The sequence below is a fragment of the Hippoglossus stenolepis genome, chromosome 10 (assembly GCF_022539355.2).
Source record: "Hippoglossus stenolepis isolate QCI-W04-F060 chromosome 10, HSTE1.2, whole genome shotgun sequence".
Classification (NCBI taxonomy): Eukaryota; Metazoa; Chordata; class Actinopteri; order Pleuronectiformes; family Pleuronectidae; genus Hippoglossus; species Hippoglossus stenolepis.
In genome coordinates, this window is record NC_061492.1 from 8,870,579 (window position 1) to 9,114,371 (window position 243,793).

General features: G+C 41.9%; 15 protein-coding genes and 2 non-coding genes across 32 annotated transcripts; 12 read left to right on the forward strand and 5 right to left on the reverse strand.

Annotated features, from left to right (window-relative positions):
* Nucleotides 1-11,515: 11,515 nt before the first annotated feature.
* LOC118116546 (beta-1,4-galactosyltransferase galt-1) lies at nt 11,516-24,734 on the forward strand. Of its 3 annotated transcripts, XM_035168301.2 has the most exons (7): nt 11,555-11,589; nt 12,058-12,123; nt 13,386-17,271; nt 20,988-21,615; nt 21,699-22,029; nt 22,139-22,314; nt 22,857-24,734. In XM_035168301.2, exons 4-7 carry the CDS (start codon nt 21,014-21,016, stop codon nt 23,086-23,088), a joined length of 1,341 nt encoding a protein of 446 aa, XP_035024192.2. In that variant the 5' UTR covers nt 11,555-11,589; nt 12,058-12,123; nt 13,386-17,271; nt 20,988-21,013; the 3' UTR covers nt 23,089-24,734. The 3 variants fall into 3 exon arrangements, with proteins under 3 accessions (XP_035024193.2, XP_035024191.2, XP_035024192.2); XM_035168300.2 differs by lacking the exon at nt 12,058-12,123 and having other exon boundaries at nt 11,520-11,589; XM_035168302.2 differs by lacking the exons at nt 12,058-12,123; nt 13,386-17,271 and having other exon boundaries at nt 11,516-11,589.
* Nucleotides 24,509-33,255, reverse strand: LOC118116547 (programmed cell death protein 10). Its single transcript, XM_035168303.2, has 8 exons — nt 33,098-33,255; nt 31,113-31,345; nt 29,662-29,715; nt 27,716-27,833; nt 27,379-27,505; nt 26,065-26,143; nt 25,879-25,961; nt 24,509-25,387 (listed from the first exon to the last, which is right to left on the reverse strand). Exons 2-8 carry the CDS (start codon nt 31,200-31,202, stop codon nt 25,306-25,308), a joined length of 633 nt encoding a protein of 210 aa, XP_035024194.1. The 5' UTR covers nt 31,203-31,345; nt 33,098-33,255; the 3' UTR covers nt 24,509-25,305.
* A 6,780-nt stretch (nt 33,256-40,035) lies between these two features.
* Nucleotides 40,036-47,171, forward strand: LOC118116931 (inositol-3-phosphate synthase 1-A). Its single transcript, XM_035168917.2, has 11 exons — nt 40,036-40,246; nt 40,548-40,672; nt 41,323-41,484; nt 42,510-42,639; nt 42,815-43,008; nt 43,294-43,443; nt 44,053-44,268; nt 44,822-44,986; nt 45,078-45,191; nt 46,028-46,245; nt 46,436-47,171. Exons 2-11 carry the CDS (start codon nt 40,559-40,561, stop codon nt 46,623-46,625), a joined length of 1,653 nt encoding a protein of 550 aa, XP_035024808.1. The 5' UTR covers nt 40,036-40,246; nt 40,548-40,558; the 3' UTR covers nt 46,626-47,171.
* Nucleotides 47,172-47,890: 719 nt separating this feature from the next.
* On the forward strand, nt 47,891-51,353 carry tpgs1 (tubulin polyglutamylase complex subunit 1). The gene is made up of 2 exons (XM_035169121.1): nt 47,891-48,261; nt 49,164-51,353. Exons 1-2 carry the CDS (start codon nt 47,924-47,926, stop codon nt 49,822-49,824), a joined length of 999 nt encoding a protein of 332 aa, XP_035025012.1. The 5' UTR covers nt 47,891-47,923; the 3' UTR covers nt 49,825-51,353.
* Nucleotides 51,354-51,399: 46 nt separating this feature from the next.
* Nucleotides 51,400-55,172, forward strand: LOC118115899 (protein ANTAGONIST OF LIKE HETEROCHROMATIN PROTEIN 1). Its single transcript, XM_035167108.2, has 4 exons — nt 51,400-51,703; nt 52,796-53,344; nt 53,434-53,594; nt 54,302-55,172. The coding sequence occupies exons 1-4, from the start codon at nt 51,539-51,541 to the stop codon at nt 54,732-54,734; spliced, it is 1,308 nt and encodes a 435-aa protein (XP_035022999.1). The 5' UTR covers nt 51,400-51,538; the 3' UTR covers nt 54,735-55,172.
* A 1,151-nt stretch (nt 55,173-56,323) lies between these two features.
* gna11b (guanine nucleotide binding protein (G protein), alpha 11b (Gq class)) lies at nt 56,324-82,321 on the forward strand. Of its 2 annotated transcripts, XM_035168198.2 has the most exons (8): nt 56,324-57,750; nt 69,074-69,258; nt 70,481-70,635; nt 72,542-72,670; nt 73,546-73,674; nt 75,786-75,915; nt 76,126-76,279; nt 76,905-82,321. In XM_035168198.2, exons 1-8 carry the CDS (start codon nt 57,615-57,617, stop codon nt 77,093-77,095), a joined length of 1,209 nt encoding a protein of 402 aa, XP_035024089.1. In that variant the 5' UTR covers nt 56,324-57,614; the 3' UTR covers nt 77,096-82,321. The 2 variants fall into 2 exon arrangements, with proteins under 2 accessions (XP_035024089.1, XP_035024088.1); XM_035168197.2 differs by lacking the exon at nt 72,542-72,670 and having other exon boundaries at nt 56,343-57,750.
* Nucleotides 82,322-83,703: 1,382 nt separating this feature from the next.
* On the forward strand, nt 83,704-92,981 carry LOC118116485 (TLE family member 5). The gene is made up of 7 exons (XM_035168200.2): nt 83,704-84,120; nt 87,174-87,271; nt 87,810-87,873; nt 88,230-88,274; nt 88,373-88,435; nt 88,549-88,623; nt 88,745-92,981. The coding sequence occupies exons 1-7, from the start codon at nt 84,094-84,096 to the stop codon at nt 88,982-88,984; spliced, it is 612 nt and encodes a 203-aa protein (XP_035024091.1). The 5' UTR covers nt 83,704-84,093; the 3' UTR covers nt 88,985-92,981.
* Nucleotides 92,982-94,745: 1,764 nt separating this feature from the next.
* LOC118116484 (phospholipid phosphatase 2) lies at nt 94,746-110,423 on the reverse strand. Its single transcript, XM_035168199.2, has 6 exons — nt 110,105-110,423; nt 98,536-98,687; nt 98,183-98,445; nt 97,386-97,443; nt 96,412-96,588; nt 94,746-95,903 (listed from the first exon to the last, which is right to left on the reverse strand). The coding sequence occupies exons 1-6, from the start codon at nt 110,187-110,189 to the stop codon at nt 95,760-95,762; spliced, it is 879 nt and encodes a 292-aa protein (XP_035024090.2). The 5' UTR covers nt 110,190-110,423; the 3' UTR covers nt 94,746-95,759.
* Nucleotides 110,424-111,957: 1,534 nt separating this feature from the next.
* On the reverse strand, nt 111,958-125,307 carry LOC118116784 (interleukin-6 receptor subunit beta). The gene is made up of 15 exons (XM_035168644.2): nt 124,978-125,307; nt 123,241-123,369; nt 122,048-122,195; nt 120,508-120,689; nt 120,263-120,426; nt 119,785-119,950; nt 118,895-118,977; nt 118,372-118,603; nt 117,725-117,913; nt 117,491-117,595; nt 115,516-115,662; nt 115,131-115,262; nt 114,648-114,744; nt 114,482-114,563; nt 111,958-113,739 (listed from the first exon to the last, which is right to left on the reverse strand). The coding sequence occupies exons 2-15, from the start codon at nt 123,296-123,298 to the stop codon at nt 113,092-113,094; spliced, it is 2,433 nt and encodes an 810-aa protein (XP_035024535.1). The 5' UTR covers nt 123,299-123,369; nt 124,978-125,307; the 3' UTR covers nt 111,958-113,091.
* A 116-nt stretch (nt 125,308-125,423) lies between these two features.
* On the reverse strand, nt 125,424-129,287 carry theg (theg spermatid protein). Of its 2 annotated transcripts, none has more exons than XM_035168651.2 (7): nt 129,011-129,287; nt 128,438-128,523; nt 128,286-128,347; nt 128,131-128,188; nt 127,274-127,400; nt 126,642-126,801; nt 125,424-126,174 (listed from the first exon to the last, which is right to left on the reverse strand). In XM_035168651.2, the coding sequence occupies exons 2-7, from the start codon at nt 128,509-128,511 to the stop codon at nt 125,933-125,935; spliced, it is 723 nt and encodes a 240-aa protein (XP_035024542.2). In that variant the 5' UTR covers nt 128,512-128,523; nt 129,011-129,287; the 3' UTR covers nt 125,424-125,932. The 2 variants fall into 2 exon arrangements, with proteins under 2 accessions (XP_035024542.2, XP_035024543.2); XM_035168652.2 differs by having other exon boundaries at nt 129,005-129,024.
* A 1,886-nt stretch (nt 129,288-131,173) lies between these two features.
* dtnbb (dystrobrevin, beta b) lies at nt 131,174-162,390 on the forward strand. Of its 5 annotated transcripts, none has more exons than XM_035168645.2 (20): nt 131,174-131,438; nt 133,580-133,626; nt 135,611-135,678; nt 135,972-136,052; nt 136,163-136,376; nt 138,672-138,757; nt 139,060-139,214; nt 139,338-139,443; nt 139,867-140,033; nt 141,260-141,384; nt 147,758-147,832; nt 151,798-151,888; nt 153,046-153,134; nt 154,282-154,395; nt 155,925-156,021; nt 156,367-156,387; nt 157,923-158,082; nt 158,339-158,428; nt 158,651-158,704; nt 159,412-162,390. In XM_035168645.2, exons 3-20 carry the CDS (start codon nt 135,612-135,614, stop codon nt 159,435-159,437), a joined length of 1,818 nt encoding a protein of 605 aa, XP_035024536.1. In that variant the 5' UTR covers nt 131,174-131,438; nt 133,580-133,626; nt 135,611; the 3' UTR covers nt 159,438-162,390. The 5 variants fall into 5 exon arrangements, with proteins under 5 accessions (XP_035024536.1, XP_035024537.1, XP_035024538.1 ...); XM_035168646.2 differs by having other exon boundaries at nt 139,341-139,443; XM_035168647.2 differs by lacking the exon at nt 156,367-156,387 and having other exon boundaries at nt 131,177-131,438.
* A 3,818-nt stretch (nt 162,391-166,208) lies between these two features.
* dnmt3ab (DNA (cytosine-5-)-methyltransferase 3 alpha b) lies at nt 166,209-204,149 on the forward strand. Of its 4 annotated transcripts, none has more exons than XM_035167713.2 (23): nt 166,209-166,402; nt 167,526-167,770; nt 171,731-171,838; nt 175,913-176,252; nt 181,348-181,394; nt 183,254-183,400; nt 190,360-190,767; nt 192,140-192,298; nt 192,488-192,595; nt 193,341-193,497; nt 193,616-193,762; nt 194,706-194,750; nt 195,117-195,196; nt 195,407-195,519; nt 196,879-197,062; nt 197,164-197,248; nt 197,841-197,986; nt 198,479-198,569; nt 198,700-198,848; nt 199,171-199,271; nt 200,099-200,168; nt 200,640-200,758; nt 200,908-204,149. In XM_035167713.2, the coding sequence occupies exons 2-23, from the start codon at nt 167,690-167,692 to the stop codon at nt 201,047-201,049; spliced, it is 3,027 nt and encodes a 1,008-aa protein (XP_035023604.2). In that variant the 5' UTR covers nt 166,209-166,402; nt 167,526-167,689; the 3' UTR covers nt 201,050-204,149. The 4 variants fall into 4 exon arrangements, with proteins under 4 accessions (XP_035023604.2, XP_035023605.2, XP_035023607.2 ...); XM_035167714.2 differs by having other exon boundaries at nt 166,210-166,402; nt 199,171-199,256; XM_035167716.2 differs by lacking the exon at nt 183,254-183,400 and having other exon boundaries at nt 166,210-166,402.
* Nucleotides 204,150-205,730: 1,581 nt separating this feature from the next.
* On the forward strand, nt 205,731-216,570 carry dpysl5a (dihydropyrimidinase like 5a). 4 transcript variants are annotated; one of them, XM_035167107.2, is made up of 13 exons: nt 205,731-205,930; nt 208,365-208,656; nt 210,517-210,675; nt 211,299-211,478; nt 211,605-211,673; nt 211,787-211,831; nt 212,321-212,396; nt 212,679-212,835; nt 212,908-213,049; nt 213,252-213,394; nt 213,526-213,733; nt 213,968-214,136; nt 215,004-216,570. In XM_035167107.2, exons 2-13 carry the CDS (start codon nt 208,396-208,398, stop codon nt 215,087-215,089), a joined length of 1,695 nt encoding a protein of 564 aa, XP_035022998.1. In that variant the 5' UTR covers nt 205,731-205,930; nt 208,365-208,395; the 3' UTR covers nt 215,090-216,570. The 4 variants fall into 4 exon arrangements, with proteins under 4 accessions (XP_035022998.1, XP_035022996.1, XP_035022994.1 ...); XM_035167105.2 differs by having other exon boundaries at nt 208,386-208,656; XM_035167103.2 differs by lacking the exon at nt 205,731-205,930 and adding an exon at nt 207,854-208,142.
* Nucleotides 216,571-217,815: 1,245 nt separating this feature from the next.
* Nucleotides 217,816-224,612, forward strand: mapre3a (microtubule-associated protein, RP/EB family, member 3a). 2 transcript variants are annotated; one of them, XM_047341762.1, is made up of 7 exons: nt 217,816-217,969; nt 219,720-219,847; nt 219,929-220,074; nt 220,211-220,403; nt 221,324-221,466; nt 222,160-222,312; nt 223,266-224,612. In XM_047341762.1, the coding sequence occupies exons 2-7, from the start codon at nt 219,727-219,729 to the stop codon at nt 223,332-223,334; spliced, it is 825 nt and encodes a 274-aa protein (XP_047197718.1). In that variant the 5' UTR covers nt 217,816-217,969; nt 219,720-219,726; the 3' UTR covers nt 223,335-224,612. The 2 variants fall into 2 exon arrangements, with proteins under 2 accessions (XP_047197718.1, XP_047197719.1); XM_047341763.1 differs by having other exon boundaries at nt 220,211-220,367.
* A 226-nt stretch (nt 224,613-224,838) lies between these two features.
* On the forward strand, nt 224,839-224,911 carry trnaa-agc. The gene has a single exon. It is a non-coding gene; the product is annotated as a tRNA-Ala (tRNA).
* Nucleotides 224,912-225,426: 515 nt separating this feature from the next.
* trnaa-agc lies at nt 225,427-225,499 on the forward strand. Its single transcript has one exon. It is a non-coding gene; the product is annotated as a tRNA-Ala (tRNA).
* A 288-nt stretch (nt 225,500-225,787) lies between these two features.
* Nucleotides 225,788-242,940, reverse strand: LOC118115885 (otoferlin). The gene is given in 40 exon segments (XM_047341698.1): nt 225,788-226,328; nt 229,561-229,661; nt 230,012-230,190; nt 230,418-230,659; nt 230,790-230,888; nt 231,075-231,163; nt 231,281-231,423; nt 231,520-231,680; nt 231,825-231,995; nt 232,127-232,254; nt 232,372-232,503; nt 232,599-232,736; nt 232,997-233,109; nt 233,652-233,724; nt 233,966-234,097; nt 234,197-234,223; nt 234,404-234,477; nt 234,572-234,740; nt 234,900-235,061; nt 235,149-235,517; nt 236,749-236,883; nt 236,971-237,095; nt 237,252-237,441; nt 237,539-237,691; nt 237,805-237,921; nt 238,022-238,112; nt 238,222-238,322; nt 238,402-238,522; nt 238,803-238,986; nt 239,198-239,306; nt 239,693-239,916; nt 240,081-240,267; nt 240,337-240,523; nt 241,035-241,194; nt 241,295-241,379; nt 241,475-241,537; nt 241,639-241,770; nt 241,942-241,996; nt 242,097-242,223; nt 242,895-242,940. Coding segments are annotated over 40 exon segments (5,475 nt in total). The 3' UTR covers nt 225,788-226,147.
* Nucleotides 242,941-243,793: the final 853 nt, after the last annotated feature.

Sequence of the window (243,793 nt, forward strand, 5' to 3'; positions counted from 1 at the left end):
CTTTATTTCAGGAATGGATGTTTTTAAGTACCATCGGCCATGAGGGAAACAAAACACATACACCTCAGACAGAACCCGGCTGACGCAACAGCAGGGACCCCTGGTTAATGTTTGCTCTCTGGTGACATCTGCTGGGGAACAACAATACCTGCTCTCTAAAAGTTTGACTTGATTTAACTGAGCCTCTTTTCTGTCTGTGCAAATCCAATATCTGTTGTACAATTACATATTTTCTGTTCACACCGTATATATTCCGTGGAAATTGTACGTATTATTAAAATTTTGTATGTGTTTATTGATTATATTATTTTATTGTTTACTTACACGCAGCCTGTAAACTGCTCATGCACTGAAATATTTAAGAAATACATGATTGATAAGTAACATTAACTAACTAACTAACTAACTTTCACTTTTTCCCTCCCTTGCGATCCACATCTGGCAAGAATCAACAACAACTATTATTATTATTATTATTATTCCGGCCTGAGCACCAGCAGTCGCAACAATCTAATTTTTGAGGGCCTGATTATGCTCGAAAACTCATGAAACTTCCTGTAAGATTCAAAAGTGGTGAAAGATTTGGAATTTGAAATTGACATGGCAAAAATGGTTCCATAGCGCCCCCTGAAACGTAGCCCCTCTGCCTCGTATCACTGATCGTTATGAAATTACATTCACACATGTATCATGGCCAGACGAACAGAAACGTCTCAAAAAGCAATACACTAAACCCAACAGGAAGTCAGCCATTTTGAATTAAGTAGCCATTTTGGCCGATTTACGCACTAGTGCTTTCATAACATCAACTTCATAATTTGCTGTCATCTTAACCCTTTGGGGATTAACAGTTATTAAAAGTTTTATTTGAAATTTCTCAAGAATACATACATTTTCACAACTTTTGAAATTTCCATTAAGTTGGTCATGAGTTAGTCATAAGTTTTCGAGCAACCCTGCCCTCAAAAATGTGATTGTTGCGACCGAATGATAATAATAATCGAAGCAAATCCGATAGTGTCCTCACACTGTCAGTGCTCGGGCCCTGATAACTTGTGCTGCTCTCATTAATAACATCACTACATCTATGAGTTTCCCTCCTATTACTGACATTGTTATAACCAGTATGACTGAGGTTAAATATGACACTTACACAACTGCTCCTGTTCTCACTTCTCTCTCTCCCCCATCCTTTCTCTTCTCTCCCCTCTTTTCCACCCACTTCTCCTGTCTTCCCCATTGTTCTCCGCTCACCCCAGCTGGTCGAGGCAGATGTCCGCCCACATTGAGTCTGGTTCTGCTCGAGGTTTCATCCAGTTAATGAGAGAGTTTTTTTTTTCTCTTGCCAAAGTGTTTGCTCGTTGTGGGAACAGCATGGATTCTCTATCATTTTGAAGGCCTTGACCTCACTATGCAAAGTGCCTTCAGGTAACGTTTGCTTTGATTTGGTGCTATACAAATAAAACTGAATGAAAGTGAATTGAATTACACGGTTGTAGTGCAGTAAAAGTTATGACAATAGGTGTATTTGTGTCCACCATTGTCTCGTTTCAAAGGTCAGCGGCAAATTGAGAAATAAACCGAAATTAAATATCTGCTTTACAACCAATTGCCACTTGACTTGTTTATGAGCCGTCTCTAAACAGCATATAACCTTTGATGCGTTGCCAACATTTACATTTCTATACTCAACAACTTGTGCTGGAAAGTAACTGGAAATCCCAGAGTTAGCCCATTAGAGAATACGGCAGAGGAATGTCGTGTTGACAACACTCACACTCATGTGGAAGACACCGTCGAAAATGTCAAGAGAGCTTTTGGTGATAAGGACTGATGCCGGTTCCGATGTCCTGTGATCTCTGTGGAATTTATATGCCATGTCATGTCTGACCCGCAGAATCTCCTGCGTTGTTCAAGGATATCCATACCCGATTCTCCTGAGTTTGAGTTTAAAAACGGCTTTAGACCTGAGCCAGGAGAGTGGAGCGCCGGTGATGTTGAGGGAGGATTTAAGGCGGGAGAGATAACTTGTGTGGTTGAAAGTGTCGAAAGCTGCAGGTTGAGGTCGAGGAGGATGAAAACGTGGGAGGTGGAGAGTCTGAGGAGAGGAGGGGGTCGTTTAACGAGGGCAGTTTCTGTGCTGTGCTGTGAATCCGGAAGATGGTGATGATGTCAGGGTTTGGGGCCACTGAACCAGAGCTGAGGTAGTATTTCACGATGCCTGTGGGGATGGCTGGAAGACAGTTAGGACGGAATCCAAGACACATGTGGAGTTTGTCATGCCTGTCGTCAAGGTATGCAGCTTCAATGGGGACACAGGGGAGAATTGAGACTGGTGTCATTGGAGCTGGTTGAAAACATGAATATTAGGTGGACCGGGCTTTGTACTCTAGAGAAAGTAATCTGCTCAGAGATCCACCGTGAGACCTGTTTTCTTGCACCGTCTTTCGTGTTGTCGACTATATGATTGAGCTGAGCGAGTGAACGAGACTGTGTTGGTTTTAATGGGCAGGACACAGGGAGACAGGTCGTTAACATGGTCAGACAGTGGGGTCGACATAAAAACGATGAATCACACACTTCTTCTATTATCCACCTTCACAAAGGCGTGGAAATACCTGAATAAAGAGACATTGGGAAGACATTAAAATGCCACTTGAGAGACAATTAAACAAGGCAGTTCAAAGCGCTTTCACAGAGACACACAACAAAATAGGAAAAACAGCATTGAAGACAAAACAAGGTAATAAATAGTAAAAGATTAATTTGAGCTGCAGAACTGTCAGTTTTAGCAGAACCTCAGGAAGCTTGTTCCTCATTGGATGTGTGGAAACTTGAAGCTGCCTGACCGAATAACCAGATGACCTGAGGGCTGGATATCCTGTAACACACACACAGACATACATGTTGTGGCTTATAATATGTCCCGTCACACTCAGGAAATCAGTGAAGTCTGTTTGACTTTTTTCACTAAAACCTTTAAACGTGCTATTACAATAGTATTACTTGTCAAATAATTAAAATTAATTCAAATCAGACATAACATATGTTATATAAATCCTTTAGTTCTCACTATGTTTTATCAAACATGCTTTCAATGCAAATATGCACCTCTCAGTTTTTGTAGTAATTTCGCCTTTTTTTTTACTGTTAATGCTGCTCATCATACTACAACTACTGTTATATCTTTAACTGCTATTTACTACATTTTGGACTGTAGGTGTGCAGAGACATTAAGCTGATATGGAAAACGTGTTGGGAAACATTTATCACCTTCGCCAAGCAGGTGGAGTTTTTACACCTGTCCGTTTGTTTGTCGATTGGTTTGTTCGGATTCAGAGAATTTAATTAATCCCAAAAGGGAAATTCACTTTACAATCTATCCCATACACGTAAATAGAATAAATAGAATATTTAAAAACATTACTAACAGCAGCAATCAACACATCAACATGTCAGTGACAAGTGCTCAGATCCAGAGGAGCCAGTTGAGAACAACAGTTTCAGGAAGGAGACAATCCACATGGTTATGGGGTGGCTGAGATGCCTGCAGGTTGACTACTATTCTTATTGGACATTTGATTCAATGTTTTTTTCTTTCATTAACTTTTACAGAAACCAATATTGGGTTTATAATTCACACCTCTTCAGGAGAATTCTTTGCAGTTTGGTCAGAGTTAAAGTCTCTAACTGTGGTTTCTAATCCCACCACAGGTTCGAATGGACAAGGTAAAATATTTCAGATGGAAGTTTTTCCTCCTCATCATTTGTACCTTCATCTTCCTCTGCATCATCAGTGTGAAAACGCCTGTGACGTTTAGGTCAAATCCAGGACCCTACAGGCTGAGCAGAACATGTCCCTTTCATGTCTCTGATCAGACCATCACCCCCCTCAAAGACACCAAGCACCTACTGGTGTCGGCCTTCATGGACCAGAGGGTGCAGGGCTTTGATATACGCATCATTGGCCTCTTCAGGATAGACTCCATCCAACCCCTTCACTGTCGCTTCTGCTGTGCAGGTTTCTTGTCGATCACAACTCCAGCAAACATTTTACAACATCCAGAAAAATGTGGATTTCCCTTCGTCACGACAGATGTCATGTGTCCGATTCCTGAAAACTGCAACGCGACACATGTCACTCTTCTGACTCAGCCAGAGAGTGGGATTGCACCTAAACAGATTTGGCTTCCGATAACAAACAGAAAGACCAACATGGACGAGGAGGAAAAGTTGCAGTTTAACTTCACAGTCTGCATCTCCAGCCTGTTTGCAGACTACAACAACGTGCTTCAGTTCGCCCAGACCCTGGAGATGTACAGGTCAGTGCAGCAGCAACGCCACACAAAACTCGGTCAGAAATAAACAACACCTGACACTGTCACAAAAAAATACTGCAGTTTGTTTCAGGGATTTTGGATTTCATCCAGTTATTCTCGTCGAGAGGGAGCGGTAGGTGGTGTCAAATGTCACCGCGGCGTATACAACTCATGCACTCACATTTGGCATCCTGTCAGTATGCTTTAATGTAGCTGCAGGCAGAGATTTCAGATCAAATCCTCCTGGGCTCAACAGAAGGAAGCAACTCAATCAGACAAACATAAAGCTCCAAGCGACACAACATCCATCCAGTATCATTGTTTCCACCATTACTGACTGATTTGTTTCGCTGCAATCGAACATCTTCAAACATTTGAACTTAAGCAAGGCCACAAAGACAAAGACACCCATTTTTAAAAAACAAAACCCAGTTTTAAAATAAAACCAGATACGCTATACTGCAGTTTAAGGCCAGACTTATGAGGCCTCCCCAATTTGAAGGTAACCTTTCAAAACTAACGCTTGTCTGAAATCATTCACTAACTCCTACTTTACTAGGGTCTTCCGGACTAATTAGTGAGCCCATCAGCAAAAGAAAAAAACGATTTCAGACACTACTCAGTGCATTTTACCTGCACCGGTAATGACGTCATTGTCGCAGGATTATGACTCACAACAACAACAGCGTCGGAAAATTTCACTAAACATTTGGACAGCTCTACAAAATGGCGAACACACACTATACAGTGGACTACATAGTAATTAGTGGGTGATTTCTGACACAGCTTTAGTTCAATTCATTCATTTAATTATGGGACAATTTGTACCAGACTCACGAACATATTTGAAACTGGTGGCACCCCCTATTGTGGGATTTCAAATATAATTTTCCACATGTGATTCCAAACTCTTCAACTTCAAAATTTTCTACAGTTTTTACTGTTGTAATATATATATATATATATATATATATATATAAATTACAGGAGAAACGATATTTCCATGTCCTCAAAGCTCATGTATAATAATGTGGATGAATGTGGCACAAAAAGCTACAGATATTTTAAAAGAAACTGTTGTAATGTATTAATGATAACGAGCATAAACACCTTACTGAATGTCTAATTGACTGTGTGTGGATCACAGGGCGGTGGAGCAGACCTCGGTACACGGTGCTCAAGCAATTCAACGAAACGTTCAAGGTTCCGATGGAAGTCTGTCGGATCATCAACTGCCAAATGATATACACAAAATCCCAGCTGGAGCTACTCCATGTAGACACCCGACTGTGGGACTTCTCAGATGATCTATTGACCAGCGTGATGAAGATGCTGAGGAGAGCCGGGCTGCTGAGCTCCGAGGTGGAGGGTCGACAGATTGGATAAACAGGCTGAGTGAATGCACATTCTCACCACCAGGACATATAAAAAACGTTTGAAAAAGGAAGGAACGACACTGAACTTTCACATTTTTAATGGGCTGAGGGCCGATGTCTACTCACTATTGTAGAGAGCAGGTTGGAAACTAAAAGGGGACAAGGGCCCCGAAGCTCTGGAGCGACTTGCTAGAGGAAATTAGGCTGTCAAAGTCAGTAGCTGTGTCTCAATTCAGGCCCGCATCCTTCAGCAGACTTGATTCATGAAGACTTGCCAAATAAGGATACAGAGGATTTCATATCTGCCAGCTGCTTTTCACTGCATTGCATCGGCCCCAGAGAGAATCCACCCGCTTGGATCCTCTGTTGCTTAGAAATGACGCATTTGCCAGCAGCATTTGAAGGAGCATTTGGCGCCATTGGCCTTTAAATGCAGCCTCTGAAGGATGCTGCCCCTGAATTTGGATACAGCCAGTGTCATCTTTTAAGTCCCTTCTTAAAACGTACTTTTACCAGAGAGCCTTGCGTGATTGTGCGTGTTGTGCACCTGCCTCTGTAGGCACATATTACTTTCTTGATATATGTCCCTTTAATATAACACCGACCAGGTTTATTGTTGGTCAAAGGTGCATTAAAAAGCTAAAAACTACTGAAGAAAATCTAATTGGAGCAATACAATTTTTAAATGTTTGTCAACTTAAAAACTTCTGTTCATAATTACTAAAATTAAGAAAAAAAGACTTAAAAAATCCTTTCAATAATGTGGAAAAAGTAGTTGGAACAACTTAATTTGAAGCAGTATTCAACTTAAACATTTGTGTTTTATAACAATTCTTAAGTAAGTAGAAATTAAAAATACCTTTCATTGCAGAGGAAAAGCTAATTGACCTAACTCAATGTTGGTTGTTGTTTGAAGGTAATTTCTTAATAAGTTACAGTGACTCAAAAAAGATCAACGCAAACTGTTGCGTTCATTTTCTTTGTTGAGACAAGGTATTAGGGTTTAAAGTGTACTGTTATTTCTTTAACTGCTATTTACTACATTGTATGATTCTTTTAGGAAGTATTTTTGCACTATTGCGGTTTGCACTACTCTCATCCTATCGTGCATACTATGTTTTACTATGTACTACATTTTGAGTACCTAATATGTAGCATATATTTAGAGACAGCATTTCAATCCCGCCTAAAATCTACATAAAAATGAGGATACATTCACCTCCTGCTGTCTGTTTCATTGTGAGATGTGTGCACTTTGCTCCGCCCTGGAGATAAAACCAGTGATAAAACCCCATACTGAAGAAAAGCACAGGTTTAAAAACATACAGAGGCTGCATTTGACTGTGCATCTCTTTCCACTTCTCTCAGAATCACCTCAGCTTTCGGTAAGTCACATGATTTCTTGAGGATGTATAATATATTCACTGGAGGGAAAAAGGTCTCCGATTTGTTTCTTTTTAAAATGATTATATCGGAAAATCTGCTCCTCTGTATTTACAGGACTTATTCATTAAATTCTTCTCATGGTCTTTCCTTCTTTATGAGATAACATGTGTTATGATTAATCATTTGACAGTATATATCAAATACTTTTGAATTTATTCGACTTTGCTTAAAATAGACGTTTTTAGCGTCTAACTTCACGTCAGCTCTTTATGTTCCACTGGTTTTAATCTACTACATCCTGTTTCAGGTCCATGATTTTAATGCTCTTTTACTTACAACAAGCTAAACATTCTGAAAGTCCTCTTTTACTTTTGTATGACATTTTGGCTGCAGTAACACACAGTAGCACTTGAATGCAGCCAAAACTAACTCGTGATCTTTTAAAGCCTCTATACTCACACAGGCGTTTTATTTTCTCTCAAACATTGTCGTGTTGGAAATGGGTGGAACTACTGTTTGATGGAAATCTATGATTTTACTAAACCAACAAGATACGAATATAAAAGTCAAATGAACGATAGCAGGTCGACTAGTGGACACACCCACATAGTCCTGAGGAGCGGTCTAATCAGAAAGTACTTTTGTGCATGGACTGTAGGTGTGCAGAGACATTAAGCTGATATGGAAAACGTGTTGGGAAACATTTATCATCTTCGCCAAGCAGGTGGAGTTTTTACACCTGTCCGTTTGTTTGTCGATTGGTTTGTTCGGATTCAGAAAACGTAATTAATCCCAAAAGGGAAATTCACTTTACAATCTATCCCATTCATGTAAATAGAATATTTAAAAACATAACTCATAGCAGCAATCAATACATCAACATGTCAGTGACAAGTGCTCAGATCCAGAGGAGCCAGTTGAGAACAACAGTTTCAGGAAGGAGACAATCCACATGGTTATGGGGTGGCTGAGATGCCTGCAGGTTGACTACTATTCTTATTGGACATTTGATTCAATATTTTTTGCCTTTATTCACTTTTACAGAAACCAATATTGGGTTTATAATTCACACCTCTTCAGGAGAATTCTTTGCAGTTTGGTCAGAGTTAAAGTCTCTAACTGTGGTTTCTAATCCCACCACAGGTTCGAATGGACAAGGTAAAATATTTCAGATGGAAGTTTTTCCTCCTCATCATTTGTACCTTCATCTTCCTCTGCATCATCAGTGTGAAAACGCCTGTGACGTTTAGGTCAAATCCAGGACCCTACAGGCTGAGCAGAACATGTCCCTTTCATGTCTCTGATCAGACCATCACCCCCCTCAAAGACACCAAGCACCTACTGGTGTCGGCCTTCATGGACCAGAGGGTGCAGGGCTTTGATATACGCATCATTGGCCTCTTCAGGATAGACTCCATTCAACCCCTTCACTGTCGCTTCTGCTGTGCAGGTTTCTTGTCGATCACAACTCCAGCAAACATTTTACAACATCCAGAAAAATTTGGATTTCCCTTCGTCACGACAGATGTCATGTGTCCGATTCCTGAAAACTGCAACGCGACACATGTCACTCTTCTGACTCAGCCAGAGAGTGGGATTGCACCTAAACAGATTTGGCTTCCGATAACAAACAGAAAGACCAACATGGACGAGGAGGAAAAGTTGCAGTTTAACTTCACAGTCTGCATCTCCAGCCTGTTTGCAGACTACAACAACGTGCTTCAGTTCGCCCAGACCCTGGAGATGTACAGGTCAGTGCAGCAGCAACGCCACAAAACTCGGTCAGAAATAAACAACACCTGACACTGTCACAAAAAAATACTGCAGTTTGTTTCAGGGATTTTGGATTTCATCCAGTTATTCTCGTCGAGAGGGAGCGGTAGGTGGTGTCAAATGTCACCGCGGCGTATACAACTCATGCACTCACATTTGGCATCCTGTCAGTATGCTTTAATGTAGCTGCAGGCAGAGATTTCAGATCAAATCCTCCTGGGCTCAACAGAAGGAAGCAACTCAATCAGACAAACATAAAGCTCCAAGCGACACAACATCCATCCAGTATCATTGTTTCCACCATTACTGACTGATTTGTTTCGCTGCAATCGAACATCTTCAAACATTTGAACTTAAGCAAGGCCACAAAGACAAAGACACCCATTTTTAAAAAACAAAACCCAGTTTTAAAATAAAACCAGATACGCTATACTGCAGTTTAAGGCCAGACTTATGAGGCCTCCCCAATTTGAAGGTAACCTTTCAAAACTAACGCTTGTCTGAAATCATTCACTAACTCCTACTTTACTAGGGTCTTCCGGACTAATTAGTGAGCCCATCAGCAAAAGAAAAAAACGATTTCAGACACTACTCAGTGCATTTTACCTGCACCGGTAATGACGTCATTGTCGCAGGATTATGACTCACAACAACAACAGCGTCGGAAAATTTCACTAAACATTTGGACAGCTCTACAAAATGGCGAACACACACTATACAGTGGACTACATAGTAATTAGTGGGTGATTTCTGACACAGCTTTAGTTCAATTCATTCATTTAATTATGGGACAATTTGTACCAGACTCACGAACATATTTGAAACTGGTGGCACCCCCTATTGTGGGATTTCAAATATAATTTTCCACATGTGATTCCAAACTCTTCAACTTCAAAATTTTCTACAGTTTTTACTGTTGTAATATATATATATATATATATATATATAATTACAGGAGAAACGATATTTCCATGTCCTCAAAGCTCATGTATAATAATGTGGATGAATGTGGCACAAAAAGCTACAGATATTTTAAAAGAAACTGTTGTAATGTATTAATGATAACGAGCATAAACACCTTACTGAATGTCTAATTGACTGTGTGTGGATCACAGGGCGGTGGAGCAGACCTCGGTACACGAAGTGCTCAAGCAATTCAACGAAACGTTCAAGGTTCCGATGGAAGTCTGTCGGATCATCAACTGCCGAATGATATACACAAAATCACGGCTGGAGCTACTCCATGTAGACACCCGACTGTGGGACTTCTCAGATGATCTATTGACCAGCGTGATGAAGATGCTGAGGAGAGCCGGGCTGCTGAGCTCCGAGGTGGAGGGTCGACAGATTGGATAAACAGGCTGAGTGAATGCACATTCTCACCACCAGGACATATAAAAAACGTTTGAAAAAGGAAGGAACGACACTGAACTTTCACATTTTTAATGGGCTGAGGGCCGATGTCTACTCACTATTGTAGAGAGCAGGTTGGAAACTAAAAGGGGACAAGGGCCCCGAAGCTCTGGAGCGACTTGCTAGAGGAAATTAGGCTGTCAAAGTCAGTAGCTGTGTCTCAATTCAGGCCCGCATCCTTCAGCAGACTTGATTCATGAAGACTTGCCGAAATAAGGATACAGAGGATTTCATATCTGCCAGCTGCTTTTCACTGCATTGCATCGGCCCCAGAGAGAATCCACCCGCTTGGATCCTCTGTTGCTTAGAAATGACGCATTTGCCAGCAGCATTTGAAGGAGCATTTGGCGCCATTGGCCTTTAAATGCAGCCTCTGAAGGATGCTGCCCCTGAATTTGGATACAGCCAGTGTCATCTTTTAAGTCCCTTCTTAAAACGTACTTTTACCAGAGAGCCTTGCGTGATTGTGCGTGTTGTGCACCTGCCTCTGTAGGCACATATTACTTTCTTGATATATGTCCCTTTAATATAACACCGACCAGGTTTATTGTTGGTCAAAGGTGCATTAAAAAGCTAAAAACTACTGAAGAAAATCTAATTGGAGCAATACAATTTTTAAATGTTTGTCAACTTAAAAACTTCTGTTCATAATTACTAAAATTAAGAAAAAAAGACTTAAAAAATCCTTTCAATAATGTGGAAAAAGTAGTTGGAACAACTTAATTTGAAGCAGTATTCAACTTAAACATTTGTGTTTTATAACAATTCTTAAGTAAGTAGAAATTAAAAATACCTTTCATTGCAGAGGAAAAGCTAATTGACCTAACTCAATGTTGGTTGTTGTTTGAAGGTAATTTCTTAATAAGTTACAGTGACTCAAAAAAGATCAACGCAAACTGTTGCGTTCATTTTCTTTGTTGAGACAAGGTATTAGGGTTTAAAGTGTACTGTTATTTCTTTAACTGCTATTTACTACATTGTATGATTCTTTTAGGAAGTATTTTTGCACTATTGCGGTTTGCACTACTCTCATCCTATCGTGCATACTATGTTTTACTATGTACTACATTTTGAGTACCTAATATGTAGCATATATTTAGAGACAGCATTTCAATCCCGCCTAAAATCTACATAAAAATGAGGATACATTCACCTCCTGCTGTCTGTTTCATTGTGAGATGTGTGCACTTTGCTCCGCCCTGGAGATAAAACCAGTGACGCCCCCCCCATACTGAAGAAAAGCACAGGTTTAAAAAAACATACAGAGGCTGCATTTGACTGTGCATCTCTTTCCACTTCTCTCAGAATCACCTCAGCTTTCGGTAAGTCACATGATTTCTTGAGGATGTATAATATATTCACTGGAGGGAAAAAGGTCTCCGATTTGTTTCTTTTTAAAATGATTATATGGGATAATCTGCTCCTCTGTATTTACAGGACTTATTCATTAAATTCTTCTCAAGGTCTTTCCTTCTTTATGAGATAACATGTGTTATGATTAATGATTTGACAGTATATATCAAATACTTTTGAATTTATTCGACTTTGCTTAAAATAGACGTTTTTAGCGTCTAACTTCACGTCAGCTCTTTATGTTCCACTGGTTTGAATCTACTACATCCTGTTTCAGGTCCTCTGATTTTAATGCTCTTTTTAAATCTATGATTTTACTAAACCAACAAGATACGAATATAAAAGTCAAATGAACGATAGCAGGTCGACTAGTGGACACACCCACATAGTCCTGAGGAGCGGTCTAATCAGAAAGTACTTTTGTGCATGGACTGTAGGTGTGCAGAGACATTAAGCTGATATGGAAAACGTGTTGGGAAACATTTATCATCTTCGCCAAGCAGGTGGAGTTTTTACACCTGTCCGTTTGTTTGTCGATTGGTTTGTTCGGATTCAGAAAACGTAATTAATCCCAAAAGGGAAATTCACTTTACAATCTATCCCATTCATGTAAATAGAATATTTAAAAACATAACTCATAGCAGCAATCAATACATCAACATGTCAGTGACAAGTGCTCAGATCCAGAGGAGCCAGTTGAGAACAACAGTTTCAGGAAGGAGACAATCCACATGGTTATGGTGGAGGTGGAGGGTCGACAGGTGGAGGGTCGACAGAAATTTCACAAAACCTCTCCCGTGCACGGTTCAATTTGACCAACATCCCATAAGGTTTCAACATGATTTAATGTTGTCTCCCTGTATTTGGCATCCTCCCCTGATGGAGTGACGGTTACGCAGGATTCCTCTTCACCTCCTTTCCTCATGTCACAAACCACACATGAGCAGCTGTTTGTATATCAGTGGCATCTTCCTATTAATACCTCAATTGATCTGCTCTCCATGTCACGCTCTCTTGTCACCCCTTTTTCAGATTTTATGCACACTGATTAATTGCACTGCACCTCACATGTGACAGACACACCAGATCACGTTTATGAATCTCTGTTTTTGCTTTTTCCCGATGATTCTCTGAATGTGTCCAATATTGTTCGGTTGTAGACTTATGCAATGTTTGTTTTTGGACGACGGGGAAGAACACAACTGTGTTGCTGAACTTCAAGTCCAGCGTTCACCACGACCTGACCTTTCTGACGAACCTCTTTCTAACTCTGACTTGACTATGTATGTAGATGGGTCCATCTCACGTGACCCTGTCTCTGGTACTAACTGTGTTGGTTTTTCTGTTTGTTCAGATAACGTTCTCCTCTCGAGTTCTCGGAAGTATGCAAATTGGCTATTGGTAAAACACTCACAGTCTACACTGACTCCAGATATGCATTCAGTGTATCTCATGATTTGGACACCCTTTGGCAAAACAGAAACTTCCTCACCTCTTCTGGTAAATAGATAGCACACCACAATCTCATCACAGATCTTCTGTCTGCCATTTTGCTCCCAAAGACTGTTGTCGATGCTAATGTACTGCACATACACGTACTATGGATGTGGTATCTCGGGTGAATGCTTCTGCTAGAGCTGCGGCTCGGCTACCACTTCCTCTTTGAAACAACAGGCTGTCACACTCACATCTGACATGTCACTTCTTCTTGTTCATACACAGACAGTATGTATCAATTCTGATATGTCCTCCTCTCTCTCTGCAGTACAGTCCACTGTTACTCCTCCTGAGATCTCCCTATGGAAGACTGGTGTGTGGTATGGCCCTGACAACAAACCCTGTTTGCCAAAACATTTCTTTCCTCATTATGCTAAGTTAGCTCATGGTAAAGATCACACATCTAAAATGGGGATGTTATCTATGATCACGGAACATTGGTTTACAAAAGGTTTCTCCACCTTTGCTCAAAAATACTGTCAGGCATGCGTAATCTGCGGCACACACAATGTTGGCAGGCCAGTGGCTGTAACCAGCCAGGCAGCACACCCACCGCCTGTACGACCTTTTGAACATCTGATGATGGACTTCATAGAGCTATCACCATCAGAAGGTAAATCTCACTGCTTAGTGATGGTCGACATGTGGTCAAAATGGGTTGAAGCCTTTCCTGCCTCAAAACAAACTGCAAGTGTGGTCACCAAGCCAGTGGTGGAGCTGTGGAACGAGAGAACGACACACTCAAAACTAAGCTTGCAAAGTGCTGTGAAGACACAGGTCTCACGTGGATAAAGTTACTGCCTCTGGTGCTGAAGGTGTAATCTTTCACCTTATGGGAGACACAGGTCTCACACAGGTCTAACACCGGTTACCTATTGTGTCCTCATCGCCATGCATCGTATGTTCTAGAACCTCTCCATGGTGGATGTTAACTCTCTACGTACGCAAAGTGCATGGGTGGAAGACTCGTTAATATTCTTCTATGATTTGATGTTTGTTATTGATGTTTGTTAAGATGTTTCTTGATTGTTTTTTTTCTTGTGATCATACTGTATGATCAAAAGTGGGGAATGTAATGTAAAATTCCACTGATCATTGTCTTACTACTGTGAAGAATGTCTTACTACTGCTTTGATTGTTTTCTGTGCACTTAGCTGATGCAACCTCAGAGTTCATGCCCCTACTTGGTAATTCTACCTCCTGTTGACCTTTATCTGTGCAACTGTGTGCTCGGTTTGAAATCATCACGTGTAGTTTTTTAATCCTTCATTTTTGTAGTTTTTCTTTAAATGTATACCATGCATACTTTTTCTAAAAATAATTACAGACTAACTGGCTTATTGCCCACTGAGTGTATCCTCTTATTTTCTTCTACTTAATTATTATTATTAATTATGTATTATTATATTACATATATTATAGAATCTTATTTATAAACTGGGAGGTCACTGAGAGCTGGACTTCAGTATTTTTGTGTTTTTTTTCTGAGGTTCATGTAATAAAGGTTGCATTAGAAGTGCCTACAGGTTCCTGTGAGTGTGTGTGCGTGAGTGTAAACGTAGGTGGGTGTCATGTGTCTTTGATTAAATTAACAGACTGCTCAGGCAGCTGAACTCACTGAAATGTGATACACGGGACAAAATCAACAGTCATAATTTAAATCCTCAGATTTGAAGTAAAAAAAGATACATTCTACATCAAATCAAAGATTTTTCTGTGAATATCAAATTATACAGAATTTATTAATTTGTGTGGAATTGTAGCCAATTTCGAAAAGTTTTAGGAAAATGTAATTCGCCCTGTAATGATTGATGGAACCAAACTCAGTGTAAAACCTGCTTTTCATTGAGTCTTTTCACTTTGGTCCAGTTTTGTTGGGATACAGTCACAGACTGATCCTCACTTATACAGATGCTTAGACAGGTTTGAATCATGGAGGTCGGTTTTACTTGAGTGAAGTAACATTAATTCCATCCAGCATATGTCAGAGTAATGCTTTTCTTTCAGTTTGGGTTTAGAGTTGAAATGGATGTTTGAACTGAGCTGCCCTTCCTTATTTTCCTTTTCATTGTGAGCGGTCGTCGATCACAATTGCATATAATTACATCAACTGACCCTTTGTTCTTGAAAGAAAGGGTGATGGAGATGAGAAAGGAAGAGCACATGCTGCCCACTGGGTGAAGGATAGGCACAAACAAAAACAAATGTGTAAGCCTAATCAACACAGACCTACAAAAATCTAGCATGAATATAATGTCATTATATAATATTTAATTAATATATTCTTGTTTAAAATGTATTTGCCTCACATGTATGTACTGCTAGAGGCACTTCAATATCATTATTTAACATTATGCAAACACAAAGATGAAATAAAGAAGGTGTGGCCTGCTACTGTGCACTGACATGGGTGTAAAGCTGTTTGCTATTACGTTTTTGTCCTTCAATTAAAATACACATACGTAGATCAGGGATTCTGGGAATTTAACAGTCGGCCATTCTTTGAGTTCAAGCCATACATAAAGGCAGCTCCCAAAAAAGAAGCCCCTGGTGGCTGGCTGCAGTACAGTTTATCAACCCACCTCCTCCATGTTAGTGGATCAGGCATGGACCAAACTAAAAAGTCAAATGGATTTTTCTCAAAAATGGTTTCTGTCATTTAAGGTAGTTCTTATCACACAGATGTGCATTCGGGTGTTATTTTCCCCCCGATAAGTTTGGTTTTAAATAGTTATGTGAGGATATACATGGGGTGAGACTGATTTAAAGAGCAAGGTGTGAGTCCACCGTCTGAGAACAACATCACTTCGACTTAGATCAAGCAGGAGAACGACGTTTCCACTGGCAACAATTAGCGGCTGTTGGCCTTAATCCATCACTTTCAAAGTTTTGTTTTAATTCACTCACAGAGACTTCTGTCCTGATCACGGTGTTGAAAAGCTCATCACTAATCACTGCATTTCCACAGTATTTAAGATTTGCAAACAGTAGTGAGTGATAAGGACTATTTTTTGTCAGACAACGCGCAAGCCGACCTCCCTTCTTGTTGTTTGGGTTTATGGAGCCGGTGATGAACCCTTCTCACATAACTGAGGCCAAAAAAGAGTTCCAGACTCCTTTGCATTTTCAGGTTATGAAAAAACCTTCAGCTGTTTTTATTTACAGATTTACAGATTTACAGATTTTAAACATTGACATAATCTAACAAAAAAATAACTTTTCTATAGTCGACAAAGAACCTTTAGACTCTAATATTATATTTTCTCCTTCACTGGGATTGGTGATCAGCATCATTTTCAGAAAAATAAACGTAAATAAAAACAACTACAACAATACAAATGGAAATTTATTTATTTTTGTCGACAAACGAAAACATTTTGAATACACTGGGTTCATTTCTGACCTTTCAAACCAAAATTGAAAGTTTAAGCGAGACTGGATGAAGTTTACGTGCGTAATTTTACTCATTGATGCATAAAAAACTGCTAGAAACTTAAGAACTTTTTTAATAGAGTTTTTACATACTTTATTTTCTTGCTATGTTTTAATCTTCTGCTGAACAGTGAGCAGCATTTTATGCTGAGAAAAGTGGAATATAAATTGAAAATTATGATGATGATAATTCTTATTATTATCACAATACTGTAGTGGACACGTGATAAGACAGAATTCACCAAAGACTGTTACATTGGTTTACACTAATTGATTGCACTATGTGGTTTGCACGTTTACACACCCTGTAAGGAGCTGTGGGGTTACAAAGGTAACAAGAGCACTGGGAGTGGTTAAAAGGGATGTTTGGTGACACCCAGAAGAGCTCTGTATTGTTGAAATGTTTGTGAAATAAAACCCACGCCGAGAGGTGCACAAAACGAGAGATCTCCGGACTACTTCATCCCATCGACTCCTACAATACCATTTTTATTATCATTATCACACAGTGACACATAATACAAGGTTTCCCCTGGTGCCTCCCCGCAGAGAGACAGTCACACCCAGGGATGAGCAATTATTTGATGTGAGAGAGGGTTGGACACATGGACTCTTTCACAAACCTGGCAGAAGCAGAAGGAAGTGGATTCGAACATTAACTCACCTGCCCTGAGTGTGTTTTATCACACGCCACTACTGGAGCTCCTGCACTTCAGCTCTGAGTGAGTCTCGTACTGATGAATACATAGTCAGAATTATGTCGTAATAATGTTATCAGTATTTATGATATTTATTTATGCTTGACTAAATTTATAATGTTCTTTTAACATATTCATATGTATAAATATAATAGTAAAAAAAATGTATATCACACTTTTCTTTAAGATATGATAAGATAAGAAGTTCTTTATTAGTCCTGCAATGGGGAAATTTGCAATGTTACAGCAGCAGAAGACAACACATAAGTAGCATGCAGTACTTGGGTGAAGGAATATAAAGAAATAGAAATGTACAACAATATCTAGAAAAAATATATAAATGTGATTAAACCGGTATATACAGTGTAAAGAAATATACAAAGTAATTGTACTGTCTTGATTCTTGTTGTGCTGGGTTTGTACCCTCATGGTTGAATGCACTTAATGTAAGTCGCTTAGGATAAAAACTTCAGCGAAATGAAATATAATGTTAAGTAACATATGCCTCACACAAAGAAAAGTTGACCTCTGAAGAAACAATGTTGTGTAACCTGGGGATAGGAAATATCTTTGAATTTGTTAAACTTGATGATGTTCTGTTAACATGTGAGTGTTGGTCGGGGTCATTATATATGGAGGATATATATATATATATATTCACTACCACTACCCTATTACTATTACATTGTGCTTCACAGAAAGCAAATGGAGATTGAAAGAATAGAAACAATTTAACGGTCATGTGTTTGGTTCTGAATCGATGGTGTCAGATCATGTCTGCGTGTCGCTTCACTCATTTTACGTCTCGTGTTGTACTGTATGCGCTCAGTACACACAACGGTGACGCTCACAGTCAGGACTCAGTTAAAATGAGCGGAGCGACACGCAGACATGATACCGACACCATTATGTGCTCAGTGCAACAAGAGACGTGACGCTCACAGTCATTTGCATGATGTATAAATGCAGCCTCATAAACTCTGGAGCGAATCGAACAAACACTCAGTTACTTGCTGTACTGATCAGGTCCTGATAACTAGTGATGAGTGTGTATTAGTTACAGTGAGAGCAGAGTGGAGGAGGACACAGGAACTCCACCTCGGTACAAACCAACTGCAGCGTCTGCTCTGATCATGACGCAGCTGGTCTCAGTGACCGTAAAAAAAATAATTAACGCTTTAATTCCACAAATTAATCATCCCGCGTTAACGCGTTAATTTTGACAGCCCTTATATATATATAATAACTTTATCAATGTCAAAGTTAGACAGAAGTGAGTTTGATGATTGTAGGAAATAACATCTCTGTTAAAGTATGATGTTCCTATGTTGTGGCCTCCCTGTGACTGTGAGTGTTTGTTTTGGCCAATACGTAATAAACTATATAGCACTTTTATAAACAAAGTCACTATAGTGCTTCACAGAGAGAAGTATAGAATAAAAAAAACAGCAATTAAAGCACGAGATAAGTTATTCTACAGACTTTGACTGAGGATTCTCAGAGTTAAACAGGAAGAGGTATGTGTAATGTGAAGATTTCTCCCTCTCTTTATGTTTGGAGTATTTATTTTTTATTTTTCAGATAGTGTACAAACCACATAAATGGTGAATGGTCTTAATTTATATAGCGCTTGTCTAGTCTTGACTTGTACAGTATAGTTTTTGCCATTCACCCATTCACATCGATGTGCAGCATCTCTGTGCAGGATCTAGGGGCAATTTGGGGTTTATATATGGTATACTGGTTTCTCTCTGTGTGCATGAAAATGGTGGGGGTTACTTGACATTCTTGTGAAGGGTTCTGTGAAAAAGTTCAAAGAATCTACAGTTTGTGAGAAAACAGACAAACACTGAAGTGCTTATTGGTTTAGAGACCAAACAACGTCCATCTGTGGCTGTAGCATTAGTATAAAGTCTATTTTCTCCAAAAGAAACATGTCAAAGCACAGGTAATTGTAAAAAGCTTTAAATGTTGTGTTAACTGCTCTGTTGTTGGACCTGTCGGACATGTACGGGCAGTGAAATAATAAAGGGGTGTCACAAAGAGTGTGACTTGTGTGTGTGGTTGCATAGTTGGGTGAGGTTGGCCAAGTAGGGTATCCCAGATGAATGTAACCAGGGCTAAACACCATCATGGCATCCAGTAAAAGACAACAAAGTCGATAGTCAGCAGTCAGGACAATGGTTGCTGCCTAGCTGAACCATATTACCTCATTGCCTTGGTGAGGGAGCTAAAAAGGGAAGAGGAAAGTGCATGTGGGTGAGGAGACAATGACTAATGCCAGTTAAAACAAGTTTGATTACAAGGAATTTAAATTTGAAAACAATATTTGCTTTCTTCATTCCCTGCACCCACACCTCCAAAGCTCCGGTTGGATTGGCTTTATCTCTCCTGATAAGCTTCTCCTGATGCTGGTTGTGACATTTACCCCAGAACAACTGGACAGCCACTGAATAATGGAGGGTAACAATGGCTTTGCAGCACAAAAAATAAGTTTTACACTGGACTGCAGTATGCAGAGTGTGTATGAGAAAATCTTTTTTATCTCTGAATAAATACACTCAATGCCTCTGCTCACAGTCCTTTCCAATTCCCAGCAAAATTAGCGCATTAACCCGAGTGTCACTTTTCCATCACTGCAGATAGGATTAAATCCTGTGTCGCCTTCAGTCATTTGAATCTTGATTGGATCCATTCCCACTGCAGACACAAGCCAGATGTTAGCAGATGTTAATTTTTTTTAACCAGTGGAAAAGGGTTTTTATAGAATGGCAAGAATTAACTTTTTCTTATCAACAAAAGTGATTCCCACTATCATCAGTTGGCAGCTGCTACATTAGCCTGATTTACATTTGATCGTTGAACACAACGATTCTCCTGATCGTCCTTTAAACGATCAATCGACTTCCTTCATAAACCCATAACAGACCATGAATTAAACCATGGGCCTTTTTGTATAGACACAAGTGTAAATTATCATTTTACCCGTTTAGCTTCGTTCACTCCAATTCATTGCCGAATACCTCATGACTGCCCTCTAGGTGAATTGCAGCCAATTTCGGTGAGACGGTACTAACAGGAATTGGACAAGCTCTCTTGTAGATTGGCTCTGGTGGCGGGATCATGAGCTACATTAGATAGATGGAGCGTGCCACTCTGAGAGGGGTGGGGCGGAATAGTCCAAGTGGTACTAGCCCTTTTAACAGCTAAGATTGAAAGTATTCATTAAACTGCAAACTGATTTTCAAAATTTTCCTAATCCAAGGTGTGATCATCAGGGTTACTTTTTTACGTTAAAATAACCTTTTTGTGTATGTTGTGCTAGCTTGAGCTCCACAAAGTTAACATCTCTATATCACCCAGCTCTTACTGAACAAGTTACAATAATAATATTTAGCACAGATGTGCATGTTAACTGAGAATAGGTGCAACTGCAAGGTTGTATCCTGGGATTTAAAGAATAAATATTGGATCATCCAAACAAAATTCCCCTTTACATTTGGATCTCTCGTTGTGGCTGGTGTCAGGCTCTTGATCAATGATGTTTTGGGGGTGAAGTTAATATTGTAACTAGACACAAAACACTAATGCTACACGTGGGTTGGGTGTCTGATCTCACTGTGTTTGCTTTGTTCCTTATACAGTGCCTTGCATAAGTATTCTGAATAATGGAGGGTAATAATGTTTGCTTTGTTCCTTATATCTAACTTCTCCTGCTGTGGTTCCTTATTCTACCGCAGGTTGGGAATCTCTCTTCTGTGACTAGATGGACAAGATAAAAGACTTAAGATGGAGGCTCTTCCTCCTCTTCAGTATTACCTTCGTCAGCATCTTCATCCTCACTGTGAGCTCACCCAGGAGGAACAGATCTATCCCGAACCCACGCAGGGCTAAGAGCACTTGCCCCTTGCATGTCTCTGATCAGACCATCACCCCCCTCAAAGACACCAAGCACCTACTGGTGTCAGCCTTCATGGACCAGAGGGTGCAGGGCTTTGATATACGCATCATTGGCCTCTTCAGGATAGACTCCATCCAACCCCTTCACTGTTGCTTCTGCTGTGCAGGTTTCTTGTCGATCACAACTCCAGTAAACATTTTACAACATCCAGAAATATTTGGATTTCCCTTCGTCACGACAGATGTCATGTGTCCGATTCCTGAAAACTGCAACACGACACATGTCACTCTTCTGACTCAGCCAGAGAGTGGGATTGCACTTAAACAGATCTGGCTCCCCATAAGAAACAGAAAGAGGAGTGAGAATGAGGAGGAAAAGTTGCAGTTTAACTTCACAGTCTGCATCTCCAGCCTGTTTGGAGACTACAACAACGTGCTTCAGGTCGCCCAGACCCTGGAGATGTACAGGTCAGTGCAGCAGCAACGCCACAAAACTCACCTTCTCTCTGACATAACTAACAATTTAACCTTCGCATCACTTTTGCCCTCAGGTTGCTGGGTGTGGGCAGAGTGGTGATCTATAACACCAGCTGTGGCCCAGAGCTCGAGCGTCTGTTGCAGATCTACAGCCAGGACGGCTTCTTGGAGATAGTTCCTTGGCCCATCCACCAACATCTAAATCCATCTAAAGGCTGGCTCTTCTCAGAGCACAGAGGGGACGTGCACTACTTTGGCCAGTTAGCCACGCTCAATGAGTGCATTTACAGATCCATGGAGCGCTCACGCTACGTCTTGCTGAACGACATCGATGAGATTGCAATGCCTTACCAACACGACAACCTGATGTCTCTGATGAACATGCTCCAAGAGCAGCATCCAAATGTAGGATATTTTTCACTGTGTATTTGAGAATATTATTTATAAGAGCAATTTGTTTTTCTTAATGGTTATATTTGTCTTTCCATCTTCTATGCTGTGCCATATTCTGTAGACAGGGGTATTCCTCATCAAGAACTATATTTTCCCGAAAAAACACTTTGAGCCAAGTGGGAGGTTTCACCTGCCGCAATGGAACGGGCTGCCAGGAATTAATATTATGGAGCACATCTACAGTGAGGACCCCAGAAAAAACGTATACCATCCGCACAAGATGATAGTTCAGCCAAGGTAGGTGGATTTTGCTATGAATTTTAAAGTCTTAAAATTGAATTGAATACCACTTGAATACCTTTTTATATTTATTCATTTGTTTTTTGCCATGAATTTTGTGAAGCACCACTAAAAGGTGTAATGGAAATTTACTTAATAACTTCTTAGCTTATGCTTACAGCAGACCAAGTTGATCCTGATATCACCTTATCAACTATTAACTGTTTGTGCTTTGTTTGAAGAACTCAGCTGACCAACACCCTAATCACACATGATACTATTCCCTCTCAAACACATTTAGAATGCAGCCTATCAGTCACACCTCATCAGACAATAAGTGTTTGTTTTGGGATCAGGAGGTAACCCACACACAGACACTTAAATATGAGCACGAACACATTTCATCTCACTTGCAACCTCCACCTTGCCTGTGCAATCCTTTCTGCAGAAAGCTTTTTACAAATAAATTTACAAACACAACTTGTCTCAGAACCTCGTTTGTTGACCAAATTTCCACCACAACGGAGACCCTAAAAAGAAATGACTCTGTGCAAACCCAGGTTGGTGGAGCAGACTTCAGTGCACGAGGTGATCAAACATATGGGAGAAAGCTTCAAGGTTCCACAAGAGATCTGTCGGCTCATTCACGTCCGCACGGCTCTGCAGGGGGCGCTGACGGTGGAGCAGCTCAATGTGGACAAACGACTGTGGGACTTCCATGAAAAACTGGTTCCCAACGTGGACAAGGCGCTGAAGAGAGCGGGACTGCTGAACTCTGAGGGTCAGGGCTGATGGACGGGACTGCACGGACAGGACAACTCTGAATTGAACGCAGTTCAAGTGTCAAGGATAGTCTGGACTAATTGGTTTATTTTGATTTTATTTAGTTATAGATTGCAGCCAGCTCAGGTCGTTTTCTGCACTGTCCCTCATCACATCGACTATAATTACAGTAAATGATGAGAATCCGTCATTAGATTTCCTTGAGACAGGTGGTAACAGTTACCTTTAACAAGCGAACTGATACAATCCCATACCAGGACAGACGCTTGTTTTTGGACTTGTTGCTGGTAACAGTCTGGATGGTCCTTTGTATCTTTGGTCTGAAGTACACAGCGTCCATTTCTTCCAAAAAATACCTGAAATACTGACTCGTCTGACCAAAATACACGTTTCCACTGTGTAGTGGTCCATCCCAGATGCCTTCGAGCCCAGACAAGTCGACGGCGCTTCTGGACACGGTTAACATAAGGCTGCCTTTTGGCACAGTAAAGTTTTAACGGGCATTTGTGAATGTAACTACTTATTGTAGTGCCTGTCAAAGGTTTGCCAAAGTAATTCTGCGCCCATGTGGTTATATTGCTTATAGATAAATGACGGTTCTGGATGCAGTGTCGTCTGTGGGATCGGAGAGCACGGTTAGTCAGCTTAGTCTTGAGCCCTTGCTCTTTATGCACTGAAATTCCTCCAGATTCCTTGAATCTTAATGTTATGCACCGCAGAGGATGAAATATCCAAATCCCTTCCTATCCTTCTTTGAGGAACACTGTTTTTAAACATTTCAATAATTTTCTCACATTTGTTGGCAAACTGGCGATCCTCTGCCCATCTTTGCTCCTAAAGACCTAGGCCTTTCCTGGATGCTGGTTTTGTACCGAATCATAACAACCTGTTGACATCACCTATTTCAAATCACTTCATTTTTTAATCATTCTAGCTGATTACTAGCCCTAAATTGCAATTTTGCATGTAGGTAAATAGGCACCAGGTTTTTGACAGGGAGAATGCAGTCCAATGTGATTCCAGTGTTCTATCATTGACTGTATATAAAGACTGACGACATAGCTTTTCCCCAAAGGTGAAGCCAAAGTGTCTTGAACACCACCTGGTGGCTGGCTGCAGTATAGGTCTTAAATCCCTCCTCGTTGTTCGTGGATGGGACAGGATTGGACGTGAGCCACATATACGTGTTTATATACAGTGTGTTATACAAGTGCAATGCTGACTCAGTTGCCAGTCTATAGTTACACCTAGCTTACACTAATGCAGTACAATACATTAGCCTAACAGAACCTCCTTCATAATAAAGTTTTCTTTCTACGTTATTTCAGCCAAATAAGAAATAAGACAAAAAAAAACTAACCCTCAAATTAAACTCCTTTTCATCACCATGAACAAAGATGTCACCGCACACATATTGGACTCGGACACATTTAAAAAAGCATCATCATTTGGAAACTATTTATTGAACATTTGCAACCAGATATCAGTTAAATACAGAACTTTCATTTCTCTCTCTACATCCCCCAACAGCAGGGACTGGCTCCACTTCATTACACTCTGAGAGGAGGGAATGTTACAGGACTTGGTAAGGCGCACACTGTGCTGGAAGTCATTTGGCTTTCTGTCTTCTGATAATAAAGAGAAATGAAATCTGAGTCTGCCTCCTAAATGTCCAGCACTGTTTCCTCTCCTCTCCTTGCAGCTTTTTCACCTGCGGTCAGGTGCTTTTGTCAATCCTGCGCGTACAGACCATGGCGAAAAGACACAAATGGGAGGCGAGAAGAGAAAACCAGTGTAGACGGCTGAGACGGGCCCCGTACTGAATGCGGTGTAGCCATGTCTGAAAAGCTATAAGTAAAATGATCAACATGAATATATTAGAAAAATGGCAATTAGTCTTTAATAAACACCTCGCCTCACCTACTCCCAACCAAAGACCAGGGTTATAAATTAAAACTGTCCAAATAAAATCAATCAATCAACCAAGACTTTGGGCCCATTCAGTTCCACTTCAAGACTGGAAAATCCTCATTGAAAAAACAAATGGCACTTTTCAGTCTCTTGAACTGGAATCTAGAATCTCGACTCCAACGGAATCGACCCCCCAACCCTAAAATCAACTCTTTCTAATTTACATATATGGGTCAGGCGCTCTTCAAGCTTCCACCATTCTAGCAGTTGCTCCCCACAGGACACGGGGGGGGGGGACTCGGTGGTCTCCGAGGGCTAGGCAACGGTTTTGAAGGTCTGCAGTATGAGGTTGGTTTGGTGGATGAGCCGGTTTGCACTGATGAAGACATTTATCGCCCTAGGAAACGAGGAAAAACAACAACTTGAGAAAACAGAACAGATAAAGGCCCGCACACTGTCTAAACAACTGGTAAAGTATTGCTGGGGAAACAGCATGAATGGAGCCGTTTCTGCCAAGACATTCAAAGACTAATAAGTGACCAGCGGAGTCACTTCAGGCAAACAGTCCTGCCCTCCAGTGCTTTCTGAAGCCACAGCCGGCAGCAGCTCAGCTTGGCACGAAATTTGGAAACACGAGGAAACAATTACCTCAGTACCTTTTTAAAAGTAACCTATCAAACCTGACAGCACTTCTAAAGCGTCCTTATTAACACATAGTATCTTGTATGTTTAAACAGTTTAAAAAACAAATAGCCTAAGGGAAGGACTATTTTTTGGCACCAGCATCCAAGAATCTTATTGCCATTGTGAAGTTGCCAAGCATATCAAACACAATAATTACAGTGCAAATATAAGTTGAATCACACACAGTCTCCCGGTTACACTTACTTTCCGTCTTTGAAGTATGTTTTGAGGGTGTCACTGAAACTTTTGGAGTATTTCACAAACTCCTTTTTCTGGTGTTCCAGGGCCTTGATAAGCAGAAATAAAAGACACAGAAATGTCATTGTGAAACAAGGAAACGTTTTTAACTGTATACAGGTGTGTATTTGTGTGTCTGCGTGTGTCACTCACTCTGCGATTCTGGTACTGATACTTCTTAATGACATTGTTGACTGTGTCCAGGAGCTCTTTTATGGCGCTGGCTATGTCTCTGTCGGTAACAAAAAGGCAATAACAGTAAGAATAAGGCAAAGTCAACAAGACGTGTAACGGTAAGTGATGTCTGTACAGCAAAAGTTAACCATTGTAATATTTGCACTTCCCTCTTTCTCATGAAAGATTTTCTAAATGTGTATTGACCATCATGTGACCTTTTTTTTGTTTCCTCCACTTCCTGTTTTGTCTTGTAACTGCAGCTCACTGTTGCCAAAAACCTCAAACGTAGCGGTTCTGACGCGTAACCTCCACGTTCTCCACAGATGACGGATCAAAAGAATAATCTTTGGGAGAATGTTACCTCCGGCATTAACACTCTGTAGTAGCGGGGTCTTGACATTTTCATGGTGGAAAAACAAAGAGCAGCAATGCTCGTCAGAAACATGAAGAATGATTCACTACACTAGCTGGTTCTGTATTTGTTGGTCTAGTGGATAATGTGCATTTTTAAAGCTGAAAGTTTCAGGGAAGAAAGGATTTGTGGCTTGTCAGACTTGTCAAAAAAAGAATCAGCCTCTATTTTCATCTTTCATTTATCGTCTTATCTATTTTTGGATGGAGAAAGGGGCTGAAACGAAAGATTAGCTACTTTTCTCAGCTTTATACCATTGTAAACTAAACGCCTTTGGATTTTTCTGATGGAACAAACTGAGACATCTGAAGACATTACATTGCATTCTTGGGAAACGTGTGATGGTCATAATCAGCTTATATGGAATAATGATGGAAAGCTGGACAGACGTTATATGAAATGGTATGAAAATGAAGAGGCTTATGTGTACCATATAAATATATGTACATCTATATGAGATTCATATGCAATTCCTGTGTAGTGTAATATTACACAGTTGGATAACAGTGTTATTGAATCAAAATGAGTCTCCAGTGTGTGTGCCTATGTGTGTGTTTGTAGCTCAGTGCTGACACACATGAAATACAATGCTGGAGAAGTTAAAGATATTTTAAGCAGAGCCTGTGCACTAGACAAAAGATCAGTATTTAAGTTATGTGTACATTACAGATATTTATTGGTGATTAATTGTAGAGCCCGACCATATGGAGTTTTGCACATATTGACAACTATAAAGTACAGATTTGTCTGTGAAAGACTTATAGCGATTTTTGACAATATATTGGTCGGGCTCTAATAGGTTCTCTAATCTCTAACAGTGCACACTTGTGTTTTAAATATGGCATGACATGCTTGCCTGTGTACGTGCTCACACTCACTTGATAGTCTGTAGGAAGCGTACTCTGTCATTGATCTCATCAGGGATTTTGCTGAGGATGTGTTTCAGAGCTCTGGCCTTCTCATTTAGATCCTGGAACTCCTGCTCAGGCCGGTCAATCATGAAATCTGCAGGAAAAAGGGGGTTTGCAGAATATTACCAGGGGACTCGATCATGTAGGTGAGTAAGCAGATGCACAAAAAAACACTTGTGTTTACCAATGAACCGGAGAAAGGATAGGCTCCCCGGCTGCAATACCTACAAACCTGGATCTCAGAGTCACAAAATGTTTCCACCACAGTATCTCAGAACATCTTTCTATCAAACAAGATATTTACCTTCCACATCATCCGCTGCCATGCGCAGTAGCGATTCAGTGAAGTTGATTTGGACATTCTTTTTCTCCAAGATCTTCATTATGATGTCCTGAGTCAAACCAGGGTTCTCCCTCTCCGCCTGACAAAAGACGAGATCACAGGAAGTGAGAGGGAAATCAGGGGCAGCACAAGCAAGAGGAGGCTTGGGGGCTATGAGAGAACGACGTTAGAAGTTCACTGAACATCAGAAGTCCTCTATGGGCGGTTCAGGTGGACGCACAAAAGCTTTCCTCCTGAATAATTGAGACTTGGAGCATCAGGGCCGCAGAGACACCCATCAGTGAGTGAACAAAAGACCCACAAATGCCATTGTAAAACAGTTGATCACATCTCCCACAACGGTAAACACTGCCACTCATCAGCAGCGGTACAGAGGTGATGTGTGTCCACTGTGTGTATATTGTTCCTGTGCATCATGGCAATGCAAGCATATATGTTATATGATGTCAACCGTCAGGCATCACTTGTACAATCACAACTGATAAAGGGTAAGACTTAAATAAACATTTTATGACTTCTCATATTCTTCATTTATGTTATTTCAATGTAAATGAAAATCCACTCAGCTCACAGAACTCACCGTTTTGATCAGATCATTGTTTTTAGTCACGAAACAGGTACATTTTTGAATCAGCAAAAAAATTAAAAAAGGAGATAAATATATTAGCTTTTTATTTTTTAGGAACTTAAAAAAACAATAACATGGAGCAACATTCCATGTGTTCAATGTTTAAATTAAGTTTTAAACTACAGTATTTAATTTTTACCATTTACTATATATCTAAGCAAGAAACAAAAATGTTCCCGTACAGACTTCTACAAGTCTTCTGCTCTTCCAGGATTAAGATTAAGATTCCTTTATTGGTCCCACACACTACATGCAATGGGGGACATTTGTCCTCTGTTTTTGACCCATCCGTGTGAACACAGCGCACAGGACACAACACACACAGTGAACACACATTGCAGTGGGCAGCCATGGACAGCGCCCGGGGAGCAGATGATTAAAGGTGAATCAGAATGTTGGACTGAACCTGTGGTGGAAGGTTTAGAACGAACACTGAGTTGAGATTTCACAGCTCATCTTTGTTTAAAATTTCAAATAATTTAGATTTGTTTCCAATAAGCTCTCTGGTCATCTGACTCTATTAATGAGTAAATAATCTGTTGAGTTCATCCAGCAAACATTAAAAAAATTATCTGGTTCTCGAATGTGTTGTTTTGATTTATGATAGTAAACTTCAGAGACTGAATAACTGATTGGACCATGTCAGACATTTCATGAGTTTACCTGTTGATCTGTGAATATTCATATGAAGATATTTTGTGCCCTTTCAAAAGACCAGACAATTAGAAAAAAAATAAGTACATTGATTCCCAACCCTTTAATCCTGTTTTAGAGAAGTGGCAGTGCCCTGAAATCTCAGCATTTACTTTAATGTGTAAAATGTTACAATGATCAAAATAACTCACGGTCTTATGTATAAGAATAAATCTCAAGTAATAAACAGTAAATTTCCTTAAATGCAGCATTACAGCTTAACTGCTGATGATAACTGTTACACAGGAATACTGCAGCTACGACTAGTGTATTATTCAACAGTGTATCATTCTGTTTCCTTTTTCATTGTCTGAAATTTACAACAGGCAACACCTGGAGTTGTGGTTATGTCACCCTGGAAGTGAAAAGTTACTGGTTTTGACCACAGTTGAAGCTGAAGCGTATAAGTGTTCACAGCTACAGTGGCCTCAAAGAGGGACTTTAACCGCTGGTAGATCATAACTGAAAAAAATATTCAGGGAACTGAAATGCAACCTAAGTATGTTATTATAAGAGGTAATGACAGTCAGGAAGTTGTGATTTTTCCGGTGTTGTTTCGGGTCATCTGATCCATGCATAGTCTTACCTTAATGAAGGCTGCTCTGAGCGTCTGAGCTGCTGATAGGTTGATCCTCTCCAGCTGATGGAGACAAAGGGAAGCACACAGAACTTTACTGAAAAAGTCTGGACCTAACATTTGACCAGAGGTTGCAGGGGTGCAAAGTTACACTTTAATGCTCAGTCAAAAAACAGACACAAACCAGGATTAATGCTGAAGTTTCAAAGTCAACAACACAAAGGCAATTGTAGGAATCGCCACATGACGTTTGTTAGAAATCACTATTGTACTTGAACTTTTGTCTCAAAAAATACATTTGTCAGTATATTACTGTAGCTGCAGAATAATGTGAATCACATTGTATGACATTTTGCTGGAACTATAATAGCTGACAAATACATTTTAACTACAGGTTTTAATGTGTATAAGCGTTCTTCTATATCCGATTAAAATTCCTTGAGTAAATATTTGTTATATTCTATTTATATCCATTCCATACCATTTTTATACTCTCTATATTGTATACCATACCAGCCTATATACTTAGAAAAGTCTATATATGCCGGTATATGTGTACATTTTCAATTTCTCATATATAAAATGCACAAACACAGTATACATGCTTGAGCAATCATCCTCTGTACCACTGCAATTCATTCATGTACATTTCTCTACAAATAATATTTCCGTCTGTAGTGGAAGGTGTATATTGTGTATATTGTGTACATATTGTACATCTTGTCTACCTCAATCTGACCATCTGCTGCTGTTTCAAGTTCATTTCTCAGGCGTGGAACCAATTAAGTTTATCTTATCTCCTCTAACCTTATCTTATTTGAATCTTTTATGAAATCTTTAATACAATTTTGCCTATCATTACTATGTAGCATGTGTACAGGAGCTGTGAGTTAAATGTAGAAAGACAGGGCTGGAAGCAGAAGCGCTGCAGACAACGGAGGTCAAGCCTGAGCTACGGAGGCAACACATTAATAAAATAAATAAAAACACACTTCAATTGTAAAAACAGTAATTAAATAGTATAAACATTTGTAATATTCAAATTATATCCATCTCCCGAAATTTTTTTCCTAAAGCCCTAATGTGTATCTCTGTTAATCTTCCAGTTTATATACGCAAATTTTTGTTTCTCTGTGATTTGAAGCATCTGGTGACTCAACAATGCATAAACGTTACCCGCTTATTCAATGACACACAAACTAACCTCACACCTTCTTTAATGTTGTCTTAATTAATACTTAATTGCTATGGAGTGACCTCAGTTTCCCCCTTTTTTGTCCAAGTAACACAAAAGACTTAGTGATGATGAAAAAACAACAACACTCTTCCACTGGTGATACAAAGGTCAAACTAATCCTCTAAGAATGAATGGTATTTAACACAATACTGACCAAGCAGTCAAGAATGCTTCAGCAAACTATTTGCGAAAGCCAACTTCTGTCAGCACTGGATGTTTTTACCTCGTTGAAAACTGGGTACATCACGGCGTACAGCGTCATGGATACCATGGAGTTTGTCTCCGCTTCATTCTTCATCTCCTCCATTGTCATCCTCCAGGGAGGAGCAGCTCTTGGTCAAACTGTCAGCAGGAAAGTGCAGCTCACACACACTCACACATACACTCACCCACACACACACTCACACACACACACACACACTCTGAAAACCACAAAAGGTCCAGAGCGTCAAGAGCCTGAAAAAAAAAGAAAAAGAGAAAGACTTGATATTTTATTTTTAAAACAGAGTATCTACATACACTATATCGATTTATTGGTGCTTATCCTGACATGATGAAGTCGTTCAAGTGCCGGCTATGATCACACATCCAAATCAAATACCATTTTACTGGTCAGTGTCTATAAATACGTTGTGTGTCAGCTATTTATTGCATTCATTCAGCCACTGTGGCTTATAACTGGTAGTACATCCCTCCATTGGCATTGTTATGTTACCATTACCATACATAAAAATGATTCCACTCAGTTCAGACAGGCAATAAGAGCTTAAATATAGGAGAGCAATTGTATCAGATCAGTACCTGGTATCAGCACATGTATAACATTTTACAGATAAAACACGAACGACTCAACACTCGCTGATGGACAAACTATGATATTGACTGTATCTACATGATCTCCAACATGTGTTTGGAATATCTGTACTGAATTTTCTTATATTGTTGCATGCAAATGGTTTTCGTCACATATTAGTTTGCAGATCCCCCCGGTTTCGTCTAGAAAATTAAGGTAAACAGAGAAAAATGTCTCTTATAATTTCCTGCATTCCAATGTCTTAATTTGTTAGTCCAAAAAAATAAATTGAACAAAGAAAAACATCCAATCCTTATATTCCAGAGGCTAGAAACTAAAGCTGGGAGAAAAATGATATCAAGATAAAAATGTCATATCAGTCGACATTGACAATTATCACAATAAATGTCACATTATTATGTCTTCTGAGTTTGAAGAGTGATTCTATGGGCAGAGTGAAAAACACATGTTTACTGTGCTTGTATAAAACACAAACTTTTTATCTATTGATTTTGAACCTTTATTATATCGCTATTGGTGAAAATAATATTGTGATAATTATAGATATTGTTTTGTTGCCCAGCCTATTAGAAACATATGTTTAAACAGTGCATTATTACAATAGTTGCTGATCAGTTATCTATTGATCAACTTATGGTTCTATCTTTGCAACCAGCAGGAAGAGGGGACATGTTGAGCCTGGAGGAGGGAGCGGCACTTCCACTGTTACAGACAAATCACCCGGCAACTGACAGCAAGACCAAAGAGCAACTTCATAATACATCAAACTGTTTGAGCATCAAGAAAACAAGGAACACAACAACAAACAATGGCTCGATGGCTGTTTCCAAGATGTTACGTTGTACTGACAGAGTCTGGGGCTGGGGGACGTGACTGGGAAAGTAACGTTTAGCACAGTTGCTAGCTCACTTAAAGGTTAGCATTCCGGCTAGCTGTGTACATGTGTCGTTAAGAGTTGAAATAGTGTCAGAGATGAACGATAACATCACAGTCTGTGAGCTACAGTGTCAGACACGACGGCTGCCTGACTGGAAGGCTACACCAGGCAGCTACTCGGCTAACTGGGCATAGCTACCGAGCAGCTCATGTGAGGCTAACTGAAGTCTGCCCTGTTAATCCGGAGTCACAGACTGTTCAAATCCAGCGTGGGGACGACAATCGAGTGTGAACCGTGACAAACGAAGCTCGATCTGACCGTTCAAGATTCACAGCTGAGGCCTGTGGCCGAGCAGGTCGAGGGTAGCGAACTGCTAGCAGTGAACAGCGTAGCCTACGTGCTAGCTACAGCAAATCGTACATTTGCACTTGGATGGTGATCTGCGGCGCGTCAACGAACCGCTTCGGGTCACATGTGCGACTCGGTGCACGCGTGTCAGATGTGGACTCATATCTACCTGTGGCCTGACTTCTTAATCGGGCTGGTTCCGCCGTCGGTCGCCTTTTAGCTGCTGTGTTTTCTTTACAACTTAAGGCGGAAGTTTTTCAGGACTGGCCTCAGCGACATCTTCCGGACCGTTGCTACGTGAACACACGCCCTCCAATCAGAGGGCGGGCGGATGCGTGGAGCGACCGTGACGTCACACGCGCTATCTGCGTGTTTTATCAAAGTTTCTGTTCTCGTCGCGTTTTTAGTGAATTTGAGGACTTTTTTAACACAGATTGTTTCGGGAAGTATAATGTATAACCCTGAAGCTATAGATTTACAGTTTATAATCAGGCACTTCAGAGTAATGAATACTGGGGTATAGAATAGATTGATTTATCTATCACCTGATCGCAGCCCGAATGAAAGATGTCATCAAGTTGCATTGAATTTAAATCAAGATATCTCCGCAACTTCAATGTGACTCTTTCTGTTTTTAAATTGTCGGAGCCAACGCTATTACTTTATTTTTGGTGTTGGGTCAGATGGAGGAAACACCTAAAGTATTATTTCAAACTCAGGAAATTGTAAGGTACAAGAAAGAAAATCGAAATGGATAGTTGAGCCAAAAATGAAAATTCACTCAATATCTACTCACCACTATGCTTATTGAGGTGGTGGGGGAAGTGTTTGAGTCAACAAAACACTTTTGGAGTTTCAGGTGTAAACAGCATTGCAGCCAAATCCAATAGAATTGAAGTCAATGACGACCGCTTCTTCAAACATGTAATAAAAACTAGGGCTACGTTGTAGCACTGAACGGGCCCGAGCACACGCAACTCGGGACCTGTCGTGGTCGGTGGAGAGAGCGATCGGCGAGCGGGCACACGGCTCCACGTTGCATGCGTTTTGCGCACTGCGGCAAGGATAAACGCTTCACTTTCTGCGTCCGTCACGCGACGTCGATCCTTGCCTACTAATTGTGCAATACGGTCCACGCTGTCAATTGCAGATCACACGATGACAATTTTATGTAAATTGAATGATAGTTGTAAAACAAAGCTTACTTCCTGTTGCCAGTAGGTGGTGCCATCACTATTATTACATACAGACTAATAGATCTGTTCAAGTAGGGGCTCTGATGTAGCGTGAGCAATTTTGTGTCAATTGGACAATGTTACAACAACTTAATTTTCACACTGATCAGTAGGTGGCGCTATGACCCTAATTAATATGTGGAGCTCTTCAGGTCAGGATCCTGATCATAGGTAAGAATTTGGGGGCCGGTTGGATAATGCAAAGTGGATTTACAAAGTACTTCCTGTTTCATGGCGAATCAGTAGGTGGCGCTGTGACGTTGAGGCAATATTGACACATAGAGCTGTTCAGGCTTGGATTCTGATCATGTGACAGAATTTTGGTGGTGATAGGACAATGCACAGTGGAGTTTCTCCTTTGGCGAATGATGAACTTTCGCCGCACCTCAATGTTTACACGGTTTGAGGAAATGTCACAATTCTGACCATGGTCCAATGACTTGACTGAGCTCATTTGAGCTGCATATTGTAAAGCAGCCAGGAGCAGTTCATCAAAGTATAAAACATGTCACTTCCTGTCGCCAGCAGGTGGGGCTTTGACGATGAGTCAATATTGACACATGGATCTGATCAGGGCGGGACCTTGAATGTGTGAATGAGGTTTGAGGCTGATAGAACAATGCAAAGAGGAGTTATAATAAATCCCTCTTTTTTGGCGAATCATCAAAATTTCACACCACGCCACGGTCAGACCGTATAACGTACAATTCTCATTTTACTCTTAATCATGAACTAAAGTTATCTCTCAACATTAATTGACACACATCAGTAAGTTAAATATAGTTTCCAACATATTAACAATGTGTGAACGAACTCTTCAGCCCTGGGGAAGAAGATTTGTGCCTTGGGCAAACCATGGTCTTACACCGCCCTCTAGTGACCAATATTGCAGGTGCAGCTCAATCATCTTGATTTGACTCATCAAACTTTAATGCCATGCCACGGTCAGACTGTGTGACAAAATTCGCGGTACTTTATATCTCTATCTTGTTGAGATGACTCTCAATGAATTTGAAGTTGATCTGATGAAAGCCCTACGACAAGTTCGTCAAAGTAAAAATTTCTAAAACGGTCAAAATGGCCACTAAAGCCAAAATAGTGGGCTTCCTGTTTGGTCTAGCATATCTATCCAAGAGACTTTTTTGTTTGTTATGAAAAGACACATGGCCCTAACGATTTTTGTACATGTCGGCCAATCGTGGTGCCGGGGCTGCACTTTAGGGGGCGCTATTCAGTTATTTTGCCACGATGGAGATATAAACTACCTCGAATTTCATGTTTTTGTCACACCGTGTGACCGTGGCGTGGCGTCAAAGTTTGATTACACGCCATCAAAACACAAGGTTGTGTATCTCAGACATACATGGTCCAATCGAGTCCAAACTAGACATGTAAGACAAGAGTCCCGGCCTGATGACATCTACACAGAAATTATGACTTAAGATCACAGCGCCCCCTGGTGGCAACAGGAAATGTCTTGTTTTTTGCATGTCTTACACTTGGATGTATTCCTCCTCATCCACTGACCTCAACCATGTCAAACTGTGTCAAAAGGATCTCAAGACATTGATAATGTAGGCATAAGATTACTGTGACTTTTTGTCAAACGCTATATTATTGGCGTGGCGTTAAAGTTCATCAACTTGCTGTGACACATGAAATTGCTGTAACTTTGGTGTTCAAGGTTCATCCTCTCTCAAACTACATTTGTGTAGCATAAGCCCCCCCTGCAGACATTCATGGTTTTAAGGAATGGGCGTGGCAAAATAACTGACTAGCGCCCCCTAAAGTGCAGCCCCGGCACCACGATTGGCCCACATGTACAAAAATCGGTAGGGCCATGTGTCTTTACATAACAAACAAAAAGTCTCTTGGATAGATATATGCTAGACAAAACAGGAAACCCGCCATTTTGGCTTTAGTGGCCATTTTGGCCATTTTAGACATTTTTACTTTGACTAACTTGTCGTAGGGCTTTCATCAGATCAACTTCATATTGAGATGAGTGTCATCTCAACAAGATGGAGATATAAACTACCTCGGTATATACGATTTCATAACACGGTGTGACTGTGGCGTGGCGTAGAATATTGATGATTCGCCAAGAAAGAGGGATTTATTATAACTCCTCTGTGCATTATTCTATCAGCCTCAAACCTCATTCACAGATTCACTGTCCCGCCCTGATCAGATCCATGTGTCAATATTCACTCATCATTACAGCGCCACCTGCTGGCGACAGGAAGTGACATGTTTTATACTTTGATGCACTGCTCCTGGGTGCTTTACAATATGCAGCTCAAAAGAGCTCAGTCAAGTCATTGGACCATGGTCAGAATTGTGACATTTCCTCAAACCGTGTAAACATTGAGGTGCGGCAAAGGTTCATCCTTCGCCAAAGGAGACAATGTTGTCATAAGTCCAGTGTGCATTGTCCTATCACCACCAAACTGCTGTCTCATGATCAGAGACCAAGCCTGAACAGCTCCATGTGTCAATATTTCGTCAGAGTCATAGCGCCACCTACTGATTCGCCATGAGACAAGTACTTTGTAAATCCACTCTGCATTATCCAACCGGCCCCCAAATTCTGACCTATGTTCACAATCCTGACCTGAACAGCTCCATATATTAATATTAGTGCAGGGTCATAGCGCCACCTACTAATCAGTGTGAAAATTAAGTTGTTGTAACATTGTCCAATCGACTTAAAATTGCTCACGCTACATCAGAGCCCCTACTTGAACAGATCTATTAGTCTGTATGTAATAATAGTGATGGCGCCACCTACTGGCAACGGGAAGTAAGCTTTGTTTTACAACTATTATTCGATTTACATACAATTTTCACCGTGTGATCTGCAATTGATACCGTGGACCGTAATGCGCAAACAGCAGGCAAGGATCGACGTCTCGTGACAGACGCAGGAAGTGAAGCATTTATCCTTCCCGCAGTGCGCAAAACGCATGCAACGCGGAGTCGTGTGCCTGCTCGCCGATCGCTCTCTCCACCAACAGCAACAGGTCCCGAGTTGCGTGTGCTCAGGCCCGTTCAGTGCTACCACGTAGCCCTAGTTTATTTCATGTTTGTGCATGAAAGCACTGTTGAGTCTGTTAAAAAAGGCTGAAGTTACTAAATTGTTATGTATGTTGTATTACCTTGTGTCCTTAAGATGCACTTTTTGATTTTTAAATAAAATGCAGCTAATTGAGTGTAAAAGGGAATATTTCCCTCTCTAGCATCGCCACCTGCTGGTCGTTTTGGTTTATCATTAACTTGTTTTTTTGTGTTGGCATACTGTGATATTCTGTACTATCTCAGGTTCAAACTGCACCATCTTTTCATTAAATAAATTTGAGAAGTTGAAAATTTTCCTCGATTTGGGTCGCGTCTAGTCATTAAGGGGTGATGGTGGGTCCCGAAGCCAGACCAGTTGAGAACCACTGATTTACACCATGTTTTTAGCCTAAATGTCCTCTGATATCCTCCTCCGGAGCCGCGTTCATTTCCTTCAATTGTATTGGATTTGGCTGCAACGCTGTTTAACCCTTGTGATGGAAATACAAGAGGCTGGAAACACCAAAGTTATCCACGTGTATTTTAATAGGGGCTTTCTGCAGAAAGGATCAACACAGAGAGTCACAAGGATCTCAGAGTAAAGATGGAGAACAGCCAAATACAAGGATCTTATATAGGAGAACTGAGGGCTGTCTCTCTGAACCAATCCAGACTGGTTCTGTAGGCGCAGCTAGAGAGAGGAATCTAAACACAAACAACTGATTTACATGTGTTTCCTAAGGAGATAAGCAGACATACATTAACCCCCGACGCCGGAACAGGAGTGGCGTCTGCCGGGACCGTCCGGCGCAGAACAGGAACTGGGACTGGCGTGGTTGCTGCCGGGACCCCCGACGCCGGAACAGGAGTGGCATCTGCCGGGACCGTCCGGCGCAGAACAGGAACTGGAGTAGGCGCAGCGAGGACCCCCGACGCCGGAACTGGAGTGACGTCAGCCGGGACCCTCTGGCGCGGGACAGGAATGGGAGTGATGAGTACCGGGGTTGAAATGATGAATGCCGGGGTTGAAATGATGAATGCCGGGGCCCCCGACGCCCGAACAGGAGTGGCGTTAGCCGGGACCTTCCGGCGCGGCACAGGAATGGGAGTGGTCTGTGTCGGGACCCCCGACGCCGGAACCGGAGTGGCGTCTGCCGGGACCCTCCGGTGCTGGACAGGAGAAGACTGCGACCCAGCCAGGACTGGAGGTGGCTGTGGCCCAGTCAGGACTGGAGGTGGCTGTGGCCCAGTCAGGACTGGAGGTAGCTGGTGCCTGTGAGCAGGCTGCCGAGGTGAGTGGTTTTTGCTCCGACGTCTGCCACCCACAGCGGAAACTTTCTGGAGGCTGCGGGGTCCTCCAAGAGCCAGGCGGCTTCCCGCGTACGGGTTTGAGGATGGGGCTGGAGGGTTGAGGAACTCCCTTAGTCTGTGCCGTATCGCCACAAGCTGTGGGACGAAATGGCTCACCAAAGGTTGGTCCTTCAGCCATGCCTCAAAAACAGAGATCTCTTCCCGAGTCTCTGCTTGGTACCGGATGCCCGCTGAATACAGCTTGTCCACCAAGAAATCATAATACAAAATCTTTTCGTAAAAAAAATCCATCTCTGCTGGGTCCATATCTTTGGTCAGATCGTTCTGTCACGGTGTGTGGGGCAGTTGGACCCAGATGCAGAGTTTAAACTTAGAGAGTAATCCGTTCATCGCACGAAGGGAGCGCATCCCCCGCACGGACGCGTCCGCCGCGGTTGTGAAGGCTGTAAAAGCCGCCGCTGCACAGAGAGCTGTTGACTACGACGCTCGACCCGAGTGTCCGGCCTCCTCCATAGCCCTAGCAGCAGCCCCGCTCGGGGCGAGTAAGAGGAAGAGGTGTCAGATATGCCCCAGGAAAAAGGACTGTAAAACTCACACCATGTGCCGCGGGTGTAACAAATACATCTGCAAGGCTGCTCACGTGTCTATTGCGCTACGTGCGTCCTAATATGGGGTGGACTATGTGAGGGGGCCAACAGCCGGGGGAAGCAGGGACAACAGAGACTGCAAAAATAAAACAGGAAACAGAACACGGAGTGTGAAAACATGATACAGGAGGAGATACTAAATAAACTGAAAACACCTTGGAAACGGTGGAAACTAAGCACTGGAAAATACCAAACCCTGACACAGACTGTCAGTTCAGTTGTCTGATGACCTCCACATTCCTCCAATCAATTCCTCCAATGTGTCAAGAGGTTGATGACTTGTCTGTCTTATTGTGGAGGAATGTGGAGGTCATCTTACAGACTGTCAGTTCAGTTGTCTGGTTAGCGTCACTCTGATGGGTTAGAAGAATGCAGGCTCCATGTGGATTGAAGCCCTCCAGCAGCTGGTCTGTAAATCTTGCATGGGAGATAGAATACTCTGTTTTGAATTTAGTTTAATTGATGGAAAGTGTGGTTTCACCCTGGAAACAGAATTAAGTGACCGATCATGAATGTTGGTGCATATTAGGATCAAGGGATGGATTCAGGAACTTTTCTTTACTTTCATGTGAAATGGGCTTGCTCCCTGCTCTCGGTGCAGTACTTTACATTATACTCATTGATAATGTGGATAACAGCCTGTGTGAACATGTGTGAACATGCATGTGCTGCTCCCTGCTCTCGGTGCAGTACTTTACATTATACTATTTGTTAATGTAGATAAAAGCCTGTGTGAACATGCATGTGCTGCTCCCTGCTCTCGGGGCAGCATGAACCATTAGCTGATCTGCAGCCTGACAACCGGCCCCGACGTGGTTGACATCCACTCGCGTTATGTAAGAGGAACAGAGCGCTGTGATTGGTTGGCGGCGGTGATGTCGTGGAGCAGCCGGAAGATTATCACTTCAGTACGCACGAGCTTTGCAGAGTTAAGTCCACCGGCCGTATTCTGAGCAGGAGAAGACGAACACTGGACATTTCCAGACACAGAAGCGAGAAAAAGTCAGAGAGACTCGGCCGGACTGTTTCCTTATCAACTACGCCACGTGAAGCCATCTCCGGGTGAAGGTGAGCCGGTTTTCGTGATTTTACGTCAGAAGTGCGTATTCAAAAATTACTCACTTGTCTATTTTCATTCTGGTCAATGACGACATAGCAAATACGTTGACCATTTCCTTCCGCTGTAAAAGCGATACGTTCTGTGTGTGTTTCCATCATGTGACGCAGGCAGCGTTGATCCGGGAGGAGGATGTGTTCAGGAAACGCAGCATTAACCGTTTCCGAGAGAGAGAGAGAGAGAGAGAGAGAGAGACAGACGGACAAAGAGAGAGAGTTTTGAATGAAATATGTGTCTCCTGTTTATTTCCAGTTTCTTCAGCCATGTCGGTGAACATTCATGTGAACAGCCCCAATGTGAGCTACACAGATACTCACATAGTGGCTCAGTACCCCTATCACACCACCTCGGTGACCAGGGAGGGGAACAAAATGACGGTGAGTCCGCCTACTCTTCACGTAGTAGCCCATTGTCTCTTAAACACATGATTACACCGTAATCAGTCGTGAACACTGGCTCCTCACACCATAATGAATGAAGCAATACTGACTACTCATCACAACACAATGACTGAAGTGATACTAGCTACTCATCACGTCATAATGAATGAAGCTATACTGAGTACTCATCACAACACAATGACTGAAGTGATACTGACTACTCAAGCAATAATGTAAGAAGTAATACTGAGTACTCGTGTAATAATTACCACACAGTATTCATGCAACTGATTATACTAGTATTATCATAGGAATTACTACACAGTAGTAAGTATTGGGTTTTCGATTTAATATAATTATTACATAATAAAAGTAATTTAATAACATAATAATTATAACAGAGTACTCATATTACAATAAAGTAAATTACTACAGAGTAGTCATGCAGAAATTACTATAGTGTTCATGTAAAAACAAAATATAATGCTGAGTTGTTGTGTGATGACTTAATACTAGTACTCATGTGATACTGTTGTCAAGGTCAGTGTGATCCCATTGTAACATAGTCTCTATTTTTGTGTTCACATGTGCATCTGTACATTCTGTAAGTACAATCTTCCCCTAACTCTGCTCCGTGCGGGAAACAGGTGACCCCCAACACCACTGAGATGACGTTTCGCACTGAGAGGCGTGTGCCCCGGCTTGGTGTGATGCTGGTGGGCTGGGGTGGCAACAACGGCACCACAGTCACAGCAGCTGTACTGGCCAACAAGCTTGGTCTCACCTGGAGGACCAAGACTGGAGTGAAGGTGAGCGGAGCAACACATGTGCCCGTGCAGATACAAACAAGGAATCAGCTGCTGGTTTACATTCATTCAGGTGATCCACAGAACAATGTAACTTAGTATTTGTAATGCCTGGAGTTATAGGTGATATATGAGGCTTTTTCAGCTTTTCTTTCCTCTTGTGTGTCATATACGTTTTTTTGTGTATTTCAAAGTTCTGCAAAGTTAAAAAGCTCAAAGTCTGAGGTATAGGGAGATCCTCTTTCCAACAGAAAACACTGCCCCTGAAGCACACCTCGTCAATAGCCCAGCGGGTACTTAGAAGCATTGTGACGCATTTGACTCCCTTTATGGGGAGGGGGGGGGCCACAGACAGGAGCCAAAACCAAGTGGTACAGACAGACACTGAAAAGAGGAGCTGCATCAATGGACAGTATGAGGACAGTGGATTTTGAACATTAGAGCATGTGAACCTTTTCAAGTAATAAACTGAATAAAAATGATGAACCTGAACATGAGCAGAATATGTCTCTCCGGTAACTTCTGGATCCCAGGTAACTTCAAATACATTCATGTGTTGAAATAGATGCAAACCACTGGAAGAAGAACTAAGCAAAAAGACACGTAAGAGCTAAAATAGAAAAACCACCACAGTTATTGTTTTTGAAAGTGTAATTTTTGAGGGGAAAAGGTTGAATGGTGACTAAAGCCTTTATAACCAGACTAAAACAAGATGTGGAAACCTGAGGCCAACACCAGTGAGTGAAGAGAGAGACTTCCAGTATGTCCCCTGATAGAGTGGTGGAGTCTCCTTAAAAGCAGATTGTTCTGACATGTTCAGTCGAGTGTTAAGAGCTTAACTGATGCTGCTCTCTGAGATTTCCCTTTATATGGACATGTATTGTTACCTCTGTGACCTGGTTCCTGTGATTGCCATTTTTGCCATTTTCATTTGGTTCATTTGTAATAAACCTTAAAACCAGTAAAAATAATCTTAGAATGAATGAACTCACAGTGTTTTTCTCTCCTCTCTCTTCCTCATTCTTTAGAAAGCAAATTACTTCGGCTCCCTCCTGCAGGCTTCTTGTGTTTGTCTGGGGTCAGGGCTTGAGGGCGATGTCAATGTGCCCTTTCGTGACCTCCTACCCATGGTGCACCCTGATGATATCGTCTTTGATGGTAGGGACAATTGTAGATTGAGACAGAAACTGAGAAGTGAATGTGTGTGTATGTGAGAAGGCAAGTGAGAGCTCAGAGCAGCTGTAGAGGCCAGAGCCCAGAGCCGGTCCACCAAGTGAAGATTAAGTTAAGCACTTTTTTTTTTTTGACTTGAAGTATGTTTGTCTTTTTTTAGGCTGGGATGTGTCCTCTATGGATCTGGGTTGTGCGATGGAACGAGCTCAGGTTCTCGAATGGTCCTTACAAGAGCAGCTGCTACCACTCATGAGCCGCATGAAACCCAGACCGTCCATCTATATCCCAGACTTCATTGCTGCAAACCAAGAGAGCAGAGCTGACAATGTCCTCCCTGGGACACTGGCAGAGCAGGTACTAGACTGTTTTCGAAGCAGAAAAAGCACAGGAGTAAATTAATCATAAATAAATAAATAATGATCACTGGTGCACTTAATTATTCTATTAATGAAACATGTCAGTGAGTGAACATGCACACCGACAGAGCCCTGGGTCTGGCTCTCTGGCTCTAAGTGGAATGCAGCCATCATTAATGCTATTAATTACACTTGAGCTTTTCCTGGTCTACAGCCATCTATTCCACTGTAGACTTGTTTTGTTTCATTTTTTATTTGACTGAAAGAATAAACTATCCTCTAGGTGGAGCGGATAAGAGCCGACATAAGGGACTTCCATCTGTCGAGTGGTGTGGACAAAGTAATCGTTCTGTGGACAGCAAACACTGAGCGTTTCTGTGATATCATACCGGGGGTCAATGACACGGCCAAGAATCTGCTAGCTGCAATCCAGGTGAGACCAGGAGCCGCGAAGAGAGTTTGGCTCAGAAACGTCCAGATTCATAAAACATACGTACAAATCGTGAAACTGGATTTACTATGAAAGGCTTTAATTGTCCAGAATTGTGTTGTCCTGTAGACATGAATCATCCATTCAACATTAAATTTCTCCTAATGCCGAGGACCAAACAGTAATCCTCCATCACATTTAGTGATTATGAAATCTTCGAGGATGAAGAGATTAACACTTCCCTGTGTATTTGTGAATGAAATGCCATAATGAGTCTGAAAAAGTCAGCTATTCCTTTTTATATCAGATCAGGGGGAGGCAAATTATGATGTATGCCTCTTGGGGGAGTTTTTATTTAATCTCCAATCTTCAGCAGGCTTGTACTGCTGTCAGCAACGATAATCGTCTATGTCACAGACTTATGATCTTCAGCAAATAGCTAAATGTTTGATAGGCATGAAGTCGACAATAGAGTTGCACTCCGGAGATTAAATGAAGAGATTCTCAGGGGAAATGTAGCCCTGCGAGTCAAGCTTTCCTCTTTTGTGTAATATAATGATACGCTTGGTTATAGCCATTTGTCTGATTTATTTTTCTTTCTATAACCATCAGACTGGAGCTGAGGTTTCTCCCTCCACTCTTTTTGCAGTGGCCAGCATACTGGAGGGATGCGCCTACATCAACGGCTCCCCGCAGAACACTTTCGTCCCGGGGGCCATCGAGCTGGCGATCCAGAAGGGCGTGTTCATTGGAGGGGACGACTTCAAATCCGGTCAGACCAAGATCAAGTCAGTGCTGGTGGACTTCCTGGTCAGCGCAGGGATCAAGGTGACAGAAAGGATGCATGGAGGGAAGGAGGGTGGATTATTGAAGTAATGAATGGATACTAAACAGACTGGGTCACTCCTCTGAAGGATTTGTAAAGTACAGGGGGTAATTGTACCTCAGGGACTACTTCTGCAGTAACAAATAGGATTACTAACTGGTGTCAGGCTGATCTTCAGCGTAGTAATTGTCCTGATAACCACATAATTACCAGCTACTATGAGGGTTTAATGCACAGCACACCCCTCCCACCAACCTGAGTCAGCTGAAATACATTAACGTCACTTGCTGCTGTTGAGGGTGCATGAAAAAAATGTGTTAGTCCATCCAGGCATTATCTATACCACTTATCCTCTAAGGGTGGCGCTGTTTGAAATTATTTAGAAGAACCTACGAGAGGTGGTGTCAGTGAAGGGTACTTGAGTTACTCTGACTGGGCATTAGACAAAAATAATATTTTACATATGAAAACACAGTAACATACAACAGTAACCACTAGTGTCTTTTTTTATTTTTCAAACAAAGACATTTTAACATGTTCCTCTGCCTTTGACAGCCGACCTCTATCGTCAGCTACAACCACCTCGGCAACAACGATGGGAAAAACCTGTCTGCTCCGCAGCAGTTCCGCTCCAAGGAGATCTCCAAGAGCAACGTGGTGGACGACATGGTCCAGTCGAACCCCATCCTGTACAAGCCTGGAGAGAAGCCTGACCACTGTGTGAGTGACACGGACACAGAAAGCGCATGAGCTCCCCGTGGACGAATGACAGAAAACAACTGATCGAACTTATCTCTGTGTGTTGTTTCAGGTGGTGATTAAGTACGTCCCTTATGTGGGGGACAGCAAGCGTGCCATGGACGAGTACACCTCTGAAATCATGATGGGCGGGCACAATACTATTGCTATGCACAACACCTGTGAGGTCGGTGGTCAATACTTTTTGTAATAAATGGCGACAGAAATGAACAAAATCTAAAAATGTCATATTCAAACATTTCTGACATAAGAGTGCAAACTGCTGACGGCCCACTAAACATGCTGAGCTGTTCTCCTTTATCTGACTGTAGTTGAGGAGGAGGAGGCTCAGGAGCCAGAGTTTACTGTTAATCCTTCTTAGCAGGTCTTGGAGCTAAATTAAAGTTACAGTAAATCTGTGGGGCACTGACATAGTTATTTCATGTTTCAGGGGCAAACCTGCTTTGACCGGCTACCATTTATTACATCACAAGATATAAAATCTATTCAGTTTACATGGATTTCAATTGATGTGTACATTTTTTACACTCAGTAGGTTAATCAGTCCCTTTAAGTTCAAACTAAAAAAATATGATTCCCTGTGAAATCAGTAATTTTGAAAAAGGCACTGGGACTTTCCTTATTTTATAGAAACAAAAACATCAAATTAGCTATCAAGAAATGGCTGTAATACCACATACCCCACCCAACCTGAGTCCTTCTGGACCCGGCGGGTCCCGTTGGGACCCCCTGGGTCCTGTTAGCCTGGGCTATCTACTTAGTTTTGTACACTGCATGTGCCTACAATCAGGGGAAAATCGGGTTCAGGTGGGGCTCTAGTGTAAAACTGAAAAAATCTTAAAACTCTATGGGACTCCAAGTGGTAGCATTGCTACAGTTTAATCTACAATGCAGAGGACTCTGTCTTATCATAGCTAAAGTACTCTACATATTCATAAATCTCTCTTTCTCTTTCATCTGTTGCACCATTATACTCATTTCATCTGTCTTCCATTGCAACAGGACTCTCTGCTAGCCAGCCCCATCATCCTGGACCTGGTGATCCTGACAGAGCTTTGTCAGCGTGTGACTGTGCGGCCTCAGGGGGAGGAGGACTTCCAGTCCTTCCACAGTGTCTTGGCACTACTCTCCTTCCTCTGCAAGGCCCCACTGGTCCCAAAAGGCACCCCAGTCATCAATGCCTTCTACCGCCAGAGAGCCTGCATAGAAAACGTTATGAGGTGTGGAGCCCTTTCACTAGAAGACATTGGTTTTCTTTACCTAAGGCTGCCTTACACAATTTTAATAAAATTCTATCATTCAATAGAAGAGAGATACTTTATATGACTGTGGCCAGGGTACAGGTGTGAAATTCTAGTGTTAATATTTGTGGCAGAAATTGACGCGAGACTGCCTCCTTGTCTTTTTCAGAGCGTGCCTCGGCCTCCCTCCTCAGAATCACATGCTTCTGGAGCACAAGCTGCAGAGAAACTTCCTGCCTCAACCTTCCACCTACATCAACGGCGAAGTAGCGGCTAAGAAAAAAGCCATCTTCACAAACGGGAACCACAGATCAACAAATGGCTTCCATGCACATGATGATGATGCTTGTGCATTATGATTACAGACACAATACTACAGTCCTAAATACAACGGTAACTGAAACAAAATGAAAACCTTGTTTGAAAAAGAACAAAGGCCCTTATTGATCAAGCTGTCATCACAAAAAACAAGTTCGCTATCACCTTGACATTTAGGTGAGATGCATTTAATATCATAGGTATTCTGAGCATGTTGTCCTGTTAGAGATAGACATGGTTTTATGCAGAATTAACCATTTAATGGTTTTAACAGATAGGTTTTGTATTATTTTAGTTTTTTTTTTTTAGGTGTTTGTAACTTTATTCAAGTAGTAATTCATCTGCAATAAACTAATGTACAGTACATTTTCTTGATGAATGAGCGGTATCTTTGTATCTTGTGTTACTGTCTATCATCAGTTTGCTTTCTCCAAATGTTTTTGTGAAGCTGAACTGTAATGTTAAAGAGTAACTTGGCTTACTTATATTCAGCCATCCATTTTCTGCTGTTTGTGGTCGACAGGTCAAGCATTCTAAATACTAATATAAAATAAACATTTAGGTATTGTTGTTTGAACTGATATTAATTATTGTGGTTGGTCTTTTTAATTCAACTTTCCTCTTACTTAGCCATTTGCGATGTTCAGATATGCGTTCTGTGTGACTAGGTAATTAAAGGTAAATAAATAAATGGGTAAATAAATGTTTAGGCATACAAAACATGGTAATGAGCAACAAGAGCATATAAAACAAATGTGATTTAATCATTTATAGATCTTTTTTGACTTACTATCAAAATGATAAGAGAAGCCAATAATCTGATTTGATGAATAAAAAAATATTTTATAAAAGGTAACAATTTTAGGGACGAGTTGAGATTTTAAAACAAAAAGACAGAAGTCAAAACATTTCATTTAGTTGGTCAAATGTTACACTTTTTTTAATCTCATAATTGTATCTTGTTTGGTCATGGTTTAATCTTTAATCCTTCATTTTGATCAATTACTCACCATTATTTTTTGACTCAGAAAGCCCGTAAACATTTATTTGTATAATTTTTTTCACAGAAATCGTCTTGTATACATTTCAGGAGAGTGACAGGAATGAGTCATGGGAGTATTATGAGAGCGTATAAGACAATTATATTATATTATTTTATTTTATTTTATTTTATTTTATTTTATTTTACATTATGTTACAGCCAATGAATGAGTCCAGTTTTACCCAGGGGACCCCTTGGTTTACCCCCCTCCCCTGAAATAAACTGCTCCGTTTCCTGTTTCCGGCCGCTCTTCCATCACTTCCGCTGCCGTTGCTGCGACACGGGACGTCAACATCAATGGCGGACAAAGACAAACGCCGGCCCGGGCTTGCTCCCCCCGTGATGCCCGAGGGCAAAGCCACCAAGTCGGACAGCGACAGGGAGTTTCTGTCGCAGGCGGGTGTGGGGGAGCTGCTCCGCGGCGCCATCCTGAAGATGGTGGAGGCCAGGTCGGACGATCCCATCGGCTTCCTCGCCGACCACTTCTGCAACCTCTCCTCCATGGCGGAGAGCGGCTCGGCTGGAGGCTGCGACGCGGAGCCGCTGAGCAACGCGCCGCCGAGCGCAGGCGCCCAGGAGCAGCAGCATCTCAACCGGGCGCTGTGGCACCTGCGGCTGGCGCATCACTCCCAGAGGTTCACGGTCCAAACACTGTGGTTATACAGGGGATCAGGGGGTTTCATTATAGATGCAACATTCTGTCACTCACCCACTTTGACATGAACCACATATTCTAGCAGGACACAGCCCTCACGTGTTTCTACTGTTGAATTCAGATTGACACTAGTTAACCAGGCCTTGTGTCAAAGTGAAAACGGATATAAAGGTATGATTTTTATAAATAATCAATATTTATTTTAGTGTACACTAGAAGAATGCCGTCACTGGCAGGTAATATTACATCTGACCCCTCTCGTGTTTTATTCGAGGAATATCAGCTTCTGCCATCTAAAAGAAGATTAAAGTCCCACAATCACACCTTGCATCAAAGGCTACTATTGACTTGACTCTTGGTAACAACCTGCTGGCTAGTAACAGATTAATAATACACGTTTAAACTGTTTTGAGTAACAAACTCTTCAACCTTTGTCTGTCACTACTGATCTTATCTGCCAAGGCGAGAGATATTTACAGTAACACCACCAATTAATATAATGTGAACAGACTTCTGTTGGTTCAGTGATAAATTATAAATGGAATAAAATTAAATAGAAACATCTTATTCTGGAAATAGTGTCCCCGTACTTGTACATAATCCACAGAGCTCCCTGTTGGTTTAAAAATTACAAAACAAAAATTAGATAATTAGGGTGTAAGATATGATACCTTTATTTTAAAAAAAAAAAACTAAAAACAATTGAAAATGTTAGTGTATTCTACTATTTTAGAGACTGACGATAATGATTTATGCTATTTATACAAATCTCATTGTAGTACAGGTTACCAGAGTTACCAGTTAACAAAGGTTGTTTTGCTTCTAAATGCTTCAGACAAACCTATGATTTCACGTTGATTCCATTTCTCATTTTAAACCCAGATCTGCCTTCAGCAACAACGTCCGCGTGGCCTACGACCTCCTAAACCTCACCGGGCCCAAAAGACATCCAGGTGAGGCTCCTGAAGGCCCAGACGGCTCCTGCACCGAGAGCCCCACAGGAGGAGGAGGTGGTCAGGGAGGAGGAGGAGGGGTGAGAGGAGGCCTCTACTCCCAGACTCTGGAGTGTCTATGCAGTGAAGGTGGCGTCCCTGCCTCCACCTCCGCTCCACTCCTCCGACGACTCCACTGCCAAGACCACGAGGCCGTCCCTTATGACATCTTCCGACACGGCGTGCTCACGTGTGCCGTCTTCTCGGACTACATCCGGCAGGCCCAGAGGCTTTACGCTGAGGTGTGCTGCCCAGACAACGGGCCTGCCTCCCGGGCGCTGTGCCTGGCCGTGCTGGGGACCCTGAAGGAAGCTCTGGAGACATCCCAGGGCTGTGATGCAAACTGCTGTGTTAACGCCAACAACTCGTGTCTGGAGGCCAACGTGAAGGCCATCCGCTACCTGAAGGCCAGCGCCAATATCTCTCCCTGCAAGCTCGCTCAGGCTATGTCTGGAGCGCAGTTGCGGGGTCCAGGCGGCAACATGGACGCTAAGGAGTTTGAGAATGCAGCGGCTGAGCTCTTTATCACTCGAGTCAAAGTTGTGTCCTAGGTCTCTTCTCTGTGTTCACATAAGTTATGGATGTACAGCCATGTTATAGAGTAAATCATTATCCTGTGTGCACCTACTACTGTCATGACGAAATATGAGGAGAATACAGGATGAAGGAAAATAGTAAGTCGTTTATTCAAAATGTACAGTAATATAATCAACACCAGAACGAACTAAAGATATTATGGGATCAGTTAAGTCTGTAGTGAGGGTTCGTGTATGCATGAGTGTGGGATGAGAAAGATGTTGGATGCATGAACACAAAATAACGTGCTGGGGAGAGTCCTGGCCAGAAGGACGGTTCTTCACAAAGGGAACAAAACATACTGAGCGGATTAGCAGAACACAAAGATGGGCCAAAGGCTAATGTCTCCATAAGACCCACAGATATTACCTCCTCTCTGGATATCACTGTTTGTCTTGAGCTTATTAATGTCAACAACATCTGCTGTGGCTACACAGGCAGCTGCTGTGCTGTGTGGAGGACATGACGTACCTCGGTTAGACTAAATAGATTCATTGAATTCAGTATTTGTCCCGACGGCTTCAACCTTTGTTCAGTGTTTTCCCTGATATGCTCAGTTAAGAGAGTATGTACATCTGCTGCAGTCCCGTACAACAGCCTTGTATTAGATTCTCTTTAAAGATACAACAACATTTCAAGGTTTTGTTGAGACTGTCAGTGATGTTGAGTAAACTGGTCTGTGCTATCTAAGCTTATATAACATTTTGTTACAGAAACAGGAGCCAGTCTCGTGCTCTCCTTGGGGGTCGCGGGCGTCTCTGTCCCCCGCGACTCCCAATAAAGTACAAGCGGTGTAGACGGTGGATGGACATGATGATGGACTATTATTTTTATTTCATTGTATTTATTTTCTGCCTCTGTTCTATTTCATTGCTTCTGTATTGGCAGATTCTGCATTTGTGTAATGTTTAATAGAAGAACAGATATGTATTTAGAAGAAGTATGAACAGATGTGGTTCTTGTGAGTTAACTTAAACTTTACGACTGTTGCTCAGGAGACTATAATGTTTATGGCTTCCCCCACTGGGCAAATGGTCACGGCAGGGGTCACTCAGTGTGGCTGAATAGATGGGTGAGGGGATCTCTGTATTGTATACAGGACTGGGGTCTTTTGTCTTGTAAACGAAGATAAGGGATCTCGGAGACAGATTGTCTCACACCAGAAGTCACACCAGGGGGCTGGGACAGAGATGGAGACAGGATGTCTGCTCATCCTGGTCAGACATCAAGTCACTGACCAATACCCTTTGCTTCTCGCAGGGAGGGGCTTCTGATTGTATAAGTGAAGTAATTCTCCTATGCTCTGTGCCCATTCCTGCACGTTACGCTAGGTAGTGTGTCTGGGGTGGGTCCACCTGCAGGTGTTAGAATTGAACTTACCGAGAGACAATGTATAATTGTGTATGATTAAACAGAAATTGCCACCACACTTCTCACCAGGACCTCTGTACTTAGTTTCATGTACCTCATGTTTTGCAATGAAAATAAATCTTGAATCTTGAAACACCTGTTTTTCATCAGCCACTAGATGGCAGCACCACTCTGGTGGTCCTGTGGTCAGAGTCAGAGAAACCGGAAAGAAAAGCGGAAGTACACAAGCTCGTGGGCTCCATGGTGAAGCGACAGGAGACGCAGCGACACATGAGCCCCTGTTTTCATCTGTAAGTGGATGTGGTGCGTTTGTGAAACATGGCGGAAGAGGAGCAGCTGCTCTCCCTCATGTTCCTCTTGACCTACGTGCTGCAGAAGCGACGCAGAGACATAAACGACGCAGACGTCCAGAGGCGCAGTGAGATCCAGAGACGCATCCGACACAGACAGTACTTCTTCCAGAGACAGAGGAGGATGCTGCTGGTCAGTCCCTCCATCTTCCATCCCCTCTTCCTCCCAGAGGAATCTGACTCAACTGGAAAACCGCCCCCATCACACAGTGGCTGCACAATGTTTCCACCTTTATTATCTTGATTTTAATACTCAGGGGATATATTTACCATTTTCTCACCAATCTACAACCAATAACAAGAATGTGAATGATAATAATCGTTTCAACAATGAAACAAAATATTTTTAAATCAATCAATAAACACAAGCTGATATTCTTATTTACAAAAGTAAGATGGACTCTGCGGTCACGTGGAGTAGGGCTGGTCATATATCATTTCAATATTTCTGATGATTTAGTTATTTCTTACAAATTTCAAGACAGATTTTTGCTCCTGAGTGAAGTTTTAAAATTTGTATTATAGGCAGAGAATGATACTTAATATAAGTAAATATTATGATACTTAATGTAAGTAAAAATACGTTTAATATATATACGTTTAATATATATTAATAATAATATAAGTAAAAATACGTTTTATAAATCTCATGTAAAACATTAAAACCCATCTTGTAATATTCCTCCTCACTGTGCTTGCAAAATGCCTAAGAATTATATCAATATACTGTATATTAAATGTGTTCTGTAGCTATTGATTTTGTGATATTTATTGTTTAATTCCCAGCCATAACATGGAGTGTAACAACATAAGCAGACCTGCAACAACTAATGTCAACATAGATTTTAATCAGCCAATTATCTTCTCAGTAAATCCATCAATTCTTATATATATTCCTATAGAAGCTGAAACCAGACATTGTTATGGTAAAAAAGAAAGGCAGATTAATTTGAACTTGGTTAACTAATTGATGATTGATCAGGAGTTTTACAATTATACAAACGACCAACAGTGATAAAGTAAAGAGTATCTCCATTTAAAAATATAAAATATGGTGATATATTATTAAAAATCACCTTGTAGCTTTAAAGAAACCGAATTAAACATTTCCCCTTTTAGGAGAAAAAGCTGAATGTATTTATATAAGTTATAGTATCAGTTGACAAAGTGGTTTATTCAAAGTGAAAAGATTCTCTCATTTTATTTTTTATCTTTCTCTGACCAGATGATGATAGCAGGAGGTATCCGCTCCAACGTCCGCATCCGCACTCGTCCCTGGACCACCACTGCAAGCACTGATTGGTGGGAGCGGGTGGTGATGACAGAATTCCAGCCCTCTGATTGGCTGGATAAGTTCCGTATGAGCCAGGAGACGTTCTTTCACCTCTGTGACAAACTGAGGCCCCGTCTGGCTCGTCAGGACACCAGCTTCCGCCTGGCGCTGCCGGTGGAGAAGCGTGTCGCTGTGGCGTTGTGGCGCCTGGCATCAAACATTGAGTACCGCACCATCAGCACTCTGTTCGGCGTGGGGAAGTCCACAGTGTGCCGATGTGTTAGAGACATGTGTCACGCCATCGTGGGGCTCCTCAGCTCCATCTACTTGCGGCCCCCCAATGAGCAGGAGCTGGAGGACTCAGCCCAACTCTTCCTGAACAACGTGGGCTTCCCTCACTGTGTTGCTGCCATAGCAACCCTCCACACAGCTATCATCACTCCATCAAACAATGCGTCTGACTATGCTAACCCTGCCGGCTGGTTCTCAGTACTGTCTCAGGTAGAAAAGGAACCTGCATCCATGCTGCTGCAAGTCGTCCTGCATTAGATTTTTATTTCACGCCTCTCGCTGTGTCTCTGCTGTTTCAGGTGGCCGTCAGTGGCCGGGGGCAGTTCTGGGATGTATGTGCCAGTTTCCCAGGTGGGACAGACCCAGCTGAAATCTTACAGAGTTCATCACTGTGGACCACAGCCGCAGAGGGCGGACTGTCGCCTGCCCCACTACCCGTCTTCATGGGAAGACCACTTAGGTAAAATTAAAGCCACTGGCGCAACTGTTGCATCAGGATCCATTTCAATACCAAGTAATTCTCATTTTACAGACATTTAAAATAACAATATACCAGTTGGAGAAGTAAATTTTTCATCTTTTCCATTTTCCTGATCACCTTGAAATGGTATCTAGCATTAAGGCTTATATAACCAGATAACACATATAAGCCGATGACAAGCAGACACAGACTGCTGATACTGTATGTCTTTTTTATCTACTGATTTAATGTTAAATGTTCTGGCCCCGAGCTGCACTGTTTTCTGTTTTCTAAAATTACTGTTGGGTTTAAATTTGTGCAAAAGCAATGAGCTTGACACAAAATAAAACTTGGCACTGCCATTTTAAAGGTTTGCTAAAAGCTTTGATGAATCTGAAGTTATGCTGAGTCAACCAAAAGGATGTGGGAAAAATAAAGTTCCGAGTTTGGAGATAGCGGGGAAGGCGGAGGGGCAACACACTTCACTGAAGCTGCTTTCAGACATGCACTAAATAAATTACATTTTCCTGAACTATTCCTGCCAGCTGCCTTTTATATCTGTCTGCTAACTGAACCTAAGGAGGATGTTGTCACGCTTCTATCAAACATTTAAATTTAAATTAATTAATATCTGGATATTCATACCAAAAGTCTTCTAGTCTGTGTTTTCAGGCCGTAACTGACTAAAAACCATCTGTAATGCCCAGGTATGTGCTGCTGGGCGAGGCCTGTTACCCCCTCCAGAGCTGGCTGATGAAGCCTTATCCTGAGCAAAGAGGCAGGGGAGCAATTCACGCTGCACTGACGGAGCCACAGCGGCTCTTTAACCGTCGACTCTCCAGAGCGCGCCGTGTGTCCGATGAGGCGCTGCTAAGACTGAGGGCGCGCTGGCAGTGTCTGAGCAAGAGGAACGACTGTGGCCTGGACGTGGTGCCCACTATGATCCTGGCGTGCTGCATTCTGCACAACATATGCGAGTCCCACGGTGACGCCTTCACGGCGGAGTGGCTGGCGGAGGTGGCCCAGTCAGAGAGCCCACAGCCCAGCCACAAGCAGCTCCCGTCAACCAGTGTGGAGCAAAGTCAGGGTGAGGAGGTCCGGCACCTCTTCAGTGACTATTTTCAACATTTGAATATCTGATCAAGGACTTGTACAATTTTTAGAAAACGTGTAAACCATCGTACTGGATTGTGCTCATGCTGTAGAGATGGCAGTGTCACTCAGTCACTTGTTCTGCCAGTCCAGTGTTACCATGTAGCTTTATGCTAATTGTAGCCAGGCATATTGACAACATGAGCATACATCTCAAACCACAGTAGAACCTAACTGCTCTTCACTCTCACAAATTAGAGTTCAGACTCATTTTATTCAAGACATCTGATTATTTGATGTCCTCAAATCATGAAACATCCAGGGGAGAAAAAGCCTTCTCGTTCAGGCTGAATCACGTCTTGACTCTGGTGCCATCATGTTTTATCTTACAACAGGGAAATTGTTTTTTTCCCATTTTCATTTTAAATCTATCAAAAACATTTTGTCTTTTATTATGTAATAAAACGTTTTATGTGTCCTCTTTTATTCCATTCTAATGTTGACTTGATACGTATTTAAAGTACTTATGTACAGTCCAGATACTAGTTGGTCCGATTTTTATTTTCTAGCTTTACACTGCCTTCAATTTGATCAAATCTAATACAATAATAGATACTACACTTAAGTGCCAAGTCTTAGCGTTAGTTTGTGTAGGTTTACATCAGTGTAGAAACATCTGTACACTTTTAACACATATTTAGCCCCTTTTGGCCAAAATTGCAAGTGTTCAAAGGTGATAAAACGCTTCCTGGGGCAGTTGTGAGTGGTTTCAATGTTGTTCAGGCTCAAAAGAGTTCAGGTTCTCACTATTAAACCTGAGACATGGCACGTTATGGATACATCTGCGTTTGTATGTCTGTTTGATCGTTAGCAGCATCACACAAAAACTACTGGATGGATTACCACAAGACTTGGTGGAGGGATGCAGTCGGGTCAGGGAAAAATGTCAACATTTTTGTGAATTTCTAGGGAAATCTTAATTTTATGTAGGTTCATAATTTAGGGGACTGATATCTATGAATATGTGTAAATTGGTGAAGCTTGACTGAATTTAAAGGATCAGTGTGTAAGTTTAGGTGAAAGGGATCTATTGGCAGAAATTGAATATAAAATATAAAAAATATGTTTTCAACTAGTGTTTAATCTAAATTGTAAGATTAGTTGTTTTCTTTACCCTAGAATGGACCCTTTATATTTAAATACTTTATATTTAAATTGGGAGCGGGTCCTCTCTCGGAAGCCGCCATGTTTTTTACAGTAGCCCAAACTGGACAAACTAAACACCTTTTTAGTTTAGTTATTACAACTGAAGACTACCACAGGTTCTCTTTCATGTTTCATGGAGGCTGAGGGGAGGGGTATTCAGCTGCGACAGGCAACTTCACCACTAACTGTCACTAAATCTTACACACTGAACCTTTAAGGGGACTACTACTGAGTGTCATTTTGAGTTTTATTTCCAAACATGCTGAGGCTCTGAACCTTAAGAAGTGGTGGATGGATGGTGTTACATGCAACTGCACACCAAGGCCACTAGATATCGCTGCTATCACACCGCAGTGCCTCCTCAGCCCTCACCTATAACCTGTCAGCTCCGGTGCTGCAGGTAAACTGATGGAGTGATGGGGAGTTGCAGTGTTTTCTGTTTTCACACATCTCCTCCTCTAAACTGGGAAGATCTTTGAAGTGCAGCAGATGTTCGGCTGTGATCTCACGTGCAGTGCAGGGACTACAGAATCGGATTTTCCCCACTTCTCGTGTGTTTTGCATGAAATCCCACCTCGTTCATTCACTGTCACAAATCTGTTTCATGCAATCCTCCGTCTGTCACTCAACACCACGCTTCTTCTTCCTCCTCCTCCTCTTCCTCCTCCTTGCTTGGCATCAGCTTGGTGTGAGCGTGCATGTGTGCGCGCCCACCCTGTTCCAGCTGCTCCCTGTGAAAACATCTCTGGCACAAAGCAGCCGCCTCGACGCGCATCTCGTCCCCCTCTTCCTTCGTTTCTTCGGGGTTTATCTCTGTCTCGCAGGCTCCGGCGACGGCCTTTAATCGCTTTGCGTTTCTTTACCTCTCAAAATGAGTCGGGATGTAATGCCGCCCCGCCGTCGCTAGCTAGGCGGACAAATTCCTCCAACCAGCCCGCTGCTCGCTCCACTCACTGCGGGGTTGGCACCACATTAGCAGAGGCGTCGCTGGGTGAGCTAGCCGGGACTAGCTAGCTAGCGTTCGTAGCCGTCACGTCTGTTTTAGCTAACGTTAGCTAGTGTGGTTAGTTGCCGAGCGGAGGGTCGTGCAATAACTATTATCACTAATGTTAGCTTACTAGCGAGGACTACCACTTTTTTTTCTAGCGTGAACTAGCTTGCTAGCGTTGCACAGAAATCGACCGTTAACGGGTTTTGGATGTCGCGACACTGCCGGTTTCGAACCACGGACTGCGAAGACAGAACTGGAGCCCAGCGACAGGCGGTACCGAGGTAGAACCGGACCACAGAGTGATAATAGGGGGTTCATGGTGTGACGCGGGTATCAAGTGGCTAATCTGTTGCAGGCATTTTCTTTTAACATTAGCCCCGCGCTAAGGCAGAGCATCTCAGGGAGGCCCCGCCGTCTCCCGACTCCCCTCCCCGAGTCTCCAGCGATCTGCCGAGAACACCCGGGTGAAGTCGCAGTTGTTCCCGGCCGGGGGGGCAACTTGACAGCGAGGCCCCTTTAGCTTAGTCTCCCCTCCCCCTCCGCCCCAGTCCCGTCCATCCATCCTCCCTGCCTTCAATCCGTCCAGCCCCGTGCAGACCGCCTCCTCCTCGCCCGAGACAGAAAGCGAGGGACCGGGGGGGATAAAAAAAAGAAGGGGGGAAAAAAAGCAGCGAGCCGTGGGCAAGTGTTTGTCGGGTCCCGTCTGAACCGGGCTGCCACAAGCAGAGGGGATGACTCTGGAGTCCATGATGGCTTGCTGCCTGAGCGAAGAGGCGAAGGAGTCGAAACGAATCAATGCAGAAATTGACAAACAACTCCGCCGAGACAAGCGGGACTCCCGGAGAGAGCTGAAATTGCTGCTTCTCGGTATGTGCCACGCTCATTCTCTCATGTGCTCCCATTTTGATTGTGCTGTCTTGTGTCGCTATGTGCAAGACGAACCTCCTCGGGCCTTCCTGCCGATGCTAACAGATACAGCTAGTTAAGGTGGCTAGCTGAGAGCCTGGTTTCTCTAAGTGAGGAACGCTTGTGACATGATTTGATAAAATAAGTTGAGCTTCCTGGTCCATGTGCATATCTGCGAGAACATGCTAACCCCCCCCACTGTCGCTTTATTCATGTGTGTGTGTGTGTGTGTTTGTGTGTGTGGTGTGCAGACAACGATCGGCTCATTTGGCATTGCTGTTAACTAAGATGTCCCCGTTTACAGGCTAGTTTGACATATAAACCAGCTCTGCAAGCTAATCCCTGTGGTTTGTTAGCTGCTGCTGGTTAACAGGTGAAGATGGTGCCTTGGTTGCGGCAGCAGAAGCAGCTTTGGTTTGCTTTACACTGTTGCTCACAGGGTTGCATAACATTTGTACAACCTGAGGTGCCTCAGTGCAGATCTTGCCTGGAGCTGGTTCATTCCCGTTTATCGGTAATGTCAGTGTGCACCCAGTGTCACAAACCCACCCTCCTAGTGGACAAGGATACTGAGAGATTGGCCCCCTCATCCTGGAGTCTAGCTGAGTAGGTTATCTATTTTTATAGCTGGTGTGTGGGCAGGTGGGAGCTGCTGTTGAACAAGTTGCTCTGCGCTGCATTGATTCATACTTCTGTGGACACAAAGAGGAACATTGGGTTATGCGTTTTCCACTTGTGCTGCTTTCAGGAAAATCTATCGTGTGTGTGTGTGTGTGTGTGTGTGTGTGTGTGTGTGTGTGTGTGTGTGTGTGTGTGTGTGTGTGTGTTGTGTGTGTGTGTGTGTGTGTGTGTGTGTGTGTGTGTGTGTGTGTGTGTGTGTGTGTGTGTGAATTCTAACCGATGAACTTTCAACTGCACGTGCATCCACCAGCCTCTTCGAAGAACCAATTCCAAGTGTGAAAGCTCCTTGGAAGTAAAGCGGGTGCCCATTTTAGGGACAATTAAGAATATCTAGGTTGCATCCTTCGTTTCGAAACGTTTGCTCTCATTTCTCGCCCATCAAAAGCAGCCCTGGTTATTTGACATGTGTGTCTCCTTTCATTTCCCTGCTGAATACCTCTGCTTGGAGAAGTAGGCCACACTAGAGTCACACCGTCGATGGGACATACTCTAATCTGTGTCATACATTTTAATCGCCATTGCGCTTAATTCTACCTGACGGCCTAGGTGAACAGATGGAAAGGGAGGTTATTTTCGTCCAGCAGTTTTAAAAATGGTTTGCTTGTGTGCTGCCATCATATTTCTCTTGCCAGGTGATCAATGAAAGGTTGGATTGACAAAGCGATTCAAGATATTTCGGGATTCAGGCAATCGATTACACGCAGTAGCATCGTTCTCTTTGGAATTGTAATGTGTTCTTATATTGTTTCCAGTCTATCCCTGATTTCGACAGACATCACAAAACAATTATTGAAAGCGTCTGTGTCACAGGCTGACGGCAAACAAGAACTGCAACCAGTCATGCTGTAAGTGGCCCATGCAGTGTGAGTTAAGGCTGTCAGTGGACGCCTGGATAAGGACGTGTAAGGCAGGATTAGTCCAGGTCTTAATAGGCTTGGTTAAACAAATCCGCTGCTCAGACTTTGAGATGTCACTGACTCCTATTATCCTCTGACACTGTTCTCAGGCCCTCAGTGAGCTCTCCTGCCTCTCCTCACCTCACTGGAGGATGAAGACAATCGCAGCTTCTAATCATTTAACCAACCATGTTCCATCAAGTGTGTTTTACAGAACAAGGAAAGCGATACTGTGCATAATGATATTGTGGGAGATATTCTGTCATCAGCTGCATGCAGTTAGGTGCATGTGCATGAGATGGATTGTACGTTTCAGCTTGGCTTGCAGCAACATAACCACAGCTCCTTGCACAGTTTTAGTTGAAAATTATGTGTTTCTGCGGTGAAGACTTTTGTAGCATTAGCAATGAAATATCTCAGTGTGGAGACGTGCTATAATATGTTGTTCAGTATCTGGATTTAAAGTGATTGATGTAGGGTAGACAAAACTCCAGTGTGAGTAGTTGCAACTGTTCTTTGTTCTATTAATTTAATTTAAATATTTTAGCCATGACATTTAAAGATTCAAGATAAAAGTAAAAGGTGATATCTTAAAACAGCTTCTGTTGTCCGTTGCAAATGAAAAGACAATCTGTTAATAGTGATGTAAAGCAGCAAACCTCCTGTGTAGAAGCTGGAACAAGAGAATCGTTGGCATTTTTGCTTGAAAAAGTCAAAAGTTGGCAGTTAGATTCATTTTCGAATCGTTTCCGCTCTGGATTGATGTAATAGCTACTACAATTCGTAGTGTAGTGTTCCCCTAACCGTTTCACTCATTTGTTCGTGTCCACCCTCCCTCTGTGTCCCTCTCCCTTCTTGGCAGAGTTTACTATATGGTCAGGGTACATTGCCATTATTGCCATGTCTCATCCAAACAGGTTCGAGGTTATGCCAGGCAAAGGCATGAGGTTTTCAGACTAAGAAATCCATTAAGGGTGGATGTGAAGGTTAGTTTTGTATGTAAAATCTATCACACCTACATCCTCAGCCACTTGGTCAGAAAACAGTTCTGCCAGGGCTGCAGCAATGCCCGCAGACTGGCTGCCTGTCACTGAGGGCCATATCAGGCCATACCAGCAGCTTCCTGCTCCACAGACCAGTGGTTTGCCTCTACTTGGTCAAAACACAGTGGGCCAGGAGCTGTGGCCTTCGCTGCATAGGGTAAATGAACTGCTGGAGTGAACAAGCGGTCAGCAAAGTGAGATGGAAGGGCGAACACTTCAGGGTTTTCTCAAAGTGCTGATCGAGGTAAACTGTAGGCTCGCAGTCGAGCTGTCAAAGTTGGCATTTGTTTTAGTTTTTTTGCGAAAAATGTGGGTTTCACTTGAAATCCAAGTAACAGAATGTACAGAATCAGCAAAACATCCTTAGAATGGCGTCAGGAAGGCAATTTTTTGGTCATCAAGCATAGAATTTAAGAAATGGGTCCGACTGGGGTAAAAGTTGACTCGACAGCCAAGAAGCTGTGGGCTGCTTGGTAGCACATCATCCCAGACATGGTTTTATAGTACAGTCTTTTCTCAGCTTCTCATAGGTTGACTGTTGATCCCCTCCGTCTCAGCAGAATCTCTTGTTTCCAGGTTAAGACATCCTTCAGAGGAACTGTCTGATTGAACCAAGAAGAGGATCAGGGGTTAGGCTCAGATGTTTATTGCTGACCTTCCTTCGCTTGCCAAGTCATCTAATTTTGATCATATATGGCAATAGAGATATTCTAGCTCTACTCCTCTCTGTGTGTGTGTGTGTGTGTGTGTGTGTGTGTGTGTGTGTGTGTGTGTGTGTGTGTGTGTGTGTGTGTGTGTGTGTGTGTGTGTGTGTGTGTGTGTGTGTGTGTGTGTGTGTGTGTGTGTGTGTGTGTGTGTGTGTGTGTGTGTCTTTTACTGCCAGTGAATGTGGAACTATGTGGATGGTCAGTTATTACTGAAAAAATCTTTATCATGGTCAAATCTAATACCTCTGGATATGGAAATTGTTATGAGACAGACTTTCACAATTTTTTTTAGAAAAGTGATAGTTTTATTATATTAGTGTGAACTGAGAACTGCTAACAAGGATCTCTTTGATAATGGTTATTAAGGAATTGTGACTAAAGCTGCTTTCAGACATTCACTGGACTCCGCAGATCCTTCATATTTTCCCAGAAGGAGGTGCATGTGTGAACACAATTGACAGAGTAAGATGCTCAGCAGTTTCTACAGACTTTATCCGCTTTTACCTCCTAGGATAAAGTCTGTTGAAATCAAGGAGATGTCAATGTGTGAACACAGCAGGGGAGCACCACTGGATTCACCGTGAGCGAGTTGGGGGTTAATGACGCTTCTAACGCGCGACAGATGAAAAAGCGGCTTCATACACGTAGAAGACACCGACAATAAGTCAAGAGAGTTTGTGGTGATAAGAGCTGAAACCAGTGTCCGTGTATTGTCCGTGATTTCCCAAAATTTCCCTTAGGATCAATGAAGTATCTATCTGTAATCTCCACAGCAGAGTAAATACGTCACTTCCTGCCTCTGACTGCTGCACCCGGCTGCTCCACCTCTCGGAAGATTTGATGCTGTTGTGAACGTGTTGTGCATGTGTAAAAGGCAAACTCTGGGTAAACTCCGTAGCCAATTCTCCGGATTTTACCCGGAGGGCATGTCTGAAAACGGCTCAAGCTATGTACTGGATTGGACTTTTTCGCATTCGAAAAAGCGAACTTCTCTCTGGTGAACAAATGTGTATATATATAAATATACATTTTTGGTATTTATCTTCTTTCATGCACCAGTGCAGATATATCTATAACAACCTAACATCAGCCAAATATATATTTTCAGCCTCTAATACACTTTAGTTGTTATTTATTCTCAGTGTAGTATTAAGGAAAGTGGACAAGAATATCTTCGAAGAACAGAACGTGAAACCTGCATCGATACACCTCTATGAAAACCCTTTCACAACATTATTGCAGCCTTCCCAACTCGTGGTTGTGAATGTTGTCGTCATTCAGAAAGTTGCGTGCATAACTTGAGATTTTATAGTGACAATGTGGGAAAGAAATCTGCTTCTCTCCAGTAAAAAACATTTTCTTTTTCTCTCTACTTGCAGGACAGAACGATATAACTACTCACACTACTACTAATAAACAAACATTTATATATCTTGAGACCATATTGAGTATACTGAAGGCCAGGTATGTTTGGCATTTTTGTGGTTATTGCATATCTGTATAAGAATGTTTTTAGAAAAGACAAGAATATGAGGGGAGATAGGTGGGTAATACTTCAAGTTCAGCACTTTAAGGTCGCATGCAGTGCAAAGATTACCTTTTATGTGACTTTGGAGAAACGTTTATTGTTCTGTTGTCCTGAAAAATACATGAAAACCTTACTTATTGGGAAATACATTTGTGCTGTTTCTTTTTTGCTTTCACTCAAGTCTTGAAATTTGTCTTAGAAAAGATGATAGTCTGTGTGTCATGCAGTATGTATGAGGACTTGGAAAAACTGCAGCTACCCTGTGCGATACCTCAGCTTGTATAGAAATATTTGTCATGCACCCGCAATGTGGAGTAATAATTTTCCGAGGGACTGTATGTATGCATGAGCTTGATGGTGAGTGAGTTTCTCCGATTCGGTTAAATTTGTGTAACTCGGTACAATGACCTGTTGCCAGTCAGGATTATTTATAAACTCAAAGTGCACAAGTACAATTAAAGTCACCTGAAGTCAGAGGGTCAACCCTCACTCAGTGATGTAAGAGATGTAAGCATGCAGCGTATGTTCTCCATTACAGAACACATCCAGTGTCTCCATCCAGGCTCCTTCTACGTCTCTGCATGTTTGCAGTAAAGGTTCAAATAGTCACTCTGCCTCAGTCAGCCTTGCACACACTCTTGTCTCTCTCTGTGGCATGGTCTCTTTTACACTCATATTGCTCACTAGTGCACAGTTGAATGCACACACACACACACATTTTTAAATGGGGTCAAGGCTGGTTCTCTGGAGATATGGGGGTGAACGAGGCTAGATGGTGACTGTCCCACATACTGCTGCTAACCCCGGGTCCCCTGACAGGACGGGGACGTAGCCTGCCTCGCTGCCAGGTTCCTCAGCCCTCTCTGCTGACAGGGTGGCATGTTCATTCCTGTTTACTCCCACCAGCTGCTGTGTACAGTAAAGCCCACACTTCTCTCTGATCATACTGTTTCAACTTCTGTCACTTTCAGCTTCTAGTTAGATTTGAAATGATATCCATGTGTACAGTTGTCATTTTTGGAGGATGTCGGTCTGACAATGTGGTTTTGAATTCCAGTGTAGATGCAAAATGTTTTCTGCCCATGTGTGGACGAACAGTGATGTTATCTAATGAAATCTCTGAGCCTCTGTAATAAGTGCTGTGGCTTAAGAAATAATGTCAACATCTAGGATTTGGTTGTTTTTAGTGAGAAGCAGTGCGTGTTGCAGACTAAAATACTGCTGCTCGCTTCAAATCTTTTGTAAAGATTTTTTTTTTTTTTGCTCACCCACACCCACTCGACGAGAACAGCACTCGGGGCATACTTAATGGTGAACAGACAAAGCTGTCCTAAGTTGGTCAAATGAATGTGTGAGTTGCGAGTGTGTTTTTATGTGCAGTGCATGCTATAGCATGTATGGTCAATTTACAGTTCTGAAGCCCACGCACACGGAGCACTCAGCAGAGGCATCGGCACAAAGCAGCAGTGTCATGCCCTGAACCCAACAACAAGCAGCACATGTTGGAAAGCTGCAACAGAAATGAGAGCAGAATCATCCTGTTTAGTTTTTTGTCTTTGAGTCCTATACTGTCTGCATGGCCCAGGTCATTGGAGGAAAAGAGGAAGAAATGGGCTATCACAGTGGAGGTAACATCCATGCCTTGAGGTTGACCACAGGATCCGTGTGTGTCCACAGTTGGTTAGGCAGCTGGTGTGTGTGTTGTGTAGCTCTAGGCTGTCTTGGCTCGATCCCTTTGCATGTCTGAAAGAGGCCAGTTTCCAAAGAGAAATTTTGTGAAAGAGTGAGACCCACGCTTCGTTGCGATTAGCCTTGTGACTGTCTGATTCATGTAGTATCTTTCAAGGTCAAGGCAGACACCTATATGCAAATTTTAAGGTTTTGATAGTACCCTATCCTCTGCTGGACACCGCACAGCATTTGCATGCCCTGTGCCTGAAAGGACAGTTAAGCCAACAGTGTTCATACCATTATATTTATGTGTAATGTTTCATGAAGATTTATTTGGGCTGGGCAATATGACGTCAAATCAATATCACGATTTTCAAACTTTTATCTTGATTATGATTACTGAAAAAAAAAATTATGCATGCGGTTAATTGTCCAGCCCCAAGATTTATCATGATGCTGATAATCAGCTTCTCCTGTTCATCGAAAGTTGTGGCACCAGTGGACGTCACAGAGCGGGTTTAGCAGGAACAGCGCTGCTTGTGCACGAGGTCTTTAGTGGCCTGCCATGCCTGCATATTAAGCATGACGGAAGAATTATAAGATATGAGCGGACCGTGTAAACGCAGCAGGCCCTAGAGACACTGTACTTCCTAGTGAGAACACTCCAACATAATATTGCCCAGTTCCTTACCCTAACCGCAAGCATCACAACTAAATCAGTGTTTCCACTTGGTCTTAAAAAGGTATCAAATTGAATAATCTTAAATTTAGACTTTTAAATATCACGTAAAAATTTGTAAATTTATGTTGTTGGAACTGGCAGATACCCTCCAAATGTCTATTCCTTACCCTACCCTAACCTAACCTGACTCTAACCTGAAGCATAACATCAAGTGTCAGGAGTTTAGGGCTGGTCAAAATGTCCTAGATATCCCAAAATGTCCTCCTCACACCTCAAACTGCTCCCTACCCAGATATAAGTACAAGCGCACACATGGGGACATGGCCAAATAAAGGCGACGCTGCGACAACCTGGGCTCAATCACATCTGCTGCACTAAGACAGCGGTGTGTCAAGTCCATCAGGTGTTGTGTCACAAGCTGACATCAGTTGCGTTATGTAAAAGGCTTATGAAAGCTAGCCTGGCAACAGGATACAGGTGAAGTGTTTGGTGTCTTTACATCACGGATAGCTGTTGCTATTTACATACTGTTTTCATTGCACTGGCTTGTCTTAATTTGGCTATTCACGCCAAGTTTTAATTTTATGCCCATCGTCTCCGTCAGGTTTCTCTTGATTCAGACTTCTAACGCTGTTCCAAGAAACACATCGGCTCCACAAAAGACCAGTGCTGGTGTGTGGGCTGTGTAGTGTACCTTGCACTGTTGCATTGGGGCATAAATCTGAGCTCTTTCTTTTTCTCTTTCTCACACACACTCGTAGCTACCTAGAACAGAAAGTGTTATCAGACCCAAGTAGTGTGTGAGCTATTAAAAGGTGACCTCCTTTTTCTAGGTCATTACCAAAAAAGAATGGATGGATTCTAGTTATGAATATCCAAAATTCTTGACAGAGAGGGATGAGAATGGAGGGGCATAAATCTAGCCTGAGGGAGGCTAGGAGGGGGTTGTGAGGCTAGGAGGGGGTGGGGGGTTGGATGAGCGTGTATCCGACGGGGAGAGCTAGTGAGGGCATGGAAACGGTTGTGGCTGGCGCTGGTACAATCTGTGGAGGAAAAAGGGAAGACAGAGGCTCACAGTGTGTTGTCTGGTGAAAGCGGGACACGACAGTTAAGAGAACATGGTGAAGGGAGATCTTGTGACGGGGGTCACGCGAAATAAATCAGACAAAGTTGTAGAGAGATCCTCTCGCTCTTTGCTGAAACAGTCGGCAGTCACCACCAGGACACTACCGCCGCAGCCCAATACAAAGGATACACTATCTGTACTTGACTCCTTTTGTTAGTCGGAGAATCACACTTCTTATTAGACAACTACCTTGTAGGCAACAGAGTGCAGCATTCACTGTAATGCATTGATTCATCCTGGAGATCTTCTGATGACCTTTATACTTAATAGTCTTAACATGCTCCTGTTCTCCAAAATTGGTCATTTTGTGAGAAGAGAAGATGGAGGAGGGTCATCTTCCCCTTATAGACACAGTGCTGAAATCCAAATTCTGATTCTGGGATTAAGGTATTTCTTCGCGCATCAGCAGAGAAGCGGCTACCTCTGCCAACTGCGCTTACAGTCCTTGGTGTTAGGAACCCCCTGGTACTGACCTCAGACCAGCCCCCCAACCGAGGCCCTTCTCTGTGGTGCACAGAAAGATGAAGAGCACAGAGCAAGCCTGAGGGCCTCATAGTTATATTTACTGTCTGCTACCAAAGAGAGGAGAGAGAAGGGGTGGGTAGGAGGGGTTTAAAAAAAAAAAAGAAAAGAAACAGAAGGAGGGAAAAGAACACAGGAACAAAAAAAGAGAGGGAGACAGGATGAGGGAGACAGGATGGGGTTGCCATGGTAACGGAAATATGGCTGCTCTTCAAAAACCTTGAATGTAGGTGGTGGTGAGATGAGTGTATGTGTGTTTTATTTTTTTCTTCCTCGTCTTTTCCTCTCAGTTTTACAGATATCATGGATGTGCTGTGGCCTTTTGATTTCACTGAGGACTGAGATGCCATCAGCATTTCTTTTTGTTGTTTGGCTGCCTGAGGGTGGCGTTTCTGGGCACGTACAAAAATCGTACAACAGAGGACTTGTGTGAAATGTGGGTTAGGCCCTACAGACCCCCCTCAGCAAGTGGGGGGTTATTTGGCAACACTGTCGATCTTGTAAAACAAGGGAAAACAATTGAAAACAAGTGTTTTACTGAATTCAGAGATTGTGATCCTTTGTGATGTTTTGGCTCAAGTTGAAACGGACAAACTGTTTTGACTGTGCATTATAATCCAGTTATATCTTGGGCTCATTTAGCATATGAGTAAATATGGAAACCTGACACCTCTTGGGTTATTATGTGATCTTACATCCAGATATGGACTCAGGAGAGCAGAGGAGGATCACTGAAGGAATGCAGCCTCTTGACAACGACCCCTGCTGTCACCTTTTGGCAGAGACAATTTAATGTTAATGTAGGACGAGTTGTCTATATCCTCATTAAATTAGCCTGTACCCCCCCCCCCCCTACCCCGACTTGTCTCTCTTCCTCGACCTTCTTGAAAATATTTCTGATTCTTTCCAAACTCTCCGATAACATCCTGACGTCGCACAAAGAAGCTTTCACATATTAGCAGTCGTAACCAGTTTAGTTAATCAACTTGGAATCCCAGCGGAGGGATTTCATAACGTGTGAAACTGACTTAAAGGGACATCTGACATTAATCGAGTTTTGAGAGGCATTAGGCCATTACTTTGACTTCATTTGTACAGGTTGTGCGGATTTGCTGAGCTTATTGATAAACAGAAATTAATGAACACGGATTAAACATCAGATAGATGCAGATTGTTCTTGGATGTCTTCAACTGGCATCAAAGTTTTTGCCTTTCATGGAGCATCTGTCTTTGGTCACAGATTTGGCTTTTAGTCGTTTGGCACAAATGAGGATCCTGAATTCAAAATGAGCTCTCCGCTTATATGAGGGGACAGGGACTAGCCCCTTGTAGGGTTTGGTAATAAAGATAACTTTTTCTATGACATATCATTTTAATTCTCAATATTGGTATAGGTATATATTTTTGGGCACAGGTACCAGTACCAATATATGGGAGTAAAATATTTCCAACCCTGATATAGTTTATTTCATTGCATATCTATAAGCCGACCCTGAAATGTCTGTGAAAGGCTTATATCCCTGATTTTTATCGGCCAACCAATAAATCAGTCTGGCTCCACGCAGTGCACCATTTTAGTTCCATGGTGGAAAAGAAAAGCAGTTTAATGCAGAAGGCCTTCAAAACATTTTCCAACCAAATAAGTTATGTTGTTGAGTTTTATGTTGAAACGGTTTAAGAGGTCTTTTTTTAATCTCTTGATGAAGATGCAACATATACAGAACTGTACAACTGTCAATAGGCTGCCTCATGAAAGTCTGTATACTGGACAAGGAAGAAACACAAGGTTTCTCAAGAATATCTTCTGTACTTGCTTTTCTTCCTCAGATGCTGTAAATCATTTAGAGTCAGCTCAAGTGTGTATGAGTGTGGCTGCATTTTTTAAAAACTTGATCAACAACCAACATGGCATATCATCTAAAAACCTTTCTGTGTAGGATGCTCCACTTTTTGTGTTTAGTTGGTATATTTCTTTATGTTTGGTGTAATAGTTAAGTTAAAAATGATTTAACATCCTGCAAATACTAGCCTTTCATGTTCATTTATAATTCATCTACGCTACTTAGGCGACCAGATGAAGTGCACTGTGGCCAATATAGTTATTTTTTGCAGATTCTTTTCCCTCTGCAGGTATGATTTAAAGTTGACCGACCATTGTCTTTGGTTGACAGCAGCATTATCCTTCACTCTGTTAGTGTGAAAACCTTTGTAATGTATTGAAACTTGCTTCAGGGAATGGATTCTGCAAGTTTATGAGGAATGCCACTTTTCTGATTGCTATCTCATTCTTTGAAGAGTATCTTATCTCACCGTCTCTCACTATTTCTTTCTTACTTTCTCTTGGTACTCGGGATGTGATGACAGACTAGATCTTACGTGCCTCTCTCTTGTCTCGGTCGCTAACTCTTGTGTTCCATGTTGTGTTCAGGTACGGGAGAAAGTGGCAAGAGCACCTTCATCAAGCAGATGAGGATCATCCATGGAGCCGGATACTCAGACGAGGATAAGAGGGGCTTCATCCGGCTTGTTTACCAAAACGTCTTCACCTCCATGCAGGCCATGATCCGCGCCACCGAGACCCTCAAAATCCCGTACAAATATGAACAGAATCGGGTAAGTTCTGACCCACCAAAATATGAGCAGGAAACAAATTTTATATCCTGTCAATCCTCAATCCCCTTTGATTATTTTAAATGTGTGCTTACTGAATTTTCTACACTGTACTAACAGGCTAACTGCACAATCAGAAAAAGGCAACATTTTTAAAGAAGCCCCAGGACATAATATACATCTGAACCCTCCAGATAATAATGTTTTAGTATTTGTACATAGGCATGTTTTCTAATCAGTCAAATTACTAAAAATAAACTCCTTACCGGCAGTGTGGGCACAATACAACAGCATAATTATAGTCTATGCTACAGTGGATTTCAGTTCCAGTCCACAGAGGCCTGCTAGTCTTTTATTTTGAAGCTCTAACTGAGGACTGATTTACACCTAGGATACAAGATGAATGTTTCCGCTATTCAGTTAGACAGAAACCACAAGTGCGGTGCTTCGTAAGGATCATTTCATCATTTTGACCTCTCCTGTCTATTTGTTTGTTCGTTGGTTTGCTTGTAAGAGAAATGAGACATAAACAACTTAACGGATTTCCACAAAACTTAGTGGAAGGATGCTGTCCGTGTCAGGGGAGAACACATACAATTGTTGGTGCATATTCAGGATTTTCTTTCACTTTCTTTAACATTGTGGTATAGGACATTTTTTTACTATTTTCCCAGGGAATAATTCATTGATATTGATGAAAAATTTAGGAGACTTATACTGTATCTGAGTGTGTGAAATTTGTGGCAGCTTGATTGAATATAAAGGGACTATTGGGCGTTGGCGGAAGTATGTGCTCTACTTAGTACCATCTTAGTTTGTGGATTGTGAATCCTTTCTTTTTAAGACACGGATAATACATTGGCAGACATTCTTCCCAATTATTATCTGACGTTTTCATATAAATACATGTCAATCTTGCTGCTCGTTTTAGCCTGTGTGTCAATCTACAACCCCTCCCTCTGTTATTTTTCCCAGACCAACTGTGTGTTTTAGGTCTTTCATTGGAAAACTCATTTTGTGGACATGAAGTGATCTTTGGAATAAGTGAAATAAATGGGTGGTTAGGATCAGCCAACAGGTCGAAACAAAAGCTATCTACAGATACAGAAATCTAAAATATCTTTGGATGGAAATTTGAGGAAATGTATGATTGAATGGTTGTGTTTTGTTTTTCTGTCTTTTTGTGTCCCTATCTCATTATCTTTACCTCTTATATGATTTCCAGTCTAATGCCATGATCGTGAAGGAGGTGGACATTGAGAAGATCGCTGGGTTTGACAAGCCCTACATTTCAGCTATCAAATGCCTGTGGTCCGACCCGGGGATCCAGGAGGCCTACGACCGCCGCAGAGAGTACCAGCTGTCTGACTCTACTAAATAGTACGTTGGTCTGTGTGTTTATTTCGTTGTCTGTCTAGGTTTTAACAATGGTATTTGTGTGAATGTCTGACACAATCTGTGTGTGCACTTGCATAATTGTGTGTATATGATGTTGGTTTGGGAACTGAAAATTACAAACTATTGGATCCTTCATTGTGCATATTAGCTATTGCAGAATTTGCCATCGGCCAAGATAAATGCTGATGTTTGCCAACATTTTATTCGGATCTTTCACAAATCTAAATTACAAAAATAAAATAAGATAACTTGTCCTTGTGATAAAATCAAATATCTCTATTCCCAAACCACTGCTGAGCAATCAGGTTTTACGTAATAATTAATATGTGAATTTGTGTTTCAGTCGCAGGCTTCCTTTGGGGAGAGTCAATTGGGGACAAAAGCTGTGTTCCCAATTGGATAAAAGCATATTTTATGGCTCGGTGGTTAAGGTTAGGGTCAGACAAGTAGTAGTTATGGTTAGGGTTACAGTAAGTCTCCAGGAAATGAATGCAAGTCGATGTCAAATGTTTGTGTGTTTGTAGCAACCACATATGCATGCAGGGTTTGAAAACAACAGTTCTCAGAGTAATGAGGGCGTGTTTGGATTTGTGGCTGGTGGCAGGTTGTGTATATATGTTTTGTGTGTAATTGCATGTCTAAAATTACCTTGTGGGTTTTGTACTGGGCAGGGCAGCACATTAACCTTTTGTCTGCACAAAGTGTTGACTGACAGATTTCAATATTCACCTCATTTATCTTTAACAATGCCTTATGAAGAATATACAAGCCACTATTTTGCGTTAAACTGTTGGTTATTTCCCACCATGGTTCAGTTATGATATATATTTTCTAGATAATTTTGAGTCACCGAGGTTCCTTATAGCTGAGAGGACTTGAGGGTCTGACCTGCACTTCATGCTGTTAGTCAACCAATAAAAGGAGCAGAACGGTGACTAAGTTAATGTGGACACCAATAATCTGACTATTGACCTTATTCTGAATAAGACACATGAGCTGCTAATAGGATATTCTGATCATACTCCTGTTTACATGTTAGAGAGCACAGTCTGATTAGGACTCCAAGTATTTTGTTTCTATCTAAAAACGAATCTTAAACTCCTCGTTATTTTTCCATATTGTTTACACTTGGACGATGTCACAAAATGTAGTGAAAACTCCAGCAGGACGTAATAATGCAATTAAGATGTATATATGTCTACATAATGTGACTAAGATCAGAATACCTTACTGGAATCAAATCCATCATTGCTTATTCATACTTTGGCCTTATTCGAGTTAAAATAATCAGAAAATGCTGTTTACATGACGGTGTCTTATTCAGACTATTGTCTTAATCTGGTTAATATTGGAAGATTGGTATCCATGTAACTGTCTCGTGACAATGAAGCCATGGTCTTGAATTGATCAAAATACACAAAGTCCATTCTGAAAAAGTCTCCATTTCTTTCCCTTTTCTTAATGCAACCTACCATGATTTATATTAAAGTTTGAGGCTTGTGTTTACTGTCTGAATGTCAGCAGTGAGGGATACTCTCCTAACCACAGATTAGAAAATGACCAATGTGTACACCCATTGTTTTTCCACTCAAATGTGTCAACCTCCTGTTCTGTGGTTGTGTTTGCAACAATTACATTGTGATGATTTATGACAGGAGGAGCAATTGCCAAAGGTACTTAACTCACTTTTATAGTGCCCCCTGGTTGTGATATCTCTGAACTACAGTTAGATGTTACTCCAGGTCTACATGCATGCAGGTGTGCTTGTGTGGTTTGTAAATGTTTAAACTATGTATTTTTCCTGCATGTTTATGAGTGAGGGGAATGCAAGAACAGCATTTAATGTCTTTGTTTCAGTATTATCCACACTGTTCATGTATATCTCCAGTTACCTTAGCGATATAGACCGTGTGACTGCGGAGGGATACGTTCCCACCCAGCAGGATGTGCTGAGGGTCCGTGTTCCCACAACGGGTATAATAGAGTACCCATTTGACCTGGAGAATGTCATCTTCAGGTACCCCCAAGGCACCAGGACTGTAGCATCACCATGGGTAGAGGACATAAACCACTAATGACTGTCGGAATATTAACCCATCAGTTCAGAGGTGGTCACTTCAAGATGGTCTCCATTTTAAAACATAAAGGAAAAAGGGAAATTATCAAATTTTATGCACCCCAAATTACTAGTTTAGAATGAAAAATACAAATGCTGCTACGTTTAGATAAAATGAGCCTTAGGGCCGTGATGGTTAACCTGATCAGATATCAGTGGTTTGTGTCCAGCACTGTGCTGAGGTTCTGACCCCAGGATTAAAACCTAAGGCCAGACATGTTGCACTGACACATGTGGGGAGCAGCCACCAAATACAAGAGGAAGAAGTATGGGACTGTGATGTCAAAGATCCTCCAGGAAGCTGTTATAAAATCTGTGATGACAGTTTGAAATCTAGTAGATTTTAAACTTTTCACAAGTCTCCTGCTATCTTTGAGGTCACACTTGTCCGAATCTTGTTTATCGTATTCCAGGTGCTGCTGCTCCTCCTGCTGAAGTCACTGCTACTTTACTGTCACTGACGCCACTTCACTGTCTGCAACATAAGCCACTTGACCGCACTGCAAATTGTTAATTTAAAAAGCGAGTCAAGTAAAGTCAAAGTCTTACATTGGTTTATGAATGCAGAGTGTTGGTGGAGCAGTTACTCACTAACACCCCTTTTTATCTGAGATGTGGCCTTTTCTGTGACGCTTCCTCAACAGGACTGATCTGCACTTCCTGGAATGGCAGGGGGGTTGTGGTAATTGCCTGTCACGCTTTATATAACTGTTTTCCTGTCTTGTCTTTTTTTTTTTTCTCTTTATCTCTCTTCTCCTCCACCGGGCTGCCTGTAGTTATCTTACCGATCTGGATCGTGTTGCTGATTGCAACTATCTTCCCACGCAGCAGGATGTGCTCAGGGTGCGCATCCCCACTACAGGAATCATAGAGTACCCCTTCGACTTGCAAAGCATCATTTTCAGGTAGAAAGATGCCGCACATGACCGAGTCCCTCCATGTTACATGGTGACATCATTAACTCATAAGTCATCTGTTGTGTTTTTTGTCCAAAGCCCAACTTATAATTTTTTTTCCCTCCGCATTAATGAACTTTTCACCTGTATCTTTAGTGTCTACTACCCATTCCTACTATTTAAAGCTCCTGTCATAAAAATGACGTCCTTAGTGTTTTACAGGCTTCTCATAGTCTTACGCTTTCTTCTTCCTCCTCCTGCCACCAACAGCAATCATACTACACGTAACGCAACACCCTAATGAACATGAAGTCCTACATTCTGGTGCCCGCTCTGTAAATGGGTCACCTCCTCCTCTCCTCTCCGGCTGGCAAAAGAAACGAGGTCGTCCTCTCCGCGGTGGAGGAATGTTATTTTGGGCAGCAGGTCCTGCAGGGCCTATATTGGCCCCGGGTCTCTGTGGACCTCAGTGGACTGGGCCACCACCAGGGGGCATCCATGCATCGTGAACTGTGCGTTTTTTCTCAAAGATGACATTGCACCTGGTCTGGAGGTTTCATCTCCGCATCCCGGGATGCATTAAATATTGCATTTTTTTTTTTTTTTTTAAACGAACGTGTTCCTGACGTATACGATTTTACTGAATCGGTTGTCACAAATGAAAGTTTAATGAAACTGGGGCCCTAAACTCCCTGATGAGTGAGGGGTGACCTTATCAAGGAGAAACCTGTGGAGGATTCATGGGTATTATCAGTCAGATTTGCTCTTCATGAATAGCTTCAGCTGACGCCAGCCTGTCTGCCTGCAGACATGAGCTGAAATCAGTTTTCATCTGAGTTTTTGCTTCGTTAATTGTTAGTCCATCTCTTAAGCTGCAGTTTTCTGAGCTTATAGCTTCTCATTAGGTGATGCAGGAAGCGCCCTGCCATGGAAAGGATCCCACCATCAGAGGTGCCCCCTGTACCTTTCATTGACATCTCAACACTGCCTCCTGTCCTGTGTCTGTCCTCTCCTTTGTGCCTGTACCCGTCTCCATCTCTTCTTTTGTCCTTTATTTTATGTCCCGCCTTTTTCCCCCCATTCATCTTCTCAGAGTGCATTTCAAAACTTCACGGTTGTTCTTGCTTGGCGTTTTATCACACACACACAGAGCTGTCCGACAAAGCTCTCTAGTAGACAAAGGAAGGCTTTAGGATTCCTTCACTTACACCGTATCACATAAAAAGGGGTATAGACTGATCTAGTGTCAGATGTGTTGTTGACTCTGACCAGATTGATGCCACTCAGTTTAAGAATTCCAGTATGTCCTTCAAGAAGAAAAGTTGCCTACACACAGCCACTGGTGTGTTTCCACTGCACTTAGCCAGGTTTTTGATTTTTGCCACAAAAAAAATTCCCCGCTCTTCCGAAATGTTGAATTGACATTAAACGGACTGAAAATAAAAAGATTTCTTAAACTGAGTGGTTATCCTTTTAAAACTGATTCTAGCTCTGTCTTAAGTGGGATGCTTTCATTTTCACAGGGACTTGCATGACTCACTTGTAGCATATTGAAAAATTCACATTTGTTTCTAGTTTATTTGTAGCTTGTGTAGTTTCTTTTGCCAAATATAGAGAGCTCGACTGTTTAGTTCCTCAAGGAAAAAAAGTTGTGACTTTTATGAATCCTCTTAAGGTTTTGAATCCATCAGGTGTTAATTGTTCAAAAATAGGACAAAAAAATGGTCAGGGCCCAAAATAAATGATATTTCCACTTCTGATGTCTTTTTCCATGCAAGTAATAATATTCTTTCATGCATCCCAGGATAGAAGACTGTATTTCTATTTGGGTCATGTGCTGAAAGTGTTTAAGGAAGACACACCAGCAAATATTGTCAAGCCTGTGGGACTTGGAACAAATCAGAGCCAAAATATTGAGTTGCAGGGTTCATAATATGTTACTTAATCTATCATGATGGATTCAAACCCATAATTGGAAGGGTTAAAAGCTTGTTTTGGTCGCCCAAGCTTTGCAACTAGATCACTACACATAAACTAGGAACCCAGGATTTGTTTGATGTGTTTTTACCCTTTTGCTTCTTCATTTGTTATCATCCTCTTCACATTCATCCTACCACCAGGATGGTGGATGTAGGGGGTCAGAGGTCCGAGAGGAGGAAGTGGATTCACTGTTTTGAGAATGTCACCTCCATTATGTTTCTTGTGGCGCTGAGTGAGTACGACCAGGTCCTGGTGGAGTCAGACAACGAGGTAGGTTGACAGAAACGCGGCTCGTTTTTCATGTTTGTCGTACAGTATCTACAACACCTTTTATAAACATTATTTAATAAAAAACGATTAATATATATAAACTGTATCTTTACACAAATACAGCGTTTGTATACGTAATTTTGTGTTGTAAAATTGTACACATTTCTCACACTTGTCTTGCACCGTTTTCTGTCTCCCCACACACACCAGAACCGTATGGAGGAGAGTAAAGCTCTGTTCAGGACTATCATAACCTACCCTTGGTTTCAAAACTCCTCCGTCATCCTCTTCCTCAACAAGAAGGACCTGCTGGAGGAGAAGATCTCCTACTCACACTTGGTGGACTATTTCCCCGAGTTCGATGGTGAGATCATCTCTTAATTAGTCTGAAGTTGGATTTGATTGACCTAGAGACAGTGTCGATGTAAAGTGCTGTTTATGTATCCATCTTTTTTACGTCTATGTGATACTTAAGCTGCGTTCACGTTTCCGTTTAGTTTCACATGGTTTTATACCTGGTTTAGACCAAGCAACCAGACTGAGAAAAGGTGGGTGTGTGTCCGCTGCCAAGTATACTCTGGTTGTCTGTATGAGAACAAAGCATCACAACCAAAGGGTTTTGTGAATGATTATAACTATTTAATCAATCTCCTGACCTGTATGAGCAATGAAACTAACAATGACTTTCATTACTTATTAATTAACTTGAAAAATTGTTCAAAAGACACAGTTCAAGGTGGCCTCCGAAAATAGAAACACAAGGTGCCGTAAAAACGTTTTGACACTACTGGAGTTAGATTTTCCTCATGTGGGTCCAGTTGGTGCTCATGATGTCACATGAAACAGACCAAAACTAAATGCACCAACAGATCAACACTACAGGTGTGAAACTGAGTGTGATACAGACATAGATATTACAACACATTGTAACAGTCCTTGCGATGGGAACTATCATGTTTACCTGTTCTAATCTGTCTTTTATATTTAAGGTCCCCAGAGAGATGCACAGGCAGCGCGGGAGTTCATCCTCAAGATGTTTGTGGACTTAAACCCCGACAGCGACAAGATCATCTACTCCCACTTCACTTGTGCCACGGACACTGAGAACATCCGCTTTGTGTTTGCAGCTGTCAAAGACACCATCTTACAGCTCAACCTCAAAGAGTACAACCTGGTGTGAGGGCTCACGTACGACGCACATCTCCTCCCCCATTGCACAAATGCACACCTCTCCCGGAGTGTGCGCTCAGCTCCACATGCATCAAACAACACACACACACACACACACACACACACACACACACACACACACACACACACACACACACACACACACACACACACACACACAGGACCCTTCCTTTCCTCCCCCAGTGCAGTACATTCACAGATCCTCCCATCTGCAAATGCCGCCCCTGCTCTTTCACCATAGCTCACCCTCTTCTTCTTCACTTGGCAGCTTGTTGTGTCAGAATCCTCGCTCCTCGCAAAGCTGCTCCGTGTGTCAGTTAAGGCCCCGGCTGCCGGCTCTGGCACATTTCATCTGGCACACAAACCTTTCACACGGGCTGTACAGTGACTGAAGGGGACTTTGGTGTGTGTGCGTCTGTGTGTGCGTTTGTGTTTGGGGCAGCATTGACTGGCAAGGAGCTGTGTTTGGGTGACCAGCGGCAACAAACCTCTTTTGCCCTACGGAGTTGACGGTGAGGTTGGCGGTTTGAGATCAGATCCTCTGTCATCTCCTTTCTGAGCCCCTGCCGGCGTGGAAGGAAGCGAACACTGCATCTCCTGAAAACACCCAAGGACCAGTGGCTGGACGCTGAAGGACAGATACTGCAGAGCGAGTCGTACAGGATGTGAGGACACAAGGGGATGAGGCTGATGATTCTGTCTCCACCTCGCATCTATGAATGTACCCACCAGAGTGAGCATCGCAATTGAGAAAAAACAAAAGGAAAAAAAATAGAAATATATATTATGATGTAAATGCATATATAAACACACTTAAGACAAAAAGCATGAGAGGGCAAGACATAGCTAATCAAAATTTATTCGTTGCTGAGATTTATAAAATGTTTTTAATGATAGAGATCTGTTGCTACTTCTATTAAACGGATAATGGCTACATGGGACGGCGATAAGAAAAGGGGAGAAAATCGATTAAAAAAATTAAAAAAAAAACTTTTAAACAAAGACATCTTAAAAAGAAGCCGCCAGAAATTTACTTGACATAAGGATCATTTTAAGATTTCTGTAATTTTGTGTTTAAGTTAATCACATGGCTTCCCTCCAGATGTTTTCTGTATGGATTCACATGGACAATCTTCCGTGTGACCTCCGCACTGATATACAATGACCCCCCCCCCCACCCCACCCCACACACCCTTAGTACAAAAACACCTGTAGCGGGTGAGAGGACCCTGCTCTCCACACAGGCGCTGCTCTGATTGGTGGAAGCGAATATAGAGGGTAATGCGAGGTCATCAGTGCGCATCACCCCACAGAGCACATCTGCAGCTCGGGCTGCAAGTAGCTTATTCAACAAAATAGAAGCTGTAAATTAAACGCGCCCTGGGTGTGTGAGTAGAACCCATGTGGTAACATCACTGATGACGTCACACCTTGCGTCACTCAGCCGTCCAATCAGACACACTTCCTGATGGTGACCTAGTCATCCATTATATCGGGATGTGCCTCTGTTAATTTTTTTTTTTTTTTTTACTGTATAGTCACTTTGTTTATAAAGTGCTGTTGAGTGGTGAGAGGAAGGGGAGTGGGGGGGCTATGATCCTTTCACAGAAAACGCACTCTGAAGTCTGCTAACGTTGTTTGTGTATATTTGTTTGTAAATACATATACACAAAAACACTCCTGTACAAAAAAATGCTCTGTGGTACACCATCTTTGGCAAAAAACAAACAAACAAAAAAAACAACAAAAAAAAATCTTAACTTCTTTTGTTAGCACACAGTTTTTCTTATGGATTTATGGTAGTATTGATACTGTGATTATGGATTTTGTTCACTTGATTAATAGGACTACGCAGAGCTGGGTGGTGCTGAGGAAACGATCGGCACGGAGCAATAGTCAGAGAAAAGACGTTCCTCCTAACCAGCCTCACAACTCCACACTACTGCAACAGCTCTGCCGCCAGAGTAATACAAACTAGGGCTGGTTTAAAAAAAAAAAAACTTCACAGTATGGTGACAAGATGATTTTAAGAGTAATTAAAGACTTTTTTTTTTTATTTATCTAATTTATGGACCAGGTTTGAAGGTGTTGTTAATTTGACTGCTTTTGATTCTGTCATGTTGAAGTGCTCCTTTTCTCACGGCGGAGCCTACTTGAGTCTGAACTGCTGTAAAAAAAAACAAAAAAAAAACACGAATGTCTGGTATAGTAAGGACTTTATCTCTGCTTTCTATTTCTTATCGCGACATTTCCAGTTGTACTTGCCATCACATCTCCATCCATCTGTAATACTCTTTGGTTTCTTTAGAAGCCCTCACATTTGTTTTGTTAGATTTAAAAAGAAAAAAAACAACAAAAAAAACCAAGAAACTCGTATTTCCTCCTGGTTTATAGACGCAGCGCTGTAATGCATACCTAGAAAAATGTACAGTACGAACGTAGGTGGACTTTTTTTTAAATCAGTGATTGAAGACCCCCCGCGGTCCATGCTTGCTATTTGTAATTTAACACAAAAAAAAAAATTCTGTTGTCAGTTTTTTTGCATTGTTAATTTCCAGTTTTTTGAGGCTTGCTTTGATAGTGCCAGTGAAGTGCAGATACTTTTTTGGTCTTTGACCTTTTCTACAGGTGACTTATCCTTCATCATCATTAAGGGCTATCACAGTGCATCAGGCATCAGACAGTGGGGGGTGGAGTACAGGACCACAGAGAACCAAGTCATCCACTTCCTCTTTATACACGGAGGTTACTCGCAGTATGTGTTCTAAGAAGTATAGGCAGGGTGTTAATGCAAATATAAGGTGTGTGTAGAGAGCGTTTACCAACACTAAGCAGTTTTCTTTGTGTTTTTTTTTATTTTTCATGTATCTGGCCCTTCGGTGGGTTAGGTGGACCCAGTATCTGTCTCTCTGACCGTCACTACTTCACGTGTGTTTGCACTGGTATCACAGTGTTACCTGTAACGCCTCTTGCAGTGTAGAAACACGTGTCACTAAAAGACACTGCTAACCAGGACAAGTGTTGCATTTTCCAAGTATATGAGTTGTACCTCATGATAGCCAAGAAGTCGTAATGGTCATACTGGTGTTTGTGTATTTTAACCCATTAACTACAATTCTTAAGCTTCGTTGTTGAGCATTTTTGCAGTTAATAGTTTGAGTTCCTATAGTCCGGGCAGCTTCTGGTTTCTATTAATGCCACTAAGGTTTGTGGGTCTCCTTTTCCCCCTTTTTGTCAATTTTTTGTTGGTTCTGTGATATTTGTGGCAGTAATGCAGTGAGCAGCGATGCTCTCAAAGAAGCTCTTAAAGCTTTTAATTGGTCGACGATAACATATCCTAGAACTGCATCAATCCTTACATCAAAGTAAAAGGAAAAACTGCCTCTTAAATCCCCAAATCCGGAGTTTGTTTTCAGAACACAAACACATCATGTACCAGTGATGCAAGGATCCAACTCCTCTGATATCTCAGAGAATCTGCTGGTACCCAGTACTGATGCAACCCTCAGTGTGAGCTGCTGCATTGGGATCATTTTATTTTTAAGTCACAGCTCAGAGATTACTGTGACATTATAAACAGAGTTTTGTTCAAACTTAAAGGAAACACTACAATGAAAGACTCTGACAAAGAAACTGGATGTGGATGAGTTTTGTTTGGCCAAGACCTGATCAGCTCAATTTTTATTGTGATGAAACAAACCACAGGCTGCCTGGAAGATGGGAAATCAATCTTTAACACCTAACACAAGGTTTGAACACCATCCAAGTTAATGGGGCTAAAATATATATTTTGAATAATGCCAGTGTGTTCCTGAACTGCCATTTTGTCTGCTGTAAATGACACTTAACCTTGTTTTGCGGAGGAAGCAGACCGCCATCCTTCAGACAGCTGTCATAAAGAGGGCCTGGATGCCAGTATTTAAGTGGAAAGATTATACCAGTATGATTACCCAAGTATTTATCAATGGTTGTGTTGAGATTTACTGTGTGTTGAGTGCAGCTTACTTTAATAGTGACAAAACTGATGTATTTTTAAAACTTGACACTACAACTCTGGCACATGGTGAAGGGCTGACTGGCTTTTTAGTGTGGGTGTGGTAGTTTGTTGGCAGCCCGTCGTTGCAGTGTGTTAACACATTATCTCACCGTACAGGAGCTGGAAAGAGGGAAGGCAGCCGCGTGCGACACTTAAATCTCCTTCTCGCTCTTTCGTTCTCGTCCGTTTTTTGGAGCATTAACCAGCGAAAACACTGGACTGGTTTTTCACTACAATTCTCTCTTATTTATTGCCTCTCATTGCCTTGAATAACGACAGATGGCGTTCCCGGCCCGATGCGGTTTCAAAGCGTGCTGTGTGACCTTGTGGCGACCGGGAGCTGTGTGATGTCCCCTCCTGTGGGCTAGTTGGAATAGGTGGAATCAAACTTATCCTTTGGACATCAGTATGAAGTCGGTGCATTTTCATAAACTTAACCTTGCGCCCCCCCTTTTTTTTTTGTGTGTATGTTTTTCATTTTTTTCTCTGTGTACGATAAGAAGACATTACCAGAACACTATTATTTAGGACCACATGATTTATTTTTCCTCACTCCAATGAAACCTGGAGGTCAGTTGTGTAGTGTTGTATAAAATACTGTTTTTTTTTTTTTCCTCTTTATTTTGTATGTAAACCAAATGTAAATTATGTATTATACTGAGTGTGCCAACCCCACTCTTTATCTAGAGCCAGGCTCTCTCTTAAGTGCCAACGCTGTGGTCATCATCAGAAGGACCACCGCCCGAGATGGTCTCCCCTTTTTAAATAAAACACACCAGAGACTAAAAGGATAAATGATTAAGTACAAAAACACTTTATTCTGTATTTAAGATTGAAGATTTAAAAGATAATCTGCTGTTTATTTGTTTTTTTTTTAAGAAACTGTAATTACAATTGCATGTGCTGTTTATTTTGTGTTGGAAGTGAGGGCTTGGATGTTTTCATTGAAGCAGAGCCCTTAATAAAGGGGGTTCGATCAGTTGGTTATTATCGATTATTGATTTACATAACTCTTGCCATATTTTTTTTTTAAATGTGTTTCATGTATTTGTTTCAACCACTGTTGCCTGATCCTCATTCAAACATGAACATGACTTACGATCATTATCGCCTTCTAAGAGAGAAACATAATGACAAGGTATCTGTTTTAAATTGAAATAAATTTGTTCCTATACTTGCTGATGGTGTGAACGTTGAGTGGGTTTCATGATGTTTTTTTGTGTTGTAAAAGTCAAATCTCGAGTGGCTGAAATTTCTTTATTTTTCTGTCTTAAATCATAGAACAAAAAACTCCTGTCACATATGGCTGTCTTTGTTTATTTTACTCAAGTGTTATCCGAGAAGATGTCTCTTTTTCCTCAGATGGCCACGTCCTGGGACGTTTGGTTGGTTCTGATCCTGTTTTCTCTTCTCATAAATGTCATATTATATCATGGCCGTAGTAGAGCTTGATTTGTTTACAACTCTGACCGCAGAGTTGTAAACAAATCAAGCAGTGAGGCCCATGAGTGGATGATTATAAACTTTTATAGTAACCTCTATGAGTGTCTGATTCAGTAATAATACCCAGCAGTCCCAGAAATAGACGCTATCGAGTTCCAACTCCTGCTGCTAGGTGGAGCTGATGATGCTTGTTCAGGAGGGTAATATTTTGGGATGATATAATTCAAAAAAAATTGGGGGAGCTTTCAATTTAATCTCGGGATTCATAAATATGATGTAGACACTTCAGCTTTATTAAAGAGACTCAGAGACAAACCAGCACTGGAGAAATACAGGGGACATGACCAGGGAGCCAACGGGTCGGGGCGTGAAGCGACATTTAATATTTCCTGATGGAAAGTCAATTAAACCACAAAGAGACACAATACAACAACAAAAAGAAGACATGGTTGTGAAAGGTGGGGAGCCCTGTGTGTGCAGTGGCCCCTCGTGCAAATTGTCAACTACACATAGGCATGCAAAATAATACAAATATAATAACTGATTTATAACGCACATTTCAAGGTACCCATGGCCACTTCACAGAATTAGGACACAAGAATTAAGATAAATCAAACCACAGAAATGTGAGCCGTGTATGAAGAATCTAGTGGTCAAAATATTTTTTCTTGACTCAAATAATTGTTTAGTGTCAAAAATGTTAGAAAACAGTGAAATAGGCCTTTTCTGTAGCCTGGTAGTTTCTAAAACATTTTTCCTGAGTAAATAATTTGAAACAACTGCTCATCGATTTTCAACTAATCAGCGAGACAATTTTCAAAAGCAAATCGATGCAGTTTGTGTTTTGGCTGCGGAGATTTGACCTCTGTGTAACCGACTGGTCAATTCTGTTCAGTCCCATAATCCCACTGGAAACCTCTTGCTCTCTTAATTTGACTTAATTTTTTCTTGACTCAAGTAATTGTTAAGTATGGAAAATGTTAGAAAACCGTGAAGTATGTGTATCTGGAGCTCAGCAGTAGTTTTGAACCTTAGAATTTATTCCCCCTCAACTCATCAGCGGGGGTCAGTTCCGCGCTGTGTCGCAGGGGGGCGCCCACTGCTCCGTCGCTCGGTTTGCTTTCCGGATGAAGCTGCTCTTCTCCCCGCAGCAGAGGAAAGTCGGAGGCTCGTGTGTCAACATCCAGTGTTTCCCCCGGGAGACGTAACGTTAACGCTATTCTTAAAAAAACCCTGACGTCCCTTTGAGGAGCTGCTTTCTTATTCGCCTCTCCAGCCTCGTCTTCATCCTCGCAGGCCGCGGTGCTTGGCAGCGTTGAGACCCGAAGAAGAAGGCGCTCGGCCCCCGCTGCTTTGACGTTAGCTAACGTTATTGTAAACGATGACTGGGTACAAAGTGCGAACGGCGTCTCCGATCGTCTAGTATTATCTGGGGACCTGTTAGCTTAGCCGGCTAGCCTGGTGGTGTCGATCCGAGCGAAGGAGACGAGGCGACGCACACTGCTGACATGATGTTTCCTCAATCGAGGCACTCGGTAAGTTGACGAGTTGAACTTGTCCTGGTTGGAAACCGGAGCAGCCGACGCGGCGGGCTGAGCTAACGCTAGCTAGCAGCCCGACAGCTGACACTAGCACCGCGCTGGCCGCAGGTCGGTCACTGTCAGCCCGGCTCACAATAACCAGACCTCCCGTCTGCGTCGCCTCGCCACGGCGGTGCGGTTACGACACAGCAGAGCAGCTAGCTTAGACACATGAAAACACAGCTAGCTAGCTAGGTTTCTCGGCTAACTTGCCTGTGTGTGTGCGCCTCGGCGTTAGCTAGCGTCCCTCCGAACAGCGAGTGGAAGTTAAATCTGTGAGACTGTTTTAATCGGATCTGATTGTTTTAATTCACTGGGTTTTTTTAAACCATCACTAAGCACAAATGATTTGTGAGGCGACAGTGCAAATACACGGGAAACGGCTAACTTCCATTAAACAGTTTGGACACTCGATTAAAATAAAAAGTCCTTATGTTTGAAATCATTAAATACAAATATTAATGCAAACATAGGGCAGAATTTCAATTAGCATCTGTCAGCCATTAATTAGATCTGAGAAACTAGGAAGCAAAGTTAGAAAAGTAGCTGCTCTTCGTGGCTTAATTACTAAATAATACATTATGTTTTATTTTAACTGTAGGAGAAATCTTCAGCAACTAATATCAGATGAGTTACATTGAGTGTTCAGCAGTCAGTGGAGAAAAGCCTCACAGACGTTAGCTCAGGCAGGAAAGAGGTGTGAAATTACACATGGGCCTCAAATGAATCACCACTGCAAACAATGCTGCATCATGTTACCACAGTGTACATGTTAATCCGTGTTAATACTTGGTTTGAACAAGAAAAAAATGAAGCTGAAACTATTAAGGTCGCATCTAACAATTGTTTTCTTTATTGACTAATCTGCCAATTAGTTCCAAAACTGATTTCTATGTCAAATTTCACAGAATAGCTTATAATAGATTTACAAAGTCAAAGGAAACATCTTTATATATCTCCTTTGTTTTAAGCAACAAACCAAAACATAAAAATACTCAGTTTACAATGTTATTAAACATAGAAAAGAAAGTAAATCTCTGTATTTGGAGAAATTAAATAGTCATCAATTTATTTGCTGTTGATCAATTAATCATCATATTTTTTCAGATCTTGAAAAGTAATAGAAACAAAGAACCACTTATCACTTGAGATAAAGTTTTTCAAACAAGAATACCAAATGTGAATACATCTGGTTTTCATCGCTGTCTGTGTAAAATTAGCTGAATATCTTTGGCAAAATAGTGCAGTTGTGTTCAACCTGCACGCTAAGACTTTGTCCTGAGAACTACTCACACTTTTCTGACATTATATTGATCAGATAATAAATGAAAGAAACAACTAGTAGACTAATCGATAAAGAAAATAATCTTTGGTTGCAGCCTTGTTTGATAATTCATAAACCAACTTAGAAAAACACTTCACTGAGAAGAAAACCACAAGTGTACACAAAACAACACATACCATTAACAGAAGTACCACAACAAACGTTTACTACAGTGTTGTCACAAAAGGTTACATGTGAAGTGTGAAGTAAGAATTTACATACACACTGTTTTCTTCTGCCTTAGTTTCAACATGTGTCGGCGGTTCCACTTTCTAAGGGTTTGATCTTTTCCTGTAAACGAGTTTCCTCTAAACACGGCACGAGTTGAAACCATTTACTGCTCATCAGCAGTTTGATTATTGATTAATACTTTAGTTTCTCAAGCAGATAAATAATTAGAACAGCTGTTTTCAGTCCCTAAAATATTAATAGTTTGTGATTTTTCTCTTTTTAAGATCACAGTTAACTGAATATCTTTAGTTTTTATTGTTTTTGTAGCTGTGACCTTGGGGTGGATATATTTTGCAGTACTTAACAATGAATCAATTAAATAAAGAAACTAATGGGCAAATGAATTGATAATAGAAGAACATATTAGTTAGTTGCAGCCTTAAATATTATGATTAATTGTTTAGTTTAAATAATTGCAGAGAATTTAGAATTTAAACAAAAGAAATCCCCATAAACCCTGATGACATCTTCGGATAACTTGTTTTTTCTTTGATAAAAGACCTAAAATGATGGTGGCTCATGTTTTTTCTTCTAATTATAACCCTTGATTAACTGATTAAAAATTTAGAAATATGCCTTTTCTGTAGCCCAGCAGTTAAGAATCTTTTCCTGACAAAAACACTTGTTTATCGATTCTCACAATTTATTCTCTCTCAACTAATCAGCGAGCCAAGTAGTTCCAGTATTTCTTTTACATTTCAAAAGCAAATCACTGCAGTGTGCGTTTTTGGCTGCAGAGATTCGACCTCTGTGTAACCGACTGACTCCATCATTTCTGTTTAGTCCCATAATCCCACTGGAAACCTCTTGCCCTCGTGCCGTTTATTTAGAGAGTAATGAGGGTTTAGGGCACAGGATAAACGCTGGATTACAGCTCTGGACTGATGTTGTAACTGTTGTCTATACATAACCAGCCTCTCGCATATGTTCGGCATGGACACACTTTAATCTCGCCTTCTGTAAACACATTTCCTCAATCAAGACTCGGCCCAGTGATTTTTATTATGTTTTTCTTTGAGAGGATTGTTGCATATCAGTTTGTCAAAGCTGTTAAAGGTATCTCTGCTTTTTTGGATAATTGCGAGGTGACCGTTCTTTCCGGTTTGAACCACACAAGTCAAACATACCGTTTTCTCCTTTATCTCAATTTACAGGCTGAGTTCAGGCTGACCCTCATTTTAACTGTCCTCTCAAAGGGTTAATCCCAGAAGTCCAACTGCTGTTTCTAAACAAACCCAAACACATTCTCTGATTCCTTTCTTGTTGCACAGGTTATGGTTTAGTAAAGCAGAAAGGCTGTGTAATTAAACTGTAGTATCAGATGACCCATGTGAGTTGTGGTCCAGCACAAGTTGTAATAAATTAAGATGGCGAGATTACATTTTTTATTTGTCTGCTGGGATCCTCGTGAGTAAACGCAAACTGCTCATGTTGTTGTTTTTTGTTTCCTCAGGCGTCCTCTCAGTCCGGTCAACCTCTCAAGTTCACCACTTCTGACTCCTGTGACCGCATCAAGGATGAGTTCCAGTTCCTGCAAGCACAATACCACAGGCATGCAGAGACACACGCACACACACACACCATTGTTATAGGAAGTGAGGATTTGAGCTCCATTTTAGTTTCCACAAGTCTTACACTCGACGGAGAACTTGAAGTCTCGTCTATACTTAACTAGACTTCTGATGCATTGAGGCGGTGGCTCAGGAGATAGAGCGGATTGTCCACTATACATGTGGTTGGCGGTTCGATCCCGGCCTCCTCCAGTCTGCTTGACGATGTGTCCTTGAACAAGACACTGAACCCCAAAAGTGCTATGTGAATTTGCTTACGACTGGGTGAATGCGACTTTCCAAGCGCAATTATAAATACAGTCAGTTTATCATTTAGAATTAAAAGATCAGCAATAAAATGTGGATGTATTAAATTTGTACCAAGTCTCTTGTGTGTCTGTATTGTGGGTTGTTAAATACAGGATATAGGTTAACAGTTTAAAAATCATTCATCTTCTAGAATCCAGCTGATGACATTTTCACTTGGATATCTTCATTCTAGCTGTTGTCTAATGCATCTGCTTATTCTCTGTTAACAGTTTGAAGTTGGAGTGTGATAAACTGGCCTCTGAAAAGTCTGAGATGCAGCGTCATTATATCATGGTAAGTCTGGGATCGTACCTGTTCAGTGTGATGTGGCTTTTTTAGCAGATGAATCTGACCATCATGAAATGTATCCCACAATATTTTGAGATGTGTTTTCCACTGATGTTTTTAGTTTCCTATTTCCAGTGACATTTTTCCTGCTTTCGCCGTGTTTGAAAGTGCTATAAGAAAATGTCTTATTTGGTTTTGTGGAAACATGCGCTTAATTTACTAACTATACTGCCCTGATCTTGATATTTCATCATCATTGTACATATAATGACTCAAAACTGAAATATACATATTCTCTTCTGTCTGAAGTTATTTCTCTTTCTTTTATAACGTTTGTCTCTTTCTCCCTCTGTTTATTGTAGTACTATGAAATGTCTTACGGGTTGAACATTGAAATGCACAAACAGGTAATTATCCTCCCCTGTTACATATTTTTCTTCTATGATCTCAGCTTTTGTAGATATCAGGTCAAATCTATTTTCTCACATGAATTTTTCCTTTGCAGGCTGAAATAGTGAAGAGACTGAACGGAATCTGTGCTCAGGTGCTGCCTTACCTGTCACAGGAGGTAAGGACACGGACATCTTCACAAATGTGTCACAATAAGAGTCAACAATTCTGCCCACCTACTTATTCCTTTAGTATCAGGGCATATATGACCATGTTGGTTCTATGTTTCAGCATCAGCAGCAGGTGATGGGCGCCATAGAGCGAGCAAAGCAGGTCACACCTCCTGAGATGAACTCTATCATACGGGTGAGCTTTTATTTTGCTTACTTTACGTGTATGCGTGTTTCTAAGGCCGCTTTCAGACATGAACTTCAACACAGCTTAAAATGTAATAACTGACCTTTTCGTATCTTTTGTGTGTTTTCAGCATCAGCTCCAGGTGCAACACCTGCCCCAGCTCCAGGGCCTGGCCCTGCCTGTGACCCCGCTCCCCCTGGGCCTCACCCCTCCCTCCCTGCCCGCCGTCTCCTCCAGCTCTGGCCTGCTCTCCCTCTCGTCCATCCTGGCCAACTACTCCCACGGCCAGGCTCAGGTGGTGAAGGAGGACAAAGCCAGGGAAGCGGCAGAGAGAGCACCCAGAGGAGACGACGGGGATAAGTCAGACTAGTGTCGACACAGTGAGGAGGTTTGGAGAGGGAGGAGGGGTGTTGTGAGGTGTTGAGAAAAGAAAGGTGAAACTGTAACTGTAAATGGAGATTGATGTAAGTCTGGCTGCCTGTCTTGAGTGTTGATGAAACCGCAGGGATGATGACGAGCAGAAAAGACGGCGTTGAAGCTTTTGGATGTGTTAGAGATTGAAACTGCTGAATGGTTGAGAGCGTGAGTTCTTCTTTAGTGGTAATAGACTCAGTTCAGGCTTCTAGACTTAGAATAAATGCTTTTTCTTTTGTGTAAGCCACTGTTGTTAGGCTTAACCGAGATAAATGTTTTCCCATCTGGAGAAAGCGCTGCGGCTGAAAGCTAACAGCAGTCTCCCACACATGGATCTGCCTCTCACAGGTTTATTTTTCTTCTTGTTGTTATCAGATCTGTATTCAATGTTTATTTTTTTTCTTTAAGTCCCTCAGATTGTGTCTTACTGGCTCCTGTCTGCCAGTCACTGTAAGGAGTTTTAACATCTCAGCTCCCTGTAACTCCTTTTTCCTCATTGCATGACGTACAAAAGCTCAATATCACCTTTCTCCAAAAATGTCTGGACCGTAGACTGTAAATAAACATGGACGACACGTCTCCTCTTGCTCCCATTGCACAAAAATTAAGGATGAAATATCCCGGATATAGGTGCCACCATTTTGCACTTTTAACGTAATTTGGAGTCTGTGCAGTAGTGATCCTGGTATGGAGCTGTGCTATTGTGTTTCCGCCGATAAACACACTCGTCCAATTGCAAGTCAGTATCATCTGTCAGTCATGATCTTTCACCCTGTTTTTTTAAACCCCCACTGGAAAAATGAGCACTTGGACATACAAAAGTGTGATAAGAACTACCTAAAGTGACAGAAACCATCTTGAAGAAAATTCAATTTGGCGTGTACTTTGACTTTTTAGTTTAGTCCATGTCCTACATCCACCAGGGGGAGCTGTCTTGTCGTCCATCTTTATAAACAGTCGGATTACACAGACATTGTGCATCGGAGCCAAATTAAATCTTAGCCGATGATGTTAAATGGGATGTTTTTAAAGGGACATTTCACTTATCCTGTGCTTTCAAACCCTTCAAAAATCCTAACCCATTATTTTCATACCAACCACTGGATGCATTACCTTTAGCTGTGTACCTCAGTCCCAGAGAAATGGGATTTTATTCCATTAAAAAACCCTATAGTTTGTACAAATGGTAGTTCATTTGTTTAATAGGCCGAGCTGCTGCTGCTGCTGCTACACGCGCTACATTTAATGGACCATGACTCGTCTGTAAATGACAAGAATTTACACTCTGAAAGAATTGACTTTATTTTGACATGTTGTTTTCGTGAAGTTAAAGACAGGCTATGATTAGTCTAGAGTTGTCTGTGTGTGTTGGAGTGAATGTGATTGGAAAGAAGAAAACATGTTTAATTTAAATTTTTTTTTTTTTTAAAGCACCTTTTGTATTTCCCTCACCCCCCCCTCTGCGTCAGTCAGCCCTTTCTCCCTTTTGCTTGTCTGCTTTTAAATCAAACTTGAACGGGATCTAAACTTCAGAACCAGACGGTGGAAACCAACAGACGAGTGTTGACTGTATTTCTGTAAGTTCACCTCAGTTTATACTGAGACTGTGTCAAGCACCTGTCTTTTCCTACCTTGTGTGTGACTATAAGGGGGTATCCTCCTCTTTTCTTTAGTTTGTTTCATTATTTTGATTAAGAATGTGTCCTGAGTGAGTGGCTAAAGCTCTGAAAGCAACAGCAAACGTGCGTAGGCTCAGAAAAAACTAAGTTATTACAACCACAATTTGTGCTGGTGACCAAATTCTTGTTCCCTTACGATCACAAAAAAACAAGCAGTAGATTTTCAAACAAATTCTTTGTCCCAACTCCAACGCTAAATAAATACCAGTTCTAGAGTTTAAACACAATCTTCTTATCTTGATAGTATACTCTTCTTATGGTCCATATACAAGAAATCAATGCAGGTAATGATAATAGATCAGCGTTTCTTATCCAGATCATTTTTACTTTTGTACGGTGATATCTGGTTTAACTAGAACAGCACTCGGAGCGATAACCTCAATCCTGTAGTTCCTACAGTCGACATAACAAAGAAGGAAGGAGGTGGTTTCATAGGTAAAACATTTATTTGTCATAAAATTTAGTTTAATCTGCATTCGCAGCAAAATGGGTTTCGTCTTCTCAGGCCCAGGCCCCTTGAAGGATGGGGATACCTTCACCAAGGCTAACAACCTATCCCGCCTTGTTAAAGTGAAGTTTAAGTATAATTGGTTCATTCCCTACATCTCCAGAAAATGCATTGGAATTCAGTTCAGTAGTCTTTTCCATAATCCTGCAAACCAACAAACAAACGCTGATGAAAACATACAGTAACCTCCTCGGCATAGATAATTATCATCGTCCACAATTTGTTTCCACTGTTTAATTAAAGACTACTAAGATATTTTTTTCTCTCTCGCGCGTAAACAAAACAAATTTCACTTTGAGCAGATGTTCCACGGTGAGGAGAGACATAACTAAATCTGTCACTTGATATGTATGCAAAGGTAAATACAACATTATACACGTCTTTGAGGAGAAATGGTTCAGCATATCCGACCATTAGTCAAAGTAGGTGTTGGGTTTTTCGTGATTTCACGCAGGAAGTGTGACAAAGTGAAGAATGCAGCTGGTCATGCTGAAACACTTGATTTGTGTACTGCTGATTGACACTTTCATCTCATAATGCAATGCACAAAGTAAATGGAGGAGAACCGATATTATTTTAGGAATTTAAGTTGGGAGTTTTCAGTGGTTTTCTAAAGTTTTTTTTATCCTGAATATAAAACTTGTACTGATTTCTTGTGTACTGACTGTAAAACGGTTTAAAGGTTGGAATATAGCGCACACTGAATGCTGTTGGTCTTTAGTATGGAAATGGGACAACAGGGGGCAGCAGTGCTCTCATTAGTGTGAAGACGCTCACAAGCCTCTGAACATCCGCAGAGAGTCGGTGTGATGAGTTCACATCATCGTGACCGCTCTTCTCCTCTTCTCTTCACGTTCTGACCGTCGGGCCGAGCCGCTGTCACCCCCTGTAATGTGAGCGCTTGCCAGAGCTTTGACACCCCACCTTTTAATGTCTGAGCACGTCCAGGATCTGCGCTTGAATCTCTCTCTCTCTCTCTCTCTCTCTCTCTCTCTCTCTCTCTCTCTCTCTCTCTCTCTCTCTCTCTCTCTCTCTCTCTCTCTCTCTCTCTCTCTCTCTCTCTCTCTCTCTCTCTCTCTCTCTCTGTATTTTAATTTGAAAAGCACTTAAGTTGTGGCTTGGTGCTCGTTTGTTTTCCTCCTTCCTGTCTGTGCTAGTGTTGGGGAGCTGCAGGGTTTCCCTTCCCTGGAGATTTTCGACTTTAATATATCGAGTGCGGAGAACACATCAGTTTGTCTTTTGCGCTCTTTATGCTGACGTCAAGTCTCTGTAGAAAAACCTCCTTTGGCAAAACTCAGACATATGAATGGTATGTGTGTTTGTTTTTGCTGTGAAGGGCCAATTTGTATACATATGAATATATCAATATACATATTTTTTAAAGCATTTTTGTATGTTTCAAAGCTGCTTTTTAACGTGTGTATCATGGAAGACTTAAGTGTTGTATGTGTGCATTACAAGCCTACAGTAAGAGAGGCACAATGTTGTATACCATGTCGTTTTTCCTGTTTTTTCTCTCCCATTCTCTCAGTAGGCAGTAACACTTAACATTGTTTTCTAGGTTTGTAAATGTTTTATTCCTTTTTCGGTGCAAAGAAAATCCAGTTTAATGTGTTTATGAACACAGTCTCATTTTAAGAAAAATATCTGGGGCAAAAAAAAAAAAAATGTAAACAAGCAACCGTGTACTCTTAATGAGAATGAATCAACCTTTTAGCAGTAAGGAAGCTTCTCTGGTGCCTTACAAATAAAAGATGTGATTGCGAGTGGTCCGTTTGTCTTTGCATGTGGGAGCAACACTGAAGCAGTTTGAAGGACAGAAAGGCGACGAGTCAGGAAATGTAGCGTCTGATCAAAACGCTCAGGGTGAGAGTCGACTCCTCCGCAGCTTCGTGAAGTGATGTGTGGTTTGAGGTTCGGTCGACTTGGACGTGTGTTTTGAGGAGTGAATTTGATTACAGGCGTCAGTGTAATAAAAAAAAATGACAAAGAATTCCCTTCAGATTGGTAACAGCTCTGTGGATGAGTCACCACACAACCATGACCTCCAGAGTTCAGTTTGAGTTTCCATCTCATCCTAAAGCTTTAGAGACAGACTGCACACAACCTGACCAGCAACACTCAGCTACTAGCTAAAGAATATTTTTCTTAAATTCATCAGGTGGCCCGACACCTGACGTCCGTGTCAATGCTTTGTGTGTGTGTACTGTTCACAACATCCAATTCATAGAAAGAGTACGTCAGTGTTGATTGTAGCTCATTGCAAAAAAAAATTAAAGCTGCATTAAATCATGGAATCAAGCAAATTGCAAAAAAAATAATTAAAAACATTGTTGAAGGTTTGCAAACATTAAAACTGAGCCCCGTCTTCTCAGGGTCTCTGTTCAGGGCAGGACACTGATTCTCACAACAAAATGTCACTTTATTAGAGTGACTTCTGCTCCTGAGGCAGATGAATTGTGTGTTTCACCTTCTCACTGTGCTTGCACGATAAGCATTTCAATTCTTATATAACCTTTGTTTTACTGCTGTTGAAGAAAAGGATATTGTGATAGTTATTGATATTGTTTTATTGCCTTATCTTTGTTATTCTGGTTAATCACTGACACTTGGACAGTTATCGTCCGCAAGAAAGTATTTGGTATCACTGAAAAAATATTGTTGTGCCAACTTAAAACAAATTACTAAGTTAACACAGTTGCATACTTTGATTTGAAATAACTTAATTCATTCGTGTTGCCAGTTAAATATTTCTTTCTTTTCAGTTTAGAAAGTCGACTATTTGAGATCAATTCCAAAATAATCGTTATTTGAGTGTTGCCAAAATCTGATTCCTTCTGCAGATAAGAATCCTTAAAGCTGAGACCAACATGTTTACTAATAACTAATGTGAGATGTACTGAGCATTTTTGTCCTGTAATGTCTTGTTGCCTCTTGGCTGACACATTCACTGACACTGATATTTTGCAATGAATATACGGACTTGGCAGAGTTATCCAGAAAAACTGGAAACTTATCCTGGAAAAAGGCAGAATCTGTCATTGACATCAGATTCGTCATTGATGTGAGCAATTTGTTCCACTCAGTCGATAAGAGGGGGTGGCTGAACTTGGATGAATGAAACAAAAACTATCTGCATGACATCATAGCCATTGAGCAAAGCAACTAAATATTTTTACGATTTAGGTTTAAAAAGCAGGTCTTGGCATCATTGTGAATTACAAATCCCCCCCATAGAGGATTATTCCTGTGCCGAAGAAAAAGGAAATGAGAATGTGCAGCTTTTTATTTTTTTTTGTAAACCAGCCTGATGTGGCTCAACAGCTCCATTCCTCTCCTGCTGAGGAATCCAACATGCAGGTCCAGACGTGAAATGACACGCCACCGCGTTTCTGTTGTGCATCGTTTTCACCGACCACAGTGAGAGAACACCTCGGTGAAAAGTTACTTTCACTCTCAAGCACCATCACCACAAATCACTCATTAACATTTCCCTTCTTTCCCGTACGATTGAAATAAGCACACACAGATGATGTTCTGGCTTATGTTTATGGAGAAGCTACACATAAAAAACATCAGGGTGAAGTAAAGATACGATTACATTATGTGCAGGTTCACAATAGGTTACACGTGATATAGAGGAATGGTCCGTGAAGGTGTTTTTAGTTTGTATCCGAAAGTAAAAGCAGACAAAAGAGTGAGTTTATGGGATGAATACGCTCCAGTAACTTCTCCATTTGTCCTCGGTTGTTGTTTTCAAATCATTTAATAACATTTTGTTTCTTTAAAAGAAGAAAAACATCCAGAACAAAGTTTCACGGTGACTCCTCTGTAAAGTAGTGGTAATAATATCATTCTTAAAAGCTACAGTTCATTAGACGAGTTCTACACACAAATAAAAGCATGTCAGCACTACACTGTACACTGTGTGTGTGTGTGTGTAAGTGATGGCTGGATCAGTCCATCATTATCACATGCACACCTTCTAAAAGATAAAGACACGAGGGAGGGACAGGTGGATACAAACTCGCTCCAGTGTAAGTAAAATAAAGTAACAAAGTAGAAAACATTCAGTCTCCAAGGTTTCACATCAGAAAAAATGGATTTGTTGGCATTTCTTTTGAAATCTTGTAGTCTTTGCTCCATTTATCATCAAGACTCACGGCGTAAATTCTCACCCAACAAACCTGAAACTTTATTTTCTGTAAAAAAAATCCTAAAAACATTTATGTATATATATATATATATGATCATTGCACGCTTACAAACCAAACACGCTTCACATCTACACAAAAACACCATAAATCAGTCTTGACTGATCACACACCCAAACTGACAGACATGCAGGCGATGGAGCTTCTATTCCGACAGGTTATAGAAATCTGAAAGTGTTGGGAGGTTCCGGAGTGGAGAAGGTCTGGTCTGAATATCCAGTTAGTGGTTACTGCAGTGTGTTGTGGTTATTTTCTTTTTCAAAACGCACGACTTTTGGTGACCGCTGTTGGGGCACGTCGGCCCAGGTCAGTGAGAGTTCAGTCACGTGCTCATACAGGACCAGAGTAGTTGTTGTGGTTCTGCGAGTCGCGAGGCTGCGGGCTCGGCTTCCGCTCCAGGTGTTCGATCTCCGTCGTGTCTGGCGGCGTGCAGGGAGGAAGTCGCTGCTTGAAGAAGTCGGAGACGTAATGAACCTGAGTGAAGAAATATGATAAAAAGTCAACTTCAGAGATGATGGTGAAGTAAAAACAACACAGTATAAACACATCAGTACTGTAATGAACACTATCTTTGTCAAACGTAACCTTTTCTTTTTTTAGATGGATTTATACAAATATTTGTACCTTGAGGTCAGGCTTCTCGCCAAAATCAAACCAAGAGCATTGCAGTTATGAAATAAACCTATTATTAAAAATTGTTATTGTCAGGTCTGATTTCAGCTCTGTGAGAATATTTGATGCTTTAGTTACAGTGTTGTCGAACATGTTGAACTGCAAATCACAGCCTCAAATTTTTTTGCTTTAGGTTATGATAATGAAGTAAAAGTTAATTGGCTATTGAATAGTGACATCATCGTTTAGATTGGTTGCGTTCTTATTAATAAACCCATGTGTTTTAACTTTTTTAAGTGTGGGGTTTCTTACGGCCATTTTCCTCATAGCTTTTTTATACAAATGACAGAAAACACAAGGTCACACTCACAGTGAGCACAGCGATGAGCGCCCCCTGCAGCAGCCCCACCAGCACGTCGCTCCAGTGATGTTTGTGGTCCGAAACACGCGTGTATCCCACGTACAGAGCAAACGCCACCAGGAAGAACTGGATGGTCGGTCGAACCAGTCGCGTCCACTTCCCCTGCATCCGGGCATGGAGATAGAGCTGCGCGCACACACACACACACACACACACACACACACACACACACACACACACACACACACACACACACACACACACACACACACACACACACACACACACACACACACACACACACACACACACACACACACACACACACACACCATTTTAAAACCTCTGTATTTGTAACTTATATACACTATATAGACGATAGGTCTGATTTTCACGGGAAATTATAATTGAACAAAATCGACAAGGTTTGTTTTTACATTTATGCATCTAAAATGAAAGAACGACCAAATCCTGACCCCAAACTTATCTAATGAATTAACACCCTTAAATTCAAACTAAATACTTTCTAACTGGAAAGGATTTAAGCCATATAAAAAATGACCAAAGTTGGATTTATTGAAATATTAAAAGTTTAAATGAATCTTAAATCTCTGCCGTTGGCTTAAAAACTTAACAAAACAAACAAAGATGTAAAACTGTTATCTAGCAAATATCCTTATCTGATGAGTTCTTATCTCCGACCTTGTCATTGGTGCTTTTAGTGTCGAACTATGCAAAGTGAGAATTTGAGAATCTGCAGTGTTCCGGCAGACATATGCAGAGTATTGCAGGATTAAAACCGTCCACTCTGTCATCTTCCGTCCATTGTGCCGTGTGTTGCTTTACAACAATGATGTTTTTAGAAGCGGAGCCACGTGTCCGCGATGACCACCTTCCCCTGTTCGGAGTCACTTGTGGGTGTTTTTGGTAAACACACGTTTCACAGCCAACAAATGTCTCACGGCAATGACGGCATCACTCACCGACAGAAAGAGCATGCAGTAGATCCCGAAGGACGAGTGGCCGGAGTAGAACGATAACCTGAGGGAGACCAATGGAAACAGAGAAGAGAATTAACACTCACATGTTTTTAAATCAATATTATGACGAAGTGAAGAAGAGGAGGAATCAGTCTGAAGTTTATTACCCACCTGCAGTTTCATTAATACCAATACATGATGATTTTAACTGCATCAATACGATTTTTACCTCCACCACAGTTGTGTTTCTATTGCTGGCAGGATTACGCAAAAACTACTAAACTGATTTTCTTGAAACTTGGTGGAAGGCTGGGGTAAGGACCAAAGAAGAACCCATCAACTTTTGGAGTGGATTCGATAAGGGGAGTTGATCCCCCCCCCGTTCCTTTAACATTGCCACAATTTGGCATTTTTTAAATTTATGTCAATTTCTCAAGAAATAATGAAAAAATCAAGTAGATCTTAACCAAATATGTCAACTGCCAATATTTATAAATCTGTATGAGTTGGATGTTTCTGATCCAAACTCAGCCACATTGATAATAACATATTTAATAATTAACAATTAGTAAGTCTTGAGTTGTTCCTAAATGTGAATAAATGCTGTCATTATCGACTGTTGGTCTGCGACAGAAATTACGTTATTTATTCATTTTTCCAAACCTGTTCATTTCGTTTAGCGTGTACAGTCAAGTCATTTCAGAAAATTGATCCGAGAGGTAAAAATTCATGACCTGACAAGATCTACTCCCACACTACAACTTCAACTATGGTGGTGGTGGAGTGTTTGAGTGAAGCACCTGGATTCAGTCACGTTGCGGGGGTTCCCCGTGCAGTTGATGTGCGTCATGTATCCGTTACAGCTGACCGGGGCGCACACGGCCAGGAAGTTTGGACGGGGACGGCCGACGGTGAACTTGGCCAGGTCGGTCAGGGATTGGCTGACGGCTCCTCCGAACAGAAAGGTGCCCACCACCTTGTAGAGAGCGGACAGGTACTGGTTGAACTGGGAGTTGGAGTGGAGCCGTTTGGTGTGCACCAGGTACGCCTCTCCCGTGGTGATCTGAGAGGGAAATACAGAGAAGTTTGAGGTGAAATGTGGCTTTGATGGTTTTGCTTTTCTTTGGGTGTGACCACATCTTCATGGACTCACGATGATGATGGAGCAGGAGATGGTGACTGCAGCCATGGCCCCGTGGGAAATGGTGTCTCTGCGGTACGGACGGCTGATGCTCTCGTCATCGCAGTAGATTCCTCTCTGGTACGGGCTGAACGTCAGCGTCAGGATGGCCGAGGGCAGAGCGGCTGCAGAGAGAAGAGATGACTTTTACGCAGCCGTTTTCTTCCCAAAACAGTTCAACCTTAGTTTCATCAGGCCACAAAACATTCCCCCAGCAGTGTTAAGGAGCTCTGTGGCAAACTTTAGACCTCAGTGATGTTTGTTTTTAAGAGCGATGCCTTCCCCTGTAATGACATTCCCTGGACTCCATGCAGATGTGCACCTTGATGTGCGTATGGCAGGCTCATTAACACAGATGTTAACCAGCTGCAGAGATTCCTTTAAGGCTTCAGCTGTTAGTCGGGTTGTTTTTGACCTCATGGACAACTCAAGGTTTTTTCAGAGACCCTCCAAAAAAAAGAAAAGGCCCCTAATGTTTGTTTAAAGTGATGATGAGAAGTGAAGACAGGGATTTGACTGTCGCCTCTGGGAACCACAATGTATTGTTTTGTGCTGTCCACAAGGGGCGCTGCAACAGCATAGGCAAAGCGTGGGGCCCTGAGCTGAGAGGGGGCCCCCCCAAGAACAGCTGATTAGTCCACAGAAAGGATCATTTTGTCAGAAGCCCTTTGATTGGTTATGTACAGGAGACTTGATCGACACCATGATCAGAAAGCCCCTAACGAGGCCCCATGACACAAATTTTCTGATAGAAACTTTGTAATGTTATAGGTTTGTTTGAAAAAAAATGTTTTGTGTATGCGAAATACAACGACATCCGATCTGAGTTTGGGGAACAATGTGGTTTGGTATCATGTTTTTCTTGGGTTCGGGCCCCCAGGTCCCTTTCGCCCGGTGCCCCCCTAAAGTCCTGTGAAATGCTCCTGGCCGGGGGCCCATCCCGAGAGCAGCCGAGACCCTTCAGTTCCGCGCCGACAAGTCAAACATGAACTTCAGCACAATGAGGTGCAGCTCAGGAAACAGCTAAGAACACAGCGACGGACTAATCTGTTGGCTTTGGGCAGGAGGCTCCACTCTGCCAAGTAAATGAATTTGTCATCAGTCGAGCTCAGTGGCAGCGGCGTCACCTCTGCACGGCAGGAACCGCGCGTCACCATGGAAACAGGCAGGACAGGATAACCATGACCTTTGACACGGGGGCACCTTTTGCACAGTGAAGAGCCTGGGAGCCGAGGATTGAACCAGGACACACACACACACACACACACACACACACACACACACACACACACACACACACACACACACACACACACACACACACACACACACACACACACACACACACACACACACACACACACACACACACACACACACACACACACACACACACACAGTGCTGTAAATCCTACAGAAGGTTTTAAAACTCATATTTATTGTCCGTGCAGTGAGAAATATTTGGTATGTGTGTGAAGACAGACACCAAACATTGGGTTTTAACAGTTTCTCTAAGTACACACAGACAGACACACACACACACACACACACGCACATAAACCCGTCTCTTAAATCTGAGCAGGACAATAGTCCAATCGACAAGAGTGATGTCAGGAACTTTCTACACTACAACCTTTAAATAGTTTTCCTGTTTTCACTGCAATTCGCAGAAGCTGCTGGAGCCAATAAGAGCGAGCGATGGACGGAGTTTGTTTTCGTAAGCAGGCGCCGTATATTTACTGGGTGATGCCATAAGAGCGGCTCAACAATAACAGATTGCTTCCTTCCTCCAGAGTGTGTGACCGTCACTCTGACTGAATGAAACCGCACAAGGACACGTCCCGGACAGGTAATTTAGTGACGGTAATTCCCCCGTGATGTCATGCGTGCATGTGGCGAAGAGTGGGAATTCAGTCTGACACACACACACACAGTGGCAGTCTGTCAGGAGCAGGTGTGACCATTTATACCCAGCATTTCCTCTTCTCCACTTCCTGCTACATAAAAAACCATAAAGTACATTAAACAAATTTTAACGTCACCTCAGTAGAGTTCAGACTTCATGTAACTCACCTTAGATTCAATCAAACTGCACCAAATTTCACAAACTCATAGATATCAGTCCCCTAAATGTACATTCAAATAAAATATCAAGATCTATGATTATTCTGAAAATGTCAAAAACATGATCCGGATCTCCACAAAAATCCTGCAGTTCTTTCTTGGCCCATGTTCCATCCTTCAACCCGTATTTTGGAGAGATCAATATACTAGTTCACACATAATGCTGCTGACATATAAACAAGCTAACAGACAGGGATGAAAACTTAACTCATTTGACCTTATCTGGTCGTATAGAATATTATATTGATGTGTGTACTTCCTGGTGTGTTGCTCTCTGGTTACATGCAAAGTTAAAGGCAAACTGCCGCCTAATTTGCTGAATGTAATTCAAAAACCTTGCAGCAAATACTGGAGAGTTTGTTACATTTTTTAATCATTCATTTTATTATTTAGGTTTTTAGTTTTAGGTGGTTCTGGACTGAGAGCAGCTCTAGAGAATATGACCTGCTCATGTCAACATAGATATGTTCTGTGATTAACATGAGAAGAATGCAGCAAGATGCCCCGAGGACAATTTGAATAGCCTCCAAACACCGGATGTGATATTTGTCACCATCTCGGAACAAGTGCCACTAATGATCGTTGATGACGAGCAGTTTATTTTCTTTAGAACAGGAGGCCCCTCCCTCTCAGAGTTCATTATACCAGCAGGTCGAGCGTGCTCACAGCTCCACTTTGAACTGTGGCCATTGTTTACTCTGCAGGGTGCAGGGATAACACCGAGATAAGAGCCTGCTTGTTCCACAGGTCTCTGGAGGCTCCACGCTGCCAGGGTGGAGTGGACAGAGTTAGACAGTCGCCCACACACACACACACACACACACACACACACACACACACACACACACACACACACACACACACACACACACACACACACACACACACACACACACACACACACACACACACACACACACACACACACACACACACACACACACACACAGGCCCAGCGAAGTCGATGCCCCTCCACCCCCACAGTGAGTTCCTATTATCTGAGCAGGACGGGCTGTTTTTATCTGCTCTATTATTCCAGAAGACCTGGTATGTTTTTATAGGTCTGTCCTGGTGGGGCTGCCCCCTCCCCGACCACAGGCTGTGTCACACACCGGCTTCATTCCCCAATTCAATAACTGGTCCTTTCTCCTTTTTATACACATATTAAGCTTTTTTTAGTTTTTCCTTTCCTCAGAAACAATGGCAGAGACGTCACACACAAGCGCATTCACGGAAAACACGAATGCTAAACTAAAAGAGCCACACAAAGAAAAACAACCACAGGGGAAGTGAGCGACACTTCCGTTGTGGTTGTATTTCTGATGTGTGGTTTTTGCATTCGTGTTTTACATTAATGCGCTTGTGTGTGATGTCTCAGCCGCAGCATTCTAGTGTGTTATGTAGGTTTTGAATGTTTGTAAAAGTTCTGCAAAGTTAGAAAGCCCAAAGTTCACAGTAAGGGGAGCTCCTCTCCTTCGCAGAAAACACAAGCTCCTGAAACACGTCGCCGGTAGTCGGCTGACACGTCCGCATCACGATGGCCCAAAACCAAAACTGTTTCAGAGGTTGAAAAGAGATTGAATATCAAAAGAAAATGGCTATGATCATAAAATGGGTTCCGAGATGCAGCAGTGGGAAGTAATTTACTAAATTCAACAGATCAACAGTTTTGAAATTAGCTTATTCGCTTCCTTTCTGAGAGTGAAACAAAAAGATGGATTCCACTCCCACGGTAAACCGGTGAGTGGAGGTCATGTGGCTCAGGTCAACTTGTAACGTAACTGAGGTCATTGTACAATCAATTTTAGTTTGGGCTAACGACTCTCAGTGCCTTGTTGATTTGCAGGTTGTGAATTTACTACCACTTAAGTAGTAAAAGTCTGTTAGGAACTCTCAAAAAACATCTTTGTTTCCCCCTCATTATTATAGAATATTCTCACTTTATTTATTTTTGTCGTTTTCTTTATTGCTTCCTCAGTGACATTTTCCTTCCTGTGTTTTCTTCCAGCCTCAAGATCCGTCCATAATTCTTTTCTGTCTTCTTCACCATCAATACTTTTACTTTTCTCAGGTATATTTCAACTCCTATTAGTTATTTTACTATTAATAACATTTACTGGAGGATATTTGCTTGTAATAAAGGTATTTTTTATTCTAATCTGACATTTTACAAGTAACTTGTACTCTAGCATCTGCCCTCAATGTAGAAGCTGCTCTAATCTCTCTTTATAAAAGAGACAAACACACACACACACACGAGTTTCTGCTGAGTTTCTGCCTTCAGTCCGCAGGAGAGATAATAAAAAAAAAAAGAAGGAAGAAGGGAAAGTATTGTTTTACGCTTTCACAATCTCCACTGGAAAGAGCGCAGCCCTGATTTCTCTTTGAGAAAATAAACACGGTGGAATCTGGGATCAGACACAAGTAAAACTTCCCCTTGACCCGTGACCCATCGGGAAGCGGCAAGCGTTCCTGTTTTTCAGCTCTCAAGACGAGAGTCCGAGCCGCACTGTGACTCCCACACGTTCACTGAAGAACCTCGTACAGGCGACAGTTCTGTTTACGAACATTTGTCCCACGTCAAATCTCAGCAGACGACTGTGAGGTCTGTGGGTCGGCCGCGGGACCTCGCAGTTTGTTGGCTGACGGGGATCCGTGACTGGTTCACCACATCACACTGAGGTGTTCAGATAAAGCCAATATTTAACTTGAGGATTTTTCTTTTTGTTTGTTTTGGAATCTTATTTTAGACATTAGCCTTTCAATGCTGCGTTTGTTCCATCCTGCGATACAGAGAAATCGCCTGTTTAAGGCCACATGTGACGTCTTTATGCATTTTGTTGACGCAGCTTTTGTTTTCAGCACAATAGCCATCATCGCTCATCTTTTATTTGGAAGGGTTCATCTACAAAGAAAGTGCTTTACTTCCTGTGAGGCCGGGGGGTTTTCCTGGGAAAGTCCTGCACGACTCTGAGTGATAAGGAATTCTTTCCTTTTTTTTTTCTTCAAAAAAGTCATGTACAATGAAAACTCAAGTTGATTTAAATGAAATGCTTTTAGATGTGGAATTGTTATTTTAAGTTCAATAAACTAAATTCCAAGTTTATTTAACTCAGAAACATTAGTCTGTGAAGATTTTCATGTTCGGTATAAACTTTTTGGGGATTTTACAAATACATAAACAACATATCCTTACTAGTTAATCATCTTTGAATAAAGTATCTAACAAAGATTATTACATATTAAACAGCTAATTTAACACGGTCTCACAGTTCATAGTGGAGCATTTGTCTTCAGCCTCTTTCCTTAATTCCCTCTCATGGACGATGAAGGGTGACGAGCATTGAGAATAAAATAATCAGCAATCTGATTATGTATTGATAAGGATCAGTACGTGTTTCTGTAATGGACTGTATTGATATTGTATTGATTGTTCCGTCTAATCAACCACTCAAAGCTCTTCACACTACAAGTTTGATTCACTCATCCCTGCACATATTAATACAGCACTTCTGTGCAGCACCTTTTCTATCACACCAGTTATACACCGTCAGCACAATGTGGAGTTCATTATCGTTCCCAAAGACATTTCCACTTGAAGACGGGAGGTGCCGGGTTCAAACCATCAACCCTCTGGTTTGGGGACGAACCGCCACAGCGTCCCACAGTGGACGTCATCTTTAACTGAGGGTGACAGCTAACGACGCTCACACTTGAACTATACTGCACCCAGCTACCAGAGGGCGATGAAGACACTTTGGCTTCACTTTTGGGAAATGTGGTATCGTTAGTCTTTATAAACAGTCTTTGTTACTGACGTCTGCAAAGTGAGAGGGAAAAACTGATGCTGACTTTTAATCTAAGACACAGAAAACTGAAATAATTTGTAATAATTTAACTTCCTCTTCCAAACAACCACCACAGTGCTGAAAACACGCTCTGAAACCATCACTCTCTCACAAACACACACACACATCTCATTTTCACACAGGAATGTCAAGGAGCACAAGTCAACACTGTCTACTTGACTTTGACAAACACTTGGCAAAAGCAGACTGTGTGTGTGTGTGTGTGTGTGTGTGCGCGCGCGTCTCAATAAAACAGTTGAAGGAGCAGCTTCCCCTCAGTGAAATGTTGCTGCGGAGATAAACAACAACAGCTGTCTCTGTTTCACATCTGAAGAGTTTCTGTGACTCTTCAGTCAAATCATCAGCTTGTAATGAGAAGTGAGAGTGGACGTGCACACGAGCAGCTGATCCTCACTGACGATCTTCACCTTGACTTTGTGCCACTGAACATTTGTGTATGTAAAGCTGAGATAAGTTGACTGACAGAAAACTAAATCAACACCAACATCCTGTCTGAGGCAAACATGTGATACATTAAACTACAATGTTGCTTTAAAATGCTTAATATTGGTGTCGAACATTTTTTTATTATAAAAAATAAAAATAAAAAAGTATTTAAACCGAAATAGCTTTTCATGCTTAAATGTACAATATGCAGCTTCCGTCTCTAGGGGTCTCTCAATCATAACAACAAAAATACCTAGTTTGATGATGTCGTGAAGCAGCATGGGATCATGGGAGTTGTTGTCTTCACCGCCATTGCCAATGAAAATCTACCAGATGCGACTCAGGAACAAATCACAGATGAGGTAATGTAATAAAGTTTTATTCATGTTACGCAGCAAACGGAAAAGAATAATCTTGATCCCAGAAATGACAGGCTCACAGTGTTTTTCCTTCGTCTTACGTCATTTGCCCTGAAAGTTGTACCTTGAATACAATCGGGGATTTCTCTGGGTTTGAACATTGTTGGAGACATTTTGGATAATGGAAGTACACAAGTCAACAAAATACAGTATCCAACATAGGTCTAGTTGTTTTTGGAAATTCTTTAAAAAGGCCTGAAGCTTGGACTGATGTGACTGCAACGTTGTTTGATTGTTATATAATATAATATGATACATTATAACTGCTGAATCGAAAGAGTTCAGATAATGAATCCCACAAACCAAAAGCTTCAACTGTAAATCTTATTTGTGTGAAGCTGCAATTTCATAAATGTCCTTTTGACTCTGGATTCGATAAATAGAACACAAACAAACAGAGGCATCAGAGTCGTAAGAGAACTGCGATGGTTAAACTATGATCCCAGTGTGTGTGTGTGTGTGTGTGTGTGTGTGTGTGTGTGTGTGTGTGTGTGTGTGTGTGTGTGTGTGTGTGTGTGTGTGTGTGTGTGTGTGTGTGTGTGTATAGCTGGGCTCAGTCTCTCTGACAGGCAGCCAGGAGGACTTCAGCTCTTCAGTGTCTCTTTATGTCCAAACTTTATGACTGAGAACATTTCAGAGTTGAGTTCAGACAGTTTCATCGTGAGGATTTAAACTCAAACAGGAAACAGAAGTTTTTTTTTTATAAACAAAATAGTTTGACATGTTGGGAAATAGGTTTATTCACCTCGTTCTCGAGGCTACAGACTAAAGGGGATACGGATGCTGCCATCATGCACTTGTGACGTCATTTGGAGCCAGAGTATTTGAAGTAGTGATCGTGGTGTGTAGCCACTATGCTAAGGTCCCATCGATAGACACACTCTAAGCGAGCCAGTCTCAGCTGTCAATCATGTTTCATCTGAACACTTCAGAAAAATGTTATGCACTGCAGTCAGCCACCAGGAGGCGATCAAGATGTTTTGGCTTCACTTTACTGGAGCTTTCCTATCGTCTATCTTTATATACAGTTTATGATATTTATATAGTCTATGCCTTGGTTCTGTCCAAAGGTACAAAACAGAGACACATCAATCTTTTCATCTTAGCGTATTTCCAAAACATAAAACTATTCTTTTAAAAAGGAAACAAGACCAGTTTTTACCCTTCAAGTTGTTTTTGCCTTTTGAAAACATCGAGATTTATTATATGTTCTCGACAGAGTTCAGGTACACTTCATGTCAAAAGGACAAGATAGGGACCAAGGAAAAAGTGAAACTATAAGATGAACAGAGCAGCCTGTTCCCTTTTATTATTAAAATTGTGGTCATTTTACTGATATGCAAAATGTAGCCTTAGCCTGAGAGTGTGAGAACACACGTCCTGCTGTCGTGGTGTCTGTGTCAAACCTGCATGTGCAGCAGTGTGTGTGTGTGTGTGTTTTCTAAACCACACTAGGAAGTTGTGTTGTATCTACTGTGCAGTGGTAACAAATAATGGCAGGATGGGGGTTTGACTGCAGAGAGGAAGAGGGAAAAATGAAACACTGAGCAGATTCAGAGATCTGTTACAATCTGAGCATTCAGCACATTCCTACCGTATCACACACACACTCACACACACGTTTGTACATCTATCTTAGTGAGGAAACTTATTGGCGTAATGAATTCCTTAGCCCCCCCACCCTAACCATCAAAACTAAATGCCTAACCCTAAGACTAACCTAATTCTATCTCAAAACCAAGTCTTAACCCTCAAAAAGCCAATTGAAAAAGTGAGGACCGGTCAAAATGTCCTCATTTTGTAGGTCTATGCTTAAAACTGTCTTCACAAAAGGCATAAGTACAAGTACACACACGCGATTACTGCTCCTATAGCCTGATAGAACGCAAGGTAAACTTTTGGGGATTTTATTATCTTATTACTTTCTCCCCACCTCTCCTCAATTATTACATTTTTCTTGATCAAGTTACAATTTGAGATTGTCAGACATGAAGATTTGATGCTTTGATTGATAATTGGACAAAATAAATTTCATATTTGATTTGTCGAAAACGTCTTATTTTCTGTGATTGTTGACTTTATGATGTTTAATGACTATAGCAGTTTGATTTCTTAATTAGTTAAATAATAGTCTCAGTTTATGAACGGCAGGAAAAAAAGGTGAAATGGGACGATTTTAAGAAGCTGAAACCATCAAATATTTGACATTTGTTATCAAACACTTGACAAAACGGTGGCAGATTCATTTAATTTTGCTGAACTATTCAACTGATCTTTGCGGCTGTGGTTTGATCATTAGATTTACATCATTATAATGTATCTGTTAGTGTTGAGCACAGATCACATCCTAACGTTACATAATTCTATTTACTTGTATTGGTTTCAAACTATTGAAGTTTGTCGATTCAGATGGGTTTTCATCTAGTAAAATCTATCTATAGACAGAGTGTGTAAAAAACTAAAATCACCACCTACTTTACCTCTGAGCTGCACTGACTCACACAACATGAGTCAGGGCACAAAACTTCAAATTATATAAAAAATATTTTCAATTTTGAAAACATGTATGACTGACTTTCACACCCATCTGACTGAGATGAACTTCACGCTTAGTCAGCTGAATACTTTGTAAACTACTCGTCATTAATCACAGCAGGAAAAATGACACCACATCCCTGACTTGATTTCACAACAGTGGGATTTACTGGACTTAACTCTAATGTTCTTTCTGCATGATTGCTTTCATTACTTTAGTCCCAGGATGTCATCGACTCTGCCGTCTGCAACTTGACTCATTTTTAAATAGAATCAGTTCGTCAGCACGTTTAAGAAATCATTATCGTTTCCTTCAGGGTTGTTAAGCAAGAAATGAGTTTATACAAGCTTTAAAGAAAAGTGAGGGGGGGCAGATGGTGGACTCCTCGTCAGTTGCACACACACACACACACCTGAGTTTATGTGGAGTGAGGAGGGAGGTGAACAGGAGAACGGTCATTATCATTCCTGTCAGTGACCAGATGGGTCCACAACTGGAAACACACACAGGTTTGCACAACTATCATTGTTAGGACTTTTACAACCAAAATGTGACAAAATTATATCCAACCTGAACCTAACCACAGTTTACATCTTACCCCTAACTTTAACCAGGAGCTCAGAAATGATGTTTAGCCTCATTAGGACCAGAGGTTTGGTCCCCATGAGGTCCACTGGTCCTGACAAGGTCAGACCTGGAGAAGGTCCCAAAAGGGTGACCAAAATCAGTGGACACACACACACAGGTTTGCGCAGCTGTACTTGTTAGGACTTAGTATTGACTTCCATTGATTGTGGACAGCCTAACCGAAACCTTATCACACACACACACACACACACACACACACACACACACACACACACACACACACACACACACACACACACACACACACACACACACACACACACACACACACACACACACACACACACACACACACACACACACACACACACACACACACACACACACTTGTGAGGACCAGGCAAAATACCCTCGGAACATCAATCAGCGAGAACCAAAATTGGCCCTCAAACTATAGAAAGACACACAAACACACACTTCACAAGCATTCCGCAAGTTCTACTTTTGACCTCATATTTCACACCTAAGAAAAACATCTACAGGGAAACTTAAAAGAAGAAATCGACTTTGCCGTCAATCTCCCTTTTTTTTTTTTCTTCACAAGTCTCGTGCTGTGAGCGGCTGGGACATAAAGTAGAAGCTGGAAGATGTCAGCTCTGTTAATGACTTGGTGTCAACTTCAGAAAGGAGAGCAGGTCGCAACAAGCATGTTTGTTCCCTGTATAGTACTCATCGCATATATAACATGCACCACCAAAGAGCCCACCCTCTGACACACACACACACACACACACACACACACACACACACACACACACACACACACACACACACACACACACACACACACACACACACACACACACACACACACACACACAACAAAACAGGATTTTTACTGTCACAGAGAGAGATTCATGGTGGATGATCTTTGCTCTTCCTCCTGACCCCAGGTTTTTTTAAAAAAGGGGGCCACGAGGTGCAGGAGGGAAAAATGTGCAAACAAGCATGGAAGCATTCACAGAGACTGGAAATAATTCATCATCAGAGACAAGTAGAGATGCAGAACACACAACCCAACACAACTCAATCCAATGAGCAGCCGGAAATCAGACTGTGTGTGCATCACCAACTCTGTAAAGCCTGATACTGAGATAAGATGCTGTGTTGTACCTCAACCTGAATGATTTTATGGAAAATTCACAAACACAAGGATCCAGCAGTGTTATTGCTCCAACACTGTGTTTGGCCTATTTGAACAAGATAGAGACAAATGATGACTTGCAGAGTTCAGTTGTGCTTCTGAGTATAAAATGACTGTCTGCGTATTGTGCAAGTTTTGAAAGCTGATCATGGTTATCCAAACATGAAGTTAGCACCCTCTCCTGCTCTTGCACAAAGCTCCATGAGGCAACATGTGTGTGATATATCTATAAATCAGTGTCAGTGTTGGGCAATCCCGCGCGTCGCTGCGCAAACTTCCCAACACAAACTGGGGTTTTTTATCTCAATCTATATCCTGATGGACGCGCATGAGATGAGCTGTGGATCAGCCATGTTGTCAGTAGAACACAACTCACCCACAGTCACGCACAGAATATCCACCACGATCAGGATCAGCTTCTTCCTCCCTTGCTCGCTCATGGTTCCTCCTACAGCGTCCATTCGCTTTCATTAATTATAAAAGAAAAGCGCGTTTAAAAGCAGAAAGTGTCGCAGTGAAGAAATGGAAGAAGCAGCTGGAGGGACTCTCAGGGGGGGGGACACCATGAGGACTAGTCCACCCAGTCCTTGTTCTTCCGGCTCCTGTGAGTACCTGTCGGCCGCGCGTCTGTCTGTCTGTCTGCGCTGCGTCGCTTCAGGTGAGCAGCAGCTGCGTCCTGGGTGGAGGCCGGCCTCTTTACGCACGGAGGGGGCGGTGGCTGTGGGAGGATTCCCCCACACACCCCTCCTCTCTCTCCCCCACACCCACACCCACACACCCACACACACACACACACACACACACACACACACACACACACACACACACACACACATGTCCCCATGACTTCATAGGACCATGCCTTACAGTCATTTGCTGGATACTTACTTTATAATTACTAACCCTCACCTTAACTATAGCATGAACCTAACCTGAACCTAAGCATAATCTAAGCCTACGGACTTTATTTAACTTTTTCTATACGGGGCTTTTTGTTCCTATAAGAAAGTGGAGTCCCCATAATGTGAGTGTGTTGAACAGATTTAGGTCCCCACAACACGAGTTATACCTGGACCACACACACGTACTTGCATCTTGGTATGGACACTCTAATGTAAACCTAATTTTAACCTGATACCTTAAAACAAAGCCTGAACCGTAAAACTGTCAATCAATCAATCAGTGTATAGCCTGTGAGCTTAATAATCTGTACATGGTGCGACATCCTCTGTTCTTAACCCTCAGTTAGGTTGAGAAAAACTCAAAGAACAGGGGAAAAACCTCAGAGAGAGTCACAAGTGAAGGATCCCTCTCCCAGGACAAACTGAAGTGCAATAGATGTGTCACACAACAAATTCAAGGAATGAATCACTGACAAAATAACAATATTAAAAAAAACATGAGAAAATTATCTAACATTAATGGTGTGATATAACCACGTTTTCCCAACATGTCCTCACAAATATAGACATAAAGGTAGACTCACACACACACAAACACACACACACACACATACACGTACACACACTCACACACACACACACACACACACACACACACACACACACACACACACACACACACACACACACACACACACACACACATCTTCTCTTCACTTTCTCTTTCTATATGTTGCCCTCTGGATTTCAGTCGAAAGCAGTGAAATGAAAAATGTCCGGCTCGACCACGTGCTTAACTTTTTGGCTTAAGGCAATGACACGTCACAACTCACCTTAAACAGCCTATGGCCTTAACCTGTTGTACATCGTTAAAGATTTAAAACCAGTTAAGGAAGATTAAGGACTTTAATTCTCCATTTGGCACAAAAACTGAAGTCTGAAGGCTACTTCCACTGTATCAATGTTTGTATTGAGATTAATCCTATGCATTTCAAATAGTTAGCACTTATTCAAGTCCATTTATGCCAGGAATACAAATAGGAAGATGGTTTGCACTATTCTTTTTTTTGGCAGGAATCATTTTCATCATTTTATGTCACAGTGATTTCCTTGTAGCTTCCTCAGTTTCAGGCATCTGATCTTTTTTAAGTAAATTGTCATCATGGTTCACTGGAGCACGTGAACAGGACTGTAACAGTCACTGTTTACGTTATTAGTAACACTTGTTGTTAGAAGAAAACGTATTTGCTGCAAAAACCTTTTAGTTCCTTCACTTCTGTTGGAGAAATGAGTCCAAACACAGAATCGTCACACAACATATGTTTTCTTTTAATGTTGAAACAGCTGCTCGTACATTGACGGACAGTCTCATGCTCAAACGTATAAATAAAATAAACTGAAAAGAGGTTTAGCTCTGAAGTAATCACAGTTTGTAGCAGTACAACGAAAGTGGTACGACTGAATTGCAGTTGGCAGCATTTTAGCTCTCGCTCTTGTGAAATATTAGAATTTTAAAGAAACACGGACCAACTGAGAGAACTCCAAAGAGGCCAGAACGTTCATGTCCAAACTGTAAATACATAACAGAACAAATATGTTAAGTGCTGAAGGCAAAACTCACAATAACCTGCATCAGTACAGGGAAGCAGCTGCTTGAGTGAAAGGCAAATGATGAATATAAAGAAGTTAAGCTTTTAACAGAATCTAATCAGCTTTAGTTTGCTGTGTCGTTGTTTTTGTTTCATCAAAATTAAACTCGTCTGTAACTGCAGCAGTTTTACATTCACCAGCAAAGTAGAATAGTTATATATATATATTTGTATAGAGGTATTTCATAAAAAATACATAATGAAAACATCATTACTCATAACACACTTACAGAAATGTAATGACTCAATTACAAATAACACAATTTATATAAATTATACTTGGACTCATTTGCACTGACACCACTTTTTAGTCAATACAGGCTTTTTTTTATGAACGTGGATATGTTTTAAATTATTTATTTATTTATTTATCGCGTCAAAAAGTGTCAAGACGTTTTTTAAACGTTGATGAGTCAATACAGTGTCCATGTTATTTTCACATTTTTAAAGAACATTAGGGGATCAAAGTCGGAACAATGACTTCACAACTCTGGAAACTCATAGTTCCTCAATTAAATTATTATTGTCATATTGTTATTATTATAAATATATATCAGATCAGATCTGATAAAAAAAATATTGGAGAAAAAAATATATAATGGGAAACACAAAATCTATTTTTGATAAACAATCTGCTCTCAAAGTTCTGAAAAACTGATGGTTTTCATAAGTCAAAGGGGTTGTACACATTCTTTAAAGACACTGTAATACACATTTCACACAGTAAAGCACTTCACAGGCATCATGAGGACATGTAAAAGCCACATAAACAATATGACATTATATATTGTATGCACCTCCCTGTCATGGAATTAAACAGCAGGGGATGTGTGATTATCACACTCAGCAGGACAGTAGGAGAAATCCACAAAAAGGGGAGGAAGAAGAGATGAAAGGTTGGGGTGGGTGAAGGTGTCAGGCTGGAGCGACAGGCCCGAGCTGCAGAGGCTTTGAGGAAAGAGGCGTTTGGGTGAAGTGACGTCAGCTGGGTGCGGATGTACGGCCGAGGATGGAGACACACTGCTGACATCAGAGAAGGGAGAGGAGCTTTGGTGCTGAGGTGAAGCTGCACTGCCTCCACCGAGCAGCAGCTTCACATCACTAGTGCTGACATGCCGCCAATCACAGGACTGGTGAGGAGAAGGGGACAGAAGAGGTGCAGCAGGATTTTTGAGAGTGTGAGAGAAGACCACGTTGGAGTAGAGGATGGGGCTGGGGGAGAGATCAGTGGTGAAGGGTTTTCTGAGTGGGCCCCTGCTGAACAACTTCTTGGACATCTGGACACTTTGAGGAACACCAAACCCAGACGAATCCAGAAGAGATGAATATGTTTGATTACAGATGAGGAAATTCTCAGTGGTCTGATCCAGGTCATAGTTGAGAGGCTCATTTTCACCAAACAAAATAACCTCAGAGTTTTCGATTTGAGGCCTCTCTGGTTCCGAGGGCTGCTTCATACTCTGAGGAGGAAAAAATGTTTGAACATCTTAATGTCTTCAAGTTCTCCAAAGCTAAAACAGTATTTGTGGATTTATTGAGAAGCACAATGTAGAAGTTTAGGAAGGTGAGACAAAACAACACCTGCTTATTAACCGCTGCGTAAAACTAAAGCACTTTTTCAAAACAAGAAGAAATTGTCATTTTAAAGACAAAAAAATCAACTTGTACATATATTGTGCTTTATTTTCATGTATATTCATGAATTTAAGTTTATGAAAACAATGGTATAAGTTTAATATTTCAGAGTGTCAATAATGAGGCAAAGCTTTTGCTGCCGCCTAGTGGTTGAAATGTTAACTTTACTGAACATGCATTGCCTGTTAGTTGCCATCAGAGATTCATTGTTAAGTTTGACTCTTCTAAAACCTTGAAATGAAAATATAAGACAATATATTAATAATAACAGAAAACGCTATACATATACAATATAGACTTATTTTTATATATTATACAATATACAATATATATTTTAACTTTTCAAAAGGCTAAATAATTTACCACAAATGTATTTTAATTCAAAATAAAATACGGTGCCCATCATTGTGAAGAAACACTGTGTTGGTAAAACTTAGTTACTAGGATCAACTCATTGTGTTTTTTTTATTTTTTATTAATTGATTAAAAAATATTGACTATATCCAGAGATCAGCCTCATGTCAGTATTCAGGGAACAGATGGGCTGATGGGAAAAGACAAGGTTACCTGTGAGGTGGTCTTTGGGATCCAGTGAACCAGACTGCTGTTGGAAGGATCAGGAACGAATTGACACAGCTTCCTTTTTATCCTGCACAGTATTGGGAATATTACTGAATGAGAAAAAGTGCATTCCATACAAAGATTGACTGATTCCAAAAGTATTTATGGATACTTTTTCTGTGCCAGGCACGCCATCAGTGCCAGTGCGAGTGAGCCGGTCACCAGGAGAGAAAGGATGACATACATCATCTTTGAGATTTCCTCAGAGCCTACACACACACACACACACACACACACACACACACACACACACACACACACACACACACACACACACACACACACACACACACACACACAGACACACACACACACACACATGCAAAGTAACGTTAAAGCTATAGAATTATACAGTTTTTAGTGATTCTGTATGTGAATGTTTGTGTGTGTGTGTGTGTGTGTGTGTGTGTGTGGTGTGTGTGTGTGTGTGTGTGTGTGTGTGTGTTTGTGTTTCTGACACACCTTCAAAAAGACTATTTTACGGTTCAGGCTTTGACTTAAGGTGTCAGGTTTAAATTAGGTTTAGGTTAGAATGTCCATACTAAGATGGAACAGCAAGTGTGTGTGTGTGTGTGTGTGTGTGTGTCTTCTTCACCTATGTGCACATTAGCAGTGGGCCCAGCTGCTCCAGTGCCGGCGTCAGTGTTGGCCTGCATAAAGATGTCGTAGTTTCCGGGCGACAGGTCCTCCAGGGTGAAGCGGTAAACGTTACCAGGAACAAACACACCTGAATAAAAAAGTAAATGTACATTATTAGTACTTAGTAATTAGTATTAGTATTAGAATTATTGGCAATAGGTGATGAATAACATGAATAAAATCCAATATGGAGCAAATCCTGAATCAATTTACCCAAAAACAGAATATGATAAATCTATAAGTAGAATATTTATCTTGCTCTATTGTGCTTTGTTGTGCACTTTGCTCGTTTGTCCTCATAAACCTAAATAAACTTAATATCATGGTTGCGTATCCCTCACTCCTGTCTGGTTGCTTTGCAGCGGTGTAGTAGAGTGTGTAGTTGCGGATGAATCCTCGAAGCAGCTCCACAGGCACAGGACTCCAGCTGAGCTTCACTCTGCCCCCAGAAATCTGCTGCACCTCCACAACAGGACCAGCTGATGGTGCTGTGCAGGCAGAGAGACATGAGCAGGGGGGGGGTGATGATGATGGATGATTGATTTGACAGAAGCTACACAATTACATTTTCAACTGTTTGTCGTTTTCTTTTCGTCTCGTGCTTCGTCTCGAAAAACTTTCATGTCACTTGACCGTCTCCAGTCTCAAGATCTATAACTGGGACAACACCATCAGGCAAACATAGACAGATGTTTATCAGTATGAGGTCATCAGCTTTTATAATGGACCGACGTGCTACAGTTGATGGCTCCATTTATAACTGACTTCCATTTGTCGTGCACGTATAAAAAGCCTCTAATGGTGCACTCCACATGCAGCTGCAGCAACAGAGAACAGCTTCCTCGTCTGGATATTAAGTTCAGCCAGCCGCCAAGATACAGAAGGCAGAAGAGCATAATCGTTTTTTTTATAGCAACATTATGCAACTACCCCTAACCCTTAAAATACTTGAAAGGGCAAGAAGCTAAGATTTAGAAGAAAGAAACTGAAACAGATTTTTTTTAATACGACCAGGGTGTCGAGAATTTTAAAAGTATGAAAACTGAATTTAAAATTTCTATTTTTTTGTATTTTCCTGATGGCAAGTGCTCTGTCATCTTCAAGCTTGTTTATTTTAAAAGTTTAAAACTTCAAAGTATTTTTTACGAAAAATACCTTAAAATAGCAGCTTCAAATTAGTTTGATGGACTTGGAATAGAGCGAACAATAATCATGTGTGGCTGCAGAGGGCGCTGTTGCCCAGTAAAAATCACCTAGTGTTGCTTTAAATCATTATTTCAGTCCGCGGTCATATTACCAAATATGTGCGTGATCAGCCATGGTCGTGTATCTGAAATGAGTGGACACGTTGAGGAAAGCCATTTATTCCACTTGATTTTCAATGACAGCTCCAAAACACGGGTCATGTTGGTTTTCATGTCATGTGAACACGACGGCTGTGCCTGGCTCAAAGGTTCTGGTCGCTTCTGTGTACTCTGCATCCCACACACAGACGCCAGCCACAGAAGCTGATCACTTGCATCTCAACACAAGTCAACACAGTCAGATTAAATGGCACTACTCCTGATACTCATGTTAAATATTTACCAGTGTGTAACTAATGCTGTTAATGAAAACAGCTGGAGGACGGCCTCATTTGCACTGTGAACACAGAAACCTGCTCTGTTTGTGGAGCACAGTCCTTATCAGCGCTGATTGTGTTTTACTGTAATCGTAGCTTCTGGTTAATGAAATAAATAATGTGATCATTTATATAAAACAAGTTGTTATGAAGACTTTGACCCAGCTGTATTTGGATCATCTATAAATACAACCTGACTGCTGAAAAAACTGGTAAAACTTTTTTGTAAATCAATGCTGGAGGAAAATGCTGCCTTTAATTCCATCTAGTGGTTGAAATGTTGACTTTGATGAACATGAGTAATGTCAGGATCCAAGCTCCACGTTTTTAATTTGTCGACATTGCCGATTGTTTTCCTCGGAACCTAATCCTCACTTTCCTCTTTCTCTTGTGACATCTGCCGATATCTGTCATTCATTTAGTTTAGTCCTTAATATTGATATTGGCATTGCGTCCCCCAAAAATCCACATCGGTCGGGCTCCAGTTTTGTGTAGAATTACAGGAACAGTTGGACACATTGTTTGATCAGTTTGTTGACAGTAATACAAATATAAAAGATTGCCAGCCTTATCTTTTAACGTAAATATATACACTTCACACCACGGTATCACTGTCACTTGCTCCTAAACGAACACTGGGCTCGTCTGGAGCTGCTGTACGAGCAGGACATGACACAGTTAGTTAGATCACGTACCTGCCTGGCGTGTATAGATGTGAAGGGTCCTGTTCCTCCCCGCCCATCGCTCACCGTACAGCGCTTTGACAGAAACAGCATAACGCTCCATCGGCTTCACTCCCTCTGAACAGGACAAGGATAAGAACATGTCAGTTGATATTCACACAAATGACAAAATTAAAAACTAATTGCTCCATTATTTTAGCTCCAAAAAGGCCAAATATTTTACACATGAAGCTTGTGTTGTATTACCTGTTATGACAAATGTTGTATGAGAACTATTCAATCTTTCCCAGTGTAGGACGCTGCCGTCTTTCTCTCGGACAGCAAAATACTCCAAGACAAAGCCACTCACTGATCGATTGGCTGGAGCCGTCCAGCTAACGTTTACACTGTTGTCATCCAGTGGACAGGCAGTGAGTTGTCTCGGGGACGGTGGCTCTGCAGAGAAAACAAGGGAGGGGGTGATGAAGGCGATAACGTTTGTGAGCAAATGGTGGATTGTAAACAGTATTAATATCTGATTGGAGAATTTTAATATTGAGATTTCTGTATTCCTTCTATTTGGTGCAAACCATCAGATTGGATATTGTTTAATGGGTTTCACTCTCCTACTCTCTCTTGTTACCCTGCCAGAAGGAAGGAGGGTATTCATTTTCACCTGTGTGTGTGCAACATATCTCAACAAAGCATGATTTGATTTTCACCAAACCTAGTGTGCATATAACTAAGGAGGGTATCTCCAGATGATTCACTTTTGAAGCTGATCCGTCAAAGGTCAAGTTCAGAATCAACAAAAACATGATATTTAAAAACACATTTTCAGGGGAAATTTTCAGGCTTTTCAAACATGTTTCTTAAAATCTCCTCATCCATGAGGAGGATGATCGAGCCCATACCTGTCTCAGAGGCTCTGAAGAGCCATATCTGGGCCCGTGGCGAGGTCCCAGCAGAGTTGGAGGCCGTCAGGGCACAGGAGCAGCGTTCAGCAGGAAGGAGAAAAGTACAGGAAGTACGTGTTTGGTGCAAATCTCTGCAGGTGCCTTGATCGTTCAGAATTTGTGCACTTTCTGTCTGACAAGTCACATTATAGAAGAGAAGTCTGCCATTGGCCAGAACGCGAGGCAGGGCCTGAACCGACGAGAGAAAAGAGGAAACAAGATGTAAACATGAGTGTGAAGGTCTCAATCAGTTTCTTATACAAACAGATTGTTTGTATTTCCAGTTTTCAGTCTTTCTCTCAACTCAGGCCAAACTGTTGCACAATGATTGAGTCATTCCATGGAGACATAAAAACAAATTAGGACTGATTCAGGAGCAGATTGTGATCAAATCAAAATAATTTCTAAATCTGTAAATCTCAAAACCTGAGCCAGAAAATATGATGTGAGCCCAAATTCTCACACAATTCAAAGGACACACCTTCCAAAGCAGCGAGGTGCGTCTCCACCCGTTCCTGTCTGTTTGTTCCACTTGCCTCCAGAATGCTGGAGCTGCAGATGGAGCTGGTGACAGAAGGGAGGGGAAAGAAAAACATGTTGAGGGAACACAAAGACAAAGAGGAAACAAGTCAAACCAGAAAAATCCTTCACATGTGCCTTCCACCGCAGCGGAAAGTAGATTCAGTTAACACAGCAAAACACATCTCCCTGCAATTTCCACACCACTTTCACCAAAAGAAAACCATACAATAGATTTATTCATAGTTAATTTAGGATTCCTATAGACTCTGGACATTGTTTTGGATGGTACTACTCCTCAGTGCCTCCTGGAGGTTGAGGGTGGTACCTGGGAACTGGCTCTTGATCTTGAATCCTATATGTGAGGTGTGGATGTGTCTTATCCCTGTGTCCATCTGGGTTTCTTTTGGTGGTGCTTTGGTGAAATGGGCTGTGGGTGATGTGGATGTCGGAGAAGCAGAGACACTCCTGCTCAAAGGCTCCAGAAGGAGTTACGTCCCCATTAAAGGAGACAGTTGAGGTGGTTTAGAGACATCTGATCAGGATGTCTTAGAGGTACCCCTGGGTAAATCCAGAAAACTGTGGGATTAAAAATCTCCCCTGACCTGGCAACACAGGATCTCCCAGGAGGAGATAGAGGACATAGCTGGACAAAAAAAAGTGTCTTGTCTACTTATCTCTGCTGTGGCAACCTGAGCCCAGATACATGGCACAAAATGGATGGATGGAGAAAAACAAAACTGTAATTGCATTCATATTTAATTCTGCTGCATGTCTGCTTTCTCTCTCTTCCACAGGAACACCGAAAACAAAGATTCCACGCGTTCAACCAACGCCTGTTTGTCCTCTCACCGTCCTCTGCTGTCCTTCCCTGCTGTGCGTTGCTCCACAGGCTCCAGGGACTCTCTGGGCCCCGGTAACGGTGACGGAGTCTGACGGTGTACGAAGTGTCGGGTCTGAGGAGACAAACTGGGAAGCTGTAGTCTTTCACTGTCACTTTTGTGACCTGGATATCGAGCTGAACGGGGAAGAGAAAGAGGAAAGAGAGGATCAGGTTGTGAGGAAAACAACTCATCTTATGAAGTCTGTTTCATTAAGTCTGTGGAACATTTTAATATCAAGAATTTGATTACCCACTGCAAGAAAGCCTTGCAGCCTTTTCTACATCTTATGAGAAATATTTGATCATTGTGAAACACAGAAAGGAGCAGTGAAGAAGGAGATAAATGATGACATGGGATTCAAGCACCACTGCTGTTTTGGATGTTTTGATGTTTTAAGATGCTCCAGCAGTTATATTCTGTTTTGTGAATATTAGGGAGTGACGGACCTGCCCTTCTGCTGTGACCTCAATTTGGGAATTCAGACTTCCGTTCTTGATGTCAGTGTCAGACACAGCAAACTCCGACAGGGTGCGACTCCAGATCACGTGCAGACACTGAGGTGTCCCATTCACTGGCTTCACGCTGATCAAAGTCACTGGAGGCAGCATCACTGATTAAGATAGAAAGAGGCGGAAAAACATCAGAGGCCAAAACACGAGGGTTCGTGTTTGGAGAAGCACAACACACTCACTTTCAATCCTCCCGGGCTGACAGCGACGATCGGACGATATGTTGCTGCTGCGGCCGTGAGCTGTGATGGCGATGCAAAAGGTGAACCTCACGGACGATCTGGCGAGATCCGCCGTGCAGCTGGTGTCAGACGTGGTGCAGGTGAACGTCTTCAGAGCGGTGTTTGTTGTCAAGGCCACAGCTCTACACACCCCCACACAGATATAAAGATAAAAACACATATCCAGAAGTACACACACACACACACACACACACACACACACACACACACACACACACACACACACACACACACCTTATCGAACAACAGACTCAGTGAGGGATCAGGCCCAGCGAAGTCGATGCCCCTCCACCCCCACAGTGAGTTCCTATTATCTGAGCAGGACGGGCTGTTTTTATCTGCTCTATTATTCCAGAAGACCTGGTATGTTTTTATAGGTCTGTCCTGGTGGGGCTAACCCTAACCGCGACCCTAATCCTAGGGTTAGGATTAGGGTCGCGGTTAGGGTTAGGGTTGGTGAATGTCTTAGAGACTTGGGAGTAGGCTCTACCCCCACTAATGCGGGCACGCCCGATCGACTGGTGCCATCTATGAGTTTCTACGACCTTGGTAAATTTAGGGTTAGGGTTGCAATTAGGGTTAGGGTTAGGTTGCAGCTAGGTTTAGGATTTGTTAATACATCTCAATGACTTCTCCTGCTTCATCCAAAGACTGGGCAGCTGAAATGTGGAGCCAAAGGCAATGCACTGGCCCACAGGGATAGAGTTAGGGGGTTAGGTTTACGATTAGGATTCTGCTATTATGTCAGATGGTTAAAGATACAGGAAACCACCATATTGGATTATTGCCTACAGGGGCTGGTGAACAATAGATGATTAAGTTAGGAGTTACTTGCCTTCACTCAGTCTTAAACCGGCAACCCCCTTGAAAGCCTGATGCTTTACTGACTGAGCCATGAGTTATTCCCAGATAAATCAACGAAAATGTTGAAAAATCTCCCAATGTATAAGAAAGTGAAAGAAAATCCTGGATCTCCCCGCTGATCTGGATCAGAACTAAAATTTCATGAGTTCTTCCCTGACCCATACAAGTTTCGTAGTAATCCATCCAATATTTGTTGTTGTTGTTGAATTTGGCTGGAATAATATGACGAAATGAAACCAGTTTGTCATCCCCTCTGTTGTAAATATCATTACTGACCATAAATTATTCGGCTCCTTTAACACAAACTCTTAGAAAATGATTTGTAGCACAAATTCGAACACACAATTTAATTTACACATTCGGCAATTACATCGGCTACATTATCCTTCATCCGGAGTTGTGTTTGTGTCGCCCTGCAAACGCAATTTTTTTTTATCACTTAATAAAAACATTATTACAATGTATCTTTTTATTCACCTATTGTAAAAGAAAACACTGTAATCACCTGAAAATAATACAATATATAAAAAGTGCAACAATGTAATATTCAACAATGATGTTTAGTCATTTTTCGTGAGTGTGACCTCTCATTTGTTATGATTGTGTTTGGTCTCACCCAGGTATCCTCTGAATTTGGAGGGTGTAGCGTGTTGCTGAGGCGTCTCCGGCCTCCCAGCGGCAGGTGACGTTAGCTCGATTCAGGAACACGCAGCCAAGCAGCCGCGGAGGTCGAGGAAGGGCCTTGGAGGTCGTGACGGACGAGGCTGGAGATGGAGAGAGGCCGTGGTTAAAAGCACGAAAGGGCGGATTCTGCTCAGTGAATGTGGAGGCTGAGCTTTTAGTCTGTTGTTTGGCTTTTTGACGTCAGGATCCAGACAAAGTGAGAGGTGTGGGGCTGGATTTATTCTGTGACTGCAGTGGGGAAGCAGATGTTTGAACAAATGAATGCAAGATTTTCCTGACAGGTAATGGATCTAAGAAAAGAGTAGAAAAAAGGAACTGTGGACAATTAGCAGGAAGGAAACAAGTAGAACTAGCATCCTGCCTGATAAACCCGATCAAACATTGGAGAAATGACACCTGAAAACAACATAACTATCCCTGGTTGCTGGTTTTTTTTCAGTTTGATGTACCTTTCCAGGAAACCTTTGATTCTTGGCAACTTTTGTGTGATTTTTTGCTGATAATGTTTGTGATCATTTTGTCTCAGACTCAGAAATTAATTATATTTTTTGGGCAGCGATGGGACAGATCTTCAGAGTCTGTCATGTGGGGCCACAGGAGATGTCTTAACCAATAACGTATCAGCCTCAGCTGTCAATCATGACGTTCCACTCCATTAAAACCAAAATTAACAGAAACATGAGCACTTAAATAAACATCAGTGTGATGAGAACTAAATTACAGAAACAAAAAATGCACTTTCAATGTGCTTTAACTCTTTTGTTTGGTCCAATCTGCTAACATGATGGAGGCAGAGGTTTATGACCTGTTCTGCTGACATCAAGATACTCTCAAGGAGCTGTCATGTCATCCATCTTTAAATACTATCTCCGGTTGCTACATCCCAGAACCTGTAATCTCCACAGACTGATAACAATGATTATTCTCTGGAAAGAGGTTTCTGAAGTAAACGGTTTAAAACACACGTTGCCGAATTGAGGTATAAGGTTTCTCCCGCTTGGTCACATCATCTAATTTAACTATTGATTCATCTTCCAGATCCAATTACTTATATCATCCAACCACGGAACACAAATATCATCATTTCTGAGTCTGGATTAAGATGGAGGGGCCACTGAACGTTACCCAGGGCGAGCCCAGCCCCCAGCAGACAGATCCACACCAGAGCCGACCTCCGCTCCATGAGCCCAGTCTGTCTTCTCCCTGCAGTATTCCTCAGTGTTCCATCACACTAACAGCCACTCACCTCGGAGACTGTACAAGAACAGGAAAAAAACTTTTAATATTTAGTGGTTAAGCTACATTTGATCACTTCTTTAAATTGTGTCGGACGTCAAACAGGTCTCATGCGAACACGTTGGGGTTTTCAACGTCTATATTGTACATATCTAATTCTAGTGTTTATAATATTTATATACTGTGATACAACAGTATACAATTTTTTTTAATTCTTATATTTATGCTTAAGCACAAACATACCACAGCAAATTCCTTGCATGTGCAAACCTACTTGGCTATAAACTCTGATAGTGATTCTGATTCATCTATTTAAAGCCAGATTGTGAAACATAATGACGGACGTCTGCAATACACCCTGTTTTATTAATAGATTTTACTGTCCCTGGATCGAGCTCATTTGCAGAGCAGGTGGTTGTGATGATGATACTGGATGGTCCCACTATTAAACACAGATTAGCAGAAGGCCTGTATACACCTTTGATAAATGGTTTATAACACACTGATATCAGGCTGAGGAACGACCTGAGATAAGGTTTGTAGATTCAGTGATTAGCGATTAAAAGTAAAAGGGAGTGGTCTCTGTTAGGGTGTGCATCTTCCTGAAATATAATTATAGCAATGGTAATAATAATTATAATTCTTAGTATTATTGTTGTTGTTATTGTTGTGCTTTTTTTTGCAGAATTCTAATGCAGCAGCACGACCAGAAACTGCATAAATGAAGAAGAATTAACAATGAGACATTTCCCTTTGAAATGTAATGGAAGTAGCCACAAATATAAAGCAGCATAAAAAAGGTAATACTCAGGTAAGACAAGTCAAATATGCGCATTACTTCATTTAATACTTTCCATGCAGGACTGATGTATTAGAGTATATAAGAATAATAAGAATAAGAATATTATTATAAGAATATAAGAATGTATAAGAACAACCTGTTATCATTACACGTCAACTGTTCCTGAGCTGAAGGTGACGCCATCAAATCTGTGTTTATTTGTTTGTTTGTGACCTACAGTCCACAACACAAGTGTGTTCACTTTACATCAATTAACATATGAGGGATCAAATCCCTGCTGCCAGTCGCCCATTGGCAATACAAGGGATTATCAATCGATATTGCCTATTAATAATTAACTGGTGCCAAAGAGAGAAAAAAAGAAAGAATAAGTAACCCTATTACATTTATTTCCTCGCGGCACATTTAATATCTTTATTATCTTGTGCGGACTAGATAATTAACTTGTGCCGAGAATATTGTCGTGCACACACGTTATCTTATACACACAATATAGATTAAGAAGTGAAACCTTGACATAAGCACTCAAACTACAAACAGTAAAACAAAGCATGTTAAGATAAGTGCATTGCTTACATTTGAATTAATGGGTTCTTTTTTAGTTCACAGTTTTATTCAATCATTAATGTATTAAAGTAGAACCTCAAAGGAATAAAAACCATGGATTCTATTTGGACTAACAGTCTCTCAGTTATTCTTCCCAGTTGATTTCTTATTTGTTGGACAGAATAAACTAAAACTAAACAACAGGTTGTTTGTGACTCTTCTCAACAACAGTGGTTAACAACAATAGAAACAGATGAGTCAAAGTCTTGTGCACTTACCGGTGCGAAGTTAGAACCAAAGCAACACGTGCGTGTTGGATTCCATCCACACAGAATCAAAGAGTCAGAGCTGCTGCTGCCTCTCAGCTGTAAATAAACACGCCCATTTCTGCTCTGTGTGTGCTTCCCAACCCGGGGTTCGAGGTCCCCTGGAGGAGTCATGGACAGCTCTTCCAAATAAGCCCAGTTTTAGTGGGAGGATGGTCTTTCGAAACAGTTCAGTCAATGGAAGTGAAATAAAAAATATTACTGAAGGCACTGATTTACTGTTACTGAATTTGGTAGTTTAAAGATAACCGGGTCACAGTTCTCCTAGCCAGTGTGCACATTCAAACCCATGGATGCAACCTTTGTAACCTATGGATGGAGCAAGGGGCTTTTACTCATCAAAAGGACAGTAGGTAGAACAGTCCACATGTGTGTGATTTGGTTTAAGAGATCATTCAGACACAGCAGATTTTTTTAATACTGTTATTGCAATGGATTCACAAATCTCAATATTGTGTTTTGGATTATCCTTCACAATTACTCTGATTCACCCATTTTTCTTTTCAGGACACCCAGTGACAAATTCAGAATGAAAAAAAGAGAAAGACAAGCTCATCCACACATCATCATGCACATTAGTAGAGTACATATAAATAAACATTTGAGTCCGACCTAAACCCGTCCAAACCCAACCGGAGCCGGATGATTTCCTGGCCTTAACTTCCACTCTGAGCACTGCACACAGTTACACACACACAAAATGTCACATCCTGGTTTATTGTCTTTTCCCCCTTGTTTCATTTTCCTTTCCTTTCCGTCTCATTCATATTTCAACATCTCACTGTGGAGCTGACTCGTTGGCCGTCTGCTTCATTACAATAACAGAAATGGAGGATGTAGATTCAGGGTGAGAACCGGATCAGATTAGTCTCATAGCTGTTTGTTTTATGTCATTATCTAACCATGACTACTTTGAGCTACATTTTCGAGGCAGAGGCAACGAGAGTTCCTGTATGCGTGGCGAGGGGCTGGCGGAGCGAGCCGCCCGACTAACGATGTATGGGTCGTATCCCTCGAATAAAGCCTTCCTCGCTTTAGGAACGGACAGCTCGAGAAGTCTCTCGCCGGCTACGTAGCTTCTCGCCGCTCTGGAGATGGGCCAGCACACCGAACGCCCCCCTGCGAACCCGGGGTGTTCGTGCTTAGGGGCTGAAAAAAAAAAAGTCACCAAACTGAGATCAGAAGCACACATTTTTAGAAAAAAATTTAGAAAAGTTTAATGTGAAGATCAAAACCATTTGTCCTAACCGTCTTTTGAATATGAAGCAACAGCCAAAAGACCATTAGCCAAGCTTAGCATAATGACTGGGTATAGAGGGAAACAGCTAGCCTTTCATTTTCTATATGGATTCAAAGAACAGGAGATAACGTTAGCTTTAGATGCGCTGGTACAGGCCGATTTTGTTACTTCAAGCCAGTTTCCTCCTGTTTCAAGCCTTTGTGCTAAGCTAAGCAAACCTTCACAGGGTGGAAGCTTCATACTTGACATGAACGTGGTGTTTTTCTCATCTAACTCTCTGCAAGAAAACAAATAAGTGCATTTCTCACAACGTTTGAGTTAAAAAATACCACAATAAGCAAAAATGTAACTGAATCTTTGTGCAATGGAAACTCACTGGAAAGCAGCTCTGTGTGTGCCGACGCTCTGCAGGGCAGGTGGGTCATGGACACAGGTTTTGATTTGTGGCCTGAGTTCTCCTGAGCCTGCCGTCGCTTTGGCTGGGCGAGCTGGGAAACCCGAGCAGTGGCGACCGCCGTCTGCGTCGCTCTGTTTAACTACAATCACATCGTATGAGATTGTTATAGATAGATAGATAGATAGATAGATAGATAGATAGATAGATAGATAGATAGATAGATAGATAGATAGATAGATAGATAGATTAATGGTACTTTATTGATCCCAAATTCTTGCATTACAGCAGCATGTCGAGGGCACTGAACATAGAGAGAAGTAGCAATAAACCAGTCAGAATAATTAAAATAGCTCAAAACAGAATGTAAATATACTGCAGGAATTAAAAACAGTCAAGACAGATTCAACGACAATATTAGAATTCAGTTTTCATACTTTTTCATCACTCTGGCCTTAATAACACAGCAGGATGTGGGGTTCAAAAACACATTGTGACAGCTAGCTTTACACATACTCAGCACTTTCTCAAAAAAGTGTGTGTGTGTGTGTGTGTGTGTGTGTGTGTGTGTGTGTGTGTGTGTGTGTGTGTGTGTGTGTGTGTGTGTTACTCACAGGAACCAGCAGAGGACGCTCCGGCTCCCAGCCAGCTGCAGGGGCCCTAGGCTGAGCCAGGCTACACAGTCGCTTGGATGGAACAGCCCTGAGAGCCCATTCACTCACCTCCCATATGGGAGAAAGTCTGAGGGAGGAAAGAAAGAGGGAACGGTAGAGCAGAAGAAAGGAAAGGGAGAGGAAGAGGGGAAATTAACAAGTGAGACACAGAGAGATAAGCAATTACTGTTAGATATGAGGGAGAGGGGGTGAAAACATAACAACAACAAAAAAGAAAGACGAAGAAAGAGGAGAGCAGAAGGAGAGAGGCACGAGTCCAAAAGACACAGGAGGACGATAAACACTAAAGATGCAGAGGATGAGTTTTAAAATGTTTTGGGATTTAAAAAAATTAAAGCATCAACCCAGTGCAATTCAACAAACTGTAAACATTCAACACACACACACACACACACACACACACACACACACACACACACACACACACACACACACACACACACACACACACACACACAATGCATGCAGTATTCATCTTTTCACTGTTATTACCTACATATGGAATACATATACACAATAAAATGTATATTTATTCCGTAAAAACACATTTTATTCTATTCTGCATATTTATTCTATCATTCTGTCTTTATTAATTATTTACACTATACTTTATTTTTTACAACCATGAAGTTTCTGTGCAATTGTTTTTCACACAATTGCACTGTGACAAAATTACGCCTTTAATCTTGAAAGAAGACAAGACAAAATTGTATAAAAGAAATCCCACACGCATTAAAGGTCAGTCATTAGCAGTACTGTGCAGTAGTGATAGTAGAACTGTATTTAATTATATTTACGTGACTTGAGTGTGGAGCTTTTTACTTCTACATAGTTCCGACCAGCGAGGGGTTAAGTCTGAAGAAAAACAAGAACGCCATAGCATCACAAAAAATCTGTTGATATTGGGTTGTAAATAAAGAAAAAGTAAAAAGAGAGAGAGTGGAAGACGTACGTATCTTGGTGTGGGGTCCAGTCCTCTCAGGTGGCAGCTCATCCAGCCAGTAAACAGAACGACTGGAGAAAAAGAGAGAAGAGGCCCCGTCAGAGAAAGAGGACGACAGATGGACAGAGTCGAGGAGGTAGAGGAGGAGGGTGAAGGCCTACCGGTCCGGATAACTGAGTCGGTTGGCTTTGGGTTGAGCAAGCTTATGCGTCCGAGTTGCCATGGAAAATGCCATAGAGTATTTTTCCTGTGTTTGAAAACATGTCTTCTGTCATTTAAGTCATTTATCAAGCAACATTTCTAAACCTTAGGTGGTTTCAGGTTCTCAAAATGTAAACACAATCTGCGTTTTTCTGATTTATGTCACTGAGAATTAAAAAATGTCTGGGCTTTGGACTGTTAGGTAGAGAAGAGAAGCAATTGGAAGAAGTCACATTGGCATTTTTACTTTTTAATTAACAATTGAGAAATATATATATATATAGACTATAGTCAAAAAACTTCTCAAAATGCATTTTGCTCATCAAAACCTCTAATTGCTTTGGAGGTCACATCCTCCTGTCAGCAACAGTATCCCACAGTAACACAGCTACTGTAACTAAATTGAACCTGTTGCAGTTATAACTACTCACTCACTCACTCAACACACAAATACAACAGATCCCTGTTTGACTGGAGCTTAAAACAGCTCTTTATCCATTCATTTAAAACTACAAGGTTCACTCCACCTGTACCTGCAGTCGCTCCTGTCACCTGCTGGTTGCCGGGGTATCAGGTGACGTTTCAGGTGTACAGTGAACCAAAGATCGTCTATGTACAGAGAAAGTTAAGATGGCAGACTCCAACTTTCAGGCAATTGATAACAAACTCCCTTGTTTCCTTATTCTGTTGACTGGTCTCTGTTACTGTTTTGGAACTGGGCTCATCAAACTGTGAGTACATGTGTATAACATTCATTCTATCCAACCTGCCCCCACTTCTGCATTTATTTATACTTGTGTCACTTTTTGTCCATTCTTCAGTGCAAAACTACAACTGTAGAGATTTAATTGGGAACTTTAACATCAAACAAACAGTAAATTATCATGAACATTAAAAGAACAACTTTTGCGATCTGGAAATACAAAAAAATAACAAAAATAAATCACTGCATTTCAAACCCACAACCAACAAACGAAAATGTAATTTCCAGTTAAATGTATCCAAAAATAAAGAATCCAAAGATAAACAATAACTTTAAAAAAACTAATAAAATCACTTTGTGTCACAAATTTGGGCCGAGTGAACGATCTTCCCAAACAAAAAAACAGAGGATCTCTGGTCATGTTTCAATTCTGCTCTGTTCAGTTTTTCTAAAGGAGTCATTCCTCTTCCCACTCGAATCATTACAGGATCTTTGATACGGAAGTAAACTGACAGGTGCAGCCGCCGACTTCTTCGTGGACCCCGGAAGTAAGAGTCTGGATGAGCCGGTGTGATGCGGACTGACTGACGGACTGTACCCGGAGAGAGGCGCCCTGCTGCGGCTGCAGCTCAGAGCCCTGCACCGCTCATCCAGCCCTGAGGCGCCATAAGAGTGTATCTTTCTTTTCTCCCCCCATGATTCCTGGAGGTAAATTTACGACTCACTGCAGCAACACCGCCACCTTCTGTGCTGGAGGGTGAATGGAGACAAGTAAATGTAGCTTTATAGAATTTTAGCATTTTATTGTAGCTCAGGTTTGATGTGATGTTTTTCCAGGCTGCTTCACAGGCTCTGTCTCATATCGAGTAAATACTTGTTCCACTGTTTCCTGTATGTAACATGTGAGAACTACAGAGGCCCTGAAGTGCAAATCACAACTTGTTGTTTTGTTTAGTGATTTTGTTAGTGATTTTGTTTAGTGATTTAGTGATTGTTGTTTTTTATGTCTATCTTGTTGTGCTTGGTGATTTGTTGTTGTGTTTGTTGATTTTACGTGACTTTTGTGAATTATTGTTGCCTTTTGTGATGCGTTTTGTGAATTCTCTGTTGTGTTTAATGATTATCTTTGAGATTATGGCTTTCTAATATTGCAATTGATGAAAAATATAATAAATATACGAAATATTGGTATATTGATATTGTTCTGCATCTGATTGCACTATGTACTAGCCAACAGACCAGGGAGAAACTCACATAGCATCGTTGGAGTTGTAGGATCCAGTGTATTTTGAGTTTCACTCTAAATTCCAGTATATCTGAGACAAATGAGACAAATTGTGATTTGTGAATATGGGCTATACAAATAAAATTTGATTGATTGATTGATATCTCTGATTGTGCATCAACTCCAACTATCTTTTTCGAAGCTGTCTCTGGTGAGTCCTCTGACTTTATGTCCCTTTTAAATTCAAATACATCTGTGTTTTTCTTGTTTCATCTCCTCTCTACCATGCACAGGATCATAATCCAGAGAAGAATCTGAACTAGGAGAAACTCTCACACTGGCTCAATTGCATTGTGGGAATTGTAGGATTATGTGTATTTTGAGCTTCACTCAATTCAGGATATCTCTGTCTGTGTTTTTTTTTTTTATATCTACTCTAGAGGATCATAACTGAGAGTAACAGCAGCAGCCAAACTATAGGATAAACTCACATAAGGGCTGAGTTGCATTGTGGGATTTGTAGGAGCCCTGTGTATTTTGATATTTACTCTTAAATCCAGGCTATCTCAACCTATGCTGCATGGAGTCTGACCATTTCTTTTTAAACCTGTCTCTGGTGAGTCCTCTGACTGTATGACATCACAACAATAAACTCCATAATGTGCCTTTAAATTGAATTAAATCTGTGTTTCCTTGTTTCACCTCCTCTCTACTATCCCCAGGATCATAATCCAGAGTAACAGCAGCAGTAGTAGACGCGCGCCTCTACCCAGCGTGCGTGCGCACATGCGTAAAGTGTAGTAGGTGGGCGCGCATGGCATCTCGGAGCTGTGCCGTCCTCCGCCGCTGGGTCGCTTCATGATGCCGAGCGGAGCGGGGCGCTCGCACGTCTCTGTGTGCGGCTACAACAACCGCAGTTCCCGAGGCTGAAGTCGGAGGAGACGGGGGAGAGGAGCCGGAGACACGATGATGGACGATGCGAGCCGCGGGCAGCTGTAACGTCGGCGGACACACGCTCGGATTCAGCAAAGAGGTGAGAGAGCGGCTGTGAAATATCCTCCTTATTCACCCTGGACCACTTATCCTCCTCATCTGATGATGCTGATGCTGCTGCTGCCGAGGATGAGGAGGAGGAGGAGGATGAGGATGATGCTCTAAACGCAACCTGCGTGATATTCCTCCCGTAAAGGCCAATTCCCCGCGATGCCTCTCATTCGACAGCCGCTGACAATTGGAGAGACGCAGGGGGATTTTCCGTTGTTTCTCATCCAAATATAAAAATACAATATTCACGGGAATCTCGATCCCTTTGTGGGGAAATAAGGTAAATAGGCAGTTAAAGCGGCAACATGGCTGCGTCTGTGCGCCACCGCCGCTCCAGAAGTGAATTTTTTAAGTGTTGCAGCATCGCTCGGTGCGAGAATCGAGACTTGGTACAAACGGAGAAAGTGAATGATGTCAGCGGAAGGGAAATACTGCAGCAGCCCAGTCCTTCTGTTGACTCGCCTCAAAGGATGTTGTCATTACCTCGGAGCTGAAGGTGCGGTTACAGTCAGATGCACCTTCACGGGCCTGTAACGATCACCAGCAAGTACCAGCTGGATATTAATGTGCAGATACGTGAATGCAAACAAAAATGAATAAATCCCCTTTATCACAGCAGTCCGGCTCCGTGCATGTGAACGTGCCCTCCTCTGTGAATTCATTTTATCTATGAATAATTAAGAAGTTGTTTGGCTTTGTCTCATATAAAACCTATGTCTAATCCGTTGAGGTGTCATTTGCTGCCATGCACCGCTCACAGTTTTCCTGCCTACTCAGGAATTTCTGCAGTTACTTCACAGGCCGAATATTTACAATGAAGCATTGTGTTATTTTTGCTGATGTGTCTGTTGTGTCTCCCACTGCATAGCAAATGTTTTCTACCCTTTTTCCTCCACAGTGCATTGGTGCCTCTTGTTATTGCCCCTTTTAAAAATGCCCAGATATTGTTTGTTGGTGGTGGTGGTGGGTGGAGAGGGGGGTTGCCACTTTTAGGACCGGGGGGGATTCAATATGTAATTAAGATGACCATGTTTTGCAACTGCCTTCCTGGCCCCATGAACCCTTAATCCTTACTGGGATGGAGTCATGAATTGCCCACTGAGCTACAAAGAGCCTCACCACAGTTACAAAGCCTAAAAATAGCTGTTTTGATTTGGTGCAAAGTAGTTTTCCTCCGACCTTAAAATGCAGCCATATCTGGCGGTTGTGAAAATCGTCCGAGTCGGTTCACAGATCATTCCCTCGGCAAAAAAAATGTGATTATGAATTCATGGTTTCAGACCTTTTTTTAAGCAAATGGGCCAAACAATCTCTTTCAGCCTCTTAAAAGTGAAGATTTTCTGCTTTTCTTTGTTTTATATTATTGCAAATTGATTTTATTTGGGTTTTTGATAGCTCTTCTCCACTTATTTCTCTATTTCTTAATTGATAGAATAATAATTTGTTGCAGCCCTGATCACACATATTACAATTTCATTGGACGAGGCCTTTCTGAAGACCCTCGCTGGTGCCTGTTAGCAGAAATAACAGCCTCCCAACACAGAGAGTTGCAAGTTGGTGACCGGAATGAGGCCCTGTCATAACACTGGAGGTCAGTTTGAGAGGAAGGGTGGGTGTAAACCGAGGTGTGATGCAGAAGAACATAAAATAGACACGCCCCCTTCCTCCTGAGGGTGGAAGAACCTTGAGTCCTCCGTTGGTCAGCTCCAAGTGATCCAGACATATTTCGGGAGCTCGGTCCGAGGCGCTCATCAGTCACCGGCCAGCCGTAATGTGCTCTGCGTCCATTATCATTAAGCGGTTCCTTTGCAGCTCAGTCGGTGTCATTAGCCCACAGGATGCTGAGCTGCTGAGCGGGATGTCATGGAGAATTATCATTTGCACAGACCATGGGCACTGGAGTGTTCCCCTGCCATAGCTCACCGATATCTCCACAGGAGGAGTGGGGGGGGGGGGAACAAAAGCACAAATTAGGAGTTAATGAAGTCCTTGAAGGAGGGAGAAAGAAAGAGAAGGCAGGAGGTGTTAATTACTTATTTAAAAGTCAGCCATGTGTCATCAGAGAGGAATGGCTTATTTTTCATAGAAATGCTGATATCAAGTGAGACTAACTCTTCATTTTCTCCGCAGGGTTGACGTTTAGGGCTTTTCGACGTTTGACATTCAGCCAGCGACAGGTAAACACTTTTAAAATATCCTTAAAATATTACATACACTGCTGAAGTTATTACCTATAGGCACGTTTATTTGTTATGTCTTACTGAGAACAAAGAATATACCGTAAATGTGTACCACCAATGTGCTGATATTACTAGGAGGTAGAGCGGGTTATCCACTAACCAGAAGGTCGGCGGTTTCGATCCCAGTCACCTCCCACAATCCCTGTGCTGAAGTGTCCTTGGGCAAGATATTGAACCCCTAATTGCCCCTGACGGCTGTGTGGGCAGTGTGTGACTGACGTGTGATGGATAAAGCGCCGAAAATAGATGCATATAGCTGTGTGTGTGTGTGAAAGGGTTTGAGTGGTCAACAGGACTTGAAAGGTACTATAGAAATACAGACCAATTACCATCTACTATAAATGAATAAATGACTCACTCCACTTTAAAAGCCCTGATGATAAAATAGTAGACAGAGGCAATGAATGAAATAATCAAACCTGCATCGTTTCAAAGGGAACTCGTGTTCTATGAGTATCGAGTTCAAGTGTTCAACAGTGAATCCTTTTTAAAAATGTCACAATTGATGTGGAGTCTGGCATCGTCACAGATTCCATTCTCTGTGTTCCTCCACAAACAATGTGATACCTGCATCCAAAGATTAAAGCCACTGTGGGCGAAATTAATTATGTCTGTTTTTAAACAGTTGCATTATGAACTTTATCTCTTCGATTTTTATCTTTGTGCAGTTTTTGTCGAACTAAATGAATAATCTCAACGCACTTTAAATGACTAGTTTGACCTTTTAAGACGGGCGCTTATTTTCTTTCTTTCTGTTTAGCACAAAAAACAACACGGCCAAGAAATAATCCGCCACATAAACCTCTCGTAAAAAAACCCACAAACTTGTCGTTTTTACACGTTTTTACAGATTAAATAAACGAGATAGCATGTTTTAATTAACCAGCTTTGCAGGTGCTGACAGACAGATTTTGAACAGAGTCGGACTGTTTCCACTCTTTGTGCTAAACGAATCCAATCAGCTGCTGGCTTCTTATTTACTGTACAGACCTGAGCGAGCTATCACGCTTCTCATCTGACTCTCAGCATGAAAGAGATTAAGCCCATTTCCTAAAAATGAAACTACTTTGAATAGAAGGAATTTTGTCAACGTTACATGGTCAACGGGCTGGATTTATATAGAGCTCATAGTCTTATCGACCACTCAAAGCACCTTACGATACATCATTGACGTTAGTGTTTAGTGTCCTGCTCAAGGACATTGGAGGAGCCAGGGATCGAACCGGCAACTTTCTTACTATTGGACGACCCGCTCTCCCTTCTGAGTCACAGCTGCACCCTGTGAGCCGTCACCGCTTTATATTCAAGACACTATCTTTTACTTCTGGTTCTCACTGCTGCCCACACCTCCACGTTTCACTGATTTTAAATAGAGATTAAATGATACAAAATGGCTGCATGGTCAGTGGGCTCATATGATTAAATTAAGGTGTCATAAAAACTCTTTAACATCATTTCTATAACCGGCTTCATCATTTGTTAAAAAGTCACATAATCTTTCTATCCATACAAAGGTAAGAGATGACTAACACAGTCCTTGATGTTCAAGGTGAATCACGAACACGAAAGAATGCACTGAGTCCTTCGGTGCACCAGCTCATCTGTGCATTTCCAACATTTAGCTTTGACCACGTAAGAGAATTTCTACTCTTTACGTCATGAAATCACCCCAAAGATAATGATCACATGAGGATTAAACCCTCCAAATGTTGAATTATTAGGTTTTGGGTAAACTTCTTATTTTCTGGAAACATGTTCCTCATTTTGCATAAATGACGCGTGTGTGTGTAAATCCTGCTCGCTCACACGGCACATTAATGATTTTGGACGATAAAAGGGAGGGAGCTGTGTGTTGCGTATTATTACCATGCTGCTGTCTGAAGAGCGAGCGCTGCATGCTCTGCTGTTTGATGTGCCACAGGATGATCGAGGAGGGCAGTAAACGAGGCAAGGCCATGGTGGAGAAGAGGCAGCTCTTCATGGAAATGAGTGAGTGGAGTCGACTGAAAGAAATCTCTTTTCACTATTCATAGCCAGCACCGGCATCATGTAAGTCTTTGACGGGCTTGAAGTTGCACAGGAGGAGATGCGTGGTCCCTCGCACGTATATATTTGATTTTCCCCCCACACAAAGGGAGCGATGGTGTTTAAATGTACCTCCAGTGAGCCTGACTGCATTTGTACGGTGTTTGGTTTTATTCCATTGAAGTGGACAGGCATCCATCTGTGAAAGCATTTTGTGTGAAATTCAGTCCCTGCTTTAAATGCATTTGTTTTTTCAGGAGCTCAGAACTTCGATGTTATCAGACTGTCGACTTACAGGACCGCCTGCAAACTGCGGTTTGTGCAGAAGAGATGCAACCGTAAGAGCACGTATAGATTCCTATAATCTGTTGTGATCAGTAGAAAATAGCCAAAGCGGATACAGACAGAGTGATTGATGGCAGCGTGTCCGTTTTGCCCTCCCTCACAGTTCATCTGGTGGATGTCTGGAACATGATCGAAGCCTTTCGCGACAACGGCCTCAACACATTGGACCACAACGCTGAGATCAATGTGTCGCGGCTGGAGACTATCCTGTCTTCCATCTACTACCAGCTCAACAAGCGGTTGCCCACCACCCACCAGATCAATGTGGAGCAGTCCATCGGGTTGCTGCTCAACTTCATGGTGGCCACCTATGACAGGTAGGAGGCGTGTGGTCACCCCCACCCCCCCCCCCAGAGTCTAGACCCTGGTGGTGGTTGATGGGAGCGAGAGAATGTTGAGGATCTGAATGAGATGAGAAAGACTTGAGCTCTACATGAGCTCTGGATACGGAGACTGGAGGTGATGGAGGAGGAGGAGAAAGGTCACAGCGAATCAATGACATCGCTGCGACAGAGGAGAGGTTTCAAGTTTGACACCAACATCGTGATTGGCTGATTGAGACTGAGACAAAATCTGATTGGATTTAACATTATCATGGGGAGAGAGAAAGAGAAACCGGAATGAATGGGACACTGGGAAACTTTTCCTGATTGAACTGATGCTTTTCTTCATAAAGATTATTTCAGCCACTAAGGCCTTTATTGATAGGACACGACCTAAGTGTGAAAGAGCAAAGGGCCAAGTTGGAACCGACTAATAATGATAGTAATAATAATAATAATAGCAATAACCTTATGCAGTTCAGTTCAGTTCTCCACTTTTGTCCACAGGGGCCACTGTTCTCACCTTTAACAACAGTGCAAACAAACAGATGTTATTTGAGCACGTGCACTTGACAATCAGCTTCCAAGCAGGTACTCAGTCTAACATGTAATGGTAATGATAATAATGATAGTTACTGCTACTTGCTCTATTGAAAAAATATTCCTTTAACAGTCAGGGTTGAATCATTGTCATGACCAATCTAAGCAAAGAGAAACCCTGCATTTTTTTAATGCATTATATATATATATATATATATATATATGATATTTTCTGTCTATGCTACTACACTGTCTTATTTAAATTCAGTAGTTCAAGGAAATTTATTTCAGCTCATTAATTAAAGCATTTAAAATATTATAAAGCAAAAATACACACAAAACAAAAACCAAGTGTGTGGATTGTCTGCGCTCCCTATCACCTTTTACTCTGGGAAATTGTGTATTTATCTCTTATTTTCTGCTATTTCATAAACCAAACAGTTGTTTTCATTAGTATTTAATTTCCCAAAACAAAGGTCTGAATGCTCTTTCCAAGAATCATCCACACTGCCAGAGGAAGTAAAAAACTGAACCAATGTAAACAATACTGTTGATGTGTTTTTTAATCGTAGACCCTCAATTTACCAATACTTTTAAGCTCACAAAAATGCACATTAACTTAGTACTTCCCATGATAGATGGTACCCAGACTTCACTGTACAAAAAAAGCATCAAATCAGGATTCAGGCCTCAGATATCTTGGCAATAAGCTGATAAATGATTAAAGAAGAAATACAGATGCAGTTTTTCCATCACACCACAGATATAAAAATGCGCTGCATTAAAAAAAAATGCTCGATCAGCTGAAGATCCCCGCTGATGTTTTACTGTATATGCCTCCTCTTAATGTGTGCTCTGTCCTCGAGGCCCCGGACGCTGCGCCTCCTGGAGCACGGAGGTTTATTATTGACCGTAAAGCTCTTGTTCATTATATTTACCTTGTGTGCTCAAATTGATTGGCAACTTGCCCTTTCCCATTCAATTGGTTTACTTTTATCTGTAAGGCCACTCCGGTCCTACCTCCCCCCCCTTGTTATTGCTCATGCTGCCGTATCTCTGGGAAACCTGGTGGAAATGACCGTCTGCTAATCACAGGAAGTGGTTTCGCGATCTGTCCCTGAGGTCCAACCGGAATTAGGCAGAAGAGCTTTCATGTATCTCTGTTACCTCTGCTCGGAAGTCAGAGCTAAATGAATCTGAAGTGAAAGAGCTGCCCTCTCTCGGCAAGTTAAAGAGATATTAGGGTGTCCTGAGGCAGACTAATAATGGCCGTGTTAAGCTGTGATTTAAGGCTTAGATTGAGAGTTTTGACCCTTTAGGACCAATAGTACACTGGTGGCTTTAGTTTATATACTTTCTCACAGGCCTTGCTGTATGTTATATCTACCATGGTACCTTCATAAAATGTAAAATGTTAATCTTAGCATTATTCCCAGTTTGAATGAAGGTTTCAGACTAAATGAAAGAGAATAAAACACATCATGCTTTTCCCTGCAACCAAATTTTGGATATGACTGGTAATAATTTGTAGAACTGTATATAATCTTTTATTAAAGCCATCAGTGGCCTATAGCTGTGTAGTCGTTGCAGACAAAGTACGGCTGAAGCAGCAAAAACCCTGAACCAGGCTGCGTTTTATTGCTTCTTGATTTAAATGTTAATTAAGACTAAGATAATGTTATTCCCTCCTCCTATAAACCAGTAATCTCACTTCAATTCACCAGATTTAACTTCTCTCTCTCCTCGCAGTGAAAGCCATGGGAAGCTGACAGTTTTCTCAATGAAAGCAATGCTGTCGACAATGTGTGGAGGGAAAATTGTGGACAAACTACGTTGTAAGTACATATTTGTCTGTTTTTCACATAACATGTCAGTAGATTTTCTAAATGACCTCCATTTAATAAAAATAACGTTTGTTCTGGTTATTACCTGAACATGCAGTGTTTTGAATGCCTCCTGTAGTTGTTCAAATCAAACACACGGGGGCACTGTTGAAACACACTAGCAGAATTCATTTGCAGTGCATGTAGTAGCTGATGTGTATATTCATTATGGGTCATGCATCATGTAAATATCAGCAGCGTGTTTACACCATATTTTTAGCTGAGGACAACATCTGACACGTTCTGTCTCTCAGATATTTTCTCACAGATCTCTGACTCGAGTGGCATCATGGTGTTTGCCAAGTTTGATCAGTTTCTTCGGGAGGTGCTGAAACTGCCCACAGCCGTGTTCGAGGGCCCCTCGTTCGGCTACACGGAGCATTCGGTGCGGACGTGCTTCCCTCAGCAGGTGGGATATCCCAACACCCCTACCCTCTTCTTCTTCTTCTTCTTCCTCTTCTCTTTCTACTTTTTAAACTTTTAATAACGCACACCTCTCATTGGACACACGCGTGTTTGTGTTTGTATCTAGAAGAAGATCATGCTGAACACATTTCTGGATGTGCTGATGGCAGATCCTCCTCCTCAGTGTCTCGTGTGGCTGCCACTCATGCACCGACTTGCTAATGTTGAAAATGGTAAGATGTAGAATTGATATTGGCTGATTCAGAGGTAAATATTACTTATAATTTACTACAATTACTTATATCCACACTGTATTAATGTTTTTTTGTAAGGACGCACAAGTTAGGGAACCTAATATGTGATATTTCATCTTTATCTGTAACGTTAATTATATCCGTCAAATAAATGTATTTGTGTATAAGGCCAACATTCCCTCTGAAATATACTGGAGTACCAGCATTAGATGACATAAAATGGATACACTAACATAAAGTACAAGTACTTCAAACTTTGAATGAAGTACATTTCTGGAGTGAATCTACTCAGCTGCTTTCCACCACCGCTTTAAATCTGACTGCATGCAGAGGTTTTAGTCAGTATCACTGTGAGTAGAGATAAAACGGCTCTGACTGAAAATCCTCCTCTTCACTGCTCAGTCTTCCATCCGGTGGAATGTTCATATTGCCGGAGCGAGAGCATGATGGGTTTCCGGTATCGGTGCCAACAGTGCCATGGCTACCAGCTTTGTCAGAGCTGCTTCTGGCGTGGCCATGCCAATGGTCCCCATAGCAACCAGCACCAGATGAAGGAGCACTCGTCTTGGGTAAGACAAAACCCTGATCGCTCTCAATTTTACATTGTGTCGTTCCCTTTTTATAGCAATTCAGAAATCAATATCTCTCCTGGAGCAGTCATCCGTCCTGCTACATGTCCTGCAAACCAACAGGGATTAGATGGGTTTTTACTTATTTTGTGCAAATTAAATTGTATTGATTGAAATCACCATGTTGCCAAATTCCCTCACAGCTCAGTCATTATAGAATAAATGGAAATAAAGGAAGACATAGACGCTGGATCCTAAATCCAATTCCCGTCCTCCTTGGTTTATTTGTAAAGAGAAGAAACGCATTGTCTGAGATGTATAAAAATCAAATGATTACATTTATCAAGAAGGTAATGTTCGATCTGTTCTGGATGATTTCCTACTTTTCGTGTATATCGTTCGTCTGTGACATTGTCCACCATGTCATGTTGTTTTCCAGCTCACGAAACCATCTGCAATCTTCAGTTTTGGCATCAGTACGTGTTCTGTTCAGCTGGCACAATCATCGGCCACGTCCCTTTCTGTGACAGCTCATATCGCTGTGTCATTTCCTATGTGCTGCCACGTTTACTCGTATAATGACGAGTGTAAAATGTATTCATTTGTATTCCTGCTGCACATTTCACGGCAGTTAATTTAATAGGCTTAACATTGAAATTCTCACAAATTGAAAAGAAGAATATTATAAATGAACAACTGTTAAAAACATGGGGGCCTCCCTAGAGAGGACCCACTCCCAATGTAAATAAAAAGTATTTAAATATAAAGGGCCCATTCTAGGCTAAAGAAAACAATTCATTCAATTTAGATGAAACACACTTGTGAAAACATCACTAGGATTATTTTATATTGAATTTCTGCCAATAGATCCCTTTCTCTTAAATCTTACACACTAGACCTGTAAGACTTATTTTGTAGTTTCGACTATTTTTTCCGTGGCTTGACAAAGTAAAAAATCCACAGATTAGTCACAACATTAAAACCAATTTTTTGGATCTCAGCAGCAAACAAACCTGTCTTTGACGTAGCAGATGCAAGCTCTTCCTGAGTCTACAGCCGAACGCTGCTGATCCCCACTTTTGACACAGCAAACAGCCTGTTGACCTAGTTATGTAAATGTCTTCCTGAAGCGGCTTAACACCGTCTCTGCTGCACCCCCAACCGTGACGGCACCAGATACATCACACAAGGTGACAACACTTTGTTTTTTCCTGCTCTCCTCACAGAAGTCTCCAGCCAAAAAGCTGAGCCATGCAATCAGTAAATCTCTCGGCTGCGTCCCCATCGGAGAGCCGCCGCATCCTGTGTTCCCCGAGCAGGCCGAGAGACCGCCGGAACTCGCCCATACTGTGTAAGTGCCATTCCCAAGGTGTTTGTTGCCACTGTGTGTGTCATTAATGAGGGCTACCCAACCGCTGTGTTGATTAACAGCGCAGCGAGGCCCAGTGTGCTCATGATCTACAGTCTGTTCTTGTCATGTAACTGCCTCCATCTTTTCCATTTTCGCTGTCCCGTCATGACTGATAGATCGTCATCTCACGGAGGTGTCAAGCCCCTGATTATTTGCAAACGTGGAGATGCTGATATACTACACAGGTCCCCGCTGCTGCTGCCGCTAACGGCACAGCCGTCCTCATCAGTCTGTTGGCAATGAAACAGAGACGAGGGTGTAAATCTCACACTCCAGGCTTTGAAGCTCCTCAAAGTCATTATAGGAGATGCATTATATTCTGCTGCTGTCTTAAACCCCGCACATTCATTTACATTTCAGTTGAAAAATAGTACAATTTCCATAATCAATTCCACCGCAGAGAGGCATCCGCAGTCCATGTCGCTAAGGTCACTTCACATTTCCCTCATCGTTGTTGCGGCGGAACCCCGACACTTTAGGCCTCGATCTGGTAATGTTTCAGTTTTTAAAAAGTGATTCATGATTTCTGTTTGTGACATTAATAGGACAAAATGAGGAAATCTCTCAACTTTTCTCACCGGCGCTTTCCGCATTTCTCACGGCACATTTCACAACCAAACCCTGCTTCACATTCCAGTCACGAGCATCAATCTGAGCTGCCTGTATGTGCGTTTGCTGCTGGCAAGTGTCAGTGAGTAACTGATAGTGAGCCACATCACGGGGGAGAAAGTAGCTCAGCAAATGCCAAGAAAAACAGACACAGTGTAAACACATCATCCTGATTTCCTGTTTTACTGCGTGATAGATAACCATCATCGCTGAATCACATCTCACTTCCAGGCTCTGCCCACTGGAGCGAGGAGTCTTCTTTTTCTGCATTGTCTCCAAACTTATGCATTTAAGATGACATTTTTATTTGCACAATTTTTACGATGCATCACAATGTGGAGAATCGGTCGCTGACCCGGATATTTCTTCCAACCGAGAGAGGAGCTGATTGGATTAGCATTAGCCCGCGCAGTATAGCCTGTCTAGCATGAAATTACATCACACAAATAGATTAATATTGATTAGAATAGAATTTGTGGCTCAAACTCTTTTGGATTATGTTTCTCCAGTGTCCTCAGGAAACAGTAATCTGTGGCGTGGTTTTGTCTTTTTGTCTGAGAATATTGACTCATGTCCATTTGAGTCTCTCGGTTTGATGGAATTTGTCGCGCAAAGGTCTTTTATTGTAAATCTTTTCCTCTGAGGGATTTATTTTCTTGAAGTGAAGTGTCCTGTTTGAGCAGTTTTTCCTGTATAATGAATATCATGTTATTTACAGTGATGGAAAGTACATTTACTCAAGTACATACAGAATTTCAAGGTCTATAATCTTTAAGTATTTCCATTTTAATTTAAATCAAATTAAGATTTATCATCAAATCACAATAGAAGCTTATGTAAATCAATAAATGCAGTCGTCCCCAACCTTTTTTTCTACTAGACATTTCTCCTTTTAAACTTCTTAGAACCAAACAGGTCAAATGATCAAATATTTAATAAGAATAGCATAGCATAGTTATTTAAAAATATGGAGCTGTGTCACCTCTGAAATTGAAGATTGTGCGTAGGAATTTCCAGGAATTTCTTCCTTCTGTGGACAAAGTGCATTCTCATGCTCTCACAAATGGCATTTCAGGGTTGGTGGCACTGTGTGTGTGTGTGTGCGTGTGTATGTGTGTTCACTGACTTTAAGATATTGGATGTGACTGTTGACCCCTGAGACTGTGTCTGTCTCTCTCTATTGTTACGTCTGAAGCAGGGAAGATAGAAGTCTCCTTCTTTGATGAGGGGGGGCGGCTATTTGTGTTTCCATGTGCGTTGAGGTTTTTTATTTGTGTGCGGTGATTAAATAGCGCCTCTCATCAAGTGTGCAGTGAAAAGATGTTTTTAACCTGACAACCTTTCAAAGCATGTATTCATCACCGACTGCCATTCTCAGTCTCTGTTCCATATTTAGCTGTGTATGTCTTCAAATTTACAAAGAGACAGGCAAATATTTTTCCAGGAATATTTATATCTGCAGCAGAATACGCCCACAGAGGGGATTATGTACAGATTTCATTTTTTTAATAGTTCAGAATATAGAATGAGATGTGAGACCGTAACATTTAAATGCCAGCTGCTGGTTAGCTTAGCTTAGCGCTAGATAGGACAAGTCTCAACTTCCTCCTATGATCCAAAAACGAAGCCAAAATACCCCGGACACGAACACCAGAGTCTGCGCAGTGTCGATCGGGGGATGGAGCTGCGGTAGCGAGGTCCAGTCGATACATGTGCTTGACCAATCAGGAGTCAGTCTCAGCTGTCAATCATGACGTTTAAACCTCGTTTTAATATCATGAAAAAAGGGGAAAACATACCAGAGTGATAAAAGGTCACTTATCCACCTACATGGAGGAGGCTGGATTCATGACCTCTACTGTGGCCAGTCACCAGGAGGCAATCGAGACGCTTTGGCTTCACTTTTGGGGAGCAGCCATGTCCTCCATCTTTAATCAATGCTAGAAACAGGTGGAGTTACCTTGGTTCTCTCAAAACGGAGAAAAAATAATTTACAATCACCTCTGACACTAGTTAGCGTGTTATACGTTATCTTGAAATTGATATTGATATTCTCATCTAAAGGCTGCTGCGGACTAGATGTTTTGGAAAATCGGTCAAGAGTTGTAAATCCTCTAGTGTGCAGCAGAACTAACGCTCATTAAGAAAGCAAATATTTCCCCTAACGTTGAACTACTTGTTTAAATCCAACTGTAAATCTGCCGCCTTGAGCCATAATGTAGAAATATTAATGGACTAATCCCAATTTATTAACTTTCAATTTTAGAGAATTTATAGGTGAACACATTATCTGCCAATCACTCCCATGTGGATTTCCCTGCTGGCTCCTGAAAATCCTTCATTGCACCAGATCCCTCAGATGATTATTCACAGGAAAACTGCCAAACCTCCGGTTTTATTCTTCACTGACTCCGCTATATTGATGATGCCTCACAGAGAGAAAAGTATTGTTGGTATCGTAGAGCTAATGCAGCTAGTTGCCAATCCTGATGAATGTTGTTTGAGAAGAGGTGTTATTTCATGTTGTGTAACAGGAGACATCCATCAGCGTGGTCTCTCAGGTGTGTGTGTGTGTGTGTGTGTGTGTGTGTGTGTGTGTGTGTGTGTGTGTGTGTGTGTGTGTGTGTGTGTGTGAGACGTAGCGCCTGTGAGTGAGTAATAATGGCAGAATCAGGTTGGAGCGTCAAGTTTGATCAAAAGTCCCAAAGCGAACGGACATGAGTCTCCCGGTTGTCTGGCCCCCTCGAGTCGTCGTTGTCGTCTTCAGACAAAGTGCAGCTATTCTGATACTGTTGTGAAATATTTACTGGCATGTGAAAGCAAAGTCTAACGGCAAACTGAGCTGTGAATTGTCTCCCCCCACCCCCACTCAAACTGTCAGCAAGATTCTTGGGGATTTGTGTTTTGCACAGGAGTTATAGGTTTGGGATGCACTGTCTGTCTCAGGAACTCTAAATCTTTGATACAGCTTTCTTACCTTCAGACTTAGCCCTGCCTCAGACTTCCTCCGCTGGAAGACTTTCAGCGAGGAAAGTTTGAAAGTGGAAAATAGGCCTCTTACCTTACTTTGCATTAATGGGGCACACACTTTAGCGTCAGACCTCTCAGTGCCATAGCAACCAATTTTCCACTCTCTATATAATCCCCAGAAATCCCTTAATATTTCAAAATGCCTTCCTCTGTTTTACATCGTTTTTTTGACTCTCCGGGTCAATGCAAATTCCATCAGGGTCGTTAGAATGGGAGAGAGCAGGCATGTAATTCACTTTTCTGTGAGTACGATCCATTGGGGTTTTTTTTATGGCCGAGGCACCGGCAGCCTTGCAGGATAATTCGTGCACGGCTGCCAGCAGGAGGGGATGCTTCATGTTTGCGTATTGTTTTTAGCCGTGCATCTTTCCCAAGTAAAGTCCGTGTGTGTGCATCCTCCAGACTTCATCTCCCCTGATCCTCTGCCAAGTGCACGGACAGGGGGGTACATTGTCATTCTCGACGCACAGGTAGAAGGAGGATTAGCGCATTGCAGACTTTGATGTCTTAGTTCCAAAATGTTCTGTCAGTTCGCTCCCATTTGACCTCCAGGCAGCGGCTGAATGTGTGTGAGTGTGTGTGTGTGTGTGGCCGACTGTGAGTCCTTAATCAACATATCTCCAGTCAGCGAACCACAGCGCTGCAGATCCTGATGTGAATGAGTCAGGACTCCTGTTAGAATTAATCCAAATATTAGAGGGAAATGAAATTTGGCTACTCCGAAGCTTTTACGTAAGAAGAAGCTGGGTTTTTTTTCCATTGCACCCCACTGCGTACTCGAGAAGGACTGATGATTATTTATAGAAGGTTAGCTGTGAGGAGCTTTGACTTCTGTGAGGAGCTGAAGGTAAAATTGGGGAAGAGGTAAGATGCAGTTACTATAGAGGCCAGTTTATTGTACGTTTTCCCCCCCTGAAGGGGTGAGAGCTGCTTTTTGTTTTAGAGGTTTGCAAGTTGAGCAAATAGCATTTCCCTAATTTCCAGTGCAAGTGTGTTGGAGAGAGGTGGAAAGACGGAGTCAGAGCAGAGAGCTTAGAGAGAGAGAGAGAGAGAGAGAGAGAGAGAGAGAGAGAGAGAGAGAGAGAGAGAGAGAGAGAGAGAGAGAGAGAGAGAGAGAGAGAGAGAGAGAGAGAGAGAGAGAGCGCAAGTGTGTGTGAGGCAGAGAGAGAGGGAGATAGAGAAAATCTACGTCGTCATAAAGTCATGTGACCGCCGAGTTTCCTTGGAGACAGCAGCAGTGTAGTACATTGAGATGCTCGCCTGCTCAGTTGAGGGCAGGTTAGGCATCTGGCAACAGCAGCAGCAGCGGGAGTTGGATGTATTTTGCCAGCCTGCAGGCAGGTGCTCTCTCTCCCCACAGAGGTAAGTGTCTCGTCGTCGGGCTGGAGTTCACCTTCAGAGCGGAAAAAAGCTGTAACACGATGAGCGTTGAGTGAGGGGCAGCGGTTGTGGGGTTTTACTTGGAGTGTTTCTCTGCTTTTGAGGGAGAACGCGGGGAAACATGTGCAGGTTTGAGTAGCGGCAGTTTTTTCCTTTTTCCTGTCAATTGCCTCGGAAACTTCAGAAGTGGCACTGTTGACCTTGTCATTGAGGAGCATCCGTGGTTTTCTTTTAAATCTGTGAGACCACTGTCCTGAGGGAAATTTAAATGCATGAACCAATAATCGCAGTGTGTCTTTAAAAAGAACACACTCACCCCCTTGAGCGTCCTCATTAATGCAGGGGAATATGTACTTTCATTTGTGAGCAAATAACACTGCTGGTATTTGAATATCATTATTTTTTCCCTTGCTCCAATTACTGTTTTGTTTGTAGTAGCACAATAATACTCACAATAAAAAAAAGAAAAAGAAATGTGCACTGTTGAGGCACTTTATGACACCGGAGGGGTAAAAGGCTCTTGGTGCTTCATGCTGATAACAGTCTTCTGCACAATGTGGATATAAATAGTTTGATTTGGCAAAAGGAAAATGCTGATTGGACACATATACGCTCTACTGGACACAATGCTGTTGCGTTTTATGTGTTAACGAGGGCTTTAAATAAAATAGTCAGTTACAGTAGAGTCATTGCAGTGAGATAAATCCGTGCAGACTGAGGAGATGCAGCCACAGAGACGTGAAAATCAAGTGGCGCCGCGAGAGGCTGCTATTTTCTGTGGCGGCTGAAGTGTGACGCCGAGAGCACCTGAGATGCGCGGAGAGATATTTTGATCCGTTAATGAGACTCCGTGGTCCGGGGCGTAGATGAGCTCGTCGGGGGCCGCTGATTCCGCCGCCAGATGGACCCCATTGCTTTGTTTACTCGCACAAATTACCTCCCACAATGTCACCTTTCCTGGTTTTTCACAGGCTTCCACTTTAATTAGATTTCTTGTCGGCTGTTGTCGCTTTTGCTTTTGTTAATTAAGTTTAAGCTAATAGCCTGAAAACGTCTAGATTGCCGTTTGCGGTAAAAGTCAATTATTTCACGACAGTTCTTGAGTTAGCACGAGCACAACAGGCATCCACCAATCAGGAGTTTGCAATGGTCGCCACCTGCCTCCCTTCTCGCCCTCTTTTGTGCTGATTTATGAATATTAATACAATGCAAATGCCCTCTCCTCCATTCCCTGGTGACAAGCACCACAGGCCTCTGCAGTGTAGAATTAAAGACCTCTAATCTTGTCTTTTAGTCAGCCGAAACCAGTGGCCAACAACATGAACGACACAATTCTCATGTCCTCTGGGGCACCTACTCCTACCAAAAGGTAAGCACCCCCAGGCACAATGTTTCTTTTTTTAAAGGATGTGTTTTCAGATTATTCCACAGAACTGGGTTGACTTGATTATCCCCCCCCTAAGTGTTTTGCTTAAAGATGACAAAACATCAGTTTAAGTTACACGCCTACAAGATAAATCTGTTTAATCACACGGAATTCAGTCTTAGTGTGTCCTCAGAATAAGGTGACACATCCTCTCTCATCGGGGGGGGGGGGAACGAGAGGAGTACAGATGTTATTTGCTCCACACTTGACTTGACTCTCACACTTGACACACATTTTTTTTTGCATCCGAGCAGCATTGCCCTTGTGAGTGTATTTTTAGAGGGAGATTTGTTCCGCTGTCATGAAGGGTGTGTGAGCGCTCCCGCTGAAAGGGCTGATTTGACAAATAGATCATGATAGAATTGGAGCCTTCACCATGTAAGCAGATAGCAGGCGCCCGCTCCATGATAGCTGCCTAATTGCCCCCTCATTTGAGCCCCTCTCAGTTGAAGGCCACCTCTGTTGCTGTTTATTCAGAGTGTGGTAATGAACCATTGTGATTTTGAATTGGATAATGGAGGGCATGCAGAGGGGATCCGTAATGCATCCGCACTCTGTCCTGCAGGTCCGCGCCGGGTGAATTTCTCCGGAAGCGCTAGGGACTCGGGACGTCCCACAACACATTAGCAGGGAGGAGGCGTCACCGTCCACTGTACAGAAATAATAGAGGTGTGACCATCCACCTTTTTAAAGATCAGGTTTGAAATCCAGACAAAGGCTTTGTAGACAGTTGAGAGAGAGAGACTGAATGGCACCTCCCCCCCCCCCCACACACACACACACTTTTGCTCCTCTGGGCAGGGTTATCATACAGGACTACACCAGGACCCAGGCAGCCGAAGGGCAGCGTGCACACTGCGAAAAATACATGAGAATGAGCCTTAAAAAGTGCATTATTCTATCATATATATATCAAAGATACCTTACATTTTAAAGACAATTAAATCATCTAACACTGCTGGAAGATTTCCTTTCTGTATTTATAAAAATGAGATGCCAACAATCAATACTAGATTAAGGTTCTTGCGGAGGAACATTTTGTGCAGTGCAGTCATGTCTCTGTGGGCTGACAGCATCAAGATTAGAGCAGGTCTGAGGGAAGCTGACGAGATGGGGACACCGGAGGCGGTAAAACGATGCCTTGCTTCCAGACCCCGTGGAGGTCAGTGGAAGACGTCACGTGTTGCAGCACGTATACAAGTGGAAGGCGACGCTGCTCTCTTGAGGTTCGTCTCACTGTGGCAGTAATGAAGAAGCCTGATGACCTTTGTCTTGACATTTTGCTCCGTGAGTCAGAGCTGCTTTGGGAAGATGTCATGCACCGAGGATGCTGTTTGCCTCGGGCGGGCATAACAACTACAAAGCTGCCATATTTGGGGCAGGAATTGCGCATTAAGCCAGTGTGACGCTTCCAAAATAGGTTGCGTTGAGCCTGGTGTTGGAGAGCGGCAGATAAGGTGTTGAATGAGGAGGGAAGGAGCAGGTTTCACTGAGGTTCGGTTTGCAGACAACAGAGGACCGGTCGCTACCAGGCTGTCTTTGTGTCACATTTGGTTTATTAATATTAATCTGGTGTTAGAATTACCCTGCGCTGGCCTGTCTGCCTTTGAGTCAAAGATGTCACCTCTGAATAATGCAAAGCTCCTTGTGGCTCTGCCTCAGCCCAGGAGCCCCGATCTGAAGAGCAGCACCCGGAGCCGTCTGTGTGCGTTGACCCTTTCAAATTCCACTTTTCACGAGAGACAGAATTTACAAAAACACGATTCATGATAGCGTGTCAGTGCGGAGTTGGAGGAAAAGGTTGAGGGGAAAGTGAGCGTTACAGCCTGTATCGCAGTCCGCTCTCTGATACTGTCTGCTCTGCTGACATTGCATCTGTTCCCTCGCTCTCTCGCTCTCGAAGACAATCGCTCACTATAGCGCTGGTCCTCCAAGGGTGAACCGCCGCTACCGCCGCTGTATTTATTACCTGTTAGTCATGCAGAACCACGGCAGCGGGAGATAAAATTTTAATAACTAAGGAAAATGCTGTCTCAAGCCTGGGAAGATAGAGGGCAGGTGACATGAACTGAGTCAGCAGCTCACCACAACAACTGGGACCTGAAACATAGAATTAGATAACCGAGAATGTATTTGCTGAAGGGCGGCACGGTGGCAAAGCAGGAAGGTTCCCAGTTCGAATCCTGGTTTGGCCTGTGTGCGTGTTCCTCCTGTGTCTGTGTGGGTTTTCTCTGGTTACTCTGGCTTCCTCCCACACTCCAAAGACATGCAGATTGTGGATTAGGTTGATTGGGAATTTCTAAATCGAGAATGTCAGATGGTTTTGTCTATATCCTGCAATATGCCTGCAACCTGTCCAGGCTGTTCCCCGCCTCCCACCCTTACATCAATGTATCTATAATGATTTAAGATGCAGTTAGAAGCGAGAAATTTCACCTCTTCAAATGTGACGTTCAGAATTCCGTTTTCAGTTTTGACCTTCATGTTTTTAAGTGTCGAAAGAATCAGTTGTGTATCAGTTTCTTACCAGAATGGGACCAGCACTTTGCGAGATATTGTGTTTGAGTGGAAAAAAAAGGAAAAGAGAGAATGTGTGACTAAAATAAAACTACCTGGGAACGATGCCAGTTCAGGAGGGCTTCCAGGCAGTTCGTGCATCTTGGTCCAAAACATGGCACAGATCCTCTGGCATCGCTGGGAAACTCCCTGAAGAAGCGACGCCAGAGGCAGCATCCAGACTGATGGCCTGCAGATCCCGACATCTAGTCCAACCCCGAAAAGTCTGTGTAGGGTCACAGCTTCTCCCGATCCAACCCCGAGCAGCTCCTTGATGCTTGTTAATGTATTACTTTAATCCTACACGAACCCTCAGGCTGTGTCGATGCTTTCGCCCGAGGACGAGCCTGTAAATTATTTAGGAAGTGTTCCATTTAAAAGGACATTTTTCGACATCCTCCCTAAAAAAGGATGTAAAAGGAAGTGCTTTTACAGTTTGTGGAGCGATTTCACTTTTTTCCTTTTTGCAGAGTTCTCTTGAGTCAGTGGACGTTATCTTGAAACAAGTCGGATGATCTGCAGAGTATTTTTAGATAACTTCAATGAAACAAAAGAACTCTTTAAAGAAGCGAGGTAGGAGCCGGGATTTGCTAAAATTATCTCATCACACCGGCAGCTTTTTATTAATTTTTTTAATCTTGCTTTGAGAAAGATATACGATTTGAACACAAGTGTTGATTAAAAAGCCGGTTTGCTGGTGTCGTTTCAGGGCCTGGGTAGTGAACCGTGCAGGGGCTGCGGTTGTTGCAGCGCATTCGAAGCCAGATTGTGTTTAATGATCTTAATCATCGCTCGCTCACCAGTCGCAGTTAGACGGCGCCCGGCAACATTTCAGCTCCCCTTCACTCCTCATTTCAGGCCGGCTGCCGAGAAAGGACAGCATATGTTCAGTCATTTGTCCACGCCATATGCCACGCCCGTGATCATTTAAAGTCTCATGCCGTATTTGACATTTCCAGTCAGTGATGAAATGGCCAGCATGGGCCTTGGCACGGTCGCAAATGCATTTGGCATCCTGCATTCTGTCCTATCCATCTCCGTTCATTGTTATGACCAATTAACTCAGACTGTCTGTCAACACTGGAGTCAAAGCCAAGTGTCATAAATTAAGGTCACCTTAATTATAAAGTTTCCTTTTTCATGCAAATTCTCTTACATGATCACTTTGACTGCTCAAACTTTTCCTTCTACTTACATAGGAGCTTTTGACAATGGATTCAGTGTGTGCGTGTGTGTGTGCGTTGTGTGTGCGTGTGTGTGTGCGTGTGTGTGTGCGTGTGCGTGTGCGTGTGTGTGTGTGTGTGTGTGTGTGTGTGTGCGCGATGTATCTCTCCGTCTCTGACTTTGGACAGTGTCTTGGAGAGTCCCAGCCGGCTAGATGAAGAGCACCGCCTCATCGCTCGCTACGCTGCCCGCCTGGCAGCCGAGGCGGGCAACTCCACCGTGAGTGTCTCGCAGAACGCCCCCAGCGGTGGTCTCCAGTCGACCTGCATTTCATGTTTAATGCTCTGACTAGTTATTGTAATGCACTACACTTTGTGGCTGGAGAACCTAGTAGTCAGTGGTCCAGCTCAAAGACCACTGAAGTTAAACTGTTGTGGTTCTCAGTCATAAATAATGAGGAACGGGAAAGATGAGGTTACTTATTTTCCTGCAGTTTTACTCGTTTGATAACTTTTCTTGAAACATGATGAATTAGGAAACACATGTCAAGAGTTGCAATCCTTAAGATTTCAGGCCTGCTTGATTTGGCGACATCTTCAATCAGCATGAAAACAATAAGTACAGTTTAATACAACAACAACTTCTTCTTCAGCAGCTGCTTCATCAGAGATTCAACAGAAAAAGCACCCAAACAACAAAGAGAAATCACATTGATTTAATAAATAAGTAACTGCAACTGTAATCAGATTTCATGCTGCCCAAGGCATGAGTAGCTGGACCACTGACTATAAATAAAAAAGGACGACTCGTCTCCAGTTCCATCCCGTTCTACAAAAAAAAGTCAACATTTCCTGGATAATTTAGGATACAAGAAATGGATTTTGTCTGGTTTTTGAGACGTATTATTAATAACTGATCACAGTCGGCTCTAAACAAAGTGACAAACACAATACATTGCAGTTTGTCAGTTGCATTCTTTTCATGTGAGGCAGCTGCAGTAGGAAATGTTGGGTTAGCATTAGAACTAAAGGGAAACAGATCCGATGCAATGAGAAGGAACAGGCTGAAATTCACGAGTTTGAATTACGCTGCACATGACTTTATTTCCTGTGACTTCCTCGTGAGTAAATTGTGGTTTGGTTTCACAAAAATCTCAAGGATTAGGACTTTAACTTGGCTTGCAATAAATCTTTATATATTATTTTGGATTGACAAAAAATTCCAAGTCAGAAAGTGTTAATGTGGGGTTACTGTGGGTTTAGGGTTTGATTGGATTTCCTATTTGCATTATGTGGAAGGCTCCATGTTGCATGCAGAAGAATCAGTCTCCAGCAGAGTCATGACTGCTCACTGTCGTCAAAGGGAAGCTGCTGGTGTTTGGCCTTTGTTTACACACTGTTGTTAATTTCTTTCTATGATCTTTTTTTAAATTTCAGCAACAGTGTCCTCCAACAGATCTGAGTTTCAACTTTGATGCCAACAAGCAGCAGAGACAGCTGATTGCAGAGCTGGAGAACAAAAACAGGTACGATTCACTTAAACATCATTTATTCAGTGGAAATCAATCACTTTGTATTGATTCATTTGCAGTGGTATAACTAAGCACATTTATTTAAGTACCAAACTATAGTTACTACTACTACTGTAGCTACTGAATACTTCTACTGCATGTCACAGGGAAGTATTGTACTTATCACTCCACTACATTTATCTGACAGCTGTAGTTACTTATTACCTTGCATTTGCACATTAAACATAAACTAGGATGGCACTTAGTAGAGCGCATACCTCCACCAAGGCCTCGCGGTGCCCTTAAATTCAATGAAGCTGCACCAAGTTGCACACACTCATTAATATCAGTCCCCGAAATATGCTTTTTTTCTTCTTCTCCAAGATCCATGAATCATTTCTCTGGGGAGAAAAGCACCCTGTCTTGCAATTTTAAAGAAAGTGATCAGAGATTCCTGGATCCCAAAAAACAAACTTTTATGGGATTTTCATGGAAATCCGTCCAATAATCTTTGCGTAATAATCATAATCTTGCCTTAATCTAACAAACAAACAAATCAAGCAACAAACAAACGGATGGGGGTGAAAACATAACTTCTTTGGCAAAGGTAACAAATAAGCACAATATAGTAAAATTTATACTTTAACATTTTGACAAAAACAAGTTTTGTCTTTTTTCCTGGAATGAGATTAAGACACTGATAGCACTTTAGTATCTGTCTGGTAAATACAAGGCTATAACCAGCGGTTTAGTTAGCTTAGCATAACGAGTGGAAACAGGTGGAAACAGCTAGCCTGACTCTCACGAAAATCCACCTACCAGTACCTCTAAAGCTCTATAATTAAAACAGTAACGTATTTTTATAATAATTCAATAGTTTATTTCTATAATAGATCCACTATAAAAGGTATATTATATATAATGGTAATAAATAGAACACTCTTGAAGCAGTCATTCTGCATGAGTTGTATTTTTTACTTTTTCGTACTTAAAAAGTATATTTTGCTCATAATACTGTTAAAAATTGAATATAGACTTGAGTGGATTTTTCAATAATGTATCACTACTTTCAAAGAATCTCTTCTCCACTGCTGCTGAACAGCTTCCCCGCTGCGGGACTAATAAATGAATATCTTTTTATTATCTCGTCTGATTTATTCAGGGAGATCCTGCAGGAGATCCAGAGGCTACGTCTGGAGCACGAACAGGCCTCTCAGCCGACCCCGGAGAAAGCCCAGCAGAACCCCACGCTTCTGACCGAACTGCGGCTCCTCAGGTATCGTCCCAGCTGCAACAGCATCTTCCTCCCAATGAAAGAAAGGGAAGAAAGAGCGAGGATATATATTACGAAAATGAAATAGTAAAACCACTGCAGGGCTGTTGTGCTTTTATGGGCTGAGCTCATTCTTCAAGTAGAAATAATGTCTCCTCTAATTCAGGAGGGTGTTTTTTTTTTAATTTGCAGCGTTGGCATTTATCACGCTGGCAGGACGACGAGACCCCTGGGTTTAGTTCTTGGATGAGAGTCATCCTGTGAGGACATGTTACAGCGGTTGTTGCCTTGAACAACTTCTTATTTGTCTGGTCTGCCCTAAATAATGAATAATGAATATTAATAAGAATCGCCCTTCAACACATAATTATGCTTGATGCATTTGAATGTTTAGTTTTCCAACATCCTCACATTCTGACTCTTTTGCACGTTGAATGATTGTTATAGGGAAACAGTTCCATATACTTGAAATAATGAAACAGTAAAAGATTAAATCTAACCAACTTGTTTACACACCAATTATTACTTTGCCCAGTTTTAATTCATGTGACAAATGGTTGCTACAGAGACACTTTGAACACCAGAGGGCGATAAAAGGCTGGAGTCCTCACTAAAAAGAGACCTACAAAATCAGGAGTCTTAAACTCAGATGACCTGTGGGCAGGTTTTTCTCTCCTAAATTCAATTAAAATAATTTGAATTTAATATAATTTGAAACTCAGGAACTAGTCGATCTCTCTCCTCTCCCTTCTACCAGCTCTGCATATGCACGAGAGGAAAATATAATCAACTGTTTATCTCCTTCGAAAGTTTCCTCGTCCATCTTGTCAAATTCATGTTCATTAAAAGATGTTTTGAAGCCACGTGCACCACAGAACATCAGACTTCTGTTGACCAGTGAGGTTGTTGTTCTAGCTGCTTTCTGGATGTTAGATGTCGATGGAAAAAGCACCGGTTCATGCTCAAATGTCTGTGGAGATCCTCAGTCATCCAGGTCATGGTATAAAGTGCTAAAAACAGGTCAACTGGACTTGGTTGAGTCTTTACGCTCAAATGTTGAAGTCCAAAAAAAGTAATTAACAAGTGGTTACTGCAAAATAAAATGCTGAAAGAATAAGGATTTGTAGATGTGGCACTGGTGCAGGTAAAAAAATCCCAAGATATATTTTAACCCTAGAGAAGAGCATCAGGTCCTGAATGCAGTACAGTGACATGATGCAAAAACATGTTCTTTCAACATGTATTATCGGCGTGTCTGCAACCGATCGTTGAAATAGTGGACCCTTACATAAAGGTACAATTCGAGGCAGAAGTTACGGTAAAGATAAAACGCTTCTTGTCTATAGATATTTGCTAAAACTAGAAATATATGTTCATGGGAAATAGTTTGCAAAGCAATAAGTTGTCCTTATATGTGCACGATATGATAGACATAATCAATCAAGGCACAATTTTGCTTTATGCTTCATCAGTGTCATATCCAGGTAGAACTTCCTCCTTTATTCTTTTTAAACCCTGTCCTCCTGTTGCAGACACAGGAAGGACGAGCTGGAGAGGCGCATGTCGGCGCTGCAGGAGAGCAGACGGGAGCTGATGGTGCAGCTGGAGGGGCTCATGAGGCTGCTCAAGGTGAGAACATGGCCTGTGTGCAGGGGTTCAGCACTCAAGTGGGACGAAAAGGCCCCTGAACCAGTAGAGATAAGATGTAGACCTCCTGTTACTCTTTGGCATTTTACAGGTTCTGTCATTGATAACATATTCTATCAAAAAAGGCTTGCTGGTATGTTTAATGCAATTAGATGCTGACGCTTTAAATTCTCCACGACCGACACTTTGCAGCAATCTTGCGTTTTGTTAATGTGCCGTAGGGTGCATGCAGAAATCCTTCCTTTCACTGCGTTAATTCTGTTGCTCTCACTCTTCTTGCTCTCTCCCTCTCCCTCTCTCTCTCTGCTTACCTTTGCTGGCTGATAGGATGAGGAGCAGAAGCAGGCTGTAAGTTGCCCTTAATTCAGTCTGACAGGCTTAATACCTGGCTGGAGTCGCAGCATTTAGTTTAACGCCTCTGTACGCCTCCCTTCACACAGATGTGGTTGAAGGAAGTTTGAGAAGATGATAGGATTCCACTCTCTAACCGGGTTGCACTGATCTAGTCCTCTTACCCAGACGGAGACTCAATCTTTCAAAACGCGTTGCTCACGTCCGCCGTCCAAACAAGTTTGAGAGAACCGTGTTTTTCTTTAGCCCCAATGTCAGAGACCTGTTCCTTTCATCGGCACTAACAACCTCCCTCTTAATGTGACTGCAGTCTGGCCAGCCATCTGCTGCCTGGCTCCGAGCCATCGACCTGGGCCTGCACTAGTCCCAGAGACACGCAGTCATCGTTTCTCCGTGAGATATAGCTCCCAACTCAGCGCAGGCCCCAGCCGCTCGCCCACACATGCTCCTCATTACCCCCTCGGTGCAGTAAAGGTGCACTACAGAGACACTGAGTGCAGCCAGCCAGTGCAGGATTAGTTGAAGATTTGCTTGCCTTTTATACCGTGTTTTTTGTTTGTTCGGCCCCGAAAGGATTCAAATCTTTCGGTCACATCTGTGTCTGTGTTTGTTTTATTGAAGTCACCTTTAAAAATAAAGATGTCAACGCTTCCTAAAGCTGAAATCTGTGACCGCACCACGGCGTCCTTCATTGGAACGCAGCTGGTCCAGAACTGGCTTTGTCCATGAAGAGATTAATTAGATAATAGAAGTTTTGTTTCCCAAATTCACCACAACTTTTCACTCGGAACATAATCCAGCAGGTCTGAAAATATATAAAAAGCACTTTTCTCCAGGATGTGCTGAGAAACACACTTTCAAAATTCTTAGCGGTGGGACAAACCTACAATGGAGTATTAGGGTCATATTGAAGACAAACTTATGAGATTTTGAGATTAATGTCATTAATTATAAGAAGAACTTTGTAATATCATATGAATAAAGTCATAATACGACAAGAACATTTTTAAATAAGCAGTGAGGAGAACCCATTCCTCAGAATACACAGTTTCTTGCTCATGAGTCATGATACTTGATAATTTTCTGGTGCTGATTAACCTAAAAGTGGAAGTATTTCATTATTTGTGAAGCTTATGTCACTTAACAACCTGCTCTATGTTCCTCATTTTAATGCAGACGACAGGCTGATCTTCTGATATCCCACCTCCAAAATGAAACATAGCCTTATAATGACTTTTATTCCCGTAAATGTACAACCTTTTTCTCATAAAATAACGACTTTATTTCCGAAATCTCAAGATATATTTCCCCTTTAATACTCTGTCCTACAAACCTGTATTTTGAGTTGACGGATTCATTTGATGATAAAATAAGATAAATTTGGTCACATTCCTGAAGTATGTTTCAAAATGTGCAGCAGTTCTGTCTTCAAATGTATTTTAATGCTGCACTGTGGATGCTGTGCTCTTTGCTGATGATGCTGTAACTTTCATCGGCATTTTTTTTTTTCTTCTTCTTATCTTATCTTGCAGTCCCAGTCCGGAAGCTCTCCTCATTCTTCCCCCAGTCACGGCGCAGGCTGCTCCATGCCCATGCCCATACGCTCCACCTCGGCTGGGTCCACCCCAACCCACACACCCCAGGACTGCCTGGCAGGGGTGGGAGGGGACGTGCTCGAGGCCTTCGCTCAGGGTGAGTGGAAACCAACACCTGAAACAAAGCATTCATTGCAAACTCATGCAAAATGTATAAGGTCCTGAGTAATTAATGTCAGTGTGGGAAGAAGACCTCAGTAGCATTTTGGAATAGTGCTCCGTGAACATAAGTTTACAATATACACTTCAGCCGCCTCTGCCTGTTTGCCTTCCAACACTTTCACATGGTTTCACTGCAGAACTAGGGACCGCATGTGTTTCTAATCTGGTTCTGGCATGTGTCTGTTCCCCAGGTGTACCTAGAAACCTTCGGAATGATTTATTAGTGGCTGCTGATTCAATCACAAACACCATGTCATCTCTGGTGAAAGAGCTGCACTCAGGTCAGTCCACAGCACAAGTTTTATGACAAAAGCCTGTTTTACCATCTGGATTCTATCCTCCTTTGTTTCCTGGGGTTTGAGTCTTTATTGAAGAATGTATCCTTCTCTGAAATTGTTGTCATTCTTACACCTGCGTCTGATATGTTTCCCTCTGTATTTTTGAGTTTTTAACAAAGCGAAGAAAAACATTATCACTGAACTCTGTGGTTTTATTTTTTTAAGTGGACGACGTGGCGGAGGAAGAGGACGCCAACATGAGGAACGGTGGGGACAGAGGTGAGTCCAGCTACATGTGAACACAGTCGTTTCATAATTGAACCTGTCAAAGCCAGTTTTGCATAGTAACTAAATACCGCAAACCACTCAAAAACTGAACAGAGAAATATTCGTGTCGACCATTTAGATCGAACAAAACACAAACACGATACATTTCCTCTCCCTTTTTTTCCAGCTGAAGCAGAATGACGAGCAAAAACTAGGGGACTATAATTAATTAATATGTTCAGCAAATTTAACCTACTGCAGCTTTATTGACTCAAGATAACGAGATAATTGAGGATTCTTACAAAAAAATTACGGATTTTACGAGATAACAGGATAATTAACTCATGACCTTGAGATAATGTGATAGAATAAAATTATGGCAAACGTGGCCTAGAAACAAGATGCCTGAAGTACATGAATTCTCTATAACAAGAGAAACAGTTACTACAATTCATATTTACTGCTTATTTGTTTTTATTATCGGGTCCATAGAGTTAAATATTTGCAGGCACCTTATCAGACAATAATATACTTGTTTCGCACTTATTTATAATCGGGCTGCTGCTGCAACCCCTGAATCCAAAAGCAAAGAAAGTGTAAAGACATGAGCCACAATGCCACAGAGTCATATAGACATATTTTTAACTCATTTATCCCGGCTGTGCAGTCTGCAGCAATACTAAATTTGCTTGTGTGTGTTTTTCTGTGTGTGTGTCCAGGCACAGTGAGATTACAGAGGCACTGAGGGGAAAGTGAGCGCCATCCCATCCTGTGAGGACATAAGAGTCATCAAGTTTGAAGAATTGGTATCAACAACAACGACAACAACAACAACAACAAACCCTGGCAGTAGCACGTAGAGTAATGCATGCTGTAATCTAACAGGATTTCACTATGTGAACAAAAAAAATACCGAATTGTCTCTTCACACCTTGCAGGTAGCAAGATGTGTCTAATTAGCGAGTGTGTGTGTCGTCCTGTAAACAAAGAAACTGCTGTAATTACCCAACGATCTCCCTCATGACTGCTATAAGGAATGGCTTGCTGTGATTTCTCCACCCCACCCCCCCACTGTTCCACTGCAGCAGGTCATTCTGTGTAAAAAAAAAAAAAATACTGTAAGTCACATGACCTGGGGGAACGCCCCCCCGACATGGAGCTAGATGACCCTCTTTCACGACATGGTTCCCCCTCATTGCTTTTGTATGATTAGTGCGAGTAGCTCTTTATTTATTTCTTTTGTCTTTAATTTATTCTTTTTGCATGAAGTTGCACTCATGTCTGGATTTCAGTACTGCACATTGCTATGCCAGCTCTTCGTGGGTTTATGATGACAGTGTCAGAAGTGTCCTGCCTCAGAGTTCATGTTGAGTGTGTTTACTGCACCATGCGTCGTTCTGGAGCTGAGGTGTGATGCTGTCGAGTCTCACTTACAGGAACAGTTCAACGTTTTGGGGGGAAAGCTCCTGTCTGTCTGTTCAGCTGGAGCCAGGACGCAGTTGTCTCACATTGACCTTATACAGACGTGAGAGTCCCATCGATCTTCTCGTCTAACTCTCTGCAAACATTTCCCCAAATGTTGAACTATTCCTTCAATCGTTCAGAGAATGATTCCAGAAAATAAGGGATAATAATAACTGGTATTTTCAGCCGTCAGCAGAACGATCAAGGACACTGACGGTATTGTTTGGTTTGTCGGGCTGCTGCAGCAAATACAGTACGAGCCTGTCTCCAGAATACTGCGTACGTGCATGTGAACACACTCACTGAATCGAACACTGTACTACTGCTGCTACTGTGCTCTCAGCGAGCCACCTTTGCAAATAAGAGGGCTGTGCGGTTAAGAGAAAACCGAGGGGCTGCACTCATGTTTCCTCCTCATGAAAACTTAACCGAATCACCTGAAGGGCATTGTTAACGCTCGACGCAGCACGGTGCCTCCTCTCAAACATACTCTGACTATAGCTGGTAGCCTCAGTATTTATTGTTCCAAGTGTAGGGAAGCGCCTCAGGATGTAGAATAGTCATGAGTGAGGCGTCGCGTTTTTAGTTGTGAGTTACAGAATAAACACTTAACACGGTGTGTGAGGATGTACGGTAGTCGTGAGCAAGTAGGAAATGCTTTGATAGCTTTATTTAGTTAATAAAGGAATATTGAAAATGTTTAAGTGCAATGACGGTCGGTGCTCAGGGACCGCAGAGCTCCTCCAGGTGAAGTGTGTCGGTGACGTCCTTTAATGATGAGAAGTGAAAGGCAGATAATGACTTAGAAAGGAAAGGTTTCATTCTAAAATGCTGTTTTACTGTCTGAAGCGATGCTTTTACTTTTATTCCACCAGTCGATTTGTCTCGTTTTGGAATGAAACTCTTTAAGCGTTCGGAGGAAAACAACAGCAAGTGATTAAACGCCGGGTCAAGAATGTGGATTATGAGAAAGGGGGGGGGAAGTTTTTCTGAAGTGCTATTTGATGAAGCATGCTGTCGGGTATAATTTGTCTGTGTGTGAATTTGTTGTCTGTCACTGAGAAGCAAAGCGAGCTGCCTGTCACAGAGGGGAGGATTCTTTTGAGTCAGGTTTTTTTTTTTGTCTTCTGGTTCAATGTCTTCCGTCTTTCAATGTAGCCGTTCATCTCAAACTAAAAAACGAGTATCGAGAAGTATAATTTCTTTTTGTCTAGGGATCTGTACAGTACACGCCTGCTCTATAAGCTACGTATAAGGTTTCACCAGCCTGTTACACTGTGTCAAGTAAAAAGAACAAAAAGAGGCTCCTCTGTTATCGTCGTTCTAAATGTGATAGTTTCATTCAGTTCTCTCTGTTCTGCTCTGTGTTGCCATCACTGCTCTTATTCTGGTTTTGCAGTATTAGTGGAGTATAGTCATTGTAATGAGTTTGTCTTAACGCAGATGCACGTGCACACTCACACATGCATAGTTGCCCAGTGATCAATAATGGGGAAAACTGAAACACCACAGATTCTGCTGTCAAACACTTATTTTATTTCATTCAGCTGAAAAAGGTCCAGAAATCATTCAAATGCACAGATTAAAGTTTCAGGAGTCCCTGTCTTCCTCCTCCTTCTGGCCACACATTTAAGTGCAAAACTCTGCTTACTTTCGTTTCTTTCAGTTTGTGCCTGTAGCTGTTCTGTAAAGTGCTGTAAAAAAAAAAAGAAGTAACCATTCAGCAAATAAGACGATCTATCAGCCTTCATGTCGGCGTTTTTAGTCTGTGACTGGGGCTTTTATTCATTTCTTTATTGTTGTTCTGCGGGGAAGTTAAATGCTCAGCCTTTACATTTGTGCCAAACTGTTTGCGGACATTGTGTGTCAGGTATATATCCGAGTATATCTGCATTAGTACGTTGTTGTTGCGCATAGTTTATTCACAGAATGCCTGGAGACGTTCACATCCAAGGGTTCCCACTGCTGGAATCTGCTGGAGAAACTCACATTCAATAGTCAACACAGATAGGAAACACATTCCAGATCTACTGATAGACTGATGTCATTCTAACCAACGCAGAGGCAATACGGTAAAACCCTGTCAGACCAAACTCGGGGTAATAGACGTAAAACACAGCCGGTCATACAGAGGCACATACATTGTGATCCTTTTATTGTTTGCAGAGAGACAATGTGCAAAGAGGTCCACCTCGGCCACAGCGCTCCCCTGATGTTATTTATCTATGTATGTGTGTATGCTTCCGGTACTTCTTTGTTTCTCATGTTGAGTTTACAAAACATAGTTTTATGTCACAAAGCCACTGTTTTTTTTGTAAATAAATCAAATGTGAGATATATTAAAAGGATTTAAAATATGTCTTGGACGAGTCATGTCGTGATTGTTGAGTTTTTTTGCGTAGAGTTGAGAGAAACTTGTACTTTATTTAATAAAAAAAAAAACAGCTGCATAATTTTCAAAAAGTGTGTTCACCTTCATGATTGAGTGTTTTAAGTGGTTAATTAAAGCTGTTTCTCCTGATTCAACCAACAACAAATACATTTCTTTTTCTCCTGTTCAGAAAAACTTGAAGACATGTTGACCCATCAGCCTCCTGCTCTGTGGTTGTGTGCAGAGACAGGAGGTATCACTCTGTCCGGAGGTCACGAGGCCTCGTCTTGCTCCTGCTTGCGGCTGCTGTCCTCAGATGAACCTCCCGCTGCACCTGACTCTGTGAGAAAGAGGAGACGCTTCTGCTTCCAGATCAGTGAACCACGCACGCCTGCTGCTCACACACATTTCCTCTCTTTCCCTAAACCTCCTCAACCTGCCCCCACAGGGAGCTGTTCCGTGAGCCCTTCCTGCATTTAACGTTTACCTCGCTGTGTCTCCGCCTAGTGGGCATGCACGGGATAGATGCTGCTGCAGGGTTCATGGAATGAAAGTGATATGACATTTGATATCTTTTTCTAGCTGCACTCCAGGAAATGAAATGAAGATGTGAAGCCAGATGAAGGATCCTGCCCAGAGGATAGAATCTATGAGGCTGTACAAGGACTTTGCTACATATTCCCACATCCTATTTGATATACATGTAGATTGAAGGTCAAATACGTAAACGGGCGCCCAGGACTGTGACTATACTGCTGCTTTTTTGGAGACGTTTGACAAAAAGAAATGTGTAAAAGGATTTCATGTGTGCACATACTTCAAACAGGTTTTTCACATTTCATCGCGGTATCAGTCTGTATGCAAAATACACCACAAAGGCTGTTTGTGTTCATCACTTTGATATGGTTTTTGAACAGCCGCGTGAATGTCTGTTTTATTTTGTGAGAGCAGCTACAACTCGCGTGCAGGAAAGAACAGTTTATCGGTTCCCAAGTTCAAGAAGTTTTAGAAAAACAAAAGAAATTGGGAACTACAGTAACAGAGGAAGCCAAGTTGACCTCGGATGAGATAACTTTCTCAAGAACATAAACTGCAGGTTTCTTCTGGTGCGTGTTTCTTATTAGTTTCAGTTGTGCAAGATAAAGCTGGAGGAAACTTCCAGAGGTTTTACACACGGAAGGCTGCATGTTGGATATGTTTGCTTGATGAGCGTCACCATTTATTTTGCACATAAAGATTCCATGTGGTTTTGCTTTCTACAAAAAAAAACAAACATATATCCTGATATCCTTGTAGCATTAATCTCATTTGTCAAACTTTTTCATGGCACAAAAGGAAATGAACACTTCCTCCAAGGCCCAACAGTCCACCTATGAAACCACATTTAAATTCACTGGATCCAGATTGTTATCTTTTCAATATCAGTTCCCTAAATATGCCTGTATTGTTTCTCATCAACAACTATGAATTCATCTCTGAGAAATCACGGAAAATGGAGAAAAAGGTTCTCTCTAAAATTGTGTCGTGTTGTGTAAGTTTAAAACTGCTTTCCTTTGGATCAGATTGTATCCAATTGTATTTGGCCGTGAATACAATTTCAAGTACACGCAACAGGAAGAATAGACAAATGGCAGAGCACGAGTAATGGCGAAGGCAAATCAAATGTATGTAACCGTTACACATGCACTGGGATAAGACGCCTGTGTGGTGCAGTAGTTGAGGTTTGTAAAATGGAATGTGCTTAGTGAGCAAATGTCAGCAGCGACCACATTACCACACTGTATGTACTCGTGCATCTACACCTACACAAAAATACATCAAGTGAGTGTGTACTATACATAACCAGATTTATATAAACTGACTCACTGTATGAATACGTGTGGATTCAGAGTATATCAGTGTCAGGAGGGAAATGTGGCCTGTAGACTAATCTGAATGATCACTATAGAGGGCACATGTTTCACTTCAATCGGCTGCATAACTTGCTTGAGGCTTCAATGAATCGCACGGCTGCTTGGGGCCCCACAACCACCAGGGGGCCCATAAATGAGGCAAATTAAAAATGGGAAGTCTCCGCGTGTTCCTGTGTTCATTTTGTCATCGTCTAAAGGACGTCAGCCAGTTTGTTGTGTAATTGTTTGTGGTATTTTTTATGGCTTTTTCAAAGAAAGACACTGCTTGGAGAAGATATTATCGATGTACTTTCCGCTTTTCATTTATTTTTTACTGCGCTGAAACGAAATTCATTGACACTTTATCAACATAAAAACTTGAGTGTCCTGGTTAGTTGTGTTACCACGCCTCTAACGAAGCCAGGTTTTTCTTCCAGTACCACAAAGCAATATTCAAAAACACTCCTTTCCCATGTGCACATGACGGAGGTGGTCAATGGGGTCAAAGTAATTTCCCTCAAAAAAGGTCCAAAACCGTGAAGAGCTCTCCCTGCTCGGCCTTTACCAGCGGCACCTGAGCTATTAAATCAACATAAACAAACTAATTGTATGAGGGTCGCTGCTGTACACAGACTCGAAGGAGCCAGTGTAAATTAGAAAAGGTCACCACCCCCTTTTCACAGAGGTGCACTTAAGCCCAGCAGAGCAGTCATTAGGGGACATTTGGGCCATTAAATTGTCCATTACAGAAATGAAGCATGGGAGTGTAAAAACTGGGTGCTGATATTTAAACCTTTGAATGGAGGTCTGGCATCTCAGCCGACTTGTGGTGTTGCCCTTTGAACCTGTGTTCAACATGTCTGCTCGCTTGCATTCTCCACATGTTTCCTGTCTGCATCTCGACCGTCATCTGTCAAATGCTGGCAAAAAACGACCCAGATACGAACTGGAAAGTTCATGGAGGCTGCATATCTCTGCCAAGGCTGTTACTACTTTCAATGTTAGAGAAAGTGATTATAAATATTCCTGGTGTCCATATCTGTACCAAAATTGAATGGGCTATTTTTTGTTCCATGTCCCATCCTCCAGCCAAGTGGTCATGAAAAGGTGTTCAGTAGTTTTTGCTAAATAAAGCCCACAAACAAATTAACAAAAACAAACCAACAAACAAACAAACTAGAATGGAATTCAGTAGAGAGCAGACCACTGTAAAAGCCCCAAAATCCCTTAAATTCAATCAAGCTGCACCAAATTGCACAGACTCATAGATGTTAGTCACCTAAATGTACCTGCATTTTTATCATCAAGATCCGTGAATAATTCCTGGTAAAAAGTTCAAGAAAGTCATCAAAAAATTCTTCAATCCACCCCTTTGATTGGCCCATGTGCCATCCTTCCACCAAGCTTTGGGGAAATGCCCAGCAGTTTTCACGTGATCCTGCTGAAAACCAAACAACCAATCAACCAGCCAACCAACCAACCAATCAGCCAATCAACTAACCAACTAGCCAGCCAATCAACCAATCGACAAATCAACTAACCAACTAATCAACCAACCAATCAGCCAGCAAACCAACCAATCAACAGACACGGGTGAAAACATAACCTCCTTGGACGAGGTAACAAATGAACAGAGGTTTTGAGAGGGGGTGTTTTGGTATTGCCACTAGACGGCTGGGATGACATCATATCAAGGTGTGAGTGTATTTTGTTTTTTAGGGGGGGGCGGGATTCCTTTAAAATCCCCCCCCTCTCTCTCTCCCCCGCCCCTCTACCACGCTGTGATGCGTGTGGAAAAGCCGGCCGGCTCTAGGACCCGGTGGCGGCCGGCGGACAGCGCCTGCAGGCCCCTGCAGTGAGAGCGGCGGCGCATCTGGAGGAGCTGTCCGGGCCGGGAGGTGGAGGACGGGGAGAGAAGAGGAAGGAGGCTCCGGGAGCAAGCGAGACAAAAAAGGGTCAGGCCTGGGACTCGCGAGAAACCGGGTAACGAAACACACGAGCGATCCACGCGTTGAACTCCGTGTATCCGGTAACCGAGCAGGAAGGGTGACCAAAAAAAAAAACGTGAAAGCACCGAGAGCGGAAGGCGCTCGATGGAAATGGGGGAAATAGCGATTTGCGAGCGGGGGTTTGTGTTTCTGCAGATGTGCCGATTCCGCGACGCGCACTTGAGCTTGACCGATTTTACTGCCACAGCACCGGCATCGCGGCTCCTCCAGACACCGGCCTCGTTCAAACAAAAAAATGAACGGGGATTTATCCTTCAGTGGCCGTGGCCTGTAAGAAGAGCCACAGTCCCCCCGGGGTCGTGTTGCAGACTTGTCCGGCTGCAGAAGACGCCGGAAACTTTGCCATTTCAACAGCATTGAATTAAAAAAATGCAAGTAACGTGATTGTGGTTGTGTGTTCACGGAGATGCGGTGACTTTAAAAATCCTGTCTGGCCTTTATAATAAATGATTATTCCTCAAGATTACGCGTCCTGGACTGTTTCCCTGCAGTTACCATCATCATCTCTGGAGCGAGGTTTCATTCCTGCAGCCAATTAGAGCCTCATGATAAATAAATGTCATCAGTCTTGTGTGCGTGTGCGTAACCCTCTCTAGGAAACATCCTGTATGTGAATAGGGCTACGCTTTGGGTTTTTTACGCACATTTCCACGAGTGCAACATTGCCAACGTGCGCGCCCGGAGTAACTTCAACACTGACTCCTGAGGGGGAAATGAAATATTAATCATTTTCATCATCCTCAGTTTAATCTACAGCACCATTCAGGCTGTCGTGCGCGCACTAGCAGCACTTGGAGGTAGCACACTGCACATGCATGCATCCGTTTGGAGTAAAAAAAAGAAAGTGGTCTAGGCCCTATAGGCGAGAGAAGCCATATGGTATCTCCCTGTATGTAACAGCGTGTGAGCTTCCTATATGATGTGCACTCACAAAGGGAAGGCTGGGGCTCTGCAAGTGCCTCTTAGTGACTGGAAATAAGATGTAACTGCGCTGATTTTAAAGGAAATACACACGACAACATGCACTTTGCAAACAAGGCTGCAAAACTAAAGTGTATTACGACTGCTGATTGCTTCTGTTCTTTCTCATCTTCCAGGAGAGCGGAGAGAGAGAAGAGGGATCATCTCTCGTTTTCTTTATTTTTCTTCATTTGAGTTTTCTTTTCATCTCCTCATCCACACCCCACCTAGTCCACCACCACCACCATCATCACCATCATCATCATCTACTATCTCCCATAAGCCCATAAGACTCTCAGTGATGCCGTCCAACACTGTCACCAACGCCACAGCCGCTGCATTCAAAGGCTCCGACTTCACCGACTCACCTGGAAGCAGAATGGTAAGGAACATGCGTGAAATGTAGAGGTTCGCCTCAGGAATGTCACTGGAGGAGTTTCTTAGGATCCTCTTAAAATTAATATGTAAAGCTGCTTTCAGACATGCACCGAGCTCTGGATAATCTTCTGACATTCTCCGGCGGGGCTTCATGTGAGAATGCAAATGTCCCAGTCAGAGGTCGCGGACATTCGCTGGAGTTTCTCCTGCCGGTCCCCTGGTAAAACCTCTGGATAATGTCCGAATGAGCCCATGGGAGGAGTCACCCTGAGATAACACATATTTCAGAATGAAAAAGCAGTGTCACACACGTAGAAGACAGGGACAAAGATGTCAGGAGAGGTTTTTTAGTTATGAGGGTGGATGCCAGTGTTGATGTTCTGTACACATGATCTCCACAGTGGAATTTATAGGTCACGTCCCGCCTCTGCACGCTGCGCCACCCCTCACCTGAACGTTCCCGATATTTATTTGTTGTTTTGAACACATCTGAGCAGAGAATCTCCAAACTCCAGAGAAACTCAAATGTCCAGACATTCTTTGGAGTTCATGTGTAAAAACGTCTTTGGTGGATGAGTCGGGGGTTTCTCAGATTTATTCATTCAGTCATGTTTTGGGTTTTGAATGAGCTCTTGATTATTTTGGATTTGACTTGCCCGTCACTCGAAAGAGCAATTTCATTTAAAGGCCTTAAACTCAACCAGAGCGGATTTAAAAGGAGATTATTAACTCCTGAGCTCTTTCAACACCGCTGCAGTGTAATGTGCCTTTTTAGAATTTTTACAGAAGTATCTCTAAAGAGAATCTGTATGAAAGTGTGCATGGAGATATGTGTGTATGAGGCTGCTTTTCAAGCATTTATAGTGTTATCATTGTGACAATGCCTGGATTGAGGCTTAGAATAAGAGCAATGTTGTTTGTACTGTTATTTCAAGTCAAAGCCATTTAAAATCTTCCCCAATTTTATGAATGGAGTTAATCAGTCAGTCAAGCTAAAGCCTTATTGATCCCTCTAATCCAAAGACTTACTGGGATGGATTTAGGTGCATTGATTGACGTTGATGCTCTGATTCTCACGTAGGAATCCGAGTCACAGGGGAGTGCCGTGTCACCCTCCATGATGCAGACACGCTCATTGTTACAGACCATGTGCAGCTGCAGCATCACGCTCCACGGCGGCAGCAGCATCACGAGCACGCTGCTGCTCGGTGAAGCTGGATTATGTGACAATTTGCTGGTGTAATGGTGGTTGGTGACGTGGGCGTTGGCTGGTGTAGGTTGAACTGGAGCTGGAATGGCTCTACTGGGGGCGGCTGTCCTCTTCCTCCATGTTCCCATTACACAGTACTGCCCTTAGTCTTGTTGCCTGGCAACAGACATTGCCTTAAATAACCAGCTAAGCAGACGGAAATAGTGCAGAGATATTGACAGTGTAGAAGGGTTCACTCCGGGCTACAACAAATCATGTATCAGGCTTTTTCTGTTTTTTTTTTTTTATAGGGTGAAGCTGTGTGGGAAAATGGCGTGCTAATTTCATTCAGTGTGTCCACGCTTTCAGGCTGAGCGGAGTTGGTTAGGCTACTCCCGCACATATAGCCAGGCACTGCTGAATTGTGTCATCTGTATAAGTGGTTCCCCCAAATGAGGCTGCTCACCAGGCGGCACTCAAAAACGTGCTATTATCTATGCAAATCGTAATGAAAAAAACCAGAGCACCAGACTCTCTATTCAATTACAGCGGGACCCGGCACCATGTCTGGGAAAAACACATTCTCTCTCAAAAGCATCTACTTTTGAAAGAACCTGTAACAGCTCATTAGCAAACCTCTGTATTTATATACAGAAAGTTATTAATATTCAGTTTTCATGCCATTTTTTAAAATCAGTTATAACCTCATTAATCACATGATTCCTTACTCCGATCAAATCCATCTCTTTATGCAAATCAGTTTGTCACCCAGGGACACTAATGGTTGATGGATTTATTCCATTTGAGGAGCAAACACTCTCAGGGAGTAACACGGCCTGACCTTTCAAACCCATGCCTGTGTTTATTGTCATCCTCCACCTTTTACATTATTTAACAATTGTCTTTTGGAATCTGATCGTCCTCCAAAGCCTTGAGTGTTTTTATGCTTTTGGGGGGTTTAACCGTACAGTCGACAACATAGAGACAGAAAAATAAGAAGATGATGAGATTTTGCAAATGTCTGTGGTTGGTGTTACACATTATTCTGTGACCTGAACCGTATTTCCACTGCAAACTTTTTAGTCGTGGTTACAATTGTTGATATCTCCAAATGGCGGCAGCAGTATTTAAACAGGGCCACAGGTGCAAATCTCACAATACACCATCACACATTTTGATATCAGTGATACGTTACTCCAGCCGGTCAATATTTGAGGATAACTAACCAAAAACCCTAATGTGATCGTCACCACACAGCTCTGGTTTTCATCAACAGACAGAATTACGTTAAATTAGGTTCAGAGTTTACTCTTAATTTTGAAAACAGCAGCTCAGAAAACGTTCTCACCCCAAAGCCCTTTCAGTAGCTGCCCTGGCGCTTTTGATTATAACTCATGACCGTCATCTGCAGATGGAGTTTGCCAAACGGCCCAAATCTAATATGGGCTGGACAAGACCTTAAAGTGCACATTGTGAGGTTTTGGAATTGTCATTGGAACAAAGGAGCGGCGACGTGAGCAGGTTTAAAACAAAGTGATTTTTTGCAGAATTATTGAATCCACGCAGAGATTCTTCAGAGTTCCAGGTGGATAAGAGGATGTAACCAGTTTCATTCTCAGCATCCAGAGTTCAGGGTTCGGCAGACTGCGTCCTGTAGCCTCTCTTTTCTTGCCTCAATTACTCCAAGTCACTTTTGCAGTTTTGCAGAAAGAGAAAGGGGCATTGGACTAGTATACGTAAAGGGACACATATGTGTATGTGCATATCTGAAATACACCACTCATTGCTCCATAGCCTGCATATCACCATTATTCTTTAATCATGTTAAGAGGTCTAACACCTAACACCCTAGGCAGAACGATGATGTAACTGTAATGTGTTTGATTCTTATTGGAGTCATTAAAGGTGCTTCACTTATTCCTGGTTATGTGAATTATATAATAAAAATAATAATTATTATTATCTGTAACGCTTATCCCTGGGGGGGGGCTCACATTCATACGGTCAATTTAGAGTTCTCCTCTACTTTTCTTCTGGAATTCCCACGTTGAATTTAAATCCATGTACAACGACAAAGTAATGAAATATGTTCAGTCTTCTATCATCGTTGAAAGTATCCAAATTTATTATTGATGGAATCTTGCATTCACTACTGGAGGAATTTAATAAGGACCTCATCCTCCACCCCCCCCCCACCGCAGCTGTCAGGAATGGCCTTGCATTCAGACTTGGTGCTGGTGGTCCTATTCAGTCAATATTGACACTCAAAGCATCTACATTAGGATCATCTTTTCTCCCATCAACCCCAGGGGTGCTTGGTGGCGGCGGACATGGGGCTTTGTTCGCAGGGGTAGACGGTTTTATTAATCAAAAAGAAATTGCAGCAAGGGAAGGTGGGGGCCGGCCGACGTCTTTGTAGCCGTGTCAAGAGGGGGATTGTCTGAGGAAGGTCAGCGCTGCGTCCGCGGAGCTTTCACTTCAGCCGAGTTCAAAGGGACGTGTCATTCAGTTTCTATCTGTTTCATTGTCCACTCAACCAAACCCACTCAAGGACCCGCTGCACTTCCCCCAAATGTTCAAGTGTTTTACCGAGGTGCAGTTTTGTGTGCGTCCTGTGGGTCTAGTATCACTTCTGCTGTGTCTTTGACTGAGGTGAATGTACAAATTCATAATGGGAACAGACATCCAGGCCTTATGAGCAAACTTGACATCCCCATAAATAAAATATGTGGAGGATACTGTGTCCAAATCATGGTGTGTTCTTTCTGTTCACAGGGGGAGAGCACGATACTGGATATGGACCTGAAGCCGGAGGAGAAGTCTGCTCACAGCAGTGCCCCTTGTAAAAGTGGCAAGCCGGGAAGAAAGCGCAAGCAGTTTCCAGTGAGTGTTGACTGTCATATCTACATCCATCCGTTCATATATAGTGATGGTTTTACAGTGATTTTCTGTCAGTTTTCCACATGTCTTGGTTGAATATTGCTCTGAGTCAAGATTAGAGATCAGCTGGACGTTGAGCATGGTGAAGAATCTGTGCTGTTTCCTCTGTCTCTTCAATATCTCCGGGTCAAATAAAAGGCAACATGGCAAAAAAAAGGAAATAGTTTATACAACGCATGTTCACCTGAAGTTGTGGCAGTTGCTCTGAAACCTCCTACTCAAAGATGGGGTGAAAGGGAGTGTGCTTATCAGTTTCTTAAGCTGCTTTCAGACATGCACTGGACTCTGCACCTCCTCCGTATTTTGTCCGGAGGAGGTGCATGTGTGAACGTAAACGTCAATGGCTTCGGCAACCGTGATAGACGGTGATCGACGGATGATTCATCCAATCACCTGTCGAGTATTTTTTTAAAAGCGCCTGCCTTTCTCCGGCAAATCCTCCCCAGATGGTTCTGTGTAAAAAAGACATCTGGTGCATCAGGTTTGGTTGGAGTCAGCTGTGGCCTCAGCATCCTTCAAACAAAATGCCTGTGGAGGTTTATCGGACAGCAACGTCTCCACACATCCTGATAGTCAGACTGAATTGGTGAAGCCTGAACTTCCACCGTGCGCCATTTGCATTTTGCTACATCTCCTGCTTCTCTATGACAGCAGGCTTTTCATTCCCCCTATGGAGTGAGGCCTTCTGGAACAGCTATAAACCTTCTATCATATTATTTGACCTAGTTGTAACTCAGCCTTAAGTGTTTGCCTTCATAGTCAAAGGTTTTGGTGAAACACTGGGTTGTGGAAAAAAAGAATTCAATATCTGCACAATATATCATCAGCCTGGTACATGCACGTCTTTGTACTGATGAATAAACATTACACCATGTTTGTAAGTCACACACAGAAACTACACGAATTTGTAAACTACTTTTGTAGTTAAAAGCCCTGATGTGATAATGACTCTTGGGCCAGCATGTATCTGGGAGTGTTGTTTCCCCCCCCCCGAGATGTTTTTTAACATTTGCATTTATCACATCAGCCTGTGCTTAAAGATCATGTTCATTAATTAAAAAATAAAACTAAAAAACAGAGTCATTCCACAAAACAAAAATGGGGTTGGAAAGATATTTCCAGATAAAACTATATGAAGGTTCTGAGTGACAGTAACAATATACGATAAAGAAAAAGCTATTATCAGAAACATGCGCAGACGTCAGACGACCGCTGCTTCACTCTTGTTTTTCTTCTTCTCCAAACGAGACTGTCACTCAAACACGTAGCTGCCAAATTACAATGTGCCTCAAACAGACACGGAAGGTTCTCCGTCGTGGATCAGCGGTGGACGTGTTTCTGTTCTGTGGTAAAAACACAAGTAGAGCTGCTGATAAAGGTGGTATGTTACCTGAGCCTAACCTTTTTGAGGGAAAATACACAAAGAGGCAAAGTGTAAACTCTTTCACCTCATTTCACAGGGTTTTACATTTTAAATATTAACTTCTGTTGACCCCTCTTTACTATCATGGGTCAAGACTGTAATACCCAGTGCTTTCAGTCAGTGTAGGAGGGTGAAGAATGTTCAACTGGTAATAACATTCAGTAATCTGCTCCCACCTCGAGATCATTATAACATTATCTTATCTTAACAATATATAAAAAGTCTGTCCGCCTGTATATTTTATACCATAGAAACATGTCAGTGGTCTCAGAGGTTTGCATTAAATATCAACAGTAATTTATTTAAAATCTACTGTATAATTAAATCAGCCCTACCTCTTTTCATTCATCTTTTTCTCTCTGTTTTTGGTCTCCACCAACTACTGAGTAACGTATCTAACTCTTTAGCGGCTAAATGCTCAGTTTGGTGCCGGTAAGATTTAAGTCATTTAAGGTGAAGCTTTCTGCCACTACACTGATATGAGCAGTGACATTAAACCGAGACAGTAAATTTACGTTGCACAAAAAAAAAAGAATGAACCGAAAAAATACTACATATAGCTGAGGACTTTCAAGTTGGATGATATTTATCTGTAGGTTTATCTTCCACATCTTCTTTGACCCATTGTTGAAATATTGCTTGAATAACAGCTTGAATATTTTAGTAAACATGTTATAAACGACTACATGTGGCAGCGGGGGGTGGTGTGGGGGGGTGAGTTGTAATGCCGCAGCAGTAGTTTGGATTAGTTAGTCAGTGTTTTGGTTTGACCTCTGTCTGCCTGTCTGAGCCGCCTGATTTACTGACTGTGACCTCTGACCTCTGGCTGGGGCCTCGTGTAGTTCACTGGGCCACTAATCTGTTGCATAATTCTGTCGTTGTAGTTGTGTGTGTGCGCTGGAACACACAACCATGAGTTTGTTTCGTGTTTGTTTGCTTTGTGTGTGTGTATGTTTTTGTATGTATGTACAAGAAATCTTTGTAGGACCATACAGCCTATATCTTCTTGGCTGATCATCGCTTTATGGGCTGTTTGAGGCTTAAGACTTGGTTTTAGGGTTAGAATTAGGTGTGCATGCGTGCGTGCGTGCGTGCGTGCGTGCGCGCACACTGATTCGCGCACTGATTATGAATGATAATGTTGTCTGAATTGTGTTTGTTTTTTTCATTCTGAGTCAAATAGATTTTGAAGCGCGCCACTGTTTGCCTGAGTGTAACATTTATAGTAAACGTGTTCTCAGTTACTACAATAATGAAAAGCATTTATAGTTTTGTGGTGCGAAGAATGTTCAAAAACCAACTTTTATGCTTGATCTATATATTTTTATGATACAGTACGACTTCCACTGAAGTTTGTTCTGTGCCGTTTGCATTTTATTCTTCACACAGAGGTTTTATGGGTCTCTGGGTCACATTAAAGCCAGTTTACGTCGTGTTTGCCTATTCAGCCTGCGAGAATCAGATTACATTTGACCTTTTTAGCTTGCAGCACAGGGTCTTGTGTTCGCTGGCAGACTGACGCCTCCTGAGGTGTTATCGTCGCCTGCCTTCAATGCAAACTGCTGTACCTACATCTGCAGGAGATGAAAGCGCCAGCGCCGCTCTCATCAGTGTTGACAGTCTGATCTCACAAGACATGCTCCACTTTCTGCTCGCCCTGAACCAGTAATGGGATTGTCTGAGAAAGTGTGTTTTTAACTATTTTTAGACTGCGGCAGAAACACGATCACGTTTCCTCAAACACTTTAGATTTGATTTCTAGGCCCTCTCAGATTGTTGGTGCTTTTTTTAGGTGTAAGAGCTGAATGTCTGCCGCTGTAACTTGAACTGCAGTTTCAGTTGGGTCAGCGCTCTTTGAATTTACTCCCATGCATAGAATGAAATAGTTTAACTGGGCGTTTCAAACTGGACGGAGAGAGAGAAAAAACCGTCTCCGTTGTCAAACAGCCAACATTCTTTACATATTTCCGTGCTGCTGTAATGATGAATGCATGACTCCAGATAGCTCAGTAGTGTACCTGATGAACTGTAATGTAATCCCTTCCTCACTTCCCAACTTAATGGCTGTACAGCAGATTTACTGGCACAGCTTTGAAGTTTTACAACTCCGGTTTAACAGAGCTAAATAGGAAACGCCATAATTCACCGGCTAATAAGTGTAGAAGTTGAGCTACGTGTTTGATTCTGCTCAGATGCAGCCGAGGAGGCTTAGGGGATGAAATTGAGCTCATCTAATATGAAATGGATGAAAGCTTTAATTGACAATCTCAATTCAAGCTAACCCATTTAGCCAACAAAGTCGGAAGAGTGCTTATCATCACTGTGATAGCGCCAGCTGTTTTACTGTCACTCGCTCAGATGGTCTTATTTCAAGCACGCTGGATGATTTGCTGTACATCCTGAAAGGGCTTGTTTACTGCACAGACGGCTACAGTTTGTTCAGCGCTACATGTGTCATAGCATCTGACAGGCACAACAATGCCGTACACCTTCGTCACATCCAACTGTAACATACCGCTGCGGCAACAGCCATCTATAAAGTTGATAGATTGCCAGGATGTTAACATTTCGACGTTCCCTTGCTCTGCCGGCAGGTTGAGAGCTGTGGCGCCCTCAAAGACGGAGTGGGCAACAGCTACCCCGGGGTTGGAAGGCCGTCCATGGCACAGGTCCACAACGGAGACATGGGCGGGCGCAGAGACAGGACGTCAGACGCCTGCTTCCCCAAACAGGAGAAGAGGGAAGTGGAGAACGGGATCCCCAGAGGCCCTTCCTCCTGCCGGGCAGAGGACAGCTCCCAGGGTCAGAGCCCGAGCCCTTCCCAGGAGAACGGATTCCTGGCCAGTCGCGAGGAGCACGACTCAGAAAGAGACGACAGCCTGATGACGCCGCACAAGAAAAGAGGGAGGCGGAAACTGGAACGCCCAACGAAATGTGAGTGTTTTTTTTTCACTTTTAGATCTCCTCTCTCTCTCTCTCTCTCTCTCTCTCTTTCTCTCTTCTCTCTTCTCTCTCTCTCTCTGCGGGTCCGGCGGGAAAAGTCACGTGTGTGGGACTTGTACAAGATGTTGAGTAATGAACTGTAAGTGGATGTCGGATTGAATGGGTCTACACAGCTCCACACTCACAATATGACACTGACACTACTGGGATTAGTAACACAGTGATGCATTCAAGCTGCTGCACAGTGCTGGGAAGAACAGGCACCACTAAATATTAGGTCTGCAGAGGAAATTAGATGTATAATAATTCTTAAACTGTTAATAATTATATTATGCATATACTATACTGAATGTTTGAATGATAAATTTCCCTTCTGAATGTCTCCATGCGGTTTACCAAACGCTTTCACTATGGGTGGACATTTGAATGTGTGTGTGACCAAGACAGAAGTTAAGATGGAGAAACAGTCGTCTCCAGTGTGATAGAGAGACCAAATCTAAGATGTGTGATGTCGAACAAGGGGAGTCGACCTCAGCCAGTTTAAATCTGAAGAGCTGGTAGTTGTTGCACAGTTTGCCTCTGGACACTAACTATTCCGATTGTATTGAAGTAGTTACTTCTGTGTAGATCTGACACAACTCGCTGATTTAATTCATTTGTCAATAAATCTGCAACTCCTCTGGTAAGTTATTAATCCTTTAAATCATTCTGAAAGCAAACATGTGAGACATTCTCTGGCTTCAGCTCCTTAAATTTGATTATTTGCTGTTTTTCTCTGCTTCAGGTTGTAATAAACTGAGTTTTAATGGGTTTTATGGGCTTTTTCTGGATTGGACAAAATGATAAATTGGGATAAAGTAATGAATTAATAAACTGTGAAAACAATCATCAGTTGACCTAATTATTAGGGAAAAAAAGCTTGAATATGTGACGTTGCAGCATTTTTCCCCCCTTAAATAATTATAATAACTTAAAAATGACTTATGAAATGACAGTTAGCTGAGATTACACCCTTACATAAAATTTAACGACTAGATTAAATGCAAACTGTCGTTTTCATTATAATAAACTATTTTTAATTGAATTTCGGTCACACTGAACTGAATGTGCAGCAGCTACAGAGCAGAATGTGGATAAAATTAGCATATAAAGGTGATATAAATCAGCGGCGCCGACAGGTAGTTTCTAGTCCAAGATGGAGATTAACCATATCACTTAGACGCCCCCCCCCCTCACACACTTTCAGCCCTCGCTCTCTCAGCCACGTGTCGCTCTCGCTCCTCTCTCCGCCGCAGAGACACTGGCTATGACCTTGATGAGGAGTGCAGTAAATAAAGCCGGGGGAGGAGCCACGCGTCTCCTGGCAACGAGCCTCTGTTGGGAGCTGGCAGGTCTCTGTTGTGGCCGCCTCCCCGTCGGGGGCCCTGCCAGGTGGATGGCATCGCGCCCAGAGCTCTTTACAAACTGGGTCTGCTTTCTGTATTCACCTGGTCTGTGCGTCTCCGAGCTGTTGCTTCACTTCCAAATAGAAACCGGGGATAACCCTGTTTGTAACGCTGGATCCAATCAGTGCTGCCCAGCTTTAGCATGAAACAGAAAGAATCAATATTTTCTATCATCTGGGTGAGTTTTGTTTTTTAAATAGGCTGAACTGTCTTAACACTCACATTTTACACAGTGTTTAGTTTTTAATGAGGATGTGGAATTAAAGCTCGGTGAGGCAGAAGATTGAGACTGGATAATCAAATTACAAAAGCTGTGAATAAGTAATAATGAGTTTTACTCGGCCAAGTCTTTGGGTTTTTTCAAGTGTGAGAAAATCACCCTGGCGATGTTGCATCAGTGAAAAGTTCCCACAATCCTGCTCAGAAATAATTACTAAATCCTTTAGAGATGCAAGAAAACCCAAACACTGTTGTACCTTCATGATGTAAGAGATTTTACTGTAAGATAAATCAGAATGGGACTAAGGAGAAATGAGCACCGTGATAGAACAAGTTTGACGCCTTGTTCACACTAATGCAGATATTTCGCCACACAAACTTTTTCCTCTGCGTTTGTTCCTCTCGTCCACAAACATACGTCGTTATAAGTCACTTAAACTGCGATTCTTACAAGCGCCTTCCAAAATGCCTCCGGTTTCTGTGTGTCCCGAGCCCACTGTTGCTTTGGGTAATGAGCGAGCAACAGCAACGCCAATGGGGGCGATATGATATACCGGTTTGTCTACGTTTGTTTTGCACCGCTAGGTCCAATTACAAGTTTGCAGCAAAATTCAGCATCACTGCACGACATTACTAGCATTCACAGATGTCTGCCTCCCCAATATTACTTAACCACAGTGTTCTTCTCTGGTATTTGACGGATCGTTGATGTAGACATTATCACCACCTACTGGCCCGGCATTCTTGTTTGTAGTTGTTTTTTGTTTTCTCGTCTGTGCGAAGATATTTTGTAGAATGAAGGTCGTGTGGGCAAAGATTTCAAAAAATGAGGACGGCGGGGAACATATCAGTTCAAAAAATGATCTACAGTTGTGTAGACAGGGAGTGTAGAGGGAGTGTAGGTATAAGTTTATCTTAGAGGGGAGAGAGGCCTTGGTTTGGGCAGAGTGCTGGATCGATTGACAGCTGAACGGGGTTTGTGTCATCCATCTGGAGGGCACAGGGAGGAGGAACTGAGCTCCAGCAATACGAGCGCTGGACTGCGCTCAAACTGGCATGGTATACTCTCTGTGGGCAGCGTTAGCCAGCTCCCCTTTACAAACCCAATGACCTTGGCAGTCCGCGCCGCCTCACCGATTTGTTATATAGTCACTTATTCCCGATGAGGACGACGAGACCAGGAGGGAGTGATGGAAAAAAAAACACGAGAGCAAAGAGGGGAGGGAGGAACAGGGGGCTCAGCTACACATGGAACCAACTTGAAGAGGCTGCTAAGAGAGCAGACTATTGTTAGGACAGGTTTGTAGGGTACTTCACCGACAAGCCAGAGTTGGCTGTGCAGAAAACCCGCCATCAAAAGTTGTCTTTAGCCTCTAGGACTCAAGTGTTATGATAGTGTTGGGGCTTGGATGAAGTAGATAGTCATGTTTACTCAGGCTGTGCCACCTTGCTCATAAAGGACACAGCTGCTACAGTGATGTGTACGTACTCGGCCGGTGTCCTATCATCCTGCTCATTTTCAGAAACACTCGCTTACACTCAAATTAATCATTTAAGGTGTTGATGTGAGCTTCAGTGATGAGGCTGATTTTTTTTGGCCTCCTTATCTCTTTCTCTGCCGCTGTGGGTGAGAATCATGTTTTGGTTGGGTGGTATTCCGTGCTCCCTGGCTCACCCCTCACTGCTCTGCTGAACTCAGGCAAACAAAGCTGTTTAAGAATGAATAACATGCTCTTGTTGTCATAGACCTCCAGATCTTAAATCACGGCCGGGTTAATGGGAAATCCCAACTTTTATTGTGGTTAAGACACTTTTATTAGACTGTGGCTTCAGTGGATGTTTCACCAAATGTTTTCTGTGCTATTTTGACAATCTTTGCCTTGCTGCTGCTGCACCTCTGTTTCGCAACTATGCACATTTTCTTTCCCATGTAAAACTTTTATGGCAGATGTTTCATTTAGAGCCCAAATCATATGGACTTTTGGCAGCAGATGCTAATGTCGGTATTAGGGAATTAAAAAAAATCTTATACGGATATATTGGCAGAGATGTATATGTGTGTGTGTGTGTGTTGAAAAGAATTTGGCAGTGATTCCTAAGATGTCATTTTCAAACCCTCATATTTTCCAGTTTAATCATAATTGTATTATTACTGCAATGAAAAAGAAAACACAAATACAACCAAATAAATAGAACTCTGATCAAAAAAGTTTTCTGCATTGTTTATTCTGTAAAATAAAAGTTTTAATATTATATCAGGAAACACAGATACTGATCCAATAAATAGGTCCTGCTTGTCTTTCATTAATATTTCCATTACATTCTTTTAAATTGTCTTTTTGTAAATTAAGAATTGATCATATCTGTCACATAAATGTAGTGTAGTAAAAATCTGTAATGAGGTGGAGCAGAAGTAAAATGTAGCAGAAAGAAGTTAGAGAAAAGTTGAAAAACATGCCAGCATCAGTTCTGGAGCTTTTCAGTGTCATCACATGATCTCCATCAGCAGATGGTATTTTCGTAGTTGCCATGGTTGTATTAATGAACACTTGTCCATCTTGTTAAGCGCTTCAAACGTCTTCAAGTGCTTGTAAAAAAAAAAAGTTAAAATTTTCTGGACAAACGCCATCTGCTGATGAAGATCATGCAAAATCATCAAAGCAGCTACTAAACGGAATTTGAGGTGAGATCATTTTCTCATCTGCTGCTTCCAAGGTAATAATGAAACCTTTTAAACTTTAAAACTCTACTTAGTAATGGTATTTGACAACTTTTCAGCTGTGTCGTACACATAATAGGACACTTGAGTTTAGGCACAACAAGCAATATCTTTAGGCTCAACCAGCTTTTGCTTTTCCAAATAACACAGACGGTTTCCACACTGTCCACTTCTACATAACTTCTATAGTTGAGGTGTTGGAAATTGGCAGGGAGGTTATACACTGCCCCCGAGTCACAGAAGTGGAGCCGTATGTAGTTACGGTTCAGCGTCAGCAGCGTGGGAGGGGTCATGCTAATAGCAACCGGCTGTGTGTCTCATGAAGTCGGGGGGATACAAGGTCAGGAGTATGACATCTGCCAAAATAAACGTGGCCCCTCTCCACACTCGTCGTAACCTGGGCAGCCACAACCCACCCGTCTGGCACCTGAGCGTACATGCTCCCGTCATCGCATGCTGACTTTGAGTTCTCCAGAGCCGGCGTCTCTCAGCGGATTTATTAATTTGACTTTGATTTGATCCAACATTGAGTCAATGGGACGGTATGGAGGGCAAGCCTAACAATCTGGGTTAATAAAAAATGTGATGAATGAGAGGCCACTTAAAATTTAACACAGATACAGGGGAAAAAAGCCATGTGGCAAATTTCCAGTCTCCTGTGAGTGATTCAGGCCATCCATTGTGTCGCTGTCTTCTCTCCTAGATGTGGAGCTCTCGGAGGAGGACGGGGCCGATGCTGTCAAGACCGAGGTAAGATTTCTGATCTGTTTGTGTCTTTGTTGTCTGGCTGATGTAACTCTTGAGGTGTCTTTCGCACTTCCCAGGGCTGTTTTTGAACTATCTTTCCTGACACAAACCGTGAGTCCCCCGCTCACCTGCATGATGGATGATCGCGGCGCAGATTGAACAGAAGCAAAACAGCTTTTCTTGACTTGGAAAAGGACAGATAATGAATAGAACATGCAACCACACTGATATGTTGTCAGTATTGTTATAGCAATGTCTTCTTTAGTCTTATTATTTATTATTAATTGTAGGACTGGTTGTTTTGCACAACAATATCGACCTTTAAAGGTGATGGTAGATAGATTTTCTTACCTTTTGATCAAGCTGTTTTTTGTCCAGTCTTTATGCTAAGCTAAATGGCTAGTGGATCCTGTTCCTGTGGACCTAAGCTAACTCTCTGCAAGATAGAAAAGCATTAATTTCCCAAATGTTGAACTACTTCTTTAACAAGCTGTTTGTTTTACATTGTGGCTTTGCACAGATTAATGGTTCAGTGTGTACGATTTAGGTGAATGGGATCGATTGGTAGAAATTGGATGGGGGTTAGGGTTGGGGTTAGGCTAGCTGTTTCCCAATGTTTGCAGTCTTTATGCTAAGCTAACATAATCAGCTGCTGGCTCCAGTTTCATATTGAATGGGCAGATACGAGAGTGGTATTGATTGTTCATCTAATTCTTTGCAAGAAACTGAAAAAATAAAAGGTTTGTCCAAATATCAAAATCATTGTTTTAGGTATAATATACAGGATTTTTTTTTTTCTAAAAATCAATATCATGGAAAAACAATCTATCAATCGTCACTTATGAGCCACTAGAATTGTGTGGTTTTGAATTTATCTGCAGTGACCCTGCCCTCTGCCTCTATTCTCTTAGTTCTTATCTTGCTGTTTCTGGGCTGCAACCTTTGGGCAGTGGGTGTGCAGCCCCCAGCCAATAACAGCGTGCAGGGTGCGAGGGCGGGAAAACGTAGGGACCAGGACACATCTCCGTCTCTCCCCTGTGCTCTCTGTCCGTGTCATGTATGTATGTCTGTTTGAGCAATGGCGGAGCTGAGCTACACACACACACAGAGCAGAGGCCACAGTGGACAGAGAAGCGGAAGAGGCGTGTGCGTCGGTGGCAATTATGCATAATCTGGCAATGTGGCATCTTTAAGCAAAGTTGTGCGGAGATGTGGCAAAGTTGTGCGGAGAACCTAAAAGTGAAAAAAATGGCGTTTTATTTCTCTGGTTCCCCGCCTTGTTCTTTCTAACGCAGCTTCCTCTCTCTTATGTGTATGTTGTGTTTCCAAGCAGCAACGACAAATCCTGCATAGTAAACAGTACATTTTATGTTATTTCTGTGTATCAATAAACCGCTCTCCTACAAATGTGTGGTGAAAGCTGGCACTAGAAGTAAATTGTATCCAAACCATTGCTAGACTAGAGGCTTGGTACAGTTGCCGATCTCTAAGGTCCAGAAAGTCTGATGGGTTCTCTTGCTTTGGACTCGTGAAAGAAATGGTACCTAATGTTGTATAGACTTGAAATATCAAATACACTTGGGAGCTCCTCGTATCGGTTGGTGCTGGTGACCTTGAGACTGTTGCCAGGGAGTTGTGATTAGACACTGTGGCATCGCTTCTGGCTGCCGGACCAATCACAAGCTGATTGCATAGAACATGTGAGTCATTACCTTTTTAGATATAAGACAAACCCATTGTCCCAACTTTAAATTACTCACTTGTTTACGAGCAACAGATCGGAGGCACAGATTTACCACAGATGCTTAAAGGAAGGATAAAGAACAAGTAGCTAACTTTTTTTTTTTTAACACCTTAAACAGGGAGGTCGAGGCAGGCTGCGAGGGGGAGTTGGTTGGGAGAGCGGCCTTCGTCAGAGGCCCATACCCAGAATAACCTTCCAGGCTGGTGACCCTTATTACATTAACAAGCGGACCAGAGAGGAGTGGCTGGCCAAGTGGAAGATGGAGGTGAGTACCCCAGCTCTCTCCGGGCCCCGCAGACAGCAGGGTGAGTGACAGGCGTGGACTGAAGCCGCCAGGGTCAAAGACAGGGCTCATGGTTTGTTCACGGCCAAGTGTATTTGATGGGTCATTTGATATGTCATGGAGGTACCATTTATTTCAGCGGATTTATCTCAGTGGACCATTGGCTCTGTCGGCTGCTGCGTTTCCTGGCTTTGTTCTTGTCTATTGTATTAGCGGAGCAGAAATCACATGCAGCTGCGGTGAACACATCTGTTTGATGCCTTGACATGAATTATGCTTCCTGGATGGAATTGTTGCAGTAAATTTTGGATTTGCATGATTCTGAGTGCTTTTGATGTCCTGAAGCTGAGATGAAATGATTTTAGATTAAAGGGTCAGTTCAACCAAATGCTCTGAAAACATGCATTAGAAAGAGATAGAGAGCGGTAGGACAATGCAACAAGCCGCCAGACAGAATTCAACTGGGGATATCGTGCTTATATAGCATGTAGCTTAACCATTAAGTCCCCAGGGAGAGACCCTTAATTTCCCTTTCACCCCAGGTTCAGATTTGTTTTGTAGATAACCCAAGATTTTTTCTTTGATGGAAATTGTCCCAATGAAGCTCTTGCAGTTAATTTCTGGGAACAGTAGTTGACAAAAGTTCCAGTTTCTAACAGGTTTTGATTGTTTCACGTGGGCTCCTCAGCAAATGGAGATTGCCAAGTTGTTATGGATATTTTCTAAGCACTTAAAGATATGGTTGGTAATCCTGGAAAAGCTACTCAACCGATACATCCCACCGTCAAAACTAAAACACATGAACGTGCACTGCCTGACAACTGCTAGAAGACGACTGTTCCATGACTCACTCTTCTGACTACCATCTTTACTACAGTCTTGTGTTGTCTTTTTTTTAAATCTTCTTTCAGAGGATTTTATTTATTCATGGCTATCAGGACATGAAATTACCAACCCTACCTTTAATTTATAAGATACCTTAGTTGTTGAAGGTATCTTAACTATTGAGAATTGACTTCAGGGTTTATTGTGCCCAAGCTGAAATGTGTTTTCACAGCCCCTTCAGCACAGATCAACACAAATAGAACATACTCTCGACCTTGGAGATGGTAGTTTAAAACGTCCACTTACTTGCAGTTTTGAAGCTTTTCAATTGTATCACACAATCTTTAGATGGAGTGAAAGCTCAATGACAGAAACTTTTAATCTCAAATGTTAAGCCACCATGTGGAGAATGAAAATGTCGTTTATGGATCATGTGGTTTGATCAAGAGTTCTAGAACATTCTCTGGATGCTGTGGTGACACTGATTTGTTGGTAACTTTATTGTACGTTGGTATTTTTACTCCAGAACATCCAGAACAATCACATGTTCCTCTTCTTAATTTATCCGAGCTCTGATTTTTATGGTGACACATTTATCCATCTTGAACTCAGCATCTGCATGAATACAAAGCTCCTTCGATCATCACGTAGTCATGTTTAGTTATGACTTCTGATGCTAATGTGATGTCGTGCAACCTCATCTCTGGCATAATGAGGACTCCCCCTAGTATCAACATGGGGTCTTCCATTTCTGCTGCCTCCCCGGCCCCCTCTGCTCTCCTCTGGGGAGCGGCCATAAAAATGTCTCCAGTGAGGAAATATTGCCAAATTAGCAGGACATGCTGGAATAGTCCCACGAGTGAAATGTCGTAAAATATGAAGCTAGTTGCGTTTTCCAAACAGCGGTGGATTCTCTTGAATAAGTGACTCTTCTAGGAGTTTGAGGGGGATTTGCAAGATGCAAATTGTGACTGTGCATGTTTTTTCCACTTCCTCTCATCTGGCGTTTTGTAAGCTTTGATCGCATTATCTCAGAGACTTTGTTTTTGGCTTCTTTCCTGAGGAGTAATGTGATGCATTGCCTTATTTGGCTTTTGGTTCGCCTCTTGCCACAGAGCATGTTGCTGCTGCATGCTCCTGCAGGACATGGTGGCTGAAAGGGTTACTGCCATCTTGCTGCTTTCTTTCTTTTTTTTTCTTCTTCTTCATGTGCCTTGTGTTACAGTGGACTTCTCCGTCTCTCCCTCTCCGTTTCCCTCCCCTATTCTTCCCCTGACCCCTCCCCCAGCTATGGAAATGAACTCTGTGCTATGGATATGAGGGTGAAAATGAGGTTTGCAGCAAATTTCCAGCCCTGCTTGCAAGACAGCCTCTTGGCTCGCTGCCAACATTTTGCAAGTCCTCTCTAGCCAACCAGGATTCCTGTCGGCAATCACCTGACCCTGAATTCCCAGACAAAGAAATGTTCATGCTTTCTTTTTTTAAGCGATCTCTTCTACCCCGAGAGTGGGGGTGAAAAAAACTCAAGCCTCACACTGGATTATGAGGGTTGCGCGCTGGCGTGTATGGGTATGTGCACTGCATTGTTTGTTTGATAACACTGGGGGATAGTGTGCATGTCTGATTAGCCAGCTTATAGCACGGGGAATATGCTGACTTCAGGTATTTCCACGAGAGTTGTTGTGGACCATCTGCTCCGCTCAGCTTAAAGGGAAACCGTCTCTTTAAAAAAAAAAAGAAAAAAGAGGAAGAGTGAACAGGCTTTAGTCGTGTTTGGGAAAAAAGTTGCTTTGCATGAAAAAAGTTTTCCCCTTGGGGTGAATATGTGCTGAAACTATTTCCTGTTTCATAGCAGTGCCTAGAAATGTCAGAGAACCATTATTCTTTTAGGTCAACTACTTGTACCTTGTTTTTTCAGAGCAGGCTGGCTTTTACCTTGCATAACATGCAACTGAGAAAAAGTTGTTGCGCAGGCCTGAGAGCACATTTCCTTCCTATCATCGTGCACTTTGTTCTTTCTGACCCGGGACATAGATTTACTCTAAGAGCAGTAATTTGATAACTTGAAAAGATCTGATCTTTGCAGTGAACCGAGCCGCCTCCTCGGGGGGGCATTTCTTAACAAGCCCACTTGTGGATTTATGGGGAATTCTGTTTATGTATTCATCGCTGACTCTGTAATATTCCTAATTGTCTCTTTAAAAGGATGCAACACAATGAGAACCAGATGGTCCCTTTTGGTGTGACCCCCCCAAGGCCACTCGTGAAATACGCTGCCTTTGTATCTGTGCTAAAATCAAAGCTAATGAATGCAGTAGCCACATCGCGCCACAACAGACCTTGACACTCGTGCATTTTCAGACTATCTTCACCTGATGCATCTCGAGTTAAGTACACCTGTCGTGACTTAAGGGAAGTGTCCACTATTTGTCCGCTTTAAGTCCTTTGCGCTGAAGACATATTTCACCGCATTATCCATCAGACAATTACACAAAACAGCCCCCGCTGCGTCTCCCCTGCCTGTTGCACATGAGAAACTGCTGCATTCAAAGGTCAAACTCTTTTGTGCGGCTTCAAAGGCGCGCTGTCACGTCGCGTGAGGAAGTAATGTTCATTGACAGGTTATTTCGTTTCACTTTTTTTACCCTTTTGATAAGAGTTTGCAGGATGCAGAATTGATTTAATGGCACCTTTCCTGCTACTTTGACATCTTTTTCCTCTAATAACCCATTTGGTTTGAGGCTTGTTGTCCGTGTCCCTGTGTTACATGTTTTATTTCATTCCTCAACAACTGCACTGTGGATTCCTTCACCCTTTGAGACTATGAAACTTTCCTTGTAAACTTAACAACTTTGTAATAGACAGTTGTTGTCTTAGAAATAACTGAAGCTGCACATTAAACATGGCCCTCTCGTTAACAAGTATCATCTGCAACCCCCAGAGACCAATATGTCTTCTGCCGCTCAGTGCACTCTGTCACCCCTCGAGCCCTCAGGGTATCATGCTGCATAGTCTCTAAGTCAGATTATCCCTTATTGTGCTCCCAACATGTCTCTACACTCTGCCAGCAGCCTGCGGAGCTTCTGTTTTCACTTTATCCTAAAAAACATCCACAGATACTGTATGTACTGTAACTTAAGGTTGGAATTCTCCGTCGTAACATATTTCCCCCAAGAGGAAAAAAAGAGTTGATGGTTTCCCTGTGAGGTTATTTGCTCGCCTGTGTTTTTACATCCACTGTATGTCTGCTGTCATTTTTGGTATTTGTCTTCGGCACAGCGTGACAGCAGATATAAGTGCTGGTATTTCTGTGCTGTCAGTGACAGGCAGGCGTGCGTAAATGATAAAGACCGCATTGTGTCTCTGCTACCTCCTTTCCCCTTTAGACTCAGAGGGCCTGTCTTGCTGGTGGAGCTGCACACACACTGTGAGGCCCCCAAAAGGGGGCATTTACAACTGGGAAGAAGTCCAGAGACAAATATCTGGTTCCCTATAGCCACTGTACTTTCTCTCCTCCCCCCACTGGCATTTCCAGCGTCACTCGCTCATTGGCTCTGAGGAGAAGGAACCCTGGAGACAGCCTGACCCACAACACACCAAATATAAACACAGTCACAGTAGTCCTAATTGGCATTTACAGATCTACCAGTTTATGTGTGATTTTTAGTGGCCAGAGACGAAGAAGCCGGACTAAACTCGTAAACTCTTGCTTTATTTCGCGATCGCTCCCCTCACTTGCCAATACGACTACAGATTGTTTCTCATCATACACATTTTCAACACATTTAACAGTTTAGTTGACATTTGTTAGTTTTTGCAGTTTGGCATCTGGAACCACACATCCGAAGCAGGCTGTCGAACACTAACTCCAGTGTGCTTGTGCTGGAGCCAAGAGGCCTAACGCATATGGCCGAGGGCTTTGAACCATCCATCGCAGCACTACAGTACAGATATTTATAAACCACAGCAGAGCCTCTTGATTGAACAGCACATGTTTCTGCTCTTCGGCGCAGATACCCCTCCCCACGCGGCCGAGGCACCACCTCCCCTTAAAGGCGCTATTGTTTATGGGCGAGAGCTCGGAGGATTGTGCGATACTCTCTCTTTCTCAGTCTCTCCCCCACTTGCCTTTTCTTCCTCTCTTCCGACACACTCGCTCCAGCTCCGGGCATTTGCAGTGTGTGTGAGACCTGAGAGCCTGAGAGAGACTTGAGGAAAGTAAGCACAGCTGGGCAGCAATGCTCTCACGTGTAGCCTATACTATGACTAACACGTGTTTACATATGGGACTGCAGATATATATTCTGTGTGTGTGTGTGAAGGAAAAAGAGAAGTGGAAGAAAGTTAGCATGCAACTCCTAGCGTGTGTGTTTGAGAGAAAGAGATCAGAATGAGTGCAGCTGTTGGGGATTTACTGTGAGAGGCTTAAGTCCCGGCTGCGTCTCGTCCTCTCTGATCGACCTAGCGGTTCAGTGTCAGGTACCACAAACCCAGTGAACTCTTCCGCCGCAGCTACGGGCACTATAGAGTTACTGTATACACCGCTGTTGATGAATGGGACCTTACAGCCGTAGATAAAGACGTGTTTACAAAAGCACTCGGGCTCCCACAATCAAGATTCAGCACGTATGCAGCAGAGACGAGGTGCATGTCGCTCAGCTCAATGCAGTTTCACTGAGAGACCTGCAGGAAAAGAACGGTGGCAGGAAGGGAGCTTAAAATGGCAGCTCAGTCACTGCTGTGGTGCACGAGTGTGGAACATACAGCACATAGTTTAACTTAAAACTGTTGTACTATAGATTTTTGTCTAAATAGTTGTTTGCTTCAGCTGTTTTCTAAGAGCTCAACACGCTACAATATAAGAAAACAAGTGCAAATAGATTTTAAAAAACATGTAAATGGAGAAAACTTCATCAATTTGAAACTGCAAATAGAAAATGTGCTGCAAATACTGACAACACATCCAAATAGTCACAACAAGACCAAATACTCACCACCCAACCAATTACTCACAACATAACCAAATACCGCCAAAACAACCAAATACTCACAATGCATCCAAATACACACAAAACAACCAAATACTCACAACCAAGTACTCTTAGCTTCTCTCCGCTCATTGTTTTGGTTTTACAGTTCACACCTTAACTCGTAAAATAATGAGAACTTTACAGATTTAAAGATAAAATAACATGAGGTGTGCTGTGGCCCATCCGCTGCTCCATGTGTGAAAGGTCAGAGTGAAATCTGTACACTCCGCTCATGTAACACACCTGCAGCTGTGGACGATTGTTACGCACTGTAAAAATCCCAAAACCTTAGCAGAGCTCACTGAGGCATGACGGTGTGAGTAGAGGACCATATCACATGGCGCACATAAAACACACACACACACAGAACTTAAGTTGGGAAAGTAGACAGGGATGTTTTCTGTAAAACTCAGACAAATAAGTTAGCAGAGAGACTCAACATGTGACAGCTTGAAGTAGCAGGTTAGAAAAAAAAATTCCCTGACAAGATTTGTCTGTAGATAGTAGTAGATGTACTGTTTAGTCACCTCTTCAGTATTATCCTCAATGCACATACACAAACATCAGAAAAATGTTTTTTACCTTTTCTGCTCGTCGTTGTGCCAGTGCCAGTCGTTGTCTTTGATGTGGCCACGCCCCCTGAAAACTAGAGAAAACAACCTACTGTGGCCACAAGAGGGCAGTAAATTACAAAGTTAATGCAAAGAAGCAACATCACCTACTGGTTTATTGTCTTGTCCATGAGCTGGTATCAGCTTAATTTCTGTGTTGTCTACAAAGAAACATCAGGGCGTGTTTATCAGACTACGTGACACTTGTAGAGTTGGTCAACAAACTTCGTATCCATAGTGCAGTTTATCAAATACTGTCAGGGATTAGTGCACTGAATGTTTGCTCATGTCTGTTCTTAAGTTTCTTTCATTCTTACTTCTTTGACACATTTCCTGATTCGTTTCCTGCAATGTCTTTATATATAGAAAAGTAACACTTCCAGCTGGATCTAAACTCGGCCTTAAACTCAGCTGCTGCACACATCAATCCGAAAAGCCCAGTCTTTACCTCTGCTGTCACTTGCCTGTGTTTCAGGCAGAGAAAAAGGCCAAACTGATGTCAGCGATGAACGCAATGAAGGATCACGAGGAGCCTGAAACAGAGAGCCAGAAAGAAGAGGTCTCAATAATAAAGCACCCGCAGCCTTCGAAGCCGCCGCCGCAGCATCAGCAGCCGCCGCAGCATCAGCAGCCGCCGCAGCATCAGCAGCCGCCACCTCAGTCACACACTCAGTGTCCGTCTAAGCCTCAGTATCAACAGCAATCACAGCTGCCAAAGCAACAGCAGCAGCAGCAGCAACATCAGCAGCAGCTGCCTCAGCAGCAGCCGCAGCAACCCACTGACCCAGCCTCCCCTACTGTGGCCACGACCCCCGAGCCTGTCGCCATCGCAGGCGGAGACAAGTCGTGCCCCAAGTCTGCAGACACTGAGCCCGAGTATGAGGTAGGATCATTATGGCACATGAGAAAGCTCTGTTGTCACCAACGGATCTAGGACTTTTTTCTGTCCTTTTCAAAATTTTCAAAATTTGTCAGTTTTTAAGAAATCATGTATTGATTTTATTGTAAAAATCAGACACATTAAATGTGTTGACATCTATTAATTTTCTCCATTTATTTTACTATTATAATAGCCAGACAGATGTGTAGCATTGTTTAGCCTTGGCAGAAGAATGTGCTCTAGTTTCAACTTGATTCACATCGATTAATGTTTGATCGTAGACTCATAGGATTTTACAACGGAGGAAAAGGAATTCAGTTTAAAGTCCGGGTTAATCCTGATGGAGTCAAGGACCCACTCATGTTTTGGGAAAGTATTCATCAGTTACACAGCTGTCAAGCAGAGTGTTATTGAATTCAGCGTTAATTTACATAATAAGATGCAGACATCTGCAGTACATTTACAATTGATAACCATGATGTGAAGCTCGAGGGAAAAACTGCCCAGCATCCACCACAGAGAGCAGCGGTGTAACTCACACAGACAGATTTGACGCAACGCAATGTTTTAACTTAATTGTTGCAGAATAAGCGACTCCTCGTTTATCCAAGAACATAAATATGAATTCAGCAGGTTTTTGTAAAGATCAGTTCTATGTGTGAGTGATTAGAAAAGAGAAGAGGAGCAGAGTCTCTTGTTGACCAGCGGAGTAATGCCCTTCGATGCAGTGCTGCTGCTAAGGGGGGGCCAGCGGGGCCAGCAGACACAGTAAAGGCTATGATCAAAGTTTTTCACTACACAAGCCTTAGTGCATTGATGTGAAGAGCGTCGAAATAATAAGAATAAAAACATCACTATAGATTTTATTATTTATTTGTTATTATCTGTAGTCTGTGTACCAGTAATAATTTTTTTTAACATTTACTACACATTTTAACGATACCGCGATAATACTGATAACAGTGAGAATTTTGTTCACTATAATCAAGATAAACAATTTTAATACCGTTTCCTGATGCCACTATTTAAACAGTTCTAACATATGCAGATCAGTAAACAGACTTTATTGTGTAAAATGAGCAAACTTGCCCTTTAACTGGAATTTAAAAAGGAAATAAGTTTGAACTTTGTTCATTTTCTTACAAAGATGCTAAAAACTCCCTTATCAGTGAATGTTGTCTTATGGGATGGTTAAATATTGGGTTTTGGGCTGTTAATGGAAAAGTTTCTGATGTAATCACGTGAAATTGTTGTTATTATACAACGGTTTGTGTAAGGAAAGAAAAAGTGAGACAGACGGTTTTAAAATAGGTTTCACAACTATGCCCAGAGGTTAATACAGAGCGGATGATTTGTCTTTTTATTTTGGCTGCAGGACGGTCGTGGTTTTGGCATCGGCGAGCTGGTTTGGGGGAAGCTGCGAGGGTTCTCGTGGTGGCCAGGCCGCATCGTATCCTGGTGGATGACGGGACGGAGCAGAGCTGCCGAGGGAACCAGATGGGTCATGTGGTTTGGAGATGGAAAATTCTCAGTGGTGAGTGTTTAGCGCCAACGGTAATGTGAGGTGATATTTTTTTATTAAATAACACAGCCTCCTGTTTATAGTGACAACCACACACTTAATAACAGGCTGTTGTTTTATTAGTTCCACCATAAACCTAAAAATCAATAATCTTTTGACACAATGTCTTTAATGCGCCATGTTGTCTGTGTTTATTCACAGGTCTGTGTAGAGAAACTCTTGCCTTTAAGTTCCTTTAACAATGCCTTTCACCAACCAACTTACAACAAGCAGCCCATGTACAAGAAAGCCATCTACGAAGTGCTACAGGTGAGTAAAAGAGCAGTGTCATTCAAAAGCATGTGTTCGGTTTGAATGAGTTCCCATTTCATCATGGGTTAGGGTTAACCTAACCCTATTAAACATAACTCATAGGCCTCAAAGTGATATAACAACAGTTTTTCTTGATAACAAGAACCGTTTTACTAGTAAATGACATTTGGTTGACAGCATTCTAAAGTTGTTTTCAACTGTTTAAGGGAACAGTTCAAAGAAATGGGCTTATTTTGAGGGCTGAGACCACTCGTGTGTTTGTACACTAAAGATTAAGATGGAGCCAACAGACAGTTAGCTTAGCTTAGCATAAAGACTGCAAGCAGAGGGAAACAGTTAGCTTGGCTTTCTCCAAAATTCAAAAATAAACCTACCAACACCTCTAAAGCTCGCTAACTAACATCTTACTTGTTGTTAAATCCGCACATATCAAAAATAAAAAGATCTCAAAATTGTGGCTTTAGAAGGATTTGAGTGCTGGAATCGTTTGTTCTAATTTAGGATATTAGAAATCCTCTCCCCTCTTCAGCACTGCTGTCTACACAATACAGACTGAAAGCATGTTGATTTAACGTACAAAAGAATGAAAAGTGGCTTCACACATTTGCCTCATTTTAATAAAAAAACGATAAAATTTTCTAACGTGTTCCGTCCCAGTTGAGACACTTATCGCTCTGAATCAGCAGATTATCCTGTCTTTAAATAAACTGAGGGTAAATCTCAGTCATCCATGTTTTCGTAGTCGGCCAGCAGCCGGGCAGGCAAAGCCTTCATGGCCTGTCCTGACAGTGATGAGACGGAAACCTCCAAATCAGTGGACATGCTGAACAAGCAGATGATCGACTGGGCCATGACAGGGTTTCAGCCCACTGGACCCAAGGCCTTAGAGCCACCTGAGGGTAAGTCCACATAATGAAGCTCTGGTTTTTTGACCTTGTCTCCGCTCTGACCACCTCACATTTCTCTAATTAAATGTTTAATAATTCACAATGTTGACTGATATGCTGTGCACCCCAGAGGAGCGTAACCCGTACAAAGAGGTGTACCCTGAGATATGGGCGGAGCCAGAGGCCGCAGCCTACACGCCTCCTCCGGCCAAAAAGCCTCGCAAAAGCGCAGTGGAGAAACCCAAGGTCAGGGACATCATCGACGAGAGGACACGAGGTGAGGAGCCTCTTTTATTGGGTTAAACAGGAGTCATGAACTCCATGTCCCTTCCCTTGGGGAGGACTCTGTACATCAGAGTAAGTGGTCGAAGACGTGGTGTAAAGACAAGAGGTCCATTAGAGTGACAGGTTTAAGATGCAAGAGAATGATGTGACCAGACAAAAAGACTCAGACTATTCAGACAATGAAGAGATTGTGTTGCTAACAAGGCTCTTTTAATAATAAAGATAGGTCTTCCTAGAATTTGCTGTACCACAGGGCTGAATTTTTAGTCTTTTTTGTTTCGAATTTACACAAATAATTTCCCTCGTGTTTATAAATTGGCATCTAATGTTGGATTTTCTGATTAGATTATATTTTTGTTGTCATAGAAACATTTGCAGTTTCTTGTAAAAATGTCTCTTTTACAGAAAACATTCCCTTTAATTCCACTTTTTGTAGAGTTCAGGGAGCACACACATACTCTTTCTAGTCATTTTCTTAAAATAATATTTTTCGCCTTACTTTATACACTGATTTTAAAAAGTCAACCTGCTGTTATTGTATTTTAACACGCCTCGTACCAACTAACCAAAACAATATATAATAATAAATAATAAACTTTATTTATGTAGCAAAACACAGTTATAACACAGGACAGATGTCGTCCTCTGCTGCAATCTTGCAGGTCCTAGAGTGAAGAACTTGTGTTTTACATCATTTAATATAGTATTTTAGTTTTATTTGTACACCAATAATTTTAGTTTCTGAGATGATCAGTTACCACGAGTCTTTTCTTGTGTGATTGGTTTTTAGTTTTTATGTGAGGATAAAACAAAAAAAACCGCTAAAATTGGAATTTGGAAAGAAAAAAAAAGTGAACTGTTGACGATTACAACGTTAAGTGTAGATCGTGTTGACCCACAGTTCTCCTCATTCGCACCTTGTTTTGTGTTTTCAGAGCGGCTTGTTCATGAAGTGAGACAAAAGTGCCGCAGCATAGAGGGTAAGTGACGTGTCCTCCGTGTGCTCTCGCTCTCGGCAGCGCCGGGGGGCCCCTCGGGGGACGAACACCGAGACGCTTTGCACTTGGCCTTGTTGTTGACAAGTAAAGCAAGAAATGTACACGTCTGTGTTAATCAAACGACGAGAGCAAAGATGAAGAAATAACATTTCCGTGATTTTTGCTGCCTTACCGGCTCCCGTGTGTGTTCTCTGCAAACACGCCAGCTAAGCTCGCTAGATCCAGACCTGCGTCACAGCTGTTCAAATAGTTTCATTGAAGTGTGTAGCAGCAGCAGCAGCAGCAGTTTTCACACCTCTCTGACATCCTCCTGTTAAACACTGACGTATAGCACTTCTCTTCCTGCAGACATCTGTATCTCCTGTGGAAGTCTGAACGTTAGCCGTGAGCACCCACTGTTCGCTGGGGGAATGTGCCAGAGCTGTAAGGTAAGCTGTGACAGAGGTCGTTCAAATTCTGAGGGTCACAAAAAAGAAAACTCACAGCTCGTTTTAAAGCTAATAATAAACGGAACATGTTTCAAGCAGCACCTGATGTGACCCCATTTTAAAAATAAATAAATAAATAAACTTTTTAAGACATTTTTTAAGTATGATATGTCAAACTGTTCTCTGACTTTCCACCGCTTGTTTTCACAGAACTGCTTCCTCGAGTGCGCATATCAATATGATGATGACGGTTACCAGTCGTACTGCACGATCTGCTGCGGAGGACGAGAGGTGCTCATGTGTGGAAACAACAACTGTTGTCGGTGAGGTTTCTACTGTGTTTTGGGGGGAGATGAAAATCATGGCAAGCTTTAAATATATCCACCATAATAAGCAAAACGACGAGAGCCTGAGTGATTTACAGAAATGTTCTTTCCCCCACTAGACCAAAACCTTCAATTCATTTTGTATAGAGATAAGTAGTTTGTGTGTCGCCTCTTCAAATGTACAGTTGTTGCTGCAGTACAGATGTCAGGACAGTGCCATCAGCACACAAGCACACAATGAAAGCTTTGTTGTCGATGTCACAAATCTCACAGCAGCGACGTCTGGGAGGTCCAGTGGAGAAGAGGCTGATCATTAATATTATATAAAGTGTGGTTGTATATGAGTCGAACAGAGCAACTCTAGAGAAACGGTCTTCTCAAAGTGTCCTCACAGTCAGACTATTAGATCCACTGAGAACAGATTGGGCTTTGTCAGATTCTTGTCAGACAATGGTTTGCTTTGTGTGCAGATGATGGCATCTGACATTTGGGTGATAACTCTCTCAAAACGAATTTTAAACTATTGGCCCTGCAGGTATAAAACAAATAAGTCTGCGTGGCCTGTTTCTGACCTCTGATTGATTTAGAAATGAATTCAACCAGAAACAAACTACCAGTCATTTATCACTCATCCCACATTAAAGGATAAAGTCTGAGATATTTGCTGATTTGTGTTAATGGCAGCAAATCCCACTGAAACAAAAAAACAACAATGCATTTGTCCTATTTCTAATATTTTCTGACATCACTTGTTTTTATGTGATTCAAAAACCAGCTGGGGAGATAAATCCTTAAAAACGGGTCACGAATATATAATAATCTCCTAAAACTGGGCTGGATATTGAAGTATTTTTTTATTTATTTTAGAACCGGACGTTACACACATACAAACAGCAACAACAACAGTAGAGCGCACAAAACAGGAGAAAAGGGGAAGACGTTTTTCAAAATAAATAAACAGTCAGAGCAGCAAAGATGATGCAATAATAACTGAATAATATGAGGCAGATATTCGAATGCAGGAAAATAACAGTGGACTGAAAGGATAAAACCAGTCCAGTCATTCATCTCCACTGATATTTTAGTTTAACCATTCACTTTTTATGAAACAACTATGAATAAAAAAGAAAACACCAATATTAACATATAGAACTTTAAAATTATCTTAAAAATAAGCATAGTTTTCTGTGTAAAAAAAATATATAACTGTCTATTGTGTATTCTGTGAAAAAGTTTTAATATTGGTGCACATCAGCAAACTGAAACGCAGATCCCAGTATATCTGTAAAAGGCTCATATTGGCTGTAATATCATCGGTCTGGTACTGGTATTAACTCCTCTTTTTCCTGTGTTCAGGTGTTTCTGTGTGGAGTGCGTCGACCTCCTCGTCGGACAAGGAGCCGCCCACCTCGCCATCAAAGAGGACCCGTGGAACTGCTACATGTGCGGTCAGAAGGGCGTGTTCGGTCTGTTGGAGCGCCGCACCGACTGGCCCTGCCGCCTGCAGCACTTCTTCGCAAATAATCACGACCAGGATTTTGTGAGTAATGCACCTTTTAGACGATTAAAAACCCACTGATTGTCTTTTCTTTACCTACGTTTCTCATTTTCTCCCCCTCTTCTCACGACGTCGTATTTCAGGATCCACCAAAGCTTTACCCCCCACTCATGGTGGAGAAGAGGCAGCCCATTCGTGTCCTGTCGCTATTTGATGGCATCGCAACAGGTTAGACAAGAACTCCCCCCTTTCTCTAAAATCTGTAGTTTCTATCCATTTACACTATAAGTTCCTTTTCCATATTAAAAACGCAGGATTTTCATTATTGTGGTGATGATATGAACGTGACTCTCTAAGGCAGTGGTTCTCAACCTTTTTTCAGTGATGTACCCCCTGTGAAATATTTTTTCAGCCAAGTACCCCCTAACCAGCGCAAAGTATTTTTGGTTGAAAAAAAGATGTAATACACAGCGCTGTGCCATCAGTGTCTGATTTATTAAACACTTATATTTTAGTGAATATTTATTAAATAACAATTTTTAAAGGATTTTTGAATGGATGCTAATTTTAAATATATTTTTAAAAAATCTCACGTACCCCCTGGAGTACCTTCACGTACCCCCAGGGGTACTAGTACCCCCATTTGAGAACCACGGCTCTAAGGATTTGAATCCTCATTCTCAGTATTAATCAACAGTTTTCTTTTAGTCCGACACAGCGTCAGAGCTTCACATGAATCTCAGTGGACTTTTTTTTTATTGTACACAGGTTATAGTTTTAAGTTTCTGTGTTTTGTGTTTCTTCTACCCGTCCTGTGCAGGACTGCTGGTGCTGAGAGAACTTGGCATCGAAGTAGATCGCTACATAGCCTCTGAAGTGTGTGAGGACTCCATCACTGTGGGCATTGTCCGGCATCAGGGTCGCATCATGTATGTCGGCGATGTGAGGAACGTCACGCGCAAACATGTAAGTCGAATGTTTTTTGCCGAGGGTCACTGGTCTTTTTTTTTCAGTAGCTTCACACCGATTAGAATTGTTTTATGCCTCTTTGGTGTTTTTTAAACCCATTGTACCCTTTGCCAGGAGAGGAGTTTCTGTAGTTCTGTTTGTTCGAAGTATCGAAAGCACCAGAAACTGAGAAGCTCTCGCTGCGTTGCCAGCTTTGCATCTTACATGACACGAGGAAAGAACTCACTGTTGCATGTTTTTTTCAAGATGTATAAAAACAATAAGTACACAAACGTTCATGGCTGTTAACGCACCAACACCTGGAATTCTTGACCAATGGAAAAGGGGCTTTATACCACAGCAGTCTTCACTAAAGGACCTGTAGTCGTACAAAGACTAGTCAAGTGGGGAATCCACTGAGTTGCAAACAAAATTGGAATGAGTGTTTGCTGTTTCACTGAATCCCACAACGTTTATTTTTCTTTATCTCTGACTTTTATCTGTATCCAGATACACGAGTGGGGCCCTTTCGACCTAGTTATTGGAGGAAGCCCCTGCAATGACCTTTCTATAGTCAACCCTGCGAGGAAAGGTCTTTTCGGTAGGTCTAAACACTTTCCTTTCGCTTTTTGATATTATTCTGCTAATTCATATATAACTCCTATATAATCAGTTTGTGTCTTTTCACTACTATGCTCCAGCACTACTTACTGGTCGTGTGTGTCCCACAGAGGGCACCGGCCGCCTGTTCTTTGAGTTTTACAGGCTGCTCCACGAGGCTCGGCCGAAGGAGGGGGAAGAGCGGCCTTTCTTCTGGCTCTTTGAAAACGTGGTTGCCATGGGCGTCAGCGATAAGAGGGACATCTCTCGCTTTTTAGAGGTCAGCATCTTCACTGAGAGTCGCACTGGATGGGTTATGAATGCCCCCTTGTGGCAGAAATTCATTATGGTTAGACACTGACCATTAGGAGGAAAGGTGGACCCTGTAAATCTTGATGTAACACATTAATACGCTACATTTAATGTGCTATAATTTACTTCCTGATGTAGATCTAGTGATTTGTCCTGAAAAGACCCCGTCAGCGATTGCTTTAAAAATATTTTTCACTTTAAAAAGATCGGACACTTTACAAAAACAGTAAACTTGAGCATCTGAACCTCAGTTCCTCTCTGACTGGCGTCTGTTTGTTTTCTTCTTTCAGTGCAACCCGGTGATGATCGACGCCAAGGAGGTGTCCGCTGCCCACCGTGCCCGCTACTTCTGGGGTAACCTTCCTGGCATGAACAGGTTGGTGTGTGAATGGTGAGGGAAGCAGCAGCCTTTGACATAACACAACGGAGAAACAAAACCCTGTTAACAAGGGACCTCATCTATTAAACCCTCCTTGTTATTATTATTATAAATGAAATCATTTAATAAGTTATGTCTTGTTGTTATGTTATTTTTTGCAGGTAAAACATGCAGATTAGATTTACCAACCAGTCATTAAATGTTTTGTGACACTGCACGTCTGCTGCAACCATCAAAATTTGTTGTAGATATGAAATATATAATGTTTTTTTGTGGCTGTTTAAAGGGAAAAATCAAAAGCAGATGGTTAACAACCAAGAGGGTGTTTTGTTCCAGTGCTTTAACGAACCATCAAACCTAAAAAATATCTCAGGTCGGCTTTGTTTTATTTCTTTTTTCACCTTTTTTGATTATGTGGACAAAGATTAGTTATTCATTCATTATTGGTCAAAAGAAGATGGTATCAAGGTATCATGTTTCACTTTGATTTAACAATTTCATATTGATTATTTTATTTGATAAGTAAAAAATGGAAATCAGAGCTCCACTGGTTTCCCCCTTTTATTTTTTTTATATGCCAATCTGAAAAACTATCGGATCAGAAACGGTGATACGATCCGAACTGTTGAGTTTTGTGATGTGTTGCACCCAAAGTATGTTCATTCAGTCATGTACCGGAGGAGAGAAGCTTTCATCATTCATGGATTCTTAGACCACAGTCAGCAGAGTGAAGATTGTGCATTGAGTTTGTCAGTCATCAATTTAATGCACAACAAAGTTTTAGAAATGAAGTCCAATGTCTAAACACAAGTGTTGACTCCTGTTCTTTCTCGTTTCAGGCCTTTGTCCGCGATGTGCTCTGACAGGGTGGATCTCCAGGACTGTTTAGAACACGGCAGGACAGCTAAGGTATGTGTTTATAAGCATTGCTCGGTGAAAGATCAACACAGAACTTGAGAAATCATCGACGTCCTGACTGAAAGTTTTCTTCGTTTCGGATTCATTTGTTGGATTTCATATGTTTAGGAAAGAATCCTTTAGTTTGACTGGTATGATAATAGAAAAAGGAAATGTGTGTTATCTGTGACAGCATGTGTAGTAGAATTTGACAGCCAATGATGTTTGTGGAAATATATTCACGCACATGATACATGACATCAGTTAGTTTGATTTCTTTTCAACCTTGCACACTGGCGGCACCCAGTGGCAGCAGGAGGTAGCACTTTGGAAATCCATCAGTCACAACTTAGTTAACTGAGCAGAAGATCCTCAACCAGACTATTTGATCTGTAATACTGGGATGAAAGAGGTTAAAGTTCCACATTTTGAGTGAAATAAGACAACGCAGCCAGTAATACTCATGGACTTGTTTCTCCTCAGTTTGGCAAAGTGAGGACCATCACCACCAGGTCTAACTCCATCAAGCAGGGCAAGGACCAGCACTTCCCCGTCTACATGAACGAGAAGGAGGACATTCTCTGGTGCACTGAGATGGAGAGGTACGTGAAGGTCATCCTTTGAATAACTGTTCATGTGAGTCTTCTTCTGAAATCTGAACCTCACTATCGTCTCCCTGTGTCTTCCGCCCGTCTTGCTCCCTCTCTGTGCTCGTCTTGTGTCCCCTGGCCGCTCTGGTTGCTCTCACCAGGATCTTCGGCTTTCCGGTCCACTACACGGACGTGTCCAACATGAGCCGACTGGCGAGGCAGAGGCTCCTGGGCAGGTCATGGAGCGTCCCGGTCATCCGCCACCTGTTTGCACCACTCAAAGAATACTTTGCCTGCGCTTGAGCGGCGGGGCGACTCACTCTCAACCATTTAGAACTACAGCTGTCTATTGTGACTAGAAATAAGAGCCTTGATCCTCAAGTTATACCCTCGGTATAACTTGAGAGCGAAACATTGACGTAGATTTCACATTATTTCTTGTATTTGAATTTTTTAATTCTTATTCTATTTAATTTTGATATGTCATTTTACCTTTTTAGCAGTGTTATCAAGTATTGTTGATTTTGTTTGTGCAAGCTATACTTGAGACTATGCTTTCTTCTCACTGAGACAGAAAAGTGCTTAACACGTGTTTTTGTTTCAAAAGAGACGCGACTGGAAACATCGGGAAAGTGGTTTAGAGACGTGTGAAATGTTTCTGCTGTGTGAGCGCGCTGTGCCGTCGTTGTGGGGTGTGGGGGGCAGCAAGGTTCCCAGTGCAGTGCAGCCGTGCTTCCAGCTACTGAGCCTCACAGAGATACGCGGGGGAAGGCGATTTGTCTTCAGTGTCAGGAGAGCCGTGTCTCCGAGAATCCAAAACACCAGATCACATATACCTCTTTGTTTACAGTTTCTATACACAACTGAAGGTAATAAAAGGTACTACTGTAATGTGGTTACAATACCATGGTGCTCCAAAATGATGAGAAGCATCATAACCCATGTGGCACTGCAACTTAAGACAATAAGAAGCTCTTGAACCTGGTGCTGAAAAGGAAAAAAAAAAAAGTTTTTATGCTTAGTGGAAAAGAAATCTCGTCCGCGTCCTTTGGTTCACTTCAGAGGAAACATGGGGGGAGGGGGGGGCGGAGAGTAGACTGCAAAATCACCTCTTTTCTGCGTTTTACAGCTTTTATACCGTTTTTAAATATAGAGCTCATTTAATCGCTGGATCTGCACAAACAGGAAGTGAAGCTAGCCACATGGGAAATGATGTTTTCTGTCATTCAAAGAAAAGAAAAAAAATATCTTCAGATCAAAGTCTGTGGTGAGCTACTTTTTTCTAGTTTCATCCTGACCAATGACATTACTGTACAACTGTCTGCGAGCGTGGCGGCTGGAGGGGCGGCGGGGCGGCCAGGCCGGGTCTCCCTCCGCCTCCACCTCCGCGCCTCTAAACTGAAAAACTGTCAGGTGCAAATATCCTCAACAATATGGTGCGGCTTCACAAAGTTCTTCTACCTTTTTTATAGCAATTTTGTGCTGTTTTATCAACATTATAAAGCACTTTTATATGTATACTTTCTTTTTTTTCTTGATATTTTTTTTTATTTTTAAAAGACTATTGGTTCTTGTGAATTGTTTTTGTTGTTTCGTTTCATGATGTGAACTGATCTACCCTCGTGTAATACTTTTTGTATACAGTAGGGCTGTGCCAATAGAAGTGAAAGAATGGATTTTGATATGTGAAACCCACGTTATTTGACTCTGTGTACAGTAGATTGACATTTGTAACCCCCCCCCGAACCCCCTTTTCCTTTTCTCCCACCATCCATATTGTTGACTTGCTCTAAAGCAGCGATACAATAGGTTTCTACCCGGTTTCAAAGAATGTCTACTTTCTGTTAAGATTGTAAAATGTACGACCGGAGTTCCAGAACTCTGTCGTGTGCTTTGTGTAATATTTTGTCCCCTATGAAGGACAGTTGGCCTCCGCCGCTTCCCTGATGAATCGTAGTCGCCATGTTGACAAATTTTAAGTGCTGATCCAAATTTGGATTCTCAAACTAAATTCTCTTGATTGTAACCTCTCGAGCTGAACTATGGAGGATTTAGGCTTCGGTTTGTCAAAACGAAAAACTGACAGTGTTTGACGAAGACACTCAAAGAATAAAGAGGATAATAGAGACAGATGCTATCGCTTAATCTATATCATATTTAAGATTCAAAATTTGAAATTTAATTTCTTAATGTAATTAATTTCTTAAGTGACCTTATTGCTATAAATTTTGTCCGAGCGCGCCGGGCTCAATATGAGCCTCCATGCTTTTAACCAGATGTTATCCCCCCCCCTCCCTCCTGATGTAGAACTTAACACCCCCTCATGTTTGTACATTTTGTACATAGAGTTTTCTGGCTGCTGTTTTTTTTTTTTTACGTATGAGATGTACAAATATAATTCTTTGCTAATATATATCATCGAATTAGAGAAAGAAATCTTAGGATGAGAATAAAAATCAATTTGATTCAAAACTTGCTCTGAGCATTAGATAGAGGGAGACTCCAAGTCAACTTTTTTTTCTTACTGATTTGTTTTTATCAAGTGAATCCAGATTTAATGTCGTGTGATCTTAATAGTGGCCTATGGACAGCTTTAAGACGAACGGTCTCCACTTCACTGCACAGCCCTACATGGTGGTGTTTTTAGCTTCTGTTTCTTTTGTAAGAATAAAAAAAAAAAAAGAGGGATTGTAGGTGTTTTCCGATGGTGCTAAACATTTTACCTAATCAAGACAAATATATTTGATTGGAAGATAAATAAACATGTCCCGACAATGACTGTTTTTAAGTTCCTTGTAGTAACGGAAAAAGAACTATTATTTCACTCATATAAATATATTAACAAAGGCATTTTAACTTTGTACTTGAAAAAATAAGGATAACAAATAATGAAAGGTCTCCTATATTGTTTTAGATTAGAGATTGCTGTAGTTGGTGCTTATCTGTGGGAAAAAATCGTGTGAGAAAAAAAAAGCGGTAACTTTTACTGTAGCATAATGTACGCTTAATACGCATCGCTTCTTAATCCTACATTCCATGCTGTAATATTCTCCATGTCTGTTTTTCAAAATGTTGTTTTGAGTCGATGATCTTTTTTTTGGTTTTGTTTTTATTTGTTTTGTTTTGTTTTTAATCAGAAACATTTCATTTTTACTGTTCGAGGCAGGTCAATAATTCTATATCCAGTGACACTGTTGGCGCCCTGTGTGACTTTGTTTCCGTCATAACTGTTTTATGGCTCCTCCACTTTTTTCCTCAAGACCAGTTCGTACAGCAGATGTAGCAGCAGTCATTCTCCACTTTGAACCCCTCATACTTCTGTTTAGTGTCCAGAGAGAAGATAAAGGCTCCGTATGTACTTGTGCTGGAGAACACTTGAATAAATGTATTGTTTTTGTGCAAAGAAATCTCCTGTCCTTCTTTTTACCTCATTTGTTTTTGTTTTAAAGTGATAATTTGCATTGAAGTTCCTGAAAATGTTGTTAAAATGTTCTAGATTAAAATTGAGGTCGTTTTCAGCAGTTTTCAATTCATATTACTTATATATTACTAAATATTAAGTTACTATTTATGACCCACCCCCAACAAACTCTAAAAAATACATGAAACCTTACATATATAATTTAAATTTATATTAACACACAGAAACCTTGAAATAATGATTAACTACCACATATTCATGCGATGATCCGTCATAATTACGCAGACTGAGGCTTAATAATTCACATGTCTAGTGATGGAAAAGTGATGTGATGGTGTATTTCTAATCATCAGGGGGCTGATGGAGATGATGTCCAGTTTCTTTCCCATCATGCCCTGCAGCAGAGGATGTTTTTTTTAATTTGCCTACTTGCTCTATAAATAAGGGTGTTGCCCTGAAGCTCCTCACTGATCTGACCTCAACATGTTGCCACTCTACAAACCTTTATCAAGCCATCACACAGACTTTATGGGCTTTGCACTTATACTTTCTACTAAAGCTGCTCATAAATATATAATTTATCTGTATTATATTTATTTTTACTTTCATTATAAATATTGCAGGTCAGAGAATAGGTCAATAAGGACATTTCATCAAAGCGCCTGGAGACATTTTAACAATTACACATTTATGAAATGATAATGATGGTAACACATTAGAATGGTCTCGTCGTGCAGCCTGTTGTCTTAATGTCCCCCCTCTTCCTCTCACAGTGGTACAGCCTCCTCCCAGCGGACACGCCCAAAATCCACACTGATTAGTTGCTCAGGCGACCAAGCCTTCGCTGCCCACAGCTGATTGGTCCTTCGCACCGTCTCACGGCCTGGATGCTGCGAGCCGCGTCAAGTCAGTTGCAGATAGAGGGGATGGCACCGGAACACAGGTGGTGGGCCTACAAAATAAAAGCACGACAAAGCAAAGAGCCAATACTGCCACAAAAACAAAAGAGGCCTTTTTTAAAAATATCGATCAGTGATAGAAATGCACTGGTGTTATTGCTCAAAAATAATAAACAAGACATATTTAGTATCATAAAATCTGGTGGTGTTCAAATTACTTTAGTCATGCATTTAATTATAGTTATCAATGTGTGAGTTTTTATAGATATTTATTCATATTGAACTACTGTTTTTAAATGTTGAAATACCCCTTAAAGTCAAGATTTTTTTTTTTGCCAGTATTGCAATAATTTGTCAATTCGTAGATCTAGTGAAAAGGTGATTCTCTCCATCGGTAAAAATACACGTACAGTCAGTCTTTGTTGGAGGCTCGGCTTTCGTGTCACAGCTTTCCTACTGGCTGCTGATAATATCTTTTTTATAAATATTTGTATTGTGCCGATAGATTAAATTTAAATCAAAAATCACTTTAATTTGATGAAGATTCCCTCTTGATGAAGTACTTTGACTAAAAAAGTTGCACAGGATAATCACTGTGGAGGATTTTATTTGGAAATCCATAAAGGGGAAGTGTCCCTTGCATCTTCTTGCTGACTTGACGGGACTGATGCTGCTGGTCTCAGACCGGCCAAGAAGGCATCCATCTGGTGTGTGTGTGTGTCTGTGTGAGTGTGTGTGTGTGTGTATATATGTGTGTGTGTGCGTGTGTCTCCTTGGGAAGTGCAGTCAACGGATTGTGTTGCATTCACACAGAAAGTAACGGGGGAGCCGAGTGGAGCAGCAGCATCAGGCCCCATAGAGCAGGTATGTGATGCTCATCAGCTTCATTCTGTCTGCAAGTGTGTGTCTGGTTCTGTGTGTGTGTCTGGGCGGAAATCCTCTCCTGCTGGAGACTTTGTTTCCATGCTCCCTCCTCCTCCTCCTCCTCCCCTGGCTGCAGCAGGTCTGGGGTGTCTCCTCGTCAAACCTCCTCCCCGGGACCCTGCACACACCCTGAAGGAGCCTCCAGCAGGTGTGAGGCCGGTGCACCGGTGATCCAGGACCGGTCACAGTGCACCGGAGGAGGGACTGAGGTCTGGGAGGAGGAGGAGGAGGAGGAGGAGGAGGAAGAGGCTGGTGGTTTGGTTTCTAGGTCGATGATAATGATGAAGGCTGTGCAGCCGCTCCTGCCGGATGGGGACCGGTTTCTTTGTGTCAAGTGTCATCATCTCATCATCACACATAAATCTCTGTAGTCATTTATCTGGGTGGTTTTGAAATAGAAATAGTAAAGATTGCTTGAGATTGACCAGTGATTTCCTGGATTTTTACGCACAAATCCATGAAAATAGAAAGATATTTAGGGCAAATGTCAGGGCAACTCCTAGTTCCTTTTGTGGCTGCTTAATCTATAATCGATTATTGCATATGTGCTATAATAAAATTGCACATTTTTACTGTTCTCTAGTGTTTAAACAGGCAACACAAGCTCACATATTGATTATTGACTAACTTCCACAGTGGTAACTCAGCTATAGACCCCACATTATTATTATTATAATAACAATCATAACTTTATTATGGCCTGTAGCTGCTTCCATGCTTCGTATGATATGATATCGTTATCTCCTGTGTGATATGAGCCACAGACAGTATCACCCATCAGATCTGCTGGATGTGTGAGGGAGTCCATGCAGTAAAGTTGCCGCACCCTCAAACGTACACACCCTACACGCACACACACACGCAAGCACGCTGGATACACACACACACACACACACACACACACACACACACACACACACACACACACACACACATCATTACAGGAGTTGTGGTTAAAAGAAGGTAGAGACTTGTTTCTTTGTTGTTCATGAATAGTTAATCACTGACAGGAACTATAAGAAAACACAGTGTGGTTTTATTTTGGGGATTATTACTGATTCTGTGTGTTTTATTTATTTATTTAATAAGTAGAAAAGAGTACAGCAACACATGTAGTGGTTGTGATTAGGATCACATTTTAAACCAACAAGACTAGAAGGATTTAATGTTTATCTATGATTGTTGTTTTATTTAATCAAAACTGCAAATTTGATATTGATTTGATTTAACTGACTTTTTGATTAATCACGACCAAGAAAATGTTTCTTCACAATGAAATTGTTCTCAAACTTTCTGCTTTTGTGTTTCAAATTTTCGGTTTAAAAAATCCTGGCATCAATCAATATACTGTAGTCAGTACCGTATATAAATACTTCACTTAGGAAAAGTAAACTCCTTCCAAATTCGCCAGTGTCATCAGTCGTCAGTGGCTCAGCGAATCCAACTACCAGGGTGAAGCTTTCTACATCAATTCCTCTGCTTTTGAGGTCAGAAAGTAAAAATACTAAGATCAGTCAGTAAAATATCTACTATATATAGTTTTGACGCATTAGTACCCAGTTAGTGAGCAGTTCATCTGAACCCGTAACTTTATTGTTTCATTAGAATCATTTTATGCCTGTGCAGGTAAAACTATACCAATATCTGCAAGAAAACAGGAGAGAGTGAAGAAAAGTCATGAAAATAAAGAAGATAAACACAATAAAACTAACATACATTTAAAAACAACTTTTCCTACCCCAGTAATCCATTGGTGAACCCTGGGATTTTTCTTTCTGACCCACTGGAGTAGAGTAGAGCTATTTAGCTTTGTATGTTGTGTAAGAGAATCCACCTCAGCTCACTTGATTCTTATTTTTCAGCCATTGTGATTCTCTCTCTATGCAGCTTCATAGTGAGGGAATTGTAAGTAGCTTAATGCTGCCTCAGTCCTTTCAGAATAATAGCCTTTTGGAGCCGTGTTTGTCAGCTTCTTTCTGTTTACCACCACATCGCGGTCCACTAGGACGTCAGGTCTCAGGCTGTGACTGACACGGCTGTTGCTCTCCCAGCCTCGTAGCTGATGTCAGTCACAGGCTGACGGACTGGTCTCAGAGCAGCACCACTGACCCTTCGCTCTCTTCCACAGTCTTACTACACTGTTCAGAATGAGGTACAGTGAAATGTTCATTTTCTGTAAGTTCTTGTGGAAATGCCTCAAGTTCTTTCCGGGACCAAACAGTTTAAAAGGTTGGGGTTAGGGTTAGGGTAGTAGTTAGGGGGGTTAGGGTTATACTAGTATAAATGTTCTTGTGTTTTTTCGGTGTGGTGGTTGTACACAGTCAGATCTCCACTGTTGTCGAGAGAAAATCTTAAATCCCTATTGTGAAATCAGTTTTTTCTCTCCGCCTCACAGAGCCATAGCCATGTCTTCCAGCTCAGCGATGGTGCGGATCCTGATAAAGGGCGGCAAGGTGGTGAACGATGACTGCACCCAGGAGGCCGACGTCTACATCGAGAACGGCATCATCCAGCAGGTGGGGAAGGAGATGATGATCCCTGGCGGGGCCAAAGTGATAGACGCCACTGGAAAACTGGTCCTCCCCGGTGGCATCGACACCAGCGTCCACCTGGACGAATACTTCATGAATGCCACCACAGCAGACGACTACTACAGCGGCACCAAGGTAAAGTCCTGCTGGAAATGCAAAGACAGTAACATGGGCTAAATGTAGAACAGAGTGAGAGCAGAGCAGAATAAGACCCATGTTTTTACAAATCCTTTTCTATAATTTTGACTTTCCGGGATATCCCTCTCATGCTGATATTGCAGAAGATCACAAATGTGTCCTTTTGACCAACAAAAACTTTCCACTGATGTTCATTTTAACTGAGAGGTCAGTGATGCGCCCTGTTTTTGGCTTGTGACAACTTTATTTAGTATTTACTTTTTTTCAGATCAAATATGTTGGTTATTTTAACCAGAACTACTTTCCCAAATGAAGACCATAAGATGTCAACATAACAAACAGGATGTTAGAATGTAATCAAAATCATTTGGGGAAATTTTGGGGCTGATGCCATTACCGAGGTCAGGGAGTAAAAAATGTCCAAATGCAAAATATCAGCTAATATTGCTATATTGCTATATTATATTGTAATGATCCCTGAGATGTTTTTATCAAACAATGATAACAAATATATATTATGGAGGCTTGATATTTTATAGTTTAACCAAAAACTGTATAATGAATAAACACAAATTATTAAACAACAGAGATGCAACACAAAGAACCAGCAAGTTAAAACCACTTTGTAACGAGCGTCTTTCAAAACTTTCTGATGACACAATGAGAACGACACTCTAATAAAGTAAATGATTAACTGCGGCCAAACTGGACGGAACTCTTTTCTCTGAGAGCTTCACAAGGGTTTAATAGTTTCTCTTTCACCAACATCACACACAGATGATTTGGCATTTTGTTGGTATAGCGCTCAGCAGTGGAGGCGAACAGCTGCCAGAACGTCTGGTCATCATGGCTGCTGATGAGACTGGGAGACCCCATTCTTCTTTCCGAGCACCATGATGACTCATCACTCCGTAGCACTTGGAGATGATGGGAGAGATGACGCCGTGCGCAGGAATTCAGATGTTTCAGTGAGTGGACGGAGCGGTGGAGCGTGGTGACAGACACTATTCTCCACTGTTCTCCGTCTGCTCCCCCTCCCAACCCACTGCCGTGCTCCAGAATGACTCCATCTGCATCTCCAAATGCAGATGAGTATCTGTTTCCATGGATACCGGGGAGCTGCTGCAAAGGCTGCCGCAAAAAAGCCTTTTCACTCTCGCCATTGTGCTTGGAGACAATGGTTGTCAGACAGCCTCCCCCCGCCCCCCTCCAGTCTACACACTACCCACTACACACTACTCCACTCTCTAGGCTCAGCTGACAGATGCTCCGTGAAGCATGCACTCATACACAAAACACACCCTCTCTTTACGTGTTTGGTTACTGTAGCCTGTGTGTTTTTAGAGGATACAAAATAATAAGTGCTGTTACTGCTTTAAATGCCTCAGGTTATAAGATAAGATAAGATAATACTTTATTAGTCCCACAATGGGGACATTTGCAATTCATACTGGGAGGGGCAGTCAGTCCTGTGTTTTCTTAACTGTGTGAGGATTCAAATTCCCTCAACAGTCATCTGCAAAGAACCATAAAGATGAGCATTGATGGCAATAGAGGCTTTACTGTACATGCTAAGTGGATCAGTAGATTATGGTCTCTTCTGTATTTATGGGATTTAAAGATCAATATCTTCTGCTTGAGTGTCACGTAACGTCTCCTGTTATTCTTAATTTAAAGGTCTGCCTCTCATTTCACCTCAGATAAATACAGTATTACATTACAATGGGTAAAATCATTAGTTATCACCTCACTTGAAGGAAAGCAAAACAACTCAATTACTTATGCATATGAAGTAAAAACTGACATTCTACATGAGTGCTATTCAACTGAGTGCTATTCTGGGTTTCCTTTTCCCAGGCAGCTCTTGCCGGCGGTACGACAATGGTGATTGGTCACGTTCTGCCGGAGAAGAATGAGTCCTTGCTGGAAGCCTACGAGAGTTGCCGCAGCATGGCCGACCCCAAAACCTGCTGTGACTACGCTCTGCACGTGGGAGTTACTTGGTGGGGACCCAAGGTACGGTGGCGCTGTGCTTCCCAGCATCCCACGGGATTGGTTTAGATAGTTGGTTACTGTGGAACCTCTGTTAGTGACTTCTTACTTACCAGGATGTGTTCTACAGCTTCCAGAGATGTTTACATTTAACTTTCAGCTGCTTATATGTGTGCGTAGGGAGAACAACACCGAAACATGAGGGGGGTTTTAGGCATATAGCCAAGTCCAAAGTCATTAATTCATACAGCGCATGTAAAAATAACAGGAGTTGACTCAAACTGCTTTACAATCACAGCATATAGCCCAGTTGTACTTAAAACATAAAATGTCATGTGGTCAGGCCTGTAGTTTTTTTAATTACTGCCTGGGAAATCAGTGAAATTGTCAAAAATCACTTCAATCACTTGACACGTGACAAAAAGAGCTGTGCCAAAAGTGAAAGGGTTTTTCCTTTGCCCATGTCCCATCCTTCCACTATGTTTTAATAAAATTGATTGAGTAGTTTTTTGCATAAAGCTGCTAATAGTCAGACAAACAGGAATGGAAACATGTAACTCCTTTGTGGATGAAACGACCAGCATGGACACACAAGTGTGTTCATTGATTCTATACAACAAGCGGTGCTCGTTTCTATCCTCCGGCAGGTACAAGCTGAGATGGAGAAGCTGGTGAGAGAGAAGGGGGTGAACTCCTTTCAGATGTTCATGGCCTATAAGGACCTGTTCATGCTGAGAGACGGCGAGCTCTTCCAGGCCCTGCAGCACTGCAAGGACATCGGGGCGATAGCAAGAGTCCATGCTGAGAACGGGGAGCTGGTGGCAGAGGTGAGGGAGAATCATCTCAGGACCATTTCATTCATATTTTTGGATTGATGATAGAATATTGACTTATTATTATATGATATGCTTTTATATGTAATTAATGTATGGTGTTCTCTTTCCTCTTATCAGGGTGCAAAGGAAGCCCTGGACCTCGGCATCAGTGGCCCTGAGGGGATTGAAATTAGCAGACCTGAAGAGGTACGATAGTCAGGTTTAATCAGGTCGTCCTTCTAACCACTGTCTGGCAAATTAAATCACTTCCATTACAGCCAGACTCTTGTTTTAATAATAATAATAATGTTTCTCTACAGCTGGAGGCCGAGGCGACCCACAGGGCAATCACCATCGCCAACAGGGTGAGTGAGAGGTCGTTAGTACGTGAATATAATATAATGTAAACCTATTGTAATGTATGGGAAGACTTGGACCTGGATTATTATTATCTTATATAAAGGTCCCCAGAGGATGAATCATACTGACTGTGATGATTCCCCTCAGCCTCTAACACCACCAGCAGGTCCAGGTTTTCACTTACCCTCTGAAACATTACAAAATCTACTGGATCTACTACAAGTGCACCAGCACAACTACAAGATCTACTAGATTAAATGCCACGAAATTCTGTGAAGACATTCATGGTCTCCAGAGGTTGTCTTCTTTTGACATTGATAATGCCCGACTTTTTCTCTAGCGCCACCACAAGGTTCATATTTGTGCTTTTGAATCATGTAAACATGACTCCTGCAAAACATCAGCATGTTAACATTGTGAGCGTATTAGCATGTTGACAGAAGCATTTAGGTTAAATCCATTTCATAGGTTTTGCTTGTGTGTTTTTTCCGTAGGCCCACTGCCCGATCTACCTTGTGAATGTGTCCAGCATGTCTGCAGGAGATGTGGTGGCTACAGCCAAGATGCAAGGTGACACATATTTTCCGTTTACATCTGGTGATACCGTCTTAAAGACGAGTAAGAAACAATGGAAAAGTAGTCTCAGCTTTTTTGGAATATATCGTATATTTTAGAAGGTTTAACTACATCTACATTCTACTCAAATTAGAAAAAACACAGCTTAAGTGAAAATACACAACATTTAATTTGTCACTGGCATGTTTCCCAAAGTATTTTAGTGTGAAAATACTTAATGTTGGCCCCTTTTCTCACTGAGATTTAATCCAGTGTATGTGTACATGTATATTGTAGGTAAGGTGGTCCATGGGGAGACAACCACGGCCCACACTGTGCTGAACGGTATGCAGTACTATCATCAGGACTGGGCCCACGCTGCTGCCCATGTTACCGTGCCTCCTCTCCGCCTGGACCCCTGCACCCCCAATTTCCTAATGAGCCTGCTGGGAAAGTAAGTCTGCAAAATGTCACATTCCTGTTTTCCAACTGCTTCAAAATCTAAGCATGACCTCTCTGCCTGCAGTGACACTCTGAATGTTGTGGGGTCCGATCACCGTCCGTTCACCATCAAACAGAGAGCCATGGGTAAGGACGACTTCACAAAGATCCCCCACGGGCTGCCTGGCATACAGGACCGCATGAGCGTCATCTGGGAGAAAGGAGTGGTATGTGTAGCTCTTTTGTTCCCAGAGAACTTCCACGAACAGGACATCTGTTTCGGTTTTGAGGTTATCGATTCGAAAAAAAAGAAAAACAAAGACAGAAGAGGCACGAAAGACTCCTGCTTTCAGTGCATCAGTTAGATTTGTGTACGCATTTATCTCTCAGATTGCAGATTTGAATTATTGTGTTTGTTATAATTCATAGATCGGAGGTAAGATGGACGAGAATCGCTTTGTAGCAGTCACAAGCTCAAACGCAGCCAAGATCTACAACCTCTACCCCAGGAAAGGCAGGATCATCCCAGGAGCAGATGCTGATGTGGTCGTCTGGGACCCCGAGGGATCAAAGTATGAAACCGGATCCCTCCATTCATCGACCAGTCTGTCTCCCTCCAGCTCTCGTCTCATGTCTCAGAGGCCAGTTAGCTTTTTGTCGAGCTAAACTGGGTCATGACTCTCTCTTTCATTTTTGCCTGCAGGACCATTTCTGTGGACAACCAGGTCCAGGGAGGAGATGTGAACCTGTATGAGGGCCTTCGTTGTCACGGTGTTCCCCTTGTCACCATCAGCCGTGGGCGACTGGTCTATGAAAATGGCATTTTCACATGTGCTGAAGGCTCTGGAAAATTTTGCCCCCTGAGAACCTTCCCAGATTATCTTTACAAGAAGATGGTGCAGAGGGAAAAGGTATCGGACAGAAGTGAATTTCATTAATCATTAATTAGATGAACACAGCGTTCATCACATGTTACACAGAAGCCATTTTTCAAACATTATAATGATAAAACATTAATTTAGAGACATCTACACTAGTACTTGTACTATAACTAATACCAAGGGTACTATTATTGCTTTTATTTCTACTATGTCTGCAGCTTCTATTACTGCTTTAACTATAATTTGTGTGATGTCACGTACCAGTGCCAGGCGGTGAAAGCTGTGGAGCGGGAGCCGTACACAGGGGACGTTGTCTCGGTGGTCAACTCAGGAAAGAGGGACTTCGGGGCGTCAGATCTGGACACCCCGACGCGCCCCTGCACCCGGCACGGGGGCTTGAGGGACCTCCACGAGTCCAGCTTCAGCCTGTCTGGTGAGGACCAACATAAGGATTGCTGCTGCTGTTCTGGCCTTTAAAAAAATCTAAAGATTGGCCTGATGAGGGAGCTGTGGTTAAAGTAACTTGGGCAGTGACAGAGCATCTTGTTGGTCTGAGGTCGACCCAGTAGTGGAGGGGTTCAAATTAAATGTTGGGAAACCTTTTTAAAACATTTTAAACGCATCTTTTATCCTGAAAATATGTCACAATAAAAGATATTACAGATTGTTTTGCCAAACCAAGGTATTTAAAGTTTTACGCCCTCCTCTTTTCCAGTTATAGTTCACATTATTTTACATAAATGGAGATAGGATAAGTACTTTGGGTTAATTTAATCTCTTCATTAGAGACATTTGATTGTTGAAACCAGACTGAACATGAGGGTAGAGATAACTAATGATGTGCAACAAAAGTCTGGGGCCAAATCAGGGATGTTGAGGTCTATGGTTGATGCCTTAAACCCTAGAACCACCAGGTCACACTCCCCAGTATACTTTTAGATCAATGAGGAATAGAGTTTTTTTGACACCAAGTTACTTTATCTTGGAGCCTGGGGATTCATTTTGCCGAAAAAGATTACATAGATTTCTCAGGCACTGGAATGTCAGATTTTATGCCAACGGAAATCATACATGTACATTTCAAATGTTACGAGCAGCTTTCTAAGTGGAATGAAAAGAGTTGTTTTGATCTGTTGAAGTATGTTGCAATCCTTAAGTCTGACTAGAACTGCTTTGGACTGATTATAAGCTGTACAACACCACCAAGAAAATACGATTGAGCTGCTCTTAAATACTACTTTGAAAAACTATAGTTCCTTGTGTTTCGCTGCTAAACCCAAGTGATCCCCCGATGTTTCAGGTGCCCAGATCGATGACGCCATTCCAAAGAGGTCCTCGGCCCGGATCCTGGCTCCTCCTGGAGGGAGGTCCAGCGGGATCTGGTAACTTATCAGGAGGACGTCACATGAAGCGGAAGCACGACACCTGAGGGAAACATTTGGCCAAGCAAGACGACTTTGTTTTTCTTTGTGGGGTAATGGAGTCCTGTTTTCACGAGTTATTTAGGACTGTAAAACATTAAACTGTATGACATTGCCGTAACAAGGAAAACCTGTGTTAAGTGATTACATCTACCAAATTTCAGTCAAATGTTACCTCCAAAAAATAAGTGGAAAATAACAAAAAAGATGCCAATGAATTAATGGGGCTGTTGGATGTGGTTAGAGGGGCAATACTGTAACTAACTCATAGTTTTAGGAAGGTGAGTCATAGTTTTTATGATGCGACTGTGTTACCTCACCGTAAAATACGATTTTGCACTTGTATCATGTACTATTTAGATGCCTTTTTACATGATTTAATGTCACAACTGTCACAAATGTCTTTTTAACTGCGCGTCATGGTGAATGAAATGTAATGGTTTATTACAAGGGTGTTGGCATGACATTAATATGTCAGCACGTAAAAAAACAAAACAATGCAATTGACCGAATAATGAAAAACAACGTAATGCAAGTTAACCTTTTACATGTGTTTGTTAATTTATTTTTTTATACTGTATTATTTGAGCTTCATCCCTTTGATGCTACTGTGTTAGAATGATTTCCTTTAAAAAACACTGAGGCTCAGTAATTTATCGTCGTTGGATCAGCGTTTCAGCTCATGTTTACAGACTTCTGTTCCATCCCCTACTGAATGTGAATGAACCTACGCTGTGTGCACTGTGCATGTAGCATAGTTAGAGTTTCTGTCGTAAGCACCAATGTCACAGAATCCTCTTGTGGTCATATTCATTTTCAATAGCGAGCAAAGAGTCTCACCCAAACTGCCTTTTTCTCACCTGAGAACACTGACGCCCTCAAACACACCTCTGCAACCTGCCGCTACAGCTCGTGACCTCTGACATGTTGACCGCTGTCATTTCTTTTTCTTTTCTTTCTTTGAATTGTTCTGTTCTGAAACCGCGTCGTTTAAAACGTTCCCGAGAGACGGTGAAGGGATCCTCTTTAGGATTCAAGTCGCTGTTTCTTCAGGATCGTAACTGGTTCTCAACCACTGTGTTTTCATTGTTTGTCTTTAGTTACAGATTTTTTCTTGTGAATATTTGTGTTAGTGTCTGATTTAGTTGTTATTTTTGTCAAAACTGCCGAGTTAGCGGGGATGCACACGAGATTTAGCTCAATGTTTAGACCCAGTTATGTTCAGAAGATCATGATATAGTCAAAGTAGCACAACGCTTTTTCGATTTCACTTTTTTCATTTTTAGAAGCTCCTGCAAATGTTGTTGTGTTGTGTCCTCCTCCCTCCCAAACCTACACCGGTGCTGAACAATGTGTTGTCACATTGAATTCTGTTTATCTCTTTAGTTTTTCTTGCAGCTCTTTATCACATGATTTGAGTGCAAATAAACCACAAGGAAATCCTCAGCTGAGTCCCGTATCTGATTTCAGGTTCTGCTTTTTGTGTTTTGTGCTTTATTTGAGTCCCTCCAATTTATGCTGCTTTACTCATCTACCTCAGTAGATTGGGAGGAAAATATTGTACTATTACTGAACTGCAATACTGTAATTTAAAGTTTTTTAAAAAGTGGTTTTAAACCTTTTTTAGTGTTTCACCCGTTACAAAAAAGATTTATCTTGTGACCTGTTGGAGGAAGCCTCATCCAGAAACTACAGATTTAATATAATGTAGTTATCACTGCCTCCACTTCAACCAACTACAACAAGAAAAGGCTATCAATGCATCAACATATAGGGAATTAACAATCTATTAATGTGAAATATATTAATATGTCACTTACATGGGACATAAAACTGCAGAACAAGCGCTTATACTTTTGATACATTTGGCTGCTTTATAGGATTTGAAAGCAGGACCTTAACTTGTAATCAATCATTTTACATTGTTACTTGAATTGACTAGTTAATCAGCAGGAAAATAACCAGCAACTTTATGTTTTGTTTTTAGTAAAAACTGTGATGATTATATATATTTCATAATCTTTACTTTCTTTTACTGTTTCCCTTTCAACTATTGGTTGCTTTGGTAAGCATTAGTCTGTTTTCAACTCATTTATAATTCATAAAGGATTTGATTTGTTTGGTGGGTGCCATATGAAGACAGTTTGATTGGTTTAATGATATTTGTTCAGTTTTTGTTATCCTCACTCCTATAACTGCGAGTCTATTAATGAGTAAGCATAGCTGCAGACTTTATTTGTCCAGTAAAGCTGATTCTGATTGAACTTGTGCTTCAGTAGAAGGATCTGAGTTCTCATCCAGCAACAAACTCTAAATCAACACACAAACAGAAAGCTGCCTACTTCACACCTCTTATCTTATGAACTAAGGTGAAGTGGGCAATAACTTCTGTGGACTGTGTAATAATCATCTGCTATCTCTGCAAATCTTGTGTCAATGAAGGTGTTCCTCCTGCACCAAGTGGCGTGGCACTATAAAACAATGACAACAGGCTTTATTGTCTCTATTTTCTATTTCTCTATTTCAGATTTAAAAAAAACACATTTGAACTCTTGTTTTGTGCGTGTCGCCTGAGCCTCTAAACCCCGTTCGTCCGTGGCAGGGCCTTAAATCCGAGCAGACACACACATCCTGTGTCTCTGAGCTGGAACAGGCCAAAGTCCTATTTATAATGAACCTCTAGCAGCATGGAGTCGGGCGCATGCGCGGTGCGGGGCCGGAGCGTTGCAGACAGGGGCGGCCCGTTACCAGGCGAGCAGCGCAGCGCAGGGTCCGACACCAACGACGGCAGCGGCCACTGACAGAAGGAAACCTGCCACTGTGATAACAGCACCCGTGAAATACAGTGAGTATGGAGGCGTGTGTGTGCGTGTGGGTGTGTTTGTGTGTGTGTGTGTGTGTGTGTGAGGAGGAGGGTGGACGGGACCCTGCGCTGCGTCCCGTTGCTGCTCTTTGTTTCAGGGATGCGTGTTTGATTCCCAGGCGCCGAGCAGATCTCACCCAGCGCCGCCTCTCCGGAGGTGTATCCGGGGAGGCCTGCAGAGGGGGCCGCGGCAGGACCAGCGTTGCGGCTTTTCCGCACGGGCTCATTTATTGTTCTCGGCTCGGACTTGAAATGTCAGACCCCCGCCCATCTGTCCCGGACTTTGTTTTTTACTGCAGTCATTATCGGAGCAAAGGCCCAGTGGATTTTTTTTATTTTTGTATCCATTGGAGAATAGATTGACTTCCCGTCCCCCCCCCACCCCCTCTACCGCCGCCCTCGATGCTAGAATAATAATAAATCCTTATTTCTGAGGGATCGCACGCTTCTGCTAATGTGGCCGGAACCTGCGTGTTCTCTATTGTGGCTGCCATGGTTGCAGGCTGCAGTCCCGTGGGGGAATGTGCATGGTGTAATGTGCGCCGCCGATCGTGCGTTCACTCCGTGTTTTCACCAGGAATCAGTCGGTGTCATCCCTCCCAGCTGCAGACACATGGTGTGACCTCGGAGACCATTTAAAGTCCCCCATCTTCACTGGTGTCACCATCCAAATGTTGGTGGGACACCGAGTGGAAAATCCAAGTGAGGCTTGCATGGAGCTGTCAGATGTGGAAAGCTGCTCAGGGGTTTTTCTGTTTAATCTGGTGTGTGTGTGTGTGTGTGTGGGGGATTGTGCTCATGACACATCTGTAGATTAAAACTAAAACCACATGGTGTTTACAGTCGGAAATCCAAGTGACACACAGGCCAATATTGCTTGGTTGGGTTTTACAGGCCCCATCAGCTGCAGTGGTTTCAGAGCCAGTCTGGGATATTTGATCTGAAAGGACAGGGGGGGATATCTCTCCCCACCTTATAGGACAGAAGGAAGAAATGGTAGAAACCTGCAGAAAGAGGCCAACCTCCCCTCCACGGAGAGCTGTAGTTGCATTTCGTAAAATGTCATCTTCAACATATTCAACATATAAACAGATCATATAGATTATAAGGTTTGATGCTTATGGTATAGATTGCAAATTAGAAATCCAGGATATGGCTAAATTGAAATTAGTCCAAGAAAAAGAAGGTCCTCAAGTGAATGAAGTCTAGAGCTGAAACAATAATAGAAACTATTCTATTTATAGATATGTCAAAGTTCCAGCTTGCCTTATGTGACACCAATTAAGATTTGGCTTTTGAATGTTTGATCACAAGTTGTTTGGAGACGTCAACTTAAATTGTAACAAGGCTTTTTTACAATTATTGGACAAACAAGGATTGATTGGGGTAATCATCATTAGTTTTAACCCTTAATAAGTCAAGTGCAAAGTCCAAGACATCTGATAGGATGGGTAAAGGTTATGGGAACGAATCAGAGAACGTCACTGTGGGCAGGTCAGAAAGATGGAGGAAAAACAAAGTCTTCAAACAGCCCCACTTGATCATATGATAACAGCAATTTGTTTACTTCCATTATAGGGTAATAACTGTCATTATGATGTTGTTATGATTTTTGGGGGGGATGTATTTTTGTGGATCTAAAGTTCCACCTAAATCCACTGAAATTGGCTAACCTTTGTTTTTTTAGATCCAGCGAACTGAACACCACTTTATTTCTCTCTGTTTGTCTCAGGTAGGGGATGGCAGTGAATGTGTACTCCACATCGGTGTCCATTGACAACCTCAGCCGACATGACATGCTGGCATGGGTCAACGACTCTATGCATCTCACCTGCACCAAGATCGAACAGCTCTGTTCAGGTAAAGCTGAGAGTCGGTCGTCCCTGACTTTTGTCCCCAACAGGACGATGACACTAACTACCACGTCTTTGTGTTTTCCAGGAGCATCATATTGCCAGTTCATGGACATGTTGTTTCCAGGTTGCATCCTTCTGAAGAAGGTCAAATTTCAAGCCAAGCTGGAGCATGAGTTTATACACAACTTCAAAGTTCTTCAAGCAGCTTTTAAACGGATGAGTGTTGACAAAGTCAGAATCCTCTCTTTACCATATTATTATGTATTTGACTACATACTTTTGATTGTATTATCTCTTACACAAGATGCTGAAGATGCATGTTGAATCACACAGAGCTATTCTAGCATTTCCCGTTTCCATTCTCCAGATCATTCCCGTAGAAAAGCTTGTAAAAGGGAAGTTCCAGGACAACTTTGAATTCGTGCAGTGGTTCAAGAAGTTCTTCGATGCCAACTACGACGGGAAGGAGTACGACCCTTTAGTAGCCAGACAGGGTCAGGACGTGGTCCCTTCCCCCAACCCAGGTGATCACTTTATCCACAAACCAAAGAGAAACCCAGGTAAACCCGACCGTTTTGCCGTTGCTGCACGGTCTGGCTGAGCTTTGGATGTTCCCGAAGGCGCTCCCTGTAAGCAAGTGGTGCGAGCAGCACGATTCGCTGAATGACTGCTGTCCTCTTTAGGTCCATCTCACTGCCCAGCATTCACAGGCAACACAACACTGTGTAGGTATGAGCGAGTCACTGGTGGGATTGTAGTAAATCCCCTCAGTGTGCGGCGGGAGGCAGCATTGGCGGGGTTTCAAACTCCCATCACGCAACTTCAGTTTGAACTTGCTCTCCCACTTCTAATTCATCAGGGACCCGTAATACCAGAGGACCTAAAGAAATATCAAATGCAGCAGTGCTTTCCTGTGTACTGCAGTACACAGGTGCAGCTTCATCTGCCTGAAAGCTGGACTCATACAAAACTAAGTGTGTGTCATTTTACTAACAAGAATAATGTCAGCCTGAACAGCCTTGCTCCGGCTCCATGAAAGCTTTTTGCTTGGAAATCATGGCGCAAGCTATAATTTGATTTGTAGTGTCTCATACGCCTGCCGAGTGACTTTGCCACTGGCAAGCTGTGTGGTTGCAAATGGGCATTTATTATAAAACTGTAGTATTGCAAGTTGGCATGTTTTGTCTTTGATGTGAAACTCCTCTGCTCGGCAGTTTTGAAACTTGATTTTCAACCGTTTCTTAACCTAAATTTTACAATGGGCTTCTTTGAAATCTGGCCATATCAATTTGTGTCTTTTATATTATTCACCAAAACATCATATCAAAGGCACAACATTATGCTACAAGCTGATCACATCAGCTCTCTATAATGCGCTACATCCATCGCCACAATTGCTACGAAGCCAAAGACAATAAATGCAGCGGCTCTGTTTTCATTCAAATGATTAACGTCCCTCACCATCTATGACCAAATCCAGGACCACAGAGGACATCTCCAACAGTTCCCAAAAACATGCCAACACCACAGCGGGTCCAACACAACACTCCAGCCCTGAGGAAGAACCCGTCTTTGTCTAGAAATGGAGGCAGTGATGCGGAGATCATGGAGCTAAATCAACAGGTAGAGTTGAATGGAGGAGCTACAGTCTGAGAGTAGTAGTCCTGATACTTATATCAGAGTGTTGTACATTAACCAATACTGAGCACAGATCTAATATTGATTTAATAAGATGAGAGACTGGGATCTTTTTGAGCCACTGAACTTGTTGACGTACCAAGGATTGAATCATAGTTTTTTGCTCCCTCCGTACTATGTCAGCTACTGGTAAACTGCTTATTATGTATGTATCATGTGGTAAACACACACAGACATAAACATATTAGTCAGCTCTATTGTCACGATACCTGATCCAGCTCTTTGAGTCGATATAAGACGATATCCAATGTCAACATTGAGTCGACGCATCCTGATCGGTTTCTCTTATCATTTTCTCTGGTGGATTCACACCCACTGAAAGCAATTACTGTACTGCATTAATTATCTTATTTACAACAGACAATATGACATGTTACAGAAGGAAAAGCTCATGAGTAAATAAATAAGATTCAATAAGATTAACAAAGGCAAGATTAACAATGGCTGAAATCCCATTTAGTCACATCAGTTTCAGGGTTTCGGATGTTTCGCACTCTGGCTCACTTTTGTTTTAAATGCCAACAATGCTGGGATCTCAAACTTATTTCCCTGTTACACTTCTTTAATGTATTTATTAGAATTTATTAGTTTAAACACATGTTTCTGTTTCGGCCTCAGGTGATGGAGATGAAGTTGACTGTAGACGGACTAGAGAAGGAGAGAGACTTCTACTTCAGCAAACTACGGGACATCGAGCTGATCTGCCAGGAGAACGAGGGCGAAACCAACCCCGTCCACAGCAGGATAATCCACATTCTCTACGCAACAGAGGTATGTCTGATACAGCAAATCTATGGCCTGCAGTGCACCACGGAATTTTTTTATTTTCTCAGTGTTAATTACTACAGAGAGGCTAAAGTGAAACCACAACATCTGGGTTCTGTTCCAGAAGCAACCTAACTTAAATAAAAATAAAAAATCAACTTGACATGTAATAAAATGTATAACACAGCATTAGTCCAGGAAACTGTGGGTTAAACATCCCAGCTCAGCAGGAGAAGGTGAATGCGATATATTACTTTTATTATCCAGCTAAGAAGTTGGAACATTAGATGAAAAGTGAACAGAGGAACAGAAATGTTGGTAGATATCATATTGACGAAACCAAGATACGATGATGGAAGTACCCACACTGGTACACTGGTAGATTTCCATGGGAACTGAAATATTTGTATGTATGCAAACAAGGTAACTGCTGTTAATTTTGTTAGAATTACAAATGTTTCAACATCCAACAGAGACTACTGTAAAATATTTGTCTTAGCATACGGGAATTAAAATGCTAAATGTTTTCAGGCAGACCGATAAAAGAAATAGTCAATGAGAGGATTTATCTGTTTGAATGTCCTCAGTGATCAGGAATTTTTATTTTTACTTGGAACCAAACTACAGGAAGCACAAACTAATAAATATCAGTTCCCTTAAAACGTGTGACATCAAGATCCATGAATTATTCCCTTGGAAATGGATGAAAATATCAGCAAATTCTCACAATCTTTCAATAATAAAGTGAAAAACAAAACCCCACATTTAATGGGTTCTTTCTTAGCCCATGTTCCAAACCTTGCACCACTTTCTGTGGACATCCGTTCTGTAGTTTTTGCATAATCCTGCGAACGCAGAAACAACCCAACTAACCAACAAACAAACTAAAAGGCAGAGGTGAAAACATGTCTTCCTTGACGCGGAGAAGCTGAACACTGCTTTTCTTTTCTTTATCTCAGGACGGCTTTGCGCCTCCAGAAGACGAGGAGCTGGATGAACAAGCTCACCTGGACCAGGAGGAATACTGAACCCTTCATCTCCTCCCCTCCGGCATCCCCGCTCTCCCTTTTCTTTAGTGCCCTCATTTGTTTTCTGCTCTCTCTCTCTGCACGCTCTCTATAAATACCTCCCATCATCCCTGCTCTCTGTCCATCTTTTCCTTCCTTTCTCATCAGTTGGACCCCCCCCCCACTGCATCCACCCTCTGGCCGTCGACATACTTTGCATCATTTGCTGCTCACCCCTGCCTCCACTTACACAGTAACAATAACAGCAATGTACAACATATCCCAGTTATTTCAGCATGAGTAACGTAGAAAATCGAGTCGACGCCGGCGCGGAGGTTGCTTGGGCAAACAGTGGATCTAAGTCTGTAAATATGACTGACATTTGGATTTCTGAGAACAGAACAGTGTCTTCGCTCGTTATGGAGTCATTTGTCTTAATGCTTCTACTAGAGCACGGAACAACACGGCTCCAACGGGCCATCGGGACACTCCCAGAGCTACTAAAACTGTAACAAAAGTGACTTTGTTTTAACAATTTCTTATTTATTTAACTTATATTTCATTAAGATTCACTTTCTGTAGCAGAATCGGTGCAAAACCTACTGTATGTGAGCTGAAAACCGAGGGCCCCGGTATGTGATTTGAGTCGAGGTGTGTGTTTGAGGCTGCATCGAGCTTTTTATTTTGTTTTACGGAGGGTTCATGGCATGTGGAAACACTGGAGGAGATACTTTGGTGTAATGGCCTCGAGGCGTATAATGATCAGTGCTCTGCAATTATACATTTTGGATCCGCAAAACATATCTGAGCATGAGAATGTTAGACATTGACTGTGAATGAGTGATATTTTGTAAATGTACTTTGTGATCGATCCTGGTTAGTTGCCATTGTATCGTTCAGGGCGGAGGAGGAGCTCTGCCTGCAGACCGACGACATGGTTATAGATCGTAGCAGTGCTGATGTTTGATTCTCGGCAGCCTGACACGGAATTGATACGGACAGATTTTTCACATGACAGCTTTTATCATGTCTTTTTTCCTGCTAATCATTTTGTGTTTTTTAACTTTTAATTTGCTGGTAGCCCAGGATGTATGAGTTGTTATTCGAAAAGAAACTCGGTATTAAGAGATCTGTCATAACAACCAGTTTTAACCAAGGAAGTCTCCCAGTCCTTCCCAAGCTCTTTAAACTTTGCACACTGGCTGTCGTCTGCTCTGGAACTCGCATTCTTGGACCGTGTAAACATCTACAGAACGCTCATCTTTTGAGTTTTGACTAAATAAACAGTTGAGAAATAAATGGCTTTGTGTGATGATGGATTTCTAGTGCAACAATGACAAGCTTACAGAGGCCATGAGTCAAAATTTCACTCAACGAATACAACAAACTATACACTTACATGAATACATATATATAATACACATACATATAATCTAAAGCACGTTTATATATCATTGGTAGTAATTAATAACTGAACCACTGACCATATTACAAAATCGTAAGAATGTTCTTTGTGTAACCAGCCGGGGGATTAGCTCAGATGGTAGAGCGCTCGCTTAGCATGCGAGAAGTAGCGGGATCGATGCCCGCATCCTCCAGACTTTTATTTTTTTTTTGCCCTCACAAACTAATTTGAGTTAAATTAAGACTTTAAAATACGAAAAGTAACTGTCGCTATGAATTCACTGTCCTTCCGGTTTATTTTAACTTCAACTTTCAGCTGTATTTGTCCCCACAGGACAGTTTGTGTTTCTAGCAAAGGGTTAAAACACAGAAGATATGAGACATAAAAACATAAAAGGACGTGGACATGTAGACAACAGACGGTAAAGTCCACTCACCACGTGATCCATACTCTCCATGTTACGAGAAAACACTGGAACGTGGGTGAAACATGACGTCACTGTGATCCGGCCTGATGTCTAAAGATATATCATTTTATATATTGTATATTTTGAGATAATAATAAGATGACAGCACAGTCAAATTACTGTGTGTGAGGGCTACGAACAATTCATGTTTAAAATTCATGGACGAGTCGCCAAAAGGAATAAATGATAATTAAATCTTGTACTTATTTCAAAATACACAACCGTCTCCTAGTTGTCCACCAGGGGGATTAGCTCAGATGGTAGAGCGCTCGCTTAGCATGCGAGAAGTAGCGGGATCGATGCCCGCATCCTCCAGATCTTTTATTTTTTTAATTCCTATCGAACACACAAACTGATTTAAGATGAATTAAGACTTTAAAACTGTTTGTAGGCGGTTGTAACCTTCAAAGTAGGAAGAATAACTTCCTCCACATTTATCTTCTCTGCTTATGCCAGTTTCCTCGTAACTGCAAAAGAGATGTTGGTTTGATTTTTAGATTTAAATACAATTAGTACAAAGGCAGGTTGTTCTTAAAGTTGTTTGTTTCAAGAAAAACGGAATAACTTAAATATGAAGCCCATACGAACAGATGAACAAACAGCTGATGTGAAATGTTTATTGGTGTCACGTTCACAAATTCAAAAGTCATACAGATGCTACTTTTAAATTCAAAATAATAGTCAGCAAAAAAAAGCTTTGCAACAGCAGCAACCACAACAAGAACATCAATAATAATAATTATAATAATAATACTTCAAGCTAGATAAAACTACACTTGGAAATAATGAGACATTTGCATGTTGATGGATTTAGGTCAATACTAAACTTGCAATATTGCAAACTGTAGCTGCACTAATCTACATCTTGATGTCTTTTGAAATTTTGCTAAATACTTTCTTAAGAACGAGAGGGAAACATACAAGTGAAATGATTTGATTACTGGGAAAATCTGAGCGGCGCTTTCAAGCCCCCAACATCTTCTTCACCATGTAACCAGGCATGTTGTACAGGAACAGACCCAAGATGGCGAGCAGCAGCAGAGCAGTGACAATCTTGATGGTCAGCCACCGGTACTGGTTACACACCAGGTTCTTAACGGCTTTGAAAGGGATGAGGAACCACAGGAGGGCGATGTCTGGACGGCTGCGTGAGGGAGATCACAGATTAGTGAGATGGCTCAAACTGAATTTGTGTGACAGGGAATTTTATTTTCTGTCTTAAAATTGTGTATATATAATATGCCAACAATATAACAACATTGTAATAGTAATTTAGCTTTCTATAACATTTTTTATAAAAGATTAATTCACCCTGGAATTGAGGAGGCAAAATACCCCCAAAACGTCTTATATTATGATTTTAAACAAATAAATTCTTGCTTTAAAATATTTTCAAAACTTCGAATTTCTAGAAATAGTCACCACCTTCAATAACATCACAGGGAAACAGGTGGTTGGTTACATTCATATTAAATCATATTAAAAATATTACATTTTTTAAAGTTTTTGAAAATTAAAAATGGCATCTACTTGATTATTTGAGCGGAATGTATACAATAGATTTTTATAATTACTGATAAGACAAGAAGGCATGTACTGTCCTTTTAGATTCCTGTATATACTCACATATAATACACACTCATATATATCACACTCACAAGTACACATTTACACAGATGACAGTACGAGCAGAAAACTGAACAGTTCAGATCAATTTATTCCTAAATTTGAAATATCATACATACACATAATCAGGAAAACATGACAAAACATGTTTCATGACAAAATATTATTCAAGCAGGAAAATCTGAATACCAGCCGACTATGCTAAAAATCCTCAATATCTAATCGATAAAACCTTTAATATCCAATTGATGGTCATCAGTTTTCATAGGTGAGCAGTGGACGTTGAATTAATTTAATGTAAATAAAGAAAACCACATTTCAAGAAAGAAGAAAAACTTCAGTTATCACACCATCAAAAGCAAGATGTTGAGATTTGTACAGATCATGATGAATGCACGCAAGATGTATTATTGGTACTATTATTGTTAATAAGGCAGCAGTAATTTGTCAAATGGTAAATTGCAAAAACATGCACAAAAAAAACCCCAACATATTATTACTGAACGCACACCCTTTGAAAAAAATCATCATCTGCTGGTTTGAACTCAGGCTCCCAACATCTTCTTCACCATGTAACCAGGCATGTTGTACAGGAACAGACCCAAGATGGCGAGCAGCAGCAGAGCAGTGACGATCTTGATGGTCAGCCACCTGTACTGGTTACACACCAGGTTCTTAGCGGCTTTGAAAGGGATGAGGAACCAGAGGAGGGCGATGTCTGGACGGCTGGTGGAGCACAAGAGACGTGAGGAGATGTTAGAGAAGCCAAAGCCAGACAAGAATCCAAAATAGTTCATTGGAGCCTGGAAACAGGTTTTCACGTACTGATATAACCTGTGGTAAGACCTGCTTACCCAGGAGCAGGCACTTCTGCCGCTCTAGGCCAAAAATAACTGTACCGTACCATTACCTCCACACACAGGGTTATATTCTGGTTGGTGTGGTGGTTGGATGAGAAGGATGAATAAAACACACAGAGCCAAGTGTTGGAGCACCCAGAACTCCAGAGTGTATGGATTGTGTTGGTGTCAGGAGTGAAAAGCTCACGTTTGACCAATGTGACATTACCAATAACTCAGTAGAGACGATAAGGACGAACTGAATAAGTGTTTTAGTCGGTTTATCTGTAAAATATCATCCAAACATTTCAGGAAAAGGTAGGATTTAAGATACGATTAAGTGTTTAGATCTGTTTTTTGTCTGTATTTTACTCAAGATCATGCACACAAGGACACTTTTTTGCAAACGTAATAATTTCATAATAGTTAATTAAAAAAACTGTGCTTTAAGGATAGTGAGAAATCAGTGCATGAAAGAAAAATTCAGGATATGATATTAATTAAGATAATTTTAGATTTTTTTTTGCCTTTCTACATCAAATAAGATTGGTTGGATCTTTCTTAGAGTTTTCAGTCTTGCACAATTCAATCCGTGTTGTTCGGAGGTCAACAAATATTAGCTTTTTTGAAACAAAATTCACAAATCTTAAGGATGCCGCGCACGCTATGGATAAAATGAAAATAGAGAAATAAAAATAATCAGAATACTGACCAAAATACCTCAACATAAAGTCAAAATACAAAACACCACAAGGCAAAAGTGAATTATACACAGTCAGCTTTACTGTTAAATAATTCAGTTTGATGGTGATTTGGTTCCAAGCTTTTGCTGCAGCTACTTTTCACAGTATTGGGTTCTTACCTCTTGATCAAGTGAGACTTTTACTCTGTTTGACTACACTGGTCCCATTTGTACTGATGGTGCCTTGTTACGTGATGTACAGCTTTTGTTTCACCGCATTCCTCACAGTGTGTTTTTATCTAGACCTATAAAATGACTCAGCTTGACTGATATTATTGATTCTAGGTCGTTTTTAGGCTGTGATTGAAGGGAAACCGTAGACAGGAAGTAAGCAGGGAAGAGAGAGAGAGAGCAAGCGAGAGGGCATCTGGTTAGTGAAATTGCTGGAAACCTTCTGCAGAGGTGTCTGAGCAACATCTCAAGCTCCCAGCATTTTCTTGATCATGTAACCAGGCATGCTGTAGAGGAAAAGAGCCAGCATGGCCAGCAGCAGGAGAGCTGTGACAATCTTGATGGTCAGCCACTTGTACTGGGTGCAGACCAATTGTTTTATGGCTTTGAGGGGAGTGAGGAACCACAGAAGGCTGGTGTCTGGACGGCTGGAAGGACAGAAACATGTGTTCAGGAATACAGACTTTCAGCAGAATGGACCGTTCTAATGTCACGCTTCTCAAATTTAAAGGTCAATGTTGCTGACATCACTGAAACACAGATCATTTACAGAATGTTGGGAACTTCTAAACGATTCTAGGCAGAAATTCACAAACGATATGAAGAAACAGCAACTTACCATGTAAAGAAAGAAGACAAGTCCAGAAATTGGTTGAAGCGAATCCGTGTAAATGTCTTTCCTCATTTCATGAAATTGCTTTTTATGTTTAATTTATATTTATTTATGCATTTTTTACGCGTGTTTAAGACTTCCAGTTTTATGTTCATGACCGATTTATCATTATATTTATTCATCGGTTTATTATAATTTTATTTATCATGCTATTTATTTCATTTATCTGCTTTGCATTGGTTACGTTTCGGAGTTAAGCCGGAGTTTTAGATGTGTTTGTATTTGAATACATAAACTTAAGTATTCGCTGTGTGTGTAGGAGGCGTAAAAGTAGAAGCCAGAGAATAAACTGGACAGTGCTGTGCTGGGAAAACATCCTTCATACTTGGGTTTCTCCAGTGGCTCCGGTTCGTTGCGTCCTTCACCCACTGGGCTTTTTTCTGCTTCCTCTCCAGTCAGCAGGTGAAGCTCTGCTTCCACTTTTCCCTGTAAAGACCAAAACATTTAGATTATTTAGATATGTAAATAACTTAATTTCAATGCACAGTCTTGAATTACAGAGGACGGACAGTATTTCAGTACTTATTTTAATATTAATAACATATTTTATTGTATATTGGGGTGAAACGTCTTTAGGAATTTGAATAGATTGTCGTGAAATGTGTAAAACACATTGATGTCACACTCAGAATAAACTGTAAGAACTTTCCTGTATCATAAAAAAATCTCCGTCCTCAGCAGATCATGGTAAATATCATATCTGCTTCAGTGAACATCTGGATGCAGTCTCACAGATCCACGAGCAGAGCAGCAGGCAGCTTTTTACTTTGACTCACCGTCAGCTCAAACTCGTCATCTTCATTTCTGGCGACAAACGGCCACCAGCCCTTGATCCTCTTCTGTTTGAAGATGGAGACACAGGGCATCTCCCCCTCATTTGTCACCATCTCTATAGTGCACTGCTTGGGAGTCTTTGCACCGCGAGGGAAACGGTTCAGGTCCAGCTCAATAGCACCTACGAAGAGAGATTATTCAACTTAGATAAATGTAAGAGACGTCTTCTCAGTTAACAAAGAAGAGGATCTAATGAGTATAATTGTAAAATATACTAACATACATATATATTTGGTTGTAGAGAGTATGTTTTGTGGTATCTGTTCAACAAAACTGAACGTATAGCATCAGTTTTGATTCTGGGATTCAGGAAGCAAAAAGGTTATTTTAAACGATTGTCTGCCGTACCTAAGAAGTCATCTGCAGAGAAATGGTCGGCGTCCCACACTTGCAAGTTAAGACGAGCTGGAATCTTGTACTCGGTCTCGTCCCAGGCAAACATGGACTCTTTCTTTGAGATGACGATCTTCTCTTCAGCCATGAGGTAGTCAAAGGGGTAGACGAAGCGCCAGTTGAAATTGCCCTCCCCGGTGATGGAGTGGTAGTGGACGTCAGTGTCCTGCTTGTCCTCCTGCTGCCCTTTCAGCCAACTGTTGAAAGGGAACGGAGAGGGATGAATTCACAATGTTGAACAAATAAAGTGTTGTTTTTCTGTCAAAAATGAAGAAAGGAAGATAAAAGAAAATGTGAAAAAAATCCACTTATCAAACCCATAATTACCCTCGCACAAATATGTCACTGGATTTCTCTCCAGTAAAGATGTCGTCGTCCTCCAGAACGACTTCATCTGTGTTCCAGATGATCACCCTCAGTTCAAACCTGGACATGAGCAAACATCACCAGATACAGCACATGACCAAATTAAACATTTCTGGATGAATCCATCACATTCATTTACAAACAAGGTTCAAGCAAGAATTCACATTTTGGCCAAAAAACAAATTATAAAGAGTATTTGAATCCTGCAAATTAACTATGTCAGCCAGTTCTGAGAAGAGGACGTACTTCTTCGGTTTCCTTGGTGAAATGTCAAGTGCTGGGCCTGGAGCAGTCATGTCTTTAGGAAACATGTCCACCCACATCTCAATCCGTCCCTAATTTCAGTTGAACGAGACAAAACTCATATATTATTCAAGAAAATACCATTGGATTAGAGATCGTACTGGTGTGTAGTTGGTGTGAGTAGAGCTGACATGAATATATCAATGTACCTGTTCGATTCCCGGTTTGTCAGGATGGAGCAGGGGTCTTGTTTCCACGTGCTCAGGAGTGAGTTTGCATCCGGCCCGGGGCATATCCTCCCAGTGCTTCAACACGGTCAGAGCCAGGTGTTCATCCGTCTGCTTCTTCAAACCTGACGGACGGGATCAGGCACATGTTGATCAACTTTATCTTAAAGTGCTTTTGAAGGAGGTCAGTTTAATCGAGTGTGTGGGAAAACAACAGATACCGTTTTCATCCTCGATCTCAGTCTGTGCCATGAAGACACGGTTGTCCACCTTCACTCTTCCTCCGGGGCCATAGTGAGGCCCGTCCAGTTTCCCCTCCTTGCACAGCTTAGCCAGGATGTGGGTGGGTTTCAATGGGTCCCTCCAAACATTGTAACCATGACTACAGAAAAGAGCGAAAGTACACGACACATAAATCTTTGTATAAACCAATGTAACTGCAGTATACTATATCCTGGGTTTAATATTGTTATATTTCTACAATCCTGTATTGCTCTGTGGCAGGAAGGTCCGTTTCGATTCTTACATGGCGTAGTTAGAAGTGATCCCACACGTGGCTCTGTGTTTGCTGTAGAAACGGTTCTCCAGGTCCAGTTTGGTTTCCCCGATCAGATCGTCGGTTCCAACCAGGTCCCAGTCGTAAATCGACACCGTGAGTGTGGAATCCATCGGGAATGTGGCCTCCACGTCAAAGGATCTGAGCGGATAAGAAACACAGGATTTGTTGAGTTTTCGTGCATAAATGTAACTTTGTGAAGTCATATGAATTGTTTTGCTTAGTTTATATATGTATATAAATAGATAGAAAAATACAGCATATCCACTTACTTGCCAAACAAGGGGTTCAGCTGTTTGGAGATGTAGTTCTCCTTGTCTTTGATTTCTGTCTTTCCCAGTTTAATCGCGATGTACGGGTCAGCTTTCCCATTAATGTCAGCCGGGTGCAGATCAGTTGCCTTGAAAATAAGATGTTTTAAGCATGAATTAAATTACCAAAATAATCCTGTCTGCAGAATCTGATCTCTTCCTGTTGTATTTGGAAGATAATTTAGATTAAAATACAGAATACGTACCCTGATGACATAGATGCGGACGAGAACGTTAATGGGGTCGTTGTGAGGAATGTTTTGAAACATTCCCATGTTGGGGTCGAAGTTCACGTCTCTGGACAGATCGTCCGACACTTTGTACATGCACAGTGAGCCCTGAGGGGGCAGAAACAAGTGAATGGTTCTATTGGAAGAAAAAAAACATATATGTAACCTGAGAAATGACCTAAACCTAAACATTTTGTTCTTACTTTGAATTTCCCAACAATCCTGTCCTCGTCTGTCACGTTCTGGTCATCTTCATCTCCGCCCTTTCCCCTGAACAGGTTGAAACTGTGGAGCCAGTCCTCGAAGTTGTCAAATTCACTTTCCAGCTCCTTTGGATAAACCTTTTAGTGAAAAGAAAAACAAAACATGAAGCTGACAATAAAACACCAATTCAAACAGGTGGAGGGAATTCAGATGAAAGGTAATTGTAACAGTGGCTAAAATGGGCTGCAATTGAATGTGTCACAATTATGTGGCCAAAACCAAATTGTCCTTTTTTAGTCCAAATTATCATCTTGTCATGTGCAGGTAACAATTATATTCTTTTTCATTTTGATCTGGACTTACTGTCATAGGTAATGTGTTGACTTTATTTTATTACCTTCAGCTCGTCCAACTTTGGCTTTTTCTTCTCGAACGGGTCGAAGGTCATCTTCTTCTTCTTTCCTTTTCCCCTCTTAGTGCCTTTCACAGGAGAGTCCTCGGGTTTGATATCTGAGGACAGGTCAGCAGGAAGGACAGAGGAGGAATGGTGCGGGGGCGGGGGCGGGGTGAAGGAGCAGAGCACTCGAGATATGAATTCCACATGAAAGTTGACAAATACCAGCTGTTATTGTGTACAACCCGCGTGCCATTGAACTGTATACAGCTGCAGTATACAGTTCAGTGGCCATGCTGTGAGAGGACCCCCAGCTCATGAAAGATGAACACGTACTTAATGTGAAAAGCCAAGTTATATATTTACTACGTAAGCAGAAGAAATACTTCTCTATCATTGACTCTATCTAGTAACTGATAAGTGAGTTCAAGAATTGCCAGGAAGTAAGAAGAGTATTTAGAATCTTCACTCTTCACAATTTTGTAATTCAGCAAAATATTAAGACATCAATGCTTTGGAAGTAACGCACATGAAAACAATTGTTAAGAATAACTTAAAGATATTACTTTTCAAAGGGCCGGACACAGACACACATACAACTTTGAAACTGAATAAAAAAAGCCCTGAGCCAGTTTTGTTTAAGGTCATCTGGTTTCACCTCCAGCATCTGTAATGTCCACGTCGTCTTTGTCCTCTGAATCTGACAGAGCTGCTTCCTGAGCCTTGAGAGCCTGTCAGAGCAGAAAGTCATCTCGTCACTGAGAAGTAAAACCAAACTGTAATAATACATTAATTTATGAGTTGGTCAATTGCTCGTGGTTAACATGGTGAAAGGGTCAACTCTCATTTTCTAAACGTAGTGGCCAAATTGTTTTATTGGCTAAACTCAACCGAGCTGTGACTGAAAACTGTATTTCTTTCTTTCTGACAGAACTCCCTGAATACAAACTTGTCCCACAGAGTTTTTCTTACCTCCATCAAAGTCTCAATGGAGGCAAAATATTTGGACCACCAGTCCAACATGCTCTCGTCAAGCTCCTCCTCTTCGGCCTCCTCTCCCTTCTTCCTCTTCTTCTTCTTCCCCTTTCCATCCTTATCGTCGTCCTTTTTGTACAAAGAGCATCACACGTCTTATCGGTTAAACTTTTGGATTTTTGAAACCGTAAATAAAATAGTGTAGAAGCACCACAGCACTATTCTTACCTCAACTTTGACCACAGCATCAGAGCACTAGGTGGAAAAGCAGATTGCATAATGTCATGCAATAATAGTGTTTTGCATTATAATCACAATCTGTATTTTTTTAGTGTGGAAATGCTGTTTCATTTCTATTTATATAATGTTCTTTAAGTAGGATTATTAATTAAACTGGGTCTTGTTCTTTGAATAAAAGTAAAAAAATAAACGTACAGAGTCGAGTTTGACCACAGTGTCCATCTTCTTAAAAGCCGGCTCAGATTCCATGCCGACAACAATAATTTCCTCTGAAAGATAAACGGATGATGGGATGTTAGACCCGGTCATTACAGGGTAAACACATTCTTTGTCTTCATCATTTGTGGCTCCTTCGTTTTTTACCTGTTGTGTTTGAGGACCAGTTGTTGGCCTGTTTGTCCGTCGCCCTGTAGATGAACTTCCTCAGGCTGGTGACGGCGTTGGAGCCGACCAGCGTGTAGCGGCCAAAGGCCCTGCAGTCCACCACTCGGATGTTCAGTGGCGGGTGGAGCAGCTCATTCTCAGGCAAATCCTCACAAACAAAATCCAGAATTATATCAATAAAAACAGAATTTACACGTTTACAGGAATTTGTCAGCAGACCACTGGAGGCATGTTTTCTGTGTTGAAGGTAAAAGTAGGAAATGGAGTAAACACTGATTAGAAACGAGTACTTTAAAGGATCACATACCACTTCAAACCACTTGACCAGGGTGCTGAAGTTGGGGTTTTTCTTGTAGTTGGGGATGAGGGCCGACTGAACCCCCTTCCCGGCGCATTCAATGTCTACGCGAGGCCGATCCACCTGGGCCAGATTCACCCGTTTCAGGTCTCTCAAGCCCCAGAACAAAACCTGAAGCGTAGGGAGGTTCACCAATGTTCAAATTCAAGCCTGAATAATTTTTTTTACACCGTCATATTTAACATTTTCAACTTTTACCTCAATCCTGTACTTGCTGAGCACTGGTCTGATTCCCAGTGGTACAGGCAGCAGCGGACCACGGTCTATATCTGTAGGGCCTTCTATCGGAGGCAGGTCGGCTTTCCCATTGGGTCCAAGCTAAGAGACGGGACAGGAAAGCAACGTGACATTTATAGCAGTCACATAAGCACACAGCTCGAGGATGTCTGCTTTTCACACACTGACCTGCAGGAGTTCAAAAGCTGCCAGCATTTCTCCAGCGGTGCAGTTCCCACGGTAGATCTGGTAGTACTCCAGCTGCGGAGGGAAGCGCGGGGGGCCATAGTGCTCGTCGGCCATCTTGACCACGGGCTTGGCAAAGGTCCTGCCCATGAAGTCCGCTTTGCCCTGCAAACACATGACAGATAAAACCTCAAATGTCCACAGCATAAACCTGAAATGTGGTTAGAATTTTGAAAGAAGGGTCTTTTTGAAAAAAATATTAATAATATAATTATGTGATTTTTACCATCAGCATGAAGAAACATGGCTTGAGATGCACATGTTTCAACAACAGATACAGAAGCGCTGAGGGTAAAAAAGACAAAAACGACAAAAAAGACAAAAGCCCTGAAATAACCAGTGAACTGCAAAACAGACATATTGCTATAATAACAAAAAGATCACTGAATCATTAATGAATCTTCCTGAAAAGATAATATAAAATCTCTCTTGCAGTTAGTGGTTGTAAAGAGTCAAAATTCTCCATTGGCCACATACAAAAAAAGCACAAAAATGTGATGTAAAGGAATGCATCAGGTATAAGTTCCTCATCCTCGAGGACTGTGGAGACTTAGTTCATTGATATATGTCTTATTCCTCTTGCATGCCTTTCAACACTATTTATTCTGCACACATATCAGTGTTTCTACAGAACATCAGAAGCATCAGAATCCACACTCTACTTATCCATCATCCAAAACAATGGTGTAATTGACAGGAGCAAATATAAAATATCAGTCAGCAAAAGCATTTTATCAGCACGACAGAAACACAAGTGTTGCATGTCAGGATTTATTACTTCTAACAGAAGAACATGATATTAAAGTCATATCACAACCTGGTTTTTGTGACATGTTTACTCTTACATTTCAACTGAAAAACAGGCATAATGTTAAATTATCAGGTGACAGAGAGATGCTGGAAGTCAGTCAGAGTTGGGGGGGCTGAGAGACGGTCTATATAAACAGCAACAGGCAGCAAACTTGGCTTTAGGCCAGTTATAGAAATCACAGATTGTTTTATGAGACATATCTAACCCAGTGTCCAGTAAAATCCATGATACTTTCAGCTAACAGCTAACGTTCTCTACAATACATTAAAATATGTGCATCAGATATAAAAATACACAGAAAATACACTGAATGCTCCAAAATAAAACCAAATATTATTTTGAAAAGCAAGTGTTATGCTGATAACTTTGATACTTTTAAAAAGTTGATCTAGAAAATGAGTTTCAATTCATTTTTTGCATTGCAGTTACAGCCTCTCGCCTCTGGGAGTGCTGCAGTCCTCGGACGAAGATGGACGAGCACAACAAGACAGATTCAAACAGAAACTATTTCAAAACAAATCTTACCACTGTGTCTTGATCATAGATTTCAATGACGATGATGGGGGGGTCGTCTCTCAGCTCATTGGCTTCTCCGAACAACTCCACGTTCTCAAAGACCAGCAGCTGGTCCCACGTGGGGCAGAGAGTTTCAGGCAAGACCTGGAGAGAAAACGGACAATGGCGGTGATGTTGAATCTGCTGTAGAACCGATCATATTTTAGGTGACTGGGAGGAGTTGGTGCCTACCTCGGTGACCTGACTTTGCGTGGAGAAGAAGACTCTCGCAAAGGGATCAGACAGACCTGTGCTGTCAGCAGCAAACAGGCTGCGAGCTTGGTACATGTGGACCCTCAGCTGGAAGATTTGCTTCACTGTGGAGGCGTGCAGAAATTCATCAATGAGAAAAGAAATCACACATCAATGCACATTCCGAAGACATTGGTAGATATTTTTGTTTGTATTATCTCCATAATGTTTATATCCTTAATCGTTAATGTGAGAGATACTGAATTGGTTGATGGTCTTACTCATGTAGGTGAGGCTAATGGGAGGTGAGCACGGCATGCCGGGTCCTTTGGACAACTTGTTCTCCTCAAATCCATTGGGGAGGCCACTCAGGTAGTCTTTGCGCTGCCTGTTTAGACCCAGCCACAGATAAATCTCTATCTTGGACTGCACTGTCCAGCCAGCAGGCCCAAAGCCTTTCTTTCCAGGGATCTAAATGAATACAATAAAATCATGACAAAACTGTTTTGTTACAGATGATGAAAGGGATTTGATCAATTTTACTTTACAATGTTGGATGTAAACTCACCCTGAGAAAGATTGTCTTGACTTTGCCGCACTCCTTCCCCCTTTCCTCCTCTATAGTTGAGTAAAGGATGTCCTTGGAGGGCACGCGTGCATAAGCAATGCGCTTCCCGTTACTTATCATCCATATGAAAACATCAGGAACGCTGTGCTGAGGCTACAAGAGGAAGAATGTTCATATAAAACATGATGAGACCACAATGAAACAGTCATGTACAACAAACAACACAATTTGTGAGTGCGAGGCAAATATGATATTGCAGATCTTACTTCATCAGCCAGGAAGCGCAGCTTTGTGAGGAAGTTCTGAGCCAGCTTGATTTTATCTCTCACTGTGCTTTTCTTCACCTGGGACCTCATGGCCTTCGCTTGCTGGCCAATGGACTCCTACAACCAGAGACAGGCCAGCGTTCAGCAAGAAAGTACAATATATACAATCAGCAACTGTGAGAAAGGATCACTCCTCGTGATTCTTTTTTCCACCTACCACTTCTGACATGCACAGCTTCAGTCTCTCCCTGTCAAGTTTGGTTTTACCGGACTGGTTCTGGTCCTTGTTTGCCAGCGCAAGAAACTGACTGAAAGAAGAAGAGCTCACTCAGTTTGACAATCTTTATTAATCCATTATAGTGCATGATGAACAAATAATGTTATTACAATATTTGGTAAATGATGAAGATGAAGTACCTGCATCCGTGGCTGAGTTCCTCCAGGACACCTCTCAGTCTGCGCTCAGGATAGGACTTTTCTGTCTTAATGACTTCCTGCACATCGTTTAGTCCCTCCTCCTGTAGAAACAATGAAAGATGTAAGTTTGTGTGTGCGTGTGCATGTGCGTGTGTGTATGTGTGTGTGTGTGTGACTTACCAGTTTATATGCAATGTTGTCTATGATGTTGGCATTGTACAGCCTCCTTCTCTGATCCTGCCACCAACTCTTGATGTAGATACACGGCTTCCTCTCAAAGTACGGCAAGTGGAAGTAGTTTCTGTCAATTAGAATGAGTGATGGCAGCGTAAATAAAAAAGCTCTCAGGTTAAATGTGGCACACAAACGCCGACTTTAGTGAAAAGGAATTAATCTTAAGAGAAAAGCTTTATTCACAAAAAATAACATTTCAAACTATTCAACTTCTTTAAAGAGTTGTTACTATCTAATACTAAAAAACGTAAATACAACCCATGCTTTTTGCCTGCCTTTGTTTATTCATAAAGTAGTCTGTTGTTGTTTGCATTGTCCAACTATTAGAATGAAATTCTTGCCCTGACCGATCAGTGATGACAGGCTTCATGGGAGGTGTAGTTGCCACTGATGTCAGGTCTCCGTCATCGTCCACCTCCTCGTCGCTGGAGTTGTGAATCAGTTCAGTTTCTTCTTCATCTCCGTCGCCTCCACCTCTCTTCCCTTTGGTTTTTGTCTGGACAATCCCATCTATCTCGTTGCCGTAGTAACCTTGCAAACAGCAACGATAGTAGATTATAAAACGGGCCTCGCTTATAGAACATCTTAAAATAATGAGCAGATTTATTATGGCCCATGAATTAACATGAAGCACAGTAACAATAGTTACATCAGAATACTATGTTAAACCTGCACAATTTCTGCAAAAAATAAACTAAACAGAACAAGGTTGTTTAAAATACGAGAAGGTAATGGACAATACCTATGGTGACCTCAAAGTTGATGGGCTTATCTCCAATCTTTCTATCGATCATTGTTGCCTCGAGGAACGATCCGAAGAGGAAAAATTCCTCGACCTTCCCAGTTGCGGTCTGTGAAATAAAGAAGCAGGTGTGAGTGTCTGAATGAGAGTAAACACTGTCCCACCTTTTCTTAATTTAGGAACCAAACAAAACAATTGATTTCAACCCATTTTAATAGATGACACCACGTCCTTATGGTCGTGTAATACAAGCTGATGGACAGTGAAATGAATCCCTGATGACCTGTGGATACGCTCCCACTGTCCTCAATTGAATCTGCTGCGTGACTCACATTGTCCCCAAACAAAAAGAAGCCACATTAACTCAAACAGCGTGTTAATAATGCACCAGGTGGGCTAAATAAAGACAATGAATAATTCACATTAGCTGCAGCACAATGACCCCGGAAACAATTGGATTCCTCTGCACGGCCGCTCATCCAGGCAGGGACCCACCTCTGAGATGTTGGGCACTCCCTCCACCTGCGCATCTGTGGAGCTGGCCACCTCAGGGGAGGAGGGGTCCAGGATCTCCACACCCAGGCTGATGAGCAGACGGGCTCTGAAGGACACCCCCTCTCCGAGTCCTTCGTTCAACTCCTGGTATTCGTCCATCAGGCTGTAGGTCCGAGTGGAGCCGTACATGTTGACCCAGGCAGGCCCCAGTGTGGGAAGGAAGCCTTTGAGATATAGAATAGATAGAATTTGCATTTCATCATTTGCTGAGCAGATCTGATAACACAGTCATGAGTGTATACAATTTTCTTAATCTCATTCCAAATCAAATCTTCCAAATTTACACGATTCAAATAATTAATTCCTAAAAGGCCCAATAATAAATCACCTTTGTCCCCGTCATTGGAAATCTTCCGCAAGTCCAGGAAGTGTGTTCCTATAGCAACATCATTCACTTTATCAGAGTCGCGGAGCTGGATCTTTATGCGCTTGCACAGCGGTGGAAACATCTCAGTGAACACTATTTGCTCGTTCCAGATGGGCTCGTAGCAGCTCTTCTGAACTGATGTTTTCCCCTGTGATCACATATTACAGTTATTGTCTGCATGTCACAAAAATAAGAGGCAGATTTCTCTGTCACGTACCTTCTGCCCAGCAAACAGTACTTGAACATAAGGATCGACCAGGTCCTTATTTTCTCCGATGAAGGCCTTCTTAACATTGGCCATGATGCTGGTGTTCATTCTTGGGAGTCCCTCGGCTCTGTAGATCTTCAGGTAATAGCGAGCCCACTGTCGCTCTGCGGGTACCCCCTCAGGTAATAAGAGATTTCTATAACAGAAACAGGAAATAATGATAACAAATAAGACAACTGACACGTGTTACAAGGTACTTTGTGAAGCTGAGAAAGATACTACATTAAAGGTACAGTGTGTAGAATTTAGTGACATCTAGTGCTGAAGTTGCATGTCGCAGCTGAATACCCCTCAGCTCCCCCTCCCTTTCCCAACATGAAAGAGAACCTGTGGTAGCCTTCCATTGTCATAAAAACTCAAAAGTTGTTTAGTTTGGGCTACTGTAAAAAACATGGCAGCCTCCGTAGAGAGGACCCGCTCCCAGTATAAATATGAAGTATTTAAATATAAAGGGCCGATTCTAGGGTAATTTGTACAATTTAGATGAATCACACTAGTAAAAACATCACTATATCACACCCTTTCACCTGAATCTTACACACTGGACCTTTAAGCTTTAGAGCTGGCAGTCAAATCAATGATCAGAACAGAGTAAATCCCCCTCTATAGTGAAACAAATTTATTATTCACATCGAAAATGTACCCACCCCTCTATGTCATCCTCATCAGACTCTTTGGCCTTGTGCGGAGTCTTTATCGTGTCTCCTTTGGCCACAACTGCGACGTCACACTTCACGTAGCCTTTACAACCCGCTGTGATGTCGTCAGGGTCAGACAACAGAGCCCATTTGTGGTTAAACTGATGTTCTGCAAGAGAAAACAGAAAATACATCATCCAAACGCTGAAATATATCTATTGTTGGGATTTATTTGTAATAAGAAGCCTGACTTTGTGGTGATCCTTTACCTGGCTGTGTGTAGATTGTGCCAACATCCAGTTTAAACATCCCAACCAGCGTTCCACTACGCAGAAGATTTTTAGAGTGGATGACCTAAGGGTGAGTCCAGGGAAATAAACAATAAATACACTCGTCTTGCAGCAGAATCCGTTTTATAATCCACTGATGAATTAAAATGAACAACTTACAGAAACCTTCAGAATTTTGTCAAACATAACATCTGGAGGGACGTGGAAGTCGAAGACAAAGTACTGGAAAAGAGAAGCGTTTGTGATGATCTTGACAGGATCGAGCCCTTATTTACATTTATATCGTAGGTTTTTGATACAGTGTGTTCTAATGACCCACTCACTTCATTGTAGTACGGGCAGTTGGTTGATTCCTTCATGGAGGTGTACTTTTTATCTTCTCCAATCTCCACACAGACCATGGGATCCATGTTCAGTCCAATCAGCTGTCTGGCCTCAATCACTGTCACGCTCACCTGGAATCAAATGATCAAGTGGTTCAGACTAACTGGCTGGTAGACTGATTGATTGATTCATAATGTACAACAATTAGGATTAAAGATGAAGATCAACCCCATTTAGTTGCAAGTATAATGTACTTATATATAATGTATAATTGTGTCCATGAAAGAATGGGTTTCTCTTACTTGGTAATCTACTGGTCTGCCAGAGCTGGGCTCCATCTTTATGTCTGGTTTGGATCTACGAGACATTTGAGGTGTCAGAACATGAAATATACAAAATGTATAATGCGATAAACACGTGTTCACAGCAGCCATATGATCGACGGAACATCACTTGCCTCTTATTCGATACATTGGTGGTAACAGCTGTGACTGAGGCCACTGAGATGGTGTCAAGGTCCTGTCCTCCTCCCATGAACATACCCTGCCGATCCAGATTTTCTGTCTCCAGGATAGCTGGCTCATCTGGAGATCATACAAAGCAGACACTAAAACGACAGCTTGTACCAAAATTAAAGTGCTTCAAATTTGGGGACACTTAAAGCTGAACTCAAAGCTACTTTTAACCTTAAAATATCACAGACTATGTAGTGAGATTACCCTGAACACCTTCTTCTTCTTTCACTATATGTAGCTCTAATGAGAGGTCTCCTGTGAGACGTGTGTAACTGACTGATTGTCGCAGTTCAAACTGTCAGAATCAGGCTTAGCAAGTTCAAGAGTAATGAGTAACTGTAGATCGGTTAAAAGACAAAAAAAAACAGGCATTTATTTCCGATATTCAATTAGGAAACTTTTAAAATATAAAGATTTTTGAACAGAGTATGGGTTATGTTTCAGCTCGAGTGGGACGACACAGTCAACACATTGATAAAGTTTTCTTTCTCTACATGAAAACCATTGATTCACTCGAACACAGAATTAATCCTCACGTGTGGCTGCAGAGGGCGCTGTTGCTCATTAAAAGTTACATAGTGTTGCTTATAGATCATCATGTGACTAACTATGTATTTATTTCTTCAGGATAAGCATGTATATGTGAAATGGGATTTAAACCAGCATGAGTTTGAAACATCAGCCAGGATCTCCTCACTTCTTTGACCTATCCCTCTGTCAACCATCTTAGATACTGATACCTCCATTTCTGTCCTCCTTGTGTCCACGGTGCTTACTGCGCTTCATGGTGCAAAACACTTCCTTGTGTGCTCTATGGAAGGAAGGAATTCATGAAGTAAACATTAGTGTATATGTATATTTTGTAAGTGCAATTACTCTCTTCTAACCAGAAATAAACCTTCATATTCATTGAAAACCAACAAGATTGACATTAACATTTTATGCAGCCAAAACATTTCTGTCTAAAAGGTCATAAACCTCTGTTGCTCAGTAGAGTAAAGCCCCCACAGACTAAACCATGACACTCCAACATCCTGCAAACAGAAGGAGGCCAACAACTCATTGCTACAAAATAAGAGCAGCTGGAAAATGTCTAAATATTCAAAATATTTGATTCAGATCTGTTCGAAACAAAAAAAAATATGCCTTAGGAAACATTTCACAGTTATTGGAGTAATGTGTGTATGCTCACAGCCTGTCTGTGTGATACCACACCCTGGTTCAGCCTTCAAAAGGGGCTCTCAATTATTTAAATCAGCCGATATTAATACCTCAATTAAATAGGATACATTTCACAAGGATTGTTAAAAATAATACACTTATAATAATTTATATCATATATCAAATATATATAATAATATATCTCTGGTAATCAATCGAGTGCCCTTGGTGCACAGGAAAGGGAATTTTTTTGACATGATCAATCTGTTAATTATTTCGCAGAGAGGTATTTTCTAAGGTAAACGTAGGTAATTTTACTACTTTATGTTTTCAAAGTGATGTCTAATAGTAAAAAAAAATAAATACTGCAAATTAAAAAACTTGTCACAATGGTTTAAAAAGTCAAAACCCCTATGAATGACATATTGCACAATATAAACAATACTAATCCAGGTTAGAATTCACAAAAAGCATGCAT

What these genes read in the sequence shown, in the direction of transcription:
- LOC118116547 (XM_035168303.2), bottom strand. Translation starts at nt 31,202, where the DNA reads ATGACAATGGAGGAGATGAAGAATGAAGCGGAGACAAACTCCATGGTA. An exon ending in TCAGAGCAGCCTTCATTAAG is followed by an intron (nt 27,834 to 29,661) that starts GTAAGACTATGC and finishes GTCTTTTGTCAG; the next exon opens with GCGGAGAGGGAGAACCCTGG. An exon ending in ATCAGTACCAGAATCGCAGA is followed by an intron (nt 25,962 to 26,064) that starts GTGAGTGACACA and finishes CTGCTTATCAAG; the next exon opens with GCCCTGGAACACCAGAAAAA.
- tpgs1 (XM_035169121.1), top strand. Translation starts at nt 47,924, where the DNA reads ATGGCGGACAAAGACAAACGCCGGCCCGGGCTTGCTCCCCCCGTGATG. An exon ending in CTGGCGCATCACTCCCAGAG is followed by an intron (nt 48,262 to 49,163) that starts GTTCACGGTCCA and finishes TTTTAAACCCAG; the next exon opens with ATCTGCCTTCAGCAACAACG.
- LOC118115899 (XM_035167108.2), top strand. Translation starts at nt 51,539, where the DNA reads ATGGCGGAAGAGGAGCAGCTGCTCTCCCTCATGTTCCTCTTGACCTAC. An exon ending in GACAGAGGAGGATGCTGCTG is followed by an intron (nt 51,704 to 52,795) that starts GTCAGTCCCTCC and finishes TTCTCTGACCAG; the next exon opens with ATGATGATAGCAGGAGGTAT. An exon ending in GGTTCTCAGTACTGTCTCAG is followed by an intron (nt 53,345 to 53,433) that starts GTAGAAAAGGAA and finishes CTGCTGTTTCAG; the next exon opens with GTGGCCGTCAGTGGCCGGGG.
- dnmt3ab (XM_035167713.2), top strand. Translation starts at nt 167,690, where the DNA reads ATGCCGTCCAACACTGTCACCAACGCCACAGCCGCTGCATTCAAAGGC. An exon ending in GGCCTTAGAGCCACCTGAGG is followed by an intron (nt 193,498 to 193,615) that starts GTAAGTCCACAT and finishes TGTGCACCCCAG; the next exon opens with AGGAGCGTAACCCGTACAAA. An exon ending in GGAAACAACAACTGTTGTCG is followed by an intron (nt 195,520 to 196,878) that starts GTGAGGTTTCTA and finishes TCCTGTGTTCAG; the next exon opens with GTGTTTCTGTGTGGAGTGCG.
- mapre3a (XM_047341762.1), top strand. Translation starts at nt 219,727, where the DNA reads ATGGCAGTGAATGTGTACTCCACATCGGTGTCCATTGACAACCTCAGC. An exon ending in CAAACCAAAGAGAAACCCAG is followed by an intron (nt 220,404 to 221,323) that starts GTAAACCCGACC and finishes GACCAAATCCAG; the next exon opens with GACCACAGAGGACATCTCCA. An exon ending in ACATTCTCTACGCAACAGAG is followed by an intron (nt 222,313 to 223,265) that starts GTATGTCTGATA and finishes TCTTTATCTCAG; the next exon opens with GACGGCTTTGCGCCTCCAGA.
- LOC118116546 (XM_035168302.2), top strand. Translation starts at nt 21,014, where the DNA reads ATGGACAAGATAAAAGACTTAAGATGGAGGCTCTTCCTCCTCTTCAGT. An exon ending in TCCAAGAGCAGCATCCAAAT is followed by an intron (nt 22,030 to 22,138) that starts GTAGGATATTTT and finishes CATATTCTGTAG; the next exon opens with ACAGGGGTATTCCTCATCAA. An exon ending in AAGATGATAGTTCAGCCAAG is followed by an intron (nt 22,315 to 22,856) that starts GTAGGTGGATTT and finishes GTGCAAACCCAG; the next exon opens with GTTGGTGGAGCAGACTTCAG.
- LOC118116931 (XM_035168917.2), top strand. Translation starts at nt 40,559, where the DNA reads ATGTCGGTGAACATTCATGTGAACAGCCCCAATGTGAGCTACACAGAT. An exon ending in GGGAGGGGAACAAAATGACG is followed by an intron (nt 40,673 to 41,322) that starts GTGAGTCCGCCT and finishes TGCGGGAAACAG; the next exon opens with GTGACCCCCAACACCACTGA. An exon ending in TGCATAGAAAACGTTATGAG is followed by an intron (nt 46,246 to 46,435) that starts GTGTGGAGCCCT and finishes TGTCTTTTTCAG; the next exon opens with AGCGTGCCTCGGCCTCCCTC.
- dtnbb (XM_035168645.2), top strand. Translation starts at nt 135,612, where the DNA reads ATGATCGAGGAGGGCAGTAAACGAGGCAAGGCCATGGTGGAGAAGAGG. An exon ending in GCACCTACTCCTACCAAAAG is followed by an intron (nt 147,833 to 151,797) that starts GTAAGCACCCCC and finishes GACTTTGGACAG; the next exon opens with TGTCTTGGAGAGTCCCAGCC. An exon ending in GGCTCATGAGGCTGCTCAAG is followed by an intron (nt 156,022 to 156,366) that starts GTGAGAACATGG and finishes GCTGGCTGATAG; the next exon opens with GATGAGGAGCAGAAGCAGGC.
- LOC118116784 (XM_035168644.2), bottom strand. Translation starts at nt 123,298, where the DNA reads ATGGAGCGGAGGTCGGCTCTGGTGTGGATCTGTCTGCTGGGGGCTGGG. An exon ending in GGGAAGGACAGCAGAGGACG is followed by an intron (nt 118,978 to 119,784) that starts GTGAGAGGACAA and finishes TTCTGTCACCAG; the next exon opens with CTCCATCTGCAGCTCCAGCA. An exon ending in CATCTATACACGCCAGGCAG is followed by an intron (nt 115,663 to 117,490) that starts GTACGTGATCTA and finishes CTGCCTGCACAG; the next exon opens with CACCATCAGCTGGTCCTGTT.
- gna11b (XM_035168198.2), top strand. Translation starts at nt 57,615, where the DNA reads ATGACTCTGGAGTCCATGATGGCTTGCTGCCTGAGCGAAGAGGCGAAG. An exon ending in GCTGAAATTGCTGCTTCTCG is followed by an intron (nt 57,751 to 69,073) that starts GTATGTGCCACG and finishes TGTTGTGTTCAG; the next exon opens with GTACGGGAGAAAGTGGCAAG. An exon ending in TTGCAAAGCATCATTTTCAG is followed by an intron (nt 73,675 to 75,785) that starts GTAGAAAGATGC and finishes TCCTACCACCAG; the next exon opens with GATGGTGGATGTAGGGGGTC.
- dpysl5a (XM_035167103.2), top strand. An exon ending in TGGGACCCCGAGGGATCAAA is followed by an intron (nt 213,395 to 213,525) that starts GTATGAAACCGG and finishes TTTTGCCTGCAG; the next exon opens with GACCATTTCTGTGGACAACC. An exon ending in GTCCAGCTTCAGCCTGTCTG is followed by an intron (nt 214,137 to 215,003) that starts GTGAGGACCAAC and finishes CCGATGTTTCAG; the next exon opens with GTGCCCAGATCGATGACGCC.
- LOC118116485 (XM_035168200.2), top strand. Translation starts at nt 84,094, where the DNA reads ATGATGTTTCCTCAATCGAGGCACTCG. An exon ending in TTCCTCAATCGAGGCACTCG is followed by an intron (nt 84,121 to 87,173) that starts GTAAGTTGACGA and finishes TTGTTTCCTCAG; the next exon opens with GCGTCCTCTCAGTCCGGTCA. An exon ending in CTGCAAGCACAATACCACAG is followed by an intron (nt 87,272 to 87,809) that starts GCATGCAGAGAC and finishes CTCTGTTAACAG; the next exon opens with TTTGAAGTTGGAGTGTGATA.
- theg (XM_035168651.2), bottom strand. Translation starts at nt 128,511, where the DNA reads ATGGCATTTTCCATGGCAACTCGGACGCATAAGCTTGCTCAACCCAAA. An exon ending in TGGACCCCACACCAAGATAC is followed by an intron (nt 128,189 to 128,285) that starts GTACGTCTTCCA and finishes GTTTTTCTTCAG; the next exon opens with ACTTAACCCCTCGCTGGTCG. An exon ending in AGCGTCCTCTGCTGGTTCCT is followed by an intron (nt 126,802 to 127,273) that starts GTGAGTAACACA and finishes ATGTGATTGTAG; the next exon opens with TTAAACAGAGCGACGCAGAC.
- LOC118116484 (XM_035168199.2), bottom strand. Translation starts at nt 110,189, where the DNA reads ATGGACGCTGTAGGAGGAACCATGAGCGAGCAAGGGAGGAAGAAGCTG. An exon ending in TATTCTGTGCGTGACTGTGG is followed by an intron (nt 98,688 to 110,104) that starts GTGAGTTGTGTT and finishes TTCTCTCTGCAG; the next exon opens with CCGCTCTGCCCTCGGCCATC. An exon ending in CGCAACGTGACTGAATCCAG is followed by an intron (nt 97,444 to 98,182) that starts GTGCTTCACTCA and finishes GGTCTCCCTCAG; the next exon opens with GTTATCGTTCTACTCCGGCC.